Source organism: Rhea pennata, chromosome 4, assembly GCF_028389875.1.
Source record: "Rhea pennata isolate bPtePen1 chromosome 4, bPtePen1.pri, whole genome shotgun sequence".
NCBI lineage: Eukaryota > Metazoa > Chordata > Aves > Rheiformes > Rheidae > Rhea > Rhea pennata.
In genome coordinates, this window is record NC_084666.1 from 53,661,120 (window position 1) to 53,949,477 (window position 288,358).

General features: G+C 35.9%; 1 long non-coding RNA gene across 5 annotated transcripts; it reads right to left on the bottom strand.

The window, feature by feature from the left end:
* Window positions 1-2,536: 2,536 nt before the first annotated feature.
* LOC134139979 (uncharacterized) lies at window positions 2,537-241,841 on the bottom strand. 5 transcript variants are annotated; one of them, XR_009958298.1, is made up of 11 exons: window positions 241,780-241,841; window positions 238,529-238,626; window positions 233,742-233,972; window positions 232,449-232,953; window positions 211,637-211,825; window positions 211,412-211,524; window positions 194,948-195,009; window positions 162,102-162,238; window positions 16,741-16,872; window positions 16,265-16,351; window positions 2,537-2,608 (listed from the first exon to the last, which is right to left on the bottom strand). It is a non-coding gene; the product is annotated as an uncharacterized LOC134139979 (long non-coding RNA). The 5 variants fall into 5 exon arrangements; XR_009958299.1 differs by lacking the exon at window positions 2,537-2,608 and having other exon boundaries at window positions 15,742-16,351; window positions 232,449-232,504; window positions 232,639-232,953; XR_009958297.1 differs by lacking the exon at window positions 2,537-2,608 and having other exon boundaries at window positions 15,742-16,351; window positions 232,449-232,803.
* Between the last annotated feature and the right edge of the window lie 46,517 nt (window positions 241,842-288,358).

A 288,358-nucleotide genomic window follows, 5' to 3' on the forward strand; every position in this document is an offset into this window, starting at 1 on the left:
TCAGTGGCAAAAGAAAAAAAAAATGTTTGTAGTACAAAAAGCTTAGAATTTAATTTCAAATTATGATTAGCTAAATGATTCACAACTGTTTTGATTTTCTGTATTCACCATTGAATAATTACCACTTTAAGAAAATAGTTCCATAATGTGAGCTCCTGACAGCAAACAGGTACTAACTAACGTACGCAGTTGTCACCAGGATTAGTGATTTCATTGGCCTATCAGATGATAACACAAACTTAGGGAATCATGAAGGTCAGCTGCAAAGAAGCCTATGCATAAAGCAGAGAAAAAGCATAACTTACAACATTAGAAGAAAGACAGCTCCATGAGGGAGATTTGCCGGAGAAGGAATACTTTGAAGGTATAAATAATTTATACGTCAAAACAAAGGCAGAAATTAACATTAAGGAAAGAAAGGAAAAATAAAAAGAGAAATGTGATAATATCATGGAAAAAAAGTCAAGAGAATAAAGGGAGGAAAGAAAGTGAACTGGCAAAGTGAGAAGCAGAAAAAAAGGGAGACAAGCTGAAAAAAGTGGGTTACAACTCTGCCTTTATTTGTTGTAGCATATAATGGAAAGAAAATGGAAAAAAAAAAACACATCAATGTAAAAGCCTGAACTAAAAGCTAAATCCATAAATTTACTTTTTATGTGAGATACAAACAATCACTTATGCCTTATCTTTTAGTAAATGTTGCTATATGAAGTCATATTCTTTTGTAATTTTGTTGGCTTCTCTTAATTATTTTGGATTTCTCTGATAGTATTTAAAAATTTATCATGTGTGTCTAAAAGCAGCTAAAATAGTAACTAGCAAGGCCTTAAATATCCTTACATTTTACAGTGCAGTACTGAGGCTTTACAGAAAGCAGATAAATTTCATTGACCTATTGCTGAAATCTGAATAAACATATAATTATGGGCTTTAAAATGAGTTTTTATTTATTGTGAGACATTAGGATCCGATGTGGTAAGCCAAAAGTTGACTATTAGAAAATCTTTCAGCTTGCAGAAAATTAGAGCTACTGTGGGGTCACTGTGGGTTAACAATTTGTTCCTGAAATGAATAGGCATTTTGTCATTGATTTTACAGGGTCAGTAAATTACATTTTGCTTTTTGATTTTTTAATAGTTCAGCTGACCAACACATGGTATTCAAAGAAACATTAATCTTGTTTGAAATTTACCTCTGGAATAGTAATGCTGAGAAATAGGTATGGTTTTACTGATTTGGGGCCTGAGCTGGTTATTATTTACCTAGAAGAACTGCTTTCACGTGGGTGACAGCAATCTAGTCAATAACCGAGGTTTCTGCCTCTAAACCTCTTGCCTAGCATAAACATGTTCTGGAGTCAGTGAAATATCAAATTCCTTCAAATGCAGGAACTAGCAGAAAGCAAATTCCAAATTTCCACTGTAAGTACTCTCTAACATTTCCAACATGGAAAAAAATGCATCTGGGTCACTGCAAATAGTCACTGTCAATGCAATGGAAATCATTTCCAAGCTGTCAGTAGGGATAAACACATGTATGTAACATTCATTAAATAACATTGAGCCATTCATTAACTACGAGTGATCTGTATTTCACGAATCATAAAGCAAGACTGGGTTAGTCTGTGTTAACACAGTATTAGTTCATCATCATATATAACTATATATCAACTTTGTGCAAAAATATTATAGATCTGTTGGGGCTTATTTTTGTAACATCATACAACCCTGCACCCCAAATCTCGAACAGAAATAGTATATAAATATATTCATATTATATATTCATATAATATGAATATTCAAATATATTCATATTTGTGCTAAGACTAGCAAGTTACAATCAAAGTTGAGTTTTAAAAGCTATCTTATTTACTTTTATATTGATTTTACTTATGATTATGACATATTTGATTATATACAAACATAATGCAGTATTATAATTAATGCCATACAGCATAATGCATAATTAATATATGCATTAGTATACTTTTCAGTAGTGGATAAAAATGTCAAAGTCAGAGGTGATCTGAAGAGACAAGGTAAAGGACTATTCCTCTACTACAGAACATAAGTGATCTACAGCGCTAGTTTACAGCATGGTAGACTAGGTACTCTACGCTAATGCTTACTCAGAAAGCATTACTGCACACTGAAAGGCTCATGTAGGGAATTGATGTAGACTAGCTAACGCGTTGTACTTCCTCACTTCACTGTAACTTCAGAGACAAACCCTAAGGCAAAGTAGATAAGCATACCTTGACTGCAGCTGAACTTCCTATTGAGATAATGTGTCACAGAAGTGTATGTTAAATGTGAACAGATGATTTGTTGAACAGGAATGGACTAGAAGAGACTTATGACCATGCTTAAGAGTTTACTGAAATAGATTTAATAAAAAAAAATAGATAAAAAGCTCATCTTGATTCATGAAGCCAAAAGCATAGAGTGGGTTTGGCTGACCCATGTGCGTGATGGCTGGGGGCTGTCTCTCCACTCTCTCCTTCCAAAAAGTGAAGAGGTTACAAACATGGACTCCCTGGGAATCAGGTATGGTATCCAAGGCTATGGGATACAGAATCCCATTCTCCGCTCCAGCCTGGAACATGTACCTGCAGAGGAGGAGCTCACATTACTATTATTTGCAGAGGCTGTGAAGGAGTTTTCTGAGAGAAGCAAATTGGACGTAGACTTGCTCAGGTTTTCAACTTTTCCTTTGAATCAGCAGAATGGCTTTGGACCTCAGGGGAAAAAAACATCTCAACTTTGTCACAGTTTAGGGTAAAGAAATTGCCTGTGAAAGGCAGGATCCAGTACTTTAGGAAAAAAATGCCCAGGCCTCAGGAGAACATTGTGGGACCCTCATTAAGGCTAAATATTAATCTGCACTTGCACTTGTGCAATTCAAAACATGACTTAGAGTCTTTCAATGAGACTGGATACCTACAGGTCATGTGGAATAGGCCCTGCTTGTGTTATCCCTAACATAAAGACATCTGAAGAAGATTTACGATATCTAATATGAATACACTGGCTTGTGGTGTATGCTTTTTTATTGTTACAGTATTCATATGCTAGATTTCAGCCTGCCCTATCAGATTCATATCTATATCATCCTTACCTGTAGTTAAAAACTGTAAAATTACTAATATTTGCTTACTGCTGTTTGCATATTCTGATCCCACTGTTTCAGCCTCTTGCTTCCTTTTCTAATAAGGAATTTCTAATTTTATCCCAGACACAGCACCAAGTAATATTAGTTTAGTAAAATTAACAGAAGTCTATGTATTTTCAGTATCAGATCTGACACTCAATACAAAGTCAAGGCAACTAAAGGCTAAATGTGATATTTGTAACTGATAGCACAGTTTAATTCAAGACAAAAACAAAACCACTTAAAAAAGAACAGCAATTTCCTTTAAAGGAATAGGAGGGAAAGCGCTTCTAGGTCTGCATGTATGTATTTAGGATGATGTAAAGGACAAGAATCACAGAATCATAGAATCAGTAAGGTTGGAAGGGACCTCCGGAGATCATCTAGTCTAACCTCCCTGCTAAAGCAGGGTCACCTAGAGCATGTTAGACAGGGTTGCATCCAGGCGGGCTTTGAGGATCTCCACAGAAGGAGACTCCACCACCTCTCTGGGCAACCTGGTCCAGGGCTCTGTCACTCTCACAGGGAAGAAATTCCCCCTCACGTTCAGGCGGAACTTGCTGAGGTTCAATTTCTGCCCATTGCCTCTTGTCCTGTCACACGGGACAACTGAAAAGAGTTTGTCCCCGTCCCCTTGACACCCTCTCTTCAGGTACTTGTACACATTGATAAGATCCCCCCTCAGTCTGCTCTTCCCCAGGCTGAAGAGGCCCAGCTCTCGCAGCCGTTCCTCATAGGACAGATGCTCCAGCCCTCTGATCATCCTCGTAGCCCCACGCTGGACTCTCTCCAGGAGCTCCATGTCCCTCTTGTACTGGGGAGCCCAGAACTGGACACAGTACTCCAGTTGGGGCCTCACCAGGGCTGAATAGAGGGGCAGGTTCACCTCCCTCTACCTGCTACTGCTGAGATGTTTCCAAATTGTGCAGGCCTCTCTTTCATGTCTCTCATTCTGAAATATGTTCTTTAGGGGGCTAAAGAACATTTATAAGATTAATTAGTCTGAGTAGAGTGATCCTTAGATTTTGTTATATTATGCAGTTACCGTTGCATTACATTGCAGTTACCTGCTACTGACCCCCATTTAAGTATATAATATCTCGAAAAATTCTTCAGCTTTATGCACCAACACATGTTTAGGTTAAGATTGCCCAATAAGATACAAATTCACAAATGAAAGCTGATAGAAAAATTTTCCCAGGCTACCTGAAGAAAGTTTTTTTGATTTTTTTTAGACGTGCTGAACATGATTATATTTAGATATGAAGGTCAAATCTTCATCAATATTACTGACATCAAACATATTAGATCTGCTTTTTAGCTCTTATCAGTGAAAAGAAATGCCAACTGAGCAGTGTCAGTGTTTCTCAGACTGACTTACAAACTGCTTATAAAACCCATGTTTACTGTGTTAAATAATAATGCTAGCCTTTTGAAATGCAAGCCAGTACTGTATCACTGTTATAAAAATAATACAAAATGGTTACTTCTAGAGGTGCCTGGAAATGTCTGTGTAGCACTGCTGCTCTTCTAATATTCCTTGCATAGACCTTTTTTTTTCTTAGCTGTATCATGAACTATTTTGTAGATTTCTTTTTAATCTATATTTTGATTTAATCCCTTACTCTTCATGACAATTAGAGCTTATTTTTAAAGAAAGACAAATTTATTTATCATTTTGTTTCATGAAACCCATTTTTTGCTTTCCATAATCAATACTAGATTTATTTCTTTTTCATTTAAGGATTTCAGACATAAATTTCATCCTTTCTGCTGGACACTGAAACCAATTAATAACTTTCAATATCTGTTCAATAATTAATTCATTCATAAACTACAAACTGACTTACTATTATTATTTTTAGAGATCTTGAGAAAATGTAATGACACACACAATCTCAGAAACCCTGCATATCTGTTTCATGACTGTGGTCTGAACCATGAACAAGTTTGAGAAGTACCATGTGTGCACTTAAATATTTTACCTGTGAAGGTGAGCACAGGCTCCTACACAAAGCTCTTAGGCTCCTTAATGATTCTATGTAAAATAAGAGTTAAAGCAGCATAATGCAGCATCAACTTTAGAAATCTTCTACAGTACCTTTTACTTGAATTGAAATTCTGTGGGAATTTAGCAGTAGGTAAATAAAATACAGATGCATGACTTGACAGTGAATCTAATGAAAGGGAGTTACATACTATGAACCATTATTTTGTAACAGTTAAATGGAAAATGTAAAAACTTTTAAACAGGCTTTAAACTTTTACAAGTTTACATTATTTTGCTACTGAGTACAAGGGTTCCCACTGTGTAGTTCATTTTAAAAAGGAGGAAAAGAACTTACTTACAACAAAAGCCAAAATTTTGTCCAAGTTTTGGAGAGATCATGTTAGATATCCAAATGGCAGAATTAATCATAGATGATAGTCTATTCAGAATATGAAATAAAGTAAATAGTTCCCTATGGCCCTTTTTAGTTTTGCTTTATTCCTTGGAGGTGATACTTTTCCAACTTTAAAGTTTATTATCTACTTCAGAATAGGAGATTTTACCTTTCTTACAGCATTTATTGAAGACCTTTAGAAGTCAATACAGTATCTGCTTGTCTGTGTATGTAAACAGGCAGAAGTATCTAGGGAACATAATCATGGCAAAAGGTCATGTTTGCCTTTTATTTGAAATACTTTTAGACTATCAAGTGGTTTATAAGTCACTCAATCAATACCATAAGTCAAGGAAAACAGTTTGTTTTATCAACATTAATATATCTTTGAGTTTTCTAAGACATAATATTATTTCCCTTGGCATTGAGATTTCATAAAATCATTATTTTTATTGCATCAAGCAATGATATTTTAAGTTGTATTATACTGCAATGACAGCTTGAGACACAAACAATTAAAAAAACCAACAAAAAACACACAAGGACTTTTCTCTTGCACTGCCCCTCATCCCTGGCCAATAAGCATGAAAGCTTAGACTACAACTACCTCCAAACATGTGTAAAAATAATAAGAGGGTGCTAAGTAATTTCTTTCATGACTCTCTTTATATTACAGCACACTTTTGATTGAGGAGTTGAGCACATCCCATAATATCAGTATTAGGACAATTTTCTTGTGGCTGCAGATCCAGAACTCCAAAGGTAGGTTATTGTGAAATATGGTATTGTATGTTGAGTTTTGATGCACCCTAAAATCAACCATTTTAATCACTCAGGGAACTCTAACCATTATTAATGCCCCATTCTTCCATCATGCTTTACCAATCCCCTTATTTCAAAAAAGAATTTTAAAAAATCTGTAACGCTATGCTATAAAGTATCTGTATTCAGATGAAAAATAACTTGGTTAGAACAAATGTAAATGCTCAGCCTGGATGAGCATTTTCTTAAATATTCACTTCCTTAAAATTAATACAAAGACTGAAAAACTAAAATAGCTTATTAATGGACTGAGACTGCTTACACTTTTTATAATGGAAGTCAGGTGTACAAAATCTTTTGAAAAAACTCACTAAGTGCCTACCTACATTTTTAGGCACTTAAATGCCTTTAAAAACTTGTTCCCTATTGTATTATTGTCAATTAATTTCAATTAGAGTTCGAGTATTGGAAAATATTCTAATGTCTTCACAGATATAAGAACAGCAGTTATAAAAATCACATTATGTCAAAGGCACTTAAGGATACACAGGAATTTAACTTTTGCTGGGTATCAAATCAGCTTGGAAGAACCTATACATTAAATATTGCAAAGTTTGCATCTCAGTTATCTGATTTAACCTCTGTCCTTGAGAATTTAGAACCAATTTCTTGGCCTGGCATCTTGCCTGCTTAGCTGTTTCAGGTTGCAGGAACAGAGCCACTCAAACACATCCTAAGTCCTTAACAGCACTCTCTATCCGAATTTTTGCTAAAATGTTTGAGTCATTCTGTATGCATTTATTTTACAGTGCCCCCGTGGCACGGGGGATGGCTCTCCAAGGAGGACTGAAGCCCTGCTGATAGCCGAAAGGCTGTGCCACGTCTGGAAGCGGCTCAGAAGCAGCTCCACTGCCAGCTCACTGAACACTGTATCTCAGTTCCCTATGCTGACGGAGAGCCAGAGCTCCCTACTCCTCCTGATCTTGGTGCGCGCTGTGATCCAGCAGCCTCACACGAGCAAGGTGGCATCGCTCAGCCAGCCGGTCACAAATTTCCTCGGTGGAACGGGGAAATCTGAGGGGCGACAGCTCAGAGGTTGTGGCGCACCGAAACAGCGCAGTGGCTGTCACTGGACTCCTAAAGGCTTCCACCCTCTTGCTTAAAAGCAAAATTAAAAAAGGGCATGGCTTTAAGCTCTATACATAGCTGCTTTGAGCACTTGTGCATAATATATTAGCTGGTCTCAGTGCAGATTTTGGAGCTCAGCAGACGTTAACACTTGAGGAATAAGTCCATTCCTATTCTGCAGAAGTTAACATCAGAAATAAATAGGCTGCATTCTTGTTCTTTATAGAGTTATATAACTTACCACATTTTATATGTAATTTACTATATCTCCTTCTTCTACTTTGTTCTTTGCTAACTTTTTTCATCTTTCCCCAAAAACACAACTCTTAACTCCTATCTAACACACCTTAACATTTCACACTTGTAAACAGAACGACTGAAAGCTGTCAGATGGAAATGTCATGTCTGCTGTCAATGGTTCATGAATAATTGACATTGAGATTACCTAGGGAAAGCTGCAATTATCCTGGCTCATTAACATATGAACTAAGTCTGGTTTTGTTTTGTGACTGTTGGATTTTCATTTAACCCCTTGATGTAGGGAGTAGAAAATTCCTAGAAGGATGTTGCTTTAAAAAGAATAAATATGAATGAATAAACAAAACCTCAGAAGTATGACTGTTTATCAGAATTGCAAATACTTTTTTGATTTAAGTTTATGAATATTGTTTTTCTATAGTACTGCTTTACAGAGAATATCGCTCTTTTTGTTAGGCTAAGGGTTGAAGGATAGCTCTTCTTTGGAAATATATGGACACAAAACACAGATATCCACTGCAAAATAAGAATATCTTCCTATCCATATTCATTTTTTTTCATATATCATGAGCAGATGCAGGCACCTATTCTAGAAGCAGAAATAGTTGGTGACATATCAGAGCACAATTTAAAAATTTGAGGAAGCCAGGTCTTCTGGCTGACAACTGACAAATTAATACCTCACAGCAGCATTAGTAGAGAGAGGAAAAAAAGATTTTTATAGTTTACTACTACTTCTTCAAAAATAAATCAAAGACTGAAGTTTAACAAATCAACATGATCACCTCATGAAGGCTTTTCCTTGTCTTGCTTTCTAAGGAATGACTTTGCAGCCTCAAAATGTAGAAGCCTGCAATTGCCACGAATCCTACAAGTAAAACAAAGAATCTGCTGGGTGCAGCAAGTCAGCCAGTGTTCCTGATCTCTTCCATTTTGTGTTTTTTTCAGAAGTTTCAGGTTATTAATGTCTGAATAAAATTTTCACGAGAATGATACTCTGCTCATGAACCTATTGTACTGGAGCAACCAACCACACAAAAAAAATCCGTCCTCTACTTCAGGAAATTAGGGTATCTGTCATTGTTTGTTGTTGAAAGTACAGCCTTTTCAGAAATTGCTGAAGCTGCTATTTTTATCTAAAGCAATCATCAAACCTCTCTAATCTGGGAAAAAAGTATAAAGAAACAAAATTACAGTATTTATAATGTTAATTCATATTGTTAGATAGTGTTTCAGAGGCAATGTATTTTAAATGCTTTCCCTTCATCTGTACAATACATCAGATTCAAAATTCTTTAGCTGCTGTGCAAAGTTGGAGGGTAGCCTTGAGGTTTAGGCTACAGATCAAGTTAAAAAAGTTCTTTTTCTTGAAAAAAGTTCTTTGAATTCTAAGTAGAAACCGCGAAGCTATTTCTCATAAGTAATTACCATTTTGGATACCCCTAACTTCTACTCTCATTGCCTCTAGAAACGTACCACGTATTGGAGACCATCATATCAATCTGTACAGCTGAACTATAAGTTCTTTGGTATAATGAGCTCTCTTTGACAGCTGCACACAGTCAAAGTCATTGTTCATAAAGGATAACCAAGATATTGCCTCTCAAGTGTAATACACTTCATTAAAATGCAAGTCATTTCTTTAGACACACATTCACTGAACTCCAGCCCCTCATAAATCTTGTAACATTTCATTTCTTGTTCACAGTTCTGAAATCTTTAAATTGGGCTACTGGTAACTTTGCTCATAACCTCAAAACACATATAAATATAAATTTCTGACTTCAATTTTTTCTTTTTCCTTTTATTTTTTGGAAAAAAATTGCGAAAGGATATGACAAAATTTTGAAGCGCTTTGTATGTTTGGCCTCATAGCACACCTGCCAAAATCAGACACTGGCTCTTCTGGCTTTGTTTGAAGACTATTCCGTCAATAGTAAAAAGTTCCCGACATTCTGCCTAATTTTTCCACTGTTCAATTTCATATCTTTGTTCAGAGTGATAATATCTTGGAAAAGGAAAAGTATTTCTTTCTCTTTTGTTAGCTCATTTACCTTATGTGGCCTTATATAGTCTTCATTGTCTCTTAGGGGTTTAAACATAACACTGTCCATCCCAATGCAAACACAGAAAATAAAACAAACAAACAAAAAAATCCCCATGTGTACAAGATAAACAAGAAAAGGAGAATTTGCAAGAAACAGATAGTTCCTGAAGTTATCTGCTTATTTTTATGAGCACAGAGTCAGTTTGAAACTTATCTCATAATCATAATTGCCAAAGAAATACCAAAGACAAATATTTCTTTCTTATAACAGTCCTTATTAATCTTCCCCTCTAATAATTTTGTAGTTTCACCTGAATCCTCTACCATCTTCAAGTATTATGTGTTTTTTGCTTCTTGTTCTACATATAGTTCCTCTAGTATCACATCCTACATTCACTGTTTCTATGAAATGCAGTATGACCTTGGTAATAGATGACTGATGCTCAGACTTACTTTTCAGAGTAGGTTCAGTATTAAGCAATATAATACATATTCCTATGGTGCTGTGAAAGGTACTCAGTACCCATAGTTCTCAATGAGCATGGCAAACCTATTTAAAAAAAAAATCTTACTAAATATTTAAATTTACACCCACTGCCACACAATTTTGCATGGTGATCTGTAGAAATTGTCAAATGATAATCATTTCAGATAGCTGAGTAAAACTTTTTTTTCCCAGTAGCCTACAGTATGACTTGAATTCAAACATAATGAAACTTAACACAATATACTCAAAGTATATGTGTAATCTGTATAAGCTCTCAGCGTTCTGCTTGTACTCAGCAGAACGAGAAAAGCCTAAGCAGACATTTCCCAGGCACATCTAAATTTACCTTATACTGCGATTGATTATTGCATAAGTACACAAATTCATGCACAACAATCTGAAGGCAGATGTTTAAGTCTGCGTATATGCTTGCATGCATACATACATTATATATTCATGTAATCTATATTGTGTATATATATGTATGTACATAGAATAAATATATATATATACACACACACACACATACAGAAACATGTATAAATAAATTAGTGTTTCTGTGTGTGTTTCAGTGCAGTTGTTGTTTCACCCAACCTGAGGGTATATTTGCAGTCTTCGGAATTTAAATGACTCCCTCTGTTCAGACTCAGAACAAGATGAAAACTCTAATTGAAGATTAAAGTAGAGCACAAGTCTTGCACATAGATATATCACTTATTCATGAGCACTTACTCACATACGTAATTCTGTAAGTCAGAGGAGTGAGTATGTATCACTACAGTAGCCCTAAGTAAGTACCTTTTAGATTTTTTATTTCCTAAAAGCTAGATACTGCATACCACTCTGTAAAGCCATAATTTCACATACAGTCTAGCTGTCCTTTCTAACTAGCAAAAACCTTTTACATAGCAGTTTCTTATTTTAAATGTTGCATATTCGTTTTTTTAAAATCGAGAAACAGAATTACACAGATATCTCTGTCACCGAGTAATAGTCACTGACTATTAATCAACATGAGAGATAATAGTAAGGAAAAAGGAAGAGAAAATGGAATGTAAAGTTTTCATTCTGAGGTTGTAGTCAAGCTGATAGTCTAGTAAAAAAGACTAATCAGTACATAAGAGATTCAAGGTTGCCAGCAATTAATTCTAACTGCAAACTGAGCATATTAAGGGGTCTCGGTCAAATCCTAAGGGTCTCGCAAAAATTTAACTTAATCTTTGCCTTCCACTGAGAGATTGCCAGGGTCTAGACCATCATCATATGGGGGAATTTAAAATCCCTTTACAGTATTTTTTTTATCGCTTATGAAGCACATACTAGACACCTATGGCAGAAAAAAAAGAAATCATGTTTTGTTCTTTCACAAAAGGCTTATTTTTCTTGTTACCCGATTTCTTTTAGCTGTTTTAGTTCTCCTTTTTTTAGACATTCTTTTAGGTATTGGTAAACTCAACATGTCAAACTTCACTTTAAATTTGTCATACTAGCATGTTTGCAACTGTGTTCCTGTCATTTTTTAATTTTAGCTTTCAATCAGAAACATGGTTACTTTTCAGCTGCACAACTTTACAGGCTGAGTAAAGGGCCTAATCCTACACAGAGCTGAAGACAACACTTGAAGACAAATTAACTTACGAATGATGGCCCACAACATTACTTCTAACCTCTGTGAGTAAAACTTGAGCTCCTGCATTAGCCCATTTCTTAACTGTGCGTTGAAAAGGGAAGAACTGCAGAGACTCATTCACTGACCACGTGATGGCTGGAAATGATTGCAGTCCTTTAACTCTTAAAAGGACATAATAATGTCTCCATCTTAACTTCCGTAAGGTCTCGTGACCATCCAGTGGATGAGCCTTTCCTTTTCCAAAAGGAAAGGAAGGGTCTCTAACCAGCAAATGCTGCCACTCATCTCTTGCTGTTCTCCAAACCCAGCTTTTACTTGCTTCCTCACGGTTTAGCTGCAGAGCCGTCTGCCAGCTAGATTTAGGGCCATGAAACACTGCCAGACCAAGTATCTATTTTGTGTTTTTCCTATTTTTCCTAGTAATTAGTAGAACAATCATACATGCTACTCCATTACTTCATTTTATTTTTTGAATTTCCCCTACAAGGATTTCATCCCTTGCTATTTAAAACCTAAAGAGAACTTTTAAAATAATATAGTACCCATCACTGAAACTAATGTGACTAATCAAGATGTTTATTCATTTCATTCAAAGCCGCATTATAATTATTCCTTTGTTTTAGCATAGGGATGGAATAAACATTTAGATGAGAAATTAATACTCAAAACTCTTTATTAAGAAACTGAGATGCTCATTTGTCAAAATTTGGATAAATTACAAACTCCGTCAATGAATGGAAAAAAAGAGCACACTGTTCTCAGTTATTGCAATTATCTACTACATGTCCTTGGATTTCTCCTGAGATGTTTTTGCAGAAGACAATGGGAGAAGAGGAAGACATTTCTCCCTACAGACTCTTTTCAATAAACTCGTATCATTTCTGAAATGCAGTTCTCCAAAGTGGACACAAGAGGATCTGGATAGGGTGCAAGATAATTTTGGTTGTAAGAGACCTCAGAGTCCAGCCTACTGCTCAAAGGACCTGAGACCAGATTAAGCAGGACTATGACCAGTCAGGCCTTGAAAACCTCCAAGTACTCTGGGATGAAGCTGATATGAGATCGGGGAATCTGAAAGTAGATAACTTACTTTGTTTTTCTCTAACTTGTTGCTTCCAAATTGTAGGCTTGAGATCTTTTTTTTTTTTTTTTTCCCTATAATCAGTATTAACTGTGCTAAATAGCTCCTTTTTTTAGTGAGAAATGTTAAATATTAAATAATTAAATTTGCTTGGGATCATTAGTGGAAAAATGTTTTCTTTCACTTTCTTCTAATAACAATACATTTCTACAATTATTTGCTATTAATCTTGAGATCTTTTGTGAATTGCATTTCATGTTTGCCTTGGTCTTTCTTATTTAAACCTGGGTAGTAATCTTAATATTTTCTCTGTGCCCATTTGTCTCTATGTGGTATGCTAAACAACAAAATACACTTAATTTTCCACGTAGGCCATTCTTTCTAAATCTGTAATTATTCTCACATCTGCAGAATTGTGGACCAAAGGATTTATCAGGTAAGCATACATAAAAAAATCTATGAGAAATGTTTGATATATAGAAAAGGAAAAACAATGAGTATTAGTTCCCTCTTTATTCTTTTTGACTGCAAAATGTGATATTCAAGAATGTGTTTATAATCCAAGTTATTTTTTTTTGCATATAGTCAGGGTTCAGGCTTTTTTTATTTATTTTTAGATTTTGTTAGAAGAAAAGAATAATTCACTACTCCAACTTCTCTTTAACTTATGTTGATAGCAGAGATGGGTTTGTTGAAGCATCACAAAGTCATTTTATGTTATTTCATTGTTGTTTTATTATTAAACGATTTCTTGTTCTTTTGGGGTTTCTTAAAGAAGATGATTCATATCCTTAATACTTGGAAAAACGGCTTTATAGAAATAGGTGACTAGAGCCATAAAATGTAATTAAGTGTGAATGGATGAAAACAGATTTTCAATCCCCAGCTTAAGTATGAAGAAAATTAGAAAAATTAATTTTAAGGATAAGAGGAACCTGATGTCTTCTTTTCCTAAGCTATAGTCAGACTAGGTCAAACTAAAATTGCGAAACCAAAACAGCTTGTTATATGTATGTACAAACAGAAATATCTAGTAAATGATGTAAGGTTTGGCAATATTGGTAAAAGATAACATTAGCAAAATTTAATTGAGGTAACTTTTAGTCTGTAGGTTTGAAAAGAAACATTTGTCCAAATAGTTTTTTATTTCTCTTTCTATTGCTAGTTAAAGGACCTTTCATTTTTCGAAACCAGCAAGCAGGCCACTTGTCATCAGACTGAAATGCATTTGAAGATCGTGCTTTTAGAAGATGTAACTATAGCATCAAAGATGAAGAGCTTTATTAGTGTTATTACTTAAGAGGGTAAGATTTAGACAGAGAAAACGAAGTGGGCTGAACCAGCAATTGTGGGAAATATAAGTATTATTATGTGTCATTGAAATGCAAACAGATCAGAAGCATCTAGAGAAGGGGAAGATCAGAAGTTTCATCAAACTCAATTCTCAGGGTCAACACTCAAGCCTTGTGGTTCTTTCCCCCTTTTTACGTATTGAAAATATAATTCAGGAGGGAGGAAGGAGAAATCGATAAACATCAGTTCCATGCAGTTTTTTTAAAGTGTATGTGTCAACACCCTGAGGTCTTAACTTTAGAGGATTAAAAAAATAAGAAAGAAATCAGTTATTGGAGGGTAAACAATAATTTCTTCCATCAGGATTTTTTTTTTCAAATTAATATTTTCAGGGACTTTCGGTGCGTATGTAAGTCAGTATGTAATATTGCGCAGTGGTTGTCAGACAAGGGAGATGATAAATAATAATATTTCTTTGAGACAAATATGATTTCTTAAGGACCCTCTTGCTAATGTAGGGATACGTGATTGTAATAAAAAGGAACTGCACAAAATTGTAAAACTGGTATTTTAAACTTTCAGTATAGGACCAGTGCTTCTAAATACATTGCTGTTTCTGAAAACCTGGTGTTGATAATAAGCCAATTTTATGTCTAAAATCAAAAGGGTAAACAAATGATGTGTTTTGAAATCCATGTGGAACAGTCTGATACTGCAAATGACTGATCACATGTTTTCAGCAGGAGGTTAGGAATGTAAATAGGAGTTGCGAACCCCTGCTGAATCCGGAGCATGTCTAACTTCATATACTTGAGTAATATTTAAATCAATAGGAATTCAATATAACTTTAAGTTAGCATATGTTTAAAGGAAAAAAGCAGAGATTATTCTTCTTGATTATTTACAGTTATTTGTACACTATTTTATACCATTTTATCTTCATATCCTTTTATTTTCATATCATTCCATTTCACAGTTCAGTTTTCTTTCTGATTTGCTGAACTGAATGTTTTCTTTTAATTGAAATTTGGTGAATAATGAGGTCTGGTAGAACATTCTCATCACTCATAAAATATCAGCGTGCTCCACATTTATTCAGCACAATAGAGGTCAGCTTGCAATCTGACTCATTTAAATGAAAGATATTTGATCTTATTGATTTTTGTAACTGACGAGATATAGTACCATTCATGTGTGATAAATAAAGGTATTCAGTTCAACTCATCAGAATAATATTATTATTTTTGAAGTAGTATAAATAGATCCTGTTTTGCTAATTCACTTTAAATGATAAGTTAATAATATACATGACTGCTTTCTGCATCTAAATACATATTTTTATTAAAATATTTCTATTGCTCAGAATTTTTCACTGAATATGAAATTAATGCTGTATTTGATACTTTTATATGCATACATGTCATACATTATAGATAGTTGTTCATAGAGAAATAGATACTATACTTACTACTAAGTATATACTTTCTATCTAATGATTAAATTATTTATTTTAGGTTTAGACAGCACAGATGCGATTCAGGTAGTGTCAGAAAACTAAACTTCAAAGCTTTGTCGATCACAGACTCAAACCTACAGATATTTTCAAGCTACGATTAAACACACAAATCGGCAGACCACTGGCTTGGATATGCAGCAGAAAGATGTCCCAGGCACATCTACACAGGCTTACAGAAACCATCTGTAAGCTGTGTCCAGTGAAGGGGTGCAGGAAAAGCACCTTTGAATTCCAGTTTAAAGGAACTCTGCCTCTGAAACACTGGATCCAAAGACCTGACCGGTCTCCTTTCCTTCCCGTCAGGAATTTAATCACAATGAATTCAGGCCTGCCGGTCTGCTAGCAGAACGTTTACCCGTAAGAGGACAGGCCACGGTCACACGGCTGCGTGGGCACCTCCTAAGTGTCCACTTCAATCCAGCGTCCCTGGAGATGCCTCAGTTCAGTACTGCTACAGGCACAAACTGTCCTCTTAGGAAAACGAACAAACAAACAAAAAAACAAACAAACAAACAAAAAAAAACCCACACTGTTTCGTCTCAGTCTGGTCATCTCAGGCATATTCTTCTCCGATTCTGCCAGTCCTGGCATGCTCAAGATTTCCGTCTCCTGGAACTGAAATCAGTGTAAATATGTGTATCCAGAGTGCTCTCTGCTCTGAGTCTTGAACAGAAAATCATTGCTTCAGGTAAATTCAGGTTTCAGAGCCTCTAGTCAGCTCTCCCTAGGCCACTACAATGTGTGTGTAATATTTTTAGTAATTAATATCTGGTAACCAAAAAATCCCCAGAAACTTATATATATAAAAACAAATGCAAAAGCATCACCAGAGCTACCGCAATTTGAGAAGGTGGGTAAAAATGAAGGGGATGAAGAGCTGAACAATCCTTGTTGTTTTAAGGCAGTAATGTTGCTGCAGATTTCTAGTTCAGAGAGTCCTACAGGATTAATTAATATCAAGAGAGCCCCTTTAAACCATCATTAAGAAAGAAGAAATGTCTGACCTGTTCGTCATCAGTAAGTGTAGTTTGCTTTCACGCATATATGTATATGTATTCTCCACCAACTTTGTTTTCTTGTTTCCTGTACAAAAGTTTGATATGTGGCAAGTCAGTCGTGTTTCAGGAACACCGCTTCTGTGGGTACATGAAACAAAAAAGACAATTAGATGGCACAGTTGCAGCATGACATATTAAATTCCCTTTTAACTTACAACTTTCTATTTTACACTTGAAAAAAATGCAAATGTACATTCTCATATCAAAAGATGCAACGGGTAGTCAGATTATGACTACCAATTATATTCCAGACGTGAGATTTCTTGCAGCAGCAAATGTTTCTTTTATAGTCTATAAAATTTTACAGGATTTAGTTTGGGCCAACTTGGAGTTGTCTAACTTTAGCCTTTTTTTAAAAAACATTCCTTCAGTCAACCATGGAATACCTGTGTTTTTTTAATGACTTTGAACCTTTTAAATGCTTATGCTGAAACTTATGCTACAGAGACTTATCAAAAAGCAATACAGAAAGCAATATACTGCTTTTCCAAGTCAGAAAATATAAACTTACAGTGAAAGGGTTAGAATCCATTTCCCTCTATAATGTCACAAATAAAATAAAAATGACATTTTAGGCTGCTCCATGATGTTCATGAATTAATGTAGTAGAAGCCATTCTATTGATTATAGAGGTTTTCTGTAGGGTGCTATGTGTAACAGCTATGGCCATATAATAGTGAATATACCTGTTTTTGCATGTAAACATAAAACACAGGATAACTTCGCTAACACTTAAATAAAACAATCTTTATGATCTGCTAACCTGTGTTATATCTGACAGTGTGGGGTTCAACGAAGAAATGTTACCATGTCTCAGATTGTCAAGGTTAGGCCAGAGACTTCTTCTTACAGCCTTTACATATATAACAGCAGTAGATTAATATGTTCTCGCTATCTATTTTAAACAGTGCATATCATCAGCTGAGGGGAGATTTCCAGTGTTACAAGTCTGCAAATGGTTGCAGCAGTGATCTGGTTTTTATTTAGTGCAATAGTACTGATTCTTTATCTGCCTTAAGCAATGACGTCACTTCAATCAAAAAAACATCAATTCCATCAAAACAGATTTAATTGTGATCTGGAGGTTTAAATCTCATACCCAGCAATTTCAGAAACATGTTCATGTTTGTGATCTGATATCAGCATCCGAAATCAGCATTGGATTGCACATCTGTACAATGATTATACATCTACAATGTATCTACAATGATTATATTTTGGCCTGTTTTAAAGCAATTTGGGACACTAAAAAGAATTACTATTAATTCTTATTTGTACATATATCCAAGCATTAACAAAACTGCTAAAATGAAGCTACTCCCTTATAGTCATCTCAGCCCAAGAAGGATCGAATATATTTAAAAGTTGTTAGCCATCAGAGCAAGACAAGTAGTGTGTGTGAAAGAACTTACTTAATGGAAGATAACTTTATAATATCCAAGAGCAGATAGTTCCTCTAATAGGTTATTCATGAACATTTAATTCTTTTGTTTTTGCTTCATTTTGTTATGAAGTTCTGTATGCATTTACTAGTCAAATCTTCTTACTTTTTGATTACGTAAGACGCATAGATTATTTCTGTTCCCTTACAGACAAACCCACCGCCTTGGAGAGTCCCTTGTTAATGCAGCTGACAGCGTCATGTTAGCAGAGGAGGCTCTGCTGCGCATGGGGAAGACGCAATCCAGCCAGGTGCAATGCAGTAGTACAGGAAGCGACCAAAGTATTTACAGTATGGACGACAGCTGGGCCCAGAAAAGACTGAAGGTCTGAGGAACCTTCTCATTACCAAAGTCTACTTTCATTCTGCTGGGCTGAAGGGATTGTGGAATTGCTCTGCAGCGAGTGGAGGGAGAGCCCCTTCCTCTCCTCCCTTACCTAGTCTGAGCCGCATTAGGGCCATGTTAGACATCAGAGACAAAAGTTTTTTTTATACTTAATGTGCAGATATAGCCCGTTTTGCATTAAGAACCCATAAGCCCGCTACAAACTCTTGCATACAAATTTGTCTGTAAACATCAACCCCATTAAAACCTCATTGTACAAACAGTGACAGAAAAAATAAGAATATTTACACAAGAATAAAAACATTTTACAAAAGTATTTGTGTTGTTAGTTTAGTTTTCAATATTGCTCGTTTTAAGGGTCAGTCACAAAGTCAAATGTAGCAAAAGAATATATAAACCAAAACAGGTTATCTTTTCACATCAATCTATTAAACAACCTTAGTTATTAAATAATGAACTACAAAATGAACTACTATTTCCCCAAATCACTGAATTTCATAACTTTGAGTCAGATTACCAGATTTATTCTATATCATGTCTTATTTTTTTAGCATTACTGTTAATCTGAGAGTTTTTTCATTTTTTGGTTCAGGATATTGCATTTTTGAAGCAAGGAAGGCTACGTGATATGGAATCTTGCCAACTTCTGATTAACAATAAAAATGTTAAGAGTGTTGGATGGTAATATAATTGTAAGATTAAACTGTGACACAAGTTTGATTATACAGACCTGGTCTGAAAAAATGTAATCCTGATATAAAATGTTATATATTATGACTGAAGAGGAATAATAAACCAACAATTTATGCAAATACTAAATGTTAGATATTCAATTATATTTTAAAAGTCATTCTTATCAGTGAAACACACTTGCTCTACCAAAATAAAAGTTGCGTAATTGGAAATGAAAAAGTTATAGCTGTGTCCTTCAACTTTTTCCAAGGTAGCTGTTGATTTTTCTCTAGAATAATACTTGAGATGATCTTATTTCAGGAAAAAAGAACAAACTTCTGTTTTTTTCCAGTTATTTCCTCAGAACTCAGTCATACTGTATTTCTGTAAACTTCTCAGTGCACTTAATATTTCAGGATAAATATTCAAGCTGGAAAATTATGGATCTATATGCCCATTTTATTATTCTTTTTGCATATGCAAAAAATGCAGCACATCATAGATTTTCCACATTCATGTTCATACAATACTTCTTGGGTTTGATTATTCAGTCAGTTTTAAATATATGAATTTAATGCTTCTAGTAAAAAGTGCTTTCAGATATGATGGTGGGTTTACTTAGGCTTTTATAGAGACATTGCTACCTCCTAATTCAGTTTCCAATACAAACACAATATATTAGCTTCTGCAGAATGATCAAATACAGTGGCTGTTTGAGTTAGATAAAATCAAAACATTAAATTTACTGAACGGTACAAATATTTGACTGACAATTCATTTGCTCATCCCTGATTAACAATAGGTTTTCTAAAGGCCTTCCCAAACCCAGAACAAACTCTATGACTTAATCCCACTAATCCTCCAAAGCTGAAAAACCTAAAACATATCAAGTTAGTTTTGCAGCATGTCCTGTTGGTCACACAGGCCAGCAAATTCAGGCCCTAGAAAACGAAATGGTAAGAAGGGGTGTAGCTAAACCAGAATGGCATTTTTGGGGGGTCCAAGTGTCTAACCAGAATGCATGAGCATCTCTTTCCATCCTCAGGATTTAAACTGTGTGAAGTGTCCAAAGACTTGTAAAGGAAATTAACTGGCTTTTCAAGGGGAGCAAAATAGCTGCAGAATCACTGTGGCTGGGAGGACTTTTTGGTGGGCATACTGATAACTCCTACATTTATGTCCCCCTCTCTCATGTGACAGTTAACCAGATATTGTATTAACTAATTCTTTTCACCAGTGCTTTTAATTTTCTTGTTATTGTGAGAACCTCACGTAGTTTTACGCAGGAGTTGTCATCCATAAGGTAGCTAAGAACACTGCAGAAGACACCATTTTAGTTCAGCATCACTCGATTTTCTTATCAAGGTGAAAAGGCATAAAATACTGCAAAATGTTCACTAAAGGACAAGGAATATTTAGAGGCCTGATAGCTTTCAATCCTCCATCTCTAGCCAAAAGATCAATGGAAACAACTAGGGGAGAGAGAAGTGTTTAAAAAAAAAACTAAAAGGCAAGAAGAAAATAGCCATAACAACCCAATAAATGCTCTGAACAAGCTAACAAGTTATGCTAGGTAGCTACATAGCTACACATTACTTATCATGTGTGATTGCCTCAATAAGAAGGAGCTGAATGATAGATGTAGCCCCACTCTGCTTTGGACCTTTGGACCATGAGAAAATGCCACTTGTTGTCAAGGACAAATAGGTATTACTACCATTAAAAATAGGAATATGACATTTTCTTCACCCCACCCTAGGCATTTTAGGAAATACCATAATAAAATCCAAAAGGTTAATGGAATATATTAGAGAAAGCAGCATACCATGGAGGAAGTGTGAGGTGGATATGAAGTCAAGGAATGGCTTTGCATTAAGAAGGCGCAGTGAAACCATCTCACCTGAGAGACATTCTGAAGGTTTTTCTACTGTATTCCTGTATTTCTACTGTACCATACTTAGACAAATAACAAGAAGGAACACACTGTTACTGGGCTGTTCTAATTTTATGGTCCACTACTTCATTAATTTTCACTATTTCAGAAAGTATTTTTGTTTCTACTCTAATTCTATTCAATAGCATCCAAAGTGCCACAGATGTCATACTATGAATATTATTGTGATAACTTAAATCTTTTTAAGGCATTGTATTAGGGTTTTTCATTAGTCAGTCTGCATACCTTCATGTTTTAAATTAAAATACTCAAAGAATTTCCAGCTCACAAGGGAAAAAGATCATATTACATGCTAGTATGCTGTTGATCCATTGTAGATGTTTAAAAAGCACTCAGCATTTCCTTTCCTTTATTATTAATGGTTTTCTACCAGCCAAGAAAAATTAATAAATGATTTTAAAATGAAGGAAAAACCTTTAATTTCTCAGATGCAAATAACAGATTCAGTGAGCAGCCCCAGTTTTCATGCTTATATCCAAGGCCAATAGAAACCGGGTAGTCCTGAAGAACTAACTTACAGTTCATTAATATAAAATACAAATTATGTATTACTAACTTTTACGCAAAACAAACATTTCCTATCATGCTTCTATAGAATTTATTTTAATAACTTTTGTAATGGCCACACCTTTCCATTTTCTGAAAGTAAAGCTTGTTTCATGTTAAAAAAACAGATGTATTCCGATCAAATTGACAGTGTTCTTGCTATCAACATCAAGTAAAGCATATATCCCCAAAGTAACATTTTCTGTGAGGAAATCAAAAAAAAAAAAAAAAACAAACAAACAAACAAACAAACAAAAAAAGGTAACCATGTAAATTAGTATACTATCAAATATTTATGGGATGTTTTTTTTCTAGTATTCAGAGTCTGACTCAGTCAAAGAAAAAACAGAAAATGTATACCACAAACCCTATATGCTTCATAGGAATTTATGACTTTTTCATCCCGTTAACCATGGACACTTGCACTTCAGAAGCAATTCAGATTTATCTTCCCTTTGTCAGTGGCAAAAATTAACCATGTATATGCACGTTTGCGCTTGTCTGTGGAAACCATAATATTTATTGCAGAGCGTGATGTCCTAGAGTGTCACTCTGACCAAAGGCTGACTTCACACTGAAGATGGGGCTAAGGAGTGGTTGGTGCTCCACGGAAAGCTACCCTGACTGCACCATTCCTGCCATGGAGAGTGGGAGGGGAACACTGAGCAGAGCGTCATGCTAGAAAGCCAGAATCTGCCCTTCATCCTCTTTGCTTTCATACTAAGGCACTCATTTCCCTCATACCGTGTCAGATGAGTGATGCTTTAGTGGAATTCTCCTGGAAGTGGAGTTCAGAATTCTCCGCTCCTGTTGTCTCAAAGTTGCTCTTCTTAACATGTTACTCTAAGTGCAATAATCTACATGTCACTTTGGCTCTTTCTCCACATATGATTGTACTGTTCTAGTTCTACGATAGTTTGTTTCTATGCAGTGCTCTACTAGTTCTATTTCTTTTAATTATGAAGAGAGCAGCAAAAGGAAAATAGGCTTTAATGTTATTTTTGAGGAGGCAGAACAGGATATGTATGACAATACTTCTGCATGCTGATCAGCCTCGATTGTACCGTCTACTGCAGCATCCTCCGTTTGCTCAGATAAAGAAACGCAGATGGCAACTAATTGTTTTAAAACTAAGATCACTGAAGGTTCAGCATGCTCTGATTTTGAAGGAAACCAGCTCTTCATAAACATCCAGCTGCATTTCAGTGGTTAACTGAAAATACATGAGCACAGTGTCTTTACAGGTTATTCTGATGCATCTTGCAAAAGTCTAAACCTATTCTAAATGTCAACATAAATGTTAAGAGTAGCTTTAGGGTATTAAAAAACCCACTGAGTCTGGGCTGATTCCATTTCATTTCATCAAACTTCACTCAATGCCACCAAAAATACAAATTTAGTTTTCACACGTAAAAAGCATCTTTATATTACTGATTAAATACCAGCTGAATTGTGTATTACTTTTCAGTGAGTTCCTTCCTTCAAAAAACTTCTGGAATCTAGTCCACATTTTCAACAGCATTATTGTGTATTAGCAAAATCAGTCAGTTACACATCATCTTTTCAGCCAAATTGTTGTAATATGTATTTGCTGCATTATAATTAAACACCTTCTTTCCTCCTCATTGACCCTTGACACTTCTGCTGCACCCAGAGCCATTGTGTTAACGTGCTTCTTACTGGCATCTCACAGTAACAGTTTTTCTCCAAATCCTTGACAAGAGCTTTGTGGAATACAGAAGTATTGATATATATGAATGCTGATAGAGTTATTTCCACTATGTGTATATGCTGGAAATAAGACTCAATCATCTGGCCAGTGCATTTCAAATTTGGCAATCTTTCTGCTCAATTGAGATCAGCAGATTGTTGAACATTCATGGGTCAGGATTTTTTATTAGGAGACTCAGGTCTTATGTTCTTGCTTAAAACAATTCATCATTGCCCTTTCCATCTGAAGAAGTTTTATGTTTTGAGAGTTAATTTACTGTATAAAGTTTGATTTGATAGGCCCTGAACCTTCTGCTCAGAAGTTAGTTAACATTGTATTTTTCCTGCTCTTTCTTTTTAAGCTTCAAAATCATGGTTGATTTCCCTGTAATGAATTATTAATAAAGTAAACTGTTCTGCTGGATGAATTAGAAAAGAAACAGAATAGCGAAATAGCCTTTTCCCTTTATAGTTCGTGCATAATTCTAAAACAAGAATGTGAATGTATGCACCAATGTTCAAATCTTTCACAGTCCAGCAGTGGCTATCTGGAGACATCCAGACAAATTTAGCCCCAGGGCAAACTGGCTCACGTTCCATTCAACACCGTGGAAGCTGCATGCATTGCAGCCAGAGTAATGTTACTATATCATGTTCATATTAGCTATATGTAAACCAAAATATTCAGATAAACAGTCAAATAGTGAAATAGAAGAGCTTATTAAAGAGACCGCAGAAGGAAAATACCTGACCTGCTGAACCACATTAGGCTTTCGCCAAGTCTTTTGATCTCTTTATATAAACCTACTTTTTGTATTTATTTAGGTGATTACCACAATATTAGAAAGTAAAACAATGAACAAAAGCCTAAGTTACATACAAGAGCTTGAAAGGAATACTTGCACTACATCTGAGGAGCTAAATTATTGCTACTACAGCAAATTATTTTACACTTGCTGCTGACAACATAAAATATTGTAGATATGCTTCTGCATGTTCCCCAGCAGACCTTCTGAAATCTCTACTCACCCTAAAAATCCCTGTGTTATTTTCCTATTTCTCAAAAGAAAATATATATTTTCTTATCTTTCGTATACAAAGACTTCCTTAAATTGAATTGAAAAAGAAATAGTTATTTCACATCAGAAGACGGGAGATGTGTGTTCCCTGATACATATTTTATTAATATTGGACTCCAAGTTACCTGCAGAAATCTAAAATTTCTTTTAGAAGTAAATATGCAATATACATAGAGTTGCATAACTAGCATATTATCAGTGTGTTCCCACAGCCATTCATGTTACCCTTAGCTAGTTTTACATTTCGCAAATTTAGCAAATTCCCTCTATGTTTTCAAAATTCTCTAAGCAATTTCTTCATCCTGCTCTCCGGATAATAAATGCGAATTCCTCAGGGGAACATTCTAAGCTAATACTCCCTAGCATAATTTAAGCATCCTGAGGATATAATTACATAAATGAATTATTAAGAGGTAGATTTATAGTATTTTGGCCATTCTGTTAAAAGCCTATATACATGCTTTTACTCTGAGGTAACTGGAAGGTATTTTACTTTACATTCAGAAGGAGACATACCCATCCACGCAGTCCTCAGCCTGACCTACTCAGGGGAAGTACGAGAAGGCTGCCCATAATCACTGGAGACACCTCTGCTTCGGGTTTTAAACGTTTTTGTAAGAAAGTCTCCAGCCTCTTCTCTCAGTTGCAATACCTCCTCTAGATGACCCGCAGTAGTAAGAAATACTTCTCCCTCAGATCTAACTGTCTCTTCTGTCATTCTTAGCATTTCTCTGGGTTCCTGCTCCACACCTTACGGTCTTTCAAATACATAGCATCACATTTGCCTGGAGAAACCCCCTCACACATACTGAGAAACATTCTTCCCTTTGACTTCAGTTTACCTTTTTTTTTTCATTTACTGGTAATAACTTTCTTCTGAAAGTCATTAGAAGTTGTCATCTTTAATTCTTCAGGCACAGTCATGACAAAATCTAATTTGATATTTCTTTACATCTAATATTTTGCATAACTAAAACTGTTTTGACATATTTCTGTTTCTATAATATACACCTTGTAATGAGAACATCTTATGACTGACAAATACTGTTTCTAATTTTTTCCCTAGAAAAGTAAAGAATTTATGTTAGAACAAAATCTCTTCTTCTAGAGATCAGAGAAAGTGAAAAAGAACTTCATATACCAAGGAATAAGAATATAATCCTGCAGTAAGATCTACAATCTTTCTTTTTCTAATCCCTGTTTTTTTACATTCAAACATGCATTACCACTTATGTTATCAGATCCTGGATTTTTTTGGCTATAGGCCTGACTTGGAAAATGGAATTGTAAAGTATTATGCAGTCCTTAATGAAGTCCTACTTGTGATATTATTGATAGTTTCTTTCTGACACTAGACAAGAAAAAAAGACCATTCCTTCTATAATCTCCAGGAGAAACATCTCATGAGAAAAAACAATCCCTTTTAAAAGTACTTTCTTCATCAAAAATCACATAATCAAAAATTAAAAGCTAAGATTTTAGAAGTTTCTTTTTACTTTTTGCCTCTGAGTTCTGAGCCTTGCAAGGCTTTTCATGATCATCTTTCTTTCTCAAGACAGACATGAAATTTTTCACTATATGAATTCTGAAATTAGGAAGTGCTCATTTAGCTCCAATTTATTTGCAGCCATAGAGATATGTGCAATAAAATTACATGCTAAGCAGGGCTAAAACTGTAAGTGTTTCAACGCACATCAGGAACATTTTCAAGAAGAAAACTCAGTGACCTGAGAGTGCCTTTCTCACTGAATATGATCCTATTACTCCAGTGGGTTTTTTTTTTCACATTATGAAATATCTAACCTGTGCTAAGTAGAATTCTTTTTTTTATTATTATTGCAAAGGCATACCTGCAGTGATAAATAGCAACAGGAAAGTGTATCTGGAAAAATCAATAATAAGAGCAAAGGTGTGAAACAGCTCATCGTTTGTCACTGCAGTTTGGTTACTGAGATGAACAGGAAAGCTAGAGAATAATGATATACCAAAAGTTTATATGAAAATGAAAGGCAAGTTATTTCAATGAATATTTTCTCCACAAAGTTAAGAGATTTCTGGAAAATAATAATAATAAAAAAAAGATCAACAACTCCCTTTGACCTCTGCTGTATTGGCTAAAAAATAAAATATTTTGGTCTTAAATTGATAGTGGGATAACTCACATAAACTGCAATTATATTTCTCAATACTTCTATTCCCTTCTTTGTGCCAAAGTTTCTTGTTAGATTACACCTGGTTTACTCATGGTTTTCCTTTGAAGATTATGACAGCTTCATGATGGTAATGCATGGCAGGAGTTCAAGCCTCACAAAGGACCCCCAGTGGCATATAGAGGATAAAGAGTACATTCTTACAGAATTATTTAATTTACCTCAACCTGAAGGCTTGTCTGCTCTCACATCCTCTTCCTCAATATTTCTGAAGGTATCAGGAATAATAAACCTCAAATTCTCTGGATACTTCATGTGGATGAGACAATATATTTAGTTCTACATGGTAGAGACATAGTAATAAACTAACAGTATTTTTAGTCCATACTTAAAAATAATAAAATTTTCCAAGTGTTTTTTCTCCTCCCATTTTCAGGTCAACTGTAGTGCAACTTTGTATCAAAATAGGTATGTCTTCAAGTACAAAAAAATTCTTTCAGTGTCAGTATTACAGTAATGATGTAAACTATTTTCAGTTCATAGTTACCTACTTAATTTTATACTTTAGAAAACAAATCAAGAAATACAATATGAATTTGCTAAATTTTCAAGGGTTTTTTCTACTTAAAATTATTAATTGTAAATCCTTAAAATCTACTTAAAATTAATCATTACAAAACCACCACCCACTTATGAATGTCTATTAATTATACAGAGGAAGTAAGTTATCACTACTGTTTGAATAAAAACTTCTGGATTTCTTGACTTTGTCACAGTTAAAGTGCAATACATTATATTTATATAATTAAATTAAATGCATACATACATTTTATACATCCAGGTTTTACTAAAGCCCATAAACAGACACAAAACAAGAAGGCCTGTAAGTACTGAAGTTTTATCTGTATATACTATATGAGACATGTTCAGAACATCTAAGCCTGGAATAAGATGGACAGATCCCGATTTTGAGACATTATTGTGCCTTTCATATAGTATGGGTTATCATAAAGACTGCTGTACCAGCCTGAGTCTGAAACCAGCAGCTCAGCAACTGTCCGTTCAAGGAACATCATTGTTTTATTAACCAAAGGTAGTTTTTGACTTTGTTGGTGCTCAGCTCAAAATGCAAGCCCATCATTGCAATACCCTCCAAAGTGTCATCAATATATCCATAAGATAATTAAATTTAATTGGAAAGAACAAATAAGGAAAAGGAGATTTTCAAAGCACTGGCACACACAGGGCTAACACAGCGAGCTATTGAAAGCTGAGGTCACGCTGGCTTTAAACTAGTGAGCTGTTTGGAGGTAAGTCAAGGACTCATTTTTATTTTTCTGCATTTGTTAGATAAACTGTCATTGCAAAACCTCTCAAGAGCATAAGCAAAGCACTTCAATACACATCCACAGACTACCGCTGACACAACTCTGACTGCTTGGATAAGCCAATTCTACCGCTCAGCAGCGCTCTCAAGTCTCGCATTGCCTCTGTTGCATTCGGCCAAGGTGGCTGAATTTGCTTCTGCCCCTATATGCTGCAAAATCCAACAGGAATCAGAGCTCTCAACCACTGCTGTTCATAGATCGATATATAAACACAGACTAAAATCAATGATGTTTTGCATTAATATGCTAGATTTTGAATTGTAGCACCTTAGGACCAGACCCACTGCTCTTCAGCCAGTTTTGGGACTTGCAACCGCCACTCAATGAATGTGATGGACAGCTGGAGGTGACAACCTCTTAAATTGTCCTAACTCGACTGTATAAAGGTTGTGAAACAGAACCCATTAAAATCTTTTCTCCTAATGCAAAAGCTGAGTCGTCTTTCGCTTCCATCTGTTCTACCTTTCTACGCTTCTACTTCTAAATGAGAATATCTTTATTCGTATCTTGTGTCTGCAATCTCATTCTTTCCACCATTCCTGTTTCTTCTTATTTTCCTCAAAATTAAACCCAGAATTTACAGCTGATAGTTTTTCTATAATTATTGTTCAAACATTGTCATTTTGTTTAGGTAACCATCCCACTAGCACCCTCTGCTTTCTGTACTAAAATCTTCTCCTTTTGATTTTATACAATCTGAACAACCTATGAGAAAAATACAGTGAAAATCCTAAAAGTTCTAAGCTTAGTAAGTTTAACTGCATAAAAATAATAGTATTATTGTTCTTCATAATGCTTAGAACTCATTTGGTTTCAGATGTGTGTGTTATAATTTGGAAAAGTAAATTCAACTTAACGTAAGAGAGATAAGATATATTTTTCATGAATGCTTGTTAAATTCAATTTATAAGCTTTTAGTTTAGGTACTGCAAGTTGTCGCAGGTACTCATATAATTTTCCAAAACATATGTTAGCCAGAGACTGACTATAGTCCTGTGTAAATCACCACATGAATTTTCCAAAGACTTAGTCTACACACACAATTAATCCTGGAGAAAACCAGTTGCATAAAAACATCTGCATGAACACAATGCAGCCACATTAATTGGATGAAATCCAGATGTTTTACCTGCCTTACCTATAAATCATTTTTCATTTGAGAAAATTATACTGCAGCTGTATTCTTGTCTCTGCCTTTCCAATCTGAAGATTACTGGGGGGTCTATCTGGCAATTTTTGTAGCCCCTCACCCTATTTTACTAAGCAATTCCTGTAGTCTCTACTGTGGACTGGACATGATGCCCTTTTGCCTTATGTGTGTCTTGCTTTTTCACTGCAACAATCTATATCACTTTGGTAGTACCTTGAGTATTTTACCTGAAGGAAAGAGGAACGCTTCTTCCCCACTTGTCTGTGGGAAAGCATGAACAGGGAGCAAGCCACAAATGCAGATTACCAGGAAACCATCACCCTTGCTTTCCCTTGAAAGCCTGAAATGTTCTACACAACACAACACAAAAACATCTGAACACGCTGCTGGCGACAGGTGTGGAACTTCAGAGACCAAAAGCGCAATGCTCATACTATTACATGAAAGGACTGGCATTTTGCTCCTTCCTGAGTGGGTGTCCTCTTCTACACATTTAAGACAAAAGAAGCAGTGTTATTTCAGTGAACATCATGAATATGTCCCTTGCAAGACTTGGCTTTGTGCTGTAGGTATTTGTGATTTGCTTACATGGATTAGTATAAGGCTGCCTGAAGAACATTAGATGTAATCACCAACCTGACCTCATCAGAAGCAGTATTCCCTTTCTCCCTCAACCTGTGCCCTTCTAATGTCATTAATTAGATATTTGGCCTCATGCAGCCTCCTTAATGATAAATGTAATGCAGTGCAGCAGCAAAATGGTATAAAGATCACATCTATCAGCTCTGGGTAAACAGGATGAAAAGTGAAAAAGCATTTTCTGTCTTCAGGGAACAGACTCTAAAAATGGCATTTCAAAATTCTGTGCCATGGAAACAAACAAAAAAATAATGCTCCAAAAATGACTAAGAAACTCCCTCTACTCTCTTATACCAAGAAACAGGAAACAAAGAAAAAATGTTTTTTTCCACCAAACAACAGAGCTATATGACTGCAGCATGTCTTTTTTTCCTCCTTCTACAGAATATTAATACTTTCTAGAATATATGTTAACTATGACCTGAGGGTAAAGGAAGACTTTTGAGAATGTACCCAAATGAGAGAAGGCAGTTTTACCAGGAGGTCTCTAGTATAAAAAAGAAAATAAGTTCCGAACAGCTCCCAGAAGAGGATTTTAACATGTGGACCAAGCCCTGAAGAATAAGGGAGAGCTGCTGCTACAAGGGAAAGTGTGTGCACGTGCAGACCCACACCCCACTCACACCCCACAGACATGCACAGGGGCCGGCAAGAGAGAGTCGTGTCATTAACCTGACAAAGGAATGGATTAGGTACAGGAACTGGTGGGAACCAGGCTTTGAAGTAGCCATAGACACAACAAAAAAGTGTGTGTGAAAAGAAAACAGGCATGAGCAGCTCTTCCTTAAAATCCATGAGTCTTCCTACAACTTCAAAAGTTCTTAGGGGCTACTACTTAACGCAATGTCAAACTTCTATGAAGACCTACGATATTCTCTAAGAAATCCTTGCATTCGCTCTCATCAGTGAAGGCACACTATGCTCTAGGTCATATAAATTCGAGTCTGCTTAGAACATTTCTTTTATATCTGTGATATATAATGTTGCTGTGGTGAGAATACACTGTGCATTGTCCACTCACAAATACTGAGGTTCAGCCAACTTTCCATTTCTGGTTGTACTTCTATTGAGAAGAATAAATGAGACCCCATAGATATTTCCCATAAAATAAAACTTGAAAAAAACAGCAATTAGCTATCAAAAAAAAAAATCAGAAAAATGGAAAACTACCAACAGTGTTCACAAGTTAAATAGTTACGTAACTCTCAGGTTTTAGCACATACACATAATTTTAAATTCTGTGGATATGTCTACTAATTTCAATGGGAATGTTCTTAGTGCATTACCTTAAGCATGGATAGGTCATTATAGAACGAAGCCCCTGAAAAATATTCTATACTAGCATTGTTGTGCATTGTACTAATCAAATTTTCAAATGCAAACGCCCTGCAGAAAAAGTAATACTCTCTCCATTATCTCAGAATGAATAAAGTAAGTCTGATTCATTTTAGTCCTATTTTTAAAGCATTCTTCTAAGTATCTCCCTCAGGCAATGAAAGAATTTGTGAAGAGTTTTGGTGAAACATTTAAAATCTCAGTTTTAATGTTGTGAAATCTTACTCATTTGAATTGTTTCAACTTTATAGCATTTCAAACACACAGAAGGAAGCATATCAAATTCCATAACTTACTGCTTGATCTCCACCTTGATATATGTTAAATATAATACACTAAACATGGCATCATAATAACTTCAAGACAAAGAACAGGAGAATAGTATCAGTTGTGCAGCTGCTTCAAAATACACAAACACAATACTGTGAACCAAAAAATTACATTTCCCACTATTCTACCATAAACATTATAGTTGTATTACTCAATTCAGTGTTATATGGAACAAACTACTCATGGAGCAATAATGCAATGACTTTTTCTCCTGGAGATCTAATTGTCCCTAAGGTATCTCTAATCCTTTGGTCAAATCAAAATATAAGCATGTTTTAACTTACACATAAGAACTTTTCTTAAAATCTGAAGACAATGTAAAGGAATTAAGATGATGTAGAAATTATGACGTCAAAAAATACTTCCATAGGCAATTCATGGAAGCCAGAACTTGATTCTGATATACTCCAATGCAAAAGCCAAAGCAAGGTAAATACATTTTAAACTATGCACGGGATCATATTATTAGGGAGTCTATTAAACAAACTTTCGTGGTCACATGAAGACAAGTGTGTGAACTCTAAGTATTATTAATATTGAAAATAATTTTTGTAACACATAGATAAATCATTTCAACCTACTTAGAGAAAATCATTCAGCATCTCTGATCTTCCTTGTGATATATACTAATCTTAACAAAATGATGGGATTCTCTTTCCTTTTTGAGGGTTTCAGTTAGGCTGCAATGAAAAAAATCCAACAAATACAATGCTACAGCAACCCCAGCAACTGTTTCTTCTTTCTGTTGAGCAAGGTATATTATTTGATCACAGAAATAAGCTTTAATGTATTCTCTTTTTACCTCTTTTTTCCTGATGATTATCTACCTAGAACTCATTCTCTTGGGGAAAAAAAAAAAAAAAAAAAAAAAAAGTATCTGCAATGACAAAAGTTTTCCAACCAAGTTAAAATATATGTAAGCTTTTTTCATCTCCTTTTCCTGCTAATAACGTGGACAACTGAAAACAGTTGATCTAAGACAAATCTTTTATTTAATCAAAAATCATAACCTCTAGTATTCTTTCATTATCAGTATTCATTGGCTCTAATCATCTTTAGTTCTGAAACCCTGAGGGTACAGAATAACAAGAGTTAAGTGGGTTGCTCGGGGAAAAATCTTTCTAAGAGTAAGTCTAGTTGTCAATATTGAAAAGATAATCTAATAATCTATTATTCCACAGAGATTCATATTTTAATTTAACTTGGCTAATTAGACCTACAACTCTAAGGAGCTACAAATACCCTTTAATGCTTTTGATCATAGAAATCTGAATAAAAGGAAAGCTGTGACGTTAGTTTGTTGAAGACTTAGATAGTCTCTTTGTCTTCTAAATATTTAATGATAAAAAAGCAAGATTTTTGAGGAAGCTTCATCTTCTAGGTCTCTAAAAAAAGGTCAAAATAAGCCTCTTACTGGGTCCCTGGAAATGAGTTTGATACAATTGCAAAGATAAAGATTAATTTATAAGTTTGATCAAAGACTAGGAAGCTGAGATAGGGAATTCAATAACGCAATAATAAAAACAATTATACCACAGAGAAAAAGATGGTAGTATTTTCATAGCGGCCTTTCAACTTTCCCTAAAATATATCTACTTTATATCCTTTATATCTACTTTATATCTACTTTAAGATCCACTCACTAGCTTTAGATAACTACAGTTTTGAACTCATTTAGCCTCCTTTCTTACAAGTCCATTATGCAAACAAGAAGAAATCCAACTATCTATTCTATTACTTTTTCTCACTTCAACTTTCAAATATGTTTTGAGGACCCCCTGTTACTGACAGTTGGCCCCAAGGAGATACACATGAGACTTGAATTGTAAGAGGCTGCAGTGCACAACACAGGCTGAGAGCTTCCACTTTAACATATTACAGTACACTACATTATAATAAATATTGTATTTTATTACAGTACCTCAGGAAAAAAGCTGTGTTGCTTCCTCTGTGGTTTCCTCTCACCTGTCCTTATACTTAGAGGTCTTCCACACTCTAGACAAAGTTACTAAACCATTTGTTTTAATTTGCTCTGCAACATCTAACACTACTGTGTATTTTTCCCATGCTTATTCCTTTACTGCAGGTTTGCCTGAAGCACCCCTGGTGAGCCAAGGAGACACAGTTTCAAAATAAAGTTTCTTCTGTTTTGGGGTTTTTTTTCTTTCTTTTTTTTAACATTTATTAACAGTCTCTGAATAGTTGCCAGAATGGATACAAACATAGTTGTCTACAGGGGTCTATAGTATGTGTGGGCTGTAATTGAAGGAACTGAGAAATGGCAAAATTTAAAAACTGACCTTTTCCTAATGTTTTTTCTGGAAGCATCAGTAAACAGTTTTTTATAAATGGCATAGATGATCGTGCCAAGTGGCAATACTACAGTTACTCAGCAACATATGAAACAGAGATGCTTATCCTGTTTTGATGTGACTATCTCAAAGTATGCTTCAAAATGAAGCAGTAGCCAATATTTCTTGCAATACACTATCTTTTATGTATAAATCCAAACTTTAGGAATTCACATAAATTTCACAATGATACCTTACTACTAGATACTAATTTTTGCAAATACACGACATACTAAAGGATTTATTTTTATGTACTGAATAATGTCATGAACCATTGATTCAGAAAAAAAATATTTATTCCTAAATTCCATGGACACAATGAGAGGAATGGAATAACTACATGACCTCCCACTTTGATATATTTTTTTTGTTTGTTTAAAAAGAAAGGCAAATAAATTCCTTCCTGTTAAAAGACAGCCTAAGGACTGCATATCCTTATAATGTGATAATTTTTACTCTGTCATTTAGAAACATTGATATGATTAATTATTAATTTATTATTAAGTTAGATACGAGCACTAGATGTTCAAAAGTTTCTTGACTACTGTTGCTCAGCAAAAGCCAGAGACTAGGAATCTGCTCATTCCCTTATCTTGCACAGCTTGTTTACATATTCTCCAATCATCTAAAAACATAGCAGAACAGGACTCACAGGGCTGTAAGGTCACATGGAATTGCCATGCTATGTCTCAAAGCTAAATGTATGCTTAAGCAGTCATCCATAGTTTAAAATCAATTACATAGTTTAAACAAATGTTTAAATGCTCTGATGAACATTTCATTCAACCATGTCAATAAACACTTTTTGTCAAATTAGATGCCACATGAGCTATGTCACAGAAAGATGACCAAATCGTCCACCACATGTTGCAAGAAAAGCCCAATACCTCACACTGACCACTTGGCCTGCGAAGAAGTGCAATTTCTTTATAGCTATCTGTATCACAACGTAATAACTTTAGATGGTGAACTTAAGGGAAATCATAATAAAGACAGCAGGTGGATGTGCAACTGAAGCAGGCTGATAAATCCAGATAGCCTGCTGTTGGCACCACGGAGGCTTACTGGCTTCAGATATAAATCTGTGGGATGTATTAACTTGGATAGGATTCCGTATTCATAACACTACGCTGGCACAATCTGACTCAAACAAATCCATTTTGAATGCACTTCTGGCCAGTGTTCCCAGTTCAGCCCTGACTTGCTTTCTTCCAGGTCAGTCGTATTGGCTGTGCTCACCTCCTCCCCAGCTTTCCTCCCTTCCTTGAGGTAGATACAACTTAATGCCACATGCAAAAATGTGTAGAAATCCTACATCCAAGGATGTCATATTCAATTAAAACTTTTTTTTTTTTTTTTTAATGTCTGCAGGTTGGAAGGAATGAAATACATTTTTAAAAATCAGTATAAAAAAACAGAAGTGAATAATAATAAATGAAAAATAGACTATGATGAGGAATGGTCTCAGGTGATAATTAAAATGCTGTCTGGATACTGCAAGTAAACGTGTTGTCTAATGCCTAGTGACTGAAGCAGAAAAATAACATTTTAGAAATAATGCAAAGTTTTTAGGTGTAATGAAATTCTGAAAAAAAAATCAGTTTTCTATTAAGTCTCTTATTATGATTCTTTATGATCGCATTTCAGATCTTTTCCAGTTGCTTTATAGTTATACGGGGATTATTTAATTTTCCCACTTTTACTAGGTTTCCCTTTAATATAACATTATATTAAAAGTCTGTTTGCTCTCTTTATTCTGCAGTATAGGTGTGAGTGACTGAACTCTGACTTACGTGTATAACTTATTTATTACAATCCTGATTAAATATTTAATGCTACAGACAGGTTATGGAAATTGTTATGAATTGCTGACCGTGGTGGGTGTAACAGCCACTTGTCATTTATGACAGATAAAAAGAACCATTAAACCTTCATGTAATTAGGCAGCTGAAGTAACAACTATTGGACAATGCACAAACAAGATACTTTCTCCACTTTCCCATAAACCGTCATTTTGGGAGCTACCTAGCCCAAGTATGCAATGAGTCCAACTAACTACTGTTTTGGCAAAGTCAGTAACTTATTCTAGAGTATAAAGCAGAAAGGTGAAAAGGAGCAAAGAAGCACTAAACAGTCTGAACAGGTACCAACAACATATACCTGAGAAAGCATTACAGGAAAGTTCTGACTTTTGGGCTGTGTGACGGTCACAGGTCTTGGAGGCCATAAACAAAGAATATCCTGGTTTCTGAATATTCTCCAAGTCAGGGATACAGGATCTGGGATGCAGCTTATACATAAATTGTAAAAAATTTCAGAATCAACCAACACTTGATTCTAACATTTTCTGCTGAGAACACTGACACACAGAGCCCAAACTTTAGAAAACACTTCAAATAGCAGTAAAATTCACAAAGTTACCCTATTTCCTCTTTGGGGGAGAGTTACCCCACCTTCTGCTGATAAAAACATTGCACAACTGATTCCATAAAATGTTACGTACAGCTCAAAAGTGAGGCCTGGTGTTGTTTCTTCCGACGTGTCTGCAAAGAATGATGTCTGACAGTCATGGAGTGAACCAGATGGTATGACAAAGGAAATTGGGAGTCATTAAATTGCAGAGAGGGAAAAAGATGTTGTGGAAGAAAATTAAAGAGCTAAAAGGCGCATATGCCACATAGAGCACAAACAGAACTGGGGAAAATATTTTTGCATCTCCCTGTGAACGATTAAAGCAACACATGTTGAATGAGAAGTGTTTTAATGTTTTGAGAGGTTTTTTTGTTTTGTTTTGTTTTGTTTTGTTTTGTTTTGTTTTGTTTTCTAAAGGACAGTTTTGCAAAGGGTTTTGTGCGAGTCAGTATCAGTTCAGATGAAAGTGTCTTATGCTGTCTTCCTGTGAGCCATTTTCTTGTTTCATTATTTTATTCTCAAAGAAACAGTTGTGTATTTTCTCCTTCTTTGAAAAGGAAGAAAAGACTATTAACTACCAGACCAAAAAAAAGAGTCTTTGAACTAAAATTAACTATAGTATTTCAAGCTATGATTATTAAGTTACAATCTTCTGTTCCATCAAAGAAATGAGTCAATATAAACCCAGTATCACTTATTAGTTCTCCTTAAAATTGACTATAGATGTAAAGCTGGCATAGAACAGTATAGGTTCCCCAGGTTCTGTAAAGTTGTCCTGATATACGCTGGATCTGCTCACATCACTCAGTGACACAAAACCCTAAATTTATTTACTAAGCTGGAAAGATATAGTGGATGGTAGCAATGTCCATCCTAAATTTGCTGCTCTGCAGCACTTCGCTCTCACACAAATCAAGGCTCCTGCACCTCCTGTCCAGTTCTGGCTGGAACCACAGATGCAGGAGAACGAGACACTCACTGCAACCCATCCCATCCACACGTCCGGTTCTGATCGGTGATCCACCTGGGTGGACCTCTCAGCTTTCTATGCACGACAGACCCCTGTGGACGTGTCCCCACCCTTCCAAGGGGCTATTGCTCACTATTACTTTATTTGCTTCTTTGTTTTTCCTGCTCACGCTGGATTAATCTCGTCAGTCAGAGCTCACTAGATGTGGCCAAGGCCTTAATTTATCTGAGAAGCACCTTTGGGTTGGTTTCACTCCATGAGACACTCAAAAGTGTCAGACAGTGTATAAGATTCACTTCTGTCTACATAATTTACTTTTCACACATTAATCCAAAGTTGCAGAGTCCTAGAATTTAGGACTCTATTTCAAGTCAAGTTTTAGGAAGGACACTGTGCAACTAAGATTTTCAAATATCTAGCAATAGACATTAAACAGGAAAAGACTCCACCTTCTAAGTACAGCACAGTAAAAAAAAAAAAAAAAAAAAAAAAAAATCCTAATGCTTAATTCACTTTCCATATAAATAAAATCAGATTAATAAGCAGTGACTCACCTACCACTCTGCTGCTAAAACTCCACTGGAAAGCACATTGTTGAAGGGAAAAAATTCAAGCATAAAATTAATAAATCTAATAAATTCAGAGTTCCCACAGAACTGGCTTACTAAATAATGGAAACAATATTTTGTGCTATCTTTGCTCATTTAGATCATTGAACCACACCCCTCAAGATAGGTAGTTTTAATAATTTCCTTTTATATGTATATTCTGGAAAGTGTGATTCTGACTCCTGAACTTCGTTTGAGAAGAATATGCAGGAATCTTGTAGTTTGGAATTCATACATAAAAAGGTAGTATTTTTTTCTTTCTTTTTTTTTCCCCCACCTCCTAGTGAAGCTGGAAATTACATCATAAAGTATTGCACTGATGTAGCTTCTGTGCCAGACAGGAAAATGCCATATTCTGAAGGGTGAGAAAGTTACACATATAATTAATACTCTTCAAAAGTCAAAGCTGTAATTCAACATCATAGATACTGATCATGTAGGTTATCATAGTAGGTTACTTAGATATTTATTCTATTAATAGCAATACTAGCCAGTGGCACAAAAGCAAATTTTAACCATAAGCTGAAAGATTCCTGCCTCCTCTGAAACACTACCTTCCACATAGCAAAACTGCAGTGATTTCAATGTGCTAAAGTCCTTTACAGGAGTCTGGAAAAAACTTAATGTAGACTCTTTGCAAAACTGCTTTAACAAATCTTACTGACTAGGACAGAAGAGTTTAAGCAGGTGATAAACTACACACATAAGTGGATTAAATAAACAACACAGCTAAAGCCAAGATAGCAGTGCTGAATGAACATTCAGAAACGCTAAGCAATTGATTAACATTCTGAATGTATCACGTGCTAAGAACTAGAAAAGAGTCCAGAATTTGCATGTGTTTTCCTGCAACTCTGATATTCCGGAAGAAAGCTCCTCAAGGATACAGGAGGGCACATCTTCACTGTTAATTTTACCATAGCCTGATGAAGTCCAAGGCCTCCTGCCAAGCCCGCTACCCATCCCTGCCAGAAAGCTCTACTTCCAAATTGCAAAGGGCCTTGTTAAATTTCCCAACTTTGGGCACACTTAGAATGTGCAAATTCTCCTTTATAGTGTGTCCACAAAGAGTGATGGGAGGAAATCTGCAGAGGCGTGAGGTTCGCATTGCTCCACGTGCTCTGCGGGCTGGGAGGGGCCCGTTCAGTGCTCTGCCACAAATGCTTATCACCAAGCTACCTAACTGAATGACAGACTCAAGCACATGAAATTGGGATATTAACCTGAAGCAAACAGTCACAGAGGTATCCTTCAGAGCCCTGTAAAAGCCCACAGTGTGTGGACAAAACTAGACTGCATTAATTCTTTCAACTTTGATCAAATATATTACAAAGTACACCCCTTTTCAATCTGTGCTGTTGCCTCTTCCAAATTAGAGATCAATCTGCTCCTGGGTCCGTAATTCCTAACAAGAGAACAGTCCCCAGGGTGAATATCTCTATATATGAATACAAAAGATGAAAAGCAGTTAGAGATGCTTACACCATGAAAAAACCACACAACTGTCCCTTCTCTATTTACAGAATCTTTTGTTGTTTAAGGTGCTGATCACCTTTCAGTGATACACTTTTACCTACAGCAATTTGTTACTGCTCATTTTCGGGGTGTTATCTGTAGGATAACAGTAAAAAGACTGTGTGATTAAGCTTTATAAGAATGATTCTTCATAGATGTGACAGTATTAACAGATAGTCAGAATTTCCACAATAGAAAGTGCTTGTATGTGCAGTCAGGCTTATGTTCAACAGAGTCTCCTGTGTTTTATCTGATCAAATACTTAACACAGTCTGAAAAGTATGTGTCATGTAGCAGAAGAAATCTTCCTGGGATCAACTCATACAAGTTAAAAACAAAATTCAGAGAAAAAGTATCATCAATAAAAAGTAATTTGGGGGAAAGTAAAGTCTGCTCTACAAGAAGATGAGGCTAAATACACTGAATAAATCATTCTGGGAAAATTATGCACTCAAATCTGGCACAAATAGTAAATTTTACATGCCCACAAATTTGAAAAAGCATCTTGTGCTTCTTTCACAGAGACTCCTCGCATATGTAAAACTTGCTTGTCTGTCAGATTCTTTCTCAAAAAATGACAGCAAAAAGGGCTTGTCATGTACAGCATCTGCTTTCAGATAATGCAGCTGTAACATTCCAATCATTTTCCCCACTGATTTAAACGAGGAAGGAATCAAGCGTGTAGCCATCACTGTGCTTATGACAGTGCTCTGCTGTGTCAGTAAGTACAAAGTGTCTGCAGGTATACTCTTTTAATTATGAATTTATGTGCTGTAAATAAAGTCACACCAATTGGCACTAGCTAACACACAGAGCTGCAAATTATTCTAATAGTTAGGCTGTGTTATAACAGAAGGTATTCATAAAGCAGCCAGAATAGCACAAAGTCTGTTTTGCTTTTATCAGCAAAGTAAATATCATTATTTTGGTAAAGCCAGGTAAGTAATTTTGTCTAACCAGGGAGAGTAAGGGAGGTGGAGAATGAAAACCACTGACACACTTTGTTCTGATATTTTAACAAAAAGCAGTATTCAATCAAACGGAACACATTAAAATTATCTCAAAAAGGAGACAATAGCTTTCCTATGATTGCTTGCCTTAGCCTAGTAGCAGTGCAAAAGTTGTAAGACTAATTTGTATCAACTCATTACTATGTCACCTCGTTTCAGGCCCATGTTAGATAAGCAGGAATAAGCTCTGGGTTAGAGGACTCAACATTATAACCATTAGTACAAATTCTAATAGCACCCAGCTGTTGAAGATTACTGTAGATAGTTACTGAGATTTAGACAGGCAGCCTTCTACTGATTTAGGACACATTCTTTAGACTATTTTATCATTTATTCTAGAACTGAGGAATAAAGCTAATTTTATGAAGAGCACTCATGAATCCCTTCCTTCCTATAGCTACCATACTGCTCTCAGTAGAATGCTCTTCTTGCACTTTAATTCAAGATAATGTTGTTGTTGTTGATTTCTTACTGTGTGAGAAAATCCATTTGCAGCTATGCAAATATTCCCAATTTCATAGGAGGCCTAAGTACGAAGCCATGTAACTGTGCTCCTCTGTAATGACTTGTAAGGAATAATTACAAAATGTGTCTTTGACATCTACTTTTCCCTTATTTGTAACTAATGACTTTGATAAAGTGCCATATTTATTAATTTATTTACACTTTTCTGCAACAAAGTATCTGGTATAACAGACCTAATCTACTAGACATTCAGTGAGTAAATGAGGTTTTTTTTTTTTTTTTTTTTTTTTTTTCTGTAGACCAAATCTGAAAATAAATGGGGATATGGGGATTGGTTGTAGCGTTTCTCGGATCTGCAGGGGCTGGAAGACCGAACACCAAACTCTAATTCTCACTCACTTTCTTTTTGTCATAGTTCATCTTAAAATAATGATTAAAATACCTGCAGAGATTAACACACGTGTTCAGAACTTCATATAAGAGCTTAATAATAACTATTTTTCTATCGATCCTTTTGCTTTTTATTTTTTCACATATGTAGCAGACCTTCTCTTCCACAAATGTTAAGAATCTTCCTCTTTTAAACTGAAGATCTTCGACAATAAAAAACTAAATGAAAGAGTTTTATGCGAGTAGAATAATTACTTCAGTATTCAGTATTTTGCTATTTCCAAAATTTCACCAATCAGTTTTTATCTGATTTATTAGAGCAAAGCATGCATTCTAGCTAATAGTTGACTAATAGTCAACTAGCTAATAGTATATCCTTTTCCTACATTATATTGCATAAAGTCTTAATAGAGGATCAAATAAAACATCATGCTTTAAGTAGATAATAAAAAGTGATTAAATATACTAATCATCATGGTTTCATGGCTATGTTAGTAATAAAGGTGTAATTTATGCCAGAATCTAGAAGAAAGTTTCTTGATGCTGAAAACAGATTTAAGGAAGCTCCTTTCTCCTCAACAGTTACACATCTCCCGCTCTTCTTCACTCGTATACTTGTCATGTATGTCATAAAAACGTTCAGGGCTGTACCTGTTGGTCATGGCCTGTAGAAAGAGTCAATGCCCAAAGAGTAAGCCACACAGCATTGCAATGCCTGCGTGGGAACGAGGGGAAGCTCCATGGTCTAATTTGGTTGCAGGCGGAGAAGAGCCATAAACACACTATTTTTTTTTTAAACTAAACACTAAACTTGGTATTTATACTAATAAAATGAATTTTAGTCATAGGAAAAAATAAGCGAATATAGATTTTTTATTCATTTGGACTTCTTGGAGATAAGTCTGTCTTCCATGTTATGTGCCATTCTTTCATGACCATCACTAAATGTCTGCATTTATTATTTTGTACTCATTTTTTACTTCTAGAGAGAAGGCTGGAGAAATTATCAACTTGTGTTTTTCAAAGTATTTGCTCTTGTCACAGCTGAGCTTGTGGATGGAAGAATTTGGACGGATTTTATTTAATCATTTGCTTGTTTTTAGCTACAGAATATTTGCTCATGACATGGTACCATGCTCAAATTTGTTTTATCAGGAACACACAGTCTAGACAAATGAGTTTTCGGTTTGAAGAACACTTGTGTGCAAAGTCAAATGAGCACAGACACTATCAAGGCTGCTCTTTTGTTCATGGAGAATGTTAACAAGAATGATTCAGAGTTTTCTGATAAACTCACTCAACCTGCTAAGTTACAGGACAGCATTGTGCTCTTTAGAAAACTAGATGTTAGGGACAAAAAGGGCATTTCTGTACTCTACAGTAGTTCATAGTCTTAAAATGTTGGCAAAAATGTCAAAAATATAGGTCATCTCTGTATCATGCGCTGTTTAATCTCAAAACCTGATAAAACAAATGTTTTAACCATTTAAAAAAAAATGTACAAAGTCCCCAGAAGGATGGAAACACACAGAAGAGCACAGGCCAAGTGCAGCAGTCAGCTGGTTTAAAGTGTGCTCCAGGTGAAGAAACTCCAGCATATGAGGTGCTGAATACAGGTTACAGAAGTTACTTTGCTTTCTGCTCTATTCAGATTATTTGTTCAGCTATGGATATGGTAACAAGATTACATGACAGCAAATCATTTTCTACCATAAAATAAAGCTGACTAACTGGAGTCATAAATGAGGAAAACATAGGATACATATATTTACTGTCATTTTATACTCTTCTTGTGATTTCCACTTCTCATATTTTCTTTCTTCAACAGTGATTACACTTGGAAATTTCACAGTGAAGTGAAAATGGATTTTAACAACTTTGGCACATTCTTAACCACTTACAATCATAGAATTCATCCAAAATGAGAAATATTTAAACAGCGAAAGTACTCACAGATAGGGGCTATTCAGCTTCAGTAGCTGGGAAATGAATTTGTCCCTATGAATAATTCCTTCTTCATCTATGAGACAGTGTAGAAGTTCCTTTAGCAGTTTTAATTAAAGCACAGATTTTACAATATAAAAAGATAATAAGAATTGTACCTGGGAAGAAGAGCTGAAAGATAAAAAATTAATGGCTTATTTAAATATATATATGTACGCAAAGAGCTACAACCCTAAAATAGCGAATGAAAGCTGACAGGATTACATCAGCAGTCCTATCTTCCTAAATAAGGCAACAAAAGGAGAACAGAGAACCATATCTTGCTTTCACAGTTGCCCCAAAATGCACGCTTATTATTGCGAGGGTTTCAGAATCTCTTCTGTTCTCTTTCCACTCCAGGCAAAGAGATAACAGCTGAGGAGCCGACAGAATCGCTTTGCTGCTCTCCTCCTCCTCTGCGCATCAGTCAGCCTCACCGGCTACACATTCGAAGAGGGGCGAAAGGGAACAGAGGAAACTCTGCACCACGGACCCACAGGGGCTCATCTAGGTAAGCTATTGCACACCCAGAGAAGTCAACAGACCCCAGCAAAGCTCTCCTTTACATTATTCCCTCTTTGTAAAACATGTATCCTTTTATAGCCCTAAAAGAGTAAGTTTTAAAACAAAGCTCATTTCAGCTTCTGCTTCAGTAATAGGTAAGGTAGAGCTATGCCGATATAAATTGTTTTAGGAGCGCATGAAAGATGTGTGGCTGGTGTGAAGGATGTAATGGGAAAACGAAAGTTATGTTGTACATGTAGCTTGTGTTCATGTAGCATCCCTCATTGTACCCCAGAAAGATTAAAGGTAAAATAACAAAATAGAAATCAAAAACAACACGTTAACTATATTCACATATTACTCTTAAAACGCAGATCCATTAGGCAGTATGTAGGTTTCTGTGTCATAGAAAGACTCGATCAGCAAAAGGGAGCACACACAACACTAATAAAAGGAGATAGATGAAGAAACACATTCAGCTCTGTCCAGCCCCTGCCAAGCACAATGATTGATCACCACGATTAATCATTTAAATTCATTCTATCAGAAAACCTGGATAATAAAATTCACCGAAATCTACTGAGCACTCCCATTAGTTATTGTACCGAAAGGGTTAAGAAACTGATAGCAATTAGCCTCATGGTATATATTTCTCCTGTTTCATCTCTCTTTGTTGAACATATTTTAAATACACAAATTTACATGGTTGCTCATCTCTATATAAATCATGTTTGCATCTTTCTAAGTGTGACCCTTAGTATCATAATTAAAAATATGGATTGTAAGCAATTTATGCATCTTAAAGAACAAACACCTCAAACTTTGCCTCATAAATAGTATCTGTGTTCGCAACTGTCTTAAGCTAAGAAAGGAAAAGCAAAGGCAACAACAGTTGATACACCTTTAGGAGCACCCAAAAATGCTTCATAATTTTGATTTAGAAAGGTTACATAAATAATGCATCAAAAATACTTTATGTATTTTGCACAGAAGACACCTCTCCCATTTATTAGTCTTTGGGGGGCCAACTAGAACAGCTCTGCTGTCTGTGGACAGTAATGGAGAGAAAATTCTATCACTGTATTTAAATAGCACAGAATAACTCAAAGCGAAAGGAACCTACCATTCAGACACTCTGCCAAGGCACATATTCCTCTTAACAGCAAATGAACCTTGCAAAGAACATCAATTATTTATTTACAGACTCTCCAACATATGTCAATCACAGTAAAGGAGAACTAAAGAATACTAACTCCAGGAGTTTTGGCAGGCAGTATCTCTGAACTCCATAACCTTTTGATGTGGAAAAAAGCAGTAGACTACAAAATCCAAGACCCACTTCCTGCCTATTAACATTTGCTAGGAAATGTGCTTCTTATCTAAGAATTGAGCAGTGACAGTTTCACCTAATGAAAAAGATGTCAATGCTTAAGTTCTAATTCAGTTGCTTAGTCCAAAGAAATGCATCTGAACAAGTTCTGACTTTTAAAAAAGAACCTATTTTGTTGTGCAGGCCTCAAAAATTCATAATCCACAAATCTGAACACAGGAGATAATGAAATAAATCATAGACTGAAGTAGTGAAAGCTTAAAAAATCTCTTAAGGTAAAATTGATCTCTATTTCTCTCTGTGGATTTAATCTTACCATTTTCTGGGTAACTTTTAAGAAGCTCTGAATGCCTCCAGTAGTCATTTGACTCTTTTGACTCCTGAGAGAGTACGGTACAATGAAGTATTAAGACACAAGTCACCAATTTTTAGAAAATAATAATAAAAGTCAGTGAAAGCTAAAGCGAAGTAGAGGAAGAAAAAAATCAATCATCAATCATCCGCCAAAATTAGGTAAGAGACGGTCAATGAAATCATTTCATATTTGTTCTCCTGTTAGCTAGTTTCACACTCTAAAAGTAGCTGTGCTCATTTCTATCAGCAGAAAATGGTTTTCCATTTTGTGTCTCTTCTGAATCAAATTATAGACAGTTGTGCTAGGACCACAGAAAGTCAGAAGTATCAGTGACAACAGTATTCGCAGTTATAATTACCTCTATTTCTTTACCTGCTAATTTTGTTTTGGAAGTTGACACCTAACGGCTTCCAAGCCTTACTTCAACTTCAAGACTTACTTCCAAGTCCTACTTCAGGCACTAATAGTAGTACAATATATTTATATTCAGAAACATATGATATAGGATCTATTATTTATATTCTAAAAGAAGCTGAACACTGAGCAGTACTTTGAAGAAGTTTAGCAATGCAGAAATACTAAGATTCATCAGCTGTATTTACCAGGAAACCGTCAAATATTTTTATATATTTTCTTAGCCGTAAGTCTCATCTGAGGTCTGGGATCACCATTTCACCATCTTTCTTTTTTGTGATAGGCTTTCAAAGTCTAATGGCAAAAAAATATTTATTTATTTGTACTTTGTCACACAGAAACAATAAAACTGGGTTAGAATAAAGGTCTATATAGCCTTGTATTCTGTCTCTGACCAGCCAGAGTCAATATTTAAAGAAGATGTAAAGAAGAAGGAAGAAGAGTGAAGATATGAAAGAGGTTTCGGGAAGCCTTCTGATTTTTCAGAAACTTGTGTGGTGGCACAGTGTGCATGTACATGCTGTTGATGATTTCCACTGTGAACTTACTTAGTCACTTTTTGAACCCATCTAAAATTCTGGCATTCAAAACATACTGTGGAGTGCAATTGGGAAGAAATGCATCGTTTGTTTGTTTTAAATATACTAGTTGTTTTATTAAGATGTTGTTTTAAATGTTACTTGTTTGCTTCATTCGATGTCTTTAGTACCTGCATTGTGATCACTTAAATTATTCCTTTGTCACTCTCTTTCTATATACACTCACATTTTATATACATTTATCATGCCCTACCTTGCTTGACTTTTTCTTTTTTTCCAGGCTGAAGAATGTTAGTCTATATAAGCGTTCCTTGAGTGAAAGCCACTCCATACTTCCACAACTCTCATCATTATTTCTGCACACTCCTAATTTTCACTTTTTGAAATGTAGGGTCCAAAGCAATGCCAGAAGAAGTCGTGTTGTTCTCTCTTGGGTATATATAGTAGAATTTTGATATTTTCAGTTTCAGTATCTGTTCTTTACCTAACGTTCCCAAAATGCTATTTATTTCTTTGCACAGAACTCATGCTCTTATAGAACCGTCAAACATAATGGCATTTCATCTTGGCTAGGAATAGACAGTTTAGAGCTCCCCACTGTTTATAAACTTAAAACTACTTTTCTACATACATATTACTTTGCCTTTATCAAATTTGAATTTCATCTGCCATTTTATTGCCCTATTACTCAGTAATGGGATTCTTTACAATAAAACAACATTTTGTGTTTAGAATCTTAAATAATTAACTTCAATTTGCAAAGCATAATCTGTTGCTTTGCTGGTAACTCCCTTTTGCACATATATTGTACAGCTCAGATCTCAGATCAGGTTATTGTTTGCCCACAGTAGTAACTCCCCTCCATCATGATAACTCATTATTTTCTCCTGCCTTTTTTTGTTATCACACCAGTTGCCTGAAATAATCCATGTAATGATATTTATCCTTACTTCTCTGAAAGTTCAGGGCTTTTCTTTGAAGAGCACTTGGTGATGAACATTGCCAAACAGGTTATGAAAGCAGAAGAAAACCGTATCAACCAGATCATGCTTACCTACATGGTCAATAACTCTTCAAAGAGTTTCAAAGAGCTCTCACAGATTTCTAAGAACTCTTAGAACTCTATCACATTTATATTTTTAGCAGGAATGTACGATTATACCTAACAGGCTTTCTAAGCTTGAATTTCATCTAAAATTAGACACGATTTATGTTGTATGGACCTTATTTTAATATAGTCGATGTGTCATGAAACACTTTCTCATGTTCACAGCGTGTTCCTCTATTTGCTCTAACATGATCCTCTGAACAAAATGTCTGTAATAGGAAATTCCTTACCTGGATAAGCAGAATTTGATTTTTAGATTAATGCAATTTAACAGCCAAAAATGAAGACGAGAACAGGAAATGGCATCAAATCAGTTTACAGGGGCTGAACGCTAATATGGACAATAATCTTCCAAACAGTATCTTATTTTCACCTTTAATGTAAGAATATGTAATTATTCCTTATTGTCAGTGAATTATCAACTACAAGACTCGTCTCCACGAGGAAACCCTGAACTAAATGAAACATTACTTTGCTGTGAAAAGTTTGCAGTACTGAAGAACTAGTTAATAGTCTAGTAACAGGACTTTTGTAGATATGATAGTCCCTCAAAAAGGCAACACCTTTTACTAGACAAAGTGATATAGCCAGGCTTTCAGGAATAGGTATTCTTCTCCAGCTTTGAAATGATGAAAAAGAAAAAAAAGTTTTCAAAGCTAATAAAAGTGGAGAACAGTAGCTCTAAGGTTAACTAGATATATTAATTGAGATACATCCAAGAGAAACAGTAGTTAGGACTGGTGGAATAGAAGGGAAACATTATCAGGAAAAAAGGTGATAAGACGGTTATCTCCTATGATAAAGGATGAGCAAGAGAGAGAATTTATTGCCAGTGGCACATGACAGGATAGTTTGGGAAGGAGACAGGAAATTATTACATGTCATAAAATGGATATCTTGAATCTATGATTTTTAGTGTCTAGTAAAGTTATGTTGTGAACTTTTATGTGTAAACTTGGACCCACCTATACATTTTGTTTGACTGATTTATTATTTTCATTTTAAAGAATAAGAAATCAAAATTTTCCACAGGTTGGCAAAAAAAAGAGATGAAATACAATCTTGTTCAGTTCAGCATTTTATCTGAAGCTGGTTCAAACATAAAGCTTCACCAAATGCTCAAATCACTGGATCTGAAAGCAAAATTGCCACTTGAAAATGCCAGCTTTCACAAGCATGTAAATAAATGTCTGCATAATAAATTTTTAAGACAATGAAAATTACAACTAACATTTTTGAATAATCAGTAAGGGTAAAATGCACTTCAGGAAAAGCTGGGGTATTTTAATCTTTAAAAAAAATAGCTTGAGTTTATTTTCAGAACAGTCCTGCAACAGTTAGCTAAGGTTTGCCATCAGACACAACAGGTAGAAGAGAAGCAGGATTAAGAGCTGAACATCATTTCAGAGTGGTAACATCATTTCAGAGTGGTATTATCAGGAGTTAGAAGTGCGCATTCATGTTTCGTTAGTTGTGCATTAGATAAAGATGTTGAGTTTTACTTTGCAGTAGCAAAGCAGCAGCCGAATGTGGAACGGAGACAATAAAGGGTCGGGACAAAAAAAAATCCTTTCAGCCTTGCCAGCTTACAGCCTTGCTTCAGATGCAGCAACTGAGCATAGACAGGGAGGCAAACCAGCAGCCACTGGATCAAGTATGGTATTGGATTAGTTTGACAAGGTTGTGGCACACGGAGCTGGCCCAGAAATGTCATTTATTTAAATACCTCCAGAGTTTGAGAAAATTCCACATGTATCTATCATATGCTGGAGTCTTCTTGGGGTACTGGCATTTCCTTTGACCATCTGGATCCCATTTTCACTCATTTAGGGAGACAAAGGAAAGTCAGAAAAACCTGAACATCAGGCATCAGTCTCCACCACCGAGGTGAGCATCCAGCCCAACAATAAAACCAGAGAATTAAGAGAAAAGAGACAAGACACACAAGGGGTCCTCCTGATCATGATGTCTAGCCCAAGCCCATCATGCCTGCTGTCTTCAACAGCAGAAACCAAGGAGGCTCTGCTAGAACTGAAGAAAGGGGAGGGAAGGAGGTAACTGGCAGTCGAGGACCAAACCTCCACCACATGTCCTTGAATTCCAGTTATGCCAGTCATTGCCAGTGTGGCTCATGAGTGGCTCTACGTAGCTGCATGCACTCTCAGAATTGTCCTGAAGGCAGTCCATCATTCCATGTTCAAACTGTATTTGTAGCTTCTTCATGCCAATCAAAGAAAGCATCTCACTGTTTCTGCAGCACTCACTCTAGGTCCTAATTTTTCCAGTGCCCCCCTTAAATGTATGATCTTATTCATATCAAAAGTCTCTTCTGGCAGAAATTGTTTCAAAGGGTCATCCTAGGTATAAAAATTCCATTTATCTAAAAAGGTACAACTCTTAGAAGAATAGTTAGTATAGATTTAAAAAGCAGCCATATATTTTGGTGGAATAAGTAGTGATATATACTGTTGCGTACCTTTTTCTTTTTTCCTTAATAAATCTTACTAGGTGTGCACACCAAAGTTACCTGTGGTCCCTCCTTTTTAGCCTGCAATGATGCCAAAGTAAAGGATTTTCCAGACCTTACCTTACTCTTTGCAAAGACAGAAATTCCTTGGCTCACATTTATTACAATGTGCTTACTTTACACCTCACTCATACTCACTTATTCAATCTCTCATTAAAAAATATGAATCCTTGCTTGTCTGGTGATTGCCTGGAAGCCTACAGGCAATCCTTGCTCAAATTCCCAATACAGAGATTTAAAAGGTCTCCTACCTTTCAGGTGGCACCTGGGATTTGAGTGCAGGCAGCCTGTGGTCCTTCCCCGTGATATCAGCTCCTGGAGTATCCAACTCACAGCACCAGAATTGTCACAGAAAACTCTACTAGCAGCAATTTAGTCCAGCGAGCCTTTACTCACACATGCACACACCCCGGCAGCTGCAGGGGAAGCACGTCCGATACACAGATCAGGCAGAGGCTTCCGCAGTGATTTCACATTTCCTACTCAGCACAAAGATTTTGATTATGGCCCTTAAAAATAACGACAGTATTGAGAAACAACCCGACGAAAAACACACGTATGTGACATAGCTCACAGCAAATCTGGCAGGTTGGCAATATCCTTGCTGGTCTAAAATCATGGTCCTTCACAGATTTAACATCAAGAAATCTGATTAGCACATTCTAAAGAGGAACAAAAGTATCCAAATGTAAATATGCAGATTTGTATTTCCATATTTCATTATTTAATGATTTTATATTAAAAAAATATGGAAGTAAATATTCTGAAAAAAATCACTCTTCTAAGTCATGTAAACTTCCTTCATTTGGCAATATACAATGGAAAACTCTCACATTTTGGCGGTAATAGGGAAGATATTTTTAAAACATTGATTCTATTATATTTAGGTTCCCTTTTATTTGTCTCTTAAGAATTAAACCTCTTTCATTTTAAAATTTGTAAAACATGTCTTTGTAGAAAGAAGAAAAAAGTTAAATGGTTAATAGTCATGATTTATGCCCATGCTGTATTAGAAAATATAAAGAAAAAAGAGTGTGTGTTATGCCTTGTTATTCATTAATCAATTTCTGCGTGAAAGGTATTGTAAAAGGTACATTTAAAAAAGTTTTCTAGCTACAGTATTGATATTATTTGCTGTAGATCTGGCTGCAACCTCAGCAAGTGCTCCACCATAGAAATCTTTCTGCTTGCTATCATGTTGTAAAAAAATTGATTCACTTCTAATTGGAGAATAAAGTTGTGTGAGGTGTCTGCCTGGTGATATAGATTTAATGAATAGGCAGCCATTCTAGATAGAATAGAATCTGTGCTTCCAATATAAATTAATATGAGTTTCCAACAAACACTATAAAATAAAGCTTGATTGCTTTTTCTTCTACATTGTGATAAATGTGCATTATAGAAAAGAAGTGGGGAGTTAAAAAATCACTTTAAATGTAAATATAATAGATTGTGCACACTAAGTTAAAGAGTTACCATCCTCAATGATTTACAGTTCTACAAACTTGCTCTATCAGTCTGTCAAGGTTTTTTGTTTGTTTTGTTTTGCTTTGCTCTGCTTTGTTTAATTCATAAAACTGGCATGTGGAATGGAAATCTGTAATCATGTCCTAAGGCACAGTCTTCAATTCAAATAAAACTGTCAAAGAAACCACTAACAATAGTTTTCCTTGTTTTCATAACAACACAGTTAAAATTTATATTATGGGTATCACTTGTCGTTCATTCATTTCATCACATTCAAAACATTGTATGTGTTTTAATTTGTGATATGGATACAGTACCTCCATTCTATGTGTGTGTGGAACTGTGGCACACACAAGGGTTACTAATAAAAAATGAATGAAAATAGTATCCCTTTTTTACTGTTTATAATCAACAAAGAGAATGAGGGGCTTTTTCCTAATAGCAATTTCAAATGCTTGAAGTTAAATTCAGATTTGAATGCTTGCTCTCTCCCTCTCTCTCTCAATTATAAAAAGGATATTTTTAGAATATTTTTAGATTAGGCTATTGTTACTAAAGCTAGTCGTTGTGAATAGCTTAATCATTGAGAATTCCACTTGCCACAAATCTTTCTTTTACATGGAGCTAAGCTTTTCTAAATGTTAATGTGTACATCATTAGGCCTGTGAGAAAGCAACCTAACAGAAACCTCGTTCAGTATAGTATTTTCTATTTTCCAGAAGTATGTTTTAACCATCGGGCAGTAGGCTTCATCAACATTGGGGTATTTCTAATCTAAACACTGGCAATGAAGGCCCAGGTTATGCATTTCTAAAGATGTAAATATTCTAAAGGAAGATTTTCTAAGCTACAGGTTGAGATGTTCTTCTGGGAGAGATCATTTCTTTATTTAATCCTAAAATTAATAAATGCAAAAGATGGAAGCAAGCAAAGGAAGCAAAAACTTCCAAGCAAATGATTTACATGTTTTCGGAAATGAAAAATTTGGCACATCTAGGAGCTGAATTCATGGAATCTTCTTCCAGTTCCTCAAACTCAACACCACAGCCCTTCCATAAACTGTTTGCTCTGTAATTCTAAAAAGGAAGGGAACGATTAGCAATGTGGTGTTTTAAATTAGTTAAAATATCATTGTATTAGCTGAGCTGATTTCCACTTGCAAAATTTTAAGTACTACATAACATATATTGTGGTCACAAAAGATGAAAGCTTGTCTAGTTTTATTTTCTTTTGTATGATATTGGACGACCTGCAAGACTGCAAGTAGATGTTAAGCCTGTTCAGATGTTGTTTTCCTTCCTATGTTCCTTCCACATGCGCCAGCTCCACACCACTGTAGCTGTGCTTTCTCTGGTGGGCGCCTGATTTACGAAGTTACGCATGGAAGTAGAATCAGAATCACAGCTTCTATTGTCATTTGCCAGTGTAAATAACCAGATGTTGCAGACCACAAGAGAACTAAGTTCTAAATCATTACTGCATTTTTATTGCAACACAGTAATAATCGTAATGTTAATAATGTAGTATCAGCAATCAAGCAGATAGAAACAACAACAAAAGTTTATAATATTTATCCTAAAACAACCTCTCCTTTTAAAACTTATCATTGTCTGTATAATACTAGCTTAGGGCAAGCCCTACTTAGTGCATTCTGATTCTCAGTAAATAATCTCGGCCACAGCATTATAAATTGTTTAGAGTATATAGTCTCACTTGCAGAGACCCAAACCAAAGACCCATCATCTGTCAGGACTGTAAATCATCATTTTAGAGGAAATGTATTTCAGGCAGCCAGGCCAAAACCAGTTTTTAATTATGCATTTATTTATTTATTTAATAATTTATTAATGTGTGTTCTTGAGAAGTTAGCCACCTTGCGCAGACCGTCTCCAGGGAAACAGTTATACTACAAACACAGCACCAGCCTCATTCCTTTTAGAACTACTTTAAAATAAATGGGATAAGGCCAGTATTTTAGACACCATCCTAACCAGCAGCACCTGCCTAACAACAAAGTAGGCAAAGCTTGTCTTTTTTTTTTTTTCTACCTACACTTTTCAAAAAAGCATTGATTTTATTAGGCAACTATCAAAAATTGCATGAGATGTCTTATGGTCTTAGAATACCAATTTGCTGGCTATCAAAGCAACATCTCCCATAAGAAAAAAGAGGAAGGAGATGGAGGGCTATAAAACAAATGTTGATAGATCAAGTACCTACCTTGTCCACACACTGCTCACATTGCACACAGACACTGCTCTGTTAGCAACTCACAGTAAAGCAAAAGACAAAGTTTCCTCCGGAAATCCAGCCAGTTCTAATGTGCTTCTAATGGAAACAATTAATCAACATAACTCAAAGGCATGGATCGACAAAGTAGACTGTGTCTCCTCTGATTTTCATTTTTAAAATAAATATTGATATACTCTAGTTATTCTGTTATTGTGTATATATACTGGTAATAGATGTGTTCACTTACACTAAACTCAAGCACTCAAACTTCCAAATGGAAAAAAAAAGCAGCTTATTGTACAAAACACCTTCCCACAGCTGGTCAGCCAGTTACCGCTGCCAGTTACCAATTCTGTGATTCTGTGCTGCATGTTGAACTTAGGACAGAAAATTCCCAAGTGCCATTTGGGCATAGATCAAAATTTCTACAGTAACTTGTCAAATCTGGAAGATAAATGCCTTCAGGAAATGTTGCAAAGCCTTCTCTTGGAAAATGTATTTGCATTTTAAGCACAATAAGATACAGAAAATTAATTCTATTAGTGCTTGAAACACTTGTAAGCACACACACTCACACACACACAGATCTGTCCTTCTGTGAAAAAAAAATGCCACACAATTTTGCCAAATGATTCTTGCACTAAATCCACAGCTTTTGAATGAGTATCAGCACCTCTGTTAGAACAACCTCTGGACTTGATTTAAAGATATCAGCCAACAAGGAATTTACCATATCCTACATAGTTTGTTCCAATATGTAATTCCTGGCATTAAAAAAGTCAGCTTTATTTATAAACTGAATTTGTCCTGTTGTAGCTTCCAGTTATTAAACATCTTTGTCTTATGTGCATCTTTCTCCAAGTGCATCAGTGAATACAAGCTTTAAAACATATTGTATGTAGACATATTTTGCATCAGTCCTTGTCTGTTAGGGTTTTTTTTATTTGATCTATTTTACTTTGTTTGTTTATTTTGGAAAGAGAAAGAAAAGTTAAATCATACTCTTCTACATTAAAAGGGAAAATTACGCTTATTTTACAAAAGATAAATCTAAAACAACATCACTGCAACCAAGGACGTTATTCCAGCATTACAGACACAGAATGTGGTCTACAACATTATGTTTGGTCCATGTGGTAGTTGAGTTATTTTACTGGAAGTTAAATTATGAGTTCGGTTTCTAGGTGTTTCTCTGGATCTGTGAAAGCCTGTAGACTGAAGGTCTGCAGAGTGCTGACACCTCTGTCTCTGTTCATATGCACAGTCCATGCCTACATAATCCAGTCTCATACAACACACTTAAACTTCCCTCTCTCCCTTCACTGGGGCATTGCCTGCTGGATTTCCTCTAGTCACACTTCAGGCCCTGTGGTGAGTTCAGTCTGTACTCCCCACGTTTTCTGTTTAAGAAACAGCAGAGAAGCTCATGACACAGTTCTTCAATCATCTGTGTAGGTTTCAAGGTGCTTTCCATCCCTTCTCTTGTGAGTGCCACCTGAGCCCTGGCAATCTGGAGGTATAAAGTGAAAAATGCGTGTTGTCTGCTAATTTCTCGGAAACGCTGCAGGCTTAATGTAACTGAGATGGGTGTACTGGAGTGAGTCAATTTGAATAGTCAAATAATTCATATAATCAGCATGCAGTTTACGACCTGCTTCCCTTGATATTAGTTTTTAATGCATTCATAGCATGGATGGTCTTAAACTGTGGTTACCTCTCTTACTTTGGGCTTTACCTGTTTGTAAAATCACAAAAGAAGGTAAATACCCTGGTTTCATTTAAGTAGCTGCCTTCTACAGACCTATGCAGCTCCTAGGCAGCTCCTTCTCTGTTATTACACGGTCCTTCATATTGACCACCTGACCCTGGATATGCTATGTAAGTTTGATGCACAGAGCCTGTCATGTAACCTGGTGCATCGTCATCTCGGATATGAACATTCAGCTAAGCCAAGACGTTTGCATCGCCTGGCACTTAACAGGCTTGTTCCTTACTGTATCCATTACCCTTTATAGCTCCTTAAATGGGTGAAAGTGCACTTTCATCTAACTGCATGATCATTGCTTGAACCAAACAGCAATTAAAAAAGTCTATATGTTCACTGTTGCATTGACTATAACAGAGCCAAAGAAATTGCTCAAGAAACTATACACCATGTCCAAACACTGACTTAACTCTTATGATCCTTGAGGTAGTTTCAGAATGGAAGAAAAGCAGGTCATTAATACAGGATGATTCATTTACGTACCCATAAATCTCAGTCAGGCTTCTTTTCTTCGTAAGTGGCCTGCACAGCTTGTAATATAGAATATTCTGCAAAAGATGTCCAGCCATAACCACAGGAAAATAGAAGATTTGGCTTCAAATCCTTATAGCAGAAATCTGACTAAGTAGTAACGGCCCCTGGTGTCAGCTCTCCTGACCGCAAATAATAGCAGCTGACCGCAAACTTCCCATAAACTAGTTTGCTAGGTTGACATTTGCACCTCTTGAGAATTGACACACACCACTGAACTGATGCTAGATACTCGTTCAGCTGTGTCAGCCCTGTCTGAATATACTTACCCACAACATTCTCAGAGTGCACAGCTTAGAAAGTCTTATCACTTGCTTTGTGACTTTTTTGAGGAAAGAAATCCGTGTGCTTTTCTGCCTTAATGTACAGGTGACACAGGACACGTATATACTTTCAGAGTTCTGTGTTGAGAAATCAAATACACCTTACCTGGAATAGTTTTTTTTTCTGATTTAAGCTTACCAATCATTAATGTTACGGTTCTTGAAAGTCATTCTGGGGTATACATTTATTAAGATGCTATTAAAATGTACTGAAACACACTAAAACACCATGAAGAAATTTTGAGAGCTCTGTCTGAATGTAGATAAGACTGTACCGAAATAAAATTATACCATGTTCTACTTTAGGAAGATAAAAAGAAAAATCTTTTTTGAAACATGTTGTCTTTGGAGAGGAAGTAACTGTTGACCAGCTAAACCAGGGTGGTGTCAAACACGAGAAATCCACATTAGTTTAGATGATTTAACTCATGGTTTGCCACATATAAATCAGGAAATATGTGTGGATCACGGTAGATCTACAGAATTTTTTACAGATATTCATACATTAATAAGCTTACAACAGATCTGCCCTTTTTGCTATATAGCTCTGGACTGCAGGATTACAGTACTAAGTGTAAATTCAGACTGTACTTACAGAAGTGTTTCCAGTGCCTTCTGGAAACAATGACAGGGGTGATTAGAAAGGAAATAGCTTTCTTCAAAGTAAGCATCAGTATCAAAACAAAAGCAATTTAAAATAATAAATGAAAAGCAATATGCTAATTTATATGCACATCTTTTCTGTAGATGCTTCTCTTGACAGCTTGCTTTCTAGATTTGGGAAGTACAAATTCCTTACAGAGACTGTCAACTCTCCTCCCCATCAGAGTTCTCTAACAATTGACCTTCCTCCTTCTTCTGAGAATGTATATATAATACTTATGCATACTATATATATACATATATAATTTACCAACTATTGATTAACCTTTGTAATACTATATCCTCAATAGAAAGTATAACTAATATGTTCCTGTATGTTCTTGTTATTCTTACAGCAAATAGTTCCTCTGCCTCATGCTGTTCCTCTGTTCAATTTTAGTGTGTGACCAATAGTAGTAAGCATGCAGCTGGCTCAAAGACACTGAGCACTCTCTGGAAGTGGCCACCCTCAATTCTTAGCGCAGGAAATGAGATCTGAGGTTGTCAGGCATTTTTCAGAGCAGGCAGCATTTGGAAAATATAAAGGTGTTCATTGCCCTGGGTATGATATATTTGGCATCTTTGTAAAAAGACAGGAGTAGAGATGACTGCACCATGTAACGAACAAATTAATGACTTTTTCAGAGAAGAGTTCTTGGCTTTCTCTCTTGCTAAAGAACAAGAAAAGCAGAGTCCTCTTAACACACATCTCAAATGAGCACAGAGCAAAAATAATGTTAATTTAAGAGTATTACAACAACGAAAAACTAAAGGAGATCAGAACCATTCCTTCACCCCAAAGTACACAAACTTTGTTTAAATGCTTCCCTGTTAAGATTACTAAGTAACATCAAACTTTGCCAGGCTCTTTCTTGCTCAAAAACTGATCCCACTGAAGCTTATTTCAGAATCTGATCCATGCTTCTGAAATAACATCCCTTTTCCAGCAGATTCTATTTGCAAACCAGAAAATAAAAGCATAGCAAAATAGACACAAGTTAAAAATCCTCAACTGTCACTGTTTCTGAGAAAGAAAAGAGATCTTTGGAATTCCTTCCCCCAAATAAGTGAACTTCATAATAATTCACAGTCTATTCCTTCTCTAGACAACTTTAGGAACAAGAAATCCCAATTACCTTTGGAGGTAACCCAGCTCCTGTTGCTCCTACCCAAGAACGACTTAACAAAATCTACCTTCTTCCAGACAACCTTCAGAGCGTTGTCTGTGTAAATCATCAGTTATAGCTAAGACTCAGCCAATAAAAAGAGACTCAGGAAAAAAAAGAGAGACCTAAGTAAACTAAAACAACAGAGTGCTGATACGGTGAAACAGTAAGATTGGTATAACTTCAACTTAGCTCTGCTGCTAAAAACTTGTAATACCGTAGTGGTGACAAAAGCCTCAGGTTCTGTCATCGTTTGGGATTTCACATACACCTACGTTATGTCATGCAATATATATGGGTTTGATATGAAGACAGATAGTATTTCTACCGTGCACGTTCAGGGTGACAGTCAACAATTCAGTAGCTGGGGATGTTTTTGGTAAAAGTTAGTTTGCTGTTATACCTCACTGAGTTCATTTTTTTACCTTTCAGAACACTGAACCTAAAATTGGCACCCTTTGCTACAGCAAAATGAATCTCTGAGTGCGAAAAGAAGGCTGTAGCTTCCAGAAGAAGATACTAAATTGCAGCGGCAGCTTGCTAAGGAGCTTGCTGCTCATGAAGTACAACTCTACAAAGTAGTTTTGCAGGTAAGTTTAAGTGATTCAAAGCAAGCACTTAGAATTGAAAAAAATAAATAAATAAATGAAAGGAAAAGATGGAGACTGACTTGTGTTTTTGGCACCTGTTTGTTTCCTGTGGTCTCCAAATGGAAACCCTTAGTGTTTTTGCTAATCCATCTCTGAGCTGACAGAGGTGCAAGATGTGAGCCACAGCTTGCATGCTGCGCTAGAGAATGGCAGAGCTCAATAAAAACAATTATTTCAAAGCCTGTGTCTCATCTATTATTAAACCTGTGAAAAGAGTTTTAATTTCCTGTGCAATTATATGGTGCAATGTCATATTTTACAGGGGGGAGAGAGGGAAGAGAAGAATTGCTTTTGATCAAAAACCTGGCTTTTATATTTTATGGTTTGGATAGTTGTGTACCTCGGGACCTAATCTGAAGCTGATATACCTCTCTTCAGTCAGAATTTGAGTACGTTCACTTAGCTATTCAATTATTCCATTTTTTTCCTCATAAAAAAGATAAATTATTAACATTTTGCAGTTTGAAACACCACAAGCAAATGTTACCTTTCTATCCATGGGCAGACATCTTGCTAATGGGTAGCAGCAAAAGATGATTGATGCATTTTGCAGTGGATTCTTACAATTACTTTGACTAATGCTTCCATGTCATGTGTGACACAAATCAGATTCTCTAATACTTTTATTTGTTTTCTACTTAGCAATGACTATTAAACAATCTACAAAAATGGCCAGTTCCTTTACAAATATGGTATCAATTTATATTTTTACTGTGGATAAAGTCACAGTAAATGGATCTCTGGAAAAGGAAAAACAAAACAAAAAGGCTCCCTATTTAAATAGTTGCAGTGCTTTTTTTGCATAGTGACAGAACCAGAAAGCTCCAAAGGAGTTGGAATCTCATCTGCGAGACTGCAGAGAAGATTCTGACACTTAGACCTCTTGTAATCAGTCTCAGCTATATGGTGTATCATCACAGAATTTAATTCTTTTATTCTGCTCTTCTGTTTCAGAAAACATTTGGAATAATCATTTCTGAGAAAATTAGGATTTGCACTATTTTACAGAGCGACTGTATCTTTACCTGTCTCAGTATTCAGCATTCCAATATACTGTCACTTTGATTATATACAAGATAACAAAATACTGAATAAATATTTATAGGATTTCAGGAAAGGATTATGATACAAGAAAATGAAACCACTATGTACATGCCAAAGTTAGAAATGATTAGCTATCTCAGATCAGGGAAGCCGTGGCCGCAGGTCAAGTCAAGCGAGGGGAAGCTTGCATCGTGTCTGTATCAGGTAGAAGGCAAAACAGTACAGATCATTTATGAGGCCATATAAGGAAATAAAACATACCCAGTTTAGAAAGAGCTTAATAGAAAAATACAATAAAACCTTCAGCAGTTGTTTCATTTATAGACAATGACATATATAAACATACATGAATCTATACCTATCTGCTGCTGTGAAGGAGAGAGAAATAGGCAGAAAGAATGCATCTGGAAATCAATCTTTTCTTTCTTTAATTTACAGAAAGAGAAAGAGAAAGACTGATTTCCAAATGCATTCAGTAAAGAAATACTAATGCTGGAGAAAATCTGACGTTCAGTGTGGTGAAACTGAATGCACCAACTCACAAACTGCTAAAGGGGTTCATGGGAACCAAAATACATGTCCATGCAAAACACCACTGTATTTTGCTGAATGGTATCAGTGAAAGCGTTTCCACAGAAATGGAAATTTCTTTCTTTCTTTCTTTCTTTTTTTTTCTAGAACGGAATTTCTTTTCCCCTCTATTAACCATTCATATAGGGAACAGAAAGAAGCACCAAAACAAGGAAGAATAAAAAGAGTGATATCTTTTGATAAACAATTTGTCAAATATTTTGAAAGACTCAGAACAGTTTTGAGTTATCGATTTAGGAGTAATCATATAATGTATTTTTCACCTAGTCTTACTAGAAGAACAACACCTATCAGAGTCATCTCACTATCATATCATATCAGGTCAAGTTGTCCTCTTAGAAATACATATGCAAACTGTACTGTCCACCTACCATTATACATCATCATCTTCAATAGTCTTTAGAAGTCTCATTAGTGTCAGTTTCTCCATGAAGGTGGGATTTATTTAAATATTCTGGCTCAAATGTGCTGGTAGAGTTACGCTATCATCCACTGTTCCAGGCAGTTAACCCCTATTGACTTTTTGTAACTGCAGTTTATGTGGAAAGTTGCATGAAATAGTCTACCTGTCCCCCTGGTTCAGGCACGTGGCAAGGAATAGGACCTAGTCCATTCTTCTTAGGCTCCCTCAGCGGGAAAAAAAATGATGTAATAAAACTGATTTCTTCCAGTAAGAAACATGATTCTAATTTACATATATACTTTTATCAGGCAAGGCTCTGACAAATAACAATGACCTGAAAATGGAGCTGATGGCTATGTATGAATGCTAGCAGTAAAGATAATTAAATTCAATTCCAGTGCATTTTCTGGCAAGAGGCAATTTTTACATCTCCCCTAATAATCAGACTAAGTCACATCAAACACAGGAACAGGTTGCCCAGAGAGGTTATGGAGTCTCCAGACTCAGAGATATTCATAATCTGACTGGATATGACCCTGAGCAACCTGCTCTAGCTGACTCTGCTGTGAGCATGAGTTGGACTACATGAGCTCTGGAGGTCCCCTCCCACCAACAGTAGTCTATGATTGCCTAATACTGCCTTTTAATGAAAATACAAATTTATATGCAATGGATAAGATAGGGTAATGTAACAAAATTGTATTTATAAAACTAATTGTTCACATCTATTAGATTAAAATAAGACCACTAACCCTTTGTTATTCTTAAAGGTAATTTGGAAAGAAAAGTGAAATTTGGAAAAAAAATTATTCACAGAATTCCAATCTGTGGTATAGCTTACTGCAAGTGATATTATTTATAAATGTGGAGGAGTTACAATTTGTGACTTCATTTTCTGTGTGTTACACCTCCTAACGTAAGCGATAGGGCTTAGTGTTTTTAGATGTAGGAACCAAGAGTCGGAATACCACAGGCCAATACAGGATAACATCTGTGCTATTGATAAAAATATCAGATTCAGAGGAATGGAAGTAATTCTATTTACGTAGAAACAAGCACACAAAAAAACCCTAGAGAACTCTGTGCAGAAGTGAAAATGAATAAAGAACAAGAAGAGAAGAAAAGGAACTGGATTTAAATCTTTCCCTTCAAATAATAAAAAATACATTGCTCTTTGTGTTGGAGCATCCTGCAAGTTTTTATCTTGCTCTTTGTGTTGGAGCATCCTGCAAGTTTTTATCACTGTCCAATGATTCACATCTCTACACCTTACTTCCAAAACTGTGAAATTTTTCTTCATTATATTACAGCTGATAGTTGGACTTCAGTCTTTTCTGTGGTGCTCACAACAAACAAGATGTTATTCAGTTACGAATTACTTCACTGATTATATTAAATTGTGTATGAGTTTCATTTACAATACACATTGCTTATCCCCACTGTCATGCATTATTCCTTATCCCACTGAAAGGAGCTATTTGAAATTACTAGGAATTGTGCTTAATCATAGTAATTTTTTTGTAAAATCACTTTTACAGAGTGGTTACTAGTAAAAGTCACTCTAAAACAAGTGCTTAATGATTTGTTATGGTGAATGTCTGTATTAATTAGGAACAACTACATAATTTTACACTATTTTCTGTAAAAAAGCATCATGTCATAATGCTAATGGTGCAAGGAGTCATTTGTTTGTTGTTACTTAACTAACTGACAAATTTACATTGTATTAATTTAGGAGTGCATTCTGCTAACTAGTTGGTCTTCTGATTATGCAGGACCTATGCAATACTAATTGAGCACTTAGTTGACAGGAAAAAATATATGATAGTGAGATTTATCTGTATTCTTGATTTTGTCACTCAGTTTGGTCACCAGAAGGCTGGTTACAAGGATGAATTAAGGAATTGCTAATGATCTGATTACTACATCCAAATACCATCTTATTTGTTCACTTACTTTTTCATTCTGTTTCATCATCCAAGACTCTTCTTTCTTTGACTGCATGAGGGAGGCTAAGTGATCTTTCAACGGGGGCTGTATTGCTTCAGAAAGTGGTGAAAGAACCTTTTATTCTTGGCTGTCTTTAGGTTACTGGAGCCATATGTACTACTAGTCTTTAAGATCTCGCTGAAACTAGCTGGCAGGCATAATTGTAGGTAAACAATAAAATTTTAAAAACCATTTAAGTCATTTAGAATGAAAGTATCATCTCCTGAAATGACTTAAGCTTTTAGACCAGTGTTGTAAAGGTATCTGAAGAGCCTAAAGGTAGAAATGACATTAGGCATTTTTAGATGTTTAAATAAATTTTAAAATCTGGCCCAAAGGAATTTAAATTTCATTTAAATTAAATTAAGCCAATCATCTCAGTCCATTGCTTGAAGACAGACAGGTAAATCACAAAAAATCCTACTGATATGCCACAAGGATTGAATCTTAACTAAGTTCTTATTGGAAATGATCTCCATGATTGTCTACAAACAAAAAACAGCTCTCAAAATCTGTTACAAACTTTAAATCTAACAAAGGCAGTATCTAATATCAAAGTTAATCAGAGAAATTTTAGAGACATTTCCATTACACTGCTCACATCTGTTAGCATTCGGACTATTTTTAATAAACACAAAAATCTGTCCTCATACACACACACACACACACAAATTCCATCACTAAGACAAGAGAAGCAAATTTAGCTCATCCTGCAATCTCTGTGTGTCCTAAACTACCATGTATAACCCACCATAGAAGACGACAAATCACAAAGTTCAGATCAAGCTTCAGATACTAAGCTTCCTCCAACTTCACAATGTTCAGGAATTTGAAATGTATCTTCTGTATTAATTATATACTAGTGCGTTTATTCAAATGCTACAAATGGTTCCTGATGTTGACTGATGCTTCCTTGCCATTGTGTCAAGCCAGGTCTCCATATATCAATTCCACCTAAGACGTTTGACATCAGCATCAGCCCATATTATAACTAACTGAGCAGAATTTTATATATTAGGGTTTTTTTAAAAAAAATGTGCTTCTCATCATAAGCAGCACACTTTGAGGTTCGTGACTGACAGTCTGAAAGATCTGTCACAAAATGCCATGAAAAAAAGCACTTGGTACTTTGTCACCATGACTGAGGATCAGTACATGATGGTGGTTGTGGTAGAATGGTTTGTTTTAACTTTGCCGGACAGAATGAGAAGCAGCCACCTCTACTATGAAAATACACACCGAAATGCGAAATTTACCCGGGGTCTCTCCTCATCATTCCTGAGATTTCAAGACTCAAAGTAATTAATTGCTCCTTTTTAGCAAGCAAAACTTGCAACATAAATGAGTTGCTAGGTGCTCTTCCTTGAAGGTAAAGGAATTTGGGAAAAAGAAAACTTAAGTGCGTTTTTTTGTTTGTTTCTGTTATTTCTAGAGGAACTAACACACTTTATTCTACAATGGTCACCAGTGGAACAACAGTCCTAATAAGCAGATGGCCAGTGTCTTTCTATCTATTTAAGCCAAAGTGCTTTCCTTTACCTGAAATTAATGATTATGATGAGTAAAAATATTTATGACCTGATGGGGCCGTACCCACTGGATATACTTCAGACTTTTTAACATTAAGAGACCTTTTTAACATTAGGAAGGAAATAAATACATATGGGTAAAATAAATAAATGTGAGTAATATCCTAAAATCAAACAACATGACACTTAATGAAATGAATATGTGTAATAACTATATATAACTATAATAACTATAATAACTGTAATAACTATATATAACTCATTCAAGAATTACGTCATATGACAAGATATTCACGTATTTTGTTTATCTTCCAAGTTAGCAACTTCCAGAAAAGGGGAAATAAATTGAGTAAGAATAAGAACTTGCATTTCAGTTTGAAAATCAGTTTGAAAGACATACAGTACTTATAAAACCAGTTTGAAAATCTTAACTAAGATGTAGATATGGTTACATTTTATTTTTGAGGAAATAGGCACAGAAGTTAAGCTAAAAGGCCTATATTTTTAACTTAAACAAAGTTGAGTACCCAAAACTGTATCAAGGCATCTAAATAACTGGTTTTAGAGATATCTGATACCCACAGTTTCAATTAAAAAATGTAGCAACAACCACCTGCAGTAGATCTAGAAAAACTGATTTTACAAGATAAAGATGGACTTAGGTGCTCTGCTTTTGACAACAAAGTGAGATTTTTGCCATATCTTGCCCGGTATTTACTGATTTCAACCACTTGCCTAGTTCCTCAAGCATACTGATGAAATATCTGAGCTAATACACTTTTAATATTATAGTTACTGCCTATAATCACATGACTTTCTCAGTTGACTGTAAAACTATGCATACTTATTAATGGTTAGACCTTGTGATATTAATTTGCTTTTTAATGAGATTTTATCCTAGCTGTCACATCAATCTAAGCTGTTGATAGCTCAGAGTTTCTCAGACCCTCTGTATTATTAGGAAGCCTGGTTTTCCCTTTTTTCATTACCTATAACTGGGAGGATATTACTCTAGCATCTGTCCTCAGAGTATTGGAGGAAATTGTGGTCATGTTCTTGAGTTAAATTATTAACACATACTGGATTCAGTGTGGCATTCGTTCACTCCACAACAGGAATTCAGTAACTAAATAAAAATTGTAATTAGATGTACTAGAATCTCATGCATCTGTAAGGCTAGACTCAGGTTAATATGCATTAAGTATTATTGGTATAAAATAGCTTAATATACATCTTGGTGTGCATGATTACACACATCTTGATATGTATACTTTAATTGGAGTTTTAAATAAAACTCAGCATTTTTTTTTGAGTAGATAAATCTGAAAATGCATGTTAGCAGCAAGGAACTGATTGATAGGGAAATATATTTTAAATAAAATTTCCTAATCAATATTGGCATTCTGAATTTACCATTACAGTATTTGCCATTCTAATTTACTAGTAGTTTACAGTTTCTTAGCTTGGATTTCAGTAGTCCTGCTCCCGAAAACTCTGCTGTCTTGTACTAAGAAGGCCGGTAGCAGCAGCAATAGGCCCAGAATTACCAATTTTAATTAAAATCTCCATTTTCTAATATGTCACAAAAGTTTGTCCATGGGAAACAGCAAAAAATAGGCATGAAAAATTACTTCAGCTTTCCACATTGCACTGGGTAAATATATATCCTATTGGGTTTTATACTACATAGATGTCATTTTTTTCAGATGTTAGCTGACAGACCAGAGATGACTTTTTATTTTATTTCAGTTTTCACAGTTCATTGTATCTGGCTGCCACAACACATACCAAACTGAATGATAAAAATTAAAGGTGAAATTTCAAACTAAAAATATGATTTTTTTTAGTGTTATAAACAGCTCATTTCTCTCACCTCTCCTATGTGTATGTAGGTTTTGTATGAATCAGTAACCTGGGACACATTAATCTTGTGCCACACAGTAGGCACTGGCTGAAGACAGCTCTGCCCATCACAATGTCCCTCAAGCTTGCTTCTTCCAGAGCTGGATTAATATCTGAACATCAGCCTGAGAGCTGACCAAGTAACTATTTCAACCACTGGCTCTTTGATAAGTAAACACAAAAAAGCACAGGTTAGTATTAACTGCTTTCTGAAATTGATCTCCTACTGTGTCCACTGGTCTTCTGAGTACCGGCAGAAATTTTGACCGTATCTATACTTGCAAATTATACACTATTTAGGACCATCACCAGGAAAGACTCCAGAATCCTTGAAATCCAGCAGCCCCACTCTGCTTGCAAAGCTAATGTCCTGCAGGAGCTTTCAGACCAGCGATGAGGCACAGTGTGGCCTCCTCAGCTTCACTCTTCCTCAGCCTCAATCTTTAAGCTGCCTAGATACAGCCACTCCAGTAGAAGCAACTAGAAAGAGGGGAAGAGAGAAGCTCTTACAGCAGGGAGGCTTAATGGGAGATACAGACTTGGGAGAGAAGGCTGGACAGGGCCACTGAATCCTGTTGGTTCCCGGAATTATACTGAAAACTGAGTGTTTTACTGATGTAACAGCAAGGACCAGATTACAAGGCTTAGAACCAACGAGAACTTGTCATAGCTTTTTCTTAAAAAAAAAAAAAAAAGGATATGAAGTGAATGGCACTGACAGCAAGGTAAATGCAAAAAAGTAGAGCTTTTATTTCTTTGCAAAATACTTCTAAAGGTTACAAGAGGAGGTATAGGGTGGATTAAGGGAAAAAAACTTTCTGCACCTTCTTGGCAATAGGAACACGTGGGAGAACTACCTTGCTGCAACCCTTGTGCTCTTCCACAAGGATATGGAGGGGGGACTGGCTTCTGGGCAGTGACATCTCTGATTAAGTCCTAAAGCTCCTCCAGTCACCAGCAATGGCCTCACCCAAATTGTCATAGTGGATCTGGTGTCGTTCTGTAAAGAAGGGGGTTTTTGTAGCTAGAACAAGCTTGCTATTTTGAAACGTGTCTGACTGCCAAGATTAGGGAAGCAGGGCAGGGCTACAGTTGGTTTAGGAGGCAGCGGATACTCTATCTCAAATTCTGAGTTGTGCCTTGGATAGTAGAAACAAGCTTGGAGACTGGAAGTTTGTATGACCACTCACACATAGGGCAAACATCCCTGCAATATACAGCGATGACTTACCAGAAAAAATAATACAAATTTTGGAAAAGATTTTTTTTTTACTCTGTTTCTGTTTTTTTCTTTATTCAAAGCATGTCCCTACTAAAGAGCAGAGTGTGGTCCTTTTAGGCCAGCCACTGAAGAACAGAAACTCCTCACAGCTGCTCTGAGAGCTGTCTTCACCCCCAATTAAGCTGTCCCATAGCACACTTGATCTTCCTACAATACTGTGAGGGCACCAATAGGCTTTATTTGCCCTGATCAACTTCACATGAGACCCTGCCCACACATCCTCCAGCCATTGGCCCAGAAATTACATTTAAGCTCAGGCCTGTTCTCCTATCAAGCTTCCTGGTCCAGCCCAAGCTATGCTCTGGGTAGACCTGGATCCAGCCCCATTCCTTGCTCAGCTTGACCTGCTGATTTGACCCTGTGTCTTGGTGCTGGACCTGCCCTGTTGCCATGGGCTTGTCTGGCATTCAAGGGACTGTCACCTGAACCTGCCTGGCCTGGGTGCTGTGGGACTGTGCCCTTGTGGGTGAAGGTGCTTGCCTGGATCTTGCCCCTGGCTCGTGGAGCAGCCTGCTGTTGCTGTTTCCTGACAGGTATTTCTTATAGTTTGCTTTACTCAGTAGAGTGTACATATTCCTTCATGCCTTTATTGTTTTCAGGTGAATTTTTAAAGTAAATGGCCCTTGCTAATATCTCCCTGTTTCTTTTTTTTCTTTTTTCTTTTTTTTTTTTTTTGGGGGGGGGGGGGGAGGAAAGAGGGGCACATGCTGGACTGGCTCAGTTTCATTATTTTCTCTAGGTGATTTGTATCTCCATGCAGGCAGCTGCTATTTCTGCTCATCTCATATTCTCCTAATGCTCTTAACTAAACCCCTTTAGCAGAATATCTATACTTATGCTGCTTTCCTACCCCACATCAAAGTCCAACTTTCCCATTGTATTTGGCTGGTAGTGTTGGAGTAGCAAAATATGGTCCTCAAACAATTGTCAGATGCTTTGTCCCAGAGTTAATGTCTTGCTCTTAGTTGCTTGGAATTTAGGTGAATTACTTCAACATAAGATGACAGCAGGCTATTATTTATTGATCTCCTTATCCTTGTATCTGGACCCATGGGGATTGCCATATAACCATGCCTCTAACTAGTGCAACTTGCCCTAATTGCAATAGGGGTAGGCCAAAAAAGGGAAGCTCTCCTTCCCCATGGTGAGGAGGACTTCTTCCCCAGTTCTGGGAAGAGATCTTGGCACAGCTGTGGACTTAAATTGCTTGTGCTCTGGCAGTTCCCACTGCAAGAATGCAGAACAAGACATGAGTTAGGGCAAAGTTGCAAGCAAAGGCAGGTATTCAGCACTGCATAGTCTAAAACTGGTTGTCTACTTTGAATCAGGTGAAATGTGCTTACTGACTGTAAAGTGGGCTTAGACTATCAAATTAACTTCAGAGGCCATTTAATAGCTACCTTATGTTATCCACTGAGAGCTTTTAAACAGCTAAAGAATAAACACACTTTCTTCTGGGTAAAGTAATAACCATACTAGATGGGCAGTCTTCAGTCTATTCACATTTGCTCTTCTGCTCAATACTTTAATTTAGGCACTTGTATGCAAGCAAAAGGTAAATCTGCTTTGGAAACAAAGATGATGGTTTCCAAAATATGCAGTCTGAGTTGTTTTGCCTATGAACAAAATAAATTCTTATTAAATGCACAGCCAGTTGCTCCCTACCCTCTTTGATATTCTCTGAAACTAAATTGCAATTCTAAAAATCATTCAGAAGCACTTTTTTGAGATAGAAATTGGCCAAGTTTGAAGGGCCTGCATAGGTAGCTGCCTCTTAGGAGGGGAAAAGAGTTACAATATAGTAGTAAAATCCTCTAAAATACCCACATGAAGCTTAAGAGTAAATCACAAGAACAATCAGGCAGTAAAATGAAGGCTCATTTTAGAAAACAAAGTTGGCAAGACAGAAAAACCCTGGCTTGAGATATGACAATATATCAGAAAGTTGATTCGTTACCTTCAGTCTTTCAGCTTTCTGAGCATGAACGAGTGAACAAAACTCAAAGCTGTTTGAAGTTAGGAAATCTTGTTCTGTGCTGCTGCATCTAACTTAGCTCACTGCTAAATCCTAAGACTTTTGCTGCACACAAGAGTAGCTAGGAGGAGACTCTCCATCTTCCCAGACATAATTTAATGCGCTCTCTTCTACTGGAGCAATGCAGGGGCACCTATATCAAGTTGCAGGCTCTCACTAATTTAATACAACTTGTCTAAATAGTTCTCCCTACTGTTAAAGGGAAGGGGAAAAAATACACATGTGAAATCAATGAAACTTAATTCTTACATATTACTATGTTAACTTAAAGATATGCAAGTAAGGGTGGAGCTCAGGTTGCAAGGCTTCCTTACTGGGGATATAATTGGTTCAGCCCCTATGTGGCTGTTTATTTTTGCATAAATTGAGTTGTAGTATGTCAGAAAGCAGTTTAGCTATGACTAATCTGAATGAAACTGGGCAATGGATTAAAAATGCTACTGTGGAACTGAAAACTGGTGCTCTGGGTGCATGTGCTCATAAGCCACCCTTTCTTTCTGTCCCTCATACACAAAAGACACCAAATATGATCTTCCTCAACTGACTTTCTCCTGATGGAAAGTCAGTAAATATGAGCACTATGTAGTGGGGGTGAACAAGAACCAGGAAAGTAAGGCAGGGTCAGAAGAAGGAAAAGGAGGAAGAGGAGTTAGCAGGGAGAGCTGAACGAAAGACATTTGAGCAATAAGGATTTGTCATAGGCAAAAGAAAATAAAATGTTTGAGTATTTAAATAAGAATAAAACAATAAAAACAAGGCAACACTAGAAACCACTGACAGCTATTATTTTTAAAGCTAGGTCACAGTCTTAGAGAAATGTACACTTGCATGGATCACAGGTATAGGGTAATTGATTAGTTGTAGGTTGGAAGGGGCATTGGAGAGAGGAAGTGCCTTCAAGAAAGCTGACTGACAGAAAATGGAGGACCTGGCATTTGTTCATAGGATGAATGAATAAAAACATATCAGACATTTTTAAAAAGTATTTCAATTTTAAAGGTTAGTGTTGGTCTTATTTAAAAAAATACACACACACACACACACACACACACACACACACACACACACGTCATCTTCAAGGGCTCTCTCTCTAGAGGATGTTACCTCAGCATAAGTTGGTATGATTGCTGTTGCTTAGTTTGTGTCTGAGTCTCAAAAATTAGAATGTTAATTTATTGTTCAGCTGAGCCAAGTGTTTTCTTTATAAAATATTAGTAAGTGAAGGGAATTCCATCTGGTGAAATATTCAAAATGCCTTAAAAGATGCTCTTTAAAGGAATTTCCTCTTTCTGTTGTATTCACTGGTCTTACCTGGTTACTAGCTGTGAATTATAGGAAGAAATGACACTTAAAAATAGGTATGTGTAATAGCTTTGTGGTGCAGGGGAAGAGCCCACAACAATTAAATTGAAGAAAGGTTTCTGCTTGAAGTAGATCTGTAGAGTCAGGGTTATTTTGCAATTTTTTTGAAATTGGTAACATTTCTTTTTTGGTACCTCCAAATGTCCTTCTAGGTGAATAAGCTTTTCCTTCCAGATTGTTCTATTTATTGTATCATTTTTAAGTTCCTCCTTGCTCACACTTTTCAGAAAGCTTATTGTTGGTTTCATGTGTATCATTTTGACAGAACACTTTTCCTATGGGAGCATATACTGTGAATATCTTTCTTGTCTACAGTGTCTTCAGAAACATGCCTTCTTGCAATGCTGCGGAGAACTTCATACTCTTAATTCTTTACTTTATGTATGTCTCCCTATCTGTCTTGATTAATACACACATGTGGAACTGGAAGCACTTCTCAACTGGTAGCTTGCCAAAAAAAAAAAATCTATCAATACTTGCCTTCTATGACTAAGCAATAATGTATAAGGAATATGGTAAAGCACTGCTTTGCATAAAAGTGTATTGAACTAAAACATAACAATTTGATATGTCATTTAAAAAATGACAACAATCTTCATTAACAATAAGCTTTGTAATTCTTCCTTCATTAAGTAAGCAATGGACTACTCACATTTTGTAAATGACACTGAAATGGGAAGCTTGCCATTTTGCCACTGGGATTTGGAGTGGTGTTTTTTTTTTTTTGGTTGTTTGTTTTTCTTTTTTGTTTTTGTTTTTGCTTTGATTAGAAAACAGCAGCTCATTAGCAGCTCTTCCTGTATATGGCCCCATCACCACTCTAAAGAATACCAGCACTTGAAACAGGACTTTTTTTTTTCCTAACTCAAGTGCATTTTTGCCTTTGGACTTTACACAAAATTAATTATAATTTTCCCTTCTAATCTCTAGTACATCATTAGGTCTTTGAGAATGGGAATCTGTTTTTGCTAACAAATGGCTAAATGCCAAACACTGGTGGCATTTTTAAATGAAAGTGACTAAACGCAACAAATTGTATTCTCCTTCCCTGGCATCTCCCTCCTGTTTTTTCTTTTGTTTCTGAGAATGTTCCCTGCAATGACTTGACTTTAACTGCTTATTGACTTAAAGTATTTTATAGGAGCAGATGATGCAGTAGCCTGCATGAGTGGGCACATGCAAAACCCATCTAAGAGTATACCCAGACACAGCTATATCTATCCAAGTGTTCTCAAAATCCAACATGATATAGCACAGTGTAATAGGATTCCCTGGGGAGTCCCACCTCCTGTGAAGCTGGATCACAGCTGCACAAGAGCTAGGCATGCCATTCCCCACTATACCTGAACTGCCACATCTGTTTTCCTACCCTTCATACACCATCCAACAGAAGTGAGCTCTGAAACACTCCCTCAGAGTAGCTAGACATTATAGGTCAAGGCAGAAAAGAATGACAAAGCTGAGGACCCTTTTCAGGGCTCTGCCCATAGATATTTCTCCTTTTTGAAGAAATAGTCACCACCTCAACACTTCTATGGGGCAGGAATTTGCTGCACTGTGGTGTGAAGGGAATATCTGTGACTCCAAAATATTCCCAAGCCTTTGTTCTCTCCTTTTGGTGCTAGGGACTTAAGTGAAGAGGAAAACATAGAGAATCTTTGAGAGGGATTCAGCACATGTGCCATAGTCCTGTTTGGTTTTGCTAACAGGAGTGTCTGCACATCAGCTGAGTGCATGATGCTCAAAGCAATCAAGTTTAGAAGGGCCAAGGATTCTTTAAATGATTTATGCAAGAAACAAGTTTTTTTTATTATTATTCTACATAAAGAATGCTAAAAGTTTGTCCAGTTATTGATCTGTTATCAATGCTAAGGGATGATGTCTTGAACACTTCTAAGCAATTTCTGAGAAGCATCTGCTGACCCCCTTTCCTCAATGTGTCCTTTAGTTAATAAAATTAGAGTGCAGTTTTAAAAAAGGAAAAATTAGAAAAGGTTAAATGGTCCTGCTAGCATATTAAATTTTCCCATTTGCTTTTCAGTAATTTTTTTTATAATCTTGAGTAAAATTTACTTTGAGAAATCAAAATTGATATATTCAGAAGGAAACATTAAGAAAATTAAATACAGGAAAGAGCAAAAATATAATTAAGGGGCAAACAAGGTCTGAGAAAGGAATAATTAGATTTTAATTGTCTTTGACAAGTTGCTACAAATGTGGCTAATAATGGAACTTTTCTTTCTCAAGGAGTTTAAGGAGGACTTAGTTTGCAGCCTAAACATGAGTTCAAATAAAACTTTAGCATAAATTCTGTGGGTACTATGAAGGTATAAGTTATTCAAAACACTGCTTAAGAACATGAACAGAGGGCAAGAATGAGGCATAAAAGACAAAGCGTAAATAAAATAGCCCAAGCTCCACCTTGATTTTAAACTCTAAAATCCCATTCAAGGTGGTATCAGTATAAGCCAAGGAAAAATATGCCATCAAATTTATGTATATGCTTTCTTCATTAATACTGTATATTTGAAAAGCTTGCAGGAATGATCCTAACACACTGGTACCGGTGTGGCACCTTTGAAGTAGTTATAGTAGGTCTTTTTATTTGTTTAATATGAAAGTTATTTGTAAATAAGCTCAAACATTTATTTCTATACTAAAAAGAACCCTTAGAAATGATACTGCAGCATTAAATTTTCTCATTTAAATGAGATCAAAAATAATGTAACTACAATTTGTTCCTGTAAACATGCCTCCAACTGAAATTGTGAACTTAGATTCCAATACTTGCAGTATTATCAAGTGTATATTTTTGCTTTCTATGTGCTTATGTTATTATGCCTTAAATAGGTCAGCATTAGGTCAGTTATGTCCTTAAACTGCCATGCAGTGTTGAGGTATAGTTCTAACTCTTAAAATTTCTTTAAGCTTCTTTGAGTGTTATATGTTACCTGGCCTGAGATGCCCCTGAAGAGCACTGATTCAAAATCAGTGAAAACCACTGTTTAGGCTGACAGTTACTCATATAAATTTCTTGCACATAAGTGATATAAAATTCTTACACCCTTTGTTTCTCCTAAAAAGTGAGAAAGTAAGCAAGCAACAAAATGAATTTCTTAAGGATGAAGGAACAAGTGTGGGAGGCATAACTGATATAATACATAATGTTAAACTATTCACCAAAAGATCACAGTGAAAAGGCATATGAGAAGTGAATATAAATACTCAGTAACCACCACATGCACATTTTTCCTTTTAGAAATTTCCACTTGGGATGTAATCTTGTAAAGAAGTTAACAAAGCTACTTTGGCATACTAGAAAGCTGTTTTGAACAAAACCTATTCCTAGATCACATTGATTAAATACTCTCATTAACCTTAGTCTCAATGAGGTTAATTTAAATGATATCCAGTAACATTAAGATCTGCCTTACTAAAAGTACATGGATTAACTAGAATATTGCTTTATTCATTAGAAAATGAAACTTCTCTATTTTAATTAGCAAAAAGGTGTTTCTGGTTTCTTAATACTGTTTTTTTTTTTTTTTTTTTTTTTTTTGTTCAGATAACTGTTAAAAGGCAAGTAGTACCTGCTATTCTATTTTCATGTTTGCTTTATCATTGCTAACAGACTAGAATTCCCAGTTGCTTCTGACTTGTTTCAGGTACTTAATATACAGCTTCAGTAATATTTTTTTACACTGGTTATTCTACACTATGACTTCATCAAATTCTACTCCAGGTTACAGGGCTAAATTCAGTGCTAAATAAAATACATGTTGATGTTTCTAATATCTTTAATTGGACAGGAGTAGGGCCTTGATGACTAATTTTATAGTCACCTGATAGACTTGATCAAAATTTCACTTTATAATGTGAAGTCAGTCCACTTAATTTTGTTTTCCTGATTTTATAAGGGAAAAAATCTTCAGCTGCAACAAGCTGTATGACTAGATAACTTAAGTAACTCTTTTTAATTCTATATGGCTATATTCTTGTGAGCATTTTGTATGCAAATAAATATGTTCCAGAATCTGAAGAAGCAGTGGGTTTAGCTTTCTATGACCTTTTGATTGAAAATGATTATCCCTTTTCAAACTATGAATTATGCCATTTTTTATTTCTGTAGGTTCTGGCAAAGAACAACTTGAAACATTTGAAAAGAAAATTCCAAATATTGAAACGTGCTTTGTGACATTACTCATATCCTTGCATATCATCAGTAACTTTGCTACATTTACTACCAACAAATATGTACACCACTGACACTTATTTTACAAATACAGCCATCTTCAAGATATTGTAATGCAGACAAAAATGTAGAAATCATTCATATGGTTAGTGCACAGTATCTTTCATGGACCTTCTATGTGATTGGTATGTATGACAATTATCAGCACTATCAACTGTATTTAAACTACTGATATAGGGAAGATTCAGTTATGTTCTGACAGGATACTAGAAATAAGATCCACAAAAAGTGAGCTATGTGTTTTAGATCCAAAATGAAGGTCTTAGTTATTGGTCAAAAATTTAGATGAAGAACTAAATCCCAGCCTTTAAGCCTTGCCTGAGTTTTTACCAGCAAACTGTTGGGGTTCCTGGTTTTGGCACGCTTGTAAGGATTCCAGTTTCTAGCATTGATCTCTCAGATCAAGCCCTACTGGGGACCACAGAGGAGCTGCTCCTCATACAATACACTTCGGATGCGTAAACCAACAGGACTTCTCATAATGCATCAACTCTCTCATTAAAGGAGGAGGATGCTCCTCCACTTAGAAGAAATGATGCTTCTTTCTCAAGGGTTTCAATAGACAGAGCTGCTTCCTCACTCACAATCTCCATGTTATAAGTATTTTATGCCATTCCTCCTGATAATTTTCTGATCCCTTTTCCAGCCCTAATGTTTTCTGGCCTTAAATCTATTCAGCTGTAAGCACACAGTATTAGTGCTGAAGTTTGTGGATGAAAGCATGCTGTGCTACATTTTTCTTCTAAATATCTGTAAAGATACCAGGTATATTCTGAGTCCTTCAGCTTAAGGATTAGACCACTGCTTACAACTGTCTACGTGCATTTTTGATATAAGAACCAGATCTGTTGCATTTTCTCTGCATGCATGCGTCTCCCTATTGGTTAAACTCTTTGCCTTCAGAATGGAACTGAGTACTTTAATTGATTCTAAAATATTCTAATGTATTTTGTTAACTGCTAGCTTACAACCAGGACTGTATTCTGAGGAAAACAGACTGACCTGGAGGCCTGGCATTTGGGCTTTATTGGTCATTCAAGGAGTTTATTTCACCTCAGAAAGGAGCCCAGATGAAAATCAGCATGCATATGTATGTATATTCACACACTGGCTCGAAAGAGATGATACTTGATAGGTTAGACCACTGTGGATTTATTTTGGTCTTATTCTGCAAAATGGTACCAAAATTATCCTGTTCAGAATTTTTAAACCAATTTCTTTTGTGAAATGCACATAAAATGGTCATATTTCTTAATAATGGTTCCCAAATTAGGTACCATCCAAATTTGAATTTGTTTGAAAGAAATTTTATTTTACAGAAGACCCTTCCTCATTGTGTGTTTTGTCATGTGAATTTAAGCATGATATAAATACAACTATAAACAATACTGATGCTGAAATAATGGTTTCAATTCATATAACAAATCTAAATCTGAAAATTATTTGCAAGACTACTGAAAGAGTTGCAGAAGCTGACTGGGATTATCCTTGACTGGCATACTTTCCGAGCTCTATCATTACTAATTTTCTTCATTTTTCACTGACATTCAAGGCAATTTTTATCAAGCCTCAGATGCCAAGAGTATTTTAAAATTGTAACCTATGACTTAAACACTGGCCTCTTAAGTCAGAGTTGTCTAATACTAGGTCATAGCTTCACATCTAGGATAGGGACTTCTGAAGTTATTTTCACAAATGCAATTTTACAGATAGCTAACCATTCATGAGCAGTAGCAAATACCCTTCAGATTTCTCAAAATGCACTAACACAGTTATTGAACTCAAAGGTCAGCAAGTAAAAGGCACTGTTTAATCCTGTCATTTATGATACCTCCTCAGAGTAGACATGTCTGACTTAACAGTTTTGATCCTCTCTGGCTACTCCTCTGCATGGAAGAAAGAGGAGACTACAGTGTTCCAGCCTGGATGCCTTTCTGTCTGGGCAATAATCATCTGGCCAAAATCATGTTTTGATCAAAATAGGATTTGAGACCAAGAAACAAAACAAAATGAACAAATTGCCTGTGGCTTCTCACACTTCACATGGAGACATTTCTCTTTAAGACTGCAATTGCTTAACTGCCTAGTGGAAAAAACGCTCCTAACTCCATCCCACTGCATGGATTGTGTTAGGTGTTCTGCCTTGCTATATAGAAACAGCAGGCTCCTCCATTTTTATATATATATATATATATTTTTTTTTTTTTTTTTCCTTCAAGAAGCAATCCTAAACCTTTCCTTGTGTTGCCTGCTCCAGACAGTCTGGCAGCAGGAAACCTGCAATACTGAATATCATTCAAACTAGCATTCCATTGCATGTAATCTATTATATCCCTTCCCAAGCCACTCATGCCACTTTGGATAGAAAGTAACCGCTCCCATTCTCCTCTGGGGGTCTTCTTCCTGCTTCCCTCCAAACTAGAGCAATACTACCATGTAGTATCATTATGAATCCTTATATAGAGTTCAATTTTATTCAGTGCTGGACTACAGGAAACAGTTCAAGCTGTTCAAAGGCTGAACATCATAAGGAATAATACAATCATCAATATAAGTAATACCTCATGAACTAGCACTTTTTTTTTTTTTAAGAGTTAAGAATTGTATATTTGCCATTTACAAAGATCAATTTGACTTGCTTTCAAATTAATGTCTTTTGCTGGTATTTCTGTCCTGACTGCTATTATTAAAATCTGAACTTTGACAGAAACTTGATTTCCATTTTCTTATGTACTCTACCAATATAATGTAAATGAACATCTCTGCCTCCAAATGCGTAACTAAATAAGCAGAAATAATTGCAGTTTATTAACTATCTGTGCAAATCTTTAGTTATGATCAATAAGCAATTTGAGTAATTTATTTGTGCATTGAAATACAGTAAATGCAAAGGTGATTTCAAGCACTTTTTTCTATACTTTTTTTCTATAAATATTTCTATGAGCAAATAGTTCTGCCTTTCAGTAATGTTGTTTGCAAAGTTCATTTTTTTTAATCAACTTTAAAATAGATAATGACTGACAATACTGTGATGGACTACAGAAGACCCAAAAATCTATAGATCTTCCTTCCTCTTCCCTCCTCCTCTTCCTCTTTCCTTCCGCTGGTTTAATGAGTTTCTATTTATTTTCACTCTTGAAATACAGATAGATATTTTGTGGATACTTTTTACTATCTGTATCCCTTTTGCATAGGAGGCTTTACCCTAGGAAGAAGAAAATGCAATATCTGTACATGTTCAGCTGTTAACCAATTTTAAAAATACATTCATGAAATTAAAAAAAAAAACTTTAAATCCAAACTAAAACAAATGAACCTGCTACAGAGAACAACAATTTAAACTATGCAACTTTTGTGTGTCCAACTTGAGGGCCAATTGACGAGTTCAACAGTATCTCCTATATATGTGTACTTTCTAAATTCATTTCAGGAAAAACATCAAAGTCCTTTTGGCAAACTGTAAAACTTGAATAGGTCTGTATTCACTTATCTCATTCTTAGCTATTCAGATATGCTTACTGTTTTGTTTTTTTCCCTTGATTATAATTACAGGGGTCTAATGTATTCAACACCAATCCTGGATCTCATTCTGGACATTGTAAACAGGAAATGCCTTTTCATTTCAGAAAGTAAACATTGTGGTTAATAGCTGAGTCCTGGTATCTCATTCCTCTGTACTGAACAGTTAAAAGGGGATAAGGTAAATGTAATTAATTCAATAAAATGAGAAAATGAGAGTTTCTTAAATCTGTGTCTTGTTTAGGATTATGAAGCTAACAATCACATTTAGTGAAAGTAATTTATTTACTCTAGATTTTAAGTCCTCTAAGAAACATTATCAATGATGTACTCAAAAGATCTGGAACAAGACAAGCATATCATTATCTGATCACTGATGCCAACATCACTCAGGCAAATTCAAATTATACACAGTAGTTGATCTAGATGAGTCTGCTCTTCAGATAATATCTTTGAAAGAACCGAGTTAATGAAGTCCTGGATGGTCTTACAGTCAACAAACACAGTATCCCTCTTGCAATGATATATTCTGAGTCTTATTGATTAACTCTCTCACTGTAAAGACTTGTGGCCCATTTTTCTACATGTTTAAGTTATGTATATACATATGTATCACTGCATATGTGTGTACTGCACACAACAGAAGTGCTTAGGTTACCAAGAAGCATATCTACACATTTTACACTTTAGAAGCATAATACAGAAGATGTTTATTACGAGTAATAAATTCATCACCTGACAGTGCAGAACTGTTCCCTTCAGTACTGTATGTTTCAGAATATGATATCCAACTTAATTACAAAAGTGCTTAGTGACAGGAGTATTACCGTTTCCTCTGGAGAGATTTTTCTTTATACTCAACTGACAGGAATTACTTCTATCCTTCACATTAGATCTATTTTTTTTCCCCCTTAACTTCAGCTTCTAATATCTGGGTCTTGAAGAACCACTTTCCATCTACTTTCACTCCCTTTCAATAACTGTAAGCTGTTTATATATTTCTACTTTATTGGCTGATTGGTCGTATCATGTGAATTTAATCCAAGACTTGTTTGAGTGCCAAGACAGTGATTTCATTCTCACAGAAGTGTGACTGTAAGACCTATAGTCATCTCTGGGAAGAGCTCCATATCTGGATGATCTAGGTAGCAAATGCTGTTCTACCCTTATATTTTGCAAGCAGCTCTAAGAAAGAGTTGGTTTTTTAAAAAAAAATCTACCTTATAAAGAGAGAAATCTACCTCTTCATTCTTTTGTTTTTGTTGTTGTTTCTCTGACAGACTGGGGAAGGGGGTTTGTTTTTACTGGAGCATTTTCATGCAACGTTCTCATCTATACTTCCATAACTAAGCAAGAGACTTCTTGTTATGGATACACTTAATGATTTTCTTTTTAATATCAATTTAATTGTTCAAGTTTTCATTTACTCTTTAATTTGCACTTAACATTTTAAATGTTAGTATTTGGCTCTTTTTATTGGTACTGTTGGCTACAGCTTTCAGGCAGAACATTTTGTTCTGCATTTTTCTCTACCTTATCCTTTAGTCATAGGGGTTTTTCTTGCTTCCTGCACCTTCCTTTTCCATGCAGGAATACTGTAGATTATGTTTCCTACATAGAGATATGTATTTTTAACAGGGTTTTTATGTAATGGTAAGTAAATTGGATTTGAATTTATAATACACCATTAACTCTTTCTGACTATATGTATGTATCGAGTCCATGTCTACTTAGCAGAATAAGGTATAACACAAGTTTTGAAGTTACTGGAGACCCTTCTGAGTAAATTTGTTTTGTAACACTGGACTACCCAGGCTTAGCAGCCATATCTCATTGGGTTATACAATTTTTTTTTAACAATATACAAATAGTATTAATCTCATGCCCAGTACTGTGCATCTGACAGATTTTGTGTTATTAGGCTTGCAGGCCCAGCACAGCTGAAGCCTGCTAAGGTCTGTCAGCAGTTGTCAGTGCAAATGTGTTGCAGGTGTCCACACAGAGACTTAGGGTTGTATGGACTTGTGCTATAATTATAACAATGACTGGTAAAATAGCTTTGCCCCACACTGTACTAGGTTCCTGAAGCAGACAGCCCTTAGCAGCTTACAATATGAACAATTTCATCATAGCTGCTACATGATCCAACTCTTTTGTATTACAGGCAATGGGAGAATAGCCTCTGCTTTTGTGCACCAAGTTGTTCTGTAAATATAAACATAGTGCCTCTCTAAATCATGTCCTGATGTGAAAGAGGGAATTCGATGGCTACAGTCCCCCTGCAACCTATATGCTGTGTTCTGCTCCTCTTCTAGAAACCAAAGGCACTGAAACACCCTCTTATTCCACGGCTAGATAATCAGACCATTTATGTGAAAAATGCAGGGCACAGCTTTCCATCCGTTTTAAAAGCAAAAGCAGAGAGCTAAAACCCAAGGGACATTATTGTTGTTTTAGGCATTTCAGGGCACTTGTTATCTTTGGCTTAGGTTTCAATGAGGTTATACGTCTAAACTTAGCAGCAGGCATGGTGATCATTTTTCCTGCCAGTTAATTGTCCAAGAGCAAGGTTGATAGATACAATGGATAGATAGAGTCCTTAAATAGATAGAGTACATATTACTGTGATGAAGACGCCTTATTTTATCAAATCGTAGTGTACTATCATTGTCCTTGACTTCACTAATGAAAACCGGACAATTCCTACCTAGTTCCGTTAACTTACATTCTCAGTGTTCAGATTCAATGCTATCCAACTATTCTGTTCCCTTAATACATAGGGAATATTGACAATTTTCTTCCTCTGTCTACTTTTAAAAGTCTTGCCAATGCAGGAATAGTCAAAAAGTGAAGTAGCCAGCCTGCCTCCAGTATTTTTGAAGAACAAAACTTATATAAATGTCTAACCAAAACTTTTTTTTATAAAAAAGTGCTGTAACAATGTTTTTATTTTTAACACACTCTTTCATGTCTAGTCATCTCATCTGAAGAGCTATCCAACAAAGCACCCAAATATCCTAATGATGGACACATTTCCTACCATGCACAAAACTTTCGTCAACTCCAAATACTCTTTCACCTAGAGTTTTTGCAATACCATTCTGAATCTTTTCCTAATACACAAAAAGAAGAAAAAAAGCATTAATACATATGCAAATTAATAGTTCTCATTTTTAAGCAGAAGAATAAAGAAGAAAAATATAGTGAACTTGAGCATTTTAAACTTGAAAGCAGTACTAATGCCTTTGTTAATGGCACTAGCATTAAAATAATGTCCAGCCTTAGGATCTACCTGTCAAAAGAGAATGTTAATTATGTTTTTCAAATAAAATCTTCAATAACAGTTGGTAGTCCTGAAAACAGTACCCACAAGGAAAGAAATAGTGATGTCATTGTATTACAAAACAGAATGTAATGGGCAAACTCCCCGTGACTTATAAATCCACAGGGATAAAACAGGACCCTAAAGATTTATTTAACAGTGAGGATAATTAAAATTAATGATATCTGCCTATGAAAATTTCATTTCCACTCTCTGACGCATTTAAAAAAAAAGTTATTTTTCTGAAAAGTTTGCTCTATTCAGTTACAGGAGTACCACAGAAGTAATAGGCACCAGATAGAAATAAATAAAATAATACAACTTTTGTTATGATGAACAAAGTGCATTCTGTTCTTACAAAAGAAAAATGTAACCAGAATGGCCATAGCTTTACATAATATTGTGCTTATCTCATGGAAAACTAAAACAGTACACCGTAGGTTTTTCCTCTTCAAATGCTATACTGAGAAAACATATTTTGCTACATAGATTTTACTTAAATTTGGTGTTGCAGTTTTCTCAGTCACATGAACATTATCTTTAAGGAAGCTATGGTAGTTTGAAACTATAGGAATAGTTCTGTTTTATGAGTATTTGAAAGATCAAACATGGCAGGAAATTTGAAGTATTTCCTTGAAGTCTTTGAGCTGAAACTACCTATCCCATTCCATGTAGAATAATAAAATTAAATATGAAAATAAGGTCTAATCAGTGAAGTAATGATTTACAGCATATTGTCCATCTGTAGTAACAGAAGCATTATTCTGGTGATATGATTACAAATAATCATCTTCCCCCATTTTTCAAAATGAAATGGAATGACGTTATTTTGCCTCCTTTATTCTTTTAAGACATTCCTGATGTAGAGGAATGACTGACAGCATTCTTGCATTTTTCAAATTTACAGAGATAGAATTGTAGGATCACAGGATAATCTAGGTTGGGAGGGACCTCAGAAGGTCCCTAGTCCCACCTCCTCTTAGACAAAGGTCATCATGACCAACCAACCTGACCAGGTTGCTCAGGGCTTTATCCAGTTGTTCTTGAAAACCTCCAAGATGGAGACTGCACCACCTCCCTGCTCCACTGCTAGACCCTCCTCAGGGTGGAAAGATTTCCCTTCTGTCTGGTTGGAACCTCTCAATTTATGCGTGCTGCCTCTTGTCCTCCTACAGGCACCACTATGAAGAACCTGGCTCCATCTTAATGACCTCCTTGTAGCTACTGAAGGCTGCTATGAGGCTTCCCCCAAGCCTTCTTTTTGGCAATCATTCCATGAGCCACTAACTCAGAGACCAGGAAATTCTAACGCTGCTCTTGAGCCCTCTCATTTGAAAGCAAATTCACAAACTGTAACACACACAAATAAATCTCTGGCTTGTCAGTAAAACTGAACGTAAAGAGCACTTTCTTTCTTAAAATATAGGAGCACTTGTATTCTTACCTGAAGTATTAAAAGTACAGTTTCTTTCATCAAGGACCAAAACACCCTTGTGCTAGGTTTTATAAAACAAATATGCATCTGTGTCCCTCAAAAAGGAAATTCTGAACTAAACTCAACACAGTTGTTCATTTTCATCTTTCCATTGTTTGTGTGCTATGGTATAAGTACATAAGTGGGAGATGTTAAGATACTCTTTGAAAGTACACAGGACATAAGCAGTAATACTACTAATCATCTTTTACAGAGGAGCTACATGACTACAGCTACCAATGATGTGATTTACAAAAGAGGTCGGTATTTCCTATTTTGTTTGTGAGAAAAGAGGAAACGCGACCTATCTAACCTGTCATACATGCAACACTGTTTGTTTAGGCTCAAATCCAATACTACAAAATCCCAGGTGCTATGTGAAGACTCTAAACACAGCCACATTGTCCTAGTCAAAAATGACTGTACAGGAAACTAAAGTTTTTGTTTGTTTATTGAAGCACAAAGTTACTACTTCAGCATTTGTTCTTTGATTTGTCTCCTGCTTCTAAATGCTAGTTCTGCAATGAAATCTGAAATCAAGAAGTCAAACACGTATTACTGCTAATTAGAAGCTTATTGGCAGTTTGATACACTTAAGTAACTGCTTATTTGTTGATACTGCAACTTTACTGCAGAACTGCATAGGAAACCAAATCAAAATCAAGGCCTCATTGTGCCTGGGAACAGTGTATAAAGCAGGGCTGAATCCACCTGCTATCTAGGAATAGAGCTGAGTTTCACCATCAAAGTTACCTCCTATATTCCACCAACACTGTTCAAGAGCATAGAGGAGCCCTATAGTTCTGGTAGTGCAAAAGCAGTACCTGAAGTTCCTCAAGACTCAAACTGCCAGGTGTTGTGCAAGGTCAGTTCCCATTTAAAACAGTGCAAGTCAATGCCCAGGAATTTGCAGAGTTATAGCCACTACTGGAAAAAGTCTCCAAGGATCTCCTCTTACTTCTCGATTCCTCAGCAGATATATTTCAGATCTCGAACACTCTTTCTTTAAGAGAGGGGAAAATTCCTGTACTTATCCCACAGCCTTATTTACAGTGGCATCACAAGTAGCATATGTCTAGACAGACTGAACAGATACACAACTGTAACAGAATAATATCCTTGGAAAATAGGTATTGCAGCAGGGGCCTAAGGCATGCCCCCCTTCAAAACTCCTTCTCCACTGGAAATCTTTGTATGGGCACATACCATATTTCTCCTCAAACTCCAGTTACCAATTCATTTATAAATGCACCCCTCTGATTCGTCCTTTACAAGCCTTCAACTAATATTTTAACTTTGCATAAGCCAAAAGGATAGAGCAAAAAGTTACATGTTCAAGTGGTTCAGAAGAAACCAGTATTTTACCTTATTATAAAAATCTATGCTAATACCTATCATAAGCTACTATTTTAAACAGTTTTCAACTTAAGATTTGCTAACAGTTTTTTGTGAAATGACTTCACTTTTGCTATGGCAAAAAAGGAAAGTTTGCAAAGAAGGTATCATCAGCTATGCAACAGCAAGAATTTCCAGCTACAAAGATGTAATTAGCTACTAATTTTTTTTCTTTTAAATGATAGAGAATTCTGTTAGTGTTTTGTTTAGCTTTTTGTAAGTGGCATAAATCAGAATACAAAGTTAATCAACTTTGAGCTCACTTCTCTTAGGAGTTAATTATTAATTCTCAAAACTTTGGTTTTGGGCCCTAATGCTGATTCCAAGTTTAAAAGCATAACCAAAGGATTACTGTATTTGTCCTATGTTCTTCAGTCAAACTCAAGCATCAACACGACCTAGATTTTCTTCATCATTAATCAAAAAATTATTAAATCATCCACAAATACAACACAACACAAAACCTAATCTGTTCTTACTGGTAGGTTTGAGAACGTTGGCCAGTATTTTAACAACTGGTCCAAACTTTGATTTTAGTGCAAGCAGTTAATAAGTAAGATGCCATTCCTATTTTAACTATAAAGCTTGGCTTTAAAAAAATCACTTAGCAGAATCCAATATATCTAATATCTGAGCATCTAAATTCTGAAGTAGAGCACAAATAACTTCAATTGAATCTGTTCTCATGGTGGGATTTATTAATATACTATGGAAAGAAAGCAGGAACCCTAAATGTTAACAATAAGCTTACATTCATTTTAACTTCTCCATGAAGACTGGCTGTTAACTGCTTTGAGAGAGACAAATTAAGAAGGTACAGTTCTGCCTTCAATGCAGGTGCATATTTTAACTCCAATTAGTGTCATTAATCAAGAGGAGAATCAGCTCCAAGCCTATCGTAATTTTATATTGAAGTTTCATCCAGGTAGCCCATGCACTGAGCAAAGACCCACCCAAATGCGGACAATGACATATCATCTTGCTGCTAGCTCAGTCATGTGCCATACACTTAAACTGAGAGATAGCTGACTACTATGACAGGACATCTATTACTGTCATCTAGCCACGGACCCCAATGCACATGGATTTCGTCTCAGCTCCCCTGTCACATTAGTGCATGCACTCATTAATTCTTCTGTATTTAAAGCCCTCACTTCTCTTTAGAAATCCTAATAATTAATGTGATTCTAGTTGACACAAATGATCAGGTCAGGTTTTGATGGAACCTGCAAGTGCTAGTACCGTTAAAGCCATGTCAGCATTCCCAGTCCAAAAAATGTTCATCAGGAAGTTTCTATTGCAACTCTCATCTGTTCAAATTTAAATGAAGACTTAAAGACATACATTGTGTCTGTATCTCCATATTTAAATAAATGTCACTGCCCCCCAAAAAAGTTTTCCTTTCATTAAGCCTTTCATTAAGAATCCAAACCACATAAAAAAACAGATCTAAAATTGACTGTGGCACTAATGCGGCAAACAATCTATAGCTGTTGTTTTGCTCTCTTGGTTGATATTGACAGATCTAAAACGTGCAAACCCCACTCTTCAGAGTCTTTCTCATACATAAAGATAGATGCTATAAGACTTATACAATGATTAGTTGACTATTATTTGCCTTTCTGGAATACATTTTCATAGTTATTCAACGATTAGAATTAAAATTATAAATAATTTCACACTGCCTCTCTATTCCCTGAGTTCACTGATGAGATTTCTTGGAGGTTAAAACAGACAAAGTGAAATAGAAATTGGAAGTGGCACAAAGGCAAAAAAAACCCTCACTTCTAGAATGAAGAAAAATACAATTAGAATATTTTTCTTACATGAAATAACTTTTTACATGGAAAAGAGGAACCTTGGAAACATATGATAGATACAGATATATTTGTATCTGTATTTCCTGTAATAGAATAGGACAATCTATTTCCATGTTGTTGGTTTTCTTAACACTTATGATGATTCTTGAACTTCCCATTTCAGCATCAGCTTTACTTTCCACAGTCAAAAATACATGCTGTATCGTTACGTTGAAAAGCAATCATCATCACACCTTCAACATTCGTAGTTACACCTTAAAAAAACAAACAGCTAAGAGGCTGCTGAAGAAATGATTGTTTTTTTTTAATCATGGTAAAAAAAAACATCATTTTTTTCCTGCTGTGAACAAAATCTCAAAATGTCTTATAAAAACACTACTCTCTCTTCATGGACAACTTTCTTTTCTCTTTCTCTAGCTTTTACAATGGGATTATTATATTTAGTGGCTTTTTGGAACTTTTAAGATTGGTAGATTTCTCCTTCAAAACTCGGATCAAGACTTCAATTATATAGATTCAACCAATAAAATAACCAATCTCAAATAACATGAAAATATATCTTTCACATTAGGTACAAATGCGTAAGATTATGTTTGCGTAATATTTGTATTCTTGCATAAGGATTTTTTCTTCCTTCTACATACTGAGTAACATATCGATGTGGAAAATAAACATATTGAACTTTCATAATAAACATGCTAAAATAAATGTCAGTTTAAATTCCACTTTCAAAAGACTATAAAGAAAATACTTACTTACTGATACTGTAAATAATACTTAGAAGTCTGGTTTTAGAAAATGCTGTTTGGCATTTATTTGCATTTTTAGAAATGGAAATTCTTTAAAAATACTTTTAGAATATATGAACAAGACATGCAAAGAAGTAACTGAATACTATTGCCAGTGTAATCATAGTCTGCCTGTCTGAAGTCCTCTTAGTGTTCTAATTACCAGCTGAATTATCTCAGAACACAGTGCATTTGCTATGGACTAAATCACAATTACTGCAAAGTAAAGGCAGTAAGTGCATAGCAACTGAGCCATGCTAACATATGGCCCTAAAGCAACTTCCTTGTGTAACTGGGCACTAAGTGATACTGAAAATTCTTAGGCTCCTTAGGGCTTGTATCCTTGAAAATAGGATTAAGTTGCCTAGCAAAATGTAGATCCTTTTGAAATTTTTACTTTTCAGTTATAATGAAGTTTACTATATCTTTGCAGTTTTCTTTTTTCCCCCCTTACTTCTCTTTTCTCTTTTGTTTACCTTGGAGCTGTCTTACATACTGTGGTTAGAAGCATCATTTTTTAAATGTTTAGTGCCACCTGTATAGCGTTCTTGTTGTTTTGGTCTCATGTGGTTTGATATGATTTTCATGTTTATCTGTGAAATTAAACTGGAAAAATTACTTGAAAAAATCATTCAAAATACATGCATTAAATTCTGATCAAGATTTGAGAGTGGAGGGTGACTTGAATGCTAGTTCATATGTTAAAATCTTACAAGAAAAAAGAGACAGGTTTTTGTCTGATATCTTTGGGGGCTTTTTGAATCTGTCAGCCCTGAAAGCTAAGCATGAGATCTATATCTCACAATGGATTATTTCTTTTTCATGCCTCATCAATTCCAGTAATAAAAAGAGGCCTGAATTTTGCTTTTATTTATTTTGTGGTAGATTTTTTTCTTTTTTTTTTTTCTTTTTTTTTTTTTTTTTTTTTACTGTCACTCAAATAAACTCACACTATTCACTGAGTGGTTATGGGATGCACTAGTATGCAAACATAATCAGTCACAGAATGACTTTGATTTACCGATGGAAATATTCTATAAAAAGAGACAACAGGAAAAAGTTGCTATTTTTTAAAAAGTATCCATTTATCCTCAGTGCTTTTTTTGGGATAACTTTTAAATTTATACAGAAGCCTGCAGTTTGCTATTTAGAAAAGACAATTTACAATAGGGAGTTGATATGGTATGGCTGCTTTTCCTTTTGTATCTTTATTCTGTGGCATGCACTGAAATAAGATAAGATTGAAGATAAGACTACAACTGTCACACTTTTACATGGAAGTTCATTCTGCCATTTCAACTCATCCCTGAAAAGGCGCTCTCCCTCTTGAACACAAGGTCTTTGGCCTTTTGATGGGAAGTTCCAAGGTACCCGATGCATACGGTTTCTGATTACTTCCCTATTTCAGGATATTTGGTGGTAATTGAACTTGACCTCTGAGAACACACACTGCAATAACATCTACCATGACATTTTCATAAGGACTTCTCATCTGGGTAAAGTCCATTATTAGGGCAAGAAAGGCATGCAAAACTCACGCTTACACATGGCACAGGGGTTCCTTAGATGACTGAACTCTGAGAAGGTTCACACTTACATACTTATTCATCAAATATTAGCATACAACATTAAATAGATTCCCGGATCTCACCAAAATGCCTACAATGTGATGTATTATGACTTCTCCTGTCAGGAGAAGTCTGCCTGCTCCCCGTTACCTATCTTGCAGATCACTCGCCCCTTCCACAAGGTCTACTGAAGAATTTGAGCTGGCTTTCACCAACTTTTAATGAGGAAAGTTTTTCATTTTATCTAACCAGATAGAGGTGAGGTTCTGATACTTAGTGAAGCAGGCAACCCAAAAATCCGCTTGAATTCAGTTATAAAAGGTCAGTATCACTCAAGATTAGATCTTACAATGATTTTGAAAGCTAAGCAGCCAAACATGGAGAAACAAACAATTGACTACTTTTTGACTGATATTTTAAAGCATCATGCAGATATTGCACACAGCACAAAAGTCCTAGAACAGGCTTCTTATTTTTATATGAAAGAAGAAAAGCACTGAAGAGTTTAAAAACAAAGCAAATGGCTTCAGGCAACATCCTGATGGACGGTTCTTGATAGGGGGTGGGAGGAGGGAGATTACCATCTTGGATAGTGCTATGCTACCTACACATTAATTCCTGTTTGCTTCTATATGTACACTGTTAACTCACAGAAAACCTTATCAGGAGATGTCTATTTGGCAAGAAAATGAAATCATCCCAGTTTCAGGTCACTTCATCGTAGTTTCATATCAAAGTTTTCATATCAACAGCCGTTTCATTTCAACAAGCTAATAATAACCCTGAAAATTTTATATATCAGCAGAAAGGTTCCCCAGAGCTGCAGCTATCAGCAAAACAAAAGTTTTATAGTTTATACTGTACATGAATGAGTGCTAAACCACAGGCCTGTGTTAAACCAAGTAGTCCTATCTTCGTTAGTGCTAGCTGAGGATTAAGTCTGCTATCTACGCAACTTCCAACCATAGTTTGTAGATAAGTTTCTGTATTCTGTTTCTGTATTTCAGCATTTATGCCCTCAGTTGGCTATTTTAAAAAATGCCAGAATCTGTATTTGAAGATATATCTTTCAAATCTTGAGCTTGTACTGTGCTAGTAGACAGCTTAACTGATTAAATAGAGGGTTAGCACTACAATAACAAGATGCTATTTGTAACACAGATATATTTTTCAAGGATGATAAAGAGTCAATTATTAAACAGGAAAATTCAGAAAGTGTCCAGATGTAAAATGACTACAGCATATACCACTAATTAGTCTAATGGCATCCACTGTTAAATATTTACAACCATTATGAAAGCTAAATGATCAACAGCAATATGATTGAAATTCACAGCATTCAGAGTCTAGAGATGCAGAACAGTTTCAGTCAAAATTATATACTCTAACGATTTGGATAGAAGTAAGGTAGGAAAAGGGAGCGAAAATTGGTAACTGGAATGCTCAAAGAAGAATTCTACCTTATACTAGGTAATATCAAATACAAAGTAAAGTCAGCTAGTAATTGTTAAGAGCAGTTATAAGTTTAGGCACCTTGCAAAACAAGAAAAAAAAAGAAGTAGAAAAATAAGAATGAATAATATCTTAGCATTATCTAGGCACCAGTTTAGGAGACCGTTTTTGTTTGAGAAACACTTAAAAAATGTTTAAGTTCAGCTGTATACTGCAATTTCAAAGAATGAAGAACAAACCAAAGTCAAATTAACATTCTAAAAATGAAAAGTTACACTTGTCTCATCAGAAATATTATCATACATCAACTTTGTTTAATACCAAACATATTAAACCAGTGTAAGATTTATCAACTAGATGCCACTGGTATAAACACAGTACAGACACTAAATTCTATCTTCATTCATTGACTAGAAAATCAGTGCTCTGCAGAGTTAATCCTCCAATAAACACAATTGTTTGCTAATGCATTCTGATAGGATAATGCCAGTAAGAAAATTATACATGGGATACTACCTGCATACATAAGACAAATCTCAGTGACATCAGTGTACCAGAAGGGATTCTGACCGATGAGCTGGAATGTCTTTTCTTGGGCTGGCTGACCAGGGGACTACTGTCTGACCCACCTTCACATCATGGCCATTTGAGCTGCTCATTAGTCTGCTCATAAGCTGCTGAATTTTTATGTGAGATGTTTTAAGGTGAATAATTCTGATTTTGGTTTTCCTTGAAATGTCATAAACAGCATCAGTTGGAGAGCTAACTGATGTCAGTCAGATGTCCTACAGCAAGAGCAGAGAAGCAGAAGCAATGGTAATCACTCAGCTGGGCCATTCCCACTCATCAGTCAGGCCCTAAGACCCATGGCCAAACTCATCAGAACACTGCAAGTTAAAGCTGGCCATAATCCATGTAGTAAGAGAGGAAAGTGAAGACAAGAAATTGTGATCTGGCCAGTGTTCTGCCTTTTCTACTTATTAGCGATAGGAAATAGACTGTTTTAGAGAAAGAAGGCAGGCATCACCTATCAGACAATTATGAAACAATGCACACACAAAAAAATTTCTCCGTAATTCACATTTGGTTTTAAGTCACTTTATGATCCAAAACACACCTGTAGATTGGTGTAAAATACACGTCCCCTTATAAAACGCCGCCTGGTTTAACTGTTCATATTCTCAGTATCCTTCTCGATAGTCAGTGGTATTGCAAGTAAACCCACTAATAAGTTTCACTTCCTTAAGTATTACATTTGTTCAATGGATTTAAAAATATGTAACTCCACGTGCTCGTTATCTTCTTCAATTTGGTAGGGAGGCTGTCAACCTTGTCAATTATATTACTTTAGAGATTTCCCTTTTATTTTTTCCTCCCATGTTTTCTAACCTTTCTGATCATGATCTACAGAAATTTTCCTTAAATTCTCATTTTGTCTTCAAATAGCCTTTTTTGAAAAAAGAGCCTCCCCCTTACTTTTTCATCAGACTTTGTAGGGCACAGGTAGTACATCTTTATTATTCCAGTGTTGCTTTCCATCTTTTATGGATTCAATTTTCACTATGTATTATATTCTATAGAGCTATTGTCCTCTTCACCTCCTCAGTTCATCCTTCTGTTCAGTCTTTTTTTCCTTTTTTTTTTAAACCTATAAGCCCCTTCTCCCTACTGTGACCTTTCACAGCCCTTTGATATCTTCTCAATTTGTGTCTGTCCTTGAAGTCACACTGCTACCCTTCAAAACAATTTTGCTGACTGCAGCCTGGACCTTTCTCTGAAGATTTTATTCTAAACGACTTTTCAGAGAGATTCTAATTGGAGACAATACAGAAAAAGAAAATCGACTATCTTTTAATCTGAGAATGTAGCAAACCAGGGAAACAATGCCACGTCATTCAGTCCTCTGATCACTACCAAAAAAGTCCTGCTCTCTCTGAAAAGTTGGAAGGTGAAAGTGCTGAATTTCACTGCAAAGTGGACTAAAGAGAGGAGAAATGAGGGTACCTTCAGTAATTTAGTAAATCAAACCTACTTAGTAAATGTTCTCCTTTCTATTTTCACACAAATTGAGGTGAACACTTTCAATTACTTCTGGAAAATCTGTATGTAACCTTACTAATAAAGAGAAATAATAAATTATGGGTTTATGATTTCAGCTCTATTAGCCACTAAATGCAGATTAAGCATTTTTGATCTTTAAGCTTTGATACTATTATTCTATCAGACAATCTTAGATGTAGCTTAACTGTATTTTGTGGGACATCATCCCACTTCGCTGGAACACAAACTATGCTGTGCCTGTGTTCGGCAAGTGGTGGCAAATGAACAAACCTTCTTAAGGCTGTCAGCCATATTCTGTCACTCTTCAATTTTTCATTTTATGATTATCATTGCAACTGGAGCTGTGAAAAGTTCAAATGCCAAATACCAAAAATGGAACACATCTTCTCTCTGATAATAGCCTAGCAGATCATATTTCCTCCTCATGTTCTCCCAGTGGATGCAAAAAGCATAGGTAAAAAAATCTTCCCTGATTTTTTTTTTTCATACTTCAACACAATCTGCTCCTTCCCATCTTCTACCTTACAAGACTGATCTAGAATTGAATAGTAATCCTGAATAAAGTATAAAATATCAGGACATAGAAGAATCAATCTTAAATGGAATGGAACTTTCTGGAGAACATAAAAAATTTTTACAGTCTAATGATGCAAACCTAAAAAGCAATTGCATTTGATATCAGCCATTCCTTTTTTTTTTTTTTTTTTTTTTTTTTTTTGTCTTTGTTTAATCTTTGACAGTAAAAGACGGCAACACACAAATGTTCATTTGCCACAGCTGTCACAGAATCACAGCATCAGTAAGGTTGGAAGGGACCTCTGGAGAGCATCTAGTCCAACCTCCCAAAGATTTCCTGGTGCTGGTTCCACTGGGGCTTGAACCCAGGACCTTCAGTGTATAAAGCAGATGTGATAACCACTTGTCCAAAAGAATAAAGAAAAAATAATCTTATTTTCTTTCATTAGCCTTCAGTTTTAGCACTTACCCTCTTACTAGTTTTTATCATGTTCTTTTCAACCCTTTTTGTAGTTTATGAACTGTTTCTTTGTAATTTAGAACTATGTGCACATCCCTATGACTCAGATTTCCAGCCACTCTTAGTTTAATATTCCTAGGGTACCAGAGTCTGGTGACACAGAAGTTGACAACAGCTGGAGCTGTTGGAACTTCTGGAACTAATGAAAGCTACACTTCTTTATGCTGGAATCGTTATTCAGGGGCAGGAACCTCTCTGATACAAGGAATCTCTTAAAAGCAAAACGAAACAAGTATTTCCTTCTCTCCTTGAGGATTCAATTCTAGAATATTATTAAAGGGTAAAATAAAATTTTAATGAACGGCTATCATATTCTTAAATTACAGTTATTTTCAGGTATTTACTTTAAGCATTAATTGATAAAACAGTGTCATGTCATAATTGGCTCTAGTAGTTTAATGCTAAGATGGAAAAAGGATTCATAATAATAGTGCTAACTTCTGAAAAGCTCTGCCAGTCCCCTTTGTTAACAAAGATGAAATTTCAGTTCACAAGGAACATGATTTCAATACACATGCAGTGATAATCCAGGTAAAAAGAGACCCATTCAACTAGTTCTATTGAAGTTGCAAAATGAGTTGAAGACTTCTAATACAGTTTATTCCTTTTTAGTGAAGGAATAACTAGGAAAATGGAACCCTGCATTATGACATTTTTAATGGCATTATATGGATTTTTTTTCTCTCAAGACTTTATATCCTGTACTATACATTTCAGTGCAGTTAACATCTTTTTTCCAAATGAAAAGAATGACTTCACCCTTTTGAAAGTTTTAAGTTCTACAACATATTTAGCTCTGAGTTTAAAAAAGAAATCAAAATTAAGATACCTTAAGCTACACATAAACTTAAATCAAAGATTATTAAAAGAAACATAACACGTTTTCTATTCAGGAACAGACACATCTCAAAAATAGCTTCATGGGTTTCACTTTTCTGAGTATTTTGTGATGTTTTAATTCATGTTTACATTTTTAATCTAGCTAAGGTATACACAAAAGAGAAAAATACTCTAGTCTAGTTGATGGTTAGGAGGAGTGTCTCAACTCTCTTCTGAGTGATCTCAGACAGTAAAATGCAGTGTGTAGAAACTCTGCCTCTTTAAAGGGGATGCTACAGAAAGGATCTAGAGATCCTCTCACAAAACTTGTCTGACCAGTACCTGACCTATCATCTCTCTTTAGGTTACTCTAAGTGACAGAACAGGACAGCATAGAGGAGATACACTGCCATGCTGGACAGGTTACAAAACAAGATTATTACAGTCTGCTCCCAACAGCTGAGGTCAGCACACATAACAAATGATTTAGGAGGATCTGAATTTTTTAGATACTTGTAACAATACATCGAGTTTACCCTATTCTTACTTTATGTTGCTGTGAATGGTCAAGGTTTAGACAATATGTAGAGACTTGTCTGTAAGAATGTCTATGAACACTCATTTATTATTTATTCATCCTAAGATGAATGAAAGCTCTGTTATTCTCTTTTCCCAAATAATAGAGATGAAGAAAAGATAAGGCTTATGAAAAGACTTAAGCACCTAAATCATGGCAGACAAAAGCCTAAGACCAAGACCTGATCCCTAAAACTCATCCTCAACCATGCACTTGCATTTTCTCTAGGCCAAAATAGATGTAGACATAACTGACTTATTCATGGTGATACAGGAAGTGCATTATGCCATTTTCTAGCAGTCTAGTAGATTTAAGAGAGAACACAATAGCAACTTCTTGTGCCATAGAAAGGGTCCCTGAAATTTATGGTAGAATTACTAATACTGCATTTAAATTACTATCTTTTGCAGGGGTAGATAAAAGCAGAAAAATCGAAGTGGTCTTCATCTGTTTAGGAGGTATTTCCATATCTCAGCAAGGAGGAAAAAAAAAAAAAGTAAAATGCAGGTTTTGTAAATAAGTGAAATATATAAATCAATGTAAACATTTTAACAACCAACCAACATAAATAACTGCAGATTTTATCAATGAAGTCAGAAAGTATAATTGAACTCCAGGCTATCTCTTAATATAAATCTCAGTTTAGTGTTTTCTAAACCAAGCCTGCTATTTTTACCCCAGACAACAAACTATTTCATTATTTTAAAAAGTGACTGATACAAATTTTACATTTTTGCAAATATGTAACACTTCCTTGGAAGAAGAGTTCTGAAATAAATGGTAACTTGTTGGCTCCTATAGCTTTTTGCTAGATTCACCTAATATCATTCATGTATACCAGTTATATCATTAGTTACTAATCTACTTATGGAAGTTGATCGTCATTAACAATTTATTGTCATTAACAATTTATTATCAGTTTAAAAGGAATGTATAAATGAAACTAAAGTCTAACACCTTAAAGATCGATGAATAATTTAATTTGCTTTCAACTAATAATATATAACAAGCTGGTTTTCTAGGTTATTATTACTCTTTATTGCTTTTCTCTTACAGTTTACTCTCATTTCTAGTGGCTTGACATCACTCAATACTGTTTAGCAGGAATGCTGTCAATTTGCTTGGTTTCTGATCCAAGTCTTGCTCTGATCCTCTAATGCACGATGTAAGTATCATCTACACAGAAAAGTCATATTAAATTAACAGGGCTCCGTGAAGGCAGTAAGACTTCTTCATATATGGGATTATACTGATTCAGTATCTTAGATTACAATTGTTATATATTCTTATTTATGCCTGTAAAGGTGAGTTGCCTCTTTGTCATGAGATACATAAAAACGATAAAAGCATCTGTGTTTTTTTCTTTTTAGGGTAACATCCTTCCACCTGCAGTAAACATTTAATTCAGCCAGTAAAATCCTGACAACCCTTTCAACGACTTTATAAATTTATCTCTGTCAAATGACATTTTTCATACTCTATTTTACTTATTCTGAATTGTTACTTATGTTAAATTACATCAAGAAGAGCTTTTGAATGAATGACAATAAGGTGCCCATGGAATAATCAGACATCTGTTGTTGTTTTTCACTCAAAGGCATTTTTCTAACCTCAGCTTTTTAAAATCCTGGACCATCCTTCTACAAAGAGCAACAACACAGAAGTGATACTCCCAGGAGGATTTTTTTTAACCCACAAAACATAGACTGAGACTGTGAATATATTAGTCTGAGATTATAGTACAATGAATTCAAAATAGAAGTGAAAGGATTTTCCTCTGTCCTTTGCGGCTTGTGTGATTGAAAACGTGTGTAGGAGAGAGGCTGGCCATAGCTGTTAAAGTAGAGGTTAGTCAATTTAAGCATCATTATTCTACAATCTTTTCTTTTTTTTGCTGCTTGTCATTGCTTTCCTTCAAGCTTGTGTTTATTTTCAGTGACTTCTCTTCCCTGTCACCTACAAGCTAAGTAAATCACCACCCAATCTCAGTGAAGTACAAAATTTCTTGAGGTAAGCTATGATTGTATTTACCTTCTTTTCCCAAGAAAAAAGTGATCTCCACTAGCTCACTTTCTCAGTACAAAAAAGTATACATATTGCTAGCATTTCTATGCATAATAAGGTAGACAGAGAGAGGAATGGATTCTTAAGAGCATTCCTGTAATCTATTCCAATTTTCTTGCGAATTTTTTTAAAAAGTGTATATAAATATGTATCTCCAGCCCACCTGCCTTTCCCCTTTCACTTCTCACCAACACAAACTGGAAATAAAATGTTTTTCAGCTTCTTTTCGGATATGCATAGCGTTGTTTATTGTATCCAAAAATACATGCCAACAAGGAACAAAAAGGCCCAGTTTGCACAGTAGGATGTATTTTCAATGTACCACAGGCTTTGCTGTTTCTTTCATAGAAAGGTGCCCAATTAGCTAACTGCAGAAGCCATGCTGGATCAAGCACAGTTAACACCCTCTCATTTTCTGAAAGGCAGACAAAGACAATTAAAAGTAAACATCTTTGAAAAATATAAGGACCTATGTTTTTTACCTGAAAAATACATATTAAACATTACATATTAATGTAATTAACATTACATTAAAAATGATAAATCTTTTTTAAACCAAAGTTCACATATGGTAAACTATGAGCTACAAATACTTGCTACCTAAGTATTAGTGAGGAAAAAAATCCCTTCTGATTTCTCCCATGAAGATCACCGTACATCAGACGGTGACACCTCCTGACAGAAACAAACACCCCAAATGACGATGGTGCTCTTTCTCTGTACCGCAGCTGGCTCACACTTGTGACGCTCTCTTTGTCCATATAAAAGGCAATGGACAGGTTGACATTTTGCTCATTTTCCCAATCAATTGCAACTTCCAGCAGAGAAGCATGACTGCTGAGACATGGGACGTGTTTGTGCCTTCTTGGGCTTACTATTGTGTTGGTGCTTTTGTCACTAAATGTGAAAAACAGAGTCCTTCAGTATGGCCTCACCTGAAGCCCATGAGGTGCCCAGGACTAGGCAGTTCCCTTAGGAGTTGTCTTGGGTAAGAATCTAATCCTGGAGATCTACCAAGGAGCTGCCTGCCACTTAGAAAGCCACAGAGAAAGCCACCTTCAACACCATAGGCTAGTGCCTGCTGAATAACAGCTTACCTACTCAATCTCTCTCTACATATAAAATGCATATAATTTCTATTCTTGCCAGTAGCAAGCTTAAGTTTGCTTGAAAGTTAAAGCTGAGTGTAACTTTGCAAATGATTCTATTTTCAGAGTAAATAGCTCAGTTAGGAAGGAAACATGCAAGAAAAAATAGGAAAACCTCAGAACTTGGCTGTTACCGAGACATATTTCGAGAGGCCTTATTAAAAGAATCACTTTGGTTTTCAGAACTATGGGGATATAAAATTAATTGCTATAGTATGAGGCATTAAAAAGTCTGTGTTCATGGACTGCATAATTTAAAAGATTGTGCAATTAAAGATCAGTATAATTCTTCATAACATTGTAACTGCAATTTCCATAAAACCCCATAAACTAGATGGTAACATATAATTATTAGGCCAGCATTTATGGCTTTACTAATTATAGCACTCTTATTTTCACACCAGTATTAATAGAACCAATGCTAACTAAGCATAGCTCTAAGTAGCTGTAAGCATTTACATGACATTCTGTAGGAAGTAAAAAAATACAGTTCAGTTCCCATCAGTGCTAGTCAATATAACTTTTTTGAGAAGCATAAGCAATTCAATCTTTCTTGGAAAGGTAGAAAACTTTGGAGAAAGCAATAACTTATCTTTTTTGCCCTTTTTTCCTCTCTCTCTCTCTCTCTCTCTCTTTTTTTTTTTTTTTTTTTTTTTTTTTTTTTAAGACAAACAACACTCATTGAAGCAATAACTAGCATGTAGAGACCTAATGCTGGAAAGCTTGCCACTTAGCCATCATTTGCTGATATTGCTGTGAGTCTGAGTGAAGGACTGAACACAAAGGGAAATGAGAAAAAAATAATAGTGTCTGAAGGCATGCTTATTTACTTGCCACAGTGCCAGTCAAGTTCGTTTGGAATCTTTAAATATAATAGGAAAGAGAGTTGCATGATAACATCTCTTTGTGTGCACCTTCATGTTTTTCATTACTTACACCTAACATCTGAAAAAAATAAGAAGTGTCAAGAGAGAAAATTACCATTAATTATGAAGACAAATCTTCCCAAGAACATTTTCAAAACATGTTCTTCTTTCTACTACATGTTAAACTATTTATGTCACAGTTTCATAAACTTCACATGTGAGGGCACACTTCTATCCTGGTTAAAATTGGCAGAGGTCCACAAACTAAACTGAACCTGCTCCGTGTGGCTGGACAGATGTCCCTTAGGTAGATGCCAGGCCTGCCATAGAGCATATGCTGGCCTCCTGAGGGCTGCTCCCTTCTACCAGCTCCCCGTGCTCAGCCACTGAAAATGACGGCTGCACCGCCATGGGATTGCCCTTCGGGACTGACCAATTTCTGCCCATCAAGTCCTTTCACATTTCCTTGCAATAGTTAAATCATAAGCTCAGCACTGTAAGAGGAAAGGTGCTGTTTCTGTTACTAATCATATTTCAAAAACAGGCATAAAATGGACAAGGAAGACGCTGATCTCACCTGACTTCAGCCATCTTCCTTTAGGAACGTGACACTGTGAAAATACTATATTGTGTGACTGCTTTTGAGTCCACATGTAAAGAAAAAGGGAATTTTTAGCAGACAGACAAGGATGGCACACAGTCTACCCTGGCTGATGGTAACCTTTCTTCTTCAGAAAATGAAGTTAAGTAACCCTAGCCAAAATGTTGGAATCTTGACTGTTTATATGAGGCATAAGCATGTTCCCAAACCTAGATGCCGCCAGCACGTTAGCACCAGAGAAATTATACTGCCACTGAGAACCAGAACAGGCCCAACAAACCGCCGACACAGCCATAACGCACAGTGCGCTTACTGAACAGATGAGAGACACGAGCACAGGAGGAAAACTTACTTTCATCTCAAGCTATGGAACAGTTTTGCAGTGACTTCAGAGCATGCATTTCAGCCTATGGATTTATTCAGTCCCTGTGGATTTGGGGGCTTTTCCTGCTTTGCTCTCATCTCTCTCCACTACACCTGATGCTCTTGCCTTGGCACATGCACTGCTGACTACAAAGGTCACATTAGCCCTTACCTATCTTGCATTTTGAACTACAACAGGCAGAACTGCTCTTCTTGAATAAATAGTTCAGTTATACTAATTAAAGCCAAACCTTGCTTGTGCTACTAGATCTCATAGGTCTCTCTGATTTAGGCTGCAGCTTTTGGTTTTGAGTATAGAGTAAAAATTCTGACCTTTCTAACAGCCTTTGTCTAGCTGAAAGCCAAGTATAATCTTGTTTCTAACGTTTTGGTCTACTGCATAAAAGCTCTTGAAAGAGTTACTGCATCTAACGAATTGTGACTGCTTTGTATCTTATATTTTCCATGTTTTGTTTGCCTGATTGCAGGTGTCACTCCCCAAAAATTCCCACAGAGGAGACACATGACATTGCTTCGGGCAGCAGTTGGTTCTAAGTTTAGGAAAAGGCTTTTGTTTTTACACTACGCAAAATACGGACACTAGAAAACAAGAGCAAATTAAATCTTACTCATCTTCATAGTTTTGGTTGTTTCAAGAGATTCTTTTTTGCTTGTCTGAAATCTTAGCTCATTTGCACTGTCTGAACAGCACCCCTTCATAGTCTTTATATTTGGATGCAATAATACATTCAAAGTAACTAATTAGTTAAAAACCTGCTTCATTATTTCAGGATGGATTGAAAACAGATAAAGCTTTTTGGCAAGCTGTACTCACCTCTTTACACTGAATTTGTTAGAGTTTTTTGACAGCTAATATTTTTATTGTTCTGTTGATTTTGAATATGACCAAAAATTAAAAAGACTTGTCTTATGGTTTTTAACTTTCTTAAGGTTTATGCAGGATTAACAAGATGGTTTTGAAATGAGCTATCTTACAAATATATACTTAAAGACTCTCTTGTATTCTTTCTAGCAGCAGATAGGGCAGTCAGTGGTAATTACTCGGCATAAAAGAAAGGTGTGATTGGTTTTCATTGCTATTCTCTACTGATAACATGGAAAGATTATGTAATTAGATAAATGGAAATTTTCTTTGGAAATCTTTGCTATGGTAGGTCCACACTCCTTCGAGTATATCTGCACATTTCAGTACAGTAAGGTTTACAGGAGGCGGCAATCTGGCCTCTCCACTTGCAATAATTGGAATAACTGGCTTTAAGTAGCTTTTACACATAAAGTTTTATTACTGACTATACATTTTAGGATGTTCAAACCCTGTGAAACCCTGTGAAAAGTCACCTGATCGACTGTTATTTTTTGATAAAGTACAAATCCTGCTAAAACAAATGAAAGAATATAGAATATATTAATAAATAGTTGAAGATAATAGGATAAAGTAAGGAACCTAATTTAATCTAAAAAAAAAGGTCATGTAGGCTACTTGGGGATCCAAATGGCTATCCATAAACACTTTAACAATCATAAGTGAGTTTGTTTGCCTGAAAACTTGTCTTTTTTTTTTTTTTTTTTTTTTTTTTTTTTAAAGTTACATTGGTTGATTTAATAATGATATTTTCTATCCCTACTACCCTTGCTTCTTTTGCCAGCTACGGCTTAGAAAAACTGATCTGCTAAACAAAAACAGACAGTTCCATGAAAACTTGACTTCAATTTATTCTTTGATAGACTTTAAAGGATAACTGAGGGCTTCCAACAATCAGCTTTACATATTCGCACAAGTACAATCCAATGAACAGTGGCAAAAAATTTCTAATTTCTCTCTCAGAGTTAACTACATTTTCTCTATTCTATGCTTCACAAATTGCTGCTACTGAGAACCCATATAACAATATTTGAGTAAGACTCGATCCAATTGAATTTTTCTTGTATTTTTACATTTATATATTTTTTCCCCCAAAGTTACACCTAAAATAATTTTTAAAAGGGAAAAAATTGCATGGATGGAGGAGACAGTAGGAGGAAGACAAATTAGCAGAAAGTGAATGTTACAGACTCTTTACATTCCTTATCTACTCTATTATGTCAGCCTATTTTGGAAAAGGAAAAGACAGTGAATAAGGAGCAGTGAGTATTTGGAGTGGAAGTGTAAGTTAAATCTTATTCCTGTCTTGAACTTAAAAACAAAAACAAAAAAAATCAAAAAAGCTTACATCGAGTTAATAAAAATTTAAACAGATGTTTGTAAGCCAGCATCAACAATGACTTCAGCACTGCTTATTATACATTTCACAGACAATTGTTAAAGGTCTTTAAAATACAGCTTTTTGAGTACACAAGTCTGACTCTAGATGCTTTTACCTACATAACATATCAGGCCTGAGCACTGTTCTAACAAAATATTCTCCTTTCAGGGGGAAGGTATTGAAACAATCCAAATCAAATTCATAAGGGAAAGGAGAAAAGCTATCCTACTGTATTCATCTGAACTGGCTGAGAACTTACTGATTACATTTTCAGTTTTCAATTACGCATCGCTGGATAAAAGGTAGACTTTGTAATTTTCTAAAACGGATATTCTATAAGGAGAAAAATAAACCTTATATTATGTTCTCAAGAAAAAAAAAAACATAGAAGGAGAACAAGAATACTTAATCTGATGACACCACTATCAGATATGTTCTGGAGCACAGATTTGTACGTATCTGAATTTCTGAGAGGGCAGGAAAATACACTCACTGATGTGCAGAAACAGAATCCACTGTAGTTTTCTAGTTGCCTGTCTCACTCAAAATTGAAAGAATACTTCCTGATGAAAATTAGCAAGTGAGAGAAAGTTCCTTTTAATGAAACTTCATCAGCGGAAAGACTGATGAAGAAATGGTGGATGTGGCAACTCCCAAAAAGGAGGATAAAAGCCATATCCAATGAAGGGCTTGGATGCTTGGGTGTGTAACATACTTCTAATCTTTGGGACAGATCTAAATTAAACTACACAGGGCTGGTCATGAGCCAGTTCTACACCAATCAGAGGTTCGCGCCAGCATAGTGCTGTGCAAGATGTAACGCCCTGGGTTATGCATATCACGGAGTCTTGCTAGTACAACATTGCGTCTGAACTAATTAGCTCTGCGTATTAACAGGGTTAATCAGTACGTATAACACACTACACACCTATGTTACTACCAGTTCTGAATCTCTAAATCTCTTTCAGAGTTAGCTTGCTTGTCTTTGCATGCTTCTGTATTACAAACACCCACTAAATACCTCAAAATTCTTGAGATGCCAGAGTTACATGTTTGGTTGGTCACTTTTTGCAAAGCCTTGAAAAATTTAGGTGCTTTCTTCCAAGGCTCAGGTGTGTGAATTCTCAGATCAGACCTCTCTGTCTCTTTGAATATGATCAAGCACCAGAACTTCTTTCTTTTGAAGAAAGGTCCATACAACTATATTTGGGAAAAATAAAATGGGACTTCTTATTTAAAAAGCAGTCTGGTAGGTGCCAATACAAATACAACATTCTAATGGCTGGGCAGTTTACAACTAGGGGACTATCGAAGAATAGTAGTAATATTGTGTAATTATGTTTATTAAAATAGAAATCAGGAAATCAAGCTACTTAACTCAAACAACTGACATGTTTAAATGTGTTGAAAGTGTGAAATTTTCCTCTTGCCTGTTGGAGTAGTTTACACTTAACCTTAAAGAATTAAAAGTCAAGCACTTTCCTCAAATTTTTCAGTTTAGCTAATCCAGTTGTTTAATTCAGAAATTCTGTCACAGATGTCTGAAACTGTTAAAATTTATTTTTTTTATCTCTGCCATGCAGAACAGTTATTTGCATAAATTGATTCACTTCTGTCTAACAAAATTCAGCAATAAAATGTATTTCTAAAGTGAAGGAAGCTGTTTTAAATACTTCAAAAAGATTGAAAAAGACTACTTATAAAAAAGCTATGAACTTTCTGAAGCAGACACCATGATTCAACTCAACAGAATTGTATCCACACTCTTAGCACATCATTCCTGATTATTCTGGCTAATGTTAAAAAAAAATGTAGTTATAACAAAGATCGAGTTAGAAAAAAGTGAGCCCTGAGTACCAGCTTGATCATCCTGCTTACAACTGTTTCACAAATTAATATAGTAAGTCATTTGACAAGCATGTAACACGCTATTGTATACTACTGGCACAAGCTCAAAGTTAATACAAGAATAATAAATACCAAAACAAACAAGCAAATAATATCAAATGGTTTTACTAATCCCCCTTTGTAGTAGTAATGGATATGCAGTGCAACTACAAACAGCAATCTACTGATCCACTCAGGGAAAGCGAGCCAGTTGCAGTAAAGATCCTGCACACCTAACGTAGGACATAAAAGAAACTCATGCAGCACAGTCCGTAAAAATCACTTCTGTTAATTTCTTGGGGGGGGGGGGGGGGGGGGGGAAATGATAACATGCCTAATTTCAGGAGAGGTGTCAAGGGCCTGCAGTCTGAGTGGAGGCAAGAACTCCTGGGAAGCCCAGCTCTGCGCCCAAGCCTGCACGTAAAGAGGACTATAGAGCTTCTGCTCAGTATTTCCTTTGCTGCCTTTAAACAATCCTTGATTAAATGTTTCTATTCAGGATTATAGAGTAGTCTATTTCTCTCAGACACACTGTATGAGAAGATTATGCATCTAGCACAGAGTTATTGATTTTTACATCATGGTTCAATACCTAATAAGGAAACATGGCAGCACATAACTTTTAAGAGTCTAAAGTCAGACATGTTCGTCCCTTACATAAATTATGTGTTTAAAGGCAAAAGTCTACCTTCAAATGAACTGGTAATAATTGAAAGGAGTATACACTATACAAGCATGAACTTACACACATACAGATGTACTGGCAACACATTCGCAATTACCATGTTTACTTAAGAACAGCAGGCACAGGAAAATTTCATCCTTTTCACAGACTGTATGTTTTCAAAGCATCTCAGGGCGATAATTGTATTCATGCCTCTCAATATTAACAGAATGATAAGTCCACTGTATCCGAGATTATCAAAAGCAAGAAAAAAAAGACTGCTTGTTTTTCCTCCCTTTACCCTGAATTGAACTGAACATAAAATGCCTTTTTTTCAGTGGGAGAATGTTATCTCTTCTGAAACTGAAAGTGGGAAAGGAAATATCTACAACCCACTGTTTTACGGCGCGGTATGCACAACGAAGCAGAGCTGCTTGGAAGCCTCGGAGCAGCAGGTGCACATCTTCTGTTTCACTACAGACTAAATGACAAAAGAGCTGCAATTCTTCCAGGCAGGTCTTACTCACCAAGTACCATTTCATAAATGTCAGAATTACACAAGTGTTTCTACTCTGTATTTTAAGGGATAAAGCAAATAAGCTAGTATTATTTTGAGGACTACCTTACCTTTCTTGTGTTATTTCATGGATGTGTTTTTTGAAAGTTAGCTTCTGGAACAGTAGAAAGAGGCACACAGAATATAAATACGCTAAGACTGTAAAGCTCACAAAGCAACTGATCTAGTGTGAAAATTGATAAACACGGAAATCACCATCTGAATTTTTCTTTGACAAATTATTAGTGAAGTGGAAAATAACAATGAAAAATCCAATCCATTTCTATTGAATTTTAACAATACAATTCCAAAAAAAATAGGATGGCATATTTTTAAAAAATATTCATGTCAAACTAGGGAACAGATGGAGTAGTGAAAAGGAAAAGATGAGACTGGAATCATACGGCAATGTTGACAAGACTAAGGAAAGGCAGCAGAAATCAGAGGCCGGAAGAATGTGAGCTGTTGAGAGATGGTAAATGAGAGAGCAAACATCTATTCCACATTCCGGAATTGAACACGGGTTCAAGAGTCCTACCAGCCCTCTTTTACCTAGGACATGGTTCTGAGTCTCAGTGGAAAGCTCCCGACATAGCAGCGAAAGCACACAAAGGCAAGAAATGAATTATCTACACCAGTCCATCTGAAAGGCAGACTTCTGTGCTGCTAACTGCTGAAGACATTAACAGTCAAATGCTGCATTAGGAACTTGGACTTTATCCCACAAAGTTGCCGCATAATACTGGGGAAAGCATATGAACCCTAAGTTATGACAGCTCATGACAGAGCTGTGATTATCTGCACACTCAGTAACACAGCATGTCCTGTGCGTGGACTGCAACAGGGGAAAAAGGAGAGTGAGTATCTAATTAAAGAGAATAACATACATGGCGAGGTCAGTTAAGTAGGCATGGAAAATCTTCATTCCTACATTTTAAATGCCTTGCTTTACGACTTTTATAAAATTCCGATAACATTTTTTTCCCAAATGTGTGCCCCTGTGCATTACAGGTATACATATAAATTATTCTACTGGACAAAAACTCCCTGCTATTATATATAAAGTAGAATCCTTACTGCCATAATGACAATACAGTGACAGTAAGGGGGGTGGGGTGGAATCTAAGGAAGCAATGAAAACCTGCACAAGACAGAATTACAATTGTGCTGGACTAAAGAAATCCTACAAGAAGGGAAAAAAAAGAAAAAAAGGAAAAAAAGCTGTGGCTCGATAAAACCAAACCACCGCTGAAAGTAACACCCAGCAAAAAGAGCAAAGTACGAGCTACATCAAAAATGATGCTTTTGAATAGTATACCAGTCTCTAGGATCAGTGAAAACTATCTAATTGACAGATAATTTGGCATTCTTGAGGCAAGCCACCTTTAAAATAATAGACAAGATCACTGAACAGAAAGCTAAATCTCAACAGATGAAACAGATTTAAAATTGAATCTGATGTAGCTATCTCTACAATTAAACATAAGTGTTCCAGCAGCGGGGATAGGAAAAATCTATGAAAAGATTCTGTGTGAGACTGGTAATATTACCTTAGGCATTTCAGCACACAGAAATCACTGAAAAAATGTCCTCAAAAAAAACTCAGAAGGTGTAACAGATGGATGGATAGCATTATTAGCAGAACCACTTGTACAGAGTTGCTAAATTTTATATCAATGTGAAAAGTGAAAAATACAAAACATTCCTATGACTACAGCTAGAAAAGCAGAAATAGAGTATTAAACAAGTCCGAATTCATCTACTATAATCCTGTCTTGTCACCTTTGCTTGAAATCTTTATACCTTTGGTGGCCAAGAGATTTAATACTGTTTCCTTTGATAAATGAATCCATTATCCTCTGTATACAATCAGTTGTTACTGGAAAAATCTTCATTTGTGAAGAACCTCCTATAAATTTCCAAAGAAAGACAGACTTCTTACAGATGACCAGATATTATCTCTGGTGACAGAGCAAAAGTATTTCCTGAACTAATATTCAGCAGAAAGCAAATATCCTCATTAAAAGAATTCCACTGAGTTCTGTGATCTGAATAGACTAACAATGTTTTTTCTTTATTCCTTAAATTGAAACTTTCAGTGAGAAAGTTTGCTATTTATTCTGAGTATTTCCAGTAAGTCTACGTTACCTATGTTAATTTGGGAGAGAAGGAGTTTGTCCTCATAAATATATAATAAGCAGCTATGTGATTCAAGCCAATATGAAACGCTTAAACCCTGTGAAGACTTCTGAGTGTTCAATTGCATCTGAAATTTCTAGTGCATTTAGAAACATTTACTTCAAATTTTAGCAATCTCTTTCACAGCCATTCTCTGCTCCCTTCTTCCCACCCTCCACAAAATCCCTCTATACACATCCATATATATATATATATATATATATACATATACACATACACACACACAATATATATAAAAAAACATCTTCACTTATTTTGTATCAGTTATCAGCTTACACTCAAGGCACACTAGCAACTGTTGAAATGATTTTGTTCAGGAGAGATGTTCAGACAGAAGTAGCTACAGGGGTGCAGAAAACACAGAAAAAGAGTAACTTTTTTTGGGGGGGAGGGGAGGGACAAATGTCTAGCAGTTACTTGCTGTACTACAATGAAGGAAAAAGCAGACATGTAAGGAGTTGTCTGCTGTCTGCTTACAGGCTTGAAGCTGCCTAAGAAGTGTAACCAGGACCTTAGCTTTAGTCTCCATTATGGTTTAATATCCCCACAGCAAAGTTGGCATTGACTATTTTTGGATGTTGGGAAATATTGCTAAGCATTCTAACAATGTAATGACAACTGGCTGCTTTTAAGACAGAAAAACAGTTTGTTTTAATGTCTGAAGACAAGATAACAAATCTAATACCGACTAACACAATTTTAGCTCCCTTACCTTCCCCTTCTCTCCTCCCTCCTCAACCTGATACAAACGGCAGCGGCATCAGCAATTTCAAGTGCTGGCATCCAAGTGGTAGGCAAGGCTTTTGGTACCAGGTCCCTCCTTCAGAGGGTGGACAATAACATTCAGCAGAAGCAATCCAGGCTTCCTCCAGAGCAGAATCAGGACCTGCATTGTTGGAATTAGTGCTGGACACTTCCCAGAAGAGTTAGTATAGCTGAAGTCTAATTAAATCGTACCCCTTGCATCTTGACTGTCTTCCTGTATGTCCAGGACAATGAATGACTGAGTATCTTTCAGGGTAGATCTCCCAAAAGCAATAGAATTAAAAGCCTTCTTTTAGATTAACTACCAGTGAGAGTGCAAAGATTTCAGCTGTAACTGTCTGTTTTGCCTGTTCAAAATGAACCTCTTCAAGGAGAGCTACTCATAACAGTAGATGCTATTGAGAGTTGCTATTAAAATATCACTGAAGAAAAAAAAAATAGAAGAAGTTTCAGTTCTGGCCTCCAACTTGAGGAAGTCAGAGAACTGCTGAAAGGTCAAGGCTGCAAACTTCCATGAAATTTCAAAAGGTGGTCTTAAAGGAGATACCATCTACAAACATCTCTGCAAAGCCACAAAAAATTTTACCTGTATTTAAAAAGGGTCCTTCTAGGTGTCTTCTAGGCTATTTAGTTGAATAATACTTTATAAAAAGAAAAAGGTTTCAGGGTTCAGGAGTGAAAACAGGATATAATTGTATGGGGAATGAGAACGTAACAGAATAAAGTCTGAATGAAGAGACCAAGCTTATTCACAGCTAAATGAAAGACTTTCTACACTTCATTTGTGCTTACTGAACTGGTCAGTTCCATCAAACCCTGCGCTTGTGCATCCCAATTTTCCCCAAATTACAACTGAACATGTGCTACTAACAGTCCTAGCTACCAGTAACAGCTGAGCCCTTCTGCAAAGAATCACAGGCCACTTTGTTCATCCAAGTGATACCAGTCATACTACACCACAAGAAGTGCAGATGGCCTACAAGGAAATCACTAATCTGGGCAGAACATTAGAGTAGTCCAGCCTACATGAAAGGAATCCTCGGGCATGCTTTCTATCACAGGTCACTCCTTGCTGTTTTCAGCTGAGCTGCAGTGTAACTAACCTAATGATTAGCAAGCTAGGTCAAGACCTGCAAAAATAGCCACAGAGATGTAAAACTGTAACTATAAAGCCATCACTTTCTACTTAGTCACATAGGAATCATCAGCAAGAGAAGGTGTTTTCTTGCAGAGAATGGTAACGGAAATGTTAAGATAGACACGAATAGCGAATGCTTAGGTGTGGAAGCTCTGGTAGGACCACACTCTAGAGAAAGACTAAGAATGACGTGAGTTAATGGCCCCCAAATTAGCAGGTAATCTAAACCCTAGCACCACCTCAAGTGCAGCTTCTCAGCACAGCTGGATGGAGAAACCATGGGGAAAATGCTGTAAATGAAAACCTGGCAATTCTCAGGACGGACAGAGTAACCAGAATGCTGGCTGGGACAGAAAGGTTCATCCAGAGCCCAATGGCAGTTGCCAGCCCAGAAGAGCCCAGAGGAGGTAAGCACAGCTTGGGGGATGGCATCCCTTGTCCTCCCTGGCACCTGACAGACAGACCTCGGCAGACCACACAGATACAAGCATCTGGGCACCTGGCTGCCAGGTAGGGTATGTAGGCACATGTGTCCTGGTGCTTGAGGCTGTGGGGATACGGGTGTGGGTGTCCATGAGTGAAATCAGTCAGGTTTTAAAACAAAAGCACTCTCCCTTCCTGCAAGGACTTTTGCTGGGATTTACTGCATTGCTGTTATGAAGTTTCAATATTATTTCCTATGTTTGAAGCAGAAACTTTTTTCATAAGCAAATAGTTTTGAACCGGCCATCCTAATACAGTCAAGACCAACACAAGTGAGCTGAAAATTAGAAACCTCAAAAGGTGTCCTCCTTCTGAACAGTCTTCATTCCTAATACTGGTCTTTAGATTAAAGCATCATAATTTGTATCATAACATAGAAGTTTGCATGCTGCTAATTCGCATTTTTGCTATAGAGGTAGGGAGGAAAGGTCAAAATTTTGAAGTCTACAACAAACTACAGCCTGTGAAAAGAATTTGAGGCACATTGGTCAACTGTATGCCTTACAGAGCTATCACAGGAAGATGTCTGGCAGAAGCAGTGCCTGTAGTCTAAGTTGCCCATCTTCAGAAACTTTCAAAGGAGAACACTGAAATAAAAATATAGCAATAATAAAGCTTAAGAAGTTTGCTATAGAAAAGTATTCCTTGAGCTGACCAAAGACAAAGAGTCATCTCTTGATCAATTTGGATGTTCTCAACATCTTAAAAGTTTTGATTCATCACAGAAATCAAGCCCAGCTTCAACAGAAATCAAGTCTGTCTTCAACAACACAGGCATGCAACAGTGAGAAAACCGTAAGTTGCTGAGTAGTTTGATGAGAAGTGCTGTAAATGAAAACACACTGCAGAAGACCAACAATGTCTCATCAAAGGTCTGACCTTCAGAATAAAGCAAAACTTCCTTCCATATGGTTTTAAAAAGATAACATTTAACATTGTTTTGGGGGAAAGATTTGTTTTAGGTTAAAAAAATAAATAGAATTTCTTCTACTACTGTCATTCAGTCATATAAAAGGGCTTCTAAATGGTTTGATATCTAAGCAAAGGGAGATATAAAGTTAGAACTATAAAGCTTTGGTTCTTCAGTTACACACCTACAGAGAGTCCTCACCTTATCCCAAAAGTATGGCTGCTCGATCTGAGTTTTCACTCCACAGCAGGGAAAGAAAAACTTGTCTTTTAATAGGACAATATATAAGTCTTCCTTTAACTCTTTGCAATTACTAGTCCTAAATCCTGCAACCTTGCTCTTCCTTATAAGTGTTTGTGTGCATACACACATTTCTAACTCACTTTGCTACATTTAATGTACTTGTATTTGACATTTTACAGTAAAGTGTAAAAAAACTAATTAAAAAGGTTTAAAAATTCATTGTCATTTGAAAAACAGTAATGCTAATTTTATTTAGAGTGCACATTCTCAATAGCGGCAATTTCAATAGCAACAGCTTCTTTGAAAGATCTATAATGTCATAGCAACCTGGCATTTATATTGCACATGAACTCAATTATTTAATAGTTTCAAGTACGCTACCACCAAAACTATTAATCATTTTATTAAACAAACAAAAATCCTTTGTCTATATATGTACTTTTCCAAATTAATTCTTAACTTGCATTATTGTTTATAATTAGTAATTTTTAACCCCTGACACCTTTTAATTATGCCTTTGGTAAACAATCTAAATATCTGAGCCTTAAAAAATAGCTTAGTCATAGTCTTTCTTCAACTTGGCATAATATTTGTGTTGTGGTCACTGAATTTTCCAATTAGATTAATATTTGCAAATAAAATACTTTCTAGTATTGCTACTATGTACTTTCTAGTAACAATCCTCTGTAATCTTTACATATTTTTAGTCATATCCACATATACCCACAGAACACACCCAAACACACACTAATTGGACTACTTGAAAAAACAACATTCATTAAAAAGTAGCATGGCAATGTTGTCTATATTATCAGTAACGTAAGCATAGAACTATTTTTATATTTTCATCATATTATGAGAAGATCAGAACATACAGTCAGATAATGATGTTGCTGAATTAAATTCAATGTTCTGAATAACGTTTACATATTATTTCTCAGTATTCTTTAGGAATATAATCCGTGACTAAACTGTATTCCCTGAACTGGTCACTTCTCCTTGCTCTTTTCACCACAGCCTTTACCCTTAGGCTTCCTGTGTTGCACAAACACTCCCACGCTTTTCTCTGGGAAGTTGAACCTTCCTATTCTCCCTCAGTCTACAAAAAACACGTATGATCTTGTTGCTTAGATCTCCACATTTGTGTTAAACTGCTGAGACAAAAAGAAACTGAGATGGCCAAGTGCAGGAAGGCAGATAATCTTTTCTGTCCTTTCATATTAGAAGTATTTTCCAAGACTCTACAAAAATATGTATGTGTACATGAATCTGAAAATTTAATGAGAAACTTATGCTAGCGAAGGCTTTTTCTGAGGAATATTTTGACCAAACAACACTCACTCGCTCAGACAATACCAAGCTTCACTGCTCAGGAACTTTATTGTCACCATCTCTCACGATCTCTGCAATTCTATTGAATTCTAATTTTCCTGGTGCACTCCTATCAAACTATGCAAAATCAAACTATGCTGTGGATATATATAAAAAGGATACATTTTAAATTTGAAATTCATGAGAATAGCTCTGCATATTGTTTAAAGCATGCTGCCACCTAGACTATGCTGATATTTTTAAGTAAAAAAATTAAAAATCTTTGAAAAACTTCTTAGCATGAAATGAACACCTGTTGTCCTGCAAATGCCTGTTTCATATACATTTTTTTCTCATCAGTTTAATACAAGTTCATCTGTAGATCTAAACTCCATCACTAACACTTTCAATGTTATTTTCCAAAAGGACACCAGCTGCCATGTGCAAGTTAAAAATAACTGCTAATGTTGAAGTACACGTGATGATTTCAAGTTCAGTCCCAAGGTGTATTCAAAACAAGCAAGGAGCGGCTTCTCCAGGTATAGGAATCCCATGTAATTTTTCATGCAAAATTCAAAATATTATTGAAATGTGTTTAAAAAAAAAGTGAGATACTATATTTCAGAAAACAGCTTTTAAAAAGCAGTCTTTTCTCAAGAACTTCAGTTGTCTTGCTTTCGGATTGCTGAATCAGATAATGATCGTAAGTCTATTTGCTCTAGGCAGGAAAAAATGTTAGTGCTGTAACAATCAGCTGAATAATATGTTTTATTATAACTCAAAACTATAGTTTTGTCATGTGGATAGTCATAACAATGTTGGTGATTAGCTCTGATACAGCTACTGCTTTTAGTACATTGAACATTTTAATACTTTTAGTCAAGTTCATTAAAATTATCCAGTATTTTTAAAAATTTGTAAAGATTTATATATATTTTATGTGTACATTTTGAAAAATACAACCAAAATTGATATTAGTGGCTAGTTTTATTAACCGAAGCACTTTGGACAATTAAAGAAACTCCCCCCAAAAAATCACTGCTTTCCAAGCAATCAACTGGTTTGAAAAACTTCAAGGAGAATACTCTTTGGTTTCTATAAATCATATCACCTCCTATCATAACTATTTTCTTTCACTTGATTAAGTAAAGTTTTATTAGAAAGCCATATATCGACTGCTTTTTGTATAGAGCATTCTGACCTGTGGACAAAAGCACCATAGACTGTAATCTGTAAAACCAGATTTGCTTAGCCAAAAGGATAATATCCTGTAAGGAATATGCACACATATTTCAAGGATTTTACATATGAGAAGTGGTGGATAGGATTTGTTTTCATTATGGATCGAAATCGTTATTTTCCTTCCCTCAATTACTTCATAGAGAAAAGTGTTATTTTTTCCTACCATACAAACATATCTGATATAAAGCCTTTTTTTATATTTTAAAATATTTTAAATCAGTACATGCTTATCTGACATTTCTACTTAAAAGTAAACAAAAGTTTATGAAAATAAATATGGCATCGCTAAATATACACTACTCATTTAATACTGTCCCTAGTTATTAAAATCAATTATTTAAATACAGAATACTTGTGTTCATTCAAGGATCATTCAAGAACTTTAAGCAGATTCCAGAGGAATAACAACTGTGCTACTATATACAGAGTGCTTCACATACGCAGATAAAATTGAGATTTTATATGCCTAAACTCCAAGTCATGCAGGCAAAACATTAGCAAGCAAAATGAACACTTTACACTAGGCTAGTGAAATATCTCAACAAATGGCTGAATATAAGTATAAGCTAAAACTTGATGTTCATAAACACCAGATGTTCCCCTGATGTGCGTGCATTAGCAGGTAAGGTACTGATGAGCTAAAAAGGCTCTATGAATTAAATTAGAAACAGATAGCTTCAAGAACACTAACGTCTCAATACTCATCTTTTCTCAGTCCATTCATCTTGTTTTCTTCAAACGTAAAAAGCAGAGACAGCAATGAATAAAAATGCCACCACACAGGATCAAAGACAAAAAAAAAAACCCTTTCAGTACAGAGCTGCTTCTGTGACAAGGCTGAGACTAACAGTGAAAAGTTTTCCAAATCACTTTAAAAGAAATTAGATTCTTTTCAGAATATTTAAGACCATTTGGGTGAGACCTCTAAACAATTCTGAAATGTTTTCTTCAGAAATTTGCACAGTTTAGGAATCAGTCAAAAACAAACCCTTCCACACGAATATCTTTCATTTTTGGTAAATCAACAATTTATCCACAACAAATGTATTGTGAAAAAGAAATAGAGGTCTATCCTCAATAGAAAGGTCTAATACATAGACAAATAATTGTCTCTATTACCTTTATATCCTGTTACACTGCTAATCCCATTCTCATCTTCTTGACAGTCCATATCAAAACTAACTACTGACCCCTGGGCCCACAACATTTCCACTTAGTTGCAATACAATGTTTCATCAACCTCTGCGACTTAACCAAAAGTCTACAACTTAATCTAGTCTCAAATTGTCAAGAAGCTGAACGTCTCTATCCTAAATGGTTCAAGCATGGATACAGCTGCAGGTAATACACCTTCAGAAGAAAGCAAATAAATGCAATGTCATAAACCAGAATACAAAGCTAAAGTTAATCTGGATAGCATTCCTTTGCCCTTGAAAAAGCCTGGATGATGTTATACACAATTTAGGATACACACATACAATACCTGAATGCAACTGCAGCCCATTATAACTTTAACTACTGTAATAATAATCCCAGTTTTGAAACAGAAATCTTCTCACAGTATCTTTTCTTTAGATCCCTCCTGATGGAATCACTTCATTCTACCTTTTTCTCCATGGAATTTGCAGCTCTATCTAATCACAAGGCACACTTATTTTATTTATTTTATTGTTTACAGGCAAACAATAGCTACAAAGATAAAATCATAGCTGAACAGTAAACTGCAATCTGAAAGGGTGTAAATGTGTATATAGAGGGGAGTTTTTTAATCTGTATGCTACACAAAAAGTATGCCAGGCATCATTACAATAGGACAGATATCTTTCTCTTAACGAAGTCAGATGTATGTGCATCATTCAATTTTCAGTCTAACTGCACTACTCAGGACAACCTGTAAAATACTTACACAGCCCAACACAATTCCTGTATTTTTTACCTTGAGAAATATTGTGGTAAATTTATGTGTCTGGTCAATGAAGAAAGGTCAACACTTTCTGAGAGCCTCTGAAGAGCAATTCAGATGCTCTTAACAAAGAGCTGAGCTGGGAGCTGTCACTGGTAGACAACTGGCAGACACTAGGTTCAGGAACACTGCAGCATTCAGGTCATCTGAATACAGCTAACAATTGCTCCTTGATTACTTGAGTATATTTGATCCATATTTAAAGCTTGAATAAAATGGATACAATGACTATTGCATTACTCCTAGGGTATTTAATGCAGGTTAGCAGGTCATACTTTTTATTTAGAAAAGCTATTGTTCAGACACGTATTTTGGTGAACAAGAGCTTTCATGCAACAAACACCAAGAATGAGATTAAGATGCATATAATAAATTTAAGAGGGTTTTCCTTGTGAGTAAATCATCTATTTCTAATGCCTGGACAGTGTACATTTCTTGAGATCAACCTTTCTTAATTTATTATAATGAACTTTATTTCTTTACTATTTTTTTATTACTACTTTACTACAGAATTGCATATACAGTAGAAAATCTTATCTAATAGTTTGGACTTAGTTTCATTCTTTCTTATTTTAATTCAGAGGAATTATGGACAGAATCACAGACAGACTTTTCATTTTCTTCCTCTAAGGCAGGTTGTGTCACAGCACAGCGCATTAAAAAATTCAGAAGAGAATCTTAAATTGCGTGATTGTGTGTGAGGAATAACATCTGCTGCAGTTAATTGGTCATCTGACTGTAAGTGAAAAGAAAATCAAGCCACATCTACACATCCAAACGAAGAGCTTTAATGCATATCTAGCGTAACTCTTTCAAGTACTTCTGTAGTTTACAGAAAAAGATGCTCATTCATAGCTTCATTGTAATGCCTTATTGAACTCAAATTAGAAGTGCTGTTGAGAAGGAAGTATTTTTTTTTTTTTTAACCAGTAATGCAGTTCACTGACAAAATCCTTTTAGTTGTGATAAGGTTGATACTTAAATGTTACCATTATTGATCTTAAGAAAGAAAAGTATTATATGAAGTAAAGTAACTTGCTGATTCATAGATTTTGCATGTATATCTGTAAGTATCAATAGCTTGGTCAGCTCTTATTTATGAAACAGAAGTTTTTGCCTTAATATAAATTGAATTTCTACATTGTATTGACATGGTCTTCTTAATCTTCTTCTTTTACTGTTTTCTTACCATAATATTTATTTTCATGTAGACATGAAAAACATTTGTTAACGTCCCATATTTGGACTTTGAATATCAGAAATTTTCAATAATGTTATTCAATTTGAAACAAAAATGTTCATTACCTTTTCTATTGGCAGAATATGCAGATGCCATAACAATAATAAAAATGATCGATATTATATAGAGTGACTAATTTTTGTAAAAAAATTACCAGAGAATAGTTTTCCATTTGAAAACATGATTTTGTCAAAATAAAAAATGTTCTATAATAATACATTATTTCAATTTTAGACAGGAAATTAAAGTGAATTGTTTTAACTCTCGGTTGATCTACTATAAAATACTTTGTCGACTCATTTACGTATGACATATTTTTACACCATCAGTATCTTTGACATGGTCAACATAATTATCCTAAGGTCTTTAGAGTTTGATCTGCAGAAGAAATTTCGGCTATTTAAATTGAAAACGAGGAATTAAAAACAAAATGGGGAAAAAATAATAAATTGTTATTTCTGGCCATCTCAAAAATGACAGTGAAGAATCACCTAAAAAGGCTTTATGATTATTTTTGAAATATGGAATTATAAGTACTGGGGTATAAAGAAAAATATGTTATTAGGTTATTCCTTAAACATATCACAGGGCATTTACTTGAAAATATAAAATCATCATCATCACTCTCAGAGTACACACACACACACACACACTGTACACGTCTGTATTTATCTTGTGGCATGAACAGCAGCACTAATTCGGAGGTATTACTCTGAAGAATTAGTTAATTAATTAATTTTTCAGAGCACCATTCTTTATGTGGCAGCGATGCATGTTCTCTGCAATGTTGATTTTAAGGACAACATATGACTCCATTTCAAAAAACCTGATATAAAAATTATGTCTCTTAGCTTTATTATACTGTATTACAGCTAGGGTTCTCTGTGAGGGTGTTTGAACACAGGCTGCCTGGAGAGGTTGTGGAATCTCCATCCTTGGAGATGCTCAAAACCAACTGCACATATCCTGAGCAACCTGCTCTACATGACCCTGCTGGAGCAGGGTACTTGGACCAGATCATTTCCAGAGGTGCCTTCCAACCCCAGCTCTCTGTGATTCTTGAAGTACTTTATAAACATACACGGCTTCCCTTACATTTTTTTAATAGATTATTGAATATTCTGAGTATTTTTGTATTTGGAGGGACTATAAAAAACTATGTTTAAGTTGGTCACTACTGTTAGCATAGTAGGTGGGGAAATAGAGAAGATGATTCTGCAGATAAGTATCCTCTCTCTCTGCCTAAGCTTAGTCTCATCACAGTAACTCTCATCAAACTGGATCAGATGTCACTCAGGTAGTGTTGCTCATACCAACTATAGGCTGATCTACTACTGGCCTACCCGTGTGCATAAATGTGTACATAGATATATATATGCACGCACATAAACACACACATTTCAAATAAATACTGATTATTCTCAATTTATTAAACTACAGCAAAGCTAAATGGCATAAAAATTCTGCTGCAGGTCTAGTAACATGTAGCATTAAATGCACCTTACTTAGCAAGCACCGTTTCCAGCCTATTATCCAAAAAAGATGCATCAGTTATCTCCCTTAAAACAGTATGTTATGTAAGAATGAGAGCATACACTGCTAAATGGACTCATAGAAACAGAGAATTTTAAAAAGTGTAATCTTCTCTGTGCCTGTACAAGCAGTAGCTTCTCCCCTATATTTTGAGGGGTTTCATTTGTGGTTTTACAGAGGTCTCACTTTCTTAGTCTCTCCCCCCTTTTTTTTGAAATGGGCCCCAGGTTCACTTTACAATCTTTCAGAGGGGCAGCTGTCCATTACTATCTTTCGTGTTCAATAACTTATTTTTTTAATTAAAAAATCACCTTAATTCAAGCGCAAATAAAGCATATCATATCTGATGTCATTTAAGACAATTGCTACTTTCTCTCTTGTAAGCTGCATTACACACTATTAAGAAAATAGTGTCATCAGTGCAAGCCTTCAGAAACCAGATTGAGTAGTGGACCAGTAACAGTACAAGAGACTGGCATAAGAGGTCATCAGAATTACTAAGTAGTTCTCCTAAACCATGCAAAGCAAATACAACAGTCATTATACCCTAGCTATGAAGCCAATCTCTGAGTCTAAAAGAAAAAAAAAAAAGAAAGAAAAAGACAATTCAAAACACCGGTTTTGTTGTAATCTCGCAAGTGTCTACACAAAAACATCATCCTGTATGTACTCAGAATACTCACAGGCAGGAACCAGCTGCCCTAGAAGCAGACATGCAGTAGCGAGTACTGGAATTATTTTCCATGACGAGATTTCTCTCATCTGACTTTGACTGTCCAGAAGTTGAGCACGAGGGGCTCAGCTAGTCATATAGAGGAGATCATATCTCTATTTTTAAGACCACCTTTTAGGACAGATGAGTATCCCTGCATTTACGACAGGAAGCTAAGAACTGCTTCGACAACTGCGTAACTTTTCAATGATGAGGGGTAGATGAGGTTAGCCCTACCACAGACTGATGCTTTTGAATGTGCTGTCAGATGTACAACATAGGTAAGTTCCAGGAAGAAAGGAAAATACCAAGATGTGACCAGTATGTTGGGACACTTTCAAACTTAACAGCTGTGATCCACATCCAATTCCACCTGTCTGCAGGTGACACAAAGCATTATTTCTATGGGCAAGGCAGGGAAAAGAAAGAGAGTAAAGCTGCTGCTGAAACCAGAAGTGATGTTATTTTACTTCAGTGGGTAAGCAGATTTGCCAAGATAACACGCCTTGTTACCACCTTAACAACACAATTCATGGCAGATTAGAAAAGATGGCATGCTATGCAGGATGGAGGGAAGGGGATAAAGGATGAAATACACCCAAATTTATCCCACCATTCTACTGTTTTTTAAATTGCACAGGAACACCATCGTGCTCCTGTTCTCACTGCTGTAAACCGTCAGCACCCACAAATCCCATCCATGTCTGAGGTGCGCCCATCATGAGCTACGATCAATCAAAACTGGCACGCTTCTGGGCGTTTCTTTGAAACAAAATAGTTTCAAGCAAAAGAAACTTAACCTAACAGCATCTATCTTTTAAAGCAATAGTTTATTCAATTTAATATTTGAGAGCACACATATTTATGAAAGAGCAACTGAGAAAAAATACCTGAATTATATTTTAATATATATCACTACATTCTTTAATTGACTTGACAGCTGCTGTAGCATGAATTCTAGACAACTATTCATTACATGGTCTTCACAGTCTCCTGCTAGGCCTACCAATCTTACTGAAGAATCAGTCTCTTCATTAAAATATTGATTAAATTTCCAGTAGTTCTAATTTAAAGCTTTCCTGAAGAGGTTACAAAGATATTCTCAATATTCACGTACAGACACATATCTCTCAAATAGAAGCTAATCAAAAAGAATACAAATATTTGTATAAAAAGTATTCTATAATCTGCCAAAATTTAGTGCCTACTTGTTTTTTTAGATAACGATGCATAGTGACAGGAGCATTAACTGATGAAAATATTCCTCATTTTTAAAGTGACTTACTTGGTGGAGCCACTATCAAATATAATTCTGTAACGGTTAGATTAGAGGGCATTTTGAGACAGCAAATTAATCAATGTGGTTATTTTTTTCTTGCTTCTAACATAAACCAACAGAAAATAATTTTTGTGCGGTGGAGTGCTTACATGCTTTGGTCTTGAAATGTAGTGTAACGAGTATCTGTGTCCTGAAGTAAGATGAGGACCATTTTTCCTTCCTGAGTACAGTTTTAAGATAGGAAGGCTAATAAATATGTGAATATATGTTACAGATAGTAATCCTATTAGAACTTCTGCGCTTATTCTTTTCCCATTTAGATTGCTCAGGTACAACAACGAAGTTATATCCATCTGAAAAGTTCTCTGAAGCCCTCGTTGCTATGTAACATGAACAGTAGAAGCTGCACATTTTCTTCAAAAAAATCCTGTCCTGTTCTAATTTTTGACTGAAGGTTCATCAAGTCTTTCCATTTGCTAAGACTTCCTTACACACTATTGTCACTAAGGCCAAGAGGATTGCAAGGTAGAATTTAATCATCTCTAGGCAATGTTACAAATTTGATTTTAGGTATTCGTCTAATAAAATCTTCTAACTTTCAATATTTGCAAAGGTACAAATGTAAATGCACCAACACACTATATCCTAACAGAACAAAATAGGTTTTAAACCAGTAGAAGATGACAGTAGGGAAGAAAATGTTCAGAGTTGCTTGATGTATTTGCATTGTCATTTGAGTTTTCCACTTGACAATGAAAATGATCTCTAATTCTTCCTCAGTTTGCAAACATCAAATATAAACCACCCTACAGCCTTAAAACATCATGGTACACCTTCTTTACACAAGGTTTCTTGGTAATACGTCTTATTCGCCATCCCACACATACCCATTTGAAATTTACAGGAGCACAGAAGTCTGCAAAAAATCAAATAGATTCTTGACCTCTGTCAGAAACTGCTGATAATGTAAGTGAGATGATAGCTCAGTGCAGACAAAAAAAAAGACATAGCTTAGGACACACTTTCCTGGTGTTCACAGCCAAGGAAAAAAAAAAAAAAAGAGAGAGAGAGAGAGAAGAAACACCTACAGAAAACACCTACAGAGCTAGTCTTCTTTTATCAGCAAAAACAATAAATTTCCCTTCAAAACTGCCTCTGAGCTTTGCCCCATTTCATGCAGCTCTCCAGTCCTATGTATTCCCTTCCTCAAGAAGTGCAGCAAATAGCAAAATACTGTGTGACAGTGCATAGGACTGAAGAACCAGGAAAGCAGAGAAACAGCATGCAAAATAAAAGAGGAAACCAGGCATCAGAGCAGGAGAAGGTCCTTCCATTAGAGGAGGTCCAATTAAAACTCAAACTATTCCAGATCATTTCCTGCATCTCTAGCAGTGCATCTGTGTTTTTGTGTTTTTCAGCCAGGGAATCTTGATTAGATTACTGCCAGTCAAAATACACATTGATTCCCTCTCTCTACTTACACCTTTACCATCTCTCATTCCCTTTTCTTCTCCCCAGTCTCAGTTTTAGTGAATACCAAATAATTTCCCTTGGGGAGAGGGAAGTGTTTATCTGAAATAGCTTTACAGTTGTATTTATTTTAACAAAACTCTTGATCCTGTTTATAAAACTCTACAGGTTCTGTGAAACCCCAAATTTTATTCCCTCTAGTCTGGAATGATTTGACTTAAAATGCATCTCTCTGATAGCTCTCTAGCTAGCAAATTCTTTTATATATATGTATATGTGTATATATATATAGGTTTTTTTCTAGATACAGGGACCCAAAAGGGTTTTGATTTAACAACAGCTCAATAATTACCTTTTCTACATTTCCATCTCTCCACTATTGTTTCTGGCATATTAGTTTTCAAGGTCTCAAAGTTCACAGCAATTTTTTGCAAGAACAGTGATAAAACGCTTGCATTATGAATAGTAATTTCATTCTCTGCTACTGTAGCTGAACACAGTGACATAAAGGCTACTTGCTTTTCAATATTCCACTGCAAATTCCTTAGGGTTCTGTGTCAGGAGCAGCACATTCAGCAACCTTGAAGAAACATTTTCTTTATGTTGATGATTTTATTTATTTAAAAACTATTCTCATCAGGATAGCCATGTGACACACGAGGACTCACTGAAAGAAATATCCTATGGGATGGTAAACATTCTAAAGTACTCAACAGCTATTAAATCAAATTAAAAAAAACAGGATAGTTGAAAATGTGACTTAGATACTGTACTTTAAAAGCACATCACTTATAATTATTCTGCTTTGCATGTCTTTTGATCTGGGATGTGAGGATCTGAAAGATTTTACAAATATTAACATTCTAGTTAGCTGTTGCTTAATGTTAATTTATGTGCTTGTTAATGTTAATTTATTAATTAAGTCTCTTTGTTAAACAGAGCTATTGCAATCTCTGCTTTAAAATTTGAAGCAGATGGTTTCTTCTATAGACATATAACAACTCAAAGTTATGGATATGTTTAATTCAGGTATATTTGGTCATATGAAAATACATGATCTTGCTAAAATCCTGATTTAAACAATTTTATCAATTTTTTTATGAAAAGTAAATATGATGTTCTGACTATGCAATTTATTTCATTTCAGTTAGCAAAATAAAGTATCAGTTTTATGCTTGAGCCAGACTTCACAAGTGAGACATGATTTAATTTGCTTAAACTGAGAAATACTATATATTATTCCTTTCCCCTGTCTACAGTATGAATGAAAATAATAAATTAAACTCCACAAAGATGGTTGCCAACACCAACAATCTAAAAAGTGCTTTCTACACAGATTTAAAACTTCTGTAATTCAACACTATTTTAACTTCTCAACAGTATGCTCATAGTTAAGTATAAGAAAATCATATTTGTAGTTTGAACCACAAATTACATTACTCTGATTGTTTTAACTTCCAAATGATGTAAAATGAGAATTTTTTAAACCTAATCAGACCTTCTAAGCGTAGCATATTTTCTGTAAATATGTGTAAGTGGTTAAAAGGAAATTTCCTTGTATGTCTCTGTATGTGTTTCCCTCCCACACATACTTAGGAATAAATTTCAGAATTTATTCTCATATTTGCATGTGTTTGTGCAATTTAAAACACCAAAGTATATTCTCATTGCTTTTGAATTAGAAAACAAAAATTTTCTACAGTAATCTATTTGTTGCCCTCCCACTGTTGACACTTCAAATAAGCATTTCACATACATAAACGTTCCTAAGCAGTTGTAGCAACTCCAAAGTCAGGTGGTTGACTTCACTGTAAAGCTGTGTTATTAACTTAACAGTTTTAGGATTTGAGGCTGACTTCACTACGGTTAGAAGAAACAATTCAAAAGCTTAGGAACTAGATTCAATTTTTTTAAAATCAAGTGTAACTTTTCACAGTCTCCGCATTTATATCACCATTGACAGTATCAGTAATCGGAATATGCCCCAGTTTAGGGTAACTGGTTTGACAGCCCAAGTGGTAAGAAGGACAGAAGGCTGCACTACTCCCGTGCTCACGTGGCCAAGTATCAAACCTGCAGCCAACTTAAATGGATGCAATTCTACAGTACCTAAATGAACATATTCTTTGGTCAGAAAGTGACAGTCTTTGAATACATAATGTAGAGTGGCACTGGGGATACTGCTGCTCTTCCTTACGCTTGATGGGCTATGCCAGTTAACATGCCTAATTTCACATTCTGCAGCTCGAATAGCTTCCCAAATGGGACAGTGTGGAAAATGTACTCACGGAGTCAGGTTATTCTGTTCACCCACCTGTTACAAAAAATAAAAATAAATATTGAATGGGCTAAGCAGGGGAACGTTTCACCTTATATCGGAAATGAATGAGAATGTATGAGTTTTCTCAGCTGTGTTATTTGTGATTAGAAACACCTTTGTAACAATAATTTCCAGCTGTGTCTAAGCCCTTTAAAAATAAATAAAAGCTACATTTACAAGATAAAAATGATCTTTGGGTTGGAACCCAGATTTACAAATGCTAAATCATGCCCTGAATCACAACCAAGTTTCAAGTTGAATACTGACAGTTTTATGATATGATCTGAACATATACACAAAGTATTTGAAGGGAGCGCATGAACCGGGGTTCAGTGGAATCTCTGGGCACTGAAACCTCATCAATATGTACAGAGGATCACATTTTTAAGCAGTCCAGGTTTACTTACATATTCTTACTTCCTGTGTGGAATATTTTGAACAGAAACTGAAGAAAATACTACACATACAGGTGTTCAATAGACTATATTTTTATATAAATTCTGACTTCCTAACAACAATCAGAACAACTGTACCTTTAGGTGGACTTCTATTCATTATATGTATGGTCATTCTTTAATAAATGGGAACTTAGAAATTTTGTTGTGTATATACATAATTGCAAAATTTACATTTCATTGAAACAGCAAAATGATTTTTTTTAATCTAGATATATTTCTAGTACCATATATTCAAAGCACCAGTTCAATCTGTAATAATTCTGGTGTCATTTTTTTGAAAAAAGTCTTAAAATGCAAATACATGGAAAACACATTTTTCCTCTCATGTTTTATATTAGTTCTTTCTCTAATAATTAGTAGAACAAGGTTAAAAATCTAAGACTCTTTCAGTGAAAAACACAGGGAATGGAAGGGTAGCAAGACTTTGGGTCTTTGACAAGATCGTCAGGAAGGAAAATTAGAGATTAACACGCTTCACTCCCCCTCCCACTTCAGTGAAATTCTTGAAGAATCAGACCAACTTAGACTGATATTTGCAGTGGCTTTGAGCTTTTTTCACACCAGATGCCCATCTTTTTGAAGGGCAGAAGTAGAATTTAAATGACAAAACAGTATTTGTAGTGAACAGAGCAAAGTAGACTTTCCAAACATACATAGGTAAGCAGAGGTTCCAGTTGGGCGACTCCAGTACTGAATCTGCAGTATCAGGACAGGGGAGGTTTCTCTATCACTGTGAATGAGGTGAAATGTCCTGTTTTCTAGGTAAAATTTCTGCACTTAAATTTATTTTTAAAGCCAAGAGTATAACACTATTGCTTGTTGGAAATTTTCTTAAAGACTTGTTAGAAAATTTATGTGTTACCTCAAATTACAGAAGTTATCTGAAAAATAAATAGCAGCCATGAAAGAAGAAGTGCAGGCAGATCATCTTGGCCAGGATAATCAACCGCACAACCACAGCATGAGAACCAACAGTTTAAGAAGGAATTTCTTTTCAGAAAAACGCGGAAAGATGTAGGGATTTACATATGAGACATGCTGTTGTGAAAAAGGTAAAACCCTGGCTCTAGCTGACTATACAGGCATAGAGATTTTTAGGACAAGCGGAACAGTCTCTCCTTTTCTCCGCTCTGTAGTGCGTTTGGGTTGGGGTACTGCATTTCAAGAGTGATACAAATTGAATATGGTCCACAAAGAGGCACATGAAATAACTTGAGATCTAGAAAATAATCTCTCCATTACAGGACTAAACAAACTGGAGTTACTCCTAACAAGAGGAAAAAGAGACAATTACACTCAAAAATATATACAGGGCAAAGAGAAAGGAATACGTATGTTTTTCATGACTGTGGTGAGCATTTCAAGAACAGATTTATCTTATATTGCCACAAAGAAGATTTAAATTAGATAATGAATGAAAAAAATCATAAACAATATTCTCACTTCTAACCTTTAAGGTAGATTTATCTTCAAAGAACAAATTTAACTGGAGAAGTTATCAATGACTTCAAGAGCAGACTGGATTACAATCTATAATGTATTGCATACTTGTAATTAATACTACTTGGGGATCAGGATATGGACTAGTCTGTCTCTTGAGGTCAACATACAGCTCCCACGTCCTTACGTCTCAAGAGCACTACAAAAATTGAGAACATCCCTTTGGACATAAATTCCACTCAGCTCACACTTAATAATAATCTATTCCTGAGTAAAATAAACTACATACACCTGCTTTTATTTTCCTTGCAACTGCCTCAAAGAGAACGGAAAAATTATATTCATGGCTTCTAAGCAAACAGGATGGAATTATTTCTTTTCATGAATTTCAACACACTGAATATTTTTAATGAGAACATGATGTATATTATCATTTGTAACAACAAGACAGCTCTGTCTGAAATGAAAACTGAAACTTCAATATTTGCCACAGTAATTTGCTACAGTAAATTTTTCAGTGATATACCAGAAAAAAACAGGTAAACAAACAGAAGATAGCAGTGAGAATAAACGTTCTGAAAACCTTCAAATATTGTAGAAAGGAAGACAGGAGGATTACAGCTTGGGTTTCAGAAATTATCTTCTCAGAGCCCTCCAATTATGTCCTTTCTTTCATGTGAATGACTTATGCTTCTACTAACGCTTACAGGGCCCAACCAAACCGAAAACAATGAGCCTTTTGCCTGATTAAGGGCAAGAGGATTAAACTAATAATGAAGCCAGGGCCCTAATTCTTATATACTTCATCTCATTTGGAATAATCAAAGTGGCAGAATTAAACACTTCTATATATGCTTGCAGGATCAATGGTAAGGTCCATTTATAAACTAATACTCAAAGCAAATCCTAGTAGTGTTGACAAGATAACACAGAAGAGATTAAAAAGAAAAGCTGGAATAAGCAATGCAATGCTTGAGCTTGAAAAAATATATACTTGAAGACTTTTTAAATATTAATAACTGATTTGTTCATAAAATTTTATAAAACTGATGGTAAATACTAAAGTAATATTAATAGAGAGTTACTCACTATAAATCTTTTTGGCTTGCATTTTTAAAAACCATTGTCATGCAAACAGCCCATTGTGATATAATTTGTTGCTGGTTTTTGTTGTATTTGCTAAAAATCTAAGTATTAATAAGTAACATTTTTTCCAACACTGATAATAAAATAGTAGACTGCTTAACAATTCTGTGCATTATTCATGTATTCCATTTTCTTCTAAACCATTTGTATTTAGAATGCTACTACTTTGAGCTTATTTTTTGTTTCATTAATATAAAAGCACACATGAAATGAAACAACTTTCAGCATTTCTGCTAGAACATCATGTTCATATGGTTTAATCTTTTGTGCTTAATAGCCTCATCAGACTGAAGTACTTAAACCACTATTCAAAACACTATGTTATCAGTAGAAGCTGTCAAACCTGAATTTAGTTTTGCACCAGTAACTGCAGCCTAGATTCCCTTAAGTCTGGTGCTAAAAATATACTCTTAGATATCATGTGAAAGTCAGTTTGATTTTTTTTTCTTTGATAAAATCTAAAAGCTTCAAACATTACTTTTGTTGGCAGCTGACTTTAAAAATACTGTAGAATTAGAAATGCAACTGCAGAATTAATATTCTTCGCATTGTTATATAAAGCATTTCGGTTTTCAAAATTAAAGCAAAGCCTGAAGAAAACAATTTGAATGAAGGCAAATAAGCACCTCAATAATTTTGGTTGGGAACATGTGAGCGTTTGTAATGACACTTTAAGATAGTCTCTCAACAAGTCTTAGCAATAAATGTAAACTGCAGCAGTGCTAAGCCTAGTCTACCCTCTGATCACCATCACCATAAGAGGGATGAGATTTGGGTAGCACTAAATGGTTTAGACGTATTTTTCTACAAATACCTTTGCTTCCCCATGCTTGAGTTCTAAATTGAGGAAAACTCAGAGACTGCTGAAATTCATATCTAGCACTATGGAGAAGTTGAGTTTTTAACTGAAACGACTCTACAGTAAATCTGAAATACACATCACTCAAAACCTACCACTTAAGTCAGACACCACAGAAACACAAATTCTTTTTTCCACAGTTATATGCTGCCCATTTTACTTTAAAAAAAATCCCCAAAGCTCTAATTTCTAATTTAAATAACATACTAATGATGCTTCTTACAATCTTTTCTACAGAGCAGAACACTCAGAGCACTCTACCCCTTTAAAAGGCATCAACAAATATGAAGCCACTTCACTTATTAAATGAACTTTCCTTGAAGGAGATTAGTGACCAGACATTCTCTGGACCCTGCTCAAGGATGAGAACATATAATTTGTGGATGATAAAGCATTACTTGAGAGATTTGCACCTTGTCACCTTTCTTTTTGTGATTGTTTAAATTTATCCAGCAATGCCATTCACAGTAAGCCAAAACCAGTAGTCTTTTCTCTAACTAATTTTGTCATAATCTTACACACTGCTAGCTAATATTTTGTAGCTTCCAGTCTTTTGACATAGTGTGCCACAATGAATATAACCTTTAACATGTTACTTCCAAACTACTGAACATTACTGACTTCAGTACCTTTCTCGGTGAACTTGTCAGCAAGAAGATGTAAGCTAGGAAAATCTAACTCATCCTATGAAATATTAAACTAACCATTACTATTGTTTATAAAAGACCAACAGACTCTTTCAATATAAGACGCACTACATTATGCTCTCAGCGGCATATAGCTCAAAGTACAGTCTATAGCTGATGGTGCTCAGGTTGTTACACTAGAAAATACCACACATTCTGACAGAAACAGAGATGCACAAATTTATTGTCGATTTCTAAATCATCTCAAACCTCTTTAAGGCAAAGAATGAAGTTATTGCTTCATCCTCTATTGAATTTTTATCACCTGCACAGAGCAGACAGCAAGACTGTAATTTGGCATAGAAATACAAAATATAGTCTCTAGATGAAAATGCAAAATAAAACAGATAGGAAAATGATAGGTAAAAACTAGAATTAGCTGAAGAAATCAGCTGACTTCTCAAAAAAATAATTGAATTTTAATGCATTATTTCCCATGTATGTTTAACAGTTTCTGGTTGATTCAAAAATAATTGTATCACAGCTTCCCCTATATACATAACATATGGTATGGTATGAGAAGTTAATGTAGACTCTAGAAACACAGAAATGATTTAATCTTGAATTAATGTTTCCAAACCATAAAGATTTTTTTCATCTTTAAACTCAGAGAGCAAACTTCTTTCTGTTATTTAGAAGGAAAGCCAGGTTGGTGTCTTGTGTATACATCTAATACTACTGGCCCATTGTGGTTTCTTGGAGATCTACAATAGGTTTTGGGAAACATGAATGAAAAAAGAATAACTGTAAGAAAACAGTGCTAGAATGTAGATTCCCCAATAGCTGTTATATATAGCAGATGTGTTCCTGTGCAATAATCACAGGAAAAAAAAAAAAAAAAAAAAAAAGAGAGAGAGACATTAAGAAAAAACTACACAATGTGGTTCTAGAGAATTCATGTGGCTTCTCGGATGGTTCATAGGCAAAGACAACACAAAATCTGGTAAGTACAACATTAAAGCCTTTAATTCAGGTGAAAGAAAAAAGTTTTTTTTTTTTTTTTTTTTTTTTAAGTAATGCTGAAGAGAAGCGTATTCACAGTAAAGAATCCAGAAATCCGCCACAGTAGATTCAGGTTAGTAAGTAACTTGTTCAGAAGGCACAGTTAAGCACCTTGGAAGTCCATACAATAACCCTGAGTTCAGCCTTCCCTTTAGTAGTCACCTGGGGTGGAGTTCTCATAAAACTGATGTGATGGGGAATAGTACGGTTAGACCAAACAATGCTGTGTTTTACACGGCTGCAAGTCTGAAGGTAGACATAGGAGGTATACTACAGTGATTGTCATGCATTAGGGAGCATTAATCTTGTCCTATTAATATCATTTGTAAGGGAAGCGAGAAAGTACGAAGAGAAGAACTGTTGTTGTAATTAATGACTTGGAGTATGCTCAAAAGTCAACAAATGATTTAAGGGGGAAAAAAAAAAGTTCTCTAAGAGATGAGAAATTAGAAAAAAATCTGACATATGCAGCCAGGTATCTAAAAATTAACTTCAAAGAAAAATTAACATAACAGCAGCAAAGGTGATTTAAAGTTCATTTCATATTCATATTTGTCTTGTTAATCATTTAATAATTACTTTTTTCATGCAGAATATTTTTTTACTGATTAGCAGCAGCACTCTTTCAAGCCTGCAGACTGCTGAGCCCTATTTTGAGGTTTGGGGAGGGGGGATGTCTATAAAAGTAATTTTTATTTATTTCATGTGAAGCCTGAAACTCATTTCTTTTTAAGATGGCACTAAAGACCTTAATTGCATCGAATACAAGGTTTGAAAATCTCTCACTGACTGATTTGTTTCATGATGAATTGTTTTTTACTCAATTGCTTGCTCCTTTCATGTTGGGATTTCCCTTCAGACTCTTGTTGATTGACTTTTGGATGTGCAAATCCCCAGAAGTTCTTGAGGCAGAATTGCTTAACAGTTACTAGGCACTGTGGTACTGTCTTGACCGCTCCTGTTATTCTTGTCCACATGAAGAATATTTCTAATGCAGCTTATGGAAGCCATTAGCAGCAGCAGCAGCATAGGCACAGCAGCAGCCCATAAAATAACAGATTCAAACATTTTGTAGAAGTCTCAGAGATTGAAACAATCGTGCTGTTGGGGCTCTCAGAACACGTAGAACGAAGGCTGACAGCAATTACCAAAGGCCACTTTGATCAAAGATCTTTAATGTAATGTTATATTAAATAGTAACAGTAAAGATGCAAGACAAAGAATGCTGGTACCCCAACACCAGACCAAACCGAAATAATTACATTTTCCCATGATAAGTGTTATATGGCAAAATAATGCATTATGAAGTAACATACAGCTCTGGGAAACACTGGTCTGGAAATAAATCCAAAGATGTAATTACTTTTTCTAAGCTTCTAGCACATACCACAAAGTAGTGAAAAACATTATAAAAGTACTATCAAACTGAAAATCTTATGCTATACTATTGGTCTTCATTAGCATATATCTGTTATTTTGTTACACATATCCATTATTTTGTTGATAATACATTTCCCTTTCCCATCTTCCAGTACTGCAACACTACCAGTTTTTTCAGTATTATGTTGGGGTATTTAATTTACTGAATTTTTTATATTATATACAATCAAAGTAAATCATTACATTTGCCAAATTCAAAGCAATGAATTCAGTGATGACTCACTCTACCTTGGTGAATTACCTGAATCTTATTTTTAACCTTCATCATTTGTTGTTCATATTATATTAATATTTTTCTCATGCTGAGATTGACATTTACATTTTCCTGAATTAATATATACTCTTGCTAACTCATTAATAGTCTCTTCTCAATTACCCTCTCTTTCTAGTTCTATTTCCCACAGCTGAAGGACCACTGAAAAACAGTATTTATTTTCTTCACTCTTCTGATAAAACATGCAGGATCAAACATTTACATTGAAACTATTAGTTATTATTACTGAGTATATTTTAGACTTGCACTTTAGCATGATCACAAATATTTCATTTCTATTTCATGGTGGTAGTTGCATTCCCCCAGCAGCAGGGTGCTTACCAAACACAGTATGATGAAGTATTATTGTGTCTCCTCATCTGTAAACTGACAACTTTTCATACCAGTGAAATGCACACTTTGCATTACAAATCTCTTTAAAACCCCCATGAAGGAAAGAACAGTAGTACAGGTCAAAAAGGCATGCTTTAGGAAACTTGGAAAGAATAAGCACTGTCATAAACAAAACAGGTTTACAACTGCCTCTGAGAACTACTTCATCAAATCCTCCTCCTCAGGGAAATAACGAAATTAACTACTGCTCTGCACTCAAAAGTCATTGCACAGCCCTTTAAGAAACACTTCATAAATGTTTTTTCTTTTTCCAGGAAAGTTCCAGAGTGCCAAGAAAATACAGAATTCAATTCATCAAAAAGATAATCAAACATATTTGCAAGAATGTTCTCTTCCCTCTTGGTAAGCTTGAGATGCACATTTTAATAGGTTTTTATATTAATTTCTGATAGGGCCAAAGATTTCAAAGGTAACATGCTACAGATCTCTTATACAGTATAAAACAGGCTCCATATAATAAAATACACATTATTATTTTTTGATAGGCAATTTTTCTTCTTAGCACAAGTATTGTAGACCCTTGTGAATCACCTCTTTATTCAGAGGATGAAAATGTTCCTCCAGAAGGTTGCAACAGATAACCTAGTTGCTTTGGAATTTCATTACATTGCACAAGAAACCCTGGACTAATAGTGTTCATACAGATTTTGTAGTTCCAGTGCAGTAGTAGCTGTCCTTACACGCTTATATGAAGCGGTCTCTCTCCCAGGGCAAGTAAGCTCTCAATGCTGACACCCATCATCCTGCTACAAACACCATGTAAAACCTGATGCTTAGGTAGCGAAGCTCACAGTGACTAGGCACAAAATGAGCAAACCTCCCTCACTATTTCCTCTTTACTTGAAAAAAAAGTAACAGAATTATCCAGATAACTATAAGCACATTCCAATATGGTATAATATGGTATATATGCTCTGTGTCAAGTTACTGCATTAAAACATTACAGTAAAGCCTATGAAGTTCTCACAATGTTCATATTCATACAGGTCAGAAAGTAACCTATTTTGCAGATAACCTGGCATGTATCTTTCCAGACTACTGCTGAATATCAGCAAAAAATTTAGTCGGTGAAAGTCATATCCTGCAAGTGTTTTGCCAGCTTTGACAGTCTGGGAGCTGTATTTCCTCCCAGATGCAATTAGCTGGTAGATGGTGGTATGTAATAATTTCTTCATAAGCAGGAAGAGAGAACGATCTCCTTTCCTTTACTCACATTCCCTGTATGAGGAAGATGCACAGGAACTGTACTCAATATAGTCAAGAGAAAAGAAATCTGCTAACAGAGATACTGGATCTCGACCAGTAAAAAGAGACATTAAAAAGATACCAGATGCTCTCTATGGGTAATTTCAAGACAACGGGGATTTCATTTTTGTTATCTGCCTTAAGATATATTCAGTTACAATGCCTTTTAAAGTCATTATTATTGGGGGAAAAAAGTGACTCCTTCATGTATCTCCTTATGAGGTTCAAGAAGGTTCCCCCTTCCCATTTTGAAAAGGTACATTTGATGGTTTTAGTGTTAGCAAGACTAAATGATAACAGAATGGAGAATGAGCAAACACTGCTTTCAGGTTCAGCATTCATCAAAAGGACAGGTATTTTATCTGAAGTGTTCTTTACCATGTATGCAGACCTGTTTATAGCAAGTACAGAACTACAGCGAAGACTTTCAAGAAAAGGTACCTAAAACTTTCTTACATTGAATTTGAGCACTAAAATAAGTGGTCTTGTTTTCAAAACTGCTAAGCTCCCAAGAAATTCTTTTGACTTGATAGCAACTTACTACTAAAAATCTCAAATACTTTGTATTGCAGTTTTGTGCTTGCTAGTGAGATTTATGATTCAAAAAAAAAAAAAGGAAAGAAAAAAATGAGAATGATCAATGTTTGCATATTTTGGATTTCAGTTTCTGCAAATATTTGAACTCTGATCTAGCTATATTTTGAAAGGGTACTCCATCAGTATTAGTTTTTGTTTTAAACATATCTATATGCCCTGTGCACCACAAAAGCAGTATCTGAGAGCTTATTATTTCTAAGGACTTATTTTTAGTTTTCATCTACACTAACACCCTGGAGGAAGCAGATAAAGCATATGAGAGATTAATCACAAAACAAAAAATCCATTCAGATGAGAAATTTAAAATTACTTTTTTACAGTCAAGATTTTTAACAAAAGAAGGCTAACCTATTCAATTAAAAAGCCTTCTCTACAGAAAACATTAATATTTTAATTTCTGTATGTTTTCAGCAAGAAAATAACCATCTTAGTACTGTTTTACATATTACTGGTAGTGCAAATACTTTCCTTACTATCTTTCAAAGAATGAAAGTCAAAAATTTATTTGAAAAAAAAAATAATTTGATAATTTTATTCTCAGGAAAGTAGGATTTTCAGTTACTTTCAAGTTTAGAAACTTGAAGTGATAATGCTTTATGTTAAACTGGCATTTTTTCAGTGCCATTCTCATCAAAATATATAAGGTTACTTCATTTTGCTAAATTATTATTTATTCATTTTAACTTGGCATTGGCATTTTAAAACTATAATTTGGTGACACTTTCAATTCACTAACATTTCAGATATCTTCTTAACCTGGTTTGCAGTTAGAACAATTGACAAAATATTTCTGTCTCAGAGAAAACATATCTCTGACTAAAAAAATTAAATCATACAAGTCTTAAAAGTAGAAATGTATAAATTTAGACTTTTTCCCCAAAATAAGTAGTGTTATTTACATTGGTATTTTCTGACTATTTTTCTCCTTTATAAATTTTTCATTTACAACAGAGTAAGAGCACGGCATTTTCAGAATATAGTACTGTTATCTGACAACATTGATTATACCCTGTTCTTGTGGTTCTCATTTGCCCACTCAAATCTGTATTCACAAAGTCTAAATCAAGTATAGAAAATACATTTAGACCTCCTATTCCCTCCAGATTGATGTTTACTTTAACATACAACCTTGTACTTGCCTAATCATTTAGGCAAGCATTTAAATAACTAACAAGGAAAACAAGGTAGTCAAGATCTGGCTGTTTGTGTATGTGGAGCTGTGGGGTTAGTGCAAGCCTATCCAGTCTGAGACTTCCTTAATTCCCAAAGGTTGTTTGGTATATGTGGGACCAGAGTTCCCCCTGTGGATGTAGCTGGACACGACGGATCCGCGAGTTCATGTAACTACCCTGCACATAGAGCAGTTGCAAGTATGCAAGCCACTAAATAGGCGCTTGTGGTGTTTTTCAATAGAGTGTCACTGAAAATTTCAGCTATTCATTCAAACGCCTTATAAAAGTGCCCTTTCTGAACAAAAGAATATCTCAAAATGCAGACAGTGGAATAACATGCACGAATAACTGCATACATTAGTATTATTTGAAAGGGCCAGCTCCTCCATAAAGCATAAGGAAAATAAGAGCTACAGAGACTCGCTTATTACTAAACTGCAGTTTTAAGTGTTAAGTGATTTGAGAGTCTTACAGTGGGAACCCAGTCCAAAATAAAAGATGATGGCTAGAGGTCAAACTGAGATTAATGTTAAGGTTTGGAAAATAGTGGGGTTGCACAGCCTAAACCATTGCTAAATACTGTCAGGTTGAGCAAAAGCTGAGCACTGACATCAGGAGATCAAAGTGCCTTAGTTTTAATTTTATGTGGCTGTAGGTTCTTATCCCTCCACCCTGGTGGAGACTAGGTTTGGGATTAGTATCTGAGAAAGCAAGCGATAAAGTTAGTGCTGTATTTAACAAGGTCCACGGAAGAAAACTGAAAGCTGGTGTAAGTAGCTTTGAGTGCTCCATTTTTCACTTCTAGGCTTCAACCGGTTACTAATCTTTTATGGGTTTACGGTTTAAAGTCTTAAAAGTTTAAGGGTAAAACTGGAATTAGTGTGCTAGGCAACAGTGGCTGAAGAAATCATTATTGATTAATTTTCCCAGGATGGTAATGATAAACAGAGCTACAATCTGAAGACTCAAAAGTCTTAATTTGGGAACATCAGTCTACTTTCAAGTACTCAGCACAGTCTGTTTTTCAAATTAGTATAAAGGCAAAGTTCATGAAGGCAAGGACACAGAAACTTAGATTTGACAAGCCAGCAGAAATCAACTGATGGCAATTATAAAGAGACTCTACAAGTGTATCTGTATCACATGGTAGTGACTGAACTATTTTTACTCTTTCAAATTCCTGCCCACATTCCTCTTGCTGTGATCATTAAATGTCCAAAAGGACTGTTCACACTAGCTGTACAGCCTGAGGTGATTTATTACTATCACAACTTCTATTTTGATTATAGCTTTGGTGATTTGGGGACAATTTCATTTAATCTTAAGTAGGACTAGACTGTGAAGGAACTGGTCAGACTCCCAAACTGCTGGAAGATGCCTTTGAGTCAGCTCCTTTATTGCCTCTTTTTATTGCCTGTAATTCCAAGCATGAGAAAGGACTAGGTTTGAGATTAGACTTGCATCAGGAGATTTCTCTGAAAGTGCCATTTGCCCTCTCATCTCCTTAAGCACATATTTTTTTTGCTTCCTAGGTGGTATTTCTATACAACACTGAGTGAGTAAGAAGCTGTGAATGAGGAGACTGCAAGGAGTTTGAACATTAGACTCATCTTGCTTTTCTAGGCCAGAAGGACAAAATATTACAAAAAACTTGTGGTTGCAGGAGCTCAACCAGCTATAAGATTTTAACAGACCCTAAAAGTTAATATTGTTAAGAAAGCTAGTATCAGCATCCTCATAAAACTGAGAAATTTATACTAACAAGGAATAGAAGCATAACTAACAAACACCTTTTTAATAGTCTGAAGAGGTCAAGCAATCTTAACATGAACTACCTGTTAGAAGGAATGCCCAAAGAATACAAAGATTGAACATAACAACAGTCAGATGTTTAAGGTCTCTTGCAAAAATGTTGCAAGTCCATTAGCAGCTATTAAACACAATGAGCTGGAATGCAATTCCTCAGGAAATGGCTAATGCCATTGATCAGACAGGTTAGAAGAGGATCGCTCTGCTCTGCTCCTTAGGCTTTTGTTTATTGGACACTGTTGAAGATAAGTTATTAGGAGAGAAAGGTCTGACCCAACATAGCAGTTCTTTTGTTCTTAAAAGTTTAAGATATGCACCCAAGATTCACTATAATTATAAAGCTGTCTATAATATGTGCTGAGTGGTGATTAAAAATTGCAGGTTATGGTAAAATAACATCTGGAAATACAACAGTTGGTAACTATGGGAATATTCAAAGAGAGCTAAAGAATAAAATAACCTCAAAAATCCTTACACTCAAACAAGAACGAAAAAGAAAAACAGCACTGCAGATGCTGACACCTACCTGTTGTGGAGCTTATTCTTATTTTGTAGCCTGCTGGGAAAGGCATGCATCAGCATCCACAAACAGACTAAGAAGCTACTCTGCTAAGCTGACTGCTAGCTAGAAGAGCTGACACAATTCACAACAGTTTAAGAGAATAAGTGATAACCAGGCAAATCCAGCATAAACTCAAATTAAGGAAGTTATGAGCAAACATGGAAAGAAGAGAAAGCCAACGATTTTTCTTCTCATATCCATGGTTACTGCCTGTTCTAAATAAGAAAAATAAAAAATTTGTAGCACTGTTGAAAGGAAATGGGGCAAAACTGGTATTACCTGAAATTCTTGGATGACAGAAACTGAAACATTAAAATACTATTCACAATATGTCTGGAAACAGCATGGTACAGAGACTGCACCTTAAAAATACTTCTGCCTTTTTAAAGTGATGACTAGCAGAGAACCACAGACACTGAACATAGACATCAACACAGAAAACAGACTAGAACTGTGTTATTAGACATCAAGAAAATAGAGAATAAAGTATCTATATTGTAAGTTCACACTTATAATGCATAAAAAAAACAACTCAACCTGACACTGTCAAAGATTTCAAATGCTGAAGAATATACTGGCAGCCTCATGTGACTCGTAACAAAACTTCATTCAGGACAATAATGAAATAGCTTCCAGTTTTTATTTGTTAAAGAGAAGGAAAGATACTGTGACAAAGAGCTTTTGGACCAGCCAGCTTCTCTATTCAGCACTCAGGAAGCTTAACTGAGTTATCTGAGGAAACCTCTGATTTGGAGATGCTAGTTTTTTGTAACTCCGGTGTAATAGGGTTATTCTAGAGATCAGGAGTGTTCAGAGATCAGGAGTGTTCACTTTATGGTTCTTAATGGTAGGCAACATGATTAAAGAAAATTTGAAGCAACTGATGTAGCATCAATTACAGGAAAAAAAAAAGATGCTAATAAGCATTAAAGAAAAATTAACTGTGTTTAACAGGGTTGACTAAGCAGTTCATCCAAAACAAATCCAGTTTTTTTTCTTTGATAAAATGACATCTTTGGTTGCTACAGGTAATACAGACAGAATAACACCTAATCTGTGCAAGAGATTTTATTTACTAATAAATATTGCTAGGCAAAAAGAATTAAAACATAGTGTTAGCAATATACAATACTGCCCATACTAATTACAATTCAGGACAAGTAGACTAGCAGATCTATCCCAACAGCTGTTTTCAAGCAGAAATCATTAGACAAGTATAAATAGAAGTAAGATGCTTTGGAAGTTAAAACCAGGGATGATATTGTGCAAAATTTCTGTATTAGTCATTAGGTAATGACAAAATTACGGGTGCTGAGCCTCAAAATGGTGGCAACGTAAATGGTGTTGAGGACAGGTATTAGACAGAACAATCTCAATTCATTCAGAGAGAGATAAAAACATATTTCACCACCACTTGTAAAAGTGTTTAGACAGTTCAGTGCTCAGTTAATCAAAAATTCTTAGAGGCGACTTAAGAGCAGTACACAAGCACTTCCAAAGGGAGAAAATATGAGATTCTACAGGTCTCTAACACACAAAGGCACAACATCACTCAGTAGCCAGCTGAAGCTGGACAAATTCAAACTAACCATTAGGAAAAAGAACTACCCAGAAAAGTGATTCATCTCCCAGCTTTTGGCATCTTCAAGTTAAAACTAGATAGCTATCTAAAAAGCACATTTTACCCAAACACAAGTTATTCCACACAGCACACAGATTGCTGAAACAATTGTTTGCAATATACTTAAGGTCAAAACACATGTTCACAGGTCAAGTTTGGGCTTAAATTTTATACTTCTAGGTTCAGCAACTGTATATTTTACTACACAATGTTCTTCATCTCGTTTTGTCATTAAACGTTTTCTCAATTATACTTATCTTTGCCCTTGGAGAGACATTTACAAAGAGACTCCCTATGGCAATATCTATGTTCTTCTAAGACTCTTACATAAGATTTCTTACTGTTAATAGCCAGAGAACTATATATAAACTATTACATACTTCAAATTACTCAATTTACCTGGAAATTATGCTATTTTTCTCCTGCCAAAAATGGATTCTGCAACTTTTGTCATTTGTTTACGAGAACAGGGCTTGAAGGTTTCTTTTAACAGTTTTCTGTACCAGAAATTTCATTTGTTGTTCAGTTTGATACTTCTATTACTTTCCACCCTCAGAAGGAGTTACACTGTGTTCAAATCATTGTAATTCTTGTCTCTCAGCTCACAGTTCACCCTGTAATTCTATTCCAAATTATACCATGTGTAAAACACATACTCAACAGAATGTGTGAATATTCTCAGCTCTATTACAGACCAATCTAACTTCTCTGGCATTTCTTTTTCAGTACTGAATGTATTATGCTCAAAAATTCCTTGAAGATTACTACAATACTATAACTCTGAACAAGGCAACAATTTCTTCTCTTACTCATGTCTTCCTCCACCCCCACCTCAAATGCAAATGTATAAAGCTCTTGCAGTCCATTCTCCTGCACAGTGCAGGAGTGTGGAATACTCAAGCTCCAGATCATCTGACTTCATTTACTATATTTGCCTTTACACTGTCTGATCCATTTCTTTCAAAGCTTAATGTTTTTAGATTGGTGAATTTCAATTACTTTCTTTTAGTATTTTAAAAATATATTTCATGTTGACACCATGTAACATTAACAGTAAAAGCTCAGCCACACTTCTGGTCACTCAGTCATCTTTCTTCAACTGCTTTCCAGGTATCTCTACTACTGTCTGACAACAGCATGTACATTATGTACCTGGGAATTGTTGAGAGAAAAGAGTTGCATTTTCTGCCACGTTAAAATATATATTCCAATAGAAAAGTCTCTTCTTGACTGAACTATACCATTATCCAAAATAGCTTTATTGAACAGTTCTTTGTTCAGCAGGTCTTGAATTAGAGGCACACTAGAAACCTTACTGAGCTAGGGGTAGACTTTCAAAGCATTGAGTATTACTCTGTATCTGCACGTAAATTAAACAACTTAAATACAAAGTTCTTCCTTTTGTTTTTGACTTGCTTGCTTTTGTTTGATCAGAATGTTTCCACTTACTTAGGATGCAGATAATCTATTTGGAGAGGCACAGTGCAATGTTTATTAAACAAATGCTGTATAAACGAAGTTAATCAAATACTTCATTACAAAGTTGATACTTACAGACAACAAAAACTGTCAAGTGCATTAAACTCAGATTCTTGTGACCTTACTCTCATGAAATACAACTCATTATATGACTAGCCTCATTGAAGCCAACAAGATTACTAGTGGAGCAAAGCAATAGTAAATTATTAAAAAAAAAAAGACTAGAAATCTGGTTACTTGACAACTAAATTAGAATGATGTATCACAAGTACTTTCTGTGCTAACAGAGGATTCTGTACTTACTACGTGACAGTGATTTTCAGAGATAGGAAGCTAGAGATGACTAAGACTACAGGCCTTCACTCTGTTTTACCACAGACTTAACCATGGCTTTGTGCAGGTATTTCCCCCCCCACACACTTCATTTTCTCAACCTAGATAATGGGCACAAGAGTTAAGTTTGCTTCTCCAAGATATATGCCTGTAGATATATGTAGTAGTAAGTAGAAATACTTACTACTTGTGTAACTACTGGCATCACTCTTGTATGGCTTCCGTAAGCAGTCAAATCTGCTGAATACAACGAGCAAACCATTTATGAGTCATAGCTACATGCATCTCCCACTTGTTGAGTCTTTATATACATAAATAGTGATCATTTTCTCGACCTGTATTTAAAATTATTATTAGCTCTGTAAGATTTATTCATTCTGTGATTTCTAATCAAAAATAAAACAGGAAATTGTGTGTACTTCAATCATTAAGTTGTGTGATTACACTGTCAAGCTTACAGAAAATAAACCATCATGTGATCTTATATTTATGAAGCTATGTAAGATTTACTTCTGATCATTCGAATGACTAAAATTGAATTGTACAAATACTAGCAAAAAACAGGAAAAAATTTCTGATAAAGAAATCAACACATTTAAAATTAAGCCTGTGACATTTACACAGGTCCAATACAGATTATGAATATGCACATGGATGCACATGAGTACACATTTATTCCAGTAACTCACTCCTACACTGGGAAAAGTACTTTTTTTCCCCAAAGATTAGAGCCAACATTACTTAAGTTACAACCATATTTCTTCTCACAACACACTACAAAATTCAGGTTTCCTGTAATTGAGGCTAATCTCAGGATTGTCCTACCAATTAACAGATGAAGTGGCCGTATATAATACTGAATTGTTTTTTTTTTTAAAGAAGAAAAAAAAGCTACAGAAAATTCAATAGTCTCTAAAGATGAGTAACCACAAAGTCTTAAAAGTAAATGCCACTTTTTAAATCTACAAACCTATAAAAGCATGCAGCCTATTGCATGAGAATTTTTATTTTATTTTTTTTTTTTTTTTAACATGAAAGATTTTATTTTGTATATAGAGCACATACACAGCCAGGTTGTTATTACATTAAAAGATTAGCATGCAGTGAACTGATTTTTCTTCAATTAAAAATATGAAGATCAGAAAGTAGTTTTTCATAACTCATATTACTAAAACTGAGTTTCACAAACCATTATAAAAATCACTGTTATCTTAATATCCTACAGTGGTCGTAATTCTAGTGAAAGAAAGAGGATTAAAGAAGGATTTTTTTGCCCACTCCCCATTATAGCTAAGTCCTTAAACTAATGATTAGTCATAAAAGCTGTAGTCCATTAGCTAAATATCATAACAGGCTACCATCTTGACCATATAATATTCTTTCAACGGCTGACTACATGAATTTATCATTTTGAATTGATGGGAAAACATTCAGTGTTTGCTAATTTTCAAGCTTTCATCTAAGAACATTATTTTAAAACTGCAAACAACTATGACTTTCTAGAACTTTGTTTTCTAATTCCAAAGTCATTCTGTGAAATCAGTGTAACACCTCTGCTTTTTTTCCACTAATGAAGTAAGTACAGCTCTTAATACCTTTGTTTAAAAAGTTTCCAGTGTTATTAAGGTACTGATACTATTGGGAAATAAAAATAAGTTCATTTGAAAATATCATCCCCTTAAATATGTTTATAAAAATGGCCAATACTTAAAACTTAAACAAAAATGTCATGGTGCCTACTAGCAAGCCTTATGATAGACCTCTGGCTGCTCTACAGAGATCTGAAGTTATTGTCGCTTTACCATATGTTTGGAGAAAATTAGAGACAGACACATTCCTAAGCATTCATTACTTAGCCCAAAATTTTTACCTGTATCAGCACATTTGAAAAGCATAGTGCATAAATACCAGCCATCTAGATTTTTAAAAGCCCTCTTCTCCTCTGTCACTCTGAATATCATAACCACATCTAGCAATACTTGTTTCTTAAATGCAGAATTTATATTCACATTGAAAAATAATCATTTTTAACTATTATTTGTACAGAACAAACTTATTTGATAGAATAAACTAAACTTGGATGTATGACAATATCAGAAAAACTTAAGTTAGATGATCAAAAAGTTGTAAGAAACAGTATTCCCCCCCCCCCTTAAATATAAAAAGCATTTTCCAAATATCATTAGTATGTGCAGAAGTGCCAGGCAATCCATTTCATTGGATTCACAAGGATAAGTTACCTGCAAGAGCAACCAGGCATGTGATAGCATTATTAAAAGGCAAACGGGAGACTGCAGTCAAGGCTTAGCCTGCCTCTACCATCAAACCACTGAGCAGACTTTCTGATCACAAGTAGATCTTTCTAGTAAGCTTTTTTTTTTTTTTTTTTTTTTTTTTTGGTGGCAGGTTCTATGCCACCTATGCCTTTTCTTCACACAGTTGATTAGAATTACCAGGGATATTTTCCACATAGTAAATAGAAGGATTTAAAGCATGAAAAATAAATCTCTTTTCTTTCTCTCACAGAAATAATAATATCCCTCCAAACTAAAAATCAAATTTGAAATAATGTATGCAGGATTTTCTATAGTGTCATTCAGTTCTGTTTCAACACAAGCCTTAGCATACATTACATTGAAAATGTAGAGCTTACAGGTAAGATGTAGATATGTAGTTTATTGTTTTTAATAAAAATACACAGCATATTGCTCAAAATCTGCTACTCAGTTATTCCCTTGAGACTACGTTCTAAACATGTAACTGAAATTTCTACAAGCAAATAAAATTAGTCATATTACTTATTCCTTTTTTGAGCTATTTAAAATTGCCAAGGAACTAGTGAATATATTAAAGGAAAAATCTTGCGCTGAGCAGATAAACGAGGAAGGATGCATGGGCAGCACAATACATTTGTTTCCAATTTCTATGATTTCTCAAGCACTGTCAATATCCCGTAGGAACGTCACTAATGCTTTGCAGAATAAATACCAACAACTAGAGGACAATACACACATTGTACTGTATGTACTTCAACTCACTTCTCAACAAACAGAGAAATGCCACTACTGGCAGATCAAGTCCATAGTCAATGGTGAAATCCTGACCTCTGCTTTGCTTTATCACTACAGTTTTCAAGTGGTTGAATGGCTTTTACTAATTTCCATATTGAAAGTTTTGTGACTTCACCTGTCCAGACCCATAAACATATTTCAAGTATTTTGGGGTATTTAAGTGTTTTAAAACAAGCAGTAAATATGCACATTTACAAGATTATATAATTTTGCTTAATGAATAAATTTCTGCCATTTTCCATCTTTCTGGGGCGTGATAGGTCAAAACAAAGGTTTAAGAAATCGCAAGCTCTGACCCTTACTAATGTTGCTTCTGTTAGCAAAAGGATGCAACACAAACTCGCAGACTGCATTTTTACTCTGTTAAAACATAGAGATGGATAGAGATTCACAGTAATTTCCTAGATCAGCATCAGAGCCATTCAGCTGCAAACCGTTCACTGGATTTACCACATATCATCCTGAACACAAAGTCTCTTGTTTAGAAACACACTGGAAGCATTTCAGAACACAAGGTCCCCTATGCTATGGGACAGCATTTCTATACTTCTATAGATTAAAAAACTTCAATAGAGCAAAAAACAGCCCTAATTCCAGCATAGCTGAACAGCAAAGAATTCATCAACACAGGTAACCACAGCTAACACACAGCAGGCACGGGGTCCTTCGCTTCTCCCTCCTCATGCTAATGATAGTATCACAAAATGAAAACAAGGCCAGGAAGATCTCATAGTGAGACAGTTCTTGGCTGCCTATGGTATTGTTAGGAAATACTATTACTTACCTTGCACAAATTACAAGGCTCTGCTATCATTCTAAATCACTCATTGGTTTTGGATTAGCACACAGAGTATGTAAACATGACATAGGGTTCCTTAATCACTTGGTTAGTATCGTATTTCTGATCATAATTTGTCAAAGCTCTAGAGAGTTTCATGAGTTTTACAAATACTCCAAAACAGAAGTCCAGACATCTTTCTGATCAAATTCTAATGTAAAAGGACACACATTTCATGCAGTACTCTGTCCTGAAAAGCCTAAAAATAATCAGTAGTACTGGTTAGGTAATACTACATAACATAGCAGCAAAAAGGACATCCTGATAGAGATGATGCGTAAGACAAAGATGAAAAAGTTAATGAGATAAATCAAATTGTGAATTTATGTCTATATCTGACACCCATTTTTAGATATATCTGCTAAACACCATCCAATCATATTTTGTGATTTATTGAGGTCTACGTGTGTATATATATATATATATATATATATACACACACACACAGTAAACTAACTAACTATGTTTCATCTACATTTAGTCATATGATTCAGCAAATTACTTAGTATGCATTTAGTAATATAGTAAACATTTCTCAAAAAAATATTTCTCCAGAAGCTTCTCTTACAGTCTATAACTTTATGACAAGTCCCACAGTATTTGATATTTTTCCCCTTCCACGACTCATTGAGCTGGAGTCCTGAATTTACATGAGAATTTCAAGTTTCATCTAAAACTAAGCAAACGAGTTTCACAACCAAGGAGAAAAGTATTGAAATCAACAGTGAGAAGCATATACAGTATTTTCCTATATACAGCATCTCATGCTCCCATACTGACAAGTCAACAACCACTCATCATTTTAACATATATGCAGAGAATGCTATAACAGACTGACAAACATACAACAGCAACATTTCCCCCAATTAAGAAAGCTACACTCTACAGAGAACCATCATTTAACTATTTAATTTTCAAGAGTGCAATTTTCTGCATCCTAGAAATCTATTACCATAGGTGTTGACATAAGTATGCAGCCAAGCAGAGATTCTGAGCAGAGCTGAAACTTCCTGCACTTGACTCATGCTATTATCTCCACTTGATTTCCTACAGCTGAAGCCAGTTTCCTATATCTGAAGAGGAGTAAAGGGCTAATTAGACTGGAGATTGAAACATTTTCAGCAGGTGGAAGTAGAGAGCAGGGAAAAAAAAATATGCTTGCTTCTATGCACTGAATTGGGGGGTGAGGGGCAGGTGACCTTTTCTTCTTTTTGGAAATCTATTTCTGCTTTTGCTAAAACCATTAACAAAGGTCTAAAGAATCATTTTACCACTGTCTCCCTAAGCTATATAAGGCCCATCATATTAATAAGAATATCTTTCAAAAGAAATCAGTTCTCTCCCATAGGTCAGTCCCCCACTTAGATGTGCGTCACATTTTCCTCCTTGCCTCTGAAATTGTACCAGTTACAGTTTAAATTATTACACAAATAAAACCATCAGTGTCTCATACCGAAGTGAGATCCTCTACATGGATGCGGCGCTGAGCATTTCAGCTAAATTCTAGCCTACACCGATGGCAATCATGACACAATGCTTTAGAACAGCCCAGAAAGTCATTTTACTTAAACAGGTCAAACTGTCTCAAGACTGCTGAGACACAATGCACCCAGTACAATGCTTTATGATTAAACGTAGGAATTGCAGATGCCTTCTGCTTCTTCCTTACATTGTCACTAACATAATCTGCATTTCTAAATGTCATTGTATTTCGTACACATCTTTACTGTCCTTTCTTGACTGGGCTGCTATTTTAATTAATTGCTTGGCAATAAATGAATCATCACTCAAACAATAGCTTTGTCATACTTCTAAGTCAATTCTGAGAAAATTGTCTAAAGATAATTAAAATGTTTTTCTTTTAAACACTAGCTATTCCCTGTGTTGTAACAGAAGTTTGCTTCTTTGTTAGTAGCTAATGAAAAATTCTTTAAAATATTTGCATCTATAAGACATTGTATTCTTCTTCCCTTTCCTCAAGTGTTGAGATCAACCATATATAGAGTACTGTAGAAAGCACAAACACTTCACTACTTTAAGACTCCTTTCTTTTGCTAATAGATCAAGTCAGTCACTGGAGTTCTTAACTGGACTTCAGCCAGAAGATGATATAAAAGATGCTGTAATTCTCATCTCAATGTTATTAGTGGATTTCTAATTACAGGCTTCAGTCCTGCCCCCAAGAATCAAAAGTAGTAGGTGTACTCTTCAAGTTAAAAATACACATTTAAACCAAGCATTCTGATCCAGATTAACATTACTTCTTTAATTCCATTAAAGCTTCATTGAAATAATGTGAATGAAGTACCCAAAACAATAATCATCAGACCCTTTTTTTAATCTCATCTCCACCTGACTGAATCCACTTGTAATATTAAAACCAAACGTTTAAAAACTTATTTACTCTTCATTCCTTAATGTTTTTTCTTCTCTTCATTAAAGCAAAACAGCAAGTAGTCAGTTAATCTGAGCACTTGCCCACAAAAATGACATGCCAATAACGGCAAATTCAGACCCTGGGATTTTTACACCTTTATGGCAAAAAGGTATCGAGAGGGTAGAAAAGTTTATTCGCTCTCTACAATAAAGGCTGCAGAGTCAAGCCCTCACAAGCTTTCTTTTGTGAAACACAGGCCACGTGAAGAAAAACTAATTCTCCTCAGCCCCAGTAGTCTGCGTACAGAGATCACCAACACCCTGCATCACCTCAGAGGTCACGAAGCCCAGAGAGGACCGAAGCAAGGAATGGAGAACAAAATAAATATCCTTCATTCACATTCGTCTTTCTTTTTGCAGTAAAGTCACACACATAACTGAACAAACTTCACATTACGTAAGAAAGGCCAAGCTTACAGGCAGATATAAAATGCTGATATATCTACAGACAACAAATTTTTTGGAAGACGGAAAACAAAAGCCCAAAACATGTATTTGCTTTTCTCTCTAGAATTTTTGAAAATTTTAAGTATCTCCCTGAGGGAGAAGGGGGATGCACACACATGTGTTTATATATGCATATTTATAGATGCATATATATACACATATACCTTGTTTGTACAGTTGTATATATATATGCAAACACACACATTTTATATATGTGTGTGTGTGTGTGCATATATATTATACATACATCTTCCTGAGTATTTTGCACTGCACTACTTGCAGAACACTGCTGTGAAGTGTGTTTCCATTGCAACACTGCTCGGCGTGGCAGACATGCTCAGCACTACATCCATGGTTCGTCCCGTCTACGCTTTAAACGATACTGCGTGACCACCCCCAGGGCAGGACACCTGGCAGCGCTGCCTCCTGCACCTGAAGAGTGGCTACAACTTTCATCTCTGCGATGAGACAGTCCTGCTCCAGGGCAGGTCTCTAACTTCATGGTAAGGATTTTGAGCATTCATCCCCCAGTTCAGCATTCAAAGCCCAAGTTCTTCCAGGGGCAAGATTTCCTGTTCAGTGATGCAGCTCAGACTGCAGTATGCAAATTGCAGATCATGCTGTGCCTTGAGAGACACCTCCTTTTCTTCATTGTCATGGTTTATTTCTATTGCAGATAGGTATGGGGAACAGCGCCTGGAGCAGAAAACCCCAATATTACACTGATCCACCTTGCTGGCAGAAGGCAGCGTTCTCATTGCAGCAAGCTCACGCGCTGGGCTGCGGCGCGGCTCTGCTTCGAGGCCACGAGGGCCGCAGGGCAGAGCTATCAGCACGCTCGTGCTGCGACGCGCGCTCGCCCTGCCGCTCTGTCAGCCTTTACAGTCCCCTCGTCGCTGCACAAAAACAACGGCTGGAATCCTGTTTTTGGAAGCACGCAGTGAAATGACACTCGCATGTGCGCTTGCTGCCCGCAGGGCAGATGCTACTTCAGCAGCAGACGTGCTGTACATCACAGTAATGATCGAACTCCACTCGTAGGCAGCTGCACCCTGGAGCAGTACCACTGGAATCTCTGCTCTTTAAGGTAAAGCTTTTATCGCTAAGCAATCTGCACTACAGGTTCACTATACTATTGCAATGAAAATCTGAAGGCAGTATGGCAGTGCTTCTCTAGAAACACCGAGTGAAACTAATCCATAAGAATACCTAAGATTCATCAGATGAATTTAACCTGGCTGGAGTTGAGGGCTTCTCTCCTCCAGCAAGGCCTGTAGCCTATTTCTGCCAGAAATACAGTCTTTAAAACTGCATCACAAATGAAAAGCAGATTTTTTCTGCAGCATGTGGGAAGCTCTTCCCTATTGTCATGTTGCATTCATTAAAACATTGCATTTTCTACGCACAACACAATTTGAGCAAAATCATTTTTGTCCAAAACAGATTTTTTTCTTTTCACATATGCAACAGACTCTTCAGTCTTTATTCAGAATGAATATATTGATTACACCAGTACATCTATTTATCTATAAAATGTATTTCTACTAATACATATATTTACATTCACATATGTACCTATCTATACTTAAACTAACAACTAATAGCTCCTTTATAGCTGAAACTATTCAAAATTGTAGAAAGAGAGTCACATAGTAGATACACATAACAGTAACACATACAGTAACATAACATATACAGTAGATACATATAACTATGTTAATCATGACTGATTTTAGTGCTTTATGTGTTATAGCTGTTAACGTATTCCTGGATGATCTGCCGTTTCCAAGCCACAAAAACATTACACATCTCAATTATATCCCACAGCTGACCTGTGAAGCTGTATTAGCTGAACTTAGAAAAGAATCAACAGTACCACAAAATAACTCAGTACACAACAGCCTGATTTTCGTAGTTCATGTGTCATGTTTCACCAGTCACAGAGATATCTCTAAAAGGAGGTTGTGACAGAGTATGCAAGATGAATAAACAAAAAAGACAAACAAACAAAAAAAAGCTTTCCTTCCTGCAAGTACAAAGGAAGTCTATTTTTTAGAAAATCTTTAACCACCACATGATAGCATATCTTTCTCAGTGGAAATAAACATTGTTCTTCCCTGATGCATTGCTTTATCTCATACCACTTAAAGTGCTAGATACATAACTGTCATACTCTTTGCAATGATTTCATCAGACACTCTAAGTCAGTTTGTAAATTATGAAGAAATTGAAATGACTTTGTAAGTAACCTCTGTGTAAACAAGAGGAAAACTATCAAATATTCAATAAAAACCTCCAAAAATTATCTCCTTTCCTAACCCTCACATAGTCTTAGGTAAGTGGGAAAAAAAAAGAGAAGAGGGAGAAGAAGGGAGCTCATATAACTGAATATTTACAATCGTGTTAATTAAATGTATGCTTATATTGTAGAGTCCCCAGCAGCCCAATACTGCTGTCGCATAGCCTAATATAAATGCTGGAGCATTGTAAACTCTCTGTTGTAAACTCCCATTGAAAAGTAATAGCACTGAAAACAAAGACTGATGAGTACCGGATCTTCTGAAACCATTTCAAGACAACACGAAATGGAAGTGGCCCTAATGGCCACTAATTGCTGCAGCAGCTATTCTACAGCCAGCTCAAAATTACTGGCTGCAAAGCCTTTTCTATAAGAAGAGCTCCATCGCTGGTGTGCTTTTGATTTCTGCTACGAAACCAGCAATAGGAAGGATATTTATGTACTGAGAAAGCACTCCCTGAGATGGGGGGCCAACTTCTCTGCCGCAGTGTGAGTGTGCATGATCGTATGTGGTGTCAATACTCGGACGGGCTTCTCAAAGAGTAGGTACCCCATGCACCTGTGTGCACACACAAAACTATGCTTAGCAGAAGCAGGTCACAACATGCTCAAGCACGCCCATTAATTACGCTTAGCCTATATACTCTTAACAGAAAGAGTCAAATACCCCGGAAGTGTCTAGATGCATTAAGACTACGCTACAAATCTTTGGCCTGGGTTTCAGTACTCTTACATCCAGGTCTCACGGATTTCAATGTGAGCGGCACCTGTTCAGTGCTTGTGAAAACAAAAACACGTGTCTTTGTCACAGTATGAGGGGAATTCAATCCACCGTAAGCTGAGAGCCCCTTTTGAGATGCAAAAGGCCAATAAAATAGGCTTAATTTAAACAAATGCTGCAAGACAATTGTTCTGTAGTTCCCGGAGAACAATCTTTTCATCACTGATGGTAGAGAGATTTCTCAGCAGGAAAAAATAACTTTTCTTTTTATTGTGCGTTAGCAAGAACCTCAGTTTTTAATAGTTAGCTGCCATAAAACCTAGATTTAAAGGAGAACTTTATTCATCATTTCATACATATGAAAGAACAGCTCCCACATAGGAAAAAAAAACAGTATGATTTTTGATATCTTCAGAGAATTATTGCTGATGGGATAAAATTACTATTAAGAGATGACTTACTTTAAAAGGAGATACAGTATATTTTAAGAATGAGTTTCTGCAAGACTTGAATCTTATGTAAAAAAGGTGATACACTCACAGGTATCATCTTAGTGCAATCAGTATTGTAAAACTGGAAGCTAAACTTTCAAAATAGAAAAATACAACCCTCTCTAGTCAAAGCTATTTGTAGGCTGATAAATATTTTGAAAGTGACTATACATTTTCCAAAAGAGTTTATTTATTTAAAGTCATTATGGGAGAGTACAGCTGCCCATGGACATTAAGATCTATCTCACTTCGTTTTAGACTGTTACACTAGAGACACCAATATCTGAGCTAATCACCCTGAGCTCTCCTTAAAATTAATGAGGATAAACAGGTACGTTCTGTGATATATTTGACCTGTTTTAGATATCTACCTCAGGATGAGATGAACCATGTCTCATAAGCGCTTATTTTTCTCCATTTGCTGTAAAAGTGTCCTAGGATGATGTGATACCAGATTAAATAAAAGCAATGCCTACAGTTGGGTGAGATGTCACTTACGAAAAGTAAGGTCAACTTAAATTCAGCAAGGTTGTCAATATGCTAGAGAAGACCTACATCACATATCCAATGTTGGTGTTACAGCCTAATGGGGAAGGCTAAGGATTCAGAAACATTAATGGATTAGGCATACAAAATGGTATTCTTGAAAGCATAGTTCAAGCAAATATTTGCCCTCACATTTCAGAAGCCGAATCATTTAACAGCCTAACGCCTTTTTCCTTCGGAAAATTAGGTAGGTCCTATGATATCTTTACCATCAGGCATAGAGATACTAGTCTATTATAGATCCATGTTGTTCTTGATCTATGGATTTACTAAACCCTACTTTGAGATTCATAACTTTTATGCTTATGTTTTTGATACATGGGTAAACTTAGGAAATACACACTCACAGTTGAAGACTTTTACAGATTATTTGCTTCTTAAACAGAAATGATAGCTATTGCAGTTCACTGGCATTCATTTCTTAACAGTACACAATCAACTATCAACATTAATGGTCATACTCTTAGTGTCCATGAGTCCTTTCCAGGCAGACATAATGTAAATTTATATATATTTTTTCATTAAAATTTTGCAGGAACACAGCCTTGATTCAGTTACTAAATTATGATATTATGGTAAAGAAGAGAAAACAAATAGTCTGAGTAAAACTGAAACATTTAACAAGTATGGCTTTTTAATAAAGCAAAAAATAAAGGGAAGCTCCAAATAATTTTGAGTAAATCCTGAAAATGTCATTCTAATGAAAATAAGCTGGTTTACTTGTTTTGGGACTTAAAAAAACCCTTATTTTAGGCTAGTTCAATTTTTAAACAAAACTTGCTGTTTTGAATATATTAAGCTGAAACGGTCACCATTTCTCATACAAACCATTTAATTAAATGTTAGAAATGGCTTCATTTATGGGTCAATTAAGTTGCTAGATACTCAAATATTCAATAAGTTCAACCTCTCATCCTTAAAAATAAATCTGTTTTCCCATTGGGGGGGGGGGAAGCTTACTTCTGCTTCTCACATACCTTTCACATAGATTCATATTTACTTAAAAATACAGGCAGCAAGGTCTTTTTCCTTGGTCCAAGTAGTATGTTAAAAATAATCTAGAGTAAATAGTATATTCTGACTACTGAATCAGAAATACAATGCTATATTTTAAGACAAGTCTATCTTGATTAAAAAGAATGTAGACTATGTGGAATCAAAATTTACATTTAAATATAATTAATCAATGAAATGTGAGATAATGCAAGTTAGGAAATATACAGAATAAAATATTCTAGTTCAATAGTTTAATTAAAGTCATACTTGCATTGGCTGCATTGTATTCTTTCTTCTTTAATATTTTACTCAAATGTCAGCAAAAGTATGATGGAAGACAAGTAAGAAGGGCATTAGAATAGAAGAAAAAGTAAGTATACTGGAGCAAAATGAATATATATACAGGATTCTGTATTTTTCTTCCCAAAATGGAAAGGCCATTAGATTTTCACTGTTATGTTTAAATTAGGGAACCTGGGAACCCAGACTGGCCAGGCATGCCTCAACTGAGAGCAAACTAATTAAGATTTAGGAGTACATCTCCTCCTTCTCTGTGCTCCAGGTTTCTGTGGAAATGAAAGCTAAATGAACAGGTCAGATGAAAGCCACAGATGCTCCCAACTAGCCTCCAGTATGGAAGTGTGGTATGACGACGATGAAGTGAACTGCTAAGCACATTCTCAAGCCAGGTTAGACACACCTCCGGCCTTCTAACGGGATTAGTGAAGTAGCAAAGGAAGTTCCTTTGCAAAGAAACTCCAATGCTTTTAGAAGCTCTATAATTTTGCTGACAACTCCAATCACCTATTCAAGTCTTTTCCCACACTTTTCACACAATAGAGCCAAGCAGTTTATGACGATTCTCCAGTGGCTTTTCCTGCTAAAAAAATTGAGCCAGTGGGATTATTAATGTGAGAAGTCTAGCAGCACGTATTCAGATTCCAGCAAGAATGAAACATTACACAGAACTGAAGAGGTGAGAGGCCTGTAATCCAGGGAAAAGAAGAATAGTCTCATTTTACCTCTGCAAACTTTACTGAGCTGTGCAACAGAAAGATCAGTGAAGTATGTTCTGGTAACTCTTTTATATTCAGATTACGGTTGTTCAAGTATGTAGTTAGAATCACAATAATCAATGTAGGACTTAGATAATCACAATTTCAGAATCAAAAAACAATCTTTATAATTCACTAAACCTAGCAAGATAGGAAAATCAAAGTTAATCTGTGTGTTTCTTCTCAGATGCAATTGTCAGACACCCATCTGTCAGACACTAAATATGAACATATATGCCTTCAGAAAACAAAAGGTTGTTACCTGAGATTTTGGACATTTGAGGACAATTGCCAAGAAGTTACCAACCAGAAGCTCTTTTCCACAAGCACAAGAAGGAAATACTGGGCATATTAGTAATGTTTCTGTAAAATATCAAAGGTATCTGCATAAATTTACCAAGTAAAAATCAACTGCATGAAGAAATGAAGGTAATCAGGAGTGCACTTAAGAAGAATTCCAGCTGAAGACTAGAGCTGCCAATCCCAACATCAGAGGGAAATACAAGCAACTCAGTACAGAGCGGTGGAAAACACTCACTTCTACATTGTGGGTCGATGGATGAGCAAACCAACAAGTAATCTGCTTAAGAATTTCAATTAAACTTGGCGTTCCTGTACTATGTGTAGAATGATAACATAGAGAGCATGAATCTCTAATTAACATAAAAAATAAAATTCAATAGAAACCTATAATTAACTAACATTGCTTTATAATTAACTAATATTACTTTTAAATACTAATCTTTGTAAAGCAGAGGTCCATGAGCCATTGAAAAAGTCACTGATTACTAAATGTCCTGAAATTGGGGAGCTGTTTCTTTATGAAGGCCAATCAAATTTTTCCTATTCTATTTATACCTTTGTGTCAGTGGTGAAAGTAGAAAGTGATTTAAAGACAATTTCTAAGTCAGTTTTCCTTTCATTTTGGTAGTATGAATTTAATAGGAAGATTGTGAGTCTCACTGCCTTTTCCTTCCATTTCGTATCAGCTGGGGTAGAAGAGTTAACAATAGTCAAGGACTATTAAGCTATGTAAATGCACTCTGAATGATTTTATAGTAGTAACAACTCTTCTGGGCTGAACAACTCTTTTAAGATGCACTGAATTTGTTAAAAGTATTTTTCAACTTAAATCAAAAATGTGGCATGTGTTTTGCAATTTTATCTCTGCTTAAAATGACCAATGAGATGCAGGAATATGATATTCTTGAACTCATTTACTTTGTATAGATTCAACTGTAACTTGATCCATGGTTGTATCCTGGGCACTACTGATGCAAGTCATGAAAACTGTCTCATGCTCTGCTGCTTGCATTTCAGGAAAAAAAAATCTGTAAATGTTTATTCACTTATCAAATTATAGCAATTTTTTAACTTGAACTAAAGGACAAAGGGTCGGGAAATCAGGCTTTTACAAACATGCTATGACTACATTAAGTCCTGAATATAAACTATGGAAAAACTGAGATACATAATTTATTGATGTTTTCAAACTCTTAAAATTATGCACTTTGATAAACAGTGCTTTTTTGGATAAATTACACTTGAAAGGCCTGATCTCAATGAAGAAGTCTTTGCCAGCATAATTGTATCACCAAAACTCTCACCTGAGCACAAATCATACTGGCAAAAGATCAGTTTTGCAGCTAAGATACTTCTGTTTGAACAGTGTGGCCCAGCACAACTAAGTGTGTGCCTGTGGCATTATGAAATCAAGCTCCTGAGCCTAAACTCAGTCACAGCTACATTCACATAGTCTCTCCTGGAAGATTGTAAGGAGCTGCTGAAAATGGCAAGGAAACCTCTTAATCTGCTGCTTTGCTGTATCTGACAATATGAACACATCTTGTTCTTTTCAGAACAAAAGTCATGTAGGTTAGGTTTAAAACCACTGAAGATGGTTTGAAGTAGCATGTTTGACTTTGCCTTGAAATGGAAAAGTAATAGCACAGAGGAGTTTCCTAGCTGAGACCAGTCAACCATGTGCTTCTGCCTATTCCATTCCAGTATAAATCAGTAGTGAATAAACAATACAGAACAGACGGAAGAGAAGGGATCAGACAGAAATACAGATTTCTCATCTGAGAGACAAACATCTTCCAGGTGAAACAACAACCTAATGGTATAATCAAGTGCCTTTACTCTGTACCAGTACAAACCAGCAGCTGAAAAGGAGTTGGACATGCAGCCAGGTTCTTGTTTCAGGTGGGAGGCAGCAAGTAGCTACTTTATTCCACTCTTGACTAACAAAAGGCTCACAGATTACAATATTGTCATGTAAATTGTTCTTGAAAGATAGAAGTATTTGCAGTTTACTTATTTTCAACAGATCAGTGAAGGTGTTCATTTCTCTTCAACCAGACATTAAACTGTACCCTAGAAAACAACATCCGAGTCAGAATTGTATTCAGCTCAATCTTTTAAAAAGAACATGTCACTAAAAGCCATTTCTTGGGGAATGAAGGTTAGGAATTTTGGGGAGAGGGTTTTGCTTTTTTTATGGGGGGGGTTAAGCAGAAGGGATTTAACTTTTTTTGAAAAACATGTTAGAAAGATAAAATGAAAGCCATTCATTTTATATTGCTGAGATTTAGCTGGTATCTTCCACATTGATTAGATATTTAACACAAAACACTTGGAAATCACACTTCTTTTAACACTCATTGTATTTAGCCTGCATCCTCTTTAATAGAGAGCTAACAATATTTACCATATATTTATGTTAAAATCACAGCTCCAAGAATTCATTCATAATTCCTTCCTTTATGCAATTATGATGTTTTTGAAGAATGCAGATGCCTAATTGAATGTGCATATTTAAAATGATGTAATTGTTTTCACATCTGTATAATATTTAAAGCCATATAATACATATAAATGGAGTCCTCAAGCTACTATGAAATGCCTAACACCTGGCAGATGAGATAGGAGCTCAGAGTAGTTTAAATACTGTATTTTAACTCACTTTTCTGAGACAGTCAGACTATGTAATGACTAAGTCATAAAGTTAAAAATATGACTGCATAAAACATTCCCCCTCAGACATCTGACAGAATGCACAGGTAATGCTTAAACACTTGTACCTGATGTCTGATGTTTTAACATTCGCTTCCCTCATCTTCTTGGTCACCCTTTGCTTCTTTTCCATGTCCTTTTGCATTCTGTTGCCATTTACCTAGCCAATTACCTAGCATCCCCTTATTCTTCTGATTATTCTTCCATTCCCCATTATGTTTTTCCTCACTTTGCTTCATTTTCATTCTGACAATTTCATCCTGTATTTTCTGCATTCTTTTGAGTATACCCAATGGCAATGAGTGCTTTTACTCTCTCATATCATCTGAGTCTAAATTGTGGTGGCACCTGACGAATGAAGCCAGGTCTCCATGTCATTCAGAGTGGCTGGGTCAGATGGTCTCATGCTGTGACTGCAAGAAGAAGGTAGAGAGGAAGTTTTGTGCACCTGCTCCAGAGAGAGGTGGGCAGAATAGGAACTGCAAATTGTTCTCGGATGATTTCCAGTCGCAATGGCATTTTTGTGTAACTCTTCCTACCTGTTATGATTTTTCACGTAAATGCACAAATTTAAGATACAAATACCAGTAGCTTGGGGGAGAAAGAGGATGGGCTGAAGGAAAGTTTGGTCTACAGGAGGGAATATTTAACAAGTTTCTGCTGCAAGACCAGTAAACATGGATAATGTTTTAAACTGTTTTAAATGGGATTCTAATTTAGTTCATGAAAGGTGAACAAATAACTAAATATTTTATACCAAGATAGGTATAAAATGCTCATTGTGTTATGATATTTCTAGATTATTGCATGCCACATACAATACATTCACAGTGTTCGTTGGTAAGCTTCAATCCAGAAGCCCTACACAGCTGCTATTCATTCTTCATGAGTGCTGTAGATAGCTACTGAGGAGTCCACACTTAAAAGCTCTGAAGTGAAACATTTTTTTTCCTAATGCAAAAACTTTAATGAAACTATTACTGCAGGAAAAATACCAGGTTTTCAAAAATGAAACTTTTCAGTCAAAAGAAGTCAGCTTTGACACAACACCTACTGGGAAAGAAGGGAAACTATGTTAATTATTAAGGGCTTCACTTGGGATGTCAGCACAGGTACTCCACTATTACATATTTGGTGTATGAGTTCTTTCCCATTTGTTTCATCTTATTTCTTTTCCCCATTCCCTTTCTCCATCTACCAAAATCAGCTCTTATGCACACACTCACACATACTTGCTAAATCCTTATGAAAGATACTAAAAATAAAAAAAAAAAAAAACTTCAAGCCCTGAAAAATTTCACAGTATAGAAAACTGTTTTCCACATAGCCTCTCTCAAAACTACAGTTAAATGGCTCATATCATGGCCTAATGCTTAGCTCTGTCTTGTCAATGGAGAAATGATGTTGTAATCCTTTAAAAACAATCCCTAAAACATAAGTAGTCCATAGTACTGTAACAGCTGTCCAATAGATGGAAAACCTTACAGAACCAAGAAATATATACCATTTCTATTTTAGTATGTTCTACCAGTGCTTACTCACTGCTAGAAAACTCTTCTGGCTTATCAACAAGAAAACTGCTTCTATATGCAAGGAGATTGTTCCACAGCTCTATCCCTTTAGGTAAAAAGAGTTGCTTCTGAGCACGAATGACTGAAAGGGTGTGGGGTACTGGGAAAGTGCTTCTCGCGGCAATCTTGCAAACAAAGGATCCTACCTGTAACTTTTTCTTATTAAATGTTTGTTTGGGTCAGGGAGAATATTTGCTATGTATAATTCTTGGTTTGCATATGTTTTACAAGAAACAGTTGCTAAAGGTCCACTAGTTCAGGTATTCAGAAGGAATATGTGTGTCCACATATATATATATGTAGCCACACATATATATATATGTAGACACACATATATGTGTATATATATGTATACATATATATATACACACTTGTACATACATGCATGTGTATATAACAGTAGTAACTGTTTTGTTTTTTTCTGTTAACATTGTAAGTAGCATATTCTAATAAAGTGGTTTGCAAAAGCTTTACTCTGAAAGATTCATGTTATTCCATAATGTGGATTATCACCCATTAAAATAATGAAATCAATCACTGAAACTACAGTGGCGCTTGTGTCTGTATTTGTATATGTGCATTATGGTTACGAAAGAAAGCATCCATTTATAAAAATGGGCCATTTGGGTGATTAAGCAGATGTGCTCTTTGCCCTGTATCAGGACAAATTTCTGAAATGAACAGTCATCTGCTTCTGCAGATGGAGAGCTCTGAGGGAGGATTAGCGCTTTCCCGTTGCTCATTGTAAACAACCTCAGCCCCAGAGAAGCTCTCAATGATCTCCAGTGACTAACTGCAATCATAGGAGCAACTTACTATGAAATGAATGTCTCTGAGCATGTAGTAACTGGCCTACATGGTATGTGCATGCACAGAGTAACAAGTGGAATGAATTTCACACCTACTAATAATGTAACAGAAACTGTCTATTAATGTATTTACTAAGAAGCAACAAATGCAGTTTATGGTTTTAAAGTAAATTACTTAATTGCATTTATTTTCCCACATCTAAATAGGAGGAAAACCCCATACAATTAGTCCTACGAGTACTGTGATACTGAGAAATAATTCAGTTCTTTAAATGACGGCTTTGAGCCAGGGAAATAAACCTTATAATCACCGAGGTAGGAAGAAAGGCAGTACAAATGAGAAAAGATTAGCAATCTGCTGTTCTACTGTCTGTGATCACTAGGGCACAGTTGACACTAGTTTGTATTGCAGATAACCACAGAGCCACAAATGCCAAGATGTCAATTCTAGGAAGTCTGTCCAAAACCAGAAAGTAACTTTCCAAATCATACAAGAACCATAAAGATGCTCAGATATGAAGAAAGAAGCGAGCACGTAAAGAATGAGTTGCAAAAACAATCAACCAGAGCCCCACCCTTATTATACTGCTTTTTGAGATGAATACATAGTGCACTTGAATAATGAAAATAGTATTGCATACTTCAGAGTAAAAGCAAGGGATTAGGGGATACTGCATTTAATCCTCAAGGAGTTTGGAATGTTCTTACTGTAAATTGTAGTGCTGGCTTCATTTCTCTCACTGTGGATGCTCTGCAACCAGCTGGGTTGAAAATTGCAAGCACTCAAAGTTACTGTTGGAGACCCTTCACTAGAATACACATACAGAAGTACAGGGCTAATGGTTTCCTGGATACCCTGGGGAGTATGTTAACATTTCTGTAGTTGAGAAAAACTGCAGAGCAACAACAGTAAAATCAAAAGAACTGCTGAAGATTTTATCGGCCTAACTTACCAAATTCATCATAGACTGGTAACAAGAGGAGGGCACAGTATACACCTCTTTATTTTCACTTTAAGAAATTGATGAAGCCAGCAGAGAAAATATTACAAAAGGAACAAAACGCAATCTTGTATCTAGTGTTAACTTCAATACTTAAAAAGCTTATGCTGGAGCAGACTTTCCTTGCTCACCATTTTTGTTTCTTTGAAAACATTCATTTCTCCAAAAGATAAATAAATGGTAACCAGCATAAGTATGACTACTAATTCCATACATTAAAGAAACTATAGCAGACAAAATCAGCTAGAAAATAGAAGTGATATGGTACTTTAAAACCAATTACTTAAAAGACAAGATTCAAATCTTCATATATGAAGGAAAATAGAAAGAATTGTTAAGAGAGCAGTAAAAAGATCTTTTAACTTTTCAACTTGAAAAAAAAAAAAAATAGGCAGCAAGTGCAATATAAATAGTCTTTCACTGGAATCCTTTGACCAGTGTGAGGCTGATAGTATTTACAACACCATTTTGTTGCCAAAGAGCTAAAGGAAAAGGGAAAAGGAGCTATAAGGAGCTACAGACATACAAGCAGTTGGGTATCTATCTCACAGGTCTACAGGCAGAGTCCTGAGTCTTTCTGCTAAGTGCATTCTTTTCTTTGTTTCTGCCAACACAAAGAGAAGCTGTAGGGGAACTCCTAGAGTAAGTCCTTGCAAAATGTAGCATCATCTGAGATGAAATAAAAGACTAGCAAGAAGAACTTGGAAGTAGTAACTGAACAATTTTACTTCACTGTTTTAATCAAAGGCTTCACAGCAGAACTGGCTGAACAGTCATAAATATACATACATATTTTCTCTTTTAAATGCTTATTTTGTGTTTAAAAGTATAGTTTTCTTCATTAGTGCATACGTATATCACCCTGTAACACTGCCGAATTATATCTAAAAGCACGTCCTGAAGTTTATATACGAATGTTCCAATTTTCAAAAGCACTTTGTGTCGGGCAACCTGTTTACTTTGAATTCAGTGATAAAATTCCTGTTGCTTCCAGTTAAAATCCGAATTAAATAATTCCTGCATGCTCTGAAAATCTGTACTCTCCTCCCCACTCTGTCCCTGGATTTCAAATTCTGACCTATGTGTGCAGACCATTTATATGGTCTAGCTCTTATTTGCCTAGCTCTTTTCTTGAACTTTTGTTCAGCCTTCATGCAGGCCTTAAGTAAAGCAAGGAGCTAGTAGGCTGGGGAGAGAAAAATGCTTCATCGTGAAGAAAAAACGTGCAATAAAAATCTGCTTTGAGACTATATATTCTTTCCTGGAGAGCAAGGCCTAGACATTTCTGTCATGTTCCAAATCTGCACTGCACTAGGCCTTTCACAAGCAGGTAAGTCCTAGACAAGTGATATCTTGTAAACTCTAAGGCAACATATACCTAATCAGCACTCAGCTGGGGAGGAAGCTTAGCAAGTAATGCTAGGCGAGTCAATAGCCTGTAATAATATGAAATTATCACATATTCAAAAGACTTCTCAATATTTTATTTTTTGTGATGATGGTCTAGTTTCACCTTGTGATAACTCCAGAGACTTCAGTGGATTTAAACAAGGGATAAATTTGGCCTGATGTGTCTTACAGCTTGCAGTGAGAATGACCCACCTTTTCCGGCATTTGCTGTATTGCATAGAGAAGCATGACTTTATTCTCTTTTGGAAGTCTCTTGAACTTGTATGAAATAGCTATTCCCAAGTGATTACTTCTTTTCTCAACCAATGCAACAAAAGATCATCACACAAAAAAAAAAAAAAAAAAAAAAAAGTCCCATGGTGATATTTCTTTTGAACGCATGGGCAATGCTGAAAACGCAACAGCTTCTGCACACATACATCTGTCTCTTGCCTCCTTCTTGCCCTATTAGCTCCACAGGAAAGTAAAGGAAAAGGAGCATACTAAAGCTTTCTGCATCATCAGGGTGAATCATTCTTTTACTTCTACTGTTGTAAGGATGGCATTGGTAACTGGAGAAAAGGGAGAACATACCTTCAGTTCTTCAGATTGTTACAGTTTAATGTAAAGTTTAGAAGGAAGACTAAAAGAAAAAAAAATCCACTTACCAGTCAGCGTGAATTGCTTCTTTTCTCTCCCTCCCACCACCACTCCAGATGAAAAAGCAAATATTTTTAGGCTTTTCTTCTTCCTTCTCTCATCTGCTAATCTCCTTTTTTTTCCAATTATCTTCGTAAATTCAGGTCTAGAAATAAATAGAATACTTGTTAAAAATGCGGCCCAGTGTGTGACTTCATTACTTGAAACTGTACCTAAGGATCACCTATGTCTGGTTGAGCATGACTAGGGAAGTGTATGACAGTGTTTCCATTCCTATCCTGGCTGTTTACTAGAAAATTTTAGATCTCATCTGAAGATATCTTCCAAAGACACTGTCTAATTATAGTAAAGTAACTGAAAGGAAACAGAAATTAATTCAAAGAACTTCAGAAATCTTTCTTATTTAGAAAGTTAATCACTTTAGCAGGCTGTTAGTCTGGCTTGAGTTAGAGTTACCTCCTGGGTTCAGGTACTACTTGTGCATTTTAACTAATCATTTAACTGCAAAATTCACAAGTAATCCCTGGAGCTGGGACACAAACCTAGGACTTAGTCTTAGAAGAGTTGACTCTTTGACAGGTTACAGAACCCAACTTTCTCTTGTCTACTCTTGCTCCTCAAACCCCAATTTGTATTTCTTTCTATGCAGAAGCACATTACAAAAGGGAAGAGGGAAAATGATCCAATAGCAGCATGGCAGGCTGTACAGCTAGGACGTCTGCATAAGAAGTGGAAGCAGTGGATTCATCCTCCTTCATACTGGCGAAATTCTGTATCACTGATTTCTACTTCTTTGGCATGTTTCTAATATGTAGGCTATTTCACGAGAGATGGGAAAACCTCTTTCTTTCCTATATTTTGAGTTGAACTCAGTGCTATTCTTCAGTGTTAATTTTGTCTCAAGGATAGATCAACTAGGCCTAACGGATTAACTCTTATTGTAGATTTATAGAAGTTCAAAATTCAGAGATCATCATTTAAGTGCATCTTTTGCATGACCTTAAGCATCTATCAGCTAGAGCTGTAAATTTTTGGAGCACCTAAAGACATTTAGCTTTATTTACCAGTTACATATAGACATTTCCAGACCAGAACATCTTAAACTGCAGGGGGGAGAATCAGTCTTGAACCTAGATGTAAAGATTTCACCAAATTCTTTATTATCTACCATAATGGTAGTCAGAAGAAAATACACATCTTACATCAGAATCTATTTTGTTAAAAGTTCACTTTCCACAGTAATAGGATAAGTGATAAGCTAATTTCTTTCTGCAGATGGGTGTGTTTCTGTTTCAAAAATTCCTGGTGAAAAAAACTAAGTTAAAAAACAACAACCTTGATTTCTCAAAGATAATTCTACGGATAAATTCATTTGGCAAAATAGTAGCATATAATGTTTCATTAGCTTGTCTTCTACCTCTGAAAAAGGAGTTACAGATTTTGTTTTATTCAGCTGAACAGCTGAAGCTAAAGCATTATCCAGTAGATATCCCTTGGATTGATAAAATTACCCAAATCTTACAGGAAGCTGCAGATTTTTGATTCAAGAATAGAATGACCACAGGTAAGGGAAAAAAAAAGAAAAAAAACCACACACTTGGAGTACTATGAAACATATGGATCAGTTCCAAGAATTCTGGGCAATTTAACCATATTCTGACAGGCATGGTAAAATTAGGCAGGATGAAACTATTCTTCAGGCATAAAATCAAATAATCAGAAGTGTTATCATCAACTCTACTTTTCTCATCAGTACATGAAAAAGCTAAATGCAAGCATTCTTCCAATAATCAGCTGCACATCTGCCTTTGAGATGTCAACTCAGTATTGGTAATTTTATCAATTGTCATCCTGTGTCTAAACTTCCTGTAGTGAAGAAGGTGACTGAGAAGTTTATGTTAAACAGCTGTTATGCCATCTGGCATCTTTGACTTCCATGACCCTTTTCAATCTGGCTTTCAGCCTAGGTGAGGTACAAAGACTACATTGGCTTAATTGGTCTATGATCGCCTCTTGGCAAAGTACAAAGGTCAAGTTTCCATGCTGATTATTGTAGATTTGTCAGCAACCTTTGTTAGCATGAACCATTAAGTTTTGTTGACTCATCTGCAGAAACTGGCAGGGATGGCCAAAAATCAGAGCAGTGACTCCTGTCTCTCCTATCCGCAAGGTCTCCGAGGGTGATGTCGGACAATTGCTCCTCTGCCCTGAGGGCTCTGGTGAGCAGGTTTTTCAGCGTTCCACTCTGTTGCCTTCCTTGTTCAATGTTTTTGTCAAGCTTCTCGGGGACAGAGTAAGACACTTGGGACTGTCATGTCATCAAAACGTGTGTGACATCTAGCTTTGTTCAGTGTGCTTCTTCATCAGATCCAGATGGTAAATTTGACCCATTTTCCAGCACTTGACTAGAGATTGGGATGGCTAAACTGACTCAAATTCAGTTCATCTATCAATTTATTTTTACGGGAGCTGTTAGGAATTGGGAAAACATAAAGTGAGGTTGGCTGGGAACTGGGTTCAGTCAGAGTCGTAGGTTACATTTTAAAAGAACTGTTCAGCTCAGTTACGTAGGCTAGGCAGCTCTCAAAAGACCTAGAGATCCGCTACTACTTAGACTGTTAGCAATGGGGATAAATAGAGAATGTATGTCCAGAGACAAAAAACAACAACAAAAAAAACCAACCTGGAGGAGTAAAATCTTCTGCCAGCTCAGACATAAGAGACAAAAGAGTGCACTTCTCTCCTCTTCCTTAATCTACCAATGCTGGATGAGGAAAACACAAAGGAGGCTTCCAATATGAAAGCTTACAGCCTGCAAGAATGTTTTTGGTACTCCTCAAACATGGCATGCAGATATCAAAGAAAGACAACTAAAGGAACACCATCGAGCTACTCTTGCTTCTCAGGAACTGACACAGTAATGCTATCTCAACAACATCATATCCTTCAAAATCCCCAAACCTCTTGGATATCAGAGAGTGTTCATTTGAAATCTAAACAGCACGGATATTTAGGTTAGGAAGAATGACTGTAGCATAATTTACATAATGCAGATGCATGTGAATTTGTGACTTTTCAAACCTACTAGAAAAACAAACCACTCTTCTTCCTCGACTCAGGGTTTTCATATTTACTTATGACCATATTTAATCACTATATTTTAATCCAATATCAGTCTCTTTTTTTGCTGAAAGACAGATCATATTCAGTATATAAAATAACTTCAATTTTGCTGCAAAAATTATGCAGGGTGGATATCTGGTATCTGGGTATCTGGCATCAAATATATATAAGAAAGTATACTTATATGCTGCACACAATATAAAGATATTTCTAGACTTAGGATGCAATTACAATTACCAATAATTTGAGGTGAACTATTAATATGAAAATTTGGGCAAAACTAAGCAATACACAAATATGAAAAATGAATTAAGGTTAAATGTAAAAAATACCCAAACATGTAGAAACAGACATAAGAGGCTTGTTCCTGTTACAAGGTTTAGGCATTGATCATGCAGACATGATCAATTTTAGAGACCAAGAACCTCAGCTTGGAGAGAAGTGGTTTTAAAAGATATTTTAAAAATTTTTCCTCAGTGTCACAACACGGTAAGGTTGTGACATGGTAAGTTAGTCACAACTGAGCTAAGGTTATCTTGAGGGTACTTAAGCTGGTTACAAGACTTATCTTTTCTGCATTTGCAATGCATTTTCAGAAGAATTACTGCATTCTCACTTATAAATTACTGATAAATACTGTTGACTAACTTTGCCATTATGAAGAGGTCTTTCTACAGTTGTTTGCTGAGGAACAACAAATATACTCCCTCCGCTACCCAAATTTTGTATTTCTTATCTTTTTTGAAATTTATATGGCTATGCCTTTATATATTAGAAGAATATTTTACTCATTTGCAAGCCAGAGAACCAATTGAATATATATGCTTATTCCTCATTTATAATAATTCCATTGCCCCACACAACAAAAGCTATCTTCAGTGATCTATGGCAATTTGACTAAAGAAATATTCACTTAGTTTTCCTTTAAGAGTTCTATTGAATACTTTACAATAGTTAACTAATGTAGAAGTGTAATATGTACGAACTTTAATTTTTGAATCAGGTAAGAGTTTGGGATGGACTTTCAGTTTAGTATGTTCGGAATGAAAACGTATACTATTATTAGGATTATATTACTATTTGGTAGCATGCAGTTTTAAACATTTCCAGTTATCTTAAGCAACTAACTAATGAAAATACTTTGTATTCAGGTATCTTGCAGAGTAACTATGTGCTGTTTCATTTGTCAAAAATAAAAATTACTACACCTCTAGAATTGGGAAGGTCATAACAATGATTGAGCACTCCACATGGCAACCAGGCCTTCACCAGAGAAATCAAACCAGGTTTCTAAGTCACTGACTACATCACAAATACAAGAAATACAATAAATTATAATGAAGGTTTGGATAACAATAGTTTTATTAGTATAGTTAGATATGCACTGCACTGAACTCTGAAATCACGTGGACATTTAATTAAAGACAACTCAGGATAAAAATACCTTTATTTCTCTGTAAAAGTTTAAGCCCTCATCCTGCCACTAATGGTCAAAGTTGTACCAGTCCCTCCCTACCCAAAGCAGTGAAAACTGCAGTATGGAAATTCACTTTGCATAGGAGATCAGCTGTTTCACTGAAACCTGAATTTCAGAAGTCTCATCTACAACACAATTATCTAATGAATTCATAAATCACTTACATTTTACACAGATAGTATAATATCCAGCTACATAAAGTTTAACTCAGTTATAGTATTTAATACAGAAACTTATGGGATTTTTTTTTTTTTTTTTTTTTTTGTTAAGTACTGGCATTTATTGCCAAATACAGAGAAAGTTCCATCCATCCCTAAAGACAGATGTAAGGCCACACATTAGCCTCCTACTTGCACACAGAAGCAGATATTGCTGTTACTTGAATGATAAAACTAATGGACGTGCACATACACAGAATGTCATCGAGAAAAGGTGCGTTCCAAGGAAAAGCTAGGTGGGAAGGAGACCTTGAACTGCTATTAATTATTCTATGACAACAATTTTTTTATATATAGTTATACTAAAGCTACTTAATTCTAACTGTGCACTACAGTTAGAGACAGTTGTGTGTATTTTAACTACGACTCTTTTGCTAACTGGAGTTTTAGTTTCATTTCATATGAAAGAAACATAGACAGAAACAATAAACAACTGCTATCTCAGTTACTAATGTCTCCCAGGTATCTGTCTCCCTCTATGGTGACCTTTCAACAGAGATTGCGTCGTAGAAAGTCGCTAATTTCTCAGACAGGATTCACTACTGTTTCAGGAAATACTAAATTTCTGTTAATTTGATCGGAGCTAAGGAAAACTAAGATACAGCATCGAGAGGCAAAAAATTTCCTTGAGCCCTGTTGATTTCCTATCTATCTCCTCTGGCATGAGTAAATATAGTAGCTAATAAATCAGTGGTTCCAGTGTCAATGAACTGAAGAAATTTTATCGTTATTTATCCATAGGATGTTTTGTGTTTGTCTTTTCCCTTCACAAAGTCTTTAAAGACATAAAGAATAAAATGCGTAATAACATCTTTTCACTGTTTTTAAAAAGGTTTTATTTTTCTTCTGATTGGTGCAGAGAGGGTTGTGCAATCCTGGTTAACAAATCCCAAGTTAATATTTTCTAAATTATATTAATTAGGGACTCAGGATGGTCAATTTTTTTTCAATTTTAATAACTGCAATTTCCTGGATTCCTTACTTACATAAAAGTCATATTAGCAATTACAAGACAAGTTATATTCACACACAAAAATATTTGTAAATATGCACTTTCAACACATTAGCATTTTAAGTAATCAAAGAACAGCAAAGGTTTTCACTTCTAAGCACAAAAATGCATTAGCAATAACATTCTCTTTATTACTTAAGGAACTGAGACTTGAAAGTGGTTTTAAAATGAAATTATTTCAGTAAAGATCACGTCATATCAAGAAATCAGTCAGAACCTTAGCCCTGGCATCACCCCAGCATGGTCGGTTACCATATATCATGTCTCAAAAGACAGCCAGTAATGGAGTGCTTGTCTTAATTCCATTTATATGGCTGAACAAAGTCCATGTTTATATTATAAATACAAAGGTCAGAAATACACAAAAGGTTTTACTCTCCTGCTGAGCATTATTCAGGCCTATCAAAAACATGTTTTGCCTCATATTGCCTTGAAAATACATTTTGGCTTGCCCCACTGTTAACCTATTTGGATAGGTGACAACTGCACCCAGCAATGCCCAGCTCATACTACTGCTTCTGCAGCAAGTGCAAAAAAACAGGTGAAACTGATTTCTCATAAAGACCAAGGCTAAAGTCTTCATCAAAAGACAGGAGGAAGTAAACCCTCTTAAATGGAAGATATCCCAGATAACCTTCCCCAAACTGTAATTCTCTGGGGCTCCCTCAATTTGTAATTCTTTTCCATGAGTGCCATCTGACATCATTGGGTTGGGACGACCAGCCTATAAAACATCAGTCAACTTGCCAGCTGGATGCACAGATGGGGGGGGGGAAGTTAATCAAAATATTTGGTAAATACAGTTCTCTTATTCATGATCCTCCTTATCTGTAACTGTATAAAGCTTTTTAAACTTTATCGTGCAAAAGAAAAAAAAGGGGGGGGGGATTTATTAGTTTCTTGTTAATCTGGACTGAGTCAAAGCAAATGGTTAACTTCATCAGTCTGTTCCTGAATTTAGTGACTCATGAAACAGGTTGGGAACTGATTTTCACAGAAACCAGAACCTTTATATGTTGTTCCAGAGTATTTAAAGGGCAACAGTAAATATTGATAGTGTTGATCTCCATTTAGCTGTAAGGGCCAGTTTGGGAAGTGAAACAAGCTCCAGTGGCCAAAAATGCCTAAAATGCTGCACTGCAGCACCAAGCAGACCCTGAACAACATGATTTTGTTAAATCTGTAGAGGTTTTTTGAAATAACCCTGGATAATAAAAAGGTATTATACAGAATTCATACTTAACTTTGTAGGTATGTTAATGTTTGTTTATCCCAGATCACAAAGAGGTGGTTCCTCCACTTAAGTGAGAGCAGCAAAGATGAAGGACAGAACAGCAATCAATCAGGAGTAATATTCTTCAGCAACATAGGAGATATTTCCACCTGCAAAATGTAGCCTTCTCTTCATGACAGATTACTATTATAAAATGAGTGAGTGCTCATATCAAATATTTAAACTGGCAAGTTGGCTCAAGTTTTGGTTCTTCAGTAGAGGATTATTCTAAGGCTCATGAGCTTAGGTAACCAAACATTGAGGTAAAATAGAAATTAAGAAGGAAAAAAACTCATGACTTTTATTTACGGTCTTCTTTCATTCCTAAAATTGTTCTTCCTAACCTATACTACTCTCAGTCCAAATCTGGACTAGCTGTAGATAAGATTTACATTTCCAAATTATAAATGTATAAATCTCTTTAAGAGTTTTGGATCCCCTGTTCAATTCAAGGTGAAGACAGAAGTTGGGGAACTCCTAAAGTTTTCAGAGTTAAACGGGGAGGGTTTGTCCAGTAATGTATCTCTGATGACCAGTTCAATAAAGGTCTACTATAAAAAAATATTTCTTTCTAAGATTGGCAGAGGTGGCATAAAAAATAGATGATGTAGTGGACTGTGAAGGGCACTGAGTAGTTCTGCTACCTTTGAGGAAGGGAAGAACATTTCCCCATATTTTACCTACCCAGTGGACAGGTATCTTCCTACTGCACATCTTTCATGCTAACTCTCCATCTTCACTGCGCTGATAGAAGAGACGACCCTAGCTCTACCAAGCTCTCTTTTCCATGTCAGAAAATTCCTTTCATCTCTCATATCCTTCCATTCTGCTTGTATCACAACTTTTAATTGTTATAACTATTTTAAGAGAGTCTAGCCCATGTCCAGTTTTATGTTTGAACCTCTTGCTCTTTTGTTGCTTCACTGTGTCATGACTGGAACAAGACCAATAGAAAAGGCAGCAGATAAAGACTTGTAAGACTTGTAATCCTCTCTTGGGCTGTTTTTAAATATTTAGCCTTTATGATTTAAACAAGGAATCAAAAAACTTTTGTTTTAAGCCCACATCAGTGAGGTCTGATTTTATTTCAAAGAACTGAATGACTGTTTCTCAAGCACAACCAATCTATTAGTAAGAAAAACAGGCATTCACCCATTACACACTTGTCCCCTTAAAACAGGCATTTACCCACTACACATTTGGATGCCCTCAAATTTATCACACATACTTCTCCTGTATCAGGTCTCATTTCGACTTAGACTTTTAGCCACAGAGTTGTAAAATGTTTAATCTATCAACTTCTAACCCGCAAACTGAAACAACGCTACTTCTCCCCTAGATTTGCTGCCTCTGCTTTTAAAATAAAGCTGTACAATTGACGCTGCTTGTATTTTTAAAACTAGTTTCCTCAAAACATTTTTGGAATTGCATTCTGCACTTATTTTCCTTAGGAAGTTTTGATTTATTGGCCAATTTTAACTCTGTTTGAGAAAACGATAGAGGTACCAAAGAGACTAAGTTCCTACAAGCTTTGTGAAAAATTGATGGGAATGTTAAAAAGTGAAGTAGTGGATTAAATATTTATTACACATTAAACGTTTCCCACCTGAAAAGGCAAGTGTGATGTCAATATTTACCCACCTGTTCAGACTGATCTGGTGATTGACCAATGTGAATGCACATACTTCCTAACCAGGCAGAACATGCTCATTTAACAGATAATTAAACTTGACAAACGGTCAAGCTGGGGCTACTGGCTGAAGAGGGGTAGTTAGGGAAATGGAAATATTACAGAATGATGAAATTCAAAGGATATATAGGAAGAGCAGGAATTACTCCAGTAAAAGTACAGAGATCAAGGAAAAATAGCCTTTCATTTTTACAGTTCATGTTTTCTATTGCTTGACACAATGTCTCATGTTGACTGAACATCACTAATATTAGCCAGTAACCCTGCAAGCCTCTGCACTTTAAAGCTGCATGCTAGTATTTCAGGAGATATATGAGACTTGCACCATCACCATGCCAAGACTACAGGAGCTTATAATACAAAGATTAATATGAAGATCAATTCAAATACCTGTTGGGCTACAAATGTACATAAGCCATCCTACATATTCTAAAATTACTGTACACTGAAGACAGAGCTTGATTCACTACTAATCTCTGGAGTCCAAGCCAGGACTCGGATTTTATACCTGCTGAAATTTGAGTATGGATCAGATACAAACAAGTTCCAGAGTTTCGAGAGTGGTCTCCCCCACAGAAAAGCAAACGAAATGTCAGTAAAGCAGATTTCTCTACTATGCTACATTACAGATAAAGAAACTAGAAGAGGTTTACATCACTTAGCCAAGATCACAACAAAAAATCTACGTAATCTTATTTTAGAATGGAGTATCTCTGGAGATTTTCAAAACCCACCCGGATGCATCCTGTCTAACATGCTCTAGGTGACGCTGCTTGAGCAGAGGGGCTGGACTAGACAATCTCTAGAGGTCCCGTCCAACCTCAGCCATTCTGTGTGAATCTGTGATTTCCCAGTTATTGATGGAAACGGCATTTTATGTTGCCATGACCTTACCTTCAAAGGGTAAATATAATCTTCACTCAAAGAGGATCTCAAATACTGCTTTAGCTAACAGAAATCATAGAAGTACTCGGGCTTAGTTTTTCTAGAATATTTTCCCTGTTCTGTCATCAAATCAATAGTGAAAGTACTAACTACTTGATATGTTCCACTTAATATGTTGGCTTACTTACACTATAGGAGCTGCTCTGGTTTTCTACCTGTTGTGCATTTAACTTTTAATATAGACATTAGTTCTCTTTCTTGCTTATAAGAATGTTATACTGTAATCATGATAATCCGTAATTTTTACTCCCTATTAAGCTCATTAGTCCTAGTAATCTGCCAAGAAAGAAATTTTAGAATGCTTTCATATAATGCTTGTGGCAAATCAGTCTGGGTTGTTTCTTTTCACCTTTGTTAGTCTTATCACTGTAAGTTTCCTTAGAGGCTTTTAAACTGCTTAGTAAGTTATTACCAAATTTTCCTTGTTAACTTTAATCTGCTTTGTTCAAAATTTTAGGTCTTCCTTCCTCTCCTCCTGTAGATATACTGAATTACTCTCATTCATCCAGGGCCCTATTTACCCTGTGTTCATTTCCAAACATTGACTAGTAATTCAGAGAACCCTTTTCAGCTAACTCCTTAGCTAGCTTACTATAATTTTCATCATGCTATCCTGATTTAGGCATGTATAACTCATCTAAATACTCCTGACCTATTATTTTCCTATTCTTATGTTCATTGCCCTAACTGGTAATGGTGATTATTTGTGATCATGTGCTCAAAGTAACTAAAAATGTAAAGAGCAAAGGTATTAAACATTTCAGCCTCATTTGTTTTACCCCTTACTTGCTTATCTGCCTGGCTAGGCAATGGATCTATGGTTTCCTTCCTCTTTCTCTATTTTCAAATGTAATTTTAGAGTCTTTCCAGAATCTGTTATCATCTGTTATCTTGATCACACATGCTTATTTCATATCCATTCTTAGCTGTATCTCCTTTCACATTCTTGTATGATTCTGTTTTAACGTTCAGGTCCCTGAAAGGCCCGAGTAAATCCATGTTTGGTTTCCTGCTCTGCTGCACATCACAACAGACCCGCACTGCACCTTTAGTATGCTCCCTTTTCAAAACTGCCATGCCTATTCTGCCCTCTTTTACATGCTTTCTTCAGGGAATTCCTCATATACCATTTTTTTAACTTCATAGCTTTTCAGTTGTTTTTTTAATCTATGTTTTCATTCTGCTCTAAACATTTTCTCTACATATGCTATATTGTTTTTTTTTTCATGATTGCTTTTATCCTAACTGCTAAACACACTCAGAGTTGCAACTAGTTCCTCAGAAGTAAGACTAAAATGGCTTCATACTCATAGTCTTATTCCGAAAAGTAGAAGCATTCACGCTGTTAAAATGCATGCTGCTCAACACTGTGATACAGTATTCATGAATTTTGTTGCTATTGTAAGCTTTTTGCATCAGAAAAAATTTACCCAGGACTAATCCACATCAGCTGAACAAATTGCAAAATTCTTCATGTACCTTTATCAACACATGTTGGCTGTCCGAGTCTTTTTTTTTTTTTTTTTTAAGGGCTGTACGAATCAAAAAAAAAGATGTGACAGGCTAAAAACAGCATGAAAATAACAGGGGGGAAAAGGTACTTCCAGTTAAAAAAAGACAATTATTTCTCATCATGCAAGGTGAGAAAACAAAAATTATTGCACCAACATAAAACAGCATCTGCACTTTTCTTAATACCGTCTGTCCCTAAACATTCCTTCGGCAATGTGGAATGATAACAGGGTCTCAGTGAACAAAACAAAAAAGAAGGTGATAATTAAGTAATTAAGCACCATCCTGCTCTTCAGCCTGTGATCTGCTTGATGTATTTAGGGAGGCTAACACATTACCTCGGATGACATACACAATTTCATGATGGCTTCGTAAAAGTGTTGACAGTGGAGTGCTCAGGCAGCTTCATATACAAACAGCAAAGCAGTATTAATTGTGAAGCACAACTGGGATGCAGCTGCAGAGTAAACTGCCTATAAGAACCAAGCACCAAGAAAAAAAATCACCTTTTGTTTGTTTATAATCCCCTTTAGGCAGTTCAAGTAAACCTCTAAATTTCATTTTTTCCCCACTGACAGCAGAAAAAACACAAAAGAACACTGTTTTCTGCAAAAGCACAACACTGGCACGCAAATTACGAATTAAGAGTTTACTACTTTTATGACCTCATTTTCAAGTTTTCTTCATATAAGCTACTCAGGAGAGAATGTTCTGGGACTAGTAGTGTAATTTACACCCAGACAAAGTGTAAATGACACAACACTAGCATTTCTTCACACAAGGTCATTATGATCTAGTGTTGTTTTGCATCCACTGTGCAAAGGTACAAATAGCTGAACAAGATGGGAGGTTACAGAAGTTTGGCTAATAAAACTTGTACTTTTTTTTTCCACATGCACTCTTAGTCCTTTTAATATTAAATGGTTATGGAAAGTGTTTGTTATTGTGCCAAAAAAAATTTGTTTTGAAATCTACCATAAAAGCGCTAAAGAAAAAATTTGCTTTGGAGATCGCATTTCCCTCACATGTTTATCTATAGGGATTTTCTTTATTTCATTAATAATATTCTAACAGGAATGCAGGTAGTAACACCTCTTAATCAAACCCTACTGTTCTTGCTTCATAAAAAATGCTACACCTGGTGAATCACCAATTCTATGTAATACAGAGAAATAATAACTCATGCTCATTTCTTCACCTCACCAAGGTGTTAAAGTTGCACATTATTTTGAACAGAGCGAGTTAAGTTTTTGCTAGTGCTCCTTACACTAATGCAGATCACCCTTGCTTAAAGAACTCTGGAACTCCAGTCAGATACAACTGCAGTCCTAGCAACCTCAGGAGAGGGTTTTAAGAGATACTACCTTCAACAGTCCTGTCCAGCCTTCTGCTGGAGGTCCATCTCTCCCTGCTTCAGCAAGGAGAGTCACCAGCAGTGATGAGGCTTCTGCTTCCTCACCAGAATTGCTTGCTACCTTCTAATCAGCTACTGAATAAATATAAGTTCACTGAATCTTCAAAAGACAGTACAACTCGTTAGTACAATTGTTTTGGAGAGTAACTCACTGTACAACATGGAGTCATATAGAAGAACTAGGTCTAAAGAAGTTTTGTCTTCTGAGGCATTTTATTTGCATTTTGATCAATACAATTTAGTCTTTCTGGAAGGATACATTTGCAAAGTTCACTCTAAAGGTAGCTCAGCTACCACCACAGGGTACAGTATTGTATGAGATTGCTATGCATTTAAGGCGCTTCAGACAGCCTATGAACCCTGTTTCCAGCAGTCAGGAAAAGTGAGGGTGCTGAACCACCATACAGAGTGCAACTGAGATCCTAACACAGGAAAATAAATTAAATGCCTTCACTAAAAATGGAAAGAGTATTCCTCTGAGCATACAGCAATTGGATGAAAATTAAATACATCAAACACTAAGACAACCAGTATCTTGCTTGGCAAATGAAAACAAAAGACTTGATGATCACTGTGGTTAAAAAGTGAGTGGTTTTGACAAAGACTAAAATAAACTTCCACATTAAAGTAGCTCCACTATATCTGCAAGTAACATCAGCAGAGCAGCTGAGCAGGAATATTAATTTCTGACTTGAGTTAATGTGACAGGAACTGAGCAAAAAGGGCAAACTCAGAAGAACGAGGCAAATTCACTGATAAGATTTTGCTGGGAGCAGGCACTGGTGGTGACAGAATCAGAGAATAATTTTGGATGGAAAGGTCTTCTGGAGGTCACCCGGTACACTCCTCTGCTCAAAGCACACTCAACTGCAAGTCTAGATGAGCAACAAAGTAGATACTCATCACAGGCCTAACCCATACTTTTCCTGCAGGCTCAGAGAGAAAATCTGGTGTCATCCCACTAATCTCTGAGGAAAACGCTTCTCTGAATGCCATTTATTCATAAAGCAGATTAAGGAAATACTTCTACTGAAATTCTATTGAAATTGTCCCTGCCTGCACAAAGGTTTCACCTTTCATCCATTTTGTTTAATCCAAATGTGTAGGTTTTTTTCTATCCAAATGGCAATTTTAGCTAGCATTTGTGTAACAGTTATCCAATCATTTAAACTAGTGTCCAGAGTTTTTTACTGATGAGGCACAAACTAGGTGATCTAACTTGACTGGCCCAAACAACTTTTTAATAATGTTTTTTTTCTTGAATGATGACTGTCTTTTGAGGCTGGTAATAGCTTTCTCTAAGAGTTTTCTAAAAGTATTTTAGAATTTATGCTGTGCAAATATTCTTCAGATTAAGCAATTCATTGAAATATCTGGGGTGAGTGTTGAAAGAGTACAAGCAGAGGAAAGGACAATTTAACATACTGTTTTACTTGATATAAATACAAGTGGTTTTTCTGAGGCATTTATTCTGCTATAATTGTGCTGATCTTGTATTGAGAAAGCATATGCAGGAAATGTTTTTTCATCAAATGATCAAGAAAGATAATCCAAAGTACTCTATGCCAATGTTGCAATTAATTATGTTAAGCTTTAGCTTTATTCTTGTTAAAAGCACTGGGAAATGCTGGGAACTGTACCTCATCCTGCTGTGGGTATTATTTTGTATGTCACCACTGGAGGACAATACATCGTTACGTGGTAAACACAGCTAATGTTTTCTTTGTATTTAAATAAATTATGTTGACCAAAATGTTGTTTTTCAGTATGCAGTACACCTACTAAAATCTACTGTGATTACTAAGTAATGAAATAAAGACTGATACAACAAGACAGACTAGCATTTGGAACATACTTTTAAAAACATATGCACTAAAAGTCAAACTATGCCTACAGCAAAATTTTGCCACGATGTTTATTAATTAGAAAAGAGAGAGCTGATATATGATTTGGGTATACACACCATGTGTCTTTCAGTATGTCATGCCAGACAGAACATTTTATACCCAGCTTGTCTTTTGTGAGGTAAAACTTTAATAAGATAATGCACATGCCACTGTGTACATTAATACAGAATGATAAATGCATTTCATCAAATTGACCAATCTTTATGACACTGCTAATATCATGAAATAGATAGGTAAGCACCCATTCCTTCTAGGAGGTCAAATTATGTTTTCAGATATTGCGCATTGAGCTGAAAATTAAACTCCTTTTTAAACATGGAATTTTATTTGGTACAAGTAAATGCCTGTGTTTGAAACTGTTGACCTTAAATAGCTGATCATTAAAGTATGAGCCATTTGTCCAAAAATACTAAAATGGATTTTGGACGGCTTCCAGAATCTCAAAGAATTATGTGTCAATGTAAAATGGATTACACACTTTTTCATTGATGAGTCTAGCCTTTCAATTTCATTATTTCTCTTCTTGATGTGTATACAAGATATACATTACGCTTTAGAAACATAAAGGTCAGCTTGAGGTAGTGCCAATTAAATGGATAACTCACATTGCTGTACCTTCCCATTTCTTCTATTATTTCTGTTGGCAATGTTAAAAATGAGTAACATTTATTGCTTTGTCCAGTATTGGGTTTCTGATTCACTCTGACAGAATACCATTAGCAGTTATTCAGAGTTTGACCAGATACTAAATTTAGTTATACTATCTTTTAAGGTCCAATACTGAATAATACTGAACACTTTTTGCTGGAGTATTGCATGCAATTCAATTTCCTCTGATGTGAATGGAAGTCCACAGATTGCAGAAACCCTCAACAAAGCATAAAGCTTTTGCTTTGGAGCAAAAATATTTAAAAAGAAAAATCACTTTAAAAATAATCAACAGCTGTCTGTGTTACATAAGCAACCAAGAGAATCTACACTAACACACAACCAAGACAGAGAAATCTATAAAAACGGAGTTTTTTCAAACTCTCAAGCAAAATATCCTACTGAAATCATCTGATAATCAAAAAAACATTGTTGTCTAATCATCAAAGATACAGAAGTGCCTTAAGACGCAGCATAGCTATGTCATATGCAATAGAAGCACAAAATGTTGTGTTACAGTATCCCACAAGTGGTATCCTATCATAAAGCAACTGTTTCGGGCACTAAAACTACAAAGCAGAAATCCTAATCTTTATACTGTCAGGCTTTCCAGTTATACAAGAAAAGGGAAAATGTGGTTTTGTTTTTTTAAAAAAAATAATATAAAAATGGGCTGTCAGCCAAGCTTCAGGTCCTCCTAAGGTTAGGTTGTAAGAACAGGAAGATACAATAGGCTAAATCTGCCTCTAATACTTAAGGCATCTTTAAAAAACTCAGAACATCCATCTATTAAATGTAGGATTTAGGTTGCAAAGCCAGTCTGGCAAATGCTTTAGGAATTGAACTACACAATGTAAAAGAAGACTTAGAAACTTTTCTCAGAAGACCCAAAATAATTTTCTTCATGGTTTGTTAAAAAATTTTGAAAAAAAATGAATGCTTCTGTGTTATCTGAAATCCTTGTTAGTTACTAGTGCTACAAAAACACTCTGTTTTACAGAAATTCAAACAAGTTAGATAACTGTTTGAAATACTCCTGACTTCCAGACCAGCTGAAGATTTTATAGAGTAAATAAATGTTTTCATATAAATGATAACAATTGAGATTGTGCCTAAGGGGTGGTCTGAATGCATTAGACAAAAGCAATCATTTTGTTTTTAAAGAAAGAAAATAAGCATGTTTTTTGTAGCAACGAGTTTAACAAAAAAAAAAGGGACTATCCACAAATCTTCTCAGTCTTCACCAACAGCACCTGATGATCTGTGTCTGTTAGCATTATTTATGTAACACACATGAAATCGGGAGCATATGTACCTAAATTATACGCACCTAAAACTTCCAGCCTACCAAAGAGACGCCTGACACACCTACTGCCACCAATAATATAAATTCAGCAGTGCAGGATTTATCTTTTAAAGTTTGTAAAACTCCCCAAAACTCAAGGCTCTTCCCTGACTATCTTTCAGCTCTTAATTCTAATAAATCTACAAAGGCAGGCTTACAGCTAACTAATCCTTTAATCTCCCAACTTCTGTTCTAATAGCTAGACATCAATGTGTTTTTGACATTCAACCAACAGTAATTTTAGAGTACAGTTAACACAGAAAGCAAATGAGTTAGCAGAGAAACTCTCTGTTACAGTTAGTAATGCTGTAACAGAGAAATCGGATGTCTTCAAAGCTTCTTAACAAGTACACTGACTCAGTGCATGGCACTTCTATCAGGGCGCTTGCTTTGTTGCACAAGGTTCCCAAGCTGAAGCAGACATCAGGAACCACTCGTGAGCAACAGCTGGCAGGTTACCTTCAGAGATTTGTGGTGATCTGTGAATCAAGTGCAGTAAAGTCAGGTGGAGGCCCAGAAGCTTGCAGCCACATTGCTGCAATAAAGTGATTTTGTAAGAGGTGTTTATTTATGCTAAAATATGGCAGAAATACTGAACAAGTGATATACAGTGAGAAAGTATGTATTTCATTAGCATTGTAAAGGCACATCAGTACAACCTGCACACATAGAGTACTTTTCAGTATAATGACTTTTTTTTTCCATTAACTACAACTCTGCTACTATTAAGTCATGAGGCCCTAGTAACTGGAAGGTGCTTCCACCCCCACACCAACATTGCGCTCCAATGTTTTGTTACAGCTTTGTTTAATGCAGCTATCATCACTCAGATCACCTGCATCAGTTTCCCAGGAGTCTTTCAGTCAAATACAGATTCATTCTGAAGTTGCTGTATATTATTACAAATCCCCAATGGTGATTACGTGCTTTCTGGAAAGGTGACGGCAAAATAGGATGTTACATAAAACTGCAATGCTTCCATTGATTTCCATCAGTTTTGCATTCCTGAAAGCAAGTTAGTGAGACTGTGTGCATCTTATCAGTAGAGAAAAAAAAAAAAAAAACTCCATCAGTCTTCAAGAGCACTATTCCCAAGATGATAGCTGGGGAAATGAATGGAGTCCAGGTAAAAATGCAGGAAGTGGAGGACCAAGAACAACGTGGAAAGGATAGAAATGTGCGTCACTTAAACTGTGGTTTGGCAACACTGAAGGAAGAAATAGTTTTATTGCCTTGGAAAATGAAGCTAGCAGCAAATGGACTGAACTTTGCATCAAGTGAACCAGGGTTCCTAAAGAAGACCAAGGCCAATGGCAGAAGCGTAAGGCCCCCAAGCAGACTGCATCATCTAGTTATGCTGACATCCCACGATGCAAGAAGATTTGGAACATGAAACTTGCATCATTTTAAGAGAAGACAACCTTGCCTCTTTTTTTTTTTTTTTTTTTTTTGACAAAGAGGATTGTCTTTGAATCCTCATGAAGCCATAATAAAACTGTATTCCCCCTATCTCTGCTTCTTTGGGCTGTAAAAACACCATGCAAATGTTTCCCTTAATTGAGAAAAATATATTTTGTAACATGGTAGGAAGACTTCTGCCTCAAGACTATTTTACAAAGAAGTGGTTTAATTTCTAGCTTGCTATCAAATCAGAGTAATTTCTCAGTATGAAAATATGAAATTACTATAGGATAAGCACCAGTGACATCTGTCCCCTCCACCCCCACTTTCAATCTGGAGAATGTATTTCCTGAACACTTCTGTAAACAAATCTGCGCATGTGTACTGCTTTTTTTATATTTCAATCTTTTTCTCATTAGCGACATATGTATTTGCCACTATAAAATCTTTTAGGTTGCAAAGAAAATTGGGAGAAAGATATTTTCCTTAAATACTCTCCCTCTCCCCAAAGCAGGCTATGCTCTAAATTTTATTTTAGTTATGCTGATCAGATTAAGAATAGGAGATATGCATTTCTCTCCCAAGATATTAGTTTGACATATATAGCCTTGTTCGGGAAATAAGAGAGATTTCATACATTTCATCATCTTTCTGATCTTTTAATCCATATAGTCTCACTATAGACAACAGGATTAGGGTGCTTTGGTGGATTAAAAAAAATAAAAAAATTACTTGCTTGTATTAGAGCTACTCTCAAGTGATGGTTTCATGATTATAATCATAGCTAGTAATGTTCCTTGTGTGCTTCAGTTAGAACTTCTAACTGAAATTCAGCATTGGAAAACTGGATAAGCTAGTGATTTCCATAATCTTGTCATGAAAATCTTTGCATAAGAGATTAAAATGTGGTTCAGCTTTATACAACGAGAAGTGACAGCCTTCTCCTCCAGCATCATTCTATAGAACAAAGGTTGCAATACCATAGAACAGCTTTAAATTTTTCTTTTGTAAGATTGGCACTAAGATGGCTGTCTTTACAATGCTGTGGAAGAGTTGTGCAATTAAAAACTAACTTCACCTTTCCCTTCAGAGACTTCGACGACTCAGAAAAACAGCACTAACAGATACCATTTTACCTCTAGGTGTGCATTTAGCAATTAAAAAAGAAAGAAAGAAAGAAAAAGAAAGAAAGAAAAGAATTCCAAGCTCCTAACATTATTTCCCTCCGTGTAGCTTTCTCATTGTATTTTCTGAACGTCACTTGTTTCTTCTTTTAGTAAATGCCCCTAGAAATGTTTTGTCAAAAACTTATTTTTGTCTACCACATAAAAAATAAGCAATTCCAGAAACAGGTTGCTATCCTGGAAGTAAAGCGTTAGATAGGTTCTCTAAGTGTGCGTCTGTGTGTGTGCATTCAGTGAAAGAATGATTTTGTAGCTTAAATTTGCTTCTTAGCTTGGAAGCTTTTAGGGGGGTGATCTTCAAGTAAATTAAAGCTGGGCCAAATAAAAGCTAAGATTTTCTTTTAATCACGTGACACAAAGAAAAAAAAGCCTTGCCAAATATCATGACAGTCACTGACACACTGACTTCATAAATATTTTATGTATTTTTTAAATATAGGCTAGTAAAATTTTAATTCCCTTAAGACAGTTAACATTCCCAGGAGCTCTCACTTTAACTAACAGTGTTGAAAGTTTGAAAGTATTAGATTGAATATTGGCATTGCTCCTTAGAACACATGCATGGAAGCAGAGCAGGCTGTATTTTCCAGCACAATACAAAACTGAATTTACACCATCCCTTCTCATGGGAAGGGAGTAGTTCACTCGCCTGAAAAATCTGCAGTTGATAACTGCAAATGAAGAAAAAGAGGTCCAAAATATTACCAGAGTGAACTGTGATTGGAAGCGGAAGATTGTGGCCTCTCTGGGGTCTGGCATGGCAGCTCTTGCTAGCAGGATCTGACTGCTCCCACCGAGGCCAGCTTCCCTAACTATGCTTACATGTTAGCCCAAGTTAGCCTCTAGCTCAAAGCCAGATACTCTCTCCCATGCTTCCTTATTGCTAAGGGTATTCTCCTGCCACCACTTCTGGCATGACACCCACACAAGCAGTTCAAACGAAAATTGCCTCTAGCAACATTAAAATGGTTCAAAAGTGAGAAAAATTACCTCCCCTCCCAAGCCCCCCAGGGTAGCTCACAGGAAGGAGAATTGCGCCTGCAGCAGAGATGCGATTTTTTTACCTGCACTCCAGAATGCAGTAACCGTTTAATCTCTCCCAACATTTTTTATATAAATAATAATAAAGTGAGGGTATATGGCACAGATCTGCAATCAGTTAACTTATTCCCCCCCCAGCCCCCGTGCACAGTGTTGCTCTGCTGCTGTGAAGCACATGGCTCTTTCCAAAGCTAACTCCATCTCTCAGCAGATACTCATTTCCCTATCAGTTTTCTGTTAGGAGCGTCTCTCTTACCAGGCAGTCTGACCAGGCCAAGCTTGCAAAACTGTTTCCTAACTCTCCTTTTTCAAGACTTCCTCACCTTCCTCCCACACAGAGAGGGGCTGGGGGCGGGGGGAGAGGAGGGCAGACACCATCGCTCGCCGGAGCCCCGCGATATGCACCCCGCTCCGCCACACGGCAGATAAACCCGAGCTCAGGACGATACCCGCTGCCCGCTCACAGCCGCAGCGCAGCTCAACCACCGCGCCACCCGCCAGCGCTCTACCCCCACCCCGCCCGCCGCCAGCACGGGCCTCTGCATTTCGGTGTAGCCGCAGCTCCGCTGCCCCCCTCGGGGAGCCTGCTTTGGGAAACGGCGGGGGAAAGGGGGACAGCGTGACCGAACTCGTCCTAACGCGACATCGAACAACCCCGCGAAAACCCAACAGCCACCGCCGCCACCCGTCCCAACGTACAGGGCGCCGCCTCGGACCGGCCAGAACCGGCCGGGACCGGCCGCAGCACGCAGCACGCGCAGTGTTCAGCTCTGCCGGCCTAAATCAGTCAATCAGTTAGTCGGACGACAGCTGTGTTTCTCCCATGTTTGAATGCGAATTTTCTTGTGAAAGGATGGCAGTTTCTCGTTTCTAAGCACTGGAAAATGTATTCCCTCCTCCCCCCCCCTTTTTTTCCCTCTCTCGTTGTGACTGGCGTAATAGTAGTCAATATATTAACAGTGTAATCTGCACTGAGGGCGCACAGCTTCTTAGGTCTGTGAAACACTTAAAAAAAAAATAATAGCATAAAAACATTTGCCCCACCAAATACTGCCTTAAATACAGTATATTAATTTCAAGGGGTCTTTATCCGCGTACGAGACATAACCTCTGTGTCACGTCTCTTGTCAGTTATGGGAATTTATTAATCACAAGCTGAATCAGGCTTGATTTTCCCTTCTTTGCTTACCAAACCCGCAGCCAGATGAGAGACGGCAGTAAGTTTCTTTGGCCAGGTTTACGGACCATCAGTCTCCGCTGTTACTTTAGCTTGCCCGGTTGTAATGCTCAGCGGGGAGCATGTGTTCCTACATGCTTTCTGAAATATTAATACACAAAATTGTACCGAGGTTTCCAATAGCAGCAGATTGGCTTCTCTGCGGTTTTCTGATGAGAGGGGTATTGGTGATGCCGGGAAGCTGGTGGCGCCGAAATGGGTTAAACCTAATCAGGTTTTGAAAGCTGATCGCGTAATTTGAGAAGGGCTGGAGTCACAAAGCTGCAGACCTGTCTGACCCCAGCAAATTACAGTGTTTGTTAATGCTCCGTTATGGACATCTTCTAGTCGACCAAAAGCAGATATATTAAGTGAAAAATTGACTTGCGGTTCGCAAAGATACGCCAGCCTCTCTGCCTTATTTGTGGCAGTTGGTCTACTTAGATGTAGAGGAGAGCATCGTCGCTTCTGTTTTTACCAGGGCTCTTGGGAATGCAACCTTCAAAAACACTGGCTTCAGCTTCCAACTGAAGAAACATAATTACCTTAAAATCTTTATCATCATAATCTTACACAATATGTGCCCCTTGGGAAATCTAAAAACAATTTAAGGAATGGAAGGCATGGGGAAAAGCTTTTTACTTTGAACACGGTGATTATAATCATATGAGCTTTAGAATCAGTGCAACTGGAATATAAAGAACGAGTGATTAAAAAAAGCACTAAAATTTATATTGTGCTTTCAGAATCAATGTTAATTAAATGAAGTGGGGGCCAATTCGTGGTGTTTTAAACTGAATCTTCTTACTAAATGTTTAATGACAATAAGTTGGCTTAGGAACACTTCTTGCAATCTTTCGAGGAGGTTTTTACTGAAATTCTGCTTTGAACCAGGAGAAGCTGACAGCTCTCAGAGTCCAGTAACTGAATAGGGAAAAGGGATTTTCATAGTTACTAAATTAATGCAAACAATGAACAGAGGTAACAGTCTCATGACTCCTCTTACAATGCAGTTCTGCTCTTAAGGAAGGCATCTGCATTCCTCGGCCTCTCCCTTTCAGCAATGGAAACGCTTTCCTAAGCATATGACAATACAAGCAGGAACAGCAGTCAGCAGAAGAAAAGACTGGGCAAAATGGGAATAAAGTTGCAAGGTACCAATGGCACAGACCTCAGGTTATGTGTGAGCTGATGTTCTTCAGTCAGAAGCCATAGGGCCTCTTCTCCTGAAAAGAAAATAGCAGCAGCTGCACCATTTGTTCACTAAGACTGTTTTCTGAAGCTCAATTTATATCTTTCATTACAAAAGGATAGTCTGAGTCCAGGCAAGGCCGAGCACTCCATTTTGGTAACTTTTCAGGCCTGGGAAGCTTGCAGTCCTTCTGATGACTGTCTGAGTAAGCTAATCCCTCACAGCGGAGGCAATACCGCCAAGGAGGAAAGTGGATACTTGCCAAAGTCACTTTTGGCCTCTGAGCGTATTGCCTCCCTAGCTGCAGACTGACCTCACTCCCCGCTGCGGCACAGACCGAAGAGACGGTTCCAGCCTTAGAGAGAAGATGAAGCCAGGACTGCTAATGGCTTGGCAACCCGGTCTATTGCTGTGCGACATGGTAATCTGTCAATATGTCTTCTCTCAATATGTCTCTCTAGAGGCAGTTAGTTTAAATGTGAAATTCTCTTTATTAAATAATCTTTTGATATGCCCTTTTTAGGAAATGAGAATTTAGTGTAGTGAGCATAGTAGCCCGTGATGATCACAGATGGAATTTGAGTGTAGTCTGGGATTAAAATCCTAGACTGGGATCCCAAATCTGGGAGTTTCAGACTGCCAGTACAGTCTGAGCAGAGAGCCACCTGTTTAAAAAAAAAAAAGAAAAATATTCTGCTGGGTGTATATTCTACAAAAATAGCATTCTTGATGAGATTTTTGTGCCTATTTGCTCTAAAGTATAAGCATTTGCCTGAATTCATTGCACTCATCTACTGTCCCTATGTCACTGTTGTCAGCCGGTGCCTGAAAGCCAAATTCCTTCACTGTTCATAATATTTTGCTCTGGCAGTGCTTCTGGGGACATCTTAAAGGTGCCACAATAAGTCTCAATAGGGGAAATTTCAGCTTAACTCTCACAGTGTCCTCTAATACATATTCCCAGGTAGACTACAAGGGGAGAGGGCTGTGGAACACAAGGCAGTATACTTTGAAAGATACTATACACTATATTTAGTCTCACAGAGTTCAAAACCAGGCAGGATGTCACTTCTCTTTAATTTTTTTCTTTGTTAAAAAGCTAAAAAAAAAAAAACAACTCAGTATTCCATGATTTATCAGGTTCCCTTATGGGAAGGGAGCTGCCTCTGAATTATCTGAGTTTACAGAGCCCTCTAATTTCAAAAGCTAAGATATGAGTGTTGAGAACACATCATTTTCAAAGAATATAAAGGCACTCAAAAAAATATGCAGGATGTGAAAACTGAGCATTGCAAATTGGAGTTTCATAAAGATTTACAAGGAAAATAACCAATTACATTGGAACACCTTGGAATCACACTGCTATTATTAAATAATCCTAATTTTCATATAATCATAAGTTTCTGTAGCAGGTCCACTTCTGAGAATGTAAAAACAGCAGGAAAATGTCATAATGAAAGATGAGATACATGTGTTGACACAGTATTCAGTGACTGACTTGTCACTCCTCCAGGCTGCAAATTGTTGTCTGAGCAGAGAGGGCAAAAATTAATTGCCTTTGTCTTCTTGAAGCCTTATCTCTGCAAAGTAATCTTCTTCCTGCTTTTTAATATGTTTTTCTCTCATACCACTGATGGATAAAATTAAGACCGCCTTGTTGGTGACGGCAGCTCAGAATTTAGTACCACTTTGAGACAATGCAGTATATTTTAGTGATTATCAAACGAAATACACAACCTTAAATCAAATTAAAGATAAGTTGTGTGGTTACAGCTGTAAAAAACATATTTTGTGTGAAATAAATTTAGAGATTTATATAAAAAACAGTTGGTTTTATCTACTCCTGCCAAAGAATATACACTGCCAGTGGATGACTATAGATTTTTACTCCAAATTCACAACCACAAGGGACTGTCTAAGTAGCATCACAACAGATCTGGTATTGTGAACCAGAACAATGGCAGCTCCAGTGACAAAAGGAAAAAGAAAAAATAAAAAGGCTACACTGTTTCCCAAGAAACTTAAAGGAGTATGAGTAAACAACTCCCCCACTGTTCCTCCTAAGGGCTTAGTACAGGATTACATCAGGATTCTTTTCTTTTCTTCTTTGTGAAAAATCACAACCTAATAAGGAAATCCTGAAGCAATGATACCTAGAAAGCTAATGCAAGTGAGTTAATACTTCGAGGAGAGAATAACCTGGTCACATAATCCTGAACAACAGAAGTGCCACCTCTGTAGTCTGCAGAAATTCAATGTCACTACTCTCAGATCTAATTCCTGTCTCATGGAAAGGCTTTCACTTGAGAGAGAGAGAGACCTAAGTTCCAGTGACTTCATATGTTTTTACATAAAGTAGGCAGTATGCGAGCAGATGAGAAATCATTCAAACAAGGACTAGGTATCAAAATAACTCCTTTACACAGCCAGACTAATTCTGGGAGTCTTTGTCCAAGAAGTCTTGAACTCTTTTAAGTAACATGGAACAGCTTCAGACAAACTAACGGTGGGATGCTTCCCTCTCTGCTGTAGCTTGACGTAGAATTTTATGGGAAGGTGGAATAAACAGGATTAAGAGATCTCGGCAGAGGAAGGATGGGAACCTAACTGCGATGTCTGGAGAAGGTTTCAACAGTAAGATACTGTATAAAAAGCATCTCCACTCAACTCTGAGTTAACAGAACGATAGCAGCTAAGCTGGTAGTTACGATCTGAGAATCCTTGGTAAACTGAAATCTTCAGATTAGATAAACTAATTTATGGGTGCTAAAATTTATAATCTTTCAGCCTCTGGTAGCAATTTTGAAGGGTTTCCTGGAAACAGAATGTTGTTGTAGCTACCTGCACACATCACCACAATAGCGGAATATGTCTGCTTTTAAATATGAGCTTAAGGCATTTTCTCATAGTTTTTAAAGGTGTCTACCTACCCCTTAATGGGGGAAGAAAAAAAACAAAAACAAAACAGAAATTAGATTTGGAACTGAAAAGTTACTTAGGCATCTTTCTAAAAGAAGAGACACCTCTTGTTTAAGGTGGGCAAATAATGCATTTTATTTTCGTGTGGGAAAGAAAAGAAAACATCTGTTGAATGAAGTTTAGTACTTTCTTCACAAACAAAGACAGAAATGAATATATTGAAATGTCTTGGGCTTCAAGAAATGCAAGGTTTTCATAAAGCAATGAAATAATTTGCAACCCCTTTTTTATTATTCCTTTCCTCTTCCTCCTTCTGTGGTTGAACTATACACCAAGCATGGCTATTTCTTCTAGTGCAATAGGAGCTCCTATCAACACACGATTAGTTTAGCCAGAGAAAAAAAAGAAATGGAAATGCATAGTTCTGTAAAAAGCATAAAGACTTGCACATGCAGCAGGTACTCTCTAAGTGGTGTGCAAATCAAAGTAAGCTATGAATCTTAATCTGTGAGTATAAACAGCTTTAGAAAGGTTCACTAAAGGGTATACTTGTATCGCAGATGACAGTACAGATCACAATAATGGAATTTATTCTGTTCCCAGGAAGAGCTGCAATGAACTGATTGGAATTTCACTCTGAGGTCATCTTTAGTCTCAATTGTCTTCTTTAATATGTGTGTACCCACTCTGATGCAGTGACAGTATCTGATCAGTATTACAAAACTCCAAGTACAATCTCTGCTTGATGACTGAATATATGCATGTATTCACTGATAGGAAAAATATTTTTAAGCATATTAGATTTATATAGCACCCTTTAAACTACAAGATTTCAGTGAGTTTCAGAAACTACATGCCTTTAGCACATTTGAAGTATAAATGACCATTGAGATGGTTTGCAGCAGCTCATGCGCACGCAGAGCATTAGCCAAAACCTTGCTTGGTCATGTATGGGGATGTTAGTAGTGGTTTATATAGATAAAATATTCCACTTTTACAAAAAGTGCAATAAAAGCTTTCATATCCATGCAATAGAAAGAAGTTTATTATTTCTTCCCGTAAGAACTCTGAGTTATTTATACGGCATTCAATTAATTTAACTTTGAAGGATGAAAGCAACAGTCAGGTTTGTTTGAATAAGGATCCAGAGTTCCAGAAAGTCTGGAGATAAGACTGAGTGTTCAGCTGTATAGATGCAATTCTACTGTATTAAATTAGCATTTCTCAATATTCATACTGATGTAAGAACAGTATCGATATCATTCTTAGAATCTTATCTATTTGAGTTCTTTTAAGCTAGCTGTTTAGTTCTCTGATGGCTCTTGTTCCTGCTCTTTTATTGTAAGCTGCAAAGACGTCACCATCTTCAGTTCTGTGGAGTAGTACCCAAGTTGTAAATGATCTGGTTAAGGATGCTTTATCCTAATTTACAAAAGCAGCTGTACATCATAGAATTGTCCATTACTGATCAGCCTAAGTGGATTGAATATATCACGGGTTTTTCTTTAAGTTAGTACTATATTACTAATATATTAATGCAACTATTAAGTGAATGTTAAATAAGAAGATCCATGGGTTAAAAGGCCAGAAAATCAAATTTAAGAGTAGGCTAATATTTTAAATAGACAGTACTGAAAAAAAATGAAACTAGAAGTAGTACTGTGGATTAAGGGCTAAATTTAGGTTGTCCTATAGATATTGCTATGAATTAAATTCACCATTAGATTTAAGGTCATTCCTAACTGTTTTGTTACATTAGACTCAAATCTTTTGGTGTTAACTGTATTTCTGCCTGTCCCTGTGCTAAAGCCAGAAAACAACCCAATTCCTTCATAAAGAGCAGTTAGGCACAATAATGCAGAGCTTTAAAAGCATATAATCATACTATTGTGGAAGTACGTAGTAAGCAGTGAATTTCACAATTTTGGGGGGAAAAAACATAGAATTGTATCTTACAGGTGAATGAATGAAAGGTTTAGTGTCATAAAAAAAGCAGTATTTTTCTATTGAACTGTGACATATATGGTTTAAAATACTCATTTGAGAATCCAGAACTGAGCTGCAAAACAAAGCCAGCATTGTAACCAGACATAATTCAACAAATTACCTCTAATATTGTTACTCAAATTTTCTGAGTCTAGATTACAAAAATGGATACAGTAAGATTCACATACAGGCTTGATCTGACCAAAAGCTGGTGAAGCCACTGACAAACATGAAACAAGCCTGCAGAAAGCCCAGATCAGCCTCAAATTTGTAACTCATAGGAACTGCAGATGCTAGAGACAAATCCTTCCCAGTTGTGGCAGATGATAAAACAATAGGCAATGGCCACCAGTTTTGGCTTAGAACACTTAAAATGGAAATTAGGAAACCCATCTTCACTAGGAGAGTGTTACAGTCCTGGAGAAAGTTGTGGAGGCCATGTTGCCCCCATTAGTTGTGGACTCTCCATCCCTGGAGTTTTCCATGACTGAAGCCATAGTTGACTTGAACTACTGTCCATTCCATCCAACATTGCTATAATTCCCAGGAATCTACATAGCACTGACCATCCTGAGATTTCTGGTTTTGTGGACCACATCCTGCCCATGATCCTAAATACTGCATATGGCTTGTCAAATTTCCAGCCCTTTCTGATGGCCATGATTGCAGAAAGAGCTCATAACCTCTTATATGAGGCAACTCCTCATATGACTGCTTCAGCAGAGGACAGAGAAGAGAAGAAAAATAAGCAGGTCAAGCTACTGTTGTCATGAGTGGAGATCTACAAGGTTCAGCTTTCATCTCTCTGTGCCTTAGTGCCAAGAGTTAGCTCACAGAGCTGAAGCTAAGCAACCACTCTGTCTGCCTTCTCCTCTGGGTGATGATAGGATGACATCCAGTACTATCAGGAGATCTGTCAACTTTCAAAATTATACATAGTGGATTCCCCAAAGGAGAGTCCAGTGCATCTGCTTGAGGATCATCCTTTTCATCCTACTGGTAGTAACAGAAGTTTGTGCAAGTCTGAAGAAGAATAAAATTAATTCCTGCTAAAGTTCGGGCAAATAAAAGGGCTTCTGACAGGCAGCTACTGATAGACAATGATGGCTGCACGGTACAGTAGGATCTTATTAATGCACTATATTTTCCTTACAACTTGATATACTCTTAAAGCAAATTGGTGATAAATTTGGTATTTTTCATGGACTCTTGTTGTTAAAGGTGACTGATGGAGTCACAGTCACTAACTGATGAGAGTAAGAAGTTCTGGAGCAGTTGTATGTTAATACATATGGTATAATACAACAGGTAAATCACCAACTTTGGAAGGAACCAGGGCCTCTGAAGTGAGGGTCAGACTCTGAATACAAAACAGTCATAGTAAAAACATCTGTCATCCTTTAGTTTGTCCCTGCAGTGTCACTCAGAACACTAAGGTTGTGGGTGCTCCTGTTCTTGTAGGAGATACATTTTAAAGTGAAGAAATTTGTCTTCTTGGTGCTAATAAAACTGAAAATAATGTTGTAAAATCAGTAAGACTGGATTAAGAAAAGGGAGTAGAACTGATTTTTCTTCAGTTATTGAAAACAAACAAATTTCTCAGGCCCAATTTATGTTAAAATACTTAGTAGGAGCCTGTTAAAACCATCAGACGACACAGAAATCCTAGATATGCAATTCCATGGTATACATTATAAATCTCTGCCCACACTATTAATTTTGTTGCCAGTTATTCACATATCTGCATTTAACATCTCCAAGCTAGTGTCAAACCACAGAAGAACTTTTTTTTTAAAAAAAAAAAATGCTAGATTGCAAACTATTTAAATAGTGTTATAGGGTTTACCCGAGTAGTTTAGATATATGAAAAGTGTGATTCTGGCAGCCAAAATAAAGCATGGAAATATTTTAGCCCTTTACAGAAAGCACTAAACCATTTTCCTAAAATCAATATTACAGAGGATACACTACCAAGTTTTTAGTTTTATATTTCTTCCCTCCCCAACCCTCTGAGAGTCCTATACCAAATAGTTTACTATCTTGCTGGAGTACAATACTGTAGTAGTAAGTAATATGTCAAAGCTATGTTCTCAAGCACAATAATGCTGGGATTTTGTATCAGAACACAGGTTGCAGAATAATCAATTTATATTTATAGTGACTTAATTACAGTGATGAGATATGTCTCTGCAGCCATGAGGAAAAATGAAAGGAAAAATATAGTTTCAATTATATATAGCATAACCCAGCTGAGTGCCGTTTGCAAAGTTTCCTATTAGCAAAAACCATTTTACCTCAGTGAAAATAGCTTTTTCCATAAGAGGCTCTGGAGACATACAATGCATTACAATAGGCTTAGGAACTGAACTTATGGAAGGATCATCTCACCTGAAGCAATCAGCAAGGCTTTAACCAACTGTGATGTGGTTAAAACACTCACTGAGACTCTCAGAAAAACGTAATTCAAATCCTTCTGGCCTGACTGATATGTTGCAATGACTTGAACCTCATGCTTTGCTTTAAAGTCATAGCAGACAAAGAAAAAGTGATAGTGAAGTTCTAGACTTTAATATTGATATCCTTTCCGATATTTTTAGGGATGCTTCCTGAGTGTTGGTTGAAAAATAAAGACATACCTGGAAAACGCATGTTTCTTATCTTAATTTTTTACAAACATGCAACAGCAAGAGGCACAACAAAGTTATATGAAATCCTTTTTTTTACTCAAGTGATTGTAACTATGAGGTCCATTATTCTTACCTAGCCAAGCTGAAGTTTGGTAGCCAAGGAGGAGTCACAAGAATATATTTTGTACAGATTCAGTTATTCATATCACTTTGCTTCCTTCACCTATTAGAAGTGAATGAAATAGACGGAGGGAGGGGGGAAAATAAAAAGTAGGCATGTATTTTATTCTCCTTGTTGGTGGTTCTATAAGAAAGGAGCTGCAAAGGTTTCTCACTATTGCAATGTGCAACTCATTGTTGCTGTCCAGTTCTATGTTAGGAAGTTTGGACTGGGACTTACAGAGGGGATCCTTTAAGGGAAGGGAAAAAAGAAAAGAAAAAGAAAAAAGAAAAAAGGAGGACCAAAACAGTTTCCAGGCCCTTGAGCAATTAGTCTACCTCACACAGGCACCAGTTCTAGACAGCTGGCTGCCTCCATCCCCACAAGATTTTCAGCTATTCACTTCCTCCTAGAGACTACTTTTCTCATGCAGACAAAAAAAAGAGAAATCCGTGCTCAAATAACAGTGGGAGAGAAACTGTTTCAAAGCAATTTGCCTGACTGATGTGTGGAAGGCCCTTGAACATCATTTTCCAATATCCCTAAAGAGTGCTTAGCAATACAGTGGCTATCCTGGAGGGGCTCACCAACATTTTTAAAACCAAGTTTGATTAATTGATTATAAAGTCACATGAGACTATGTTGACCATGGAGACTAACTTCCTATGTAATACTTGTTACAGAAGTTCCCTAAGAGATAATTTCGGCAGAAGATAATAAAGCGAATCTCATTTTGACATAAATAGTTATATATTCATTGAGCAAGCATGTGGGAGGGCCACTCTAGAGAGTAGTCATTAGGGCAGTCAAGCGACAGTGAGTTCAAATACAATTGCCAATAAATATTTTATTATTTATAAAATAGAATAACTATAAAAGGAATTCCAAAGCACTACTCATTTCAGGATGAGCTGAGACTAAAGATCTCCCACATCTTACTTTGGCCATTAATAGAGATACAAAGTAAGTCCAGCTTTTTACAAGGTCTCAGATGTAATACCTCAGACTACTGATATAAACTATATTTTACAATGGCTACATTTTTGGAAGTCGACATTTTTGTTTATTAGGAATTTTGAGATGGTTTTATGTTGTTCTTTTTTCTGGCAACACCTACTATAAAAATCCTAAAAAGCTTTCCTGTCTTCACTTCTTAAGGATAGATTCTTACACCCCAAAGCAGGTCCTAAAATAAGACTGCAAATAGCATAGATCCCAATTAACATAATCCTAATAATTAATTTAAAACATGAACACCAGTAAAATAGAGTAGTGAAATAAACATGAAAAGCAAAGGAAGGGTCCAAATCCTCCCACTAAATCAAGGTAGAAATAAAACTAGTCTGTTGCAGAGTGTGTGTTACGTGACTTCTGCAAATGGTACCCGTTCTGCTTTGGAGCACATGGTGTTTCTTGCTTGTTCTGTTCTATTTATAAAAAATACCTGTGGGAAATAGGTTCTAAACTTTTTTTATTCCCTGTATTTCAGAGTCAGGGAAAGAGATTTCACCCACACACATTTGCAAGAAACAATCTGCTTAGGCAGACTGAAATACCCCTGAAAAAAAGGTAAATGTATTAATGTATTAAGTGAATGAGGTTATAATCTAATAACTTATCACTTTTATGTGCTAGTAATAACCTGAAATTCTCCTGAATTTTTATCTTTTTTTTTCTCTTTAAACAACAAAGATGAACTAAACAGAGAATTATTAAAAATAAGTGTTATGTAAGATTCTTTCCCCTTCTTCCTTCTGATTTTCATATTCTAATCACCTGCCTAAATCTCTGATCAACCACTATTTAAAATATCTGAAAATTTCATACTTTAATGCTCTGCTTATATTACTGTGGAGTTCAGTAATCAAACAACAGTCCTATTCGCTTTCAAATTTGTGGTAGCTTACCATTTCTCTATTTAGAATGCTGAAGTTTCTTGAAAAGGAGTTGAACATTTAGTCAAAAAGCTGTAATGCTAGCCTTAAGCTTTGATATCTCAGGTAATTCCTTACTTTGCTAGAGACTTGCTATGCTTTTTTTTTTAATTTGAAAAAAACAATATTTTTAAAAAAACTACTAGTCCCTGAATTAGAGCTTGTCTGCTATTAGATACTCCTCTTAAAATGTCACAAATGTAATAATGAAAATAACTATGGTAGGCATAATGTTATATACAGATTTGAAATGTGTGCTTTAGGATTAATTTTATTTCCTCAAAGGATTTGTGTCACTTCTCTATTTAGGATGCTCTGTGTTCTTGAAAAGAAGACAAATGTTTGGACCAATAGATACAGTGCATGCCTGAAACTTTGAAATCTCAGATAATTCCCTGCTTTTCTGTAGACTTACTGTATAACCTTGGCAAAGTCATTTTGTCTCTCTATTGCAGTTCCGTGTGTGTGGAAAAGGAAAACAATAGTACTATTCCTTTGTATCACTGGGATGTTGTGGAGGGTGCAGTTTTCACAAGGATGACAACTACTTTAATGTTTTAAGTATGCGAAGAACAATAGATCATTCTTAATTAATGTTTGCATATGTACTGAAAAGGAAGAGTGACTTACTTAATCATTCCTGAATTTGTCAGCCTTGAATGGAGGCAGCCCCAGTCCAGCTAACGTTGCACCTGAAAAAGTGAGAGGAATGTGATTCATGGAAGCCATGGAATGATGCATGCATTCTGACATACAACACAAATCAGCATGGTAGTAAATACTGATGTCACACAGAAAATGTCAGAACAACAACAAAAAACAATAATGTGGCTTCAATATTGTGGAATCTTATCACAACCCTTTTTTTCTCATATTAATGCATTTTGCACACAGCAGAATTGGCACTTCTGAGAAGAGCCACTTTTCTGTGTTCTCTAAAGATTATTCCTTTACTCAGTGTTGAATCATGCATATCCCTTCCTGAAATCGTTTTAATCTTCCCTCTCAAGTTCAGCTGCACTGAAATATATATTCTGGTTGAATGCTGCTTTGGGGGAGCAATTACTCCATTTTGATTAGAGATGTGCTTATGAGATCTCCACAAACTAAAGTCCATTTCAAATAGAGTTCAATTTTGATACGGACCAGTCTGTCCTGATGAGACAAAAGTCTCCTGAGATTTCTGACATCTTGAACCACTTGTGAACTAGATACAGAGAATGGCTTTTTCTTTTTTTTTTTTTTTTTTTTTTTTTTTTTTTTTTGAGATCTAAAGGGAGGGAGAAGGAGGAGCTGGGCAAAGACACAAACACAGACAGAATGTTCCAAAACCTTTTCATCTACTAAAAAACAGTAGCAGGAAAGTAAAAATTTATTCCAGGACTATTTGTCCCAATAAGCATGATCAATAATGACAGAAATGAATTCTGTGCTGTGAGAAATAGCAAGTAAAGAAAGTATACAAGTACTTTAAGACTCCTATTGAACAAAATTTGACCTAGAGTAAGTAAAGAAAAGAACTGGTTGGAGCAAGCTACAGAAAGTAGGGATAGCAACCTCTTCTCCCTGCCAAGCTTTTCCAGATTATCAAGTTCATTTTCCTGGCACCTCACTGATATTCCTCCTGTGTAAATAGTCATTTAAATAATATAGAGCAACACAATTTTGTTCAGCCTTTCTTTACTTGTATTTTTTGGTCAGAAATGAGAAGCATGAGCTTTAGAGTGTAGAGTCAAACATGAGGGAATTCTACTCCTTAGAGAAAGAGCCAAAAGGAGACAGGGAATGAATAGTAAGTTAGAAAAAGACAATGCAAAGATTTTTACTATTTATATGGTTCTTTAAATTATCTCTATTTGTGCCAAAAAATAAAAAGACACAATCCCTTTCACATCAGGAAGGACTTTAAAAGAATCTTCTATTTTATTTTTACATATCCTTTAATTTCTCTCTTGTGCTGTTACTGTCACGTAGCGTCTAGCAAGCTGACAAAACTGAAGGAAACTGATATGGTAAAAGACGTCTCTGAATTAGAATTGCACGAATGAAGCATAATGTTATTTTTATATGTTCTTGCAAAGAAAATATACTCTTCCTGTGCTGCTTGCTGTGATCAATGACCTTTCTCTAGTGTCCAGTCATACGTATTTTATAGATAGGTTTCATTTGCAAGAATGTTCATACAGAAGCAAAGAGCTGAGGATACTTGCTCAAAAAGACTTGTTGAATGCTTCATATTGCAGATCCCTCTGTCATAATTTGAACTTAACTGTTCACAAGCCAACTTCTCAATAAATATGTCAGTGAATAAATTCTAAGTAGAAAATGACCTCTTTTGTTTATAATGAAAATAGAAGAGGAGTTACCTGAAGTGTTACATAGCACATATAGAGATAAATAAGAATTTCCCACGATTAACATTTCTCCACCCAAACAGTATCTCAAACAAAAATCAATTACAAGCAAATGCACATGAAAAATCAAAACCAATTCACAAATAATTTGCAAGCAGTCAGAAAGACTAAATTCGCAGGATAAACTGATCACTAGTAATAGCCTATCTCTAATTTGGAATGACACCAGCTGTCAGCAATTTGCTGAGAATTCAGATTTTGGTGTAGAATCTGTATTCACTTCATCTATCACAGTCTGACACAAGAGGGCTGGAAGATAAAGGAACAAAAAGTAAATAAATTCTGCTTGTTGCCCTGGGCAAGATATTGTTTGTTACTTGGCTTGTTGCCGTATGCTTCACTTTTAATGAACTTTTTTAATGAAATACACTTATTTGATTGTCTATTTGTTTTCTTCTGTGAAAGAATAAAAACATGCTTGTATGCCTTTGAGCTCAAGAAGTCTCAACGTGAGCAAAATGTGAAGGATGAAACTCTGAATAGCCATAGACCTCACTGAAAGATGGTGAGTGGTCTGACTGCCTTCCATCAACACTAAATGAAAGAACAATTAAGTATTCTTTTGTTTGACCAAAATCATCATCTGAAGACTAAACTAAATGGAAAAAAAAAAAAAAAAAAAAAAGAGAGAGAGAGAGAGAGAGGGAGGCCAGAATTGATTTAGTTGCCATTGTGTCAAAAGAAAACAAGCAGAAAACAAGCAGAAAACTTGACCTCAAACTGAGAAGACTAAGTGCTGTGACACTGAGAGAGAGTAACAAGAGAGAGAGAGCTCTCTGAGACATCTCCATCTCTTCGGAGTTACCCAGTCAATCAGCTTTGGCTACTTGCTCAGACAAGGCTAGGTAAGAGAATTTTGGAGAATACTGTTGCCAGTAAACCTTAAAGTTGGGAAAGGAGGGAATAGCAGCCTTCACAGAATTGCTTCCATTTGTCCAGACATCCTGATGGTGGCACTCTTCACTCTTCAATCCAGCCACCCACACCTGGCACATAATGAACAATAAATAGGATGGATTTCATGTTCAGAAATTAGTAATTTGAAGAATCACTTCCCCCCTTTTTTCTACATGCCTGGCTTGAAAATAGCTGTAAAAATATACTAGTTTTAAAAACAATGAATTTTAATAATGACAGAACCAAATCATGTCATACCACTCTCAAAGGTTCTCTAATCTAAAAGGCCTTCTCTTCACTTTCTCTCTATTTTTCTCCTCCCACTGTGAATGGCTTAGAGGACTATTTTTCCCACTCAGTGCTTTTATTTGATCTTTTCACTCTCCTTTTCATCAAGCTAAAACGTTTCTGCAATATTCATGAATTCAGCAGCAGTCCAGGAGTGGGTGTAGGGTGTTGTTTTGCTACTGTTTCTCTTGCAGGGCCCCCTGCTCAAGTAGAGAGTTATATAACCACATTTTAGAATTTAATGGGCTCTAAGGTTTTTGTTTTGTTTTGTTTGGGGACTTTTTTTATGGGTGGACCTGCTGGTTGTGTTCTTGTACTTTATATCCGTACCTGAAGGAAGGATTGTTCTGAACATGATGGGGTTTTACTTGTTCTTGCATTTCTACATTAATACTTATCTGTATTAGGTCAAAATTACCATTGATATATAGAAGTCAAAAATTTGTCAACAGTTCTGATGAGCTACTTCCAAATTGCTATCAGAAGATTGGAAACTACAGATTTCTATGTACATGCTCCCATTTACATGGTGGAAATGACTACGGTGAAAACTACATAGATGTTGGAATCTCTTGGATAAATTAATCTTCTTCTCAGACAGCAGTTCTTTTCATTCCTGTATAAATCCTTGTTCAGATTGGCCAAATAATAGCTCCTCTTGTAAAATGATTCACATTAAAAAAGATATGACCAGACCAAGTATGACTAGATATGTATTTAAGCCTATGATAAACCAATAATCTCATTTCTCCTCTCATCTCCTCTAAGACAGGAAAAGAAAAGGGGAAAAGTAGAGTAATTGCCTTTATTTGATGGCAGTATTCAAAAGCCTTGCTCAGGTTTAGAGAACAACTGTATTAGCTGTGCAAACAACTAAGAAAAAACAAAACCTGGATCCAGCAGGTTTACAGTCTTAAAAGGTGCAAAAGAGGGATGCAGAGGAAACACAGATACAACGTCCAAGTAAATAAAGGAAAGAACTGATAAAACGATTAATTACATGTTGCTGGGATTTCTTTCACCTAATGTTAGAGGGAGGATAATGGGGGCTTAATAAGAAAAAAGAAATAAGGAAGGCAATTACAGTTACAGCCCATCACCTCCCTGAACATGATTAACAGCAAAAATTTTGTAGGCCTTAGGGCAGAGGTGAGTCTTGAGGAAGTCTTTGAAAGAGATATCATTTTTACAGATCATATCAGGAAAAAAATTCACACTTTTAAGTTATCTCCTGCACACATAATAGCCAAAGAAAAACGACAGTATTAGAGATATTTATCAGATGGAACAGTATTACATCTGTAAATACTATTTCCAGTAAATTTGGTATCTGCAACCTTAGGGAATATAAGGATGTTTATCATAGAAACTGGTAAAAGGTAAAGGCAGGTGAACATTACCAAGCACAGAAAAAACCTTTGTTACAATGTTTTCTTAGATGAACCACTAGCATGGGAACAAAGAAAGCCAATCAAGAAAGATGACTTGGAAAAAGAAAAAGTAACTTACAGGATTAAAAATCACTGAAAAATTAATTTTAGGAATACTAAAGAAGGAGAGGACATGCAACGTAATTGTAAAGCAGCCACTGCAGTGAGAAAAGATTTAGTTCGAAGGGCAAAATCCAGTCTGGGCAAAGGAAAGGATGAAGGATAAATTCAAGACAAGGGCGAGAACATAAAAAGGAGGAAAGAGACTGAGTAGTGGAATGAACAGCCATCAATGTTTTCTTTAACATCAGAGAGACAGTCCGTATGCCTCAGATTAGGAACAGAAAAAAACTCTGTACTGCCAGTCTGAGCAGAAACATACAGACAGTTTAAGGCCAAAGGAAGGCTACGAAACAATAAATCTGTTGATCACCATGAAGAATTGTGCGCTCCTGTGTGGTGGGATGCTACATGATAGGTGAAAAATCCAGTGAGGATTGTGCGAAGTATGTCAAGGAGAGGGTGTGTTAGGTTAGCTTGTTTAATTTTTCCTCTCAATCTTCGTTGTTGTTCTCTGTGAGCCAGTTTGACAGTAGGGAGGTTTAGGCTCTATCCTGATGTCATGAAGGTTGAACAACTTGTGTTGAAGGCATTCAGTTTACATCCTGTTAGGAGGACTGCGTGTTTTGCTTTTGGAAATAAGTTACCACAGCTTTCAGAGACATAAAATGCAGCTACTGATTTCTGACAACAGAGAATGGGTCTCAGTTGGCTTCCTGATGAAAGACAGGGCTCCTTCTTCCACTCACTGGTAGACTTCAAAAGAACAAAGGTAAACTGTACTGGGCTGTTGCAGATTTGATCTAATATGTAAAATCTGTTTTTTAAAGTTTCTTCTACAGCACTTTTCATTGTTTTATATGTGCTGAAATAATATATGTTAATAACAGTATATACAGTTAATAGTTTCTCATCTAAATGTTATTTTAAAAGATAATGATTATTTTAGCTGTCCTTGATGTGCCTAAGAACAAGGCAATGACCTTTTAAAAATAATTCTTACGCAATATTCTAAATACAGTTTTAAATAGATGTATAGAGAACAACCATTTCCTCATATCCAAATGAAACTAATAACACTGCTGCCATCCTCTGCTTTTCATTTATGTACACTCATTTACACTCTTGCTCATCTCCCCCCGCTTTTTGCCTGTGCATGTTTTTGAAGAATGAAATGGAAGAAAAGTCTGTAATCAGCCTCAAATATTACTTAATTGTCTGGAAGCAGATAACATGGCAGTGTGTGTGGCCAGTAGCAGAAATGATGTAATTGTCTGGAGGCTGGTAACAAGCAAGGCAGCTGGAGAGTACTTACATATTCTCTTGATGGTATCCAGCTGTACTATTTGCAAAACTCCTATTGTATTTTTATTTGTGTGTGTGTGTGTATGCATGGCTGGTTAGCTAAGAACACACACTGTTACATATTAAAAAAAAAAAAAAAGAAAAGAAAAGAAAAAAGTAATCTAATTCCATTTCAAATGATCTTTCTTCACTTGTTAAGCAAGAATACGGTTCACCAGTCTTGACAAAGCTGTTCTAAGATATCCTAGAATGGCATAACAAAACTGCAAGAAACCATAGCTCAGATCCGTGGTCCAAAAGCATATAAAATAACATACACAGTACCTGCCGCACACAGCTCTACTGGATTCTCTGAATCCCTCATTTGCCTGGGAAATGTAATTGTGTGTATACATATGCAGGTATGCACACACACACTCCTCTATTTATCTTACAAGCTAAAAGAGAGTTACTGACACCCAATACCTTATGCTAAGAAAATGATAAAGAATATCCTCACTTTTGGCTGAAATGTATCCTCATGAAAACTACCTAGCCTTAGTTTAACCCAATCACTGCAAAAGATTACCAATTAGAGATTTCTAGAGTCAGTACAACTTAAAGTGCACATAAAAAATGTAATTTTTATGGGAAAATGTAAGGGTTTTTTTAATCGAGGTTCTGTAGCAGATGGAAACAGTGATTGCTGATACATAGTTACTCACCTTTCCAGTAGATGGTAGTACAGATGTGTTTAAAAGAATATTGCATTTGGGACTGAAATAAACAGTATGTAGATATTTTCAAATACTGAATAGGAGGAATTTTTAGTTGAATCCGTTTTTAAAACTAAGTCATTGGAAACTGCATCTGTAAAAAATGAATATTGTAATCTTGTATATTCTAGCTACTAATCTTTAGCAAGCAACTAAAAGTTCTGTTTTAATAGAAAACTATGGTTGAACTGCAAATACTGGTAAGTGAAAGACAGAGATCTGTATAAAACATTGATACTTATAATTACATACTGTTTTAAAATCTGAGTGATGGCATGTGATAATCCCATTGAATTCAAAAGCCTATGGATGTATTAGTCTGTGTTGAAAGCTGCATGTCTTCATTTTGTTAGCCAGGCTTGACTTAACTATATTGGTAGTGACAGAGAGAAAAATCCTTTGTACCACCAGCTTTACCAATGCAAAAATTTTCCCTTGCAGATTTGTTATGCTCGTGTGTCCTGATTTTATCAGCAATAACTATATGCATATGATAACACATGCTGCTTATTAATGTTCTAAATATACTAAGAAATTAAAAGCCATATGTATTGGAAATCATTTTTAGAATAACTATTTAACTTACTGCAAGTTTTCAAACAGTTAAAAAAATTTAGCATATTATAGCCCTTACTTTTTTATTAAACATAATAGAAAAATGACTGAAGGAAGTAAGAGGAATAAATTACAATTTACCTGATAACCAAAGCTCAGCATGTATTAACGCAGTTTTAAATATTACATAAATACAAAAAAAATCAGCTGTCAAAAAATTGCTTGTTATTTAGCACATACATTTCTAAATTCTTCCTAACATGGAAAATGTTAATGTATAGCCTGGATAGGTAATGTGTAGCCTCCAGAATATTCTCATAAAACACATCTATATGTAAGTTCCTATAGTTAGTTCCTTTTTTTGCTATCTTTATTGTTTCTGGTTCAGTTCAGATTTACATAAATTTTACTAGATACACTACAGGCTGTTTGCAATAAACCTCCATGGGCTTTCTGAACACTGTTATTACCAGAGACAACTGATATAAGTCAGTATTGCCATGTCACTCCTTTGGAAGTACTACAGCATTATTGTAAAACCCTAATTAAGGAATTCTATTTAAATTTAAGACTTGCAAGGCAGGCAGGCAGGAAGTGTAAAAACATCGATTTTCTGTTTTATTGTGTTGTCTGATACATCATAATGACTGCAGCTAAGACTCTTGAGCAGGATTTACACCTGAGAGAAAAGCAGGTGGTTCGTTTTAAATGACAAACACAAAAAGCAACATTGGTAGCACGGGAGAGGGGGAACAATTACATGGAAGACTATGGATGCTATTCCCATGATCAGTTTCCAGCAAAAATAGTAGATACGGCCATAAAAGCAACTATATTCTGGATGATGTCAAAAGAAAAATTGTCTTGACAAATGAAGAAGACTTGAAATGGGAGTTTTCTCTGACCTAGAATACAAGGGAAGGTTATGCTAATATGTTAAGGCACACGCCTTTACTAATGGCTGAGCTGTAGACAAGGCAGTATCGCTCAAGACAGGAAAAGTAAAAGGTTGGCAATCATTTCTTTGTACTTCTCTCTCCCTGAGTTTCTGAGAAACAGTCATTATTCTGTCCTAGGTTATCTTACTAAAATGTTCTTATCTTATTACAAATGTTCTCCAATATAAATGTTGCAAACAGTGATCTCAGAGAGGAAAGCAGGAAGGAAGCACCCAGCACATAGAGGACAAATTTCTTCAGTTTTCAAATTAAGGATAGAAATTGTCCTGTTTGAGCCACATTATTCTCACAAACAGTCATCTATCTGCCCATCTTTGTATTTTTTCCTAAATACATAGTTTTCTGAAATAATACAATTAAAGCTTGAATTTAGCCCTGAATTGTTCTACCAGTACTTTTTTCCCACTGAACAATGAACTGAAAAAATATTAATCTTTTTAAAGCACCTTGAAGCCCATTGCTCTTTTCAACTAATGAACTATGTAAAGGAGCCTCAGTTGCCTCACGGATGACATGATTTCTTAAACTTGTCAAACCCATCGCAAGGAGCCTTTACAAAGCCTAAAGGATGTGTATCATAATGTATAAAATTTGTCATAGTATCTCATTACCTTTTGGGAACCTTATTACAACAATTATGGATGATCAAGCCACATTAAAACAAACAAACAAACAAAAAAAAGGCAGTTCCATAACTGATAGAGCTAATGAAACTGAGCTTCCCACATACTTGGTTCTCTTGCCTAGTTTGCTGTGATAGTAAATGAAATCTTGACCAAATATTCTCCTGATAAAAAGGCTTTCATAAGAGGCCTCTCCAGTGTAGATTCTTTGTGTCCAGTATTGTGCTTATGGAAGACTCTGTGAGTTTTCCCTCTGTAGGTTGTCTATCATTCAAAACTTGAACCAGGTAATTATTTTCTGAGACCTCTACCTTCTACCAAATCTGGCTGCAATGAACCATGCAGAAGCTATCAGAAGTTATTGGAGGACGTGGGAAGGACACAGATGGGCACACAGACACATTTTTCAAGAGTAAATGATTGCAGTCTGATGGCCACCATAGGTAACAAGGCTGAAAAAGGAACCGACATTCAACCTTTGCTATTTTATTTACTGTCCTGAGTGTTTCCTCTCCCACTTATTTCCATTTCAGACTGAAAACAAGAGTGACCACAACTTCATAGACTAATGAATGCAACTCTCACCTGGAGCAGGACAAGGGACAAAGGAGCAAAACCAGACTTACTGTGTTTCTGCATGAATGTCAAATACAGACATGCACTCTTCTCCAGTCTCCGCAGGTCTCACATTCTTGACTGTAAGCAGTCCAGGCTCAACAGAACATGAACAAGTAGACTAGCCCTGGGCTAGTGTTTCAGGCAGACTTTGGAAAGATGAGCAATACGTATTCGAAATCTTCAGCACGAGGAGGGAACAGTGCCTGGTCCCTAACTGCTCAGATAATGTGTAAAAAGCATATTAGCTTTATATCCTGCAGCCCTCCATACTCAGTATGATAACCATTTTGAATCTCAAACAAAGATGCTTAACTATCCCTTTGCACTGTAGGTTTCCTTTTGTGTTTTTGGTTGTTATTGTTTTTTAATTGTATCTAAGCCTAAGATAAATTTGATGCTTGTCTACACTGTATTTTGGAGCACCAGGCAGCAATCTCTAAACCCGTAGTGACCAAATCAACAATAATAAAGCTTCATCAGCTCAGCCATAATAAGCTGAGACAAAGTGCTGCGCTAATAGAGCTCTGATGCTTCCAGGACAAACCAGTAGCTATGCACAGCCCTGCACTGCAGTGCACCATGTGGAATATATCCATACTAGTTTGCATAACCTTGCATTTGTAGGGGGAGTTCACAAACTTACTTTATTTGGCACCATCCGTGACAACACTGATAATGATAGTCATCCCTCTCACTTTCAGGAAGGATGCAAGTACAACCATTGCCAGTGCAGGCTTCTGAGTCAGGTTGCAGATTCGTGTAATTTGGCTAAACTTCAGATAAGCATCCAAACTGAAACAGGTCTCAAATTGCATTTTAAATATTAGTTGGACAAAAAGCTGTAATGAAATAGAATGAATAAAATAAAGAGGCATACTAAAATTCTAATCAATGTCAATAACCGGATAGTGTACATAAATTTTGCTATGTAAGCATTTCAGAGTAAAACTTTGAAAAAATTGTAAATTTCAGTGTAAATTAGTTGTACCTAATAGACACTGCAATTACCTTCTGATATAATTATAGGTCAGCTTTTCAACTCTGCCAATTTTTTGATCTTCATGAATAACCACACTGCCTAGCAGTCGCTAATGCAATGCAGTAACTGGTATACAAGAGATCTATCACAAAAACAACATTTTTAAAGTGTTTATGCAAAATAGATCATTGCTCTTCTCCATCTTTTGTACCTTTCTGTAATGAAAAACACTGCCTTAAGTTATTTTGTTAAATAACGTCTTTTATTATCCATGTTTTATGCCGAATTTCCTTTTTTGTGATAGCTATTTATCATAGCAAAAGCAAAACAGAGACGTACTTCAATGTGGGAGTTTTATTTTTATCGTAGGAGGCTTTAGTGAAGATGGGATTGATACATCAAAGTCTTATCCCCTGATAACAGATGTATTTAAATATTTACCTTCGTTTTCGTCCTCTACAGTTAATACAATATTTCCCCAACATAAGCTGCTAAATGTATTTTCCCCTTTTTTATTCTTATTAAAATTGTGATTTGAAGATATATTCTTAAAGCTGTGAATAGTTATTAACATTTCTTTAAAGGCTTCTGTATTTGAATGGCCAAATTCCAGCCTGAGTAATTACATTCTGCCTACTTAAATTCCCCACACAGTTTCAATTAGATAAGTTATTCTTCTACTCTTTATGTCCTAAAAGTGCTCTGCAGCATTGCTGCCACTATTAAACAGCTGCTGGTGGTCACAGAGGTGACTGTATTCATCCCTACACACAGAACACAATAAATAAACTGGGTTCTTGCTGGATAATAGTTCTTAAATATAAAGTTTTATGATAGCTAAATATTATTTTTAAATGCCAATGTTTATGATCATTTTAAGGGCAATGACAATGAAACCTTTCACACACTGTCCTATTAACACTGCTCTAGGGAAAATGGGAGGATTCATCTTCCATACACATTCAAAGCATTTCCAGAAACTGTCATCTAGGATACTGCACTTAAAATTGCAAGCACGTTACTCTATGGGTTTAGGAATAGCTCCCCTGAAGAGATAAAACACTGGGGGCTTGATTTTAAAGAAACAGAGATACCTAAAGCCTCAGAAAGGAAGCTAATAGCTATGACAGGCCTGCTAGTGAGGACTCTCCCCTGTATGCTTTTGGAAAGCATTCTAAATCCTTTAAAAGAAAATACGAACCCCTGTACACTATGACCTCTGCCTAGGACTATCCAGTTGCATGCAATTTCACGGTAACAAGCAAATCCTTTTCTTTCTATAGCAGTTAAACTTGTTAGATTCTCTAGATTCTCTTCCTTGATCTGAAGTAGCAAAGGACACTACCTGCATCATTAAGAACAGTTTTAGTATGGTCTCAGGCTAGCGTTGTGCAACACATTAAAGATTTTTTCATATCCAGACCTATATTTCGGCTCTCTACAAGGCACCTGTTCAGATTACAGTGGTTATCGTAACTTCAAGGTAATCTGTTGCCCACAGTGAGAGTATATAGGAAATCCCTGTGTAACTGCACATCAATAATTAAGCCAGATTCCAGAACAGGCTTTTGCATGTAGGCCTTAGTAAATGAAAACATCCCTCCTTCCTTCATAAAAAGTTTCTATAGATAATCTTCAAGTAAGCCTGTGACAGGTAGGCCCTAGGCTTAGAAAAACTGTATATAAGCTGAAATGATTTCTGGGGTCAATTAAAAATGCATGCTTAAATATAGAACATGCAAGAGTTGAAGGAATAATAAAACATTTATAAGTTTGAATATGGTTATGGCTGAATGGCACCTCTGGTATTTTTTGTTGTTTTTTTTTTTTTTTTTTATCTTCTACATTTTCCTGAAGTACGTGATGTATACTTGGTGAGAGGTACCTCACAGTAAGCATTTCTGTTTCTTTTGTTTCTATTCTGTTGCAGAAGGCAACTTACCCTCTAGGAGAAAGATAAACACTTTTCTTGTCCACAAAATTTCTTCTTCTTGGGTGAGTATATGGAAATATATATATATTTCCTCTTTTTTTGGTGAAATGATGAGGTTCAGGGAATCACCTAAAAGAGCTTCTGCACTTTGAGATTTCTTTCTTTTCTTTTCCTCTTTTTTTTTTTTTTTTTTTTTGCTTATTCCTTCTGAATTGTATTATTGTATTTCTGCCTAATCTTCAATTTGCATCCTTATGCTTTCTGTATCTATGAACCCTTCCTCCATCTAGTCCAATCTGTTTTTTTATATATATTCCATTTCAGATAGTGAATCTCCTCTCTTGCTTATCCATCCCCATTCTGTCCCTTTCAGTTCTTTCTCAGCCCTAGACTTTTCTTTGCTGCAGCATTAGAGGAAAAATGCTGCATAGCAGTCTCTCCGGTCATACTGTTCAGGATACAGACCTGAGCCTGAACATGACTTTCTTGCTTCTTTCTTTGTTTCTTCTGCTTGTGCTGAAGAGCTGAGAAAAAAAGAGGGATCAGTCCTCAACCCAAGGTAGCTGCTAAACTGTTACTTACACAACCCACTAAAACAGATGCTAAGAGAGGAATTGCAGAAAATGCCTGGGCTAGAGTCTTAGTGCAGCATAAGGACCTGGGGCAAATCCGGCCAGGTAAAGATAAAGCAGTTTATGAATCAGCACAACATTCAGCTTGTAGCATAAATCCACAAAGTCACTAGCAGTTAATTGGGATTATGTCAAGTATCAAAGATAATAAAACTACAATCAAAGCATGCCAGGATTTCTCTAAAAAGCAGAAGTTGCCGAAATATTTCTCTAGAGCCTTTATATCTATTAATAAGTCTGCTCTTGGTATCTTCTCGCCTGCACTTGCTAGAGGAAGAGCAGTGACAGTGCTGTGCTTCCCGTAGGGTTCCTGCTGCACAGACTGACAGTAGCCGTCCCCTGTGCCGCATGTTCCAGGTTCCAAGAAAAGCTCTGCTGTGGACGTGAACTTTATTAAAACAGCAGTTGCTTTCAATATTTGCTTACTGAATTTCTTAATTTCAAGGAAAACATGCCCCGATTTTACAAATTACAAATGACAAATGACAACTCATTTCCACAGTGCAGCTGCTCTAGTTAAACAAGAACTTTTTTTTTTGCTCATAAAGAAGAAAACACACTTAGTAAATGTCAACACTAACAGATACTCACCAGCTATGTAAACTGTCCCACTGAGTATCACATTTCTTAAAATATCACCAAAGGAACAGCTGTATAGATTAGCCAGCTGATAAAAAAACAATGCTGTCATAGCAAAGTCTTATTTTTCAAACTTCTTTATAGACAATATTTGTTCAAGAAGAATTTGGAATGTAAATTTTCACAAAGCAGGACATTGAAACTATTTAGACGTTTTACTCTTCCTCAGAATTTTTCACTGTACTTGAGTTCATAGTTAGTTTAGCTAGACTTTCTAATTAATATAACACATGCAATACTCAAGGCCAGGATATCAAAGAAAATACCTTTACCATTACAGAAGACTCAAACAGAAAACCTGTTCTTTTTGGTGTATTAAGATAGACATTGAAATGTGTTAATTATTACTGAATACTGAATAATTATATTTGCATTTTACATTCAATTTGATTTTTTAAAAGGATAATACTTCAGCACATTTAATGTATGTTACTTAAGAAGCCATTATCCACAATTTGAAATAATAGAGAAGGCTTTGGATCTCTATCTCTAATTTGCCAACCTGTTCTGCAGATTTGTCTAAAAGCCTACCAAAAGAAAAAAAAAAAAATTAAAAGAAGAATAATATTCTCCTCCTTTTTGCAGGAAAAAAAAAACAATATTTTTCTTTCCCCTAAGAAAGTTTTATTTTTTACAGGAACTAATGATAAAATTTATCTGTTAATTTATATTTCAATGATATAATTCTCGAAATGCATCAGATATATAAATATATGCATCATTGTCATTAATATATTCCCATCCTCTATTCATTGACCAGAGGTAAGATACAATATTGCACACAAGGACATCACTGAACATATAAAGTAAATGAAGTAAAACATATAAATAAATAAAACTACAAAGTTTAAAATTCTGACTTTCGGTCCTAATATTGAAGGTTACATTGCCTTGATGGTTGTTAATTCATTTCCTACATTCATAATGTAACTTCATTTTAAACTCAGACCTTTTAGGTGCAGAAATGTTATCCTATCAATAACGGGAAACCTGCAATTATTGTTCAGATATTCTGTCACAAAAGTATTTATATTTGTTTTAATCTATTGGTTCTATCTTTACAAGGGTTGTTAAGAAAAACCGTTCTTGAAAGGACCCTAATATTTGCTTGAACAGAACACTGCCAGATCTATGCAGGATACACTCAAAATTGTGATCACCGTTATTCACTGTTCTGCTCTCTTCAGCTTTCTCTTGTGGCACACTCTTATCATTGAATTTGGTTTTTTGGCAGATCACTGTAACATAACCAGGAAATAGGATTTTACCTTCTTATTTGTCTAGTCAAAGTTGAATTCCTACAGTATATGACATGCAATAAGAGAGCGTATGCAATCTAACAGTACGGTCCACAAAACCACACACACACATACACACACACACATTTATATATTTCTTCTATCAGTTCCTTCTCAAAAACAGGCCTGGGTGTGAATCAGATATAAGGACCTAAGTCTGAAATTTTTCAGAGTCTGAACTGAGACTTTGATCTAGGTTGTGACTATGACTGTTTGTTCAGAATCAGTGACAGGGAATCTATCACTTGCGGTTAACACATTCACAGGAACACTTAAGTGCTTATTTTCATCGAGCTTCATGCTAGTTGCATTCTTAAAACATAAGGCAACTTCTTATTTCCTGTGAAGGAAAGTACTGTAAGGCTAGATTACTGATTGTCAGACTTAAATGTTTGGTTATCTGTTTTTGCATTCATATCATTATCCAACAAGTGGAACAAATATTTTTTGCCCATAAAATGCTGGTCATTATTTGGGTGGCTGGTGTGCTAAACACGCTACTATGATTAGCTCAGTATCATTGTTTTTTCATGATCCTCACCTTACTTTTAGACACAGACCTAGGTAATCTCTTCTGTATTTGCTCACTGCCCAGGCCAGTAGGGTCCTCAAATCCATACGGGAAAGCTCCAAAGCAATATGGCAGTATAAACATGGAACACATCATTACAACTAGAGTCGAGCCTAAGCTACAAATCGGCGATCTCAGCTTCTTTAAAGCATGGAGTTTCTAGCTGGCAGTTCTCCAATACTGGACAGTTATGCCCATGTTCAGCATTTTGCTTACAGTTTTCTCATAATTAAGTTACATCAGTGCCACCTCATGCAAATTGTCTACATAGGAAAGAAGCCATTCAAATGTGTTTTGTATCCATATATGAATTTCAAAATTAGTTGAGATAATCACGTCACATTAAATAACATAAGGTGACAGAAGATGCAAGTGGGACGCCTGGGCAATTTTAACAGACATCTGTAAATCAACAACATAAATTTTAATATAGTAATTGTATTACAGCAAATAGATGTGTTAACAGGATACTGCTTCCAGAGTATTTACAGAGAATGCAAGAGAGAAGTAAAATAATAATAATACACTCTTATTTTTCATAACCTCTTTGTTTTATAAATCTTCTGCAAACAATCTAGCCCCCCAAAATCTTTGTTTTTATAACCTACACCAGTTCTAAAACTTCCAGTGGGTTAGACTTTCCAGTTAAAAATATGATTCTTTATGCAGGTTTCATAGAAAATGTTTACTTAGACATTGTGCAGTTTTCTGCACTTTATGGCCTTGGCATTGCAAGAAAATGTTGTTATTTACAGAATCTTATATAAAGCACATTTCTAATAGTACTAGAAAGATTCATAGACAAACATCTGTTGATTTGCTGTATGAAGATCTAGGCAACCAAAACTTCTTGTGAAAGAGTTGGGTGATGCCAGTAGACTAAAAATTCATTAGATTTTCCCAGATTGCATTTTTTTAGGATAGCAACAAGGGGAGAGGAATTTCCTAATTTTCACACATTACAAGAAATTCCAAGACCACTGGTTTTCCTAGTCTTGCTGATAGCACTGTGCTACCAACTGAAAGCAATGTCTACAACAGCAAGTACTACAGTACAGTAGGAGCACCACAAGCAGAGCAAAACAGGTAGCGCTGAGAGTGTGGCTTTCACACCGCGAGTGCTTCGCTGCAGACTCACCCCAGGGCTGAACATCACTGATGGCTGAAGAACTGTGTATCTTCCAGTGTCATTTCACCCAAAAGGAGGCACTTCTTGAAGCCTGAGGCAGTTCTGCAGTGTGAACCAGGGCCCTATAAGCAGAGACAGATCAGGAGGTTCACCACCTTTCCTCACTGGAGCTGCATTTCTTTTTGATTAAGATCAGAATCAGGAAAAATGTATTAGGGAATATATGAGAATTACCTCTTTTGGGTGGGGATATTCCAGACAACATACTGCTGGTCCTGACCATTAATAGGGTTTTTGATCATTCAATGAGGATAAATAATTATTGCACACTGACTGTCAATACTTTCAGCTCACTGGTTGCATTTCCTCCAGGTTAACTGTAGCAGTTCATTGCACAAGTTTTCCTTTGCTCGTCTCCCTCTCCTGAACCAGTAAAATAAGATAAATAAGACACACACTAGTCTCTAAATAGCCAGTGATCTGGGATATCAGTTCTATGTCTTTTTTTATTAAAAAGTACTCCCTCAAATTTAGAACACCACAAGGGTATCAAAGTTCCTCTAATTTTAATAAGCGATTGAAGAGATTTATTATCTCACTAAACCCTCAGATTTAGTGACTACTGGTCTGATAGATACAAACACTGATAAACATTCAAAATCAATTGCTTACATTAATTTTAAAGCAGATATAAACAAACTGAAAAAAAGTAGCTCTAGCAACTTGGCACATGTCCATTTTAACCACTGTCCCAGGTTTCTCAGTATTATATTTAATTAAGTATATATATGTTATACTGTAGTAATGCAAGTGAGACTATCTTCAGATCTAATTCAGATCAAAATGGAAATTAAGATTACTTAGTAATAAACTGCAGACGGATACTCACACTCATACTTTGCCTGAGTAATCCTGATCAGTGCAGCCATGGAAATTAGTATTTCTCCCAGACAGGACTATTTTCTTCTAACAGTTTAAATGGAAAACAACTGATCTAGAATTGTTTGCAATGCATAAAAGGAGCCTGTATGGTAAGGAATCTGACATATTTGTAAACCAGCAATTATGGCATATACCCAGCTATTTGAAATATTTCTGAATTGTTCAGCACATCCCCAAATTGCTCATGTAATGAAAGCACACAAAAATGTTATCATCATTGTTTCTAGTTGTCTTCTATTTCCCACTGGAGACTTTTTTGTCAGCTTAATATATTTTTGTTTGTTTTCAGCTCTTGCTTTATTTGCTTTTGGTCCTGGAATGAAAATCAGCTAATGACACCTTTTCTTAGCCTACACAGACTTCTGCTGTCTAGCAAGACTGGATTAGTCACACAGTGCATGATCTCACAGTCAGACTGGGCTTTGCTGTTTTATTTATTTATTTATTTATATTTATTTTGAAGGAAGGAGCTACACAAGGCAGCTACAGAGGCTAGTGTCATTTACACTGCCTGAAGGCTACTAATAAACCATCATTTCATATTTTAAGAATAACCACAGTGCAGTCTTCACTGATTGATTGATTTTTTGTCTCCCAAATTAATGAAGCAATGTGTTAGAAAGCTGAAGAACCTCTCGCCCAAGGCCCAGCAAACAAAACCGCTAGTTTTCTCAAGAGCTGACAGTACAAGTCACCAAGGGATTAGGAACGATAGGTGCGTCATTAGACTGTCGATCTGAAGCCAGTACAGGTTGGTAGCAAATATTAACAGAAGCATCATATAACAGCTTGGAATAGGATACAAAAGGACAGTCGCATCCTCCCCCCACCCATCGCAAAATGTTATTTTATAGACACTTTGTGCCATGCTGAAGGCATCAAACAGCTGCAACCCGACTGAAATAGCTCTCGCATGATTTTCCTGCCTAATCCGTAAGTGGCATAGAGTTACTTTGTTCTCCGTAGCACCACCAGCCCATCCAGAGATGAGCTGGGGTGGCTGCAGTGTCTATGCAATCAGCCACTGCCAAACTGATGCTTTGGGAACACAGACAGCCTGCTATAAAAGAGAGAGGTTCTCGGGATGCTCTGACTCACTTGGGACCAAGCTGGCACGTACTAGAAAGAATGGGGAAATAAGGGAGGTTTACCCCAAAAACAAATTAGCTAGTACAAAGAATTTGGATGAGAGTCCCCAGATGAAAGCTCGTAAAGAATTTAAATATGACAACTGTCATAACAACTGAAAGCGTTGCTATAATACCACATTGTCTTCCTAATTCGCTACGGCATCCCTGAGGATAAGCAGTCATTTTGGTTCTCAGCTTTGCATTTTGTTTGAATAATATCAACCTGAACATCTAGACAAGAGTGCTCAAAATATGAACCTTGTAGAAGGATTTCAAGTTGTGTGAATACAAATTGAGGATAGATTCACCAGTGCAATGTATTGCCACCAGTATCATTATTCAGTTGCCAAAAACACTTCTGCAAACAAGTGTCTTGCTGTTTAAAAGAGAAAATAAATTATATATACTACCATGAAATTGCAGAGTCTATATACACTTATTAAATCATCAGCCCACATCAAAAGAAAATAATTACTCTAATGCCAAACCTAATGACGAAAATAAGTTTTTAAGGATATCCTTATTAAAGGACAGAGAAAGTTAAGACAAGATCAGATTATCTGGATCACCAAGATTGTTATGTGTTTGTAGGGCTTTTACATCCCAAGGAGATCTGATCCATGATTGGGTCTCCTGCGCATTACTGCAATACAAGCCCACAAAAAAAATACAAAGTTATTAGCACAGACCTAAAGCCAGTCCGAACAGTTCATACCCATAGCTGACACCCAGTGAAAAATACAGATATGTTTATAAATGAAAATAAATTTGTAAGTGCAAAAGAGAGACAGACATGTGCCCGTTCTCCTTCTCACATACACCCACACACATATTGTCCGTATAGAAACGACCATGTGTTTTGGGGGCAGGGAAAGAGGTCGCCTTCGTTTTCCATTCTTCAAGACCACTCACAAAGGATGTGTACTTCAAAGGCTGTGGGGTCCACGTAATTTCAGCTTCTCTTTAAAAGTATCATACATCTGCCATTCAAAAGGTTGACTAATAAAAATTAAATTGATAAATACATGTTAGTTGTCTGGTTTGCAGTTTTTATTGATAAAATTAATTCTTCTAGGCAGTTATCTGGCCTATGTTATTCTACTAGTGCACTTATTTTCTAAACGCACCATAGCTGTGCAAATATCTTAATTTCCTATGACAAGAATCTCTTGACATTTGCATTGTTAAGTTTAGCAGTCTGAAAGCTCAACAACTGAAAAGCTTCACCTTTATATAAAGGTGAAGATCTGAGCTAAATTCATTTTTTTTTGAATGAGTTGGTGCTCATTTAGCGCTAGGTAGCCCATAGTTTTGAAAAAAAAATGATGAGAAGAAACTGTTTTTATACTGTTTCCCAGATTTATGGGAGTAAGATTAACTATAGAATAATAGAATAATAATTAATACAATATTAACTGTGCAAAATGGGAATTAAAAACATGGAGCTGTACTTACTTATGGCTGGCACTTCTTTGTTCCTGTCCTAACTCTCTTCTTTCTCATTTTTCCTCTGGATTTCAGTATTTTCTGGAGACTATCACTGACAGTTTCTTCTTTCATCACCTCTTTGTATGAGATTCTTTTTCAGAGTCAAAATTAAGCTGCTTCTGCTATTCTATCAGCCTTGAAAGTATGTGCTTCTTATTTACTTACTTTTTTTTTTAACCAAGTAGTAAAAATACTATTGCATGGTGTATCAGTGAAAACAGATTGAAAGCAGAAGGAAAAAGTTCACAATTCTCCAGTTTCAGCTGAAGAGAAACAGAGGGAGGGTAATGCAGATGAAATGTCAATGCCTAAAATTACCTTGTGTCCATGATCAGAGAGGGTTTGGATTTATTGAACTACAGGGCACTCTGCAAAGCCTATTTAGTCTCACACATTTATTTCACAGCATTAAGCTGAAGGAACTGAATGATGTGAGCACAGTTATTGATGAGTATTGTTTACTGCCTATATTGTTCCAGGCACTCATGGAAAAATATAGGTATATTTAAAATAAAATAAATAAGATGGCAAGCTGGACTCTCTCTTTTCCCCTCTTTCTCTGTCACCATTTGTGAATGCATTCGCACTGCTCTGAAAAGCCACCTGAACAATTCATATCCATAGCAGGCACTTCGGGAAAAGTATAGGCATATTTAAAACTAAAATAATTACATAAATAAGGCAGTAAGACAAGCTTTATGTGTATGTCAGCAGAGATAAGAACGCAGTCTGAGGAATTCTATCAGTAGTAAGTGCACCTCAGGGCAACTGCATGAATACACAAACGTGACTGGCCAAAACAATTCCTTCCTCGAACATTACTCTGAGAGAGAAAACTTGTATGTGACTTAGCAATATAAAGGACATGCATAGGACACCTGGGAATGCGATAGCTTTGACTACAGCATTTGCTGTTATTTTGATTAGATTTCTCTTTTTTTTCAGAATAAGAGTTTGCAAAATTTTATGAAAACCTCAAAAAATTCAGGATTTCAAACTCCCACTTGAAAATGTACATATATTCCCTATTTTTATCAGTTCATTCACGACAAGAGTTAAAATATTCCATTCTTTTCTACTTAAACTCTGTTTTCACTGAAATATCTAGACCCACAAATGCAGATTCGTGTTCCATGAGAGTCCATGTTATGGCTGGTATTTCTTATTTAAAGGGTTTTCTTTTTGTACTACTTCAGAAGCAGGTTTTAGCGAAGCCACAGAAAGGCTGCAGCTCACAGAAAAAGAATGGCTGAAAAGCTGGTTAGTCTGCAGCAGCTAGCAAGTCTAAATTCACACACACACTAATTTCTCGGGAGCTCCTTTCTGAAGACAAACCCTTACTGGTGACTGAAACAGATTTTCTAAGTCAGAAGCGTCTCCTATTTGTGTTGTAATGAAGCAGTTTCGTACTTCAAAGTGTCAAACTGTGTCACTATAAGACAAACAGAAAACACTTTGATCTCGTAGTATGTCTACACAGCGAACTGAAGATGTAATTACAGCACAGGCAGAGCTACCCGTTGGAGTTTGAAATTTAGCTAGCATGGGTAACATCAAGAGGGAAGCCTCCATGTCTCTCAGCACAAACTAGCATAAACCAGTACAAATGTGATGGGCTCATCACGTGGGCTGCTACATGATAAAAAGCATCCTTCTTTGTCACGGTATCACTAGCAGAACTACCTCGACTTATATTCTGCAATTTAAAAGTATGTGTAATATACATAGTACAGGGCAGCATATTTTGATTTCATTTTGTGCCAGTCTTTATCGATAGGACACTTTTAAAAAAGTTAGTATGTTCCAGTCAGAAGAATTGCCCCGTCAAATTCTGTTACGCTGGCTAAATCATAAATTCAAATTAAGACTGAATTTAAGATTTCCTTGTTATTCTCCATACTTCTTGCACTTGTATACAGACATTCAGTTTTCCAGCCAACTGGTCCACTATCTTCCTCTTTGCCTCTTCTCTGACCTAAACGTGAATAACCTCATCTTTTCCTAGCTTTTGGGTGCTTGTCCAGATTATAGCTGCTGATGCTTCCTTGGGACATTCGTTTCTAGTCCCTGCAGAACTGATGTTGACGTATCAATCTGTTTCATTCCAACATATTTTTTTTAGACCTCTCAAATTCTCTTTGTCTTAGAAGGGATAAAATATTTCAGTCAGCAAGTAGCAAACACTCAGAGGTCAAAAATAAGATATGCATTAGAATACAACAATTTTGTTATTTTATGTCACAGTTTTAGAGGTCTGTAACAGTTGTAGATTTGTACATGGCTGCTGCTCCTGTGCCATAATCCAATATAAATATAACAAACAGAGATATAGCTTACAAATAAAAGTAAATGTCGAAATGCTAAAACAAAATTTGAAAACCTTGAGAAAATTTAAAAATAAAATGCTATGCTGATTTGGAGGGAATTTCAATATGACGACAAATGCTGAGATTTACTGTTGTTATGAATCAAAATAAAAACATTTTGAAATACCATCTTTTCTGGCAAAGTGGATATTCAACAATTTAAGCAAGGCTCTGCTGCTTACTCTTAAGTATGGTCTGTATGACTTAAAAAGGAGTCAGACTCAGTTGCCACAGGAGCTGGAAGCACCACGTGTTTGATGATAAAGAAACAAGTAGATGTTCTCTTTTGTTGTAGCTCTAATTCACAGACTCTCCATTAAATCTAACAGAATACTAATTATGTTAAATGGATTTCACAGTTGACAGACCTCTGCCAGGAAGAGGGATTTGACAAAGGCAATTGAAACTTAGCTAATGAAGAATACTAGATCCACCTTTGAGGAATGTTAAGTAAGTGCTTTGCTTTTTATGAAAGGTACCTCTTTTATATGTAAAGTAACCACAGAAATGTCAACATTTCATTCTTAGATACCTTGCTAAATTCTGCAGAGGGTTATCGAATTATCTTTAGGTTTTTCTTTTCCTTAATTATATTTATTCATACAGCATTTCCTTGCAGCGAAGCCCTGTGGACCAATCCTGAAACAAGGCACACTCTACATTTGCTTAACACAGCTTAATCAAACAAGTCTTCGTAGTGACAATCACAATATGGCAGAAATTTCATCCTTGCACATGAGGGCTGTGCAGGTGTGTCCAATTATTGCTGAGTTGCTTGGAGTATATAAGAGGCAGGTGAGAGCTGGGACTGCAAAAATAGCTGTGTTTTTTGTGATTGTTTTCCTCTGAGCAACTCAAAATATGCAAATATCTGCTGTCTTTTGTGGTATGTAAGAGCTAATACTTGCTTATGATTAGTTGAGATTCATTTAAAAGCTACTGATAAATATGGGCAAATACTTGGTGGTTTGGGGTTTTTTGTTTGTTTGTTTGCTTTTTTGGTAGTTTGTTTCCTAGATCACAAGCTAACTGCACATTCACTGCACAATCTAGTATCACTGTATTATGTTGTTTCTGAATACAGGATGGGAGCTGATAGGAGTAAAAGAGATTACTAGGAGAATATATTCACATACTCTGAAGAAGTTCTGGTTAAAAATCCTACAGTGAGCCGGGGATCAGAGACACCCAGTCCAATAGCTTTAAGATAAACTCTCTTGTTTTCATACTATAAGTTGCTTGTTGCCTTTAGATTTTGTGATCCTTTAGCAGTCTTAGGTATAACTAAGTACAGCGTTACCATCCTTGTACCACAGTGAAGTATTTCATGGCTTACCTTGATTTTTCAGGGAATGAAATCTTCATTTAGTTTGCTTTTCAGTACTAATAAGCCATGTTTTCTATGCACGTAAGTTAGAGTTGTTCAGGTAATACAGAGCTTCAAAGACTTTTTAAGGCCAGAAAACAGTTTATTTTCTAATTATTCAGGGCTTTACTGAAGAAGCCAATCAGAGAAAGATTTCTTTGAAAATGATCTAGTTTAAAGCTTTTGCTATCTCTTTTCTGAATCATGTCCTACATGATAGTTTCAATTATTTATTATAAGGCAATGGTAAAAAAGTGTTAATTAGCAAAGATGAAAAAGACTGACTCAATGGGAGCTGCTGTAAAGGAGCTCTTATTTCTAATGCCTGAGGTGACCAGTAATTTACAGCTTTTGATAGCTTGCTTGCATGGTTCACAGAATAAATTGGTCTTGGGGAAAAACACTGTATACCTTATTCACTGTAGGTAATGAAGGTCTAGTTTCTGCTGTTGTTTTGTTTGTATTTTTTAATGTAGTAAATTTAGTTTTAATAAAATGGTTTAACTTGACAGTCTTAGAAATTAAAATATGCAAAAAGAAAATGTGTGACACTAGAACCGCAAGATTTTCCCCATTTAGCTGAAGTGCCCCATACCAAACCCAAGAGACCAGCTCTAAAAATATATGTTTTTTTTTTCATTCTGTGCTGAACTCAGCTGGATGTTTTTCTCCATCCTATAAAAATTTTTGAGATTAAAAGAAAATATATTTTAAATATTAACATCTCAAGATCTTTAATAATTTTTAGTGAAAATAAAGAGGAAAAACTACACACAATAACAGACAGTTATGCTGACAGTGGGAATCACGTAGAAGAATGAAATTAAAATTTCTCTTAAACAGGATTCTTAAAAATTACCTTCAGATTTTTATTATATGCTTTAATATTAACTATAGGTAGACCAACACAATAATGTGAAGTCCCTTAAAACAAATGATTCTAACAGGAACAATTATAAAAGTAATATCCCCCAAAGGCCAGCAATGCAGGGGCCAGGAGTCTAATCTGAATATGTTTTGCCTAAAAACACCACTTGATGGATCAACTTGTATCTTGAAAGTTACCACATAGTAATTAACTTACTATTAAATTTTGATAATTAATTTTATCACAAATTGTCTTAACTAGAATAAAAGCGATGCGATCACCTACACGTGACTTTTTTCACACTTTCTCTCATGCCATTTTATTTTATTTCACTTTGTTATATTTATATTTTATTTCTTAACTCCCCTACTCTATTTTTAAAAATTAATCTTCACATTTTATTCATCCATAGAAGGCAAAGGGAGAACAGGAAAATCTGTAGAGTGATCGATACAGGAGACTAAATTCTGAGAAACTAAGAGATGCTGAGAACACATCACACTAAAGTTGCTGAGGAAAGCAGGAGTATTTAACGTTGATTTATATTTTTCTATACTTCTGGACACTGGTTTGGAGTTCAGCTAGTAGAAATGACTGGAATGTTTTTTTTTATTTCAAACATATCTGAAAATGAAAAGTTTTCAGCTGAGTGTCTGCTTCATCTACACTAATCCAGAGTGAGTGACGAATATTGGTGGGATTAATGAGACTCCTGACTGTCCATCCTCTCTCTTTCCCAGTTCTGTCAATTCTACTTATGCCTCTAATTTTCATGTATTTTCACAACATATGTGCGGTACCAATTCCTCACACAAGCAGATGAATTCATTTGAAAAAACTCCCACTGCTCTCTTAATTCTTTATGTTTAGATCTTTCAAGCCTTTCAGATCTTCCTCAATTAACACCTTTCCACTTAGCCTATTTTCCTTGTTTATTTGTTCATTTTGTTGTTGTTTTCTTTATTAATGAGGTATTAATTGACAGTCTCTGTGATGTTTGCTATGCTTCAAGCCTTTTTCATCTCCTGACGAGCGCTGCTGAACACAAAACAAGAACAATGAAGAAAGTCATTGTGAGAGTTAAGCCAGAAAGAACTCAAAAATAATAAAGTCCAGAGTCAACAGCAACAGATAAAAGATTAACATGGTGCTGCTGTTGTGAGGACTTCATTATCACTCTCTTCCTAGTCAGAACCGAGGTGTGAAAGGACAGGAAGGTTTGAAGAAGTTAGAACACGATGTGAAAATAAATGAGATGCTTGTAGTTCACCCCTAAGTTGCTATGGTGTTTGGGACACTTAATAGCTCAATACTAACTGGAATCATTCCACTGTGTGGATAGGAAGGCAAATTTACTGGTTTTACTGTCTGAGGCACATCTCCTCCTCCTTTGAAAGCTCCGATCTTTGAAAAAGCGTTAGGCTATTACTTGTCTTTTCTATTTTAACATTAGAAATATGATAATCTTAGTTTAATTATCAATCCATTATCTGAAAATGTGTATATTTTTATCATTCTGGAACACATTTTAGATTTCTTAGCATTACTGGAAATAGTTTCTTAGAAAGAATAATTCACTTCATGTATCCCAGAGAAGCCTCTAGGATGCAATTAGTTAATTACCATTTATTATTCCTTATCCACTCATTAGTGAGCCTAGAAACAACCCCCCCCAAGAATAGATGTTCTTACGTACCTGAAGTTAAATTTATGAATTTCATACATATTACCATGCACCAGTAGCAGTGAAAATTCATACCACATTAGAATCACTTCCTCTGTTTAAAACAACCAAATCCAATGTATGACATTTTATCCATGACATATCTTATTTTTACCAAACACAGAAAGGACCAGAAGGCACTTTTCAAAGAATGTGTTCTGATTTTTTTTTTTTTTTTTTTTTTTCTTTCCAGCAAGGGACAGTGCCAACCTTAAGTGGTAAAAAAAACAACTTGTAAGTACAATCACAGAGCAGAAGATACCAACTGCTGATAGTGAGGAGGGAGCATTTTCTTTTATTGGCTTTTTTCTCCCCCCCCCCCCTTTTTTTTTGATAATGTATAAAAAATGTGGTCATTCCCTTTTAGAGAAAGAATTGGAATAGATTTATTCTGGAAGTAGACTTAACCAATCAGGAAATTAGAGTCAATATCATGCAACTTCAGTGAATTGCAGAAGGAGCTGAAACCAAGCAAAAATTATTAAAGATAAAATTAATTCAAAAAAACAGACTATGAAATATAATAAATATTGAAATATAGAAATGCCTTCTGGGGCAGGTAGTGACATAAGCATGGGATTAATTTTAATAAGGTGAATAACTTCACTAATATGAGTATGGAGATCACAGTCTGGCATAGAATTCGCATATTTTCCTTGGTTCAAATGATCCTTTTCAACGGTATGAAACAGTCGTCTCTTTCTGGTTTTACTGCATATATTTTTGAAAATTATTTGGTGAACACAAAAGAAATAAGAAAGGGAAGTTATAAGTTTGTATTTCATGATTAAGGGAGGAAAAAGTCTCTGCAGTTTTAATATGTTTCACTTGAGAAGACAACACTGATGTACCAGAAGACACAAAAAATGAGTTAACTCAAGTATAAAAGTGGATGACAAGTAAAACTAAATTCAAGGCATATTATGCAGATTTTTTGTGAATGGCAGTTACAGATTTACATAAAATTAAAATAACCTTTAAAATTAGGACAGCTAGGTCACTCTTATGTGATCTGAATTACTGAGCTAACGATATTCATATCCCTGAATGTCCTCTAGGCACTGCTGTTGAAAACCCAAACCTGTGAAACTTGGGTGGGCAGAGCTACTCCGGGAAACCCCTCTTCTTTGTTGGTATGACATCTGAGGACAAAATATATCTTTTTAAGTAGATATTTAAAGCCAGAAATGCCCAGAGCCAAAAATAAACAAGAGTCATTTCTTTGTGTTACTTCTCCATCTGTGTTTTGGACCAGTGATATTAATGTGGACAGAGACTGGGTTTTGGTACAAATTCTTAATATACTTTAAAGACCAATACTGCACAGTCATCAGTTAGACAGCAATAATGAAATTAGTAGGTATATTTAATTGATTTCCTAAAATGTATAGTCCAGCTGCATAAAAGGTACTTTTATGCTGTACTAGTAAAAACAGACCTGAAACTGGGCCAGATGGGGATTCTGGCTGCCTAATGGAACCTGAGTGCTAAACAAATATTTTAATTATCCCATAGCAAAGCATGTCCCAGGAAACAAAAAATGACCAGAGTACATGGTTTTCTGGCAATCTTTGATGGATGCAGTGGTCTCTTGAGACTATAAATTAGAGCAAATCTAAAGAATACGAAATCAGCTGGGATGTGCATTTTGGGCTGAAATCCTATGTGGATGTAAGAATCCAGGTTAATAGTTTTATATAACCAGGTATGTAGACTTGATTACTTTTAGGACTGAAATACTTTAACTCTGTAGTAAGCGTGTGCCTCTCCTCTGCGACTCCTATGTATGCCATGCTGCTTTCACAGCCTTTTAATGACAGAAGCTCATACATTTTTGCAAGGCTTGTATATGGCTACTAGATACGATCTGCTTATATTTATCACTAGATAGACTAAAAGCAACAGTCTAAGAGCTAGTCTATCTTGCTATTAGGGAATACTTCAGTATAATATAGTCCAATGTGTCCACATAGGTACATATTTCTGAAGTAATAAGGGTCAGATACTTAAACGTACAGGATTCATTCTAGTGGAATGATACAGGACTCTAAGATAAATGTTTCTCAATATTTTGAGCAATCATTTGGAAGTAAGTAAAAAATCACTGCTGATAAAATTTATGGCTGGTACAAGGATTGGTTGAGTGGTAAATAATTATAATCAGGCCATGCATTCATCTGGAATGATCTGGATTACAATAGTTATATTTATTTGACTTCTGTTGTTTTTGGCTCTGCTCTGAGCCAGCCAGACATGAGCTAGCTCTGATTCAGAAGCCATGCAAATGCAGCCAGCGTAACATAGCGTTTGAACTCCCAGCAGTGTGTATTGGCTTACTGAGCATGCTGCTTTGCAACTCCTCACTGTGCAGCTTCCACTCTGGTGCGCTCTACACTTGGAGTATGGTCAGAAAGCACTGGTGTCTTCCTTAAAAATCCCCCTTTTCTTGATGATCTGAGCTCATTCAAGCAAAAAGAGTTTTAAAGGAAAGAAATTGAAAGTCTTCCATCTATAGAAAAGGAATCTGAGTCTACCTATAGTGCAGGGGACTGAACTGCAGTTTCGAACGACAGAAGTCTATTGTGGGGAACAATCTTAGGTTTGGAAAAATAAAATTAGAATGGAATGAAGCCATCTTAATCCCTCTGAACTTGAAAATAATAAACAGGAGCAGTTAGGTGATGTTAATATTTGTAGGATTAACTGAAGGTACCAATACTCAAATGTTGTACCCTGGCATCATGCCCACATTAAAAAACTCTGAAAATCAGAAAAACTGTCACAAGTACTAGACAAAAATTTTACATTGAGAAACAGAAAGAACTCTATTTCTTTGTCTTTCCAAAAAAAAAAAAAAAAAAAAAAAAGCATTAGAGATAACTCTACAATCAGGTTATGTGTGAATGACAAGAAAATATTGAACTCAGAAAGGTTTTTTAATCTCTTGGAGAAAGGTATATTGAACACCTGAGACTACTATGCAGACAAAGTATGATTGCCTCGTAGGTGGCCATACTGAGATAAGTTTAACCTAATGGAGATGAGAAACAATAAAAGTGACAGGAGTTTCAAGGATTTCAGACTGAGCTATTGGAGACTATAAGAATAATAATCAGCTTGATAACCTGCACTTCAGTTTATGTCAATTAATACTGACCAATATTTTTACTGCATTATTTAGGCAGCCTTCCTCGCCTTTCTTTTGACTGTTACAGAGAAAACAAAAAATCTGAAGTTTGAAATTTGATGAAAAACACAACAAAGTGATACATCTGTAAACAGAGATGGCGAACTATGACAAAATGAAAACAGAGAGTTTCTGTTTCTTCAGGCACAGAATTTGGGACCGGGTGAATTGTAACACTTTTGCTATAGAAGAGTTCAAACTAAATGATCTAGTGCTCTCTTCTAGCTTTGATGTCCATGAATCTATGTATTCTTAAGTTTGAAGATGATGATAAGGCATCATTTATTGCTAGCAACATTTTTATGTTTAAATTGGAGTCTCCTTCTCTGGAGATATTCAAGGCCACCTGGATGCAACCCTGTCTAACATGCTCTAGGTGACCTGCTTGAGCAGGGAGGTTGGACTACATGTTCTCCAGAGGTCCCTTCCAACCCTACTGATTCTATGATTCTCCTGCAAATCTTGTGTGCGTGTCCATGCGCTTTGATATGATATAAAAGAAGTGCTGCAGCATCTATGTGGCTCCCAGATGTAATACTACAACCTAAGTTTGCATAAATACTTTAACTGTGGAACGTAATACATTTCCTTATCTTGTCAGAATAGATTTGTAGAATTTATTTATTTATATGTGAGTATCTGGAAAACATAAGATTACTTCACGGTCAAAAATAAGATATTCTCAATGACAATTTTTATTGCTGCAATCTTCATATTAAATTTTAGGTTTATGTACTCAATGCATTTCTTTCAAACCTATCACTGGAAGATTTTATCTAAAGAGATTCAATATCCAATAACCAAATTGGCTGGACTTCTCATTTTTCATGATGAAAGCAACTAACCTATTATTAGTCTGTTTTTACTGTCTTTTTTAATTGGGTTTTAATTGGATTATCAGTAATGTTTCCAATATTTCTGCATAAAACAGTATCCTAGGAGAAGACTATTCTATCAATTCAAAAACAAAATCTGAAAGGAATACTTTTCTAAAGTTTTATATAGAAACAAAATTATGCTGATAAATACATGTGGTTGACTTTAAAAAAAAATATTTTTAATAAAAAACAATAGTTTGCTTTCCCTAGCCAAAGACATTTTAAAAGATCTGATACAAAGGAAAAGGGAAAAAAAAAAAAAAAAAAAAAGCCTGCCACTCATGCACTGAAAATAAGCTTGTTTGAAGTTGCTGAGTTCAACCTTAACTGATGCACACATGATAAAAATTAAGAATAAACTTCTAAGAGAATAAATATCTAAGAATTTAGTGAGTACATATATTGTTTCTAAAAGTGACTCACTCAGGATGTCCTTCCATAGGCTCCAATGCTACATGTATGTTCCCGATTCCTTTTATCTAGCTACAAAATTTTGCATTAGACTATTCTGTAATGATATTGGAATGGAGTTTTTGCTTAAAAAGCAATAGGCGCAGACTCTATGTACTCATTTTAGTACATTCTGTGACCAGAAAAGACATCAGAAAAACTATATTTCATTTCCATTTTGACTGCTCAGTACAATTACCAAAGTTCAGTCACCTTGGACATTTCATGCTACATCTCTGTGCTAGTTTCCTTATTTTCTGAATGCTTATTAATGATATCCACCTTCATAAAATATTCTATGAAGACTTGAACGTGAAGACTTGAAATGGAAGGTGGAATATAAAATTATTTAAACCGGGGAAAGGCTGAAAAGCTGGAGGGTAAAGCTGCTGTTGGAAAGGACTCGACAAGCTGGAGATATCTCATGAAGTTCAATGAAGGCAAATGCAGAGCCTTGCACCTGAGACACAATATTCTAACCTCCCACCACAGTCCAGGTGCTGCCTGAGCAGAAGGCTGCTTTGCAGCAAAGGGCCCTGTAGTCCTGGTGGGCAGCAAGCTGGATGTGAGCCAGCAGGAAGCTATTCCTGCAATGAAGGCAAAGCATGGCAAGAGTGGAGCCAGCAGGCTGAAGGTATTTGTGGTTCCCCTCTCCTCACAACCTGAGACTACACCTTGGTCCTGTGCCTAGTTTTGGGCTCCCCAGTGCAAGGAGGACACTGACATGCTGCAGGAACAAGTCCAGCGGAGAGCCACAAAGGTGGTCAGGGGCTGGAGCACATGGCATATGAGGGAGGTCAGAGCAGCAGGTGTTCAGCCTGAAGCAGAGGAGACTCAAGGGAGATGCACTTGCTCTCTTAACTAGCTAACAGGCAGTGACAGAGAAGAAGTATCCAGAATTTTCCCTGGGGTGCACAGTGAAAAGATGAGAAGCAACGGACTCAAGTTACAGGAAGGGAAATTCTGTTTGGTCATAAGGAAAAAATTCATTACAATGAGGATGGCCGAGCAGTGGAAAAGGTTGTCTGGAGAGACTGTGGAACTTGTAGCCTTGGGGATATTCAGATTTCAACTGGACAAGGCCCTGAGTGATCTCATTTAACTCTGAAGTAGCATCTAGCTTCAAAGTTGATTCTACTTTGAGCAGGGTGCTGGATCAGATAATCTCCAGAAGTCCCTTCTGACCAAAATTACTCTATGAGTATCTCTACACAGGCTCTTTCAGTGTAGGATCTGAAAGAGCTACAGTGGTACTCAAAACGTGAAAGTGCACAAAGGAGTTGCACATTCTCCCTCTTACCTCCCCCTCAAAAAATAAGAGGTAGGTTTACAGTGTAAAAACAAGTTACTATCCGCCCATTTTATTGGTTTCCAATCTCTAAAAAATACAACAGAAAAGAATGTTTTCCTGCTCTGATTAGCTCTAAAATGCCAACAGACTACATAGCAGGTTGCTCTTTCTAGCCATAAATTTTATTGCTATCGCTTCCCGAGTTCTTTACTAAAAACGGACAGCTTGTGAAATACTTCAAGCTGTCTGGCTTCTGACAGGTCTTCCTACAAAAACCTGAGTTATCCAAGAACAGTCTGTAGCTGTCATGGCTAACTTTCACTCAACAAACCGCACCTCTAAAGAAAAATCCTTTGGGAATCACAGAATAACAGCAGCATTAGCCAAAAAGTCTACCTCTCTATGGAACAGCACACAAGTAGAAATTATTTTTGTGTCACAACTTTGACTTTGCAAAAAATGTTGTTTATATGAATGGCCAGACTTCTCTAACCATTACAATATGTCCATAGTATCTCTAGACAAAAACATACTCCTAAGCTTTGTTCGAGCTTGTATATCTGTATAACTTCTGTGGTGGATGTTCAGTAGATGTAAATCAGCATATGTTTACTAAGGTTGGGAGTTGAGAATATTGACGAGGACAATTTTTTTTTAAAAAAATAAAATCTCTTGTTAGTTAAATATTTTCTGAAGGGGATTTACCACATCAGTAAACAGTATCTAATTTTCAGAAAAACACAGAAAAAGATCAGAGAGACACTGCTTAAGAAATAATCACTGGAGTCAAACTGCTAAGCAAGTTATTTGGTAGATACCAATAATGACGTAAGTTAAGCGTATGTGGAGCTTTTAATCTGCTAATAGTAATAATAATATTGATGATGATGATGAATACTGTGAATACTGTTATATTCTGCTCTCGCACTAGGCATGCTCTATGGTTTGGCTACCTTCACTGCAGAAAAAAGCAGGTTACATAAGGAATTATTGAATTTGTGTCAAGAAAATTGCTTACATAGTAATACAGTTATTGACTTAATCAGAAAATGCAAAATGACTATGCTTTATAAAACTTAGAGCATCATTAGACTTTGTATCTCTCTTCTGACATATTAACCTTGCTACAACCATGGCAATATATAAATGACAGAATTGGGTTTGGTTTTTGTTGTGTTTTGTTTTGTTCTCTGAGAAATGTAAGGGTGAAAAAAATAAATTTGGTTTTCAATAAGCAGTGATATTGGGCTTGTTTGATCTGGTTTTGGAACTACGAAGGTTTCAATTTATGTTCCAATACTTCTAAATATCTGAGTCTTATGAATTACAAGCACTTTTCTTCATAGTTTCCCTTCAGTTTTCTCCATCTGTTTTTCTAAGCGATCCAATTTCTATTAGGCTAAAGATTTTTAACTCTGGACTACTTTTCTAGAGTTTGTTATGTCAGGTTTCTCCAGAGTCACATTAACAAACTGCATATATATAATGTGCTTTCAAAATACAGAATTCTGGCATTCCTTGAGAGTTTCCTTGCCAGTACATTAATTAGGCAAGTGCTCCTCATGATTACCTATTTAAATTACCTGTGCTTAATTAGCTATCATTGCTGAAGTAAGGATTGATTTCTCATATCAGTATATATTGGTCCAAACTCTCCCCTGTTGTAGCCAAGTTTGCTCCAACAGGACCCGCAGTCAGAAGGTCCTTCCTGGCTTCTGACAATGCCTGATGCCACCTGACCGAGTGGTTAAAGGCCAGAGCAAAACTCAAAGGTTGTTCTTTATTATTTTAGTTGCCAGCAACAGATCAAAACTGTCCAGATAGGCCTATTGGCTTTATGGAGAAAGATTTTTCTGTTTTAAGAGCTATTGTGAAAGTTCGGTGCCATCAAGCTTTTTTGCTACGAGGTCCAGATACTCCTGTGGCAGAATTATTGTGCTGCAAATGCCTTTGTTCTGAGGGCAACTGAGCAACATGTAGCCCAGTGTTAGATCCTTTCACTTCAACACTGAAATATGTTCCCTATTTTTATGAGTTGCCTCCAAGCCTATTGAAATAAATACTGTTCTACAAATATTTAGGTGATATGTCTTGTTTATTTGACGTTAAAACTGAACAGATCAATGGGCAAGATAATCTGTAACCCTAACATTCTGCATTGACAAAAGTTGTAGCACAAGTGTTCCCAAAAATAATGCAGAAAGCCACAATAAAGAAAGTGAGGCTGGAAAGTTCAACAGCCTTCTGGTTTTCATGTTCAAAAAAAATAATTCATAGGAAAACTGGCTGGGATAAAATAACTGCCAATTCTACAGAAACAAAGACAAAAGGTTTAATTTTGTAAATGAGGCTAAGGAACTTGCACTGAAAGCATACAATTCTCCTGAGCTTCCAAATTCCCAGGCTGACTGAGGCTTTACTGTCTGTACCATTAAGCCATCATGGTATGGATTCTTGACTATTGTCCAATCCCCCAATGCAGCAGAACCCGGACCTAAACTCACAATTCATAATTGTTCATTTAACATTTCTGATTTTTTTTCAAATTTGTGTCTTAGGCATACGGAGGAAATGAAGTTGCAAAAACAATGGCCCACAGGATGATATTGTAACATTTTCTGCCAAGACAAAATTGAATACTACAGAATCTCTCTAGAAAGAGCCAGATGTTTGAGTCTGTGGTTTGGACTTGCTGCAATTTACGGACTAAAAGTGCTTAAGTAAAAAATATATAAGAAAAGGAATTTGTGTATGCTTACCAAAAGTGACTGATGTGCAAGTAATACATCATGGAAAGATTTTTTTGTCTGGGTACCATTAGGAAAAACATGAGTCTGTCTTTCCCTGGTAGGAAAAAAAAATGTTCCAAGCCAATAGTGGCCTTACACCAGTTTACTTCCTCTAAACTCTTAGGTATAATCACCTAAAGAAGGTAATAAATAAGACAATATCTAATATAATGATGTTGTACACATCATCTTCCATACTAACTAAATAATAATCAGTATAAAAAATTACCTCTAGTGCCCTATGTTCCCATGTTAGGATTATAAGAACTGCACAAACTGGGCACTGGCTCTATTCTAAGCTTGCAGTTTCTTCAGAAAGGGAGAGGGGTGAGCATCTTTAAATGAATTAGAGAACTCAAAGGGATGTATAAACAATGGCATTCCTCTTAAGTTGCAAATGGTGAACAGAAAATAATAAAAAAAATGACTTAACCGATGTTAAAATTCAGAATACATCACTTGGCAGGTTCATGCTTATTATATGATCTACATAATTATACTGAACATTTCAATTAAACACAGAATAATTAAATAAGAAATGATCTGGACCTCATTTAAAAAGAAGAATCTACTCTAGTTAGAAAATATTTTTATATGTCCATCTTAAAGTGGATGATAATGGAAACATGATTACAGCTAAATTTTTACAAAATTTCTCCACTGAAAAGTACTCTATTATATATATTCATTATTTTTAAACATTGCATTTTAAAATAGCATGAGGGAAAAAAAGAAATAATAAAAGGAACAGAACATAGTAAAGTGAACACCCTGTAGCCTTCATGCATGCAGTGCTGATGTGGCGACTGGTTAGTGATGCCAAGGAAAGTGTCTTTTTTTCGTTTGAGGGAGGAGGGGGGTGGGAATCAGTTTCCCAAACCAGTTCACTGCTACACTTCAGAAACAGCTGCACCACACAGCATAGTGGGCAGTAAGGGGGCAGGAAGCAGCGGTTAGAGATAAGGACATTTAAGTCAGTATTGCCTTCAAAGAAATGCATGCAGAACCACTTCTTCAGTGAGAGTATTCAGTCCTCACAACGAGTCCGTGCTCCTGATCTAAATTAGACAGTCGCTAAAAACCTCCCGCGCGTAGGCTGCACTGTGACCCCGCTGCCTGCAAAAGCACTTTGGCTATGACCACTCTCACCCCTAATCTGATCCCTCAAAACCAAGCCTTAGAAGATGTGTAAAGTACTTATTCACTTCTGAACATGCTTTAAAGCTATCCCTTGGAGCAGATGGCGTTTATTTTGTAATCTCTTTACAGCAGCTGAGCAATGGAAAATATGCTGCAGTGCAGTTGAGAATCAGTGTCTCCCTTTAAATTATCTGAAATATTTTAAAAGTTACTTTGCCTCTAACAGAGGCACCAGTTCCTGTCAAACGTGAAAGGTTAAGTTATTGTCAATGACATTGGATTAAATATTTGCTGATCAAATTTATTTTGCATTAATGGATGGTTTTGTTAGTCTCCACTTCTCAGTGATAGCCTCAAGAACTTAGCGCTAGAAAACCTTTGACTACTCTTTTACAGATTTATAAATATTTTAGTAATCCAACCCAAGTAAAAGAACAATGGAATATGATTTAGGTAAACACTGCAAAAACAGTTAGTGAACATCTAGTCTGTCTTTGCACAGTCTATTTTTGAGTAATTTTACATGAGAATGAAATCTTTAATTTCAGTCTGTTTAGGAACAATTAATGAACAGAATAAAGATACACATTCTTTATAGGTTGATTTTTATAAGCTGTTTTCTCAGATCTAATAAATGTTAAAAGTAAAAATCTTTGGAAAGATATTCCTATTTATGTCTCAATTTCTCGTTGAGAAGAGTTCAACACAACCTAGAAGCCCCATTTTTTCTTGATTTTACATGAACTGGGGTGATTTTAAGTAAAGAGTGAGTGAAAGAGAGGCATATACTCAGAATTTTTAAAAAGATAATTTAACATATTCTTGGAGAGATTAACAGAAAGCTTCATAGCACATTTTTTTTAGCTATGTTTACTTATTTTAACAATATATGTTTCAATTGATTTTACTTGTACTTTTTTTATGGTAATTGCCTACTTAGCTTGTTTTCATCAGGTAATTGGGAGTAATTATTACATCTCTAATTGACCAACAATAACTACAGTATCTTGTTTTGTTAATTAAATGCTTGTTTAGGAGAATACTTAATTTACTGTGATAACATTTTTTTTTCTTGGCAAGCAAGTTGACATAACTTTATTATTATTCTGCCTGTATAAGGTAGTGCATACAAAGCTGCTAAGAAGATTATGTATAGCACCTTATATCTACCATAAAAGGGCTCAGCCAAAGCTTATGTTATTGTTAAATGTCTTGTAAAAGGAATCTGTAAGAAAGTTTCAGTGATGACATGGAAAGGTTTCCAGCACAGAAAACTCAAGAAGTAAGTTGATTTTCACTACAGATAATATATTAGGGATCTTATTTGGGGCTAGCTCCCAGATCACCCTGTCTTCAACAAGCTCCTAAAGAAAACATCTTATCTTCAAAGTCACAAATCTTCAATAATAACGTAAAGGTGACAATTACCATGAATTAGCAGTGTTCTCAGGTCCCTGGGAATATGAAGGGATTTCAGTGATGTTCTGGACAGATGAACCAAACACGAGGAGCAGACAGGAGACAGGATGACCATCGCTCTCACTGTATGAGCTCTGAGACAGCACGAAGGCTGTAGTGCCGAGGAGGAGGAGGAAAAGTAGAAGGAAAATGTACAGACCTCCTGGAAGATGGTGTCCAGCCAAACTCGAGATAACTGACGGCTCCTGGGCACCTTGCAGAGTACGTAGTGGTGCAGGCAGCGTGGACGTCAACTGCTCATAGCAGCAGCAGGAGGGATTTAACTGTTCGGGTGACTGAGGTGAAGGAAACATTCAGTAGCCACCTGAACAACAAGGAGGGAAGATGGAAGGGTGTGTGGAAAGTCTTCTGCAGGCTGAGTCCAACCCATGTGCTGACAGCGAGATTCGGGCTACGGAATGACGTGATTGTAACATTCCTTTGGGGCTGCTTAGCCCTCAGATTTAGCTGATCTCTGCATAGACATGAACACATTAATTCCAACTGTATCTTACTGTAATTTAGTTTCATGAGTAACATGAATAACTTCCAAGCAAGTTAAAAACTTGTATGAAGCCCTCAGAGTGAAAAAATAAACTAGAATTCACATAGCGCTGACTCAGTAAACTGAAATCTGCATTGCTTCTTTGTTCAAGCAGTTGCTCTATGGTTAAACGTCCATGTTCCCCACGTTCTGTTATTTCCGAGTTTCTAAAAAGTGCACTCTCATACCATTCCACAATCCACGGCAATTTATGCAAGCTCATGAACCAATACAACATATGCAAACTCATTCTGTTGGCAAAGAGGAGGTCAACAGACATTTGGGACAAAGCATAATCTGAGAACTACAAAACTAAAGTTCTTCAATTATTATTTTTTCCACTAACCAATTATTATTTTTGATACAAAAGGAGTGAGATGTTTACCTTAGCCTTATCATTTTTGTATGAAAAAAAATCTTTGGAACATCCAAGAGTTTTTTTTTTTCAGTGAAGACAACATCTCTACCAAAAAGAACAAAAGGACAAGGACACTTCTTTCTTGCAGAGATTTCTACAAATAAGTGTATTACAATAGGGAGTATGGCCTAGGAAACATGCTTACCACAAGGTTGTAAAGATTTAAATCCTGTGATATGTAGCATAATAAATAAAATCTTTTCTTTTCTAGAAAAAAAATGGAGCTATTCTGCATGACCTTTATCAAAACAGAATGTGTTTCATTTGTAATAAACTACTAGTATTCTCTGAGAGGCCATACCTTGCATAAGCAGTGACCTTCATTTCTCTTTCACCAGACTGGGAAGCACAGGTGTTCCTCTGAATGCAAGCAAGAATACTTCTTCTGCCATTGTCCTTAGTTTTTTCAAGCGTGGTTCAAAATTTGGTAGTTCTTAGCAATAACTGCATGTCCAGTGGATATATTCGGCCCTTGTGCTTTGAATGTCACACTTATTTCCTTCTGGTACTTATTTAAAAGAGGGAGATATTTCTGTAATCAAAAACAAAGCAGTACATTTTCACCTCATGTGTGATGCTTGCACAGTTCAAGTTCTGGCACTGTAAACAGGTTATTTTTGTCTATTTATACATCAGTTTTGCTGTGTAAGGGTGGCTGTTTATTTCTAAGTTATATCCTTGGAATCTATCCAAACTGTAGTAGCTGCAGCCGATCGTGCGCTCACAGGAGATAGGCCTACTGTGTGGTATTTTACTTTTGTCCTTGGTCTTGAACATTTGTTACAACATTTGAATAACTTGCTCTATTCTTATTTGTAAAGGCAGAAGAGCACGAAGTCTGAGCTTCTAAACTCAGACTTGTGATTTAGAAGGGACAATAAATCCAGAACCCTTCCAGTAGCTAGTATGGAATTAAATTGGGATGTTTAATAAAGTTTGCCAAGTATCATGGTGAACTGGAAACAGTTGAGTTGACTACACAGAAACTTTTTAAAAAATAGGTGTGGAAAATGTTAGGTGATTGGGACAGTGGTTAAAACTCGTTTGTGGCATAACACTTAACATAGCAATTATTTGCTACTAAGTAGGACTCAAACTACAAACTATTAAAGAGGAAGCTGAAGAGGTATGTATGAGCTAAAGGAGTATGAAATGGTAATAAATAATGCAAAGGTTCCTAATGCAGTTGAATAGCACATTTATCAGAATGAAGTAGACTAAATTTTCCCTATATGGAATATCTGAAACTTGTGCCAGGAAAGCCAAAACCATACAACTTGTAGCTTAGACTAGGTTTGTCAGAACATCTAATGTAGTTAGTTTGCAAATTTTTCATTAAAATTGGAAAAGTTTTCTGGCATTCCTGAAGACATTGCAGAATTTCTTAATGAATTCAACACTAAGTTGCAGGTGATTGTACAGAATCTAAGTAGTAGGATTTATTCAAGTTATTTACTTGATTTTTTAAAAAATACTAGACATAGGGTTAACTATGTTAATGAACTCTGACTCAAGTATCTTTAATTTTTAGCTGCTGTTATGTCTCAGGTTTCTTGAACATATATGTTGCGAGCTGAATTTACAAAGTTGTCCTTCCCCTAGTCAAAATCAGCCAGTTTATATCTTATGCCATGTAAGGTTTCATGCTAATAGATATATGTTTAGGTATGGAATGTAGCTAAACAAAAGGGATATTAATAAATCTAATATGAATAAACACCAATTTCCCCACTTGTTCAATCAAGGAGTGACTGACTAACACAAAGCTGAAAAAAATATTTGGTGTGTAAATAGGTCAATAGTGTCAAAGCAATTTTCAAGAATATTAGGCTTCAGAATATCCAGAAGAGCTTGCTGTCATGCTCAGGGTATCAATATGTCTGAAGCTATACACCATACAAAGGCAGAATTGGAAAGCTGATGGGAAAAATGCTTTAACATGTGAACAGCAGCTATTTCTTATCGTGCCAAAAGTACTGAAATTCTAACAATCTACAGCCTAAGTCTTTAGGCAATTCTCTATGTAGGAATTTACATAAAGTTGTTGTTATTTTTTTCCCCTCAAATTGATGAAAGACCATGGAAAATACTATACCTTTAAATACTCCTTTCATATGTGGAAAAGGTCAGAGAACACTGAACTTCTCTAGACTGATTCTCAGCTGGAGTAAAACAGAATTTCTGGTCAAAGGACTGCTACACTAACCAGTTATTCACAAAACATAATACTAACAATAACATTGAGTCTTACAATAGACAGGTACAACGGTTTAGTAAAGAGGTCATGGTGCCTCTTTAGAAATAATCCCATTCAACTGGAATATATTTTCAAAGAAAAACAAATATAACACATTGTTAACTGAATAAGATATAAATATATTATATTTAACAAAATCTTCATTATGAAAAAAATGAAATAGTGACACGGATTTAAAATGAAGGTGGATGGAGATTTAGAAAGCAGTCATTGCCAAAACAAGCTAAGACAATTCACATAATTTTCATTTGATGGCAAGGATGACTATTCTGAATAGATCCTTATGGGAAGGTTTTTATCTTACCTGCAGCAGAGATGCCTAAATGAAGAAATATGAAAAATCAAGGAATACTGTGTGTTTTCAACCATGATTGTTTCAGCCAATCCTGAAAATAAATTTTGAGTCTATATAATCAAATATACAGTTCTTACAGTTGGACATAAAGAGGACTCTGTCATGAAGTCTGACAGTGGTAATAAATTTGTTTTTTTCAGGGGCTTGCATATATTCCACATTGTTTTAAAATGCATTTCCACAAATATATATAAAAAATTAAGTAGATGGTGTTTCTGAATAATCTGTTAAAAGAAGAAAGTTAAAAGATACTTAAAAATTAAGATGAAGTATAACTTGTTTGTAATACAGTCTCTTGCTCCTTCAATTTCTTCTAGAATAAACTACTATCAAAGGGCAGAATAGTTTGAAAAAGGCAGAAACAGAAGAATTAAACTTGAAATAAATGGATGTGACAGTGTGGTACAGTTCATTTGCAAATTGGATCACAGTGGAAGTAGTAAAATTTAACTATTACATGCAATTGGCCTACTGAGATGTAAGATTTTAGGCCCCCAGGGGTGCTGAGATATTTACTCACAGCTTACAGATTTATATGAATTCCTCTGCTACTCAGTCTAGCACCCAGTTGTTTATCATCCTGTTAAAATTTGGAGGACATCCAGTCACTTCAGGGGGAGCTGTAAAAGTATATCTAAGGGTGGCTAGTCCAAATGTAAAGGTTATTTTGCTATTAGGAAATGTTTTTAAAAAAAGTTTCAGCAGTATAGTACACAAGTACATACATTTTGTAAGCATAATGATATCAGTGTAGACCAAAAAACAAGGTAGTCCTGTGTGGGCTAGTGTGGTTTAAAGTGCCCAGTTTTGGGTATCCCAGTAAGAGCATAGGAGGGCAGGTGCCTTATTATTCCCGTATTTTATTCCCAGTTCCTTTCCTCATTTTTCCTGGCTAAATTTTCACAGATACATGTACAAAGTCTATCCCGATCCTTCCTTTCCATTGTCACCTTTCCTTGTATCAACACTGTATAACTCAGTGTTACTATGCTATTACTATACTATTACTTTTTACTACACTGTTTTGAGATGTTGGAGCGGAACAGCACAGCATACTCAAACTGAAGACACACCACAGATGTATATGCAATAGTTTACAATGCTCTCTGCTTTCACCCGTTTCCTTTTTCAATAAAAATATTTGCTCTTCTGGCCACAGTAGAGATTTGAACTGAGTTTCATAAAACTATTTCTTACACTACTCAATAACACGATTTCTAGTGTAAGAGTTAATTTAGCACCTATCATTATGTATGTTAAATTACAGTTATTTTTTCTTCCCACATTCACTGCATTACACATATCAATATGGAATCTGATCTGCTACCCAGTCCCCATGAGCTCCTCCTGCATCTTTTGTTTTGTCATTAGCATTGTCTTTATTACCCTGATTAACTTACCAAACTTTGTCACTTCACTTTTCGTTCTCTTTTTCAGATGACTGATGAATGAAAATTCATTCCTGTGGGACTCCATGTGATTTTCTTCTGTGAGAAAACTGACCACTAACTCCTACTCTCTGGTACTATACACTGTTTCTGTTGTGTGGTAAATGTACAGAGTGGGAGGCTTCTTTATATTTGTCTACCTTTTAAAAATTATTTCATCTAACATAATTATATCTAATACACAAATTATATTTTAATGACATAAATATATTCCTAGAAAGAGACTTAGCAATTATTCTTTCAAAAACTAACATTTTTTTTTCTTATTGGAAGTAATTTAAGTTTGTCCTCTGTCACACCTTTACATTTTTGCTCAGCTTCTATTTTTTACATTTCTGAATCACTAGATTTTCAATACAAAACTGCTATAGACTTATTTTGAAAAGAAGCCAAGTTTCAGTATCATTATACTTACACATTCACCCAGAGGCATAGTTGTTCTAATACCTAATTTTCATCCTGCAATTTAAAGGAGACTTAGTGTGTCTCTTTTCCTTCCAGTAGGATGTCATAGGATTTTCATTATTCATTTGATAACACAAGCCCTTTCCTGTTCCCATGGAAATCAACAGTAACACTTCATACCTGTTAACTTGTACAGGGAAAAAAAAAGGGGGGGGGAGATCTAAATAATTAGGATCCACTTTTGTTTGGTCAGTAGTGCTTTGTTCAAACTGTTAGTCAGGAAAACACATGATGGTTTGCAACGAGTTAAAATTTTCAGATGATGGAAATAACGATCTGTGTCTAATGATGTGCAGGACACAAGCTGCTCCAGTCCCATAAACACAGAGCCATGTTACACCATAACTTCAGTAATGCGAAGCTGGAGGAAAACTTACTTGTCTAGTCCCACGCATGCCACATATATGTTATTACATGGGCAAATTTAAACCACCTTCTTGTTTTTCTAACATCTGCGTGACCTGAACATTGCTCAGCAGCACAGTGTCTAGTTCAACGTGTAACAGTTCAATGTGTACCAAAGGACCAATCTAGTAGTGAGAGTAGAAGTAATGGAAATTCACCAACTGTGTTCTTTTTTCTTCACATTTTTGCATCGGGGTGTCCGCTCATGGAGGTCCTCCTGCAAAGTCCGGATTCCAGGTGGCTTTTAACCTGTTAACTATCACAGTGAAGATAAGGATCGGACATTTTAAATGAGCTGCCATCATCTCTTGGTTATCAAAATAAAACAGACCGAGGAGAAATGAAAATGGAGGAAAGTGATTTGTTATATACTGTCAAAAAAGCTCACTTTTGAAAGACTTAGAAAGCTAAACATCACATCAGCATTAATCATAGCTTACTGTAGCTTCAAGGTTTTTTTTCATAAAAGGAAAAAGAATTTGTCAGGTTTATCAATAACTGGAAGGTATATAATGCTCAGAAACAACCCAGTAGTCATACCGGGTAGGAGAGCAGATAGCAGCACAAAAATGCAATGAGACTTAGTAAAATGAAGTAATTGACTTGTCAAAGAAATATCATTCAACTATTGACCACATACAAAGCATTTAGGAACTTGAGAGACAATTGTTGGCACTGAATGTCTTAGGGTAAGTACAAGTTTCCTGTACAGTGTAAGAGTTTGGACCTCAAATATAATTTTCAGTAACAGCAAGAAAGTTGTTTGAGGATTTGTACAAACACACAATTGCATTGCCTGATATTATAAAATTTTAACTGCACCACAGATGAGTATGTATGTTAAGAACCCGGTCAATTCTTGCAGTCTTCAATATTTATGTCAATTGTCTTATCTAAAAATATGAACATTCCAGTTATTTCTTCAACAGCAAATTCATTTTCTAGAGTCCAGCAAAACCATAAGAAATACATATAAAAAAATACAATCCTGCACACATGATTTACCGAAGTTTTTTTTTATTTTTTTTTTTAAAAAAAAACAGTGTAACTAGTGTATTTGATATTTGACTTAAGAACAAATAACTAAAAAGAAGAAAAGTAAGCAGGCAAACACTAACTTGCCATTCCACCTGGCTCCAAACAGAAGCTTTAAATACTAGCAGGTCTCTGTGTTCTCAGAGATAGGTTTTTTCTTGAACCAAATATTCACTTTTATTATTATACATGCTCACAGTCTTCTTAATGAAAAGTAGCCCAAAGTAATACACTGTTTCTTTCCAAGTCTCAAAAGAGGAATAAAATAGCTTGTGTTTTAGATTCCTAATGAAAAGGCCACTTTAATTCTTGATAAAGCGTACTGTCATTTAAAGAATTTCAGGATTTTGGTCTCCTTAAATTCCAGCTGTGCTTGGGATCCGTGGAACTCTAAAATTGAGAAATTAGTAATTTCCTAGAAGGTGTTCTGGGAAACTCCACTGTGATTGTTGATAAAAGGTCAGTCAAAATTCACAGTTATATAATAGTGAACCAAATATCCCATTTTTTCCCTTAGTCTGAAAAAGAAAATAAACGACGACTATACTCCAATTAAAATCTAGACAGACATTTTTTATTTCTAAATGGATAAGCAACTTTATAATTCATTTGTGAAATTCTTGAACAATACTATGAACCTTAAGTTGGACAAAATTGACAGGTAATATAAATAGAAGACAGCATAAAGCTAGAAGGCTCGGTTGCTTTCCAGCTCTTTTTCATTTCTTGATTAAGCATCAATTATTCGTTCAATAAGGTAAGGTAAAACCTCTCCTTTCCCTCCTGCTGGTGAATGCTTTCAAACCAACCCTGAATCAAAACTTCTTTTATTTAAGAATGAGTATCGGATAGATAAATATCACTACAGAGTATACAAAGCTTACAAAACTGATTAAAAAATCCTTTCAATAGAACAAGCAGTACAACAGAAATAAGCAACTATGAATAAACATTTTTCTTTGTCACCCTGCTGATACTCTGTGTACTAGCACACAGTCAGTAATTAAAATATCCTGAAAAAAACACATCTCAACCTGACTTATTTTCACCAGTATTGCCCTCCAATCTTCCATCCCTCCTAGTTTTCTTCACAGCAATGAACTGATCCTACAAGCTGTAACTTGCCTAAAATAACACTGCATGTTATTTAAATCAGCATGATTGTATATACAAAATGTTCTGAGTGTTCTTTAAAATGTGCTACACCCATCAAATAAGCAGAAAAAGTAAATGAAAGAACACGCACTTAGTACAACTTTTATATTGTCTAGTTATCATAATATTTTTACAGTTGTAGGAGACAACCACACTAACTAGCAAGAAGCAAAATAATTGTAAGTAGCAAGAAGCTACTACAACTGATATATTTTATAAATTCTTGGTAGTCTTTCAGTTGTCAAGTATGTGGACAAAACCTTGTTTTGGTGCTCTGAATTCAGATATTAATTCTAACTTATTTCCAACTATGAAAATGAATCTATTTACAAAACCTGCAATATTATATGGAAAAGTAGTTTCAAAAAAACTCTTTTAAAAAGGGAAGCTAAAAAGTCAAAAAGCGTGCCAATACTTCACTACAATAAAAAGCAAATGAGTTTTGGTAAAGCAATTACCATGGAAAAATTAGTAGAAAGGGGACTGTATATATTGTATATGCACATTAGATTGGCTAACCGGAAAATGAGTGTACACACACACACCCCTAACTGTTCAGTCTCCTGAACTAATTAACATACCTCAAATAGAGTTCACTACAAGATAAAACAGTAAGATGCTCTAAAAACACTTTAAGAAGTCAGTAAGGGATAAGGTTTGTTACAGTGGGTTGAGTATAATCTTTACAGCTGGTATCCTTAGGTATCTGTTTAATAAAATCAGTGGATTTAATAATGTTGTGTAGAAATGCAACAGAATGAGTTAGAAGGTGTAATGAGCAAATCTGTGAGAAATGTGTATCTATCTATAGTATAATTGTAGTTATTTTGCTGAAACTTAGAAAGTAGAAGCAGCAAAACAAGAAATATTTTACTTTGAATCTACTGTTTTAAACCTATTTCCTATAATACCTAAACTAGTGCAAAACAAGAACAGTAGTGACTATAAAGTAAAAGCAAATAATGCAATGTCAAACTGTATAGTTTTAAGTCCATGGAGTTTTTCAATAACTTCAGTGAGACTGACTTCACTTTTAATGGTAAGTTGCAATGCGATTCAAATATTTTCAGATGATTCTCTTAAAGTTCCAGGAGTAAAATAAGTTCAAACCTTTCAGAATTTTATAGAAAATATAGTTCAAACAAAGCCTATATATTATAGCATAAGACGGTTCCTATTGTCAATAACTTTATATTCAGAATGTGAGACAGATATCTACCTGACATTTCTTCAGCATATCTCAGCCTCAGTGCCAAGGAGGAAATTCAGTCTCAGAGTGCTTCACAGGAAAGCTTTGTATTTTCTTCGTCTTCTATTTTTATTATTTTTATCTTAAACAAAAGGTAAAGTTGTATGCTCCTAGCTTTGAAAAGACATGCAAAATTTTAGTACAGCAAACATAAAAGAAATGTCTTTCAGTTTTGTTTTCTTTCTAAGGGGCAGGTAAACATCAAGAAATCTCTTTAATTTTATATTCTAAAAAAGAATGTTTTATGGGGAAGAGAAATCAAATTACTTACCTATAATAGGAGACTTTTGAAGGTAGTTCCCTATTTCCCTAAAGGTAGCACTGAAAGATCTGTAACAATTCACCAGTTTGTACTACAAAGTTAGCAGGTAGAAATTCCGTTAATTATTCAGCTTTATTAAGAAAAAAGGAGACAATGAGGAAAATTAAAACAATAGGAAACATGGAAAGGAAAGAAAAACATCCACCTTTCCTCCTCCTGTCAAAAATCCCCAGAACTTTTAACTGAGAAAAAACAGGTGAGCTGAGCTTTCCAATTAAAAAAAAAAAAAAAAAAAATCAAAATTCATGGAAGAAGAGTTGTTAAACAGATGATGCCACTGCTGTGGAAGCTTGGTCCCTTGTCTATGAGGAAGCTGATGCCTATCATCATCGGCCAGGCGACCTTTCGGTGTGTAAATACCCGTATAGATCCGACCGTTCATGTACCTGAGCTCACCGAAAAGTCTGCTTGAAGCTGCCTGTGGCCTAAGGGCGCTGAGCAGCCCCGTTCTGCCAGCTACAGTTTAATGCCTTCAGCACCAGCGGCAGCTTCAGCTCATGTGCTCTGTTCACCCCAGCAGAGCAAAATGGACTTAATCACTACTTAAAATTTAACGATCCGCTATTGTTTAGCAAGAAGACATTGTGGGCATGTAGCAAGTGGGAAGGGATCTAAAAGTATAAACATAAACGCCTAAACATCAGCATCACAAATCCGTAACGTAAGAATTTAATTGCTGATGCAGGAGCACAGAGCTGGGAAAAAAGCAGAGGTAAGAGCAAAAACACAGGTATGCATCAATGCCGAAAAGAAATCTCAAGACTAGTAAAATATACATCACTATTTTTAATTTATTCAGCAGGGAGTTAGGATTTTAATGTAAAACAAAGGGCTTACAAACATTAACTAAGACTGTTTCAATCAATTTAAAAGAAAACTTTTTATGGAAACTTTTAATTTCTAAAAAGCTTAAAATCAGAACAAAAATCATGTAAAATTTTAAACAACATTTCAGTTGAATCCTTTCAATTTTCCTAGCAAAAATCTAAAATCTTTAATATTTCTGCTGTAGGAGAAAAACAAGATACCAAACAAAAGGAGTTTTTATTTTATTTCCAGAAACACTTAGGCAATAGAAGACACTTTCAAAATACTGCTTTCTTCAAAATTATTTTTAGACCTAACATATTTTCCTATCAGAATTGGTCACAGGGTTCTCTTTCAGGCTTACTCTTGGTTTATGGTCCAGTGCAAATAAACAGGACCATGTACCATTTCCTTTCAGTGTTGAAAGAATATTCATGATGCAAAAGCCAGGCACTAACAGTTTAGGAAATACTGGACATAAATTTTCCTGCAACCCATACTGATATATGCATCTGTTCTATTTAATAATTCCATTCAAATTGGTTTTGGACCCTTTCCTCTTTCAGGGTACAGGACAGATAGTGCTTCACAAATTTATCAGGCCTTCAAAGTTAAATACACTGCGGACCCTTAGCAAATTTTTTGTAGGTATGTAGTCAGGAAGGTACACAGTCACAGGAAGAGAGAGGATAATCTCATGGTTAGGCACCTAATGCTGCTCCATGGAGTGGGGTTGCATCCTTGTAGTGGCAGAGCAATCATGTTTGGTATCCATAGCTGGAGCAGGTAAATTGAGGCATAAGTCTTTCACTTTTTTAATGCATTTTACCCTGTTCCCCTAGAAAAGTTATTATAAGCATGTACTCTGCAGTATGTACAAGTGAGTCCTCCACACTCTATTTGGAACAATTAATGTGGAAAAAGCACAATGTATTCCTCCAACATTGCAGAAAAGCGAGAAATGTTCATCATGGTGTTAATTAAGGCTTTGACAAATAATCCTTATTAATTAAATCAAAAGCAAAATCTATGCAAATTGAAATTACCACAGCAGAGGATGTTGTTAGGGATTTGAAAGCTGTTTAGTTCTGGACATGAGTCTTTTCTGAATGTTTCAAGGACTTTTCTTCACTCTGTCAGAAAATGCTTTTTAAGGCTACTCATATAATTAAAATTAGAAGGCAATCTCCAAAGGCTCCTCCTTTGGTCAATAAAGAGCAGCAAGATACTCCAGAGGGCAAACTACATCTCGTGACTAGTTTATATTCCCTGAGATGCCCTTCAAGGAGATTTTGTCTCCCTTCGCAAGCTATACAAGCAGCAGAGTGCAACCTGCATCCCAGCTGCCCATGGCTAAGTGACATGAGCACTCCTCAGAGAGCCACCAGTGCTCAGATACTACTGAAGTGTGGGTGAAGAAAGACGCAGTCTGGTCCAACTTGGCCCCCCAAAGCTAAAGTTATAGCTGGGATCTGAATGTCTTGAACTGAATGGACACACATAATGGTATAGTTGTGATGATATATGGACTATCATTTACGCACGCTTTTCCAGTTCATCCAGAGACTACCTGGTGGAGTTCCTAACTAGTGTGTTTAGTTTCTGAGCATATGTTGCAGCTGAAATAGGAAACAAAATCGCTATGGTCTGTACTGTACAAGATAAGCACCAAAGGATCACCTCTCAGGCGAAATAACTCTGTAACAAACCTGCTTCATACACCCATGCTTTCTTATCTTTCGGTCTTTAATGCATCCATCATAATGCATCTGAACATCTACTTGAGTGCTCAGTAATTTTAATTGATTATCGTAGATGGTTACCAAGAAGGTGTAACGATTGCATGTCTCAAGAGAACAGGGTCTATATTTGTTTAGATCTGTAGAATTATCTTGTCCAAAAGTAACTGTTAGAAACAGTCTAATAAAACCATAAGATCAGTTCCTAGAAGTGATGGTTAAATCAATAACATGTGCAAGCTATTATTCTGGTTGACATAAGCCTTGAGTAGTCTGTCAGCAGAAGGTTATGCTATGAAACATAATTAAAGTGAGATAAAATTGATTACATATCTAACTGTTGAAGCTGGAAAGGTATTTTTGATTATTGAAATGTTTAATTTTTCTTCTGTTTGGACTAAATCTGTAGAAAAATCTTTTTTGCAATTGTAATGTATCACTTTTCTATTTGCTTTTATTTCAAGCATGTACTTTTCATTCTAAAAACTGGTTATGAATAGATAACTGATTCTTCTTTGACTAGATCAGATTGAAATAAATAGTAATGAAATAAGATAAATAATTCTTAACATACTTCTGTGCCTGTTTTACTATAACTCTATGTGAGGTTCCAGTGCAAATACAAACTGTAGAAAACTATAATTGTTACTTTTTTTTAATTTAAGATAGTTTTCCCTTAAAGCTTACAAAAAAATAGGAAAAAGGCACATAGCTTGATTTTGTCTAAGTTTCTACAATGATTTGGATCATAATGGGTATAAAATAAGAGTAGAATCCCTACAGCGTTACACCTGGCAAACCCTTTATATGTATCTAGGTAAGATGTCACTGTGCAGAGCCTATTTATTTTTTCTTTTTGTAGAAAAGAAAGTCGTTTTAGTGGTTGTCATGCAGACACCAGGGTTAGATGATCTGAGATCTAGTTTCAAATGTAACACTGAAGTTACTGTGAGACTTCAAATAGGTCAGTTAGCCATTGTACAGTTCGGTTTGCCCTTTTGTCAAAAAAGAACAATAAAGTATAGAAGAATAATAAAGTACAAAATGAACATAATAAAATGGTATAATATATTAACATTTACATTTTTTGTGGTGCTGTGAGGCTTGCTTAAGTAACATGCTTCAGTTATGTGGTAACTGCTACAGAACTATGGTTAATCTATTTCTGTAATGAAGAACTACTATATCTACATCTCATTTCATTATACATTTTTTATACTAGTGTAACTTCAAAGATTTCAGTGCAAAGGCACAGAACTCATGTAGCCTGACAGGAGAAGAGAGCTTGTTGTGTATCATTCCCACCTGGTGCTGCTTCTTTGTATAATTTTGTTTGTTGTGAGATGCGTTAAAATGATAAGAATGTAATCATTATTCAGTATCCAGACAAAGCAGGGATAGAATCAACTACGCATAGCAAGTTTGTCTAATTTAATCTTTCTGAAATATATTTTAAACTGTTTTTTCACCAAATATGAAAAGAAGAATGGTATTTTGTGATCAACAGTAGTTCTGTCATTACAATTGTATTAGAGTGGTTAATAGCATATGTTACGCAGAACTGGACGAGGGAAGTAGAACTAACAAACGTTCAATAGTTTCGTGTTTTCCTTCACCAATTTATATCATACTGACAGTCAAACTAGTGGATAAAGAATGTAGAGCATCATGCACAAATTCTGGCAGGTAGTCAGCCTGTGAATTTCAGAGCTGCCAAGGCTGCGGGTTTCAATCAGTTTTGACATCTCTTGGCATCTCTTTTCAGATTCTGCTGTCTATAAATAATTCCCTTACTTGGGTGTTATTTCTGGTTCATTTTTTAACATATAGCAGGAATGCTTCTCACCTCTTACTATGCCTTTTCTTTTGTCTTCGCTTTGGAAACACATATAAACAAGAAGTAAAACTTACTTGATACTAAAATAATCTAGTGGGTTTGGATGATGCATGTTGCATTTTAAACTGAATGTGTAATTCTCACACTGAGATGCTGGAGGAATTACCAGCATCACCTTTTCTTATTTGAGATAGTCTGAGTTTCCTTCTCAGCATTTTGAATGGTTGGCAAATTAACAGTATCAGTCACAGGAAGAGAGCCTCGGGACTGAGTTACACCTCCTTTTCACCATTTCCCTCGTGGCTCAGAGAACAGAAAGCTATGGTACATTTTCCTCCTACACCTATTCACCTTCACAGGCAATTTTTGTAGATCGTAGAGGGAGCAGAGAGAGCAGCCAACGCTTTTCCCGTACACCTCCATTTGCTGACAAGGTATTTCCCAGAAGGAGAAGCAGCAGCCCGGCAAAGGGTGCTCCATCCCTCCTGTTGAAATTTCATCCCACCTGAGCTCTCTAAGACTTGGGAGTGTCTGGAGAAAGCAGTCCTCTGGGTAATCTCAGAGGACCTAGTAGCCATTTACACCTTTTTTCAGATGTTTGTACCATCCTTATTTCTAAATCTGCTTTTTAAATTACAGACAGACAATAGGAAACACTGTTTCTCTAAGAAGCACTCTTTGCCATACTGACATCTCAGTCTTCAGACACATGCCAGACTAGCCCAAGACTCCTCAGCTTCCTTTCAGGGAATTGTCCAAGTGAGGAAAACAATTCATCTCAGTGAAGATGGAAATATTCTGTGGCTTGAAGTATTTCTCAAATGGTCACTTACTGGTACGATGCTGCAGTTAGTAAGAATAATACCCACTAGCTCTTCTGATATCTAAATACCCTTTTGATATCTAGAAAGAGTGAATGGGATAAGACAGATGACCAAGAAAGCCAGGAAGTGAAGTCCTGATACATCTTGAATACAATAATATTTTCTAGCAAACATTTTTTTTTTCATACAAAGTTGCAGGTCTGACTGATAAAGCTACTTCTGTTAATATCCACTCTGTGAATTTGCCCAGATCATTTTACTTACCTAAAGAAGAAAATTTGTAAATTTTCTGTAAAATTGTAAATACAGTGCAGGTCACACAATTAAATGAATTTTAAATTTGGAATTTAAATTCCCTTATATGGAGACATCAGCAGACCATTATGCAAATCCATTTTTGATAAATGCTCTTCAGTATTTTTATCAGTAACTCAGACTCAGATTACAGTATAATTACCAGCAATTTTGTCACATCTACAAAATTTTTGAAGGATAACAAGCAATTAAAGGAACCATTAAAGAGTGATCTGATATCTGAATGCCAATAAATATGTTTTAATACAGAAAATTTCAATGTAATATATATGTGAACAAAACATTCAAGCTATGAAAAAAGACCCTTTCCAAGAAAATAAGTTAGGAGTCACTGACTACAAACACATCAGTACAAGCCTGCAATTATTAAAGGTCTTATGAAATCACTGGGTATACGGAAAGGGAAATTTAAAGCTGAAGAACGTACACTGAATGGCAAAAGGACTTACAAAAGATATGTAAGTGTCTGTGTCTTCATGGAAACAACTGAGAACAAGTGTGGAAAAACAAAAGGAAACCAGCAAGGCTTCATTCTACCTGTAACTTGATAGGTAAAGCAACTCAGTTTTTATTTCTTGTAGAAGAGAAAGTGATCACTCTATAACACAGGTCATGGAAAAATATCTGAGATTAGAATAGGAACAGTGTATTGAAAAAAAAAAATTCTCAGCTTTGCTGAAAAGAGCACAAAAAGATCCAAATGGTTAAAAACTGAAATTATGTGATTCTTGCAATGAATCTAGCCTTTCTGGTTTAGCTGAGACCTATCCCTCGAAGTTGATCTAAAGATCTCAAATGAAATACTCCTAATAAAGTCGTTTCAGTAATTAATTAGATCCTGTGTTAAAAACACATCTTATTTTTCATCTAGTACTAGACTCAACTTTGTGTCCCTAGATTTTCTTGTGCATGAGCTGAAAAATCCTCAGAAGTCTCCTTGAGTGTCTAGAGTGTGACTGAGTTGCTTATCCTTTTTTTTCAGAAAAGTAGATATTTTTAATTTTAAATCATTCTTGTGATTCTTTCTGAACCCATTTTAGAAACATATACTATGATACTTGACCCAATAGTCGTATTTTTATTATCACATAATAGTCTCATGAATGTTAGTTACATCTACTGGCATGGTAAATATCTACTTTTATTCCCTATTCTTCTGAATTTTCATCTAGTGTTAATATCTCAGTTTCATATAAGGAGTTTGCGTTTAATTGTTTAGGTCTCTGAAGTTTGACTCTGTCTTCTTTGAGACATAATTAAAAGTTAAGGCGTTCAAAGTATATTCTCATTTCAAGAATATGCAACTTTGGACATATAGGCTCATCTTATACATACAACATGTAACAATATATTACAAATATGGTGTTCAAATGTTCACCAGGAAATTAGATAATGTAAAGAATTCTCCAGAAACTACCCGCCTCATGAATCTACCGCTGCAAGAGTCCATTTTCCTGTAAAATTTAGTACTTCCTTTTAATGCTGTAGCCCAGAGTAAGTCTGTCAGCCAAATCCTCTTTTAATTTAGAATAATACCAATCTGACCTCTAACTTCAGTTAATAGATACAGATATTAGAACTAGGCCATGAAGAGATATCTGCAGCAACCATTAGAAATTATCCTAGTAGGCGATTTCCTGCTTACAATTATTTGTCAGGATCTCTCCCTCAGCATTATAGATATCTGCTGTTTAGGACGATCAGGAGGAAAAAATAAATGCGCTTACTTGACGCTCTAGAACATATGTCCTTGACGATCCACACCAGTGGGGAATGTACGCCAGTCTGCTGAAGCAGTAGAGTGATTCAGAGCTGAAAAAAATAATAAACACACAAGGTTTGATGTAAATCCAGAAATTTTATGTTGCCATGTTTATTTTCAATTATCAACCTCCGGCGTACTTAAAAGTCCCCTAAAGAGGAGACCTGGGACTACATGACCTGGCAGAAATATTTTCTGAAATGCCAGATCCTTCTCAGTAGAGTTAATAGGAAAAGATCATTTTCTTACTGTAAAAAAAATAAAACACCAAAAGCCTTCCCTCCCCTGTCCATGCAGGAGTTCTTTTAACCACTTCTGTTTGGCAACCTCCTCTCTTCCTCATCAGTTTTCTTCTGTAGATTTTCACTGCTGGCAATTAGCAAGCAGAAGAAATCCTGCTGAGGAGAGCAAGTTAAAAGAGGACTTAAGAATGACTGCGTCTGGGAAACAAGCTCCAGCCAATCTGGAGCGGCAGACTTACAAATTTCAAACACGCACATTAGAGAGATGAACAGCCAGAGCAATCTCTTTTCTTAATTCCTTTTATCTAGGTCTCCAATCTGCTCACAACAGTACTTCGTCCAAAACTTAGTCCACTTTGGATTTGGAAAGGAAATTATCAAGATTCCAGCATTTACTCTACCCCCCAAAAAGAACAATTTAGTTAATGGCGTGCTACTGTCTGGATAATAAAAAAAAAATCACATCCAAACCATTTCAGTCTGGCATATCCCAGGAAGTCCTGATGTCTACAGATGAACACTACAACATATACACACACCAAGGGGGAAAGCTCTTCCTGCTGCCCAACTTGGATTAGCAACATGAGGAAGTCGAAGATAATTTCAGAGATTTCAGTAAAATGAAGTTGTCTTATACCTCCATATGACATATTTATGAGGAGGAAAATAATCTTACAACTATTGATCTTGAGCTTAAGATCTGTCCTTAAGGTCATAAAAGCTACATAAACATAAGACATGGTAGAAAAAAAAACATTCCCTAAGTGCATCTCTGTTATAGTAGCTATTGTAGAAAATGCATTTTTGAACTTTCAAGATCTTCTTAGTATCCTCGTTCATGAGGCCTGCATGATGTTTTGAAACGGTCTAAATAAATGACAATGACTTCAGGTAAATTATCTTAAAAACATTGCGAGAACACTATTAAATAAAAGATGGCTTTTCAAACAGAATGTAGAATGTCACATAATACATTAGCATTAAATAACACTTTTTTGAGGGAAAGTAAAACCAAAGATGCACAATTCTCTCTAGGAGATATTCAGTTTTCACAAACAAAACCTGAAAAGACTGAAAAAATTTCAAGAGCCAATTAATTTCACTGTTTCCAGCATCAAAAATCTAAACATACTTTTTGAAGTTGCCTGGTTCTTTTTGGCTTAGCTCTAAACTATCATAATATAACAAGAATTATGGAAGCTCTAAACTATCATAATATAACAAGAATTATGGAGAATAATGCATATAGAAAAGTGAGGTAAGATTTTTTTTTTTTTTAAGTAGTGTTTTTTTCCAAATCAACTAAACAAAAAGAAAATTAACCAAATGACACAGGAATTTACTTTGTAGCTGCTCAAGGGCTGCGTGAACACAGTCAGCGGGCAGGCTTTTATCACTGCAGCTGTGGCTTGGCACTCATACTCCCTTATGCTTTACTGTTTTAAGTGGTTTCTTGCCTCCCACAGGACTGCAATCCTCTACCCTCAGTCAAACCAAGAGATGATCAGAGAAATACCATTTGGTCATCGAGGTTAACTGTCACATAGTTTGGAATGAATTCTCAATGAAAATGCTCTAGTAACTTAAACATTTTGAAAAAGACAGTACTAAAATACAAATACGTAGGTTTGACCCTGAATTACTACCTTCAGTTTCTGATCTGAATTTTCATCGTGTTTGGAGATGCTTCTAACTGGGACTTTGATTTTGGAATAGTCTTCACAAATTTGTTTAGGCAAGAGTGAATTACCTAACAGGACTATAATTCTGTATAATTCTCTGTATAATTCTGAGTCTATAATTCTATTATAGCTCTGTTATAGCTCAGTGCAAACATTTTGGATCAATCTTGCCTTTACCAAGTTAGTAGGACTTTTTCTCATCAACTTCAGCAGGGCCAGGATTTTTTTTTCTTCAGATTTAATTAGCATTTCTCATTTTATTTGTCCCATTTACCTAATTCATTGTCATATTATTATCCATTTTTATAAGATGAGGTTGCATATACATACTGGCATACGTATATCTCTGCAAGCCTCCAACCAGTCATTTAATCTTTTCTCTTTTTCTGTCTCTGAAGTAAAATCACTCACATAAATCAGGGCAACTCTGTCTTATTGTCTGTTCCACTGGGAGGTTGGTGGTGAGGGGACAGAAAAGGGGTTTTTCACTAAATGAAAAGATTAACTATGATGACCCTATTTAAAATATGATGTTCTGCACTGCGTGATACCGCACTGTTGCTATGAGCTATGTAAGGATGGATTATTCCGCCTTATTCAACTAATATTTTTTATTGTCTGTTTTAACACAGTTGGAAGCGAAGAAATAGAGCAGTTTGCAAGGTTTGGTGTGCATTAGACAGGAAAGGCTTTTCTTGTAATGAACTGGCTTGTTCAGTGGTAGGAGACAAAATGGTATGGGATGGTGCAGATTCCTGCCCTGGAGCACCGCCAGGTGAACCGTGAGTTTCCTTTTCTACCACCTCATATACAGCAGGTGCAGCAAAAGCAAAGGAAGAAGAATTCCTTCTTCCTCTTTGGCCTTTGTGTTCTTGTCTCCTCCCCTGCAAATTCACTAGATCCTCAGAGAGAGCTGTTACAGATGACAACCTATCAGCAGACCTTCCTCAACCTCTACTCATGTGTTTCTCTGTCTTTGCAAGGAGCTTTTACAGATGCATCACACAGATGGGGCACGGCTCTAACACTCCCTTTCGGTCTGATGGCCCAAACCCTGCGGCTCTACCTTCGCTGGTCTCTGAGCACTCCTACCTTTCACAAAGATAACCAGACAAACTAACCAGATGACACAGGAATTGTGCCCCCGACACTAAAAGTTGGATCCTTCAAGGATGTTGTTTGGCTGAACCTTTCTCACATTTTTATCTCCGAAGTCACCTTTTTCCTCTCTTTCCCACACAGCTTTTCTATTGGTTCTACTGTTGTCTAACTATATGCATTAAAGATAGTCAAATACATACCAGCAGCGTAGAACTGCTTCACTCCTGCAGTAGTCCTCCAGCTCCGGAAGAAGGGAACGGCTTGCTGGTGAGACAGCCCAGACTTTGCCTTAGCCACCCTGAAATGTTCAGAAGAGTACTGGTTGCAGGCAGTTCACCTGCCTGCTTGTACAATGTTCACCTGTACGAGGAACCACAGACGAGATCAGCAAATCCAGATACAATTTAAAGGAATGCTTTATAGGTAAGTATGTATTTGGTATAGGGTGTACAGGCTGTATTCTTAAATATTCAATCAATTTTAGAGTTTCTACCTCTTGAGTAACCAGAAGAGGGTGTCCATGTATAATGCAGCCTGTGCATCCTCCCACCCACATTACAGACTCATAACACATTGGTGGAACTCGTAGCCTTTGCCATTTCAATAATGAGCACAAAATTCTGACTTGAGGTGATGTAATCCTAGGCCACCAGGTCAGCCATTCTTCATATTAATCCTTTGCTCCTCATTTCAGTTATGAGCAACAAAACTGAGAGCACATGTAAAAGACTGAGATAATTTGTGCCCAGACAACTGCATTCACTTTCTTAGCATCTTATAGTTTTATATAGCATTTTATCTGCATTTCTATCATTTATTTTAGGGAAACAACAGTGTAGCTTGGCCATTTATGTAAAATGGATGTATCAAGATATATGCTCTTAGACTACTGTATTTTGATATTCCAAATCACTAGGTTTTTTTCATAATATTTAATTATAAAATAAACTACATTAGTTTAAACTTTCAAAAGGATACAATGCTACTTTCATTTCTTTGCAAAGTAGTATTTGGCTATGACTTTTTACTATCCAATCACTTTGGAAGGTTTGAGTGGTCAGACACATTTTTTATTGTTTTTTTAAATAGAGGAAATATTGGCTACTTAAATAAAACCTGCCGAGCAGATACAGTATTCTCCATAACCATTTTCATCACGTCATTCTTTTGCTTGTATTTGGAAAGAATTTAACTTTGCGCCATAACAGTTCCAAAAAGTATTTGTTGCCCATGAGATACACGATATGCATTTTAGAATTTGTCTGACTATTCAGTCATCTGAAATTGCCAGTAAACTCCATGGGGGAAAAAAAAATGGAGGGCAGGGGGAATGGAATGGCATAACAAGAAGATACTCCTGTTAAATGACAGATAGTTCATCATAGATTTTATTGTTTCTCCTCAAAGTGAGCTAATAAGAAATCAGCTCATATTTGTGTTTGATTTATGCATGCTAAGTACAGAGAGGCTGAAGCAGCCAGGGGATATGATATTTAAAGTCAAATTACAATAAGAAATCACAACCAACATTTCTTTATAACAGCTAAAAATTAAAAGCAAATGACAAAACATTCCTTTGGGGGTCCTTGATTCAGTGAGATGCTAAAATACTTCCATAGATCTTTGCAAAATAATAGATCTACTGAAATTAAAGTAAAATTAAGTCCATACTTAATTGTGTTAAATTGAAGCCTAACTGAAAACATATATACACTTCCTTAGAATGATGCCTGTCCAACTTTAACTGTATGAATATATGGATATAAGGGTGATTGTACACTAATATATGCTTTTTCACATTTGTGCATCTATGTGTCCCCATCCATCCTGGTTTTGTGCATGCTACAGAATATCAAAATTACTCTACCTTTAGATTACAGTAGGAGAAGGAAATAAGATATCCCATCTTTTAGCCTTGTTAGCACTTCTCAGGGCTTCTTTCTATTATCCTTTCTTTTCTTCCAGTAGAAAAGTTCCTTTGCATTAAAAGCAACTTATCACTGGAAATCTAAAATATAAGTCTATAAAATCCCAAAGACAACATACTTCCTTTAATTAAAGCTGAACCTTATTGCTGATTTTTTGTTAAGAGACAAAAATGTAGATTTATTTATTTAATAGGATGTTGAGAGACAAATCTTCCTCCTTTCTTCCTCTGGGAAGTGTTTTATTGTTTGCTTCCTTTCTCTTGCCTGCTTGCTGTGTAATTTAAGACTGATGCCTCCCTGTGGGAAGCAAAACTTGATCAGAGAACAGCCTGCACTGCCACCTAAACAAATTATGTTTTAGTCACTGCTGATGTTGGCTCTGTCATAATGGAAATGCATAATTAATGCCTTTGCTTTTACTGCTTTGGAAAGAGAACTCCTTGAAACTGGTTCAAGAGGGGGGATTTTCAGACTGCACCCTTTCCCTTTCTGACTGGTATCGCGATGGGTCACTTTAGCTGCCACTTACTAAAAATGAATGATAGGATTCCTGATACCTGCAGTTAGTTATTCAGTCTACAGTCAAGGCATTAAATAACATAAAACTGCTATGTAGTAAGAATTTGGCCAGGAATAAGAGAGGAGGGAAAATTCAGTAACACAGGTAAAATCCTGTGTTTCTCCTTTCAGAGGAGCTTGAAAAGATTAAGCTGTTTCCATTAGTTTCCTGCAGAGTTGCACGCAGTGATAATAGACATGTGCTAATTTCACTATTGCACTGTGCTATGAAGCAGCATTTTAGATCATCTTTCACTTGTGACACGACTCCAAATATCCCCAATTAACAGCTCATTTTTTATTTTCAGTTTTTGTTGTTGGGTTTATAGCAATGGCTAAACATCTGGTATTATGACTGCAAATAGTCTCCATCTTCTCACCTCTGGGATGGCGTGTAGCTTTAGACTATTTATACTTTGATCTAAAATTCTAAATGACCAAATTATTCTGCTGTAATAGGCCCTAAGTGACATTAAATGGATGGTCTCAGCTTTTTCTTTCCAAAATGGACAGCTCTCTCACCTCTCTTAGCTACTGCACTGCATGAAAAGCTCAGCACAATGAAATAACAGCAACACCATTTTCAGGACTGAAATAACCTTTTATTTCTATGAAGATACTCATAGGCCAAGAAAAGCCAAAGGCAAAGCAGTAACTGCATTTATCTGCACTCTCATGGCATAGGTAACTTACCATTTTTAGCTAAGTTTGTTATCAATGTGTCTGGAGCTGCAATTAGAGAGAGAAGGGGAAGGTATCTCTCCCTAAAGATTTGTGATCTAAGTTCAGTAAAAACATGGACAAAACAGACCTGGCTGTTATAGCTAAATCAAACTGCTTCTGTATTCCATTTCCTTGTTAGATAATCCTAAATGTCAGTTCTATATAATGTTTTTTACTTCTATAGACATTTTATACCAAAAAAAAAATCCATTGTTCACTATCACTCTCCAAGTAAGAAGATATGCAATTACCATCTTTATCCTATTTTGCAAAAGAGAAAAGTAGGGTACAGAGGTTAAGTCATTTGCTAGACTTCTTATGTAAGTGTTTTCGTCAGAGTCTGAAGTAGGTGGGAGAGACTGTAAAGCCCATATCTTCAGCTGATATAAATTAGGTTAGTTACTTTGAAGCCATAAATAGCTAAGATGGATTTAGACAATCTGTCCCCAAGTCTTCTGACTTCTGGTCTTCTAACTTAATCACTGAAGTATTCTTACTAAATTGTTTCAAATACAAAAAGACAGACATAGCTACTGAGGATGACACTGTTCATTGATATTCCCTGAAATTATGCAATTTACACCAGAAAAAGGAGACTGATATAAGATCATACTAATAAAATTCTCTCTAAAGAACAGAGGCATCAACAAATGTAACACACCACTCCCTCTACAAATGCAAAAATTTCATTTCCAGATATCAGTTCAGGGAAAGCTATTCACTTTAAAAGAATCAAAAGAATCAAGAGTCAGCCTGAATTTTCCTCATCCTTTGACTCTAAAGTGAAAATTTAATTCCATGATAACTCTCTTTCCATTCCCATCTGGATTTTTCTTTTTCTACTTCCTGTTTATGAACTAGGATCTCCTGAAAAGCAGTGTGATCATACAGGAAAACAGGGTAGAAGAGGAGACTTTTTTTTTTCCTTTCTCTCTCTCTCTCTCTCTCTCTCTTTTTTTTTTTTTTTTTTTTTTTAACCAACCCTATTCAACATAGTCTACATAGTCTAAGCATTATAAGCCATCACAAAATTAATTTTCAGATCCTGGATCAGGCTGGATTCAAATCACTATTCAAATCTATTTATTATATGGGACATCACGTTCTACTCAGGCATTCAAATAGCATGATAAAGCGAACAGGCTCTGCTGCTTAGCTTTCTCTGGAACAGTTGTGGACATCCTCGGGGAGAAGCTCTGAAGAGCACTGCCAACCCCAGTACCCTGGTCCCTCCAATTTTCTCCCTTTAAAGCAGTGGATGAAAGTCACATAGGACCATTTTACATTCCAGCTGTCAGGTTTATAGGTTTTAGGGCATGCCTATAATGAAATTGGATCAAGCTTTCTGAGGATGACATAAGCTGTAGGTGTCTTGCCTAAGAAACCTCCAATACGGTGCTCCATGAACAGGATGGCTGTGACCTTGACAAGCCCTAAAGAGCCAAATGCACTGGGGTGGCTGATGAGGGCTATTTTTCTCCAGTCAGACAGCGTAGACATGACTAGTGTGTCTTTTCCCATCTGCAAGAGTGGCAGACTGGTAAAAACTAGGCTATTTATAGTCAGATGTGTTTAGAGACAGCAAGACTGTAAGGCATATTAAAGTACACAGAAGGCCATTTGGCCCATGCTGCTTTCCTTATTAAAATTCTTTCCTTGTTTCTACTCATACATCACCTCGGTTGGCTCCTTCCTCAGAAACTACGAGCACCAATAAATAGATACTGAAACACACAAAAAAGACTAAAGAGATGCCCTGCCTCAAGCTGAGAGTTTGGGGTTGTTAATACCAATTTCCTTGCAGTAGAAACCTCATGGTCATTAGCTATTCAGCACAGCATAGAGGCCTGTATTTCAGAGCCTTCAGCATTTACAATATTCAGGACCTAAAGTTTCCAAAAATCCAGGAACTTTCTACTAGAAAAAAAAATAAATAAAAATAAAAAAAAAAAAAAACAGACCAAGAAAACTGAAAGAAGCTGTGAGATGAAATGACAGTGGGTCTGAGAGTCTCTCATCACCAGCAGGAAAACTGGCGTGCATCCTCACAGGCACCTATAGCAAGCGACTGGCAGCTGTGTCAGAGGTCACAAAATCTCTCTCAGTACATCGAGTGCTATATCACATAAGCAGGAAAATATGAAACACAAACAAACCCAACAATTACATGCACATCCACATACACCAATAGAAAAAAGAAGAAAAAAAAAAAAGAAAAGAAAAGAGGCCAAAGTCTGTCTGAATGTTCTAGTAATTGGAAAGTACACAATACCCCTGGGTAACCAGGTTTTTCTGAAAATCTATTACTGGAAATCCTGTTTGCTAAACTAAACAGTCTGACATGGGATTCCTCACACACATCACTGCAGGCAGACAAATGTACGAATCCCTTTGAGGTCTTCATAATGCTGTCAACAGATATCCCTGTATTAACCTCCCTCTCACACAGCTATTTTTGTTTGTCTCCTTAGTCTGCAGACACTACGGGTATAATTTATTTTAATTATTTGTTTTCAAGTTGAATGGCTACAGACTCTGAACAAGAAATGTCATTAGGCTTCAGTTTATCAAATGGCGTTGTGAAGATGCTATCCATTTTGAAGGTAAGCTAAGAGAATTTTAGCATTTTCGTTTAACATGTTGATACACTGAACATATTTATAAAGATAGCACAACAATTTACAGAATATTAAACTATGCTAGATAATCCTATGGTAGAGATTTTAAGGGAACAGCCACTCTATATAGCATTATCAAAGGAGAAAGAATACAGAGAGATAGGAACTGTTATAGTACATTTATCATTTATATACCTTGTGAGGTTAGGACCTTTATCTTTCTCATGGTTGTTCCACTTGAGTGCTATAAGGATAAATGTATTATACTGTACTTTTGTCTTCACAGTTACGTATTGTGCCATTTTTCACTCGCTATGGGCTAAGGTAGAAATAGAAGCATGTTACAGTGATCTGTCTTTTTTCCATGTTAGGTTCCATCTTTCTCATTTTATGTACTACAGCACTTGCAACAGATTCCTTAATATATGTTTAGCTGAATTTGTATCTACACATTATCCATAAAGATAGTTCAGAAAGCCTTATTTTGATGCAACTGGGGAGTAGTATCACCAAAGAGCAGGAAATTAAGCTGAAATAAAAATATTTGGAGTGGAGAATTGGGACTAAAACCTCAAGATGATAGCACAGAACCATTGTTAGGTTCAGTTATTATTTTATAATTAGAGGCAGAGCAGAGATTTTAAAGTTAAGATGGAGGAAAAAAAAAGAAAGAAAAACCTGCAGCAGCTATCTCAGAAGACCAATACCAATGAGATTATCCTCTGCTGTACTCTCTGCCTTCTGCTGCTACTGGCAACTACTGTGTCTTCTTTCTCTGTATTATCAGCTGTGTTCTCCATACTGGGCACAAGAGAGTTTGCGAAACATAGTGTGACTAACAAGCATGGAGCCAGTGAGGTAGGCAAGGGAGTTACAGGAATTTCCACTCTTCTGCTTTCCTAAGCTTACATGTGGGAGTCCCTAATATAGACTAATAGGTCACTTCAGAGTGATACCTAAGCCTTTATTTGCCTCCCTATTTATATACAGAACAAGGTTTTCTGCGTCATGGAATGGAAATTATACATGCAATACCCATTATTGTTTGAAAAGTCAGTGTATTTAATTTTCCTTAAAATGCTACTATCTATTAATATAGCATCTTCCACCTGAAACTCTAATACTTTACGGAGTAAATGAACTAAATGTTACATCATTCCTGTAAAATATTCGCAACCCCAATATTGCAAACATCTTGTGATCTGGTCAAGTTTGGTACAAGCCCTACTCCTTTTTTGCTTCTCTGAGCAATGACCAAAAACTGAGACAACTATCCTTTGGGAAATACCCAAATTTTTATCTAATGCATCTATAGATCTGGGACTTGCTTTCACTCACAGAAGCCAGAGTACTTCATTTCACAGTGGCAGTAAAACTCTCCAGCGGTTTGTGCCTCTCTTGTCCTACACTCTGTCAATGAACAGTGTACATCTTAAGAATACATTATTATTGCAGCAGCCCACTCCAAATGATTTAGACAGACCCTTTGTATTTATATTACAGCAAAAAAAAAAAAAAAAAAAAAAAAAAAAAAGAAAGAAAGAAAGAAAGAAAAAGAAAGAAAAAGAAAGAAAGAAAGAAAAAGATGAACTGAGTCCTTTGGGATCTACCAAATTACCCAGTTCAGCCATTCTCACTTGGTTTCTCTGAGAATGATTTTGCATTTTAATAGTTCTTTAATTCATCTGAAATAAGGTAGGGGGAGCAAACCACAAAAAGAAAATTCCTACATAATTTCTTTCCTTTCTACCATACTCATATTCCCATTTTTCTTAAGTTCTGTGCTTATTTTGTAAGTTGTCTAATATATTAGTGTTATATTTATATTAACACTTATTACCTAATATTATTCTATAATATTATATTAATGTATCAATACCTTTCATTGTACTTTGAAGTACTAGGAACTTGCACAGTATTCCTATCTGTTGTTGTTCTACTTATTTTACAAAGAGTATCGTTTGTGAAGGTACCATTTTATTATTGCATATTAAATGTCAGAAGAATATAGGAACTGCAAAACCAGAGTTAGGGTTCCCTGTATTCTTTTCAAATCCTCTTCCTTTCAATTTCACTTCCTCCTTATAACCTAAGTTTTCTAAGCCATTCCTTCCTACTGCAAGTTTTTTCATTTCAGCAGAGCTCTTTATCACATCTTGTCTTTGCATGGACCAGCTTCTGTATATTCCTTGCAGAGATACGTGTATATTACTGAAACTCCCTCAGAACCTTGAAACATTTTATTTTAAAGTCAATCTTATCTTAGTTTCATAAAGAAAAAGATTAACTTTAGCTCAAAGCTGCTGTTTGATAGAGTCCCACTTTTGAATCCATGAACCAGCAAAAGTACCTGGAAATCTCTGCAGGTAGTCATGGACTTTCACTATCAATTTAAAAAACAAAAGCAGCAAGGAAATATAAATATAGAAGGGAAAACTAGCAGCAAGTTTAGGACAAATGTGATCTACTTCAATCTTCAGGACTTCAGAGCTTGAAAAAAATCTGTGCAGCCTGCATCTTGCACACAATTACATGTAATCTTAAGAACTGAAATGGAAAGGATTACTTTATTGCTAGTTCTAGCGAATACTAGCTGCCTGACTATATTTCAGGGCACTGGTGGGCAGCAGCAGATGGTGGTCATTTCCCTGGCAGGCCATATCCCAGATAATTACCAGACACAGTTTCAAGGTTTATGAAGTTATAAAACTCTCTTTCATTTCTCAATCACTCTATGTGAAAAGTAAGGCCCTTTTTACTCCCTTTTCAATGATTTTATACTACGGTAACACCTTTGCCTTCAATGGTGAGGAAAAAAAATAAACAAACCTTATAAAATCAATAAAAATGAACAAAATACTGATGTTAACACTATTCTTATTGCATGCATTTGAAAACTAGGAATAGTTTTATGTTACTTAATGCAATTAAATGGCTTAATTAATAGCAGAATCTGTTGCATTTTGCCTTGGCAGAATTTAATACTATAGCCTTTTAAAAATGGCTGATGTGTAAGATGATTCTGAAATATATTAGCCAGAGAACTAACTATGTCTATGGACTAGTAATACTTAAAATGGACCTGTAAGAAGCCGAAATGCCTGTTTTTAATTGGACTAGGTGAAACTTTTGCTTAGTCTGACCTCATTTTATTGCATGCGTAACAAATGAGGAAGATAAAACTCAGGCCTTTGGGTGTTTACAGAATAGATGCTAATGGAAGTTAGAGCACAAGAGTGAAGATCAAGCTCAGATCTCCTATTTCAATGGAACGCCTGTTCTCAGTGTTTTATACTGAGAGGAAAGAAATTAACTGCTGATGTGTCTCTGTAACACAGAAGAGACCTGCTCTGTTAATAAACTTAATTTAGTGTGGTCAAATTGGCTAAGTTGAACTTTTATCACGTATCACAGACTCAGTCTCTGAGCACTGAGATTTACCCAATCAGTCCAGAGGGACCTTGAGAAGCTCGAGGACTGGGCTAACTAAAGTTCAACGGGGAAAAGCACAAAGTTCTGCACCTAGGGTAGAACAACTTTACATGTCAGTACAGGCTGGAAACAAACCAGCTGAACATCAGCTATACCAAAAAAGGTTTGGTAGTTACTGTGGATGCCTAGCCAAAAATGAGCTAGCAGTGTGCTCTCATAGCAACAAGGCAAATTGCATATATATGTTAGATCAGTAGATCAAGAAAGATAAATTATTATCCTCTTCGGATTCAGCATTGGTGAAAATCACCTGAAACACTGTGGTGAGTTTTGGACTCTCCAGTTCAAAAGAGATATGGAGAATTTAGAGAAGATCCATCAGAAGATCTTACAGCATGTGACCTGTCAGAAGAGACTGAGGGAGCTGCATTATTTCAGTTCAGGGAATAAATAACTGGCTAAGGAGCCGACAGCGACATGGATGGCATTTACAAACTTAATGCAGCCCTCCTGACGGGAAACTCTTTCCCTCAGTATGTAATTGTATCCACACTACCGAGAAGAGTTCCCCGTCAGGAGGGGAGGGCAACCCGGGGAGGCAATGCAAACTCCATCCCTGGAGGTTTTCCAGAGTGCAGTAGAAACACCAATGGCTGGCCTGATCTAGGGACTGTCCTATTTTGAGAGGAATGTTCAAGTAGGTGACCTCCAGAGGTGACCTCCTTTTGGACCAACATTTCTATGACTCTATTCTATGATTTGTTTCCTTTTTCATGTATTACTTTGATGATGAATCAGTCTCTTAAGGAAAGGAAAGGGCTCTTTGCCCTTTCCTTGAAGCGGCAATGCAGTCAGTGATGCATTCTGCTATAGATTTTTTCGGAAATCAACACTGGCAACAGCGGTACAAATGAAAGAATTCAAAAATGATGGAATCACCATAGGAAATGTTTGCCCATCTTGAGTTCATTTCTCCCCTTGGTTTCTAATCAGGTGTTAGCAGGCTAGGGACAACTCAAACAGCACAAGACTCAATGAAAGCCAGTGCGATGGTAATGAGAAGTACTTGGAACATCCACTTTTTATATCTCTAATTTGTTTTGTACTTAAAATAGAAAAGTATAAGAGTTGTTTCTTTTCTCTCATATAGATAAAATCACAGTTTTCCAGTCCCTATAGTTGATTGATAATATATAAGGAATCTCTGGTAATATATGACAGGATGAAAATGAATTATGCTAGTTTAACAGAGTAGGAAAGATACAGGGAGTATACAGAAAAGGTGGAGACGAAAAAATACACATAATGGCTCCACATTTAGAGTAATTCAAAGACTTTGGGGGGGGGGATTTAGTTATAAAATAGAAACATAAAGAGTTCATCTAGACAGTATTTTCCAAAGGATATGATATATTACAGTGGAAATAAACCCATACTGTGAGCACACTACTATATCATTTCTAATTTTGTTTCAGGCATGGAAAAAGCTATACCATCTCACACAAATATTTGGATTATTTGTGCATATGTGTGTATGTATGCACACACGCTGAACAGCTGTTTGTTGTTGTTTTGTAGAAGATATTAGAGAAAGTAAAAAAATGTTCCCCTATTTCCTACTGAAGGCTCTCTCAGACCTTCTTAAGTCATGTCACAGTGACCTTCCATGGTGAATTTCTTCAGAACTCACCAGTATTGCTCCTAGGCAAGCTCAAAAGCAAGAATAAAATGAGAAGTGACAGAAGATACTCTTCCTAGAAATAAATATATTGCCTCAGTAAAGCTCCCATCGTTTACTGTCCCTGAGTAATAAGAGATTTGTCCTGAAGCATCCACTTGGCTTGTGAAGTCCTGTAAGAAAATTAAAATGTGGCCTATAAGATACTGATATTTCTTGAAACAAGAGAGGGATCACTCTTGTCCTCTGATTAATCCCTCATGCACTGCTCTAGTCCATTAGAGACTTAAAAATGCCTTTAACAGGCCTGTGAGCAAAGTGCTTTATGCAACTTTTTCCCTGTCCTTGACATAGACGTGGAGAATATCTTAAACAGTGTCTCAGACTAACGCAAAGTAATCAGAAATGGAGGAATGTCTCTAGAGAGTTGTTTCTGCCAGAAGAAATCAGAGCAGCTCATGGTTATTCTAACTTATGGTAGGAGCCACACCATGCCTGGGGCTGTAGGGTCACAAAGGTGCAGAATATGAGCTTCGCTGTTCTCTCTGCTCAGCTGGACTGCACGTAAGAGCTACAACATGAATGTGCACCTCTCTAGCCTCACTTACTAAAGAGTATATCCCATTGATTTCTGTGGTCACTGTAACTCAGGGCAGAGATCCCCCCCCAACCCCTTACTCATATGATGACATCTCTCTGAAGGTTGTACTTAAAAGCAGCAAAACTTTAGAAAATGATTGTACTAATCTTTCGCAAAAGCAAAACTCTGGAATGTGTAGCTATGTTATCACAACAGACGCTTTTTTGGTAAAATTTACATCTCACTGTGTAAGACTAAATTAAAAGCTACTGAGAACTGCCAGTTGTCTCCCACAAAAGCAGGAGGGCTGTTATGCAAAGCAGAGCATATTACATGCTCAGTGCAACTTAGACTAGACCAAACAATTTAAGGAAAGGAACTAACATTTCAAATACACTTTCATTTCTAAGACTGATACAGATAGCAGCATGCACTGTCTAGTGGCATTCCTAGCATACCTCTGGATTCTAAGAGACCATGTATTAGCTAACTTTTCAAAAGAGATTTCCAAACACGTACTGTACAACCACGTTACGGGGGTCCTACTTGATCATATTCTGAACCGTATACATTGTAGCACATGACCTCCTTGTGTTCTTCACAACCATTCTTGTCTTACGGTAAGTGCTGTAATTTTAATATGAAAGATTAGCCCATGCACTCAGAAATGTAGCCTAAACTGATGCATAAGGAATCAATAGGAGTGTGGCTGCAGAAAAAAGTAGGAAGAACTAAAACAGAAATCACAGTTGTTTATGGAAATATAGACTAAAGAACATTAATACACAAACAAGTCTTGAGAAAGGTGAAAGGGCAGAACATAAAGGAAGAAGGGGAAGAATACTTTCAGACTACCAGGAAGTCTTTTGATAATACCACTAGTTCCTCATGATTACGAATAAGATCAGTAATAAGAACTCTTATTATTGAGTTAGAAAGCTGGTATGCTTTGCTTCATGGTAGTCTATCTGCTAGTATTATTCCAGTCTGCCAGATGCTTCTTAACAATAAATATCATGTTAAGCTGGAATATTTAAGTAACAGTATTTATTTTCCCTGAGCAGTCCATTACAAATTTTACCAATAACACATTTCTCACAAAGATATTTCCTTCAGAGGAATATTTCTTTCCAGTATTTTCATGGCAAGATTTGGAAAGATTTTAAACAAGGAGGACTCTACTCACCTCTGGCATCTACAAGTTTGACAAATTTCAAATGTGTTTATTTCTGCCATACTGTACGTTTATGCAGAAGCTATTTCAGAAATAATTTTATTAAATCTCTGTGAAGTTGGAAGCCAAGGTCAGAGACTGTGTAAGTGTTACTGTTTATGCAACTGAAATGCCTGTTGAATAAATGGCACTCTGCAGTGCTGTTTTATTTCTCTGTTTCTGTATGCTAGCTATGATATTTGCTGAAGTATATACCATCGTGGTATCTAATCGCTGACAGTCAGACACTCCACTTAGGTATGGTTCCAGCAGTGCATAGGAGCCATAAAGAAAACTTAATGAGCTTCCTGGGGATTGTCTATAATAGAGAAACGTGCATGTGGTATACAGCTGCTCAGTGCTAATTCTGAAAGAAACAAATGATGGTGTAAAACCTATCACAGGGAATTCTTGCACCGATGGGAGAATACTGTCAAGAGCTCAATTTACAGCAAACCTTTTTAAGGTGCCAATCTGCAGATTAACCCAAAACTTCAGAAAAAATTCTGTATTTAAATTACTTCTTCCATAAGGAGAATGACTAACAAAGTTCTTCCTACAGATTTATGGCTTATAGCCTTTTATCCTCTATCCCTCTCTATCGTAACTATATGTGTTTCTTATGCATTCTATGATGTTTCATTCTCACTTTACAATATTAATTCCTCCCACCACATCCACTAAACTCCTCCCACTGCTCTCCCATCACCCTTCCATGATCCACAAAAATGTATTAAACAGAAGTAACATCCATGACTGATTCTGAACTGTAAGTGTTTTGATTAGCTCATCTAGCACATCAACAAAACAGATAAACTCAAGCTCACCTTGTTTTTTCCCCTAATTGTCATCACTGACAATGTCATCTTTCAAAACAGCCACTGATCTGAAAATTGTAGGTAGTTCATACCTCTGAGACTTCTAGTCTTCTGTCAAAATGAAACTGTTTAAAAGGTTAAAAATTATTTGGGGAAACAGAAAGGTGTCTACAGAAAATACAACAACGGAGTGAGGATGAATAAGCCTAGGTAAAAATAGGAAGCCAAGAAAAATGGTTATTAGAATAGAAAGCATAGACACGGTTCCTTCCTAAATAGAAATTGTACTGTATACCGATCATTCCTTAACTTGTCACCGAGTTAAATTCAAACCATTGCACCTTTCTTACAATATGTCCAACAATTTTCAGATTTAGCTCTGTGTTATGCCATCCTCCACAAGCACACAGCCACTATGGCATAACAGCCAACAAGGAGCCAGCATATCAGCAAAGACGCACTGGCAGGGCTGAAGGTCTTGCATGCTCCATTAAAGGACACCTTGAGCCCGCAATCAGCTCACAAGCAGGAAATACTAGACTGCAGCAGCTGCTAGTAGTGAGCCACAGCATGCTGGATACTATGGTGGCAGAAAAGATGGCTAAAACACATGCAATGTCTAGTGAGCTAGTGAGTATCCAGAGGCAGAGCAAAAAGAAAAACCAAGAATCCTGTTCCAAAGCAGTCATTGCCTGCTACAGTCAGATTAGTTGAATCTCTCTTTGCTGCTTCTACAGATGGGTGCACCTGCAGACTGGTGCAAATGGCTATTTTTCATCTCTTAATGAGGCCTCCACCAACTGCACAGAGTTACATTGCCAGCTTTACTGAGAGTGACATTTAGAGTTCAGCATTTTTAACACAGACATTTTATTTAGTACTGCTTCCTTCTCTGCTTTGCCTTCAAAGAAGCATTGCACACATTTTAGGATAGGTAAAAAATGGATAAAAGGCATGTTGCATTGCAACAGTAGCCATGCCTTGTAGTTAGCAGAGAGTAGTGCTGTTGCAGCAGCAGGACAGCCTGATGTATCTTGCAGACGAGGAGAACAAATTAGCAGGCACCAGATGCCTCCAAGCTGGGAGAAGCTCCTGAATATTAGGTCTGAGTACGCATCAGGCTTCCTCCAACCTGCACGGTGGGCTAAGATATGGGTGCACATCATTCCTTGATTTCCACAGGAAAATAAACCAATAAATTTTCTGAACTGGACTACTAGTAGTACCTAGTTTTAAAAGAGCTAGTTTGAGGTATCCTGTAGATGTAAGCATTCCTGTAGAAGCATTCAAGGCTTCTTAAAAACTCTTTACTTTTATATTGTAGCATTTGTTTTCAATCTGTAAATGAGAATTTGCTTTTTCTTTCTATCAAGACCTTTTATTTTATTTTCTTTCCTCTCTATCTGCAAATACAACATACAAAAACACACAGAAAAGACACACTTCATAATAATTTCATTATAACATAAATATCTTAAGATCATAGAGATAAGGTATGTGCATCTTACAGAGTTTGCAAACATCATATTATATACTGTCAGATTAAAATATATGAAGCTTTATTCCCAGAATATTTGAGGTGGAACATTTACCATTATTTTGAACGTACACTTGACCTTTCCGGCTTTAACTGAGCTTTAAAGTTATTTGGTTCTCCAGTCCCACAAGCTTTCTGACTTCAGTAATGAATGGTATTAGCTAACTTAAATCAGCTTACCAACCATCCAAGAATTATTACTCAAAGTAGAAATTCTCGACCCAAGATCTATTTGGAGAAATTGGTGGAAAAAGCTTTGAGATCTGAGACTACTTGGTCACTGCATGACATTTACACAGCTGCTAACTAAAACAATGAAAAAAAGTAAATAGCTATGAAAAAGTATCTTGAGACAGAGGTAGCCATTTGAAGAGAAATAAGTACAATGTTATCCTTCAAATTCAAACTGAAAGAATTAGAAATTTAAATTTTTTTGAGATCATAAATATTTGTAGAGCTGCTTAATATTAATCAATAAAAATTATAACAACTTTCTGCTGTTCCAATAAAAATGTAACAATAAGCATTTCATTTATCAGCTCCTTATCTCCACAGCATTGCTACTGACACAATATCTCTCAGATTATAAAGTTCATTCATTCCAGTTTCTAAAATGATTTTTTAAATAATTATTTTAAATTGCTTATTTTTCTTGCATAACAAACAAGTAGTTATTAAATAAGAAAATTATAACATCTTTACACAGTGATAGTAAGATTTATTTATTGGGGCTCATGTACCTGTTATCTGTGGCTACCTCTTAAAACTCTTGAGGAAGTTCAGAAAGCTGTTTGTCAAGGTTGCAGGTAAGAAAGTTGCCAATCACCATCTGACAGTGTTAAGATAAGCCCTTTTTCTTTTTTTTTTTTTTTTCCTTTTTTCTTTTTTCTTTCTTTTTCTTTCTTTTTTTTTTAAATCTTCCTAGTGTAGCAGATATGGTTTTATCTGGCTCTTGTTCCTGACATTTTTTCACCATCAAGTCAAACTTCATTGTTGAATAATATACTCATGCTAAAATAAATATTTAAGTGTCTCCTACATTTTAAATCCATCTATTTTCTCTCATAAAATAAACATCTAGATTTCTATATTATTGTTATTTCAATGACATGAAAAACAGGGGAAAGAGCAGGACTGTATATGGTGTTTCCCAAATTCAAATCTAGAAAGGACCAACAATTCTAAAGAAGAAATCGGAAAGGTGAAGAAATGCTGATTCTAAAAGATATTACAATTAGAGTAGACAGACTAAGCAAAAAGTGGAAAAATAATCAAGTAATTTTATTCATATTTTCATATGAACAGTACCATTGAAGGCAATGGGGTGAGTCATATCAGAAAATCTATGTGACATTTGCAAATGTTGAGATCTTATCAAAAAAACCAAAGTTTTCACTCAAACACAGGTGTGAGAAATATAAACAAAATTTGAACCTAAACAGGCATGACAGAGATTCTAGCTATACATCCCTCCCATTCATTTCTTGACCTTCATTTGCCCTTAAAAGCCTTCCAGGTCTGCATAATACTTTTAACAAGTTACAGTAGGCTTTAGTGATCCTCCTCAGCTCCTTTTGCTGCCCAATACGGAAGAGCCACAAGACTGAAGTACAGGCCTACTTACCTTCTTCCTTGTGTAGATGATTTCTGGGCTCTAAGATCCTCGGTACTTAGGACTCACTCCACAGGTCAGTCTCCTGGAGGAAAGTCACCCAAAGCATGCGAAGCAGAAACCTCGCGCAGCCAGAGGAGTGGGCATGCTGTATCTGGTCCCCTGGCAGGAACAAAGCCTGGGAAGAGAAGAAAAATCACATGATGCTTCTTTTCTGAAATAAGCAACGTTACCGGTTTGGCCTAGAGCAAAACGTTTTGCGGTTTTCCCTAAAATATCAGTCCACATGAATTGTGGGTCTTTCAGTATGATATCTTTAGGATTCTGTTTTGAATACTGTTTTAGTATCACATCATAACCCGTTCTTAAGGATACATATGTGTGTGTATATATACACATATATACGTATATATGTAAGTTATATAAGGTAACTATGTTTTCCACCAGTGCATTATTGAACGGATCCCAACATCAAATGCACACAACAGTATTCAACAAGATGCACACTTTAAAGTTGCTCCGGTCTGACTTATTTATTTTCACATAATACTGCTCAGACAAGAACTTTCCACATCTGTTCATGTATCTGGGATTACATTCAATCACCCATATTCATAATTATCTTCAGTTTTCATAAAGGAGTTCTTTCAAAACAGTGAACAGACACAGAGTTTATTGGGATTGTCCTCTCTTTGTACACACGGGAAGTAATAAGATCAGAATCTTCATATTTGGACTTTGTGTTCTTGTGATGTTGAAGTAGATTTTCCTCTTTTTTCTTCCAGGCAGCACAGAGAGGGCGCTGACAAGGAGGTCTGCTTCTTTGTCTCCCATTTTCTATTACATTCTCACTTATTGTTCTTACATGAAAGACCTTGTCCAATTCAACACAATTTTATACATGTGTTTCATCATTGCTAAGTATTACACCATGATAATGTGGCAAATCCTTTTTTTCAGGGGATCCAATGAACAGATATCCTTCAGGAGGTAAAAGCAGGGCAGCTTTTTTGATAGTCATATGTTTGTAATTCCCCTATAAATAATACACACAGATATAAAAACATAGATACTATTAACGGAACTGGTGTTTATAAAAGAGGCAGCAAGATGAAAAAGATGGTTTTCTATAGCAATGATCCTACACTCTGAGTTTTAACTGTATTGTACAGACAGACTTCATTTAACTCCTGAAATCACGCTTTCTTTGATTTCAGTTGTTGATTTGGTTATTCAATTTTTGTAAATCATGTCATATATACTGTATTTATAGAATTATTTGAAAAGAATAACAGAATGAATGATTTGCAGGATACTATAATTATGAATAGAAAAGTTGTTCTGTATGATATGAACTACAAAAAAGTAACCATCGCATTCCTCTAAATTAGTGAAGGTCTTTCTTAATACAGGAAATAGTAAAAATAGCATCTTATATAAATGCAGTATATGCATTGTTAATTTTTTAGTAGATAAAAGAAGTTTATTTCTGTTACCAGAGAGATAAATACAATGCAAGATATCTGTATACATAACAAAAAATATAATCCACAAAATTTGCTAATATTTTTCAATAGTCATTTTGCCAAAAATGAATAGAGACAAGGAACTATATTGTGTCATTGCCAGACTGCAATGTCCACTGATGACAATCAGTATTTCATGAACTTAACTGCTTATCTTGAACAGAGAGAAAACAGTCTAGCTCTCCAAAAGTAATCAGAAAGTTTTCATCAGACATGAATCTTACACATCAGGCATGATGTATAAGGAGTAATTCTAGAGGACATTATGTCCTGTGGGCAGACGTTTTCCTTACAGTTTCTCCAGTGGATCATTCTTGGTCTAAGATAATTTGCTACTACTTTAAACCAGCAATATTGCATCTGCTATTTGAACTGTAGGAGGAAGCACCAGAGGTTAGCATCACAGACTTTTCAACTTCTCCAGCTACTTCCCAACCTTATACTCAGGTATCCAAGGCAAAGAAGATCACACAATGTGCCACTTTTGAATCCTTCCATAACTAGCGATCACTTGATCTGTGGGTGATGAGGTCTGCCACAAATTAAGACCAAATCTAGAGAGGACCTCAAGGGAGCAGCAAATTCTCAACTTTCTTTTATGCACAGTTATATTGGTGATCAGAATCTTAATTAAACTGTGTGCTTCAGGATTAGGAGCAATATTTTGAAACAGAAATGTTGTATTGCAAACTTTAAGGGATGGTAGCAAGAGTGAAGGGGGAAAGATTAGAAATGAGTTGAAAGCAGGAGTGGGAAGTGGAAGGGAAGAAGACAAGCAAGCTTGTATATAGTATTTATTTTGAAGATAAACACATTTCCTAAAGAATATCATTATGACCATTAACCACAGGCCAGATAGACAGTAGGCCAGATTTAAGAATATATTTGGGAGACAGTAATTACTGCATCCTTACGACATTCTTTTTTACTTTGTAAGACTGTGATTGGTAAAGCTTCTTTTATTTGTTTCTGTCAGTTTGTATTAAGTCATTGCTGAAGAAAAAGCAAACAATCTGCTTTATTTGCTTCATAAATATAATTATAAACTTGCCAGAACCGGGATAGCCACAAATTAACATGACAGCTACATTCACTTTCACATGGATTATTTATGAACAAACTTCAACAGTATACAGCTACTGATAGGACCAGGTGTTGCCAGTGGAGTTGCTATAGTGACAGGCCACAAGAGTGGTCTAAAAGATACAGCAAATATCTTGTAATCTGCAAGCTCACAAAGTTTGCTGTTTAAAAAAATAGGGGTTACCTTTGCAAATACAGCCTCTGATATGAAAAAGATGGATATATTGTGGTGGGGTCCGTGCCGAGCTATTATACTCCCTCGGCTCTCTCATCCTCATAAACTCGGCATTGCTCAGGGTCTACGTGGTAACTGAATTACTCCTTTCCTCCTTGCATATAGAGATAGTATCTCTTCCTTTCCTCTAAGCATTAGACTTAAAAAAAATGACCACAAGATGATTATTTTCTATATCTTTGGAGTTTTCAATATATGATATTTGTGATAGCACTAGATCTTAAATATTTAAAATTGTTTCACCTTTTTAGATCTCTGAGCTGCTATGGAAACTGGCAGCAGATTTTCCAAATAAATAATACAACATAAACCTATTTTATCCACCAGTTAGTGCTTCCAGACTAAACAAAAGTCCAAAAAAAAAAAAAAAAAAAAAAAAAAAAACACAAGCAGGGAAGAGATGACGACCTGGGGGTTTTGCTAAAGCTGTTAGTAAAAGCATACCATGCAGAGCTGTCTTTGCAGTGCAGGAACAACTTTCTGCATAGCTAAATGTTGCATCCATTGATGTTTACACACAATACAAGGTTCGAGGGTTTTTTTTCTTCAGTTGCAGAAGGTCAGCCACAGCTTATGAACACAGTTGATGAGGCTGAAGCCAAGAGGCAAGAATCATAAAGCTAAGAAATGAGAGGAGAAATAAAATAAAATAAAATACTTTGCACTTTTATAATAACATAATATCGACTATTGAAAGAACTGGGTACTGTTTAGATGGTGGCAGTGACAAATTGGTACTAGCTCTTGGATCAACCAAAGCACAGTCACCATAAAAAAAAGAATGAAGTCTTGGCAAACCAGGCAAACAATAAATTAATGCTAAAAGCCGTATTATCAAAATGGTGTTAGCTGCAATGGGGACACTTGAATAGTCTATTGCAGTTCTGAGATGTGCAAGATATTTAAAGTTAAAATTAAACTTTTAAATTGCCCTCTGCATTTCTGCTGTAAGTCATTCGTGTTCCCTTCCCACTCATTCTCATTTTCCTTTTTACATCTTGTAGTAGAAATACTAAATGTAAGTAAAAACGGTCACAATTTTCATCCTCCTCCGTATGTTCAGTCTTCCACAGGTTAGAGACTTCACTGACCTTCATTGGTGTAGTTATTCAGGACTTGCACCCTTTATCTATCAATAGAAAAGGAAAATGAACAACCCAACAAATCTTGCAGATTCTGGAAATTGCCTTCTTGATAAAATTAAATTATAGTTTGTTACTTCAGTAGATGCTGCGGCCTAGCTACAAGAGAAGACACCGTGACAAAAATGACTGCATTTTAACGATCATAAAAGCAGCATACATGACATGATCTTGCTGCAGGCTGCTTAAAGTAAACCTTTCAAAATCAAGCGAGTTGCATCTTCTGTAGTATGCATGGTTATACAAGAAACGTAAAATGCAGCTCCTAACTCATCACCAGTGCTAGAAGATTCACTAATTAGAGGAGAAAAAGCATAACTATCAAACCTTTGATAGAGTTTGGTAGTGAACTATACAACTCACTGCTGTCTGAGGCAAGTCGCCTTCTCACTCAGAGCCAGAGGTACCATCCTGAGCTGCTAATCAGAGACAAGCCAACAGAAATCTCATGACCATGTCCCTGCTGACATTTTCCTTGCGAAAGCAAAGTTTACTAACTAGTGGTACTCACTGACTGATGGCATCTTACAGTATGTCAGCATGCTCATGGTTTTTGATTTTTACTTATAAATTGGCCACCAAAACTCAATGGAGAAGAAATACAGGAATACCCCCTCCAGGGCCACTGGCCGTACTTTGGGGATGTGCTATGAAGTCCTATATTGTATTACATAGTGCAGAGACTCAGTTATTTTGAAGGCTCATTAAAAAATTAAAAATTAAAAATGGACTGCTTTCTATCTCAATATCTCTCTTCCAACCACTGGAATATTCATGCTCTCTACTTTCCTCTCTAAATTCTGTTAATTTTATATGAAGCCTCACATAAAGCACTCAATGATCACACGAACAGAAAACCGCAAATTCTCCCTTTTTCATTTCTCCCTCTCAACAGAAAAAGAAGATTAACAAGAGAGACTTAACAGAAACAAGCAGAAAGCTCTGCATCTTATGAAGCCTGGAGCAGTTGCAGAGCCCCAGACACTTGAGGCCTTGTAGTGCACTTTGTATAGGCAAAGCATGTCAGAGGTTGCAATTCAAAGGAGCAAAACAAAACAAAAAATCATTAAGGCCTAACAAATCTCCTAGAATTTAGAGGACTCTGTCTTGAAGGATACAGCACAGAGTTTCATGCGGGTGGAATACTTTAGCTTTTTTTTTTTTTTTTTTTCCTTTTTAAGATCAACTACAGACATGAAAAATATTAATCATCAGAAACGAAAGGAAGTGGATTGTTAATGCTATATGAATGTTATTTACAGAGGCAAAACCAAACTGCACTCACAGGCAGAAAGCCAATGCTTTCTTACTTTCTTTGCACAGTACCCATTTGCAAAAATAAATAAATAAATAAATAAAAGTTAATATCCTATGATCAAACATATTTTGAATAGACTTAGTTTGGTCAATAATAGTCCTTCCTCAATCAAAATACTATATTTTAAAGTTCCTCATAAACTCCTATGGATGATAAAAACTCAGAAATGGAGGAGATTGGATAGCAACAAAAGGTTTATTAAAAATATTCTTAAAAGGGAATTACAATTTCATTTGGATCTTATTCTTTTTCAATTTGTAAAATAATTTATTTCTGAAAAATATATTTCAGAAACTTTTTCACAATTTTTGACTTAGTATACTTCAATATTCCCATTCGTTTTTCTTTCTAAAACCAAAATCAATTTCTCAGACTTCATTATCTGTCCTTTTTTCTGGTGACTGAACTGGAGATGGTGAGTAACACTTTGCTTCTACATACTTGCCACAAAATATATGAACAAAACACCAGGTTATCTGCGACCAAGTGAGTGGCAAAGAGTTTCCACGAAAACATCTCCTCTGTCAATATCAGACAAGTATAGAGAGCTCAATGTTGCAGCATAGTCTTCACATATGGAATTGGAAATTTCTCTCTCTCTCTTTTTTTTTTTTTTTTTTTTTTTTTTTTGCAGGGGGGTGCTATTCAGATATCAAGTTCCTGACATCTTCCCCTTGTTTCATATAAGAAATTAAGAAATTATCAGTACATGACAGTCTAAAACCCTCTACAGTTAAACAGCACTTTTAAAAAATACACTATCCATCAGCTCTTGCTGCCTTTTACACTCAGCCTTTTCTTTATAAAGATGATAAAATATTCCCCTCTTTCAGAAATGTTCACAGGCTTCATTTCAATATTTAATAACAATAAAGGTGGAACAAAATGTTTTGTTCTCCTTGGTACTGAATAATTTAGTTTTTTATTGATCTTTACAGGCTTATTTTCAATACTTGATTTAGAAAAACAACTACCGAAATTATTTCTATAGCTTCAGAAGACAAGAATAAATAGGCATAGATGACTCTTGAAAGAATACACATGCATAATATGGTGTTTGGATAACTTTGGTAAATTTTATTTGTCAGACTCCACTAGTACTGTTTTTCTTTTAGCGTGTAATAAAATTTTAATCTGATGGTTTGCGAGAAATCAAAGCAGCTATATGGAATTTCTATTCTTTTATGGTTCAGAAAAAAACACATCCATTTTAAAATCACGGTCCTTTTACAGTATCACCACATCACAATTCAGCTTTTTTTTTTTTTTTTTTAATCATTTCCCTGTGTGCCCTATATGGCAAAATGATAACACTGGATGTTGAATAGAGCAGCCTGAAGACTTGCAAAGTCTTAGACTTGTCAAATGATTCTCTTCCATTCAGAAGCTTCCTAAAACCAGCTTTTTTTATAGTGCCCATGCAACCATGCAAAGCACATACATTAGAATTTAAAAAGGAACATGGGAAAAAAGCCCAAAACCAAATCCTTATTTCCAGATTTTCCTTTGTGTCTTACAGTAATTCTATCATTTAGTCTTTTCAACATAAAAGATTACATTTTGGTGTACGATAAATTCTCATTGTAATGGTGTTCTGTTCACAGAACAAGCAAGAAGATACCTTAGATAAATTAAACATTGTAAAACATTTGATGAATTCTGGGATTAGAGTATTACCATTGAACAAAGCGTTCACACAAATATTCTTAGAAATTTTTATTTTTAGGCAGAGTAGCATCCCTCCTTGCATTCTGCATTCTTTTTTCACTTGGAGTTAAAAAGTAGCAAAATTAAGTACCACTCTGCAAAGCAGTAATTCTGGACTATCAGAGATGATCACTCATAGGGACACAAGGTAAATCTTCTGTAGTGGATACACTGAAATCTATGCATGGCCTTCCCATCCGAATACTCTGTTCTGCTGTAGGAGTTAGGTGTCTGAAAAAAAAAAAATCTTTTTCTCCAAACACTGAAAAACATAGACATAACAAATTCTTCCTGAGGTTTATCTGTTTCTGTGAAGATGATGCATACATGAAGTGGAGCAGTAAAGAAACTGGTTGCAAGCTTCGTTACAACTATCCTAAATATATCCAATTCCAAGGAAGGGATACTTGACATATGGATGCTGAATTTGAAGTAGCATTAGCTTTAGAGATGTATCTATTCATAAACTTGATAAAGTTTAGAAGCATATACTAAACTAATTCCAAGACACCAAGTCTTATGAAATCCAGGAACTGATTCATGATTGTGTTTCTTCAGAATGACAAATAAACAAACAAACAATCATTGCTCATACTCCATGGATTAGCATTTTTAAAACACAGCAATACTTCAGTAGATATCATAATTATTTCAAATTATTTTTATATTGTAAGAAAAAAATTATCATCAATCACAACGTGAAAATCAAGGGAAAAAACTCTAAAAAACTATTTTTTTTTGATGAACAGCAAGAAAAGAACAGAAATACTTTCTGTATTGTCAGGGATGAGCATCCACTAAAGAGGGTCAAAAGCAATTCTTTTGGAATATCTGGCTGGAAAATATCGAAGTAAACATGGAATATTGAAATAAAACTCTGAAAGATGACAAAATAAGGGTTCAAAAGCCATACAAGCCTGATGAAAAGCACAATTAAAATCTAGTAAAATGAAAGTTCCCATTAATTATATTTATAAAAAAATTCAACTGAGCAAATCCGTATGGTTTATCCCACCGTTGCTTTCAGAACACCAGATCATAACTCAAATCAGATTAGAATATAATTGTTCAGAATATTCTTATTCATCCCTATTTGATCTCATTGCAGAGGTGTCAGTTTGTCCTGAGGTATTAGGTCAATTTCCTAATTAATTTTCAAAGTTAAAGAAGAAAGATGCACTTTGTAGGAGTGCATTTAATTCTACTAAAATGAAACGACAGGAGAATCTCTGGAAGTTTAAAGATTTAATTCAGATAAGCCCTAACTGGCCTATGAAGATATGCCAAGGTTGACAAATTCTTTAGATCTGGAAGCATTATAAGTCTTTGACCCTCTGGCTTAGAAGCAGAACAGCCATCTTTTGACATCTTCACTTATATAAATCATAGAATTGCTTATATCTAATCCCAAATATGGTATTGGTTCATTATTGGGAAATTTTTGGTGCCTGTTTATACGGCTCATAGTAGGTCACTACTGTGGCTTTAATAAGCACAAAAATTGTACAAGAGTATAAATCTATGGATAGCTTGTGGTTTAGAAACAGAATTTCACTATAATAGACATAAATAATTTTGGTCAATAAATAGGCATTCACTGCTGTATAAATAGGAGTTAAAGACCTCCAGAGGCAGCATCCAGGAAAGTATGTGGGTCCTGATGCTTAATCAGTCCATGGGAATACATGTAAGCAAGTGTTACACTGCTTTTTTTTGAAATACAAAAATGTTTATGATTAGCTTCCCAAGGACTCCAAAGCATCTTGCAATGAGGAAGAGCTACCCAGAAAGACTGCTGGATCAGAAGGTTAAAATGTAGTGTGTGGGGTTATAAATGATTTATCTGCACTTACCTTTTATAAATCTATACCTAAATCCAGCTAACAGTTTGACAACAATTAAAAAAAAAATCTGAACTACAATGAAAGAGTTGTTTAAACCTCTTAAATGCAGCTTCCCAGCCATGACTGCAAAAGCTAGTAATTTATTCCACAGTATTTTTCTATCCAAACTTAATAAACAAAACACACACACACACAGACATTTTCAAACTGCAATCAACCATGAAAAGACAGCCGAGTTTGAAAGACTAAACAATGAGGTTTCTTCCAAATTTGTGTAAATAGTTACAAACAAAAATTTTGCCAATAACTCTTCTGAGCCCTTATTATATCGCTAAAATTCCAATACGCTAATCTGCCTCACAAGTGAATTTGTCATATTTTAGGATCTTGATCCTTAATGTCTATGCCTGTCCTTATTTATACATATCTGTTCCATTGTGAGTAGTTTTGTTGCATTAGGTATAAGCTCTGCTCAGTTTCCTGACTTCGGTGGAACTTGGCCAATTGATATCAACCACCGACCATGGACTTCAGTTAAAACTTGCATAGCACACAGAGGTAAACAGCAAGTGTCTGGTGTTCAGGCTTTTTATTTCCCCTAAGGTCAAGGCACAGCTTTTTGACAGTAGCTGCTTAAACTTGCTCTACACCTCATTAGTATCTTTTTTGGCAATGACCTTTGTGCTGGTAGGTGACTTCAAAACTTTAAGGATTAGCCTGACCCTTATTACCTGATGAGGTACGAGAAACCACATTGCCAAAATTCATCAAAAGAAGATAATTATTTACTGCAGAAACCAAGTTATCTTGATTCATAAAGTCATTGTCTTCTCTCTTAAGACAATAAAAACCTCTGAGTAATTATACATAGTGTAGCAATAAATGCTACCCTGTCCTACAGAATATCACCACATGGCTCAAGTGTGGAGCCTGCTTGAGGATTATTTTATTACATACATTTTGGTTAATAAAGTTACATGTTTATTTGAAGCTTGACAAGCTGCCGCTGTATCTTAATTTATGAGAATTATGGTTAAGGGTGATCTGAACAAACAGTTGAGAATTGAAGCAGTAATTAGCAGAAGCAAGGAAGTGTGGAACGATTAGGGATAAATAAAATAAGGTCATTTGCTGGTAGAGGGTATCAGAAAGATTCTTAAGGAGAATTTTAAATGAATCCAAATTGCTGAAATTGCTTTATGGATTAATGATCCATTAATGTCTATCATTTATAATCATAATAAAGTTTACTGCTTGAAGTTATGTAAAAGAGTACTGTATCTGATCTATCATCAGGAAGACACAGGACTAAGCTGTTTCATTTAACTGCTCATACAAGCTGGGGCACAGCCCCAGCTCACATAAGGATCTCAGGAAGAAACTGGCCTTCTGGACTCACACTTCTTGCCTCTTCAATGTCCACAAACACAGACCCAATTACATGTGAGTAATGCCCAAAGCATGCTATCCCTAGGTAGTAACCCCTCACTATGGACAGCCAGAATCCTCCTAAATCTTCCCAGACCAGCCAAATGTGGTAGACCATGTGATATTACAGAGGTATTATAATAGTAGCTCACTTTGCTAGGTGCAGAAGCAATGGGAGGTATCGCAAAACACATACCACAGGATTTTCCCTTGGGTGCTTCCCTCAAAATGGAGAAAACCCTATCATAAGCAGTTTTGTTAAGATGTTATTGGCTTCAACTGCAAACTTTAGAAGCAAAGTAGGTATTCCTACCCATCAAGGAGCAGCAGCAGCAGCACCTTAGGGACATAGGAGATATTTTGTAGCTGCACAGTTGCCAGACTTCAGTCATTTTTTCATTCAGATCTGGAAAATACAAGTTAAGCAATATTTTATGTACCTCCAAAACAGGATGTGGGATGTGAGAATGTAATAAGGGAAATATAATTTTCTGTGGGACAAGCAGCAACTCTATTTGAGATAGCTGTCATGAACTAACCCTCAAGAGGTATTACATTTCCATGGCACTTGGTAATATAGTCTATATTGTGTTCAGGTGTGTATTTCACAGGAGTAATTAACACTTTGATCATTTTATATGACTGCTTCCTGTAGACTTCAAAGAGACTTACATCAATGTAATGGATTAATTCAATGAACTAGGCTTAACCTGATCCCTTCCTATTGATATTGATTGCAGATGATTTATAATGACCCTCTGGGAGAAAATGTAGATGCGATTTACATACGAAAAAAATCTGAGATGCTTCTGAAGTTCAGAAATTGGATTTGGTCATAGAATTTTTCAGGCAAGAAGGGACCATCTAATCTGACCTGCTGTATAATAAAAGGCATGATCTACATTCAGTTATCCTTGCTGTGAGTCAATCTATAGACTATTTTGAATTCATAAATCTGAAAAATGTGTATAGAATTTTCAAAGGGAATGTTATTTCTAGGAGATTCTGGCATTAGTATTTCTCATCTTAGATGGAAATCCTGCAATATCAACTTCTAATAATTTTGTCTGCTTTTCTGTCACAGATATATCAGTAACGCAGACAAAAAAAGATTGTAAAACTTTAAAATGTTTTTAGACATAGTAATTTCTGCATATGCTTTCATATTGCATCTGACAGTGAAATTACCTTCTAAAGTGAACCGCTACTACTTGAGTACTGCTAGAATAATTTAGTTCATAATGCATTTACATATCTCATTCAGGCCCCTTGGTCCGACAATGCAACATCCTGACATCCAATGTTAAATGATAATAACTTCACATTATTTAGCTTTCTACCACTGCACAACATAACACTTTGCAGGCTGCTTCCTTGAACAATTGGTTTTCAAATCTGATATAATTTCACTGTCATCATTTTTAAAATGTAATACCTTACACTCTCTGGGAATAGAAGGCCTAGCTACTAGAAAAGGAAGATACTTGCAGGACTGAAGTTTTTTGCTCATATAAATTGCTGGAATCTGGTTTTATCTTGTCATTGCCGTAAGACTCACCACTTCCCCCTACGATCTTCACACGCCCTTTACCTTTCTCTGTCTGGCAGTTACTGCTTGTTGGTGCACAGTTTTATTTCCCCTCAGAACAACAACAAATAAGTAAAATCAAAACTCTAAAATATACTCTTGCTTTAGCTGCGATAAGTTACTGGCCTCCTAATACAAGGCAAGTTACCCCTCTTCCAATATCTCATCTTTCAAATATTTAAAAATGAATATATTTCAGACCTTGGAAACTTTCTGAATACAACTGGTAGCGCTGCTGCGCAAAAAGGCATTAAAAACCAGAGTCTTAGCACTATTTTAGCTGCTTTGAAGCTGACCAGTGGATATGCCCAACAGCACTGTGTAACTAGGGACAGGATTGTGCTATGCTAAACGTGTCCTATGCTGAATCAGAAGACTTCATCTGAAATTCTAAAAGTGAATCAAATGTCTCAAAATTTCCAACTAAGCCAGAATACAGAGAAATCAGGATTAAAAAAAAAAATCATCATAAACAAAACAGGATGCCCCCAACTATTTTGGAAGACTAAATGCAACTGATGAAATTCAAAACTGTTAAAATGTATCACATATACAGTGCTTCTGGCTTTAGACCATATTTGTCCATGATTTTAGAAGGTTGTGAGTAAAAGGATACTGAACGTAATTCTAATTCCCTGTGGGAAGCCTTGCTGGAAAATAAGTCAAGTGAGAAATAATTCACTTCTTATCGTGCTTGAAAGAGGGAAAATGAAGAAAAGCCTGGCGTTACTATTAGCTTATCAAAGTTCATGAACTCACCACTGTCTACAGGCAATCTATCATAATACAATTTCAACCCAATTCATATCAATTTGAAGTGATTTATTTTTTGTTTAAAATGAAATCAATTTTATCTTGGACTAAGTTAATAAAAGTGCCCATACAGGAAGTTGCATAGTTTTAAACAAATAAACTCTAAAGTGGTATTAACAAAAGCGGTGCAAGTGATGTGGATGCAAGTGGTAAGTGGACATTATGCTGATAAATAGCAATATAATGACTTATACAAATAGAGACTTGGTCTCTGAAGTCTTCGCAAAACACTATGACGTTAATAGGGACAGTAGTAGGCCTTTGCTATTGAAAGGTCCTGGGATATCCCAGGATATGTCCATAAGCAAGCTCCTGGTAACTAATGCAGACCCACCTTCAAAGAATAACTACCTAGGTAACGGATGAATGCCAGGAGCCAAACACACTGTGTTTATCCACAATGCAATCTGAAAGTGAATTACACTGTTAAAATCTAATTGCATTAGGACAAGTGAGTGCTGCTCATTGGGCTAAATTCTCGCAGAGACTGTCAATTCAATTCATTTTTCCCAGTTCTACAGTTTTGGACTTCACAGTGTGTTTAGGCTTGGAGTTTCCAGGAAATCACCACAGATGATGGACCTGTAAAGCAGTCTCCTCTCATTACAGACTTTCCACCTCTGATGGCTTGGCAGGAAACACTTCTCCAGGTTCTGCTGTTAGGAACTTCATTTGAATTACCTTCCTTCCTAGGCTCCTGGACTCCTTCCTGCCCTTTTTTCTCCACATGACATCTTCTCCAGACTTTTGTTCTCACTATACTTCACCCCACTGAAGCTGTATGCCTAGTAGTCTAACTTTAGAATTGGGACAGAGAAATTACAGTATGCTCCAATACGTGGTAGACGCTCACAGCAGTTACTTCTCATGCCCTTAGGTCTTCATGAGTAAATCTGCATTAGAGTGCATCAAGCCAATTGTTCTCATTGCTGAGCATGACTTTCTTGGCGCTTTAATTAATTCACCCACAGCATGAGCACTGCTGTGTTTGATGCACAGTCATTCTTGAAGTGCTTGGGCATATAATTACTACTATGAAACAAAGAGTAATAGAAACAGTGGACTAGGAAATGCAGAAAACAAAGGTAGAATTTTAGTGAGACAGGCAAATCTAACTTGAACTCTTTTTGCCAGCAGCTGTCATCACAAAAAAAGTATATATTTTTTTTTATCTTCACTCGTTTCCCTGAGTCTCCCAAAGGCTTTATGGGTTGAAAAATGACTCTTTTTAGTTTTAGGTTTTACCTGGAGTTGTATTTAAAAATTATGTCTAGTCATATTTTTATTTGCTGGCTTAAGAACACTTGGGGCAGGAGGAAAAAGGAAAATCACAATTTTTATTTGCCTTTGTTCTTGAAAAGCTGGTTTATGCACTCTACCCAGCAAGATGAAAACAAAAAAGAAAAAGAAAAATTAAATCACAGCAATAAAATACATAGGCACTTCTCTGACTTGCCCAATAAATGTGCTATCCTAGATAAATGGGAAATGTGTATATTTTGTTAGCACACTTCTTAAATATGAATGGCTTTTTTCCCCCCTCTCTACAGCAGGGCACAGCCTTCAAGCCAGTTCTAGTCACATATCTGAAAGCCGCCTGCCTCTGTGGATTTCACGCTTTCCTTCTACAAGTCAGACCACAGGAACGCAAGCTTTGTTATGATGTTCGGCTTCTTACACTATGACCCTGACCACACTTCTGATCTACGCAGCCAGTATGTGGTAGCATGTGCTATTTTAATAGAAAGAGAAGGTTAATACAGCACTGGCTTGGCAACACAAAAGTCTGTTCCTACACTACTCAGGAAAGCTTTTGGTTTAAGCCAAACAAAGAATTAGATACATTCACTTACAGGTTTTGGTCAAGTTTTTAAAATAGAGCAAAACTACTCACAAAAAGTTAAGAAAAGTCAAAATAAACATGGATTAGAAAAATATTACTGAGAAGATTATAAAGAAACACCACCAGACAGCCACACGTTATAAGTTTAAATTACAGCATTATTTCAGTCAAATCTCTGTTTTTAGACTCAATAATAGAAAGCTGCGTGGAAAAAAAATGACACCTCTGATCTCAGATTCATATTAGAAACTTGCATGTCTTAAACAAATAGGTAATAACTAACAGGATAGTCAAAGGTAACCACTACTTATTCCATCACTATCTGGAACTATTCCATTCTTGTACAGAAAAATATTTACCGAGTCTTTGACAAGCTGATTACAGGCCAGCTACTGGGACCTCATCTGGAATGTACTAATTGGAAAGGAACTTGTATACAAGTGTCCTAAAACCCAGATGATTGCCTTGATCAGCAGGCTATGTAATTAGGGCTCTATTCCTAGATTTTCATGATAATTTGGATCTTAGCATTGCAGTGTTCTCTCCAATAAAAAGCAAAAATAAATGTGAAAAGCTCAATATTGTATTATGAGTCGAATTCTTGTTTTCCAGACATTTCTACCTACATTTGCTTTGCTTTTGCTAGCAAAATCTTTATTTCTATTAAAAATTCTTATGCTTTGCTTTAAGGAAATAATACAACATTTTTACACTCAGCAATGCTCCACAGAAATCCAGGCATTCACTGGAGAAGACAAAAAAAGAATAGGCTCAAGCGAACAAAAGGATTGGGCTTTCATGAGGATTTTTAGGTACATCTCACAAAATGAAATCCATATAAAAGGGGATATACAAACCCTTTAGAGTGCTTCAAGAGGTTTGCCATCTGTAATTCACATTGACAAACTCATATGGGTCTCATTCCTGTCTTTAGTGCTACAGCAAAATTACAAATGAATATCCAATTTAAGGAAGACCTAATGGCAGCTGCCAGTCAACAGAAATACTGCTTTACTATCTACCCAATTTCTTGTCTGATAGAGAGTCCCAGGTGGTTTGCCTGCTTGTTTATTTTGTATTTTTCTTATGCTGCTGCAGCTTGGTTTATTCAGTTCCTTATAATCCTCTATAAAGCTGTTGCAGTCTATTCACATAGCACGCAGTACATTTGCAATGTAGTGGTTTCTGTTGGTTTTCCCGCGATATTCGTTATTGTCATCATTTCAACACACTATGCTGTTACTGCAGGCTGCCAACTATTGTTTCTCATGTGCATAGATTTTATGGTTAAAGACAGACACCTAGTATTGTTATTTAATAAAATGACTATAATAATAATACCTTACAGTTATATAAATCCCTTTTCATCCAAGTGTCTTAAAATACTTTATGAACATTTCTTTCTCTGTATATAATGTTAGGGATCATTCCACCTGTCTCTGAAAAACAGCTGCCTTTACCATGCAACACACCTGCTTAACAGTACAATGATACAAATTTTGAACATATCTATATGACCACATCTATTACATGAGATAGTATCACAATCATCCTAGTGCAGAAGCATAGTAGGCCAAGTTGAAAAGTACCTGTATGGACAAACTTGCTGCTAATATGGTCACTGCTACCCAGAAAATAGGGCAATAGCTCTGCTGACCCACAAAAGTAGATACAAGAGGAAGTGTGAGGCACAAACTATAAAAATAGATAAAAGGAAATCAAGAATAAATAGAGCAATGTCTAAGATCTTGACATGTTTAAAATCACAATTATATCAAAAAAAAAAAAAACCCTAAACAATAAAAACTTCAAATTTGAACTTAGTAAGTTCCCTGGAAGAAGCAGGTGAGCTTACTAGTTTCTCACAATTACTACAGTCAAGATGGAAAGGGAAAAGCAACAAAAGGAGTCGCTTTATTTCAGTGAAAGATATTTAAAACATTACGCAACAAAGCCTAAGGTGTCTATGCTCCTCAACATCTGCAGCTATCATACAAACTTGGGAGGCTCTGTGGAGTTTGAAGAAATGGTGCCACTTGTGCACTTGCACTGTGCTACACTAACCTTGAAAATGTTACTCACCTATAAAATAAACATAGGCCTTTATAAAAGCTTAACTGCAAAATTAATTGAGCTATTTTAAATGGGATGCTTTCCCCCAGACCCGTTCTGTACATATACAGCAAATAGAAGCATTTCTTTAGAGAAATGTTTGTTCAACATGAACCTATCAAATTCTGCATACACATCAAGGACAGTACATGACCCTAAGTTTGTCTGGATCCATTTTTGTTGAAAAAGGCTGTTGTAGTATTGGCCCTGTTCTTATCTCTTGAAGACAGTAGCCCAAATTCTTCCCTGTTACACAAGTCCAATCTCACATTGATTTCAATGAGTTTCAGTGGAATAACTGAAAACAGAATTTGGCCCGTAATCTCTGACTTTATCATATAACTAGTAAGTGCTTAGCTAAGATTAGATTTAAAGATAACCCAGAGGGATATTCAAGGACTTGAGAACCTTTACTGACACCAAAGTCTCCTGCCTTTGGGAAAAAAACACAAAACAAAACAATGTGTATTTTATAACAAGAGTTCTTTGAACAGGGGAAACCCTTAACTAAAATATTACCTGGTGTTTCCTTTCCTCCTTTGACAAATAAGAGAGAATATTTACATTCTAGAAGAAAGTTCAACTTTCCTTATTCTCAAGTTTTATATTTTAGGAGAGTATTTACGATTGTCTTAGTGAAAGGAGTATTTGCTGCTTTTCTTATCATACATGCAATATAACAGGAAACAGGAAGTGCCACATACACATTTCTCTACTAGGATCTTCTTTTGACCTTTTCCCCTAAACACACTAGTCTAGTTTCTGTTGTGGGCCCCTCTGTGCTATAAGCTAAACAGTCTATGGGATAAACAGTAAGACTTTTTAGAAGCTTGTGCTAAAACACACAGCCGACTCATACAGCGCCGTGACCTTCAACACCGGTAATGACAATAAGTGTCAATACTTTCTGAAGACTCAGAAGGTGGCTTATTAGCCACCACTCTGCTCACTAGTCATCTTCTGTTGAATCAGTCTCAGACTTCCGAGTTAGCAAGAATCAATCCCCAAAAGGAGAAATCAGAGAAAATGACTTGACTGGGTTCCACAGCAGCTCTGTGGCTGACTTTGCAGAGACAAGCGCACTAAACTTTGTTGCTTAGAAAAATGTTTAAAAAAAAAAAAAGTCATGCACTTCACATTCTGGATATTTTAGTCACACACTCCACTTGGCTTATATTAAAAAAAAAAAAAAAAAAAAAAAAAGTATGAGGTAAGAAGAATAATTGTGATTTCTATATTGCATATTTTCAGGAAAATTCTCATCTAAATTCCAACTGCAGAATTACTGGTGCTACAAAAAATAAGAGCATTTACAAGCTATATTTCCAGATTTTAGAAAGATTTTCAGCTTAGCAATTACAGACAGATTGTGTTTATTATAAGGCAATTTTATTCCACAAACAATCAAGAATACCTAGCAGATGAGTAATTGAGAAAGTAAATGCAGATGATCATTTCACAGTCACTTTTTTCAAGTAAGATTACACCTGAAGACCAAGAGGAACAGGGAGGATGCTCAGGGCACAGGATCAGTGAAGCAAGATCAGTAACAGAAATAACTGATAACTCATGACCACTTTTTCCAAGCTTTTGGGTACTTAGATAGCAATTTTTAGTCTAAATTCTATCTCTGGAAAGAAAATCTAACCTGAATTTAGGTGCCTATGAAGATTTATTTTGCAAATGGTGCTGTTGGAAGCATTAAGATTGCAGAAGCCGCAACGCTGCCCTTATTACCACTCTCCAGAGCAGAAAAGGACCAAGACCATCAAATCAAACCATTAGTTAAAGGCTTTTTTTTTTTTTTTTTTTTTTTTTTTTACCTTTCTAATTCACTCCAGGATATAGTGACAGGTGAGATGCACATTTAATTAGCAAACAGCTAGTTAAACAGGTTGTTAAAAATGCCACAGCCCTGCTTGCTCGTTACTGCCCCTCTGCCACCTTCTCAGTAGAACATTTCTGTGCCGCTTTGCAGCCAAGCCATTTAGCTTAAATCCATCCTGAACTGGCAGCACAAGGCAAGTCAGCAGACCTTGCACTCTGAGCAATGCCCTAACAGATGTGGAAACAGCAACACCCAGAGCAGTAACGGTAAGCAACTGGTAGCACCTTAGTCCACCATGAACACTGCCTATGTAAAAGCGTTTCAGTTCTTAGTTTCCATTTTTAAATTACTCCATTTTAAAACAAGGACATTCCATAATACTTACAATCCTTCCTGTCTCTTCTCTCACCACTTCCCGTCCTCTCACTTCCAGTTTAAACCTGTATGGTTAAAAGCAGTAACAGTTAATATTACAAAGGGAACATTTCTGTGTCACTCTTACTCAGGTTCCTAAGAAACCTCCTAGAAACACAACAAAACATGCCATCTACCTTATGCTAGGTTTTGATTCAATTTTTTTCTCTACTAGGATTTGGAAGTTCTTTTTTTTTCTCCCTGCCGACTGGTTGAACAGCATAATAAATCTACTTACTTTATAGTTTTATGGTACAGACTCTGAAATCCATTCCTAAAAACAATTTCCACAAAAATAAAACAATTCTAACTTACCCCCATATGCAGCATCAGATTTGCT